The 288,358-nt window shown below is 41.0% G+C and overlaps 2 protein-coding genes across 13 annotated transcripts; one reads left to right on the forward strand and one right to left on the reverse strand.

Moving 5' to 3' along the window:
* The first annotated feature begins 2,862 nt into the window (after positions 1-2,862).
* Positions 2,863-70,559, forward strand: FARSB (phenylalanyl-tRNA synthetase subunit beta). 8 transcript variants are annotated; one of them, XR_016394019.1, is made up of 17 exons: positions 2,863-2,969; positions 9,395-9,450; positions 12,714-12,868; positions 14,776-14,845; positions 15,412-15,527; positions 20,301-20,451; positions 21,605-21,713; positions 22,654-22,724; positions 24,201-24,262; positions 25,208-25,259; positions 26,810-26,871; positions 27,145-27,352; positions 27,863-27,943; positions 31,883-31,975; positions 35,630-35,747; positions 35,856-35,998; positions 47,908-47,992. XR_016394019.1 is itself a non-coding variant. In XM_022567796.3 (17 exons), exons 1-17 carry the CDS (start codon positions 2,912-2,914, stop codon positions 68,947-68,949), a joined length of 1,770 nt encoding a protein of 589 aa, XP_022423504.3. In that variant the 5' UTR covers positions 2,863-2,911; the 3' UTR covers positions 68,950-70,559. The 8 variants fall into 8 exon arrangements, 7 of the variants coding, with proteins under 7 accessions (XP_022423504.3, XP_089772446.1, XP_089772441.1 ...); XM_022567796.3 differs by lacking the exon at positions 35,856-35,998 and adding an exon at positions 68,798-70,559 and having other exon boundaries at positions 47,908-48,063; XM_089916316.1 differs by lacking the exon at positions 35,856-35,998 and adding an exon at positions 68,798-70,559 and having other exon boundaries at positions 2,923-2,969; positions 9,395-12,328; positions 47,908-48,063.
* Positions 70,560-78,925: 8,366 nt separating this feature from the next.
* SGPP2 (sphingosine-1-phosphate phosphatase 2) lies at positions 78,926-201,521 on the reverse strand. 5 transcript variants are annotated; one of them, XM_089916321.1, is made up of 6 exons: positions 201,115-201,521; positions 178,614-178,745; positions 155,856-156,014; positions 121,372-121,551; positions 118,255-118,344; positions 78,926-81,094 (listed from the first exon to the last, which is right to left on the reverse strand). In XM_089916321.1, the coding sequence occupies exons 1-6, from the start codon at positions 201,331-201,333 to the stop codon at positions 80,543-80,545; spliced, it is 1,332 nt and encodes a 443-aa protein (XP_089772447.1). In that variant the 5' UTR covers positions 201,334-201,521; the 3' UTR covers positions 78,926-80,542. The 5 variants fall into 5 exon arrangements, with proteins under 5 accessions (XP_089772447.1, XP_022423506.2, XP_089772448.1 ...); XM_089916324.1 differs by lacking the exon at positions 78,926-81,094 and adding an exon at positions 81,103-81,415; XM_022567798.3 differs by lacking the exon at positions 178,614-178,745.
* Between the last annotated feature and the right edge of the window lie 86,837 nt (positions 201,522-288,358).

Consider the following 288,358-nt stretch of genomic DNA (forward strand, 5'->3'; position numbering starts at 1 on the left):
CACTACCAATATTTTTGAAACCCTTTGGGTATCTCAACTCCCTAGGCTATCCCACTTAGAACTGACTAGTCTCAGATTTTGTGTTTCTCATTCCTTTTCCTTTAGTTTCACCATCTATTTATGTATGCCTAAATAATATACTCTTTAGGTTATCCTACTTTTCATTTTTATATAAATCGCACCATACTGTATATATACTTTTGTGGTTTATTTATTTTTTTGTCCAAGTTTATACATGCAGCTGTAGTTCATTCATTCTCATAGCTGTATGGTGCTTCATTGTATGAATTTATAATTGTTTACATGTTTTAGTATTGATAGACATTGGGATGTTTCCACTTTTTTGTTATAATGAACATTGTAACAGAACATTCTTATTTGGTCTTCCAGTGCACATGGGTAAGAGTTTCTCTGGGGAGTATTCCTGGGTTCCTAATTGCTGGGTAGTAGGTTACACACATGCTCTGCCTTTCTAGGTAGGTAAGGCCATAATTTTCCAAATTGGTTGTATCAATTTATACTGCCAAGTTCTTGCCAACATCTGGTTTTGTCAGACTTTCACATTTTTACCAATCTGGTGGGTATAAAAATGTATTTCATTATAATTTTAATTTGCATCTTCCTAATTTCTAATGTATGGAGAGCTTTTTTCATGTTTATTGGCCAGCCCGTCTTTCAGTTCTAGGAAATGCTGCCATCTCATTCCTGCTCTCAGGCTGGCTCTAAAATTAGACAAGAGAAGCACATATCTACATTTTGTGATATACTATTTCAACATTTTCCAAATATCTTCCTTATCTGTCAGCCAATGCCATTTGTGATGAGTACTTGTGGCCTAGTTTTCCCTTTTCCATTAGATTATCCTAACAGTTTAGCTAGTCATAGAGAAGGCACAGGGTAACTGTGCGTGAGCAAGGATACAAAGCAGGATGGGTGAGTTGTGGCATTTGGGAGATGGGAACAGAATGCCTCTGGGTAGTCTGAGAATAGCAAGAAACTGACTAGGAAGATAACAATAATGACAATGCCCAATTTCCAGGACTTAAGACACAAGAACTATGATTGTCATTTATGAGTATTATTTCTAATCCTTACAGTAATTCTTTAAGATGTACATTATTATCATCTCTACTTTACAGGTAAGGAAACTGAGGTTAAAGGCCACAGAACATCTTGGGGTGCCCAAAGGAGAGAAGGTCAGCATGCAATAATTCAGGAAGTCCTTTATTCATTGATTCATTTTTCCCTGAGTACTAGTTTGAGAGCAGAGAATTTTATTTGGCATTGGAGATATTTGCCATTGACGTGGCCTCTGCCAGTCTATTATGTTGCATACTGGGGAGGGATTGCCTGCAACTATAGAGGGAAGTTAATATAGTAAAAAACTGCTTGAATGGCAGTCAGAGAGACCTAAATCCCTCCCAGCTTATGTCCCCTCACCTGAATGGCCTTGGGGCCCTTACTGTACAGTATAGAGAGGATAAGGGCAACGCTCCCTCATGGAACTGTGTCAGCTCTGCCTTCTGAGTTGGGTGACTCAGAGTGGGCCTCAGTTTTACCATTTGTAAAATGAGAATAATGGTAGCACCTATCCTGGTGTATTAGTCCCCCATGGCTGCTGTAACATTTCCACGAACTTGGTGGCTTAAAACAATGAAATTTATTCTCTCACAGCTCCTGGGGTCAGAAGTCCAAAATCAGTTTCACTGAGCTCAAGGCAGTGTATCCAGAGACACGACAGGACTGCTCTAGAAGGCTAGGAGAGAATCCTTCCTTGCCTCTGCAGTTTCTGGTGGTTGATGGCATTCCTTGGTTTGTGGCTGCATCACTCCAATCTCTGCTCCAGTGGTTACACTGCCTTCCCTCTTCTGTTTTTCTAAAATCTCCCTCTAACTTCCTCTTATAAAGATACATGTGATTGCATTTAGGCCTCCCCCCTTTTTTTTGAATTGGTAGTTTTATTTTTTTAAATTTTATTTATTTTTTATTTTTTTGAATTTTATTTATTTATTTTATACAGCAGGTTCTTATTAGTTATCCATTTTATACATATTAGTGGCCCATTTTGATAATCCAGAAGAGTCGCTCCATCTGGAAATCTTTAACTTAATCTGAAAAGACTGTTTCCATTTAAGGTAACATTTACAGGTTCTGGGGATTACGGCTTGATATATTTGTGGGTTGTTATTCTGCCTATTACACTGAGGGTTGTTAGAAGGAGATCTGCTAAGGCTGGCAGAGGATTGAGCCCAGCATCTGCCCGTACAGAACGAGTAAATGTCAGTCTGTTTCCTCTTTTAAAAAGACGTTTCTAAGGAAGCCTCCCTAATAGTGCTGATGTAAGGTTCAAAAAAGCACAGTTGTAACACGTAGCAGGGTGCAGGAGATCGAGGAATGAGATAAAAGCAGATCTACTAACAGTTTCTCTCGCTCCCACTACTTGGTTTTGCACATCCTTCTCTCCAGGCCGCCTCAGACCCCGCCTACTCACAGGCTCACCCCCTCCCAGGTGGATTGATTCTCCACCACGAGGTCCCGTCCCCATACGCACTCTCCCTTCGCCCCGCCCCGCAGCTTGGCGTCCTCCGTCCGTAGTGTGTTGGAGGCGTGAGGGCTTTCGCGGGCTGTTCATTTTATTGCCCATCAAATCCTAGCCCATTTTATCCGATCCCGTCTCCCTTTTCAGCCTATAATTTATTCACCCAACGAAACTAGGTTTACTGAGGTTAGTGGTGGCAATTTACCTGCTTTCAGATGAGAAAAGAGAGGCGGAGCTTTTGGAAGAAGACTGGCGCTATTCAAGACAGCCCGACGAAAGGGGCCGGGTCCTACACACCTCGGTCGCCAAGCCCCGGCCAGCTCGCCGCGCCGAGGCCAGCTCGCCGCGCAGGCGCAGTGGGCCGGGCTCGCCATGCCGACTGTCAGCCTGAAGCGCGATTTGCTCTTCCGAGCTCTGGGCCGGACCTACAGTGAGTACACGTCCCACAGCCTGGGCTCTGCGCCTCTCCTCAGAGGCTGGGACCGCCTGCAAAAAGGCATCGTGGCAACGTTCGTACTGCCCCGCAGGTTTTGGCCTTGGGCGTTCGAGTTCTGGATAGAGAGGGCATAGAGTCCCTGGCGGCCCTGCTGGGCCGATGTAGCCTCTGGACACCCGTGTCTCCGCGGGTGCCGTTGCATCACCGGCACGTGCTGGGCTCACTGTGTCATTTCATTCAGCGATATCGAGCGCCTGCTGCGTGTCTGATGCCAGGGGATAGAATAGGAATGAAGCTCCGGGTTGCCTCCCGAGTGTAGTTCATTAAGTGCAATAAGAAGAGCGCTGTGGGAACTCCATTTGTGAGCAACAGGGTGTGTGTGTGGGGGGGGGGGGGCGGCCTTCTTTCCTAGTTTTACTTTTATTTACGTTTACTGAGCGCCTGTTATGTGCCAGGCACTGTTCTAAGTACTTTGGGAACACAGCGGTGCACAGGGTACATAAGGTCCACGTTCACATTCTGATGAAGCAGGCAGATAATAAAACCAGCAAATTACTAAGATGATTTCGGATAATGTTAAGTGCTAGCAGGGAAACAAAAAAGATATTGTGCTAAGAACAGCATTAGATAGGGTGGTAACGTGGGCTGAGCCCAGAGTGACAAGGAGTCTTTACTTGGTGGGCTTAGTCTTCAGGCTACGCTTCATCTCTTCAGTTTTAAAAACACTACCATTAAAAGAAAAAGGGAGAAATATTAAGTACGATTATCAGTTACCCTATACATGTAGCAGTTGAAGTGACATTTGCCATGTCTCATATCATCAGCTTGTGTGGCAGCAGTGATAATTGGTTTGTGAGAGCTGTTTTTGGTTTTAGGGCTCAATATAACAAAGGCCTAGTCGGTTTAACAGATACTGCTTCCTACAGTAAGATATTACTGTGAAAATAAAATTAGCTTTTTGAAACGTTTCTTAAGGTGCATTTTTAGATACTATGTGCAGTTGACCCTTGAACAATCCAGGTTTGAACTGGGTGGGTCCATTTATAGAAGGAATTATTTTCAACAGTAAATACTAAGCTACTGCATATTGAATCCTCCCGTGTGGAACCCAGGAGGGCCAACTGTAAGTTACAGAGATTATGGACTTGGTGGAGGGCTGGGAACCCCTGATCCCTGCGTTGTTCAAGGGTCAGTTGTATTCTTAAAGTGTTATTCTCCCTAGGGTTCTGCCCTAAGTCCCTGAAAATAGAGGTAATACTCTTGTCCTCTAAACAGGGCTCTGATTCCCTATACTTTTTATTTCATACTATGCTTTTTTATATTTCTTATCCATCCTTCTAAACCATCTTCTCACTAATTGTGTATGATATACCTGAATTACACAAGATGGTGTGTAGCAAAAATTTGTTCAGTACATCTGTGATCAGTTCCCACCTGTGTATCCATATCTGGGAAAGTAAGAAATAAGTCAGGTTTTAAAAAATGATGATTTATAACCTGTTTACTGTCATCTGATGTTTTAATATATTCTCTAGATGCCTCTTCCCCTTCTTTTCCATATTGAGAGAGATCAGGTAAGCTTGATTATCCATAATTACCTGTGGACTACTGACTCATTAAAATTTCAGGAAGATTGATGTTGAGGTGTACATCAGATGGGTCAGAAATAATGCTTATCATTAGTTTATATTTCGCATGTTCTTTCTTGAAATCTTTTAAATGTAAATTAGGTTGAGGTCAAAGTTGGAAAAACATGTTTGGCAAAGCATCTCATTTGCAAGCGGTGTGGATCCGCCTTGTTTCTTACCCCCTCCCCCCTTTTCTGTCTTCCTCTTTTTTCCTTGTTTTCAGGTAATGTCTCATTCACTCTTTTCTATCCCCATTCCCTCTTTTGCTTTCAGTCTCTCTAGGGCTTTCTTTTTGTCTGTCCTAAATTCCATTGTGTCATCAGTCATTGCCTTTCACCACTTATTTGCTTATCAAAGATAAGCAAAGGATATTTTTCAGGCTGCTTTGGTTCTGTTCATTTTGCTCCTCTGGGGCAGTTTTGTCTCCTTAGTCTACCTTTTTTATCGGCTTTCTGCTTAGATGTTTCCTCTTGCCACTCGTTTTTTTGTTAACTGGTTTGTTTTCACTGTTCTTCAATTCTGGCCCTGTTCTGCCTTGGTGTAATTGCTGGCAATGCGGCCAGAGCCACCTGTGTATATCATGAACCTTGAAGATGTAGTCACTTAGGTGTGTCATTTTGTTAGAGGGAATCATTGATCACGATTTCATTGTTGATTAAGTGCATGAAATACAGCTGAAAGGAATAAAACAAATTGTATGATAATTAGGACTCAGTAGAGGATTCAGTGTATTTTAATGATTCTGCTCGGTTTGTTACGTAACCATTTAGTTATCTATCACTGCATAATTAATTACCCCCAAATTTAGCAGCTTAAAACAACAGCCATTTGTTACATGTTTCTGAGGCTCAAGGATTGGGAAGTGGCTTAGCTGGGTGGTTCTGCCTCTCACCTGGTTGTAGTAAAAGTGTCAGGACTCTAGTCATCTCAAGGCCTAACTGGGACTGGAGAGTCCAATTCCAGGTTCACTCAAGTGCTTGTTGGCAGACTTGAGTTCCTTGCTGATTTTTGGTCAGAGATTTCAGTGCCTCCCACCTGGACCTCTCCATAGGACTGCTTGCAACATGGCGGCTTGTTTGTCCCAGAGTGAGAGGTCCAAGAGAGCAGGTAGTTGAGAGTGCTCAAGATAGAAGCCACAGTTTTTACTAAACCTCGTAAGGGATACACCATCCCTTGCCATATTCTCTAGGTCACACAGACCAACTCTGGCACCGTGTGGGCGGAGACTACAAAGGTGTGAACACCAGGAGGCAGGTGTTCTTGGAGGCCATCTTGGGGACTGACTACTGCAGTCTGCCCCCTGGCCCCCAGTGATTCATGTTCCTCCCACATGCCACATACATGCCCTCCCAAGGCCCCCGGAAGTGTCATCCCATTACAGAAGCAGCTCAGAAACCAGAGTCTCATCAGCTAAATCGGGTCCAGTTGTGGATGGGGCTCTTCGGGTGTACTTCCTTAAGTAGAGCTGATTGAGTAGAATTACTCTTGGCCTGAGAGACTAAAGAGACAGGTTATCTGCCCCACGTGCACCTAACATACAGTGGTGGCACAGGCATAGGACATTCTCCTTCGAATGGGGAAGATGGGAGACACGAAGGAGTTATTAGTCTATGGCAGTGCTGAAGCTGAGCTGGCAGGTGTTGCATGTTCTTGGTTAGATCTCCAGGCCTGGGATCACTGGCCATGGTTCTGCCCTAATTTCTAGGCTCTTGGTTCCACTCTCTGGGTGAGCCTCATTATTTTATTTTTTGGTGAAAGAAAGCACGTGCTTTACAGCTCATTAGTTTTCTTGGTCTACTTCCCACCGATAGAATTTTGGGGGCTCAAAGCCTTCATTTTGTTCCGTCTCTGTCCCTTTCAGCTCCAGCTTGCCATGTTTCTGCATATGTTTTTTTTGTTGTTGTTGTTAAACTTTCTGGGTCTTTGGTCAGTTTTGCTGGTTTCCACTTCGTTAGTCAAAAGACACACCGCCCACAGATCTCTGAAATAAGCTGTTTTGTACCTTGGGCTTCGCTGATACAGGGCTCTTATTTAAGCTCAGCTGTGTGACTGAATAAATTTGTGAGGCACACCCTTATTTTCTTTATATGTAGCGCCTTTTGTCTGAATGAACAGTGCCTTTGATTTTACTGCGTCTTAAGATTTTACAATCATGTCCTTGATTCATCTTTCGACCACGTTTCCCTGGAAATGCTCTGGGTTTGCTCTTTGATCAGAAGTCATTTTTTTAACACCTTTATTGGAGTATAATTGCTTTACAATTATTGGTGTGTTGGTTTCTGCTGTATAACAAAGTGAATCAGCTATACGTATACATGTATCCCCATATCTCCTCCCTCTTGCGTCTCCCTCCACCCTCCCTATCCCACACCTCTAGGTGGTCACAAAGCACCGAGCTGATCTCCCTGTGCTATGCGGCTGCTTCCCACTAGCTATCTGTTTTACATTTGGTAGTGTATATATGTCCATGCCATTCTCTCACTTTGTCCCAGCTTACCCTTCCCCCCCCACCATATCCTCAAGTCTATTACCTACATCTGCCTCTTTATTCCTGTCCTCCCCCTAGGTTCTTTGGAACCATTTCTTAGCATTTTTTTTTTTTTTTTTTTACATCTGGGGAGGCTGAGGATTCTTAAAACCATTAGGTCCTGGCTCCGTTTTGTTTAATAGTCTTTCCTTTAGTTTATCTCTTCTCTCACAGTCTAAACCAGGCGACACTTTCAGCACTGGTTGGAAAGGTTAGTTAAGTCACCTGGTTGAGTAGGTACCTTTTCCCCAGTCCCCATAACTGTAGGCAACAGTGTTGCTAAACTTTGCCTCTACATAAAAAGGATACCCCTTCTGTCAGTTTCCAGTAACACTTCCTCACTTTCCTTCATATCCTCACCTGCATCCTTATCAGAGACTGAGGCTTCTGTTAACAGCTTTGTCAAGGCGCTTTAGGTTTTCATTTACACTCTCAAAGCCCACCTCCTCCTGATTCCAAAGCCTTCCCCATGTTTTCCCGTGTTTTGTTATGGCAGCTCTCTACGTCCAGGGACTGAAGTCTGTGTTAGTTATCTGTTGCTACATACCAAATTACTCCAGTACTTAGGAGGGTAAAACAACAAGCCTTTATCATTTCACACAGTTTCTGAGAGAGGAATTGAGGGAGGAGTGGCATAGCTGGGTGATCTGGCTCTGGGTCTTCCTCCAGGTTGCAGTCAAGCTGTCGTGTCAGCTGGGCCTGCAGTCATCTCAAGGCTTGGTTGGGCTGGAGTTTGCTTCCCAGCTCACTCTTGTGGTTGTTTGAGACGTGAACGGTGTGAGTAGCAGGAGGCAGGGGTCATGGGGGCCTCTGTTATTTCCTGCCCTAATGATACCCATTCACCTGCACCGGGGACCTGGGAGCCATTGCACACGTCTCCTGCTCACTCACTGTCCCCACCTCCCAGTCAGTCCTTGAGCCTTACAGATTCTGCCCCTGACGTTTCACACATTCTTCCTTCTCCCTCAGACTCACTGCTGGCTGCTTTAACCAAGTCCTCACTGTCTCGCTTGTCTGTGGCAGTAGATTCTCTGCTCCAGTTTGTCCACCACCATTCTTTAAAATGCAGGTCTAATCATGCTATCATCCAGCTGAAAATCCTTTAGTGTAACTCCCCGTTGCCTCAGGCAGGACAGAGGGCAAATCCCTTGGCATCTTGAGCTGACTTCTTTCTCCTTTTTTCATCATATCTTCCTGACATGAACCTCACGCTTCATTCATATGGAACGTCCCAAATTTGCCATGCGGTTGTCTCATTCCCCACAGTCCCTGCCTAATAAATTCATCCTTTCTGTGAAGCCTTCACTGACTGTCAGTGGAGTTGATTGCTTCATTTGTGCCAACTGGGTACCTTGCACTTACCATAACTGTATTTACACATCTGGTTTACTAGAGTAGGGCGTAGTTAGGGCAAGAATTGTGTTTTATTTATCTCTGTAGCCCTGGCACCTAGTACAGTGCCGACACATAGTAGGTGCTCAATAAATGTTTGTTAAATTGAAGTTCAATGTCAGGAACAGGAATCTTAAGATCAGCTTCTTACTAGAATATACTAGTAATGATGGTTTGTGTTCAGTTTTTGGTAACAAGGAAACCCTGACAATGCTGTATCAGGTGGCAAAGCAAAGTAGGATATAACTTAAAAGTAAGAAAGAGAACTATTAATTGTTGCAGACCTACTATGTTTCAGGGCACTATGCCAGACCCATTATCTGCATGAACTCATTTAAGTCTTTCCAACAGTTGCATGCTACAAATAAGTGGCTGTAAAATGCTACTTTATGGATGAGGCATAGGAATCAGAAAGTTTACATGAAGTGCCAAGCTCTCAACTGGTAAGTGGAACAGTCAGAATTCGAACTTGGATGGATCTGGCTCCAAAGCCAACTGTCAGGCCACCTCAGAGAATTTTAAATGATAGGATTTATATGACATTATTCCTTTATGTTGGATCTGTGATTTGGAGCCTACTTTACATTGGATCCCTGCTTAGCAAGTTTTTTTCTTCCAAGTAAGTGTAAACTCCCTAGTGCAGGTAACCTAATTCTGTAGCTGATATTAGATGAATCAGCCCTTTTTAAAATAGTTTTGGTTTTCTTAAAAAATGTTCTTTGGTCAAGCTCTTTTTGTTTTTAAATGGAGATATCTGATGCCTGATGTTTAGTGTGCTTGGTATAAGATGATTTAAAAAATGCAGTTTCTATGCTATTTTCATTTGTACTGAACAGATTAAAATTAGCAATCTCTTTTTTTTTTTTTCCTAGCTGACGAAGAATTTGATGAACTATGTTTTGAATTTGGTCTGGAACTTGATGAAATTGTATGTATTGGATATTTATTTCTCTAACATTCTGTGTATAAGTTCATTATATTTTATCTTTGTTACCTTACGGTTAGACCAAATGGAACATATGTGGGCCGTGGTGCTTTCTGTGTTAAGGGGCTAAGCTCTGGTTCTAAGAGTGTTACTTTGTGTAAAATCTCAAAAGGGGTTCATGCCTTATTCTGATACAGTACCCTCAAGTCATCAGGCTAGTGCTGTGGAGGTGGATAGACCCTCTCAGGTAACCCCAGAATAGAAGCAGTCTCCCGGGCAGTGAGGTGCCATTTGCAGATAACCGGATGGAAGGGGTCCACGAGCAGTGGAAACTTTGCTTCAGCCGGAGTTGCTGTCTCCTTGGCCTCTGGCTCCCCCTCCTTCACTTCCTCTGTGTCCCACCCCACCTTCCTCCATGCCTATCTAACCAGCGTTAATTCATTCTTCATTTATTACTCTATACATTGATCTTGTAAAATGATCTACTTTTTGAAGAATTGCTTGTAAAAATGATTTTGAAACATTTTCCTGGTCTTTTGATTATATAATGATTAAAATGTTGAAAAAATAGCTTTATTTACCAAATATATTAATAATGATAATGTACTAGAGACACTGTACTTGTAACTAAAAAGATAATTTAATATGTCTCTGGTAATTAGTATTATTTTTTACCCCAAGCCTTCTTGATCTGTTCCGTGTTTTATAACACAATAAGGTTTAAAAAAACCTCAGACTGACAAAAACCTATATTGTTCTGCCTTGTTTTTCCTGTTGCTTCTTAACTAATGTTGCAGAAAGTTTTTTTATATTAATGAGCATCCATATGCTTAAGAAGTCAGCTGAGAACTCTGTAGTTTATATTAAATTGTTATTAATTTTATTAGAACTCAAAATTATGCTTGAGGCTTTGTGATATCTAAGAGCATTGTACTGGATATCAGAAAAATGGAGTAATAGTTCGAACTCCCACACTTACTAGCTGTGGAACCATGGACAATTACATTGCCTCTCTGGGCCTCCTTTTCATCTGTGAAATAAGAGGTTTGCATTGTATGATCCCTATAGATGCCTCTGGCTCTGAAATTTCTGTGGTCATTGATTGCCATAACATTTTTGTTAGCATTGACAAACCCAGTCTTCACATATGATCTTTTTTTTTTTTTTTTTTTTTTTTTTTTTGCTGTACGCGGGCCTCTTACTGTCGTGGCCTCTCCCGTTGTGGAGCACAGGCTCCGGATGCGCAGGCTCAGCGGCCATGGCTCATGGGCCCAGGCGCTCCGTGGCACGTGGGATCTTCCCGGACCGGGGCACGAACCCGTGTCCCCTGCATCGGCAGGCAGACCCTCAACCACTGCGCCACCAGGGAAGCCCCACATATGATCTTTGTATGAACTGAGATACTGAAAATGGAACAAGGCTTAGGCAGCTGCGTCTTTTTTGTAAAGGAATTAGGCCATTTTTTTGTTTGGATGCCCTCTTTTCTCAAGTTACCACATTTTCTTCCCTTCTTTATATGGGTCCCCCCTGAAATCCAGCACCCGCATGAGGTGACTTATCTTTCTTCACTAAAATGTTAGCAGTTTTATTGACCCCTTTAATTGAACTCTGTTTAAATTCTGATTTCTCCTCCTGCCTCTTCTCATATCCTCCCCCATCCCCCCATTTCTTTTCTCCTTTCCTGCTCCCTCCTCTTCCTCCTCTTCGTCCTCTTCTTTTTTTATTTTTAAATTTTCCCTAATTTAAAAAATTTGCCTCCTGAGTTTGAGATGGCCAGTGGAGGTGTTCCTTGGAGCCCATAGTCAATGAGCGCCGTGAGCCCTGCGCAGTCCCAGCATCATATGGACTCTGTGACTCCTCAGGTGTGGCTCGGGCACGTAGTGCTTATTGACAGGAAGTGAATTCTTCTGCATGCTGTGCAAGTGTAGACTATAATTCTTTGGGCAATAACTTGAACTGCTTATATTTTGGCAGTGGGAGAGGGAGAGCATCATGTAAAACAAAAATCATCACTTATTTTGATAGGAATTCATCAGTTATTTTAGCAGGTTATTGGTGGTAAAAATAGCAGGAGTTCCAGTTAAGTGGGGATTCCAGATAATTAGTGGGTAACATTAACAGTTGGAATATGGCTTTTAAGCATTTTGATTAAAAATTTCTTCAGTATACATACAGTTCCCTGCTGGAGTAAACATAGAGAACAGAATTTAACTTCTTGGCAATGGTTGTTTTTAAGAAAATCTGTAGTGTGGTTATTGAGATAGTCTAAGCTTTTTGCCACTGCATTAAAAATTATTCTAGTGGTATTTTTCTCTCTTTTTCCTCGTTTGCTTTCATTCTTGCTGCTCTGTACCTTTTGCTGTCATTAGATTGCTTCCCATCATACCTATAATCCCTTCTAATTTACACCAAGCTTCTGATGATCTCTTCAAATGTTTTTTTTTTAATATTCATTTATTTATTTGGCTGTGCTGATGGTCTTAGTTGCGGCACGTGGAATCTTTAGTTGTGACATGAGGGATCTAGTTCCATGCGCAGGGATCGAACCATGGCCCCCTGCATTGGGAGCATGGAGTCTTAGCCACTGGACCACCAGGGAGGGTCCCCTCTTCAAATGTTTTTGCTTGTTTTTATAGTATTACTCTCATTCTCCTGTTGCTTGTAGGCTTGGGTGCCCATAGGATTTAGCTTTTTAGAGTCATTATCTTATAAAAAGTTGCATATCTTTTAATCTTTTTTTTTCTTTTTTTTGTTTGGCCGCGAGCTGTGGCTTGTGGGATCTTAGTTTCCCGACCAGGGATCGAACCCAGGCCCTCGGCAGTGAAAGCGCAAAGTTCTAACCACTGGACCTCCAGGCAATTCCCAACATAGCTTTTATTTGGTGAATTCTCTTTACTTTGTCTCATTGACACTTTTGTTGTTATTGCCCTGTGTTCTTTTCGGTGTTTTCATTTTCTTTTTAGATCAAGGATGGGCAAACTTTTCCTGCCAGATAGCAAGCTTTCGAAGGCTGTATAGTCTCTGTCACAATTCAGCTGTTGCAGTTTGTAAATAACAGTAGGTAAAATGTAAATGAATAGGCTTGGCTGTGTTTCAGTAACACTTTATTTACAAAAATAGGCGGCAGGCATGATTTGGCCCACTCCTTGCTTTAGATAGATTTCTGCTGCTCTGGAAAGAACATGAATAATGCAGTTACTACTTTATAGGGCTACTTTTTCAAAAGAATTTGGATTTATTTATTTTAACTTTTGGGTTTGTTTTAGACATCTGAGAAGGAAATTATAAGTAAGGAGCAAGGTAATGAAAAGGCACAGGGGGCCTCTGATGTTGTTCTCTACAAAATTGATGTCCCTGCCAATAGATATGATCTCCTATGTCTGGAAGGATTGGTTCGAGGACTTCAGGTCTTCAAAGAAAGGTAAGGGAATATGTTCATTAAATACCTGGCTAAGTTGGGTTTCTTTTTTCTTTGCCTCTCATTATCAGCAACCCTTTTTAAGTTTCTAGAAAAAAACTCGTTGGACAGGTACACAGCTTTAGGTCTGCATAGAGGGGATGATTGGAGCCGTTTGAAAATTTGCCTGAATATTGAGTCACAGCCTTTCATTTTGGGAGCGTATTTTAAAGCTGGAGTGGTTAATGATTTTATGGCATCTTGAAAAACTTTTTAATGGGTTCACGTGAGTTCTTTAGTAATCCAACTGGAGTAGATAGTTCGTTGGGTTTGTTAAAGGCTGGGAGAAAAGTAGAGGGGGCACAACTATATGCTGTTTTCTTAAGAATTCTGAGGAGGCTGGGAATGGGGCCTCCTAACTGGAAAACTGAAGATCTTATGTTGGCTGTGGGCAAGTTAATTGACTTTTCTAGTTTCAGTCTCCTAATTTATAATGAAGAATATTTTTAAGTCCTCTTCCAGCTCTTCATGTAATACATGAAAATGATGAACATATGAAGTGAAAAAGAGGTGAAACAGTAAAGCTATCAAAAATAATTATTTTTGGTTTTGATTACTTATTCATTATCTAGTCAGTCGCAAAAGAGTAAGCGCCTCAGGCTGATGGGCTAGACTCTGCAACTGTGAGGCCTTCGGATGAGTGATGGGTGCTGGTGAAAGGATGATAATTAGGCATTTGGTTAATGTGGTTAAAATTTGGGGGTTGACCCAGGTGCTTCTCTGCATGACAATCAGATGTTTATATTTTAGGGTCAGGGATAAGCCCTTACAGTGTGTTTCCCAAACCTGTCCGATATGTATTTCTGTTTTTAATAGGCACCTCTTATGATTTTTATGATGAGACTGAATTAGGAAAGTGACTTAAAACCTTTGCTACTCAAAGTGTGGTCCATGGGCCAGCATCATCTGTAACACCTGGGAGCTTGTTAGAACTGCAGAATTTCAGCCTCTACCCAAGACCTATTGAATCAGAATATGTGGTTTAACAAATTCCCCAGTTGATTGTAGGCACGTTGAGGTTTGAAAGGCACTGACTTGAAACAGTAGTTCCCACCCTCTTCTGACGATAACAGTCACCTGGACTCTGCCTTCAGAATGTAATGTTTACCAGGCCTTTCCCTTGAATATCCTGATTCGTTAGGTCCAGATGGGACCAGGCCATCTGTATTTGTTATAAGCCCTGTTTTTCTTAGAAGCTCAAACTCTCACGGTTGGAATGAAACTTCAAGGTGATTTAATCCAGCCCCTCAGCTGATGTTTAAATGCCCCCTATACAGTTGCTTAGTTAAAGGTTTCCTAGCCTCTGCCGAGACTCCAGTGATATGACACGCATTACCACGAGGCATCCTAGCCCATTTTTGTTTTATTTTTTTTTTAACAGATTTACGTTATTTATTTATTACCCGTGCTGCACGTGGGCTTTCTCTACTTGCTGTGAGCGGGGGCTGCTCTTCGTTGTGGTGCGTGGGCTTCTCATCGCGGTGGTTTCTCTTGTTGCGGAGCACGGGCTCTAGGCACACGGGCTCAGTAGTTGTGGCTCACGGGCTCTAGAGCGCAGGCTCAGTAGTTGTGGCACACGGGCTTAGGTGCTCCGCAGCACTTGGGATCCTCCCGGACCGGGGCTCGAACCCATGTCCCCTACACTGGCAGGCAGATTCTTAACCACTGCGCCACCAGGGAAACCCCTAGCCCATTTTTAGACATCTGGAAATGTTAGAAAGTTTATTAGGTTTTTTTTTTTTAATACTCAGCCCAAATTTGATTTGCTGTAACTTTAACCCATTGTCCTAGTTCTGTTGATCTGTTCACAGAATAAATTAGTTTATCGAATGTTTTGCTTAATAATGAGCAAGTTTGTTTTAATATTTTAGGATAAAGGCTCCAATGTATAAACGGGTAATACCTAATGGAGAAATCCAGAAATTGATCATCACAGAAGAGGTAATAAGGATCCATTCTTATTTTTCTTTTAAAAACATCTCTTTTGTGTATATCTCTATAAGGTGGGACAAAGGTGACCCTTCTGCCAAATGTAGTTTTCTTTGATCACTTGCTAAAATGGATGTATATTTAGCCTCTAGCTCTTAAAAATTGTCATTTAGTTTTTTACCAAGAAGTGAAAGGGAACACAGCATTTGTTTTCCATGAATAATTTTGGAAAATAACATCCAAATGTTTGCTTAAAATACATTTGAGATATAATTGTTTAAATTGTGGATATTAATAAAATTTAGAAAAAATCTTTTGGGGAAAGACTAATAGAAATATTAACTACGAGCAAACTACTTAAGGGTTAATTTTTTTCTCAGTAATTCAGTAAATTTTCAGAGGTCTTGCTGAAATGTAAATTGCATGAGGACAGTGACTTTGTCTCTTATCACCACTATATCTTACTGTTGACTGAATGAATGAATGTACACTTGTTTGAATAAAACTTTCTATTACAAGATGAAATTACAAAGAAAAGCCTTAATATTTACCATCTCTAATGATATAACGAATTTCAGACAGCTAAAATACGCCCGTATGCTGTTGCAGCAGTTCTCCGAAACATAAAGTTTACTAAAGATCGATATGAAAGCTTCATTGAACTTCAGGAGAAGTTACATCAGAACATTTGCAGGTTTGTGGTCGCATCTTCTTTCTTCCTTGCCTCCTGCTCTCCTTCCTCCTTCCTCTCCCTCCTCCTTTCCTCCCCTTCCCTTTTCTCTTCCTCTTTCCCCCGCTCTTTTCTTTCTTCCTCCACTGTAGACTTTTTTCACAGCATTTCTAAATTAATCATATGTGGGAGTAACAAGAGTTTAAAGTTAACTAAATTTAAATTTAAATAAGTTTAAATTTCACCAAACAGCTCTTTGTTACTGCTTATAGATAGTGTATCCATGGAGAAATAAGAGATATATTTTGAGTACTGTATAGAGAAGAAATATCTAGTCCTAGACATTTTCTTGGTTTTTGTTTTTTGGTTCAAATCATTAACAGTGGATTATACTACTAAATATTAAACCATGGTAATTTGAAGTATGACTTATTTTAAAAATAGACAAAAGTTTTTGGCTTGATCTCTTTTTTTTTTTTTTTTTTTTTTGCCACACGCGGGCCTCTCACTGCTGTGGCCTCTCCCGTTGCGGAGCACAGGCTCCGGACGCGCAGGCTCAGCGGCCATGGCTCACGGGCCCAGCCGCTCTGCGGCACGTGGGATCTTCCCGGACCAGGGCACGAACCCGTGTCCCCTGCATCAGCAGGCGGACTCTCAACCACTACACCACTAGGGAAGCCGTGATCTCATTTTTTGAGTGAATATAATTATAAATTGACAGGTGAAACTTGAGACTTTTACATAACTGAATTTTCTTATTCTGTCGTTGGCATTGCTACACATCATTTCCCATACAGCTCCCTTTAGTGTGGCGATCTTCAAACCTATATAATTGCTGAACTCCTAAAGGTTGAGGAAGGTAACAATGGGAGTCCTTCAGCTAATTTCAATATTTCAAAAATCCTAATAGAAAATATATATTTACTGATGATAAGAAATGGCAGCCTTTAGCTAACATACCAAGTTTTTTTTGTGTTGGTACTAAAATATATAAACGTAAGTTATCTCATGCTAGTCAAAGATATGATTAACAGTTATATATGTCTTGAGTAAAAATGGAAAAAAATAATTTTTATATTTTAATAATTGCAGTAGTTGCAATTTGGTAAACTGTGGAAACTAGAAGAGGCTTTTGTGTAAGGGTGGTCTAGAGACAGGGTTGGGGGGACCTTGGGCGTTTTCTTCTGGTGTGAAAAATATTGAAAAAATAAAATACCTGTGGTTAAGCTCATGAGGTTTCTTTTTCTTGAAACATTTTTGCATACATCGTAGAAGAAACTTCTTCTCAGATTCTGAGTAACATTTATTCCAAGTTCTTTTATAAAAATAATCTATTTGTCATCTTACAGATATGTTATTCTTGAGCAAAACAATAAGAATTTAAATATAGTTTCAAAATATAGGACAAGATAGAGGATTTCTGACAAGCACTGATATAGCTAGGACGTGCTTGAGCCCAGTTATCTGTTCTGGTCATTTGAAGAATCTAATTTTTATCTATATTGGAAAGCATTTCCTTAATTCGACTTTAAGCTCTGTTTTATACAGTATCTCTGGAAATCATGAGCTTTTTCTAAAGGGAGAATAAATCACATCCTAATACTCTGGTGTGCCAGAGTCAGTAAATCCTAATTTGCGTTTTTCAAGAGATATATTTATTTCATTTAAATTATAAAATTTACTGGCATAAAAGTTGTTTATGATCTTCCCTTATTATCCTTTAATATCTGTAGTATCTGTATCAGTATCACCTCTTTCATTCCTGTCTTCTCTCTTTTTCCCCTTGATCAGTGTGGCTAGAGATCAGTGTACACATCAATTACTTCAGTGAGTATCATTGTGTATCAGTTTTTAGAGAACGAGGTTTTGCTTTCATTGACTTTTCTCTGCTTTTTTCCTCTATTTTTCTGTTTTCATCGATCATGCAGTGTTCTCTCTAGGGCTAGTTAGTCCTTACTACTGAGGCAAGACTTTGTTCCTATATATGCATTGCCATATGAAAAGTGAGGTTTTCAGTCTGTGTGAGCACTGTTGCCTTGGATGGTTCTTTCCCTGGCCTTGGCTGGTTTCCTCACATGCACACACTGATTAATACTCAGCTGAATTCTTGAGGGGGCCCCTCTGCAGATACCAGAGTTCTCTGTCTGAGTAGCTCTGTCCTCCCCAGTACTCTGTGCAGTGAACTCTGGCCGTCGTGATCTCCCTAGACTCTCAGCTGTGTCTCCTCAACTTAGGGAGTCCACTGGGCTCTAGCCGGACCCCGTTTCCTGCCCTGTGGCTTGAAACCCTTCCAGGCAGTCAGCTGGGCCGCCGTAGGGCTCACCTTATCTGTTTCCTGTTTGTCATCTGCCCTTCATAGCCTGACCTCCAGTGCCAGCCATGAAAACTGTTGTCTTATATGTTTTGCCTTTTTTGTGATTGTATCAGGCAAGAGAGTAAATCTAGTCTTTGTTACTCCATCTTGGCTGGAAGGGTCCAGTGAACTTTTTACTTCAGTTACTTTAGTGTTCATCTCTATAGAATCTGTTTGGTTCCTTTTTAAAAAGTTTCTTTTTTTTTTTGTCTGTTATTTCCCTGTCTGTTCATTATGTGTATATTTTCCACATAATTCTTGAATGCTTTTTGTAGTGGTTTTTGTAGTAGTAACGTTTTAAAAATCTGTGTGGTGACTTGAAAATCTGGGTCATCTTAGCATTGGTTTTTATGGGTTGGTTTGTGTGGAGTATGTCATGTTTCTCTGTTTTCATATGCACTGCTTTTTCATTGCATACAGAATATTTTGTTATGTAAGAGGCTCTTATTTTGCTCTTTTTCTCTGAGAAGTGGTTTCTGTTGCAGGCAAAGAGTCTTGCATACTTAGCCTGACTCACACTCGAAACATTTGGCTAGATGAGACCTCTGCAGTTGGCAGCAGCAGAATTTTCTGCCCAGTTCTTTGAGCTGCTGCTTTTTCACAGCAAGACTTTAATAAAATTTCTGCCAGTAGAATAGGTAAAATCTTGATTTTTGACTACTTTTTGTTTTCATATCTTTTTATATTTGGGATATTAATCCTTTTTCTGTACCTACGTTGTAGACCTTTTCTCTCAGTGTGTCTTTTGACTTTTGGGGCTTTTGGTTGTATAAAGTTTACAGTTTGGATATAGTCAAGTTTGCCAGTCTTCCTATATGACTTTTATGTTTTGTGTCTTAAGGGATATTCTACTCCACAGTTTTAAGCATTGTTCTCCTATATTTTCTTTGAATAATTTTTATGGTTCCGTGTGTGTGTGTGTATGTTTGCCTTTTGTTTTTCAAAATGCATAGCTCTTTGATTAATCTGGAATTTGTTTTTTGTGATTGGTTTGAAGTTGAAATTTAGTGACATTTTGAGGTGCTGTTTCAGGATTAAGAAACCAATATTAATGTCCAAGAAAACATGGACTTTCTTACCTATGAATTTGTTAATTATTAATTTATCTAAACTTAACCATGTATATTTCTACCTATGCTAGTATATAAACATGTAACTCATTGAGTAAAGTAACACTTCCTTTAGGCTTGTCAACAACTCTTCAGTTTACCCATATTTATTAAAGTTCTAGTCACCTGTCTTGGAGTTTGACGAAAAAAAATTTTTTTTAATTAATTTTATTCAGTATAGTTGGTTTACAATGTTGTGTTAATTTGAGGTTGACCAAAATTTGTTTCTTACAGATTTTAAAAACTATGTCATGGTTCATGTAATATGGACTTTAACACATTCCTTGATTACTAATGATTTTATCCATTTGATTTTTTTCTTTTTTTTTGCGGTACGCGGGCCTCTCGCTGTTGTGGCCTCTCCCGTTGCGGAGCACAGGCTCTGGACGCGCAGGCTCAGCAGCCATGGCTTACGGGCCCAGCCGCTCCGCGGCATGTGGGATCTTCCCGGACCGGGGCACGAACCCGTGTCCCCTGCATCGGCAGGCGGACTCTCAACCACTGCGCCACCAGGGAAGCCCTCCATTTGATATTTAATTGTGGTTATGCATACATATTCTAATATATGTACACATAGTCTTTAAGAATTCTTTAGAACATCATAAATTCTGACCAGGTTTCTCTTTTGAATTGTCTTTTGGAAAGCTTAGAGCCAAATTTGTGACCCTCTATGATAAGACTGTAAGCTTTGAAATTCTAATTTAGTACTAATCAACATTGTTTCTGGCTTCGTTTTATATCCCTACTTCTGTTTATTTGTCTCCTACTTTGTATCTTGCTTTAAGTTCCTAAAATTACCTTAAATCCTTTACAGATAAACTGTAGAACAAATGAAATTAATAGCTCTTGAAATTTCCTTACATATTAAATTTTAAATATAATTCACAGTTTTTAAAGCTAAATAATTTCCATTAATAAAGCAATATAGCTATGTGACAGGAAATTTAGGAAAATATGGAAAAGACAAAAAACACAGGAGTGTTTTGGTAGTTTATTCTAATTTAATAAGATTTATGTTTACTTGAGGACACTAGAGGAAATAGATTAAAAGAAGGTAAAAGGGTATGTTGACTTTGAAAACGTCCTAATAACATAGTACTAGGGAAAACATAGTGGAAGGGATTTACTTCGGCTGCTGAAATAATGTGTTTTAAGTAGCTTTATATTTATATTTCTCATAATTTTTAATGGTTGTGAAGGTGCTATATAGTAGTAACAGGCTATTTTAAGGAAGTGTCTAAAAACAAAAACCCTGTACTCTGTTATCTTTAGAAATTCTGCTTTGAGATATTCAAATCGTTTTCTGTTTCTCTTTCTCTCTGTCTCCACATTTAGGAAAAGAGCCTTGGTTGCTATTGGTACCCATGACTTGGACACTTTGTCAGGCCCATTTACTTATACTGCGAAGAAACCTTCCGATATCAAATTCAAGCCTCTAAATAAGACCAAGGAGTATACAGCCTGTGAACTGATGAACATATACAAGGTAAATGTTCTTTTATGTTAATGTAATAGCTCTGGATAAAGCATGAAATTCCTCCCAAATCAAGTCTTAATTAGGACAATAAAATGAGTGCTTGAAAAAATAGCAGTGTCTGGGCTCCAACCCAGAGATACTGATTCCTTTGATCTAGAGTGAGGTCTGGGCATAGTTTTGTTTATTATTACTTTTATTTAGGTATGTATGTATGTATGTATGGCTGTGTTGGATCTTCGTTGCTGTGCGCAGGCTTTTCTAGTTGTGGTGAGCGGGGGCTACTCTTTGTTGCAGTGCTTGGGCTTCTCATTGTCGTGGCTTCTCTTGTGGACCACGGGCTCTAGGCATGTGGGCTTCAGTAGTTGTGGCACATAGGCTCAGTAGTTGTGGCTCGTGGGCTCTAGAGCACAGGCTCAGTAGTTGTGGCACACAGGCTTAGTTGCTCTGCGGCACGTGGGATCTTCCCGGGCCAGGGATCGAACCCATGTCCCCTGCATTGACAGGCGGACTCAACCACTGTGCCACCAGGGAAGCCCTGTTATTACTTTTTTATCCTCTCAGATGTTTTTAACGTACAGCCAGGATTGAGAACCACTGAAGTAGGTCATACCGCATTGTAATATTCACATTTAGGTATAACTAAAACTCATTCAAATATAAGGAACAATGAGATTTAGCTAGTTTTTTTGTAGCATGCACTATTAAAAAGCATCTGCCTCCCGTGATTAGCACTTTAGAATCCAGCAGTGAAAATGAACTCAGTAGTCACTTTAAATTGCATTTAACAAATAGTAAAAGAGGTGGGTATCATTTGGAAAAAGCAGCTATTATCATTGACCTGATTTGCAAGTGATTTCTTCCTATTTATCTAAATAGTTTTGTATGGTTTGTGTTTTGCTTAAGGTGATTCAGGCTTACTCTGCAAGTCTGTTTTCAGTCTTGAAAAACGATTGCGGTCTTATCTTTCCCCAGTAGGAAATGAGGCTGTATAAGGATTCTGAGATATTAATTTACATTAGAAAATATTATACATTTAAAACTTTGGGGGCTGTTTTATTGTTTTTCTGATTTTCCCCCCCCTTTTTATGCTAGGTAGGTATGTAAACTAATTACAGTGACAGAAATAAAAAGCTAATTTTGTTTGACTTAATTTTTTTTTCAGACTGACAACCACCTTAAACATTATTTACATATAATTGAAAATAAACCTCTGTATCCGGTTATCTATGATAGCAATGGTGTCGTCCTTTCAATGCCTCCAGTCATCAATGGTGAGTTATTTCTTAAGCACCATAGGTTTTTTGCTGTTTCCTTCTTATTCTTTATCATTTCTGTGGAATTCTCAGTAGACTTGACTGAATCAGTCAGATGACTCAATCTGAGAATCCCAGGTCTTTTGTGGATTTTATTGTAATAGTTCTTTTCATTCATTTTTCAATATTTTACTGGTGATTTTTATGTAATTTATAAATGTATACATATTTATAAGTTTATAAATATTTTTTGGTGCTAGTCTCTGGGTTCTGTTATATTCCTCCAAAGAGTGTTGATATTGTGGTTTTAGCAGGTAATTCATTTAGTTAAACTTAAAGTCAAATTCTGTCTGGCCTGCTGTTTTATAGTTAAATTAAAATTTTAAAACTGAATTTTACCCTCTTAACTCCTTTCTGAAGCTTTTGTTGAAGAAGCAAATTGAACATATTTACAAAATTTAGTGATGTCAGAGCCATAGATGTTTGCCCTTCTGGAGGTTAGAAGGGGGTTCAGTTGATTCATGATGGGAAGGAGAATCTTTTCTTCCTCAAGATCTTGGACTCTAGTACTTACAGTGGGCTTCGGGGTGAGCCAGATCCAAACCCAAATCTTAGCCTTGCCGCTTAATAGCTGTGATCATGTTCAGTGAGCTTAATCTCTGAATCTTAGTTGTCCTGCCTGCAGCCCTGTCATAGATCGTGGTGAAAATGAGATGAGACAACTGCTGTTAAGCACCTTACATATGGAATGCACTCATAAAGCCTTGTTTTTATTTTATCTTTATTCTCCAGCTTATAATGGGAGCTTAGAATAAAAGTTGTATATCTCCTTACCTCTGAGGTGTCAGCTTATATTATGTTCTAAACTAAAATGTAGTTTCTGTTTTGTAGAGCTTTTTCGTGCACTTTTATTTCTGAAACTAACTGTTTTGTCATTATTGTTTTGTGTTTGTTGCAGGACATCATTCCAAAATAACAGTAAATACTAGAAATATATTTATTGAATGCACAGGGACTGACTTTACTAAGGTAAATAAAACTTTTTTTCCGTTTTTGCACTGTCAGGGTAGATTTTTACTTCTGGGCCAAGACCATGTGGCTAAACTTTAAAATATGTTTATTTTGTAGGTGGGGACATACTTTAGCCATTTAGAAAATTGGAAAGATTTAGCTATTCTGTACTTTGGTTAAGGTGCTTTCATTCAGTTGACAAATGTTTAGTGAGCACCTACTATCTTTCCAGTGCCATGAATTTAATAATGAGTTACATGTTCTTGACTTCAAGGAACTTGTCATCTTGTGAGAGAATTAGCCAAATACATTACTGTAAAACAGAGAACGGGGTATACATTGTAATGCCATCTGTATAAAGTGTTCACCTTAGTTGGCTTAGTTTGAATGCTAACTAATTTCATACCTTCGTGTACTTGATTAAAAAAAAAGTTAAAACCGACTGGCTATCAAGTTTTATTTAGCAAATTGATAAAGGGTTTATACACACAAAGATGTCTAGAATATGTAGAATACTAATCTTTCAGTCACTTTTCGTCACTATTATATTGGATTGTTATGAAAGCTTTTTTTTATGGCATATTTTTTCTTTACAAAGTTTAAGTAAGCCATAGAGTGAGGTGGCAATTAAGCAAATTAAGAAAGGTAAACTTGAATGGCAGAAGGCTGGAGTATAGAAGTAGGGCAGATAAATGGCATTCACATACATCTTACAGGATTGGAGATCCTTGTAAGATATTTCATTTATAACTTTTATATACCATATGTGCCTTCAGAAATATTGTCAGGGTAATATAGCTTTTCCTGTTAAAAACTTTTTTAAAATTTGCACATTAGCAGACCTTGGATATCTTTTCTGAAGCTTGTATATGAGTGAAGTATATGTAAAAGCAAAGCATATATCCCAATAAGGTTACTGTATTTTTTTCTTTAAATTAAAAAAAAAAGTTAACAAATCTATATGGCCTTCACTGTGTACCAGGCATTGCTCTATGTGTTTTATACACACACACTTTCATACTCTTAATCCTTGTATTAACCAAATGAGGTAGGAACTTTTATTATCTCTACTTAACAAACAAAGGTACAAAGACACTAATTAAGTGACACGCGCAAAATCAGACTGCTAGTAAGCGCTTGGGCCAGGAGTCTGGCATCTGGCTGCAGAAACTTACGAGACTGATAAGGTTTACTGCCATAGTTAGCCATCTGTCTTTCTTGAAATTTGCTCAGCCCAAGGGAGGGGGTGGGGAAATAGATGATTTGTCTCAGTCATGGATTGTGACTGTCAGAGAACCGCATAAATGCAGAACACCTGAAGATAAGGTCAGGGCCTCTCAAGCTCAAGAGTTTTTACTCCACTTCTTTCTTTAAAATTTATATATACAGATACAGTTTTAGATGTTTGGAGACTAAATTATATTAATTCATTTCCAGCTGATGGAAGAAAGTATATTTATGGATTACCATAATATTTGTTTTTTTCCTTTGCAGGCAAAAATAGTTCTTGATACCATTGTTACCACGTTCAGTGAATATTGTGAGAATCAATTTACGTAAGTTCGTTCGGCATCTTTATCGATGATGGCCTGTTGTTCTGAAGTCAGAGCACTAAGGCCTTGTGCTAAATATAAAGATGAAATATGTGGTTCCTGTAACTAGAATATATAATCTCTTTGGGGAGCTAAGACATGAACAAGTAATGTATAAAGTAAAAAGTGATAAGTACCTTAAAAAGTTTCAGTGATGTTCTGGCCGTTTGTAAGGGCAGGTTACTGCTAGCTGGGGCAATCTGGGTAGACTTCATGGAGGCAATGAAATTTAAGCTGTATTTAAGGATTTGAGACTGAACATGGAGAAACAGCAGAAGGAACAGCTAAACAAAGATAGAGAATCATATATAAGAACGAAGCATGTATCCTGTGTATACTAATAAGACTACTGTATTTGTTCCAAAGCTAATTTTTTATTTAAAAAACTGCTTATCAAACCTATATGGCCCTTACTGTGTACTAGCATCATAGTTTATTCTAGAGTATTATAATTCAAAATAAATGTATAACTGTAGAAAGCATGACTGAAATTGTATGGGGAGTGTTGGTTATTTTTTTTAATTGATTTGCATTTTAGTGTTTGTGTCAGTCAGCTTTCATTGTGTAACGGCGTGACCCTGGTAAAGCCTGGAATGTGTGTGTCAGTATTGGCAAGGTGTTCATCAAGGATGCATGCTTTGCAGGACTGGGAGATAAACTTATCAAGTGGGTGCTGCCTGAAGAGACATGGGAGCCACAGGAAATGGAATAGTAATGTTGTGTATGGGAGGATTAATCCAGACAGCAGTGTTGGAATGTGAATAGGTTGAATGTGTTGAGGCTGCAGTTGTAGACCAAGTGAAAGTTTTGTTAACCACACACATTTTTAGAATTTATGGCCCTTTTTTCCCCTTAAGTTTTATTTTTATTTATATTTAATTTTATTTCTGGCTTTATTTTTGTTTTCAGGGTTGAAGCAGCTGAGGTAGTTTTTCCTAATGGAAAATTACATACCTTTCCAGTGAGTATAGAAGAAGTGACTTGATGATGACTTTGACAACAGCAGTAACATTAATAATAATTGCTGTAGAGTGCTTTTGGTCTTTCTGTCTATCTGTGCATCCACCCACCTACATGCCAGGCACTATACTGTGTGTATTCCATGGATTTAATCCTCACATTAACCCTCTGAGGCTGGGTGCTATCATTAGGCCCTTGACCTTGAGATGTTAAATAGCTTGCCTATTACTATTCAGTGGTGGAGCTAGGATTTAAGCCCAGGCAGTCCCAACACACTGTATTATACCACATTTCACTCCCAACCCACTACATTATACCACAGCATTATATGGCTGTAATGCCTGTGGTTTATTCCCTTATTAACTAGGTACCTAGGTAATTTATAGTCTCACCCCTTTTAAGGTTAGTCAGCCCTCCAAACCACTGGACCACCAGGGAAGTCCCAATAGCAGTTTTTTTTTTTAATTGATTGTAGTTGCTGTTATCAGTTAGCTTTTGTTATGTAACAAACCACCCCAAGGTTTACTAACTTCAAACAACGATCGTTTGTTTATATCATGATTCTGGGGGTCAGCTGGGTAGTTCTGCTCAGGACTGGCTGGGCTAATCTCTGCTAGGCTCCAGCTGGTTGGTAGGCTAGCAGCTGGATGACCTGGGATGGCCTCACTGACATGTCTGCGTCTTGGCAATGAGGTGAACAGGTCAAGTGCCTCTCATCCAGCAGGCTAGCTTGGGCTTCTTTACATGGTGGTGGCTGCACAGGTGATAATGATGCTTCTGCTCTGAGAATTGCATTTTGAATAGCAAGCCCATTGTCCTTACCTGAGTCCAAACAGGTTTTTAAATTTATGGCCTTTTTGCTAGTGGTGGTTACAATTTTGAGAGTAATTTTGTGATAAGAAATACTCATAGGTATGTTTCCAACGTTGCTGAAAAGCCTGGATTTTATGTGTGTTTGTTCCTATCTCACATGGTAGAGTTACGTACTGTTTGGAGGAGAGTGAGGACTAATTCATGAGATGCTCCCAGCCTGGCTGTCCTGGAGCAGATTGATAGCTAGGACTGGGTCATAGTTGCTTCTCCCCACCTGAAAAAAATGATAGGAAAGGAATGACTTCATAACACTCTTAGATTTAGTATGATGGATAGTACAATACGGCACATGAATTATTCTTTCTTGGTCATAAACACCTACTTGCATGAGGTGAAATTGAAAATCTTCAGCAGGATTTGTAAGCATTTTAGAAATGATGCAAAAATGCACTAGTGTTTTGCTGAAGAGAATGGTGATTGATCAAGTAAAAGAAATGTTTGGCATTTTATAATATTTCCAAGCAGTTCCAGTTGTCTAGCAAGTAGAATGTTCATGTATGAATATAATGTAGCAGATAATGTCCTGAAGTGCACTGAGTTTATTTTTGATATCTGGCTCTAATGACAACTTCTTGGGAGGGTAATGGAACCACAACAATAATGAATTGAATTAGAAAGAGGCTAATGCTGTATCTGGCAGGACTGATTTCAGCTTCTCAAACTCTTTTTCTCTCTAAGGAACTGGCTTATCGAAAGGAGATGGTGAGAGCTGATCTAATTAACAAAAAAGTTGGGATCAGGTATGCTCTGAAAACTTCATTTATTTATTTACTGTTGAAGAGAATTCAAGAATGAAGTACACATATGACTGCTTAATTTTCCCTGAAAAAATGCTTGGAGAGAATTTTGATATCCCTTCAGAGTAATAAGTGACAACAGAACATCAGTTAGGATGTCTGGTGTCCACTGGAATTCAGAAAGACAGGTTTCAGGTAGTAGCATATTTTAAAACAAAATATAAACATGTTTTAAATAATCCAGTGAAGTTTATGGTTTGTACGTTCCTATTTCAGAGAAACTCCAGAAAATCTTGCCAAGCTTCTGACCAGGATGTGTTTAAAGTCAGAAGTCATAGGCGATGGGAATCAGATTGAAATTGAAATCCCTCCAACCAGAGCTGACATTATCCACGCCTGTGATATCATAGAAGATGCAGCTATTGCTTACGGATATAACAACATTCAGATGACTCTCCCGAAAACATACACCATAGCTAATCAAGTAAGATTGCACCCTTAAGTAAACACTCCTTATTGTTAGAAACTGATTATTGAATGCCAGGAAGGCTTCGAGAAAAACAGAACATAGGAATTAAGCAGTACTGGCCATGCTCTGCTCTGAGAGGCATTTGCTGTGGAGAGGATGCAAAACAGATGCCCGATTGATTAGAGTACGTTGAAAACCTGTGATGACTAGTTCTTTGAAGAAAGACAGGTTTCAAGTTTGGCGCCCTTCTTGCATCTCTAAGTGGGAGATTCATTTTCGGATCCTGGGCCTGAAGGCAGAAGTGGCATGTGGGAGGGGTAGAAGCGGGGGGTTTGTACGTCTGGGTAGGAGTGTTGGGGTAGTGGTGATGGGGAGGGGTCGGTGTGGTGGGGAAATGGTGGGACGAGCAGCATATTAGGATGGAAGGATGGTTTCCTTTAAGTGACAAGTTTTCTATAAATCTCTTTTTTTTTAATTAAAAAAAGTGGGAAATTTTATTGAGGTGAAATAATTTCTTCCCCCCAGTTTCCCCTAAATAAACTCACAGAACTCCTGAGACACGACATGGCAGCTGCTGGATTCACTGAGGCACTTACCTTTGCTCTGGTATGTTGTACATGCTTTTGGTGCCCTGCTCATTGCTTTCTTTGAATCTCCGAATTACTTGTTCTGTGATTCCTTATATGAATTTATAAAAAGTTATAAAGAACACTTTGTTACCTGAGATTGTGTAATTTCTGGTAAAGAAATGAAGATTTCTTTTTTTTAGTCACAGAAAAGCACGAAGGACTAAATTTTAGAGTTTCATGTAATTGTTGAGGGTTCACAATGAAGTTCGTAACCAAATTTATTAAGTTAGAATTTTTAGTCTTAATTTGGTTGTGGCTGTACCCACTAGATGCCGCCCTGGTTAAGGGCTTGTGGACTGCTCCACGTTAAGCCTGTTTCTTTGTCTTTGAACATGTTCACAGACATTTGCTTTGAGTTGAAAAGCTGACATGAAAGGCCTAAGTCAGGAAATGAGTTTTATTACAAAATCAGACAGAAATCTCCCTCCCCCAGCAGATCGAGCATTTGAAGATATCGAAATGTGTCTGCAATTTGTAGTTTCTTTCTCTCTCTTGCTGAGCTGTGCTATGGTGCCCACAGTGTACTTCTTGACTATTCAAGTCCGTTTCACCTTAACGATGTAAGGCAAAAACCAAAACAACCAGGAAAGCTCCCCCCAGCACAATTCCAGCTCTAAACGTCTCAGTCTTTTAAGGTGTTTACAGAAGGCAGTGCTGGGAATCACGACCAGTACACAGAGGGCTGGTGAGGAGATGTAGCCTCTCTCACGTCACTTTATTGAGCCTTTGTGATTCATAGGATGTTCTTACTGGAAGGGACCTTCCAGATCTAGTTCAACACCTTCCTTTTGCTTTTTTTTCTTTAATCTTTTTTTTTTTTTTTTTTGCGGTACGCAGGCCTCTCACTGTTGTGGCCTCTCCCGTTGCGGAGCACAGGCTCCGGATGTGCAGGCTCAGCAGCCATGGCTCACGGGCCCAGCCGCTCCGCGGCATGTGGGATCTTCCCGGACCGGGGCACGAACCCGTGTCGCCTGCATCGGCAGGCAGACTCTCAACCACTGCGCCACCAGGGAAGCCCTAATCTTTTTTTAAATTAATTTATTTTATTTATTTTTGGCTGCGTTGGGTCTTCTTTTCTGCAAGTGGGCTCTCTAGTTGTGGCGAGCGGGGGCTACTCTTCGTTGCGGTGCGCGGGCTTCTCATTGCAGTGGCTTCTCTTGTTGCGGAGCACGGGCTCTAGGCGTGCAGGCTTCAGCAGTTGTGGTACATGGGCTCAGTAGTGTGGCTCTCAGGCTCTAGAGCGCAGGCTCGGTAGTTGTGGTGCACAGGCTTAGTTGCTCCATAGCATGTGGGATCTTCCTGGACCAGGGCTCAAACCCGTGTCTCCTGCATTGGCAGGCGGATTCTTAACCACTGCATCACCAGGGAAGTCCCGACGTCTTCCTTTTTCTGGTTTAGAAATCTTTTATTCAACAACATTTATGGAACATCTGTTATATGCCAGGCACTGTACCAGTGAGGAAGCCGGAGGCCGAGGGAGGATAAGTACCCAGCAAAGTTTACACAGACAGCAGGAGAACCATGACCAGAATCTGGCCTTTTGACTCCTTGAGGAGTGCTTTTCTGTTATGTCAGACTGAATGCTAGGTTTGAGGACCATGTCATTCATATATGGCCCACATAAGCATATGCAGTCAGGAGCAGCAGTGATTCCACGTGAACTGATGTACAAAAAATAGCACAAGGAAATGTATTCTGTTGTTTTAGAAATGTATTCTATTTTTTATAATTAAGTGGCAAAGGAATTGATTTTGTAACTGTGTAGCCCCATGCATCTAAGGGGGACTGCCTCCTGACAAGTAGCCACTCTGCAGAGAGAGTTTGTCTTCCACAAAGGGCTTTATGTACATGATTCCATCTCTCAGCGCAGCCCTGTGAAGTAGGTGTTTCTGTCTTACACAGCAGTTAATTGAGGTAACTTGTCCCACTTCGCACAGCCAGTTGGCTGTGGACCAGGGATTCCAGCACAGGTCTGTCTGTACCCCAGGCCTGTGACTGAACTGTCCCACCACGAGTGCCAGAAACAGTCTGTTCAGTTGTCCAAGGTCGCTTCAACACTTTATCACAGTGGGTCGGGACAGGGCGGGGGTCAGAATTAGGTGCTAGGGAGTTTCAGATTTGTAGTAACCGTTTTGCTATAGGAATTTCAACATGAAAGGTATTTATAAAGTTACATACTTTCTAAGCAAACCTAAACATCACTGGGCCTTATATCTAGTTTTGCACAAGAGTAGCGGCCCTTCTCTTCCTAAAACCCAGCCCTTGACTTCCCAGGTGTAAGTAATTCACATATCATCATCATGATTTTTGCTATATCTGCATACCAGTTGTCATATTTTCATTTAAATTAGCTCACTTTTAAAACTAAAAACCTACTTCAGCCTTATTTAAGAATAATGTTTGTAAAAATTATGGGCTTCGTTTACTTATTCTATTTTTTCTAACAAGTAAATGTGTTTATTTAAAATAAACACATAAAAACACTTATAAACATTCCATCCTGTATACCAGCTACTGCTGCTTCAGGATACCTGATTTAAATTGCTTCTTACCTCTATCCCTTATGGTCCATCATCATGATAAAGTGCAAGGTCACTCAGATACCTTGCTGTGTAGCCATGTGTCTGTGGGCCCTTTTTCTTTGATACAGGCAGTACTAGTTCTGTTTGAGAATAGATCGCATCATGTAAATTGCATTTCCTAATTGGTCACATTATGTCTAAATCTTGTTATTAAAACCCCTCCATGTTATGGAGGAAAAAATGGTTATCCCAGCATGCGTGCTGCCATTCTCCACTGCTGTAGCTATGGCGGTGCAGGGAGCTCTTTTCTGCTGTGCCTGGATGTGTCTTCAGAATCCTTCCTGAAAGAGCAAGGCAGAAGTCATTAAAACTGGCATTGGCATCCAAACCCATTCTTTTTTTCTAAGTGAAATACAGACCACTAGTCCTGAGGACAGTTTTCTATTTTCCAACCTAATGTTGGAAAATAGAAAAGAGTAACTGAGGGTACATCAGTTTTCATGTTAAGTTTTAAACTCTTTCAAACGTTAACATTAATATATGTGATAATTGTTTATTCTTAATAATGACATTAGTTATCATCATTAATATTTTTTGATCACTTAGTTTGTGCCAGGTATTGTATTTGCTTTATCTCATAGTCATTGAGTTTTATTTTCAGAATTCTGCCTACCATCCTGGTTTTGAGGGTGACAGGCATCTTTCTCTTTTTGGTGGGTGAGTGCCTAGGAGCTTGCTCATTACCCAGAGCTTTATCAAGCACATCTGCGTAGAAGTTAAGTGACGTAGTTGAGGCCATGGGAATTCTGCTCTTAGTCCCACCATTCTATCACAAGTCAGTACAGATTTTGCAGAGGTTACAACAGTAGTCAAAACACAAAGTCATATGAGCACCAAGGAGGGAGAGAGAATTTCTGACTGGAGTCATTAGGGTTATTTTTATGGAAGTGGTGGAAGAGATGTCTTTTAAGTAGAATCTTTCAGGGGATGGGGTGGCAGTAAGTCGGGCAGGGAGGGCATTTCAGGTAAAGGTAAGGAAAAGTATACAGTTCAGGGAATGAGTAGGGGATTGTAGCAGACTCGACTGGTAAGGTCAGTGGGAGGCTAGCTTAGGGGGGCCCAAGTACAGGTTATACCACCAGCTCCATGTGAAAAATGTACTTTAGCTCTGCATCATGGTTAGAACTCATTGTAAGAGAATTATTAATGTTAAATTGCATCTGCTGTGGACCTGAATTTAATTGATATATGTTTATTCTCAGCTTATTCTTAGCTTACTTTATATAATCTACATTGCCATGAGGCCATCAAAAGTTGTTACAGCATTAAATACTTTTTTATATTGGATTTAGTCATTGCTTTTCCATATTGATCTATTTTTATGTATTTCTTAGTGCTCCCAAGAAGATATTGCTGATAAACTGGGTTTGGATATCTCTGCAACAAAGGCAGTCCTCATAAGTAATCCTAAAACAGCTGAATTTCAGGTAAGAGTTTTAAGTAGTTAAGAATTTGGGTAAAAACTGAGAGACAGTACATGAGTTATGAAAAGTCTCTTCAGTTATCTTATCTCAAATGGCAAAATCATAGAGCTTCTTTAGAATTTCTTCTTGTATAGATTTATATTTGGTTCTTACATACATTGCTGACAAAAATTCTTTAAATATTTTATAATCTTTTCTTGATTACCCTTATAGATGGTTCTTACTTGCTTTGTGCTACCTATACCTAGCCCAGCCTTTCTTGTCTGAACTTTCCATTTCACAATTGATTTTTTTTTTTAATACTATTTTCAGGTTTCATCTCTTTTCTATCCATTTGTAATAAGTGAAACTACACCTGTTCCCAGTACCTCCATTAAGTCTTTTACTTTGAAATAAATCGTTATGCCAGTTCCGGACTATGCTGACTGTGCCTTTCATTGTCATTGTCTAGTTTATTGGCAGTTTCATGTGGAGGTTAGGAATATTTAAACGAGAATGATACTCCCTTGATAGTAAACGTTCAGTGATTTACATGATAGATTCGGACCTTAACTATAAAAAGAGAGCATTTCAAAGTTATAATATCTTTGCTTATTAATGACTTTGAATCATCTTATCTCTTTCATACTAGTAAGCTCATTCTGTTTTCCTTGTATATGCATTTCAGTGTTTTTTTAGACAGGCTTTAGAGAAGATCATGTCTTCTAGAATCAAGGGGAATCTTAGAATTGGAAGGAAATGCTTTTCAGAAAGTTAATTATAAAATAATACATGAACTCTGATTTGAGATAGTTTCTTTAGATCTTGGTTTTCACTTTTGTAAAAGTAGTGTCTGGATTACTTCTAAAAATTCTAAAAGTTCTAAAAATGTTAAGATTTAGATTTTTTAAAGTTAGGTTTCATGTATAGAGCTACGTACTAATGTGGCAGATTAGAGCTAGACTAAAGAACTAATTGCTAATAATATGCATCAAGTACATAAATTCTTTCTCCATATTCAGTGTCAGAACTTTGAAGAATCTTTACGCTAGTTTAGAAGGATTGTGATAATTTTTATATTTGGATTTCTGATGCCCACTAGCTTTTCTAAGATGTCTGAGGTGTTCTCTTTAATAAGAGATGTTCAAATTCATTTGGATAGAGAAATTTTTTAGTAAATCTTAATGGATTTTTATTTGAGTTTTTTCCAAGTGTTTCTTTTTCTCCCAGTTTTATTTCTCAAGCTTGATAGGTTTCTTACAATGTGGTAATGTTATGTTCTTTAGGGTTTACATCGTATCTATTTTATATAAGTGGAAGGAAAACAAATCAGTAACACATTAAATGTCACTCTAAATAGCTGTGGCTCAGCACATGTAAGACTCAGTATTTCTGCATTAAATACATAAGAGATGAGAGCCTGTCTTTTAGATTTGACAGGTTCTCTACTTTACTCCTCCTTTATGAACAGATACGTCCTACCATTACCAATGTGGCTAACAGGTTTATATTTATTTATGGTTAAAATAAGTATAAGTTGTTCATGGTCTTGTATCTCAATTTATTGTCTAAGCTTATTCTTTCTTTTGCATAATTCTTAACTTTGGGCTATTTTCTGGTAGTAGTTATACTAGAGAATGGATGAAATAAGAGAAATGTTATTTACTGAAGTATGTAAAATTTTACTATAATTATTGTAAACACAATTACAGAAAATTACCATATACCCCTAAATTAGCAATAGTATTCCTTAATATCCTCAAATATCCAATTATTGTTCAGATTTTCTCAGGTGTCTTTTTTAAAATAGTTTATTTGATTTGGGGTTCAAATGAGGTTCATACATTAAAGTTGATTGATGTGCTTCTTAAGTCTCTTTTAATTCACAGGTTGCTCCTCCAACCATTCATCTCTTTCCCTATCTCCCTCTCTCCCCCTCCCCCTTTCACTTTGTGGAAGAAACTGGGTCACTTATCCTGTAGAGTTCTCATATTTAGGATTTTGCTGACTATATTCCTGTGGTCCCCTATATTTTCAGTAAATTGGAGTTAGATCTAGGAGCTTGATCTGATTCAGGTTTAATTTTTTGTGTTGCTGTGAGTTTTTAAATAAATAAATCTTATCTATAAAACAAAGTGAAAAAAAAAACCTAAAAATGTCATCTACAAAAGTGGCTTGTTTTTATTCTAATAAGTTAAGCTTTCCTTAGACATCGTAGTTTTGTTCTGTGAATGGTTTGGGCACTTTCTCTCTGGTTGGGAAAGTGACCCATATTTCAGAAAGCACTGAGTTGAAGGCTAATAGCAGCTTTCTGGTAGAGTGAATATAGTAGGAAAGGTGTTCTCTTCTTTTTTTTTTCTTAATATTTATTTATTTATTTGGTTGCTCTGGGTCTTAGTTGCAGCAGGTGGGCTCCTTAGTTGTGGCTCCCGGGCTCCTTAGTTGTGGCATGCGAACTCTTAGTTGTGGCATGCATGTGGGATCTAGTTCCCTGACCAGGGATTGAACCCGGTCCCCCTGCATTGGGAGCATGGAGCCTTATCCACTGCGCCACCAGGGAGGTCCCTGTGTTCTCTTCTTTCCTCAACACAATCTAGCAAGTCCTTTTAAGGGCTTAATGTTACGTGTGCAGGATCTAAGAGGGGCTGTTGTTTTAGCCAGGGTGGGCAGGGCAGGCCCATGTAGGACCATGTAGACCTTTGAGCAGAGACCTGAAGGAAGTAAGATAGCTACATACGAATCTAGAGGAAGAATGTATGAGGCAGAGGAAAGAGCACGTGTGGAGGCCTGGGACGGGATCCTGATGGCAGCATGTGGCTGGAGCACACGCAGTATACCGGGGGAGCAGCAGGCGTCGGGGTTGGAGAGGGGGCTAGGGCCAGATTCACATAAAGCCCCATGTAGGGCATGGTTTTATTCAAAATCTGATGGAAGTCCATTGGACGTTTTTGAGCAGGAGAGTTCTGTGATCTGATTTAGGTGTTAAAGGGTCACTCTGTGGGGAGAATAATAGATCATAAGGTGGCACAGTAGAAGCAGAGAAATCATCCTAGGAAACTCATGCAGAGTCTGGGCAAAAGATAATGGTGTTGGAGTTTGACTGCAGATGTAATACCGTCGCTCATAAAACCTTCTGGTAACATGATGTGTTGGAAGCTAACGTATCTCATACAGCTTAGAATGAGAAATTTATTTCACAGACAAAAGGGGAAGTTTTGCCCTTTTTTTTTTAAGAATTGGAATGTGTATTTGTATTTCTTATGAATATTAAGAATGAAATAACTATACATTTTCCTATTTGTTTTGGCTACTAAGCTGAAAACTGTAGTCACAGCCTGCCCATAGCAGCTGTGTGGGTTTTTAGTGCCTACGTATTTGTGTTCTGTTTTTCTGATTGTCCTGGTATTTTAATTGCATTTACATTTTTTCCCTGGTCCTGGTTTTTTAAAATTTGGTTAATTCATGTTAAAACTGTTTAAATATTTGTATTTCTTGTAATTTACTTCAATTACTTTGTGAAATGAAGCAGGATATGAAGTACTGGAATTAAAAATAAAAAATGACTTGGATATTTAGGCATTGCATTTTCCAAAAGTGTCTTCCTGTGAGACCATGGATTAATAACCAAGTATGTCTGGTTCCTATTTGGTCAGTGCAATTTCATGTCTTCTCCTGTAGGTGGCACGCACTACCCTTCTTCCTGGCCTCCTAAAGACCATAGCTGCGAATCGGAAGATGCCCCTTCCTCTGAAACTGTTTGAAATCTCTGACATTGTAATAAAAGATTCTAGCAGAGGTAAGAATGAGTCACCTTTGATTTGTATACTTAAAGCATTTTTTATTATGAAAACTTCAACTGTATATAAAAATAGAGGAAATAATGTAATTACTCCTGTGATTCCAGTACCCACCTTCAAGAGTTATCAACTCACACATGGCCAGACTTCTTTCATCTATACTCCAACCCTCTACCTCGTATTCGTTTAGTATAAATGTTAGACATCACATCATTTTATCAACAAACACTTTAGTTTGTATTTATGAAAGGTAAGGGCTACCACTATTGTTTTTAATAATTCAATGCCATTATTATATCTTATCATCAAATATCCAGCTAGTGTTTGAATTTTCCCAATTATCTCATAAGTTTAATTTTCATGACTGATTTATGTGAATCAATCCAAGCAAGGGCCAGATATTTGATTGCAATATCTCTTACTTTTAATGGAAAGCAAATTTTAATAGAGAATTTAATAATGTTTATGAAGAACCCTATTAAAACCTCAACTTGCAAAGCACTATGGAGTATTTCTGTTTTTCTTATGTCATGTGATTTATATGCATATCATTTTGACGTACTTGATATCTTACTATTCTAGTTTAACAATGATTGTTCATATTACTGTTGTACCAGTGATTGTAAATGTGTTTTACCAGTTTTTGCTTCTTTTGAGGATGGTCTGGACTTGTTAGTACAGCAAGTTGCTTTGTCTAATATTTGGAATGTAGCTGTTATTTAATAAATATATTATGTATTTAGTAAGTCCTTAAACCTGATTGCCAAGAAAGCCTGTCTCGTTCAAACTTCTCCATGTCTTCAACTTATATAAGTCCGACTGACTGTTCGAGCTGCATATGTGGTATCTGTTGGTGAGCAGTGCCCTCAAATGACTAAATTACTGGCAGTATTTCTTTGATTCCTTGGATTTAACAGTTGAAGTCCTAGCAGTATTTATTCAGTCTTACCCCAGACTCTGCAGAATTCAGAATGTGTTCTTTTGAATCAGTTGACAAAAGAGGGGGCCTTTTCCTCAGTTTCTCCTGAAGAGGACAACATGGCGTCATTCTAACTACTAGAAAGTAGCCAAGAACGATTGACTGTAAATCGGCCTGTCTTAGGAAATAGATTCTATAAAGGTACCCTGTGGACTGTCCATTGCAAACCTTTCAGCCTAGGCTGGATTCCATGTGCTCCCAGTATGCAGCCTGTCTTCAGTTAACAGTGTCACCTTGCATTTGTATGGTGCTTTTTGCTTTGCGGAGCACAGGCTCTGGACACGCGGGTTCAGCGGCCACGGCTCACGGGCCTAGCCGCTCCACGGCATGTGGGATCTTCCCGGACCGGGGCACGAACCTGTGTCCCCTGCATCGGCAGGCGGACTCCCAACCACTGCGCCACCAGGGAAGCCCCGCCCCCCCCAAATTTTTTAAGGTACTTTTTCTTTTTTGATTGTTAAAACATTTCTTTGAGGCAAATGGGACAAAATATTGTCCCCATTTAATATACTGGAAAATTAATACAGAAAAGTGATAATTTGCGCAAGGCTCCATAAAATAAGGGACTTAGAGTAGGGCCAGAATTTTGGTCTCAGTGCTTATATCCTTAGAGAATAAAAGTTCTATGTATAATTTTCCTTGTGTGATAAATCTGCTGTAATAGAAATCAGAAGACATTTTCACTGCCAGCTGCAAATAGTTTTGAGGGTTCTTATACCTCAAATCATCCATTGGTATAGATAACTGAGAATTTGTTGTAATTCCAATGTCAGTTTTTTCTATTAACTTTGACTTGTTACCTTTCATCCTAGTTCTTTGAGTTTTATGTCGTTTTGATCCTTGGTGATCCTTTCATATTTCTAAATATAGGATTAGGTTAATTACTCGAGATTTCCTCAGAAGTTCTGTAATACTGTTTCAGTAACAGGACTCTTCCCTAATTGCAAAGGCTCCCTGCAGGGCTGGGCATGCTCACAAGCAGGCAGCTCAGCGTGGACGGTGAGGGTGAGGCTGAGCTGCGGTCCCCACAGTTGCCACAGGGAAGGTTTCGCTGTAGGCATGGAACACCACTTTACTGTATTGCAGTCCTGGGTAGAGGTGCCTTTGCTGGTTTTCTTTTCCTCTGTGTTTCTTGGGAAGGCCCGTGCTTGGAGGCTGAAAGAGAGCTGTTCTTAAATACAAGTGCTATAGGCCATCATTTAACAAATCACCCTGGTGATAGTTCCAGAAACCCCATCCATATACTTTTTAATTCAAAGATTTGTCTTTCTGCTACACTTTGTTTCATCAGGAAGAGTAGTTCTTATCTCTGTAGCAAACCTCTTTTATACCTGATTTTAGTTGTGATTATTCTGCTCTGTTTTCCACATCAGTCCATTTTTAACTGATATCACTTTTGCCTGTTGTCTTACACCATCATGGTTTATTGTTTTTCTTTAAAATTTTCTGTCATATCAATGAGATTTGAGGAATAAGAGGAGGTAGATGTACTCAGTAAGTCTACCATCTTGAAAACATAGGCTTGCTTTAGTTTATGTGGAGTGTGTTTCCTGTTTAGGTAGGCCTGGATTTTATTTCATAACAGAAGCTTTTCTGATGGATTATTATAAATATGGACCTGTGGTCTCCCTGCCTGTCATCTGGTGTACAGAGAGGACTCTGCAGGAGAGGCAGCCCAGCACCGCGGTTCCATGAGAGACTGCAGTCAGAGCGCCTGCATTTGAGTCATGGTTCTGCCATTTACCAGCTGCTTAACTTTGGACAATTAATTTAATTTCTTGGTGCCTCAGTTTCCTCATCTGTACAGTGGGAATAATGATAGCACTTATTTCAGTAGACTTATAAAAATTAAATGTATTTTGAAAAGTTCCAGCCACGTAATAAGCACCGTTTGGTGTTTGCTCTATTAGCAGATCCCTAAGGCATATTAGCAATCCCTAAGGCCCAAAACCTAGCTTCTTGGTCTCTGGAAATTTTCTTTGAGAATGAATTGAAAAACCTTTGCTGGCCATTAAAGGGTTAATATCACCTTGCTAAGGCACTTGGGGCTCCTTTTTATCCTAACTTTGAACTTAATTGGTTTTTCTTCTGTTGTGCACTATTTTTTTTTTTTTTTTTAGGAAAAGAAAACCAAAATGTACTAATGTGGGAATTTACTTAAGAAAGTGGGAATGTTGGGGTTTTTTTTTTTTTTAATTTTTATTTATTTATTTATTTTTAATTTTGGCTGTGTTGGGTCTTCATTGCTGTGCGTGGGCTTTCTCTGGTTGTGGCGAGTGGGGCTACTCTTTGTTGTGGTGCGCGGTCTTCTCATTGCGGTAGCTTCTCTTGTTGCGGAGCATGGGCTCTAGGCGCACGGGCTTCAGTAGTTGCGGCACGCGGGCTCAGTAGTTGTGGTGCACGGGCTTAGTTGCTCTGTGGCATGTGGCATCTTCCCGGACCAGGGCTCGAACCCGTGTCCCCTGCATTGGCAGGCGTATTCTTAACCACTGCGCCACCAGGGAAGTCCAGGAATGTTTTTTGAGCAATTCATCACCCACTTCTTTTCAGTGAATTGAGCATATATGTTTTTACCGTCTCTCGAACCAGGAACCATTTCTCTGTTGGATTTACAGTAGCCATTTCCTCCTAAATAATGAAACAATTTTGAAGGAAAAAAGAAAAAATCTAGACCATCAAAAGTGAAATGACAGAGCAGTTTTCTAGGGACTATGAAAATGTCCCAAATTTTCACTAGTGAGGGTGGTACTCAAACTGCTGGTTTAAAAGGGGTGGAGATGTATGGCAAGACAGTCTCATTTGTTGTACTGGGAGGAAGTATCTTTTAGTTCCTTTTCTTTGCCAGGGGCTGCTTGGAACATGAGAGAAACGGTTGCCAAGGGAGTGTACAAGGTCCCCTGATAGCACAGAGAGGGGAGTGACAGCTGCCACTAACTTGTTTCGTAACATTAAGGAAAACCCAACACTCTCAGCCTCATGGTTTTTGTGTAGGCAAGTGTATCTTCCAAAATGGAAATGGAAGAGGAATCTGTATTGGATTTCAATATGCCTTCCACAAATTCTGTCTGACTTGCGTTTCTGTAAGAGTAGATGGAAGTCTCCTAGTCCGTGTTTTTGTGCTTGACCTTATCGGACAGTTTCTTATGCTAACGTGGACTTTCTGACTGGCCATCCATGTCATGAGGCTGTCAGGCTGCCCGGTGAGGGACTCAGGCACCCTCCTCAAGTGTGAGGATTTCCACTCTGAGCCAGACACAGTCCTGTTCTAAGAGGCTGAGCCAGTCACTGCATTTATTGAATTGTAAGATCTGAAGTTGCTGCAACATTTAAAAAAATTAGTCATGACTCGAGGGACAAAGCTGATTTATCCCTTTTGTTGGGCAGAGTGGCGGTATCTTTGGAACGAGAAGTTGAATGCAGACTCTGCTGTGGGGTAGATTTTCAGCTTTATTATACCAGGGAAGTCCAGTAGAGGCTGTACTGAAGCTATCAGATCGGGCTGCTGTGTGAGTAACTGGTTGGTTTCAGTTGTTATGTTTGTCTTTTCAGTGTCGAGGAGAAAGTATCAACAAAATAGTAAAAAATTACTTCAGAGGAGCAGTTGTGAATTTCTAATCTTCATGCCCAGAAATGCAACTATATTTTGCGAAGTCCAGCATTCTGGCTTTTTATTAAACGCAGATTGAATTCTGCCATCACAGTTTATTCCACAGTGGTCACTGAAGCTGCCAGGATGCCTAAAAGCTCACAAAAATGGCAGGAGAAAGTGCATCATGGGGTTGAATCTAAGTTTAAAAGGAATGATAGCCTAAGAAGGAAGACTTACTTTGGCTTCATAAGGCAAGTATATAGGGTGTTTTAAATTTAGCATGATACAGTCATCCAGTTGTCAGTTTGACATTTATTGGTGGAGAACCCCGATAATCATACTGCCCTTTAGTTTTAACTACTGCATTTTAATAATTTTAAAACTGCTGGGTTTTAATAATTATTGTATTGCTCAGGTTGTTCCTGCGTCTCCAGAGCGTTGCTGCAGCCCTGGAACAAGCCACCTTTCCTCTGTCCCCCAAATTGCTGCTTAAATAGTTGCTAAAATTTCTCATTCTCCCTGAAACTTTTCTAAATCTGAAAGATCTACTTCTTACCTTGCCTAGTTTGGATATGGAAATCTAGAATTCTTTTTAAACTTTTACATTTAAAGTTATTTTTTTTTAACTTAAGTATATTTAAGATTCTTGTTCTTTTCTCCTCCTGGCACCACCATGGCCGCATAGAACAGAGCTAATTCATTGTTCTTTTATGATTTGGTTTGTTCCTTCTGTTTGCTGTCGGTTTGTACCTTTCATGTATCTGTCTTATTTTGTAACCTGCTGAACTCTAGGGGCCCAGTCTTTGTAGTTTTTTGTATAATTCTTTGCTTGATAAAAAGCTCAATGAAAGCATTTTCATTATGAGCTTGTAAAATACTTCAGCTCTGAGAAATTGTCCATTAATTCTGCAGCCACTGAATAATGGAAGATTATCTCACATCCACATGTGGAATGTGGCTTTCTGAAGAGAGCTTATGTCATCAGTCTAGATTAGTTTAATTTTACCACTTCATGTTTTTGGCATGTAGAATTTCCAATTAATAATCCAAAAAATATGGGTGTAAGGAACATTGACATTAACAGTATTTGAAGGAGCATCATTCGCATATGTGATGGCATCTTAACTGTGTGAATACCCTCATTTTTAATATAGAAAGTTATTTTAGTACGTTTGGTTCACATAGTTAAGATCTGCTAACATGAGTATAATGTGCTCTGTCATGCATTGAATATTGTACTTTTTTAATAGATAAAAATCCATTCCAGGTTCATGTTAATGAAATAAAAGCCAACCCACAAGGATGTAACCTTTTCCTTCATGCATTGAGAAGGTCATAGATTTTTCCTCACATTTGTTTCTTGGCTTTCAGCATTATTTAAAAGAAGAAAAGTCTTTACCTCAGTGCCATAATATAGAAGTGTTTTAAGGAAAATTGTTCTTAGGTTTTATTATGTTTGTTTTTAAAATTGAAAATGTATTTGTAATATCTTTAAGAACTTTCACAAATATGTATTAAGAGTAATTCTGTTGTTTTCACATTAAAAAAAAAAATACACATATCCAACTTCTCCCAAATCCTACTCTTAGAATTAGTTGCCAGACATTCTATGCATATGCAACCATATGTTTTACATTTCTCTATATAGCCACAGATACAGGTAAATTCTTTCTGGTGTTTACACAAATAGGATTATGCTTTTTCTGTCTTCTGTACTTTTTTCCGATGAACACATTCTGTCCACCTCATTCTTTTTAATGGCTGCACAGTATCTCATTATATGGATATACTGTAATTTATTGACTCAAACTATTATGATGACTGTTTAGATTGTTACCAGGTTTTTGCTAAAATATGTCTGTTGTAATGAATATCCTTGTACCCTTATACAAATATGTGTTTTTAGAAATTGAATTGGTCAGTCCATAGATATGCATATTATATGTTTGCTACCTTGTCAAATTTTCTTCTAAAAAGGATTTTTTACAAATTTGCAGTCCTACCAAGAGTGTGTAAAGGTTCCTGTTCTCCCATATTAGATCTAATTTTTTAAAGTCTATGTCTTGACAGGATTCTTATAGCTTTTGTGAATTTCTTCTGAAGATAAGTAAAATTTGTAATATAAGCTATACTAGTCTCATGGGTACCAATATTAAATAAATTTTTTAGATGGAATAGACTAAAAATCAAAGTGATTTGTTTCATTTTCTGAGCTTGGCCAGGCTATTATTCTCAAGCTCAGTATCAGCCACCAGTTGCCCTGGGAGCTCTGTTGGTTTCCCAGTAGGCTTTCTCCTAGCATCTTTTTTTTTCTTTTTTAAAATTTATTTATTTTATTTTACTTTTGGCTGCGTTGAGTCTTTTTTGTCGCATGCAGGCTTTTCTCTAGTTGTGGTGCGCGGGGGCTACTCTTTGTTGCAGTGTGCGGGCTTCTCATTGCAGTGGCTTCTCTTGTTGTGGAGCACAGGCTCTAGGCACGTGGGCTTCAGTAGTTGCAGCATACAGGCTCAGTAGTTATGGCTTACGGGCTCTAGAGCGCAGGCTGAGTAGTTGTGGTGCGCGGGCTTAGTTGCTCCGCGGCATGTGGGATCTTCCTGGACCAGGGCTTGAACCTGTGTCTCCTGCACTGGCAGGTGGATTCTTAACCACTGTGCCACCAGGGAAGCCCTCTCCTAGCATCTTCATTTGGGCTTCTTGGTGAATGTGAGAATAGAGATGGAAAGCTTCTCTTGAAGACTCTTATCCTTTTGCATTCTGTGCCACTTAACGATAACATTGCCTAACACCCCTAATTTGCTTTTAATCATTGGTACTTTGGTGAGAGAGAATCTACACTAAGCAGAAGGCTGTTCGAAAAATTTGAGTTGTATGTGATAGTCATTTACTAAGGGACATCACATATCACTTTTCTTCCTTTTTTCTTCTTTTATAAAATCACTTGGCATGTTCTTTCAGCTTCCAGAATCGTAGCCAGCCACCCCTTCTCTGGGTGGTTTACATCAGCCTCTCCAGGCAGTACTTTGAAGTCTGTGAAAGACACTGGTAATTTAGGCTGACATACTTGGCAGGCCTCTTTAAAAAGCAGAATTGTTTGATGGCATGACACAAGAGGTCTGTTAACTGAGTTATAAAGAACTGAGGCATTTCCAACAAACCCTAGTTTTGACATGAAATTTAAATAGTTCTTATTTTGAGGCATGTAGTCAGTGAACTTCCTGTGATGTAATATGGTCTCTCAGTGCAAAATACTAGGAAGTGGGAATTTTATTATGCCTAGCAGTTTCTCCAAGGAGAAATTCTGGGTGGAACTGAGTATATGGTTATTTTCTCTTTTAATTCAATCCAGCTAATTCAGAGGGAATGTCTTAGCAAGATGTGAGGAAGCAAGTCTAGAGGGAATGGTAGCACTTGGGAGAGATGTGAAAAACCAGCCAATCAGTGGTGGGAGCTGGGAGGGGCACCTAAATAATGTATTTAATCTAATTCTTATGGTGGGTTTAGTATAAAGCCCTAAAAGTCAGTGGCCTTTCCTTAAAATACTGCAAAATTGAGTTTAAAAATATATAGCTCATTATTGTATATGCGTGTGCTGTAAACATCCTGAAACCTTTCTTGAATGGAGTATAATTTTTTTAAGTCTTGTATTTTTTATTGTAACTTCATTATTCTGATCATCAAAATCACTTAATTTTTTTTTTTTAATTCTAAGTCTTTAAACCAGATGTTGCTCCTCTTATCAGAAAGGCAGGTTTTACATAATTTGGAGATCAGGACAGAAGTATTCCAAGGCAAAGGTTACCAAAATAGAGCTTCCAGTTTGTGTTGCTAAGCTCTCTGAATGATGGCATTACTGTTGGACTCTTCTCTCACAGCAAAAATGGGACTACAAAGTGGTTTCAATACGTGTCTGTGTGTTAAAGTGGAAGCATGTGACACCAACAAATGGGTACCACATGGCAGAGGTACCCAGGAGCAAGTCCGTAATATGAAAGGGATAAATTAGTTTTGTTTCATTTCATTTTTTTCCCTTCAAGGGAAGGGGGCTGGGGAGAGGGGTTGAGCAGGGAGGGAGGGGGAGAGGGGGGAGAGGAGGAGAGTGTGTGTGTGTGTGTGTGTGTGTGTGTGTGTGTGTGTGTGTGTGTGTGTTCCTACAGAGCAATCAGGCCCCTCATTTTAGTTAATGCATGTGGTTGATTTAGTGATGTTTGATGCCTGCCTGGTTTTAATATTAATCTTTATTCCGACACCTCCGATCATAGCTTTTAGGTACCAGATTACTTTACTCTTGCACGTGGAAATGATGGAGAGTGACAGTGGCACGGTACTCACTTTCTGACACCAGCTGGCTCTTGTGCTGACTTAGAATGTGGCCACTGTCTTGTCCTGGCCTTGTTTAATGATTTTTTTGTGTATGCTTAGCTTCCTTTCCAGGCTTTATTCATTTATTCAGAAAATAATTGTTGAGGGTTTAGTCTGTGCAGGCTGTATGCTGGCTTTGACCTCTAGTGGAGTGCTTTGAACATAGTGGGTGCTAAGAAATGTTACATGGCAAGAACAGTTATTTCTCTATGTATGTTCAGTCCAAAGTTTAACTCAGAATGTACTTCCCATGAGTTACAGTACTGTTGATGGCTAGAAACTTTAGTTAACTGACTTCTAAAAATAATTTATTTCAGTTGCTTGACTACAATTCTTAAATATGAAAACTTTTGAAAATGAAAACATCTGTGTATCATATCAAAAACATTTCAAGAATGCACATCTTTGACTATACTAAGAATATATTCATACATAAGCTTGCCCTTATATTGTTTATTTTCATCTAAATCCTTTAGAGATTTAGAGATCTCATCTAAATCCTTTAGAGAGTTAGAGATTTCTACTGTATAGTAGAGAGGGCATGGATTTTAGAGTTAGACAGTCCTGGTCAAATCCTGGTTTTGTAACTTACTAGCTGTGTAATTAATCACAGTTCTCTCCAGGCAGTTAGCTTGACTTTGGGCAAAACCTTTCTGAACTTTTGTTTCCCCGTCTTATTTTCCCTATCCACTTTATAGATACAATAAAACCTAGCTTACATGAGTATCTTGAGAATTAAGATGACAGATAGGTTGATAGAAAGATACTAAGTTCTGGATACTAAGTTTCCCTTTCCTTTTACCCCATTTATTGGCTAACTTTTATATTACTAGCAGTAAAGTACAGTGTTTTAAAATACTCATTTGTTTATTTGGAAGGCAAAAGGCATTCTATATTTTGTGCAAATTATAGTATGGGAATAAGTCTATGGAAGAACTTTTGCTCAATACATGCTAATATGAAGCAGCTTTTTATTTTCAGTTTGTTCTCCCAGATAGACATTAGTTTGTTCTTTCTCTTTTCCTGATTTGAAAGGCAAAACGAAGCCAACATTCATTCAATGTTTGTGTAGAGCAGTGGTCTTCTCCAGAATTTATTAAAGGGCCACAAGTGTATCTACCTGTTAAAAAGTTAAATGATCTCCACTGAATTTGAGTCTGTCTTTATATGCTATGCATATCTTTCTTTAAAAATGAGTTTTGCTAAAAATAGAACTACTGTAAGACCCAGCAGTCCCACTACTGGGCATATACCCTGAGAGTCACGTACCACAATGTTCATTGCAGCACTGTTTACAATAGCCAGGACATGGAAGCAACCTAAGTGTCCATCAACAGATGAATGGTTAAAGAAGATGTGGTACATATATACAATGGAATATTACTCAGCCATAAAAAGAACGAAATTGAGTTATTTGTAGTGAGGTGGATGGACTTAGAGTCTGTCATACAGAGTGAAGTAAGTCAGAAAGAAAAAAACAAATACTGTATGCTGACACATATGTATGGAATCTCAAAAAAAAAAAAATGGTTCTGACTAACCTACGGGCAGGACAGGAATAAAGATGCAGATGTAGAGAATGGACTTGAGCACCCAGGGAGGGGGAAGGGTAAGCTGGGACGAAGTGAGAGAGTGGCATGGACACATATGCACTCCCAAATGTAAAATAGATAGCTAGTGGGAAGCAGCCGCATAGCACAGGGAGATCAGCTCGGTGCTTTGTGACCACCTAGAGGGGTGGGATAGGGAGGGTGGTGGGAGGGAGACACAAGAGGGAGGGGATATGGGGATATATGTATATGTATAGCTGATTCACTTTGTTATACAGCAGGAACTAACAACATTGTAAAGCAATTATACTCCAATAAGGATGTTTAAAAAAAAATGAGTTTTAAATTTTTGTAACCATCACTGCGGATACAGAACAGTTCTGTTACCCCCAAAACCCACATGTCCCACGTTGTCACATTTTTTCCCCCACATCTAACCCCAGACGACCGCTATCTTGTTCTCTGTTGGTATACTTTTGCTTTTTCCAGAATGTCATATAAATGGACTTATATTGTCCACTTATATTGCCTTTTAAGACTGGCTTCTTTCATCCAGCTTCATGTCCTTGAGAGTCCTCTGAGTTATCAAGTCTCCCTTATTGCTGGGTAGTATTCCATTGTATGGGTGAACCAGTTTATCTAGTCACCTATTAGAGTTCACTTGGATTATTGCAATTATTTTAAAAAAATATTACATTGTGTAAGTTTGTCCTGATTTTCAAAGTAGAAAAAATATACTAATCAAGGAAAAATGGGAAAAAAAATATTCCTGCCCAAACAGAACCTCTATTAACATTCAGGTATATTTCTTTACATTCTTTTTCCTGTGCATGGAGCTTTTTGTCTTGTGGTTATATTTACATAGCTGTGATTCTTCATAAATTGCTTTTTTTTTCCTGTTTTAATTGTGATGTGTATATATGACATAAACAGTTTAAAAAGATTATAAAGCAAACACTAGTGTAACCATCCAAGTTAAGACCCTTCCCCATCAAAACTACCTTCCCTTTACGTAGAGCAATCACTATCCTAACTTTTGTGACAGTCATTCACTTCTTTGCTTCATAGTTGTCCAACCTGTGTATATTCTTTAGATGATATAGTTTAGTTTTGACTCGTTTTGAACTTTGTGGCCTCCTTTTTTGTTATATTTACTATCGTAAGCTAGCTCTATTATGATGAATCTTCATAAAGATGCCTTTTAGCTGCCTAATATTCGGCTGAGTGAGTGTGCTGTACTTTACGTAGCCATTTCCCAATTTGGGTTGTTTCTAATTTTCACTGTTGGAAATAACGCTTTGTGTAGAAGTAATACCTTTCTACATGAATCCATTCTTGTATTTAGAATTATTTCTTTTGGATAGTATTGTAAATAAAAGAGTATGAAATTTTAAGGTTCTGAAAAACGTTGCTAAATTCTTTACCAATTCGTACCACAATGAAGCCTTACTGTTCCTGGGCCAGCATTGAGGGTTTTCCACATCTCCCCCAAGTAAAAACACCTCAGGGAATTTAATGGTTGAAAAACCATCTTATCTTGTCTTTCTGAGTTTGATTGGTTCTATGTTTCCTAATTGGTTTCCTTTTTTGTTGATTTTGCTTGAGTTTATGTTTTGGGGTAAATCAGCTTCTTAAGTGATGGTCAGTGTAGCCTTGTGACCAATTCTTTTATTTTTTTTCAGATGTAGGTGCAAGAAACTACAGGCATCTCTGTGCTGTTTATTACAACAAGAATCCTGGGTTTGAGATAATCCATGGGCTTCTGGACAGAATCATGCAGCTACTTGATGTGCCTCCTGGCGAAAAGAAGGGAGGATATGTGATCAAAGCATCAGAAGGTGAGACAGATCAGCTGAGTCAAGAGTCAATGATCCCATAATGAAGAGGCGAAGCCCTATTTGTGATAAAGTGTTTTTGGTTTTGATTTAGGGGGGAGGTGGGAGATAGAGCTTCATATCAATTAATTGTCAGTATTTTCTAGAAATATCCTTTTTCCCTCCAGTATTTTGAGAAGATGCTTTTCAGAGCTCTTGTAGTGCCACACATTATACTTTTGTTCCAGCTGAGTGCTGGTAACCCCTAGTTACTGGCACCATCAAGTCATGGTCAACCCACAATCCAAACTGGAAGCTGAGAGAACCAGAACTCATGACTTGTGCTCAGAGCCTCCTGCCTGAAGCCTTTAAGGCAAAAGAGGAAAAAAGAGAGACATTGGAAGTTAGGCTAACTAAATTGTATATATACTCCTAAAATGCTAGTTTCTTGTTGTCTGAGGAATCCTGAAATTTTTGCTTTTCATATCCCTATAGCTTGAATCAGTATTAGATAAGAGAGCCACAGACAACTTGAAAGAAACATTTTACCACTTTATTTCCACTGTTTACCTGACAATTTTATAACTTTATCTGGCATCTTAAATTTCTATTGGAACGTTCACTTTTTTCAAAGTGTTATTTAGCAGTACTTATACTGGTGTGAGGTTTGGGGGGACATATTTTTGTTTTCCCCTAGTTGTATTTTTCTTAGTCCTCAGAGATGGTTTTTTATTATTGTTTCAATTTTTTTTTTTAATTTGGAAAGTTCTTTGAAAATGCAGTAACCCTAAATATATGGCCTTTTTAGGTTGAAGATTTGTGGAGTTATCTTTTTTTTTATAAAATTGAAAGATTAAAATATTGCAGGGAGTTATCATTTTCTACCACATCTCTCATTAGTAATCATTCAGTGAAGATACGTGTGATGCTTATAGAATTTTAGAGTGTTGGGACTGGGTCTTAGAGTTCATCAAGTCCACTTCCCTGATTTGACAAGTGAAGAAGCCAAGGATAGGCAAGCCAAGTGAGTTGGGCTGGGTCACACATGGGGACCCCAGGGCGCCTGCCTCCCACTGTTCTTTCCACAAGACCAAGTTGCCTGTCTTTATAGTGGCTTTACATTACTCATTCACCAGTTGACTATTCTAGAATTTCTGCTTTAAGATCTGGTCATCCAAGTTAATGGCAGCCTGAAAGCTGATGTGACACATTTTTTTTAACCTTCTATACAGAGTCTTTTCTCAGAAATTTTACTTCATATAGAGATTAGCTGAATAAAAATCTGTTTCCTGAAACAGATTATGTCATATATATGAGATATAATTTTTTTTCTTACTTGAAAGGTTGCAGAGAGCTGAAATGGTAAATTGGAGCATAATTTGTTGTGGATATGATACTTTTATATGTAACTTTTATATTAATGATGTTTCTAGAAGCCATAAACCAGTGTCTTAATATAATGACTCTCCTGCCTCAGTAAGTTCCTTAGACATATTTCTCAGAAGCCTCTAAGTTCCCCTGTCATGAGACAGGCTTCAAGAAGACAGAGTAAGTAGGACACAGATCCTGCTGTCAAGGAACCTACAGGGGGAATGACCACTGCATACCAGCTTTCACAATAAGCTGCTACGGCGAGTGCCTTGAAGTTTCCAAAGAGGGAGATGGTGTGGTTTCTTAAGAGCATATGGGAAAGCGTTAGTGAGTTTCTGGAAAGTGACATAGGCCTTCGAAGGAATAGGTGGGAGACAGGGGAAGCAAGGCAGACCACCAGAGCAAAGGCAAAAAATGATGGGAAACATAGCCTAGTGCAGTTTGGTTTGACTACAGGGTGAGGAAGAAGCTTGGGACTACATTTAGAGTCCTGAGTGCTAGAATAAGGAGTTGTAGCTAATTAGCTGGAAAATATTGAAGCTGCTGCTGCTTTTTTTTTTCCCTTAAGTGAGTGATGTGATTAGATCTGTACTTTGAAGGAATTAATCTGGCAGCATTATGTAGGTTGGGCGGCATGGAGAGTAGAGGGGAAGAGAATGGTTGAAAGGTGTTATAGTGAGAATAAGGGCTTGACTTTGAATGTTGGCCAAGGCTATACCGAGGCGAAGACTGATTTAAGAAACTTTATGAAGGTAGAAGCTACAGCATTCAGCATTTGGAAGAGTTCCACTTGGAACCTTTTGTGCCACTCGGAACCTTTTATGATACAGCTCATATGTGTTGATCTTTTTTTTAAGTTCTGTTTTCATCATTCTAAACCTATGATATTATAATTTTAATCCTTTTATATTTTAGCACCAAAACAATATAATACTTAGTACTTAATTTCCCTAATATGTAAATGTCTTATCATTTTGGCTTGGAGTGTGTGTGTGGGTGTGTGTGTCTGTGTGTGTGTGGGTGTGTGTGTCTGTGTGTGGGTGTGTGTGTGTTTTCAAATTAGAAAATACATTCATAAACTGTAACCACTTACGATGTGGTTGTAGGTCTTCATGTTCAGTTTTTTAGGCCAAATTGTTACTGGTGTTTGATTTTGTTTGAGGACAGGGGCCATCTTGTGTTTACTTTTGAATTTACTTTGGCTCTCATAATAGAATATTGTAATGTTATATTTTAATTACCTGTTTTGATTACATAATGACAAATATGATTACCTTTTTTTAAATGGTTAAAGAAACCAAGACCTAAAGAAGTGGCTTGTCAAAATAAGTCAGCAGTAAAGTTGGTATAAGTTCTTCATCTAAAATTTAATAGATATATAATATGTGTGTATATATATATATATATATATATATATCTCCTAAGTAAATCCCTACACAGGAATTTGGTTGCTGGGGCGTGTTTAGCTACATCGTTTCCTCAGATTTATTGTTATTTTGCATGTTTTATTTGTTATTTTGCATAAAGCTTTTTCTGCTTCAAGAAAAGGTCTTCAGAGTATCAAAAAAGTCAAGAAGAAACAGATTAAGAGCTACCATTTCCTGCCATTCTTAATTACTGAGTTGTCTTCTATTACTCTGGCATATGGTTTACCTTTTAATAGTTAAAAGTCCGTGGTGGCTTTGCCATTATAATTGAGCTAAGTCTGTTCACCAGAGAGTCTTGCTAATGTCAGTTCATTGGCAGATATACCTAATCTCTCTCTGTCCTTTCTAATGAACACCACTGACTTCCTTTTGTGCCGCTTTGTTTGGTGGTAGAGAGTGGAACAGAACTTGATTCCCTTTTGAGAAACTTGGCCCTGTCCACTGTGAGAGAAACCTGGAAACTCATCTCATTGATCATCACATTGATCTCAGGGAGTTCTGTTGACATTGGCACGTAACCTGGCTTCTCATGCAGACAGCAGCCCTCTGCAGCCTGTGGATCTCTGAGAAGCACTCCCAAGTCCTGTGACTGCAGCCACAATTAGAAGCCATGGTCACTGAGTCTCACACCCTTGCAATTAAGAACACAAGGTGAGCTAGAATGCCAAACAGCTAATAGAATAAGGGCAGTCGTTGAGTAGAAAAAAGAAAGAAGAACCTTTAACTTTTTAACAGACTGTAGAGCGTTTTGAGCACTTGGAACAACTCATCATGTTTTAGTGGCATTTGATCGGATCATTACAGCATATGTATGCGCTTTTTTTCAGACTTCTTTCCCTTTGTTTTTGTGGTTTGTTGCAAACTAAATTATGTATGTTAAAATGCATTTATCCTTTTCAAAACCACTTCTGGGCAAGGAAAATTTGCAACATTTTTGTGTTTAGAACAGTTATGTGGTTCCTGGGCAAATCAGTGGCGAAAATAATTTCTTAGGGAAGGTAGTAGGCTTTGTGTGCGATTGGCTGCACTGACTTGAGTGTGTATTTTTTCCCCTTGAATTTGTTACTATTTCAGTTTTGTTTATTCACAAATCTATGGAAAATGTCAGTTTAACCTGAGACAAGATTCCTGATGGAAAAACAGAAGTTTTAGTACTTTTAGTTTTGACAATTCTAATTTTCATGCTGCTCAGAATTCATTTTGTGAAATGAAAAATAACCTTGTAAGTAATAGGCACATTTAATCCTGCACCATATGTACCCACAGAGGTTACTTAGATACCTTCTGTTACAGCATCACCTAATGATCATTGACTTGACCTGTAGGTCATGACCTTTTTCCTCTTTCAGGACACCTGTGAAAGATTTCAGATGCTAAAAAGTATGGGTGAAATTGTGATGTCTCCCCAGCCTTCACACTGGTGTTTAGTGTAACATGAGCTTGGAAATATATGAGAAGAATATGTATTGAACAGCTTGCTGGAGTAAAGGAGCCATTTATGGTCTGATTTACACAAAAAGTCTAGGCTGGAAAAAAGGGGGATCTGTATAGTGTCTCCACATTTTTAGTTACCATCAGTAAAGACATGACTCTGTTAAGGCACCACATTGAAAAGAAAAAAAGTTTGGAAGTTAATAAGCTTCTGACCTTATTACTCTGTAAAAAATGTCCTTAATCCTCTGATTCTCTGGGTTTTTTCAGTGTTTGAGGCAAGCTTTCAAATACTACAATTTTTGTTACCTTCTTTGAAGGCTTTATTAAGAGCAATATTAAACACATGTGCAGTGATCACCACACGTCAAAACAGCGGGATGACATGGGGCCACAGTGCCCATTAAAGCCTCAGCAGCTATCATGATTCGCGTAGCCCTGTGTTGTTCTCGAGTGTGTTTTATTTCCTTGCCTCACTCTCTCTTATATGTATGAGGCAAAGTGCTCTCCACTCTTGCTCACCACCTCGTGCTTTTGATGTGCCTTGGTACCCACTTGACGTTTCAGTACTCAGTGTTGGAGTGTGTGTTCCACAGCACGTCCCACTTGAATGACTTAGCTCACTTTCCCATCTGATAGGTCTTGTAACACAGTATTTCTCAACTTCTTTTTTTTTTTTTTTTTTTTTTTTTTTGTGGTACGTGGGCCTCTCACTGTTGTGGCCTCTTCCGTTGCGGAGCACAGGCCCTGGACGCGCAGGCTCAGCGGCCATGGCTCACGGGCCCAGCCGCTCTGCGGCATGTGGGATCTTCCCGGACCGGGGCATGAACCCGCGTCCCCTGCATCGGCAGGCGGACTCTCAAACACTGCGCCAACAGGGAAGCCCCTCAACTTCTTTTTATTATCTCTCCCTTAAGGAACGTTTTAGACTTTTTTCCTAATTGCCCCTCCATAAAATGTTAATACCACTGGTATACTGCATATTTATTATGTACTATATGTATAGCTTTGCTTTATACATAAAAAGTATAAACCTTATTTTTAAAATTCAATTCAGGGTTAAGAATAAGTAAACATTTTTAAGTTAAGAGTTAAATTAGGGAGTTCTGGTGGCCTAGTGGTTAGGATTCCAGACTTTCACTGCTGTGGCCCAAGTTCAGTCCCTGGTCGAGGAACTGAGATACTACAAGCCTAGTGGTGCAGACAGAAAAAAAAAAGAGAGAGTTAAATCAAAAAACTACTAACATTTAACTTTGTATCTACTGCATAGCTTTTAATGTTACATACTTATATAAATTGTAGTGCATCATTATATATGCCAATTGGCAATTTAAATATATAACTGTAACCAAAAATTTTTAAAAACCATTCAAAACCCACTTTTCCAGCAAAAGTAAAACAATTGAAAAATTAATTTCTTAAAAAGTCATTTTTAGTGAATTTAACTTTTCCTTGATAAGAGAAGATAACTTTTAATTAGCTGGTAGTCAGATATTGCTGATGATTTTTCTTTCCAGCACTTGATGTAGTTAATGATGTGTTGAATAATAACTTTTTAAATTAGAAACTTTCTGTTTAGTTCTCAAAGCCTGAACTATGCAGGAAAGCTCTCAAGAGCACACATAAACAGAGTCCACAAGGCAGCCAGTGGTGATTCCTGGCACATGCAGGTCACTCTTAACATGACCTTGCAATTGAGCGCTTGATACAAAGTCTTCCAGTCACCGGATCAGAGCTATCTGTCGCCATAGTTGTGGAGCACTGATCTTGCATACATTTGCTATGTTTTCCATTTCAGTGCTGCTCCTGTGAAGCCCAAGACAACCCAGTGAGACGAACTGAACACTAAGGAGTACAGTTTTGTTAAGTAGGGTTCATCTTTGGAGGGCTCCAAACCACTGTAATATAAGATTTTTTTCATACCCCCTCTCCCCAGCCAAGAACCAGTTTTCATTCCGCTTTGAGAATGCGTGCTGTGACTTAATGCATACTTAGGAGTTGTTTCAATTTAACTGTATGTGCTGGGCAAAAGAGAGAGAGAGAGAAAGGTATTTTTATTTAACACCTTGTACTCCTTTTTTTCCTGCTTCCAAACTAGACGTTGGCTTCCACTATTCTACAGAAAAGGCTATGGCTCAAATAAAAAGAGATGCAAAAGAAGTTCATTTCCAGTTTCAAGGACCCAAATCCTGAAAGTTGAGAGGATTTTTAGGGTGATTTGTACTGCTCAGGTTTTTTTCCCCCGATTCTTTTCCATTATAGTTTATTACAAGATACTGAATATAGTTCCCCATGCTATACAGTTAATCCTTGTTGTTTGTCTATTTTATATATGGTAGCATGCATCTCTTTATTTATTTATTTATTTATTTGTGGTATGCGGGCCTCTCACTGTTGTGGCCTCTCCCGTTGCGGAGCACAGGCTCCAGACGCGCACAGGCTCCGGACGCGCAGGCTCAGTGGCCATGGCTCACGGGCCCAGCCACTCCGCGGCATGTGGGATCCTCCCGGACCAGGGTACGAACCCGCATCCCCTGCATCGGCAGGCGGACTCCCAACCACTACGCCACCAGGGAAGCCCTCAGTGTTCTTTAGGTCCATCCGTGTTGCTGCAAATGGCATTATTTCATTCTTTTTATGGCTGAGTAGTATTCCACTGAATTTATATGTCACATCTTCTTTATCCATTCATCTGTTGATGGACATGTAGGTTGCTTCCATGTCTTGGCTATTGTAAATAGTGCTGCTGTGAACATTGGGGTGCGTGTATCTTTTCAAATTAGAGCTTTCATCTTTTCTGGATATATGCCTAGGAGTGGGATTGCTGGATTATGTGGTAATTCTATTTTTAGTTTTTTAAGAAACCTCCATACTGTTTTCCATAGTGGCTGCACCAATTTATATTCCCACAGTATAACAGTGTAGGAGGGTTCCCTTTTCTACACACTCTCTCCAACATTTATTATTTGTAGACTTCTTTTTTTTTCTGCGGTACGCGGGCCTCTCGCTGTTGTGGCCTCTCCCGTTGCGGAGCACAGGCTCTGGTTGCGCAGGCCCAGCGGCCATGACCCATGGGCCCAGCCGCTCCGCGGCATGTGGGATCCTCCCGGACCGGGACACGAACCCGTGTCCCCTGCATCAGCAGGCGGACTCTCAACCACTGCGCCACCAGGGAAGCCCCATTTGTAGACTTTTTGATGATGGCCATTCTGACCAGTGTGAGGTGATACCTCATTGTAGTTTTGATTTGCATTTCTCTGCTAATTAGCAATGTTGAGCATCTTTTCATGTGCCTGTTGGCCATCTGTATGTCTTCTTTGGAGAAGTGTCTATTTAGGTCTTCTGCCCATTTTTTGTTTGGGTTATTCATTTTTTTTGTTTTTGTTGTTATTGAGTTGCATGAGCTTTTTGTATATATTGGAAATTAATCCCTTGTCAGTCGCATTGTTTGCAAATATTTTCTCCCAGTCCGTAGGTTGTCTTTTCATTTTGTCTATGGTTTCCTTTGCTGTGCAAAGGCTTCTAAGTTCGATTAGGTCCCATTTGTTTATTTTTGCTTTTGTTTCCATTACTCTAGGAGATGGATCCAAAAAATACTGCTGAGATTTATGTCAGAGTGTTCTGCCTATGTTTTCCTCTAGGAGTTTTATAGTATCCAGTCTTACATTTAGGTCTTTAATCCATTTTGAGTTTATTTTTGTATATGGTGTTAGAGAGTGTTCTAATTTAATTGTTTTAACGTAGCTATCTAGTTTTCTCAGTGTCACTTATTGAAGAGACTGTCTTTTCTCCATTGTATGTTTTTGCCTCCTTTATTTGTTTGTTTGTTTATTTATTTATTTTTGCGGTATGTGGGCCTCTCACTGCTGTGGCCTCTCCCGTTGCGGAGCACAGGCTCCGGACACGCAGGCTCAGCGGCCATGGCTCACGGGCCCAGCCGCTCCACGGCATGTGGGAACCTCCCGGACCGGGGCACGAACCTGCATCCCCCGCATCAGCAGGCAGACTTTCAACCACTGTGCCACCAGGGAAGCCCTTGCCTCCTTTATTAAAGATTAATTGACTGTAGGTGTGCGAGTTTATTTCTGGGGTCTCTGTGCTGTTCCATTGATCCATATGTCTGTTTTTGTGCCAGCACCACGCTGTTTTATTTACTGTAGCTTTGTGTTACTGTCTGAATGCACTACTCAGTTCTGATCTTACATATGTAAGTTTGGTTTTCCTCAGGGAGGAGCAGCTTTGCACGTTGGCAGCACCCTGGTTTTGGCACACTGGTGCGCTGCACCGACCACTCTCCTCTGAATTTCTAGAGAATGATGTGTTCTGGTACACTAAATATTAACCCTCTAAACATTCAATTCAGCTTTAATCCAGAAGGATTAAAAGTATGGATGGGTGGAGAGAAAAAGAGGTACACATATTGAATACATTTCTAGGTAGGGTTGATAAATCAGTGCTTCTGTCTGAAAAATGTGCTTTTCCCTTGAGGTATTCACATTTAGTATTTCCTTTTCTTTAAAGGTGTAGGACGAGGGCAATAATTTTTACCCCCTCCCCTTTTTTTTGAGAATTGATGGAAGCAACTCCTATAATGTAAACCCCATTTTATTAACTTTAAAATTTTGAAACAGTTACAAGCTTATTAAAACAGGTGCAGGACAAAAAACTTGCCTGAACTGTTTGAGAATAAATTGCCAACCTGTACCCCTTAATACATTAGTGTGTATTTCTTACAAACAAGGACATTGTCCTACATAACCAAAATATAATCGTCAAAACCAGGAAGATATTATTCACGTTAATGTTGACCCCATCTAATCCTTTTACCCTGGGTGAGTTTTATCAGTTATCCTTTATATCAAAGAATCACTTATTGCATTTAGCTGTCATGTCTCATTAGCCTCCTTCTGGAAAATTCTAGAATAGTCTCTCCTTGACTTTCATGACCCTAACACTTTTGGAGATTATAGGCCAGTTATTTTGTAGTGTGTTCCTCAATTTGGGGTTTTCTAGATTCAAGTTAGGCAACTTTGGAGGAATGTTGCAGAAGTAACGCTCTCTTCTCAATGCATCCTGTCAGTGGCACCCGATTTCCACTTATAGCTGAATAATGTTCACTTAATCACCTGATCAGACTAGTGTCTGCTAGGCTTCTTTACTGTCAAGTTACTCCTTTCTCCATTATCATCAATAAACGTTTTGTGGGGAGGAACTTTGAAATTATGTAAATGTTCTGTTCCTAATCAGTCCTCCTACTTGTTTATATATCTTAGTATGGATTCATTATTTCCTGTTTTATTCAGTGTATCTTCATCCATTATTCTGATTCTCACGTTGTCCTCACTTTGGCCAGTGGGAGTCCCTTCAAGCTGGCTTCTGTATCCTTTTAACATGTTCCTATTATTCTTTATTATTATTAGCACTCTCTTGCTTTGGGCACAAGAAGATATTCAAGGCTTATCTTGATCTTTCCATTGTCCCATTTCTCCATCCTGGTTCCTTTTAGTGGGGAATGGTGTCTACAAGTCCAGATGTAGGGTTCTAGTTGCACACAGACACATACATATACTAACTTACTCCTATATCTATACATATTTTAAAGGCCGTAAGCCCACAGCAATACCTCCATTCCAGTCCAACACCTTAGGGTTCATTCCAGTTTTCTCCCCTTCTGTATTTGTACCTCACTCCTCCAACAGTGAGAAACCTGGTTCCCATGATTCATAATTTATTCACTTACTTGCCCATTGCTCCTGTTGGTAACTAAACTCCATCTTGTCCCCTGTGTGTCTGCCCTGCCCATCACTCACTCTCAGGCCCTGACTGCCCTCTCGGGGCTGTTCCCCTCTCACCTGTGCATGCCCTCCCTGCCCCCTTTAGCTCTGACACCCAGTGCCCACACTTGAGTGAGAGGATTTCTTCCTTCCTCAGCCCCTTTAGGGCTGGATTATTCTGGAAGGGAAGGAGAAGACTTTAAGGCTTGAGAAGCTTTTATTGGTAGGGAAGTTCTTAATAAAATGAAAGGGAGAAAATAGTTGTATATGGTGATGCTTTTTTGGATGTGGGTGATAATATAGGAAATATATTTCTGGGCTCATCTTATATAGTTTCTGCCTCAGACCTGGAATCAGCTATATTGCCAAGTGGCCCTGGTTCCTTTTAGTGAGAAATCAAATTTAGATCACAATCTAGGTGCTAAGGTTGCTCATTGCTACTGAGTGAGTCATTGTTTCTAGGACTTTTTAGTACGCAGAGGAAAACCTTTTAAAAAAAAATTTTTTTTTTTTTAAAGAAAAAGCCTTGAGTTCATATGGGTAGTTCCAATTTATATTCAGGATTAGAGGATTTTTACTTAATATGTTTGTCTTTATAGTTAGCTCTTTTTCTTTACATTGAAAATCTTGGTTCCTAATGAATTTACATTATTACCTATTTATCCATCTTTGTTTCAAAATATCAATATTATTGCTAATAACATGATTGTTAGAAACAGTTTAAGCTTTGTCTTCAGTTATTTTTGTACTTAGAAAATATTCTACAAAATAAAGTACATTTTGACCAACATATTCCCAGTATTTCTTTTTATCAGGCAAGACTGTAGAAGCCTTAAATAACTAATGCTTGCACTGATTTTTAAAAATATTATATTAATTCACAGTCTGCTTTGTTTAAAGATTAGAAATGCATATTTTACTGTGGACTTTGGGGCAGTGGGGAGGCAGAACCTTAATCGAACACCCATTAGGTATCTGTCTTCTCTGGAGTTTCTTTGATCTGCCAGCACATCTCTTCCCTCCCCTTTATGCTGCCTTTAGAGAGACAGTCTTCAGTATATTACAACATTGCAGGAATCCCACAGATTGACATTCATTTAAAGCATTCCTGCTACTTTTACATAAATGATAGGCAGACCATCGGACTTCACTGAGGTCCCAGTTGTGTTTTTGACCTTGATGGATTATTTTGCTTTACATTAGTGTTCAATAGCTTGGCCTAATCTCCACCTGCTTGAGAAAGAAATGCCAGTAGTCACTTGGGTGACGTGGGCAACCCATCCCCCTCCTGGAAATACCTCTGAGCACCTGCTGGCCCTGGTGGGTCGTGGGTCAGGAACGTTGTCTTCCTGCCGAGGGTTCTTCTAGGCCAAATAGGCCACATACAAGGCCGGCAGCTCTCCTTCAGACACCAGCCCTCCACACTTGCATCCTTGCAGCCTTGCGTCTTAGTTGTTCCTTCTTCCACTCCTCCCTCTTCAGGACCCTGTACTCTCATTGTTCCCATTTTGCCCTTTTTAAAAAAATTTTCTTTTCAGGAAAGCATCTGACTTGAAGTTCAGTTGGTACATATCAGTGTGAACTTAAGAGATGCTTTAATTTTTGGCATTCTTTCTCATTGTGAAAGGAGAAAAATTTGGTCCCTTTATGAAAATGTCAGGTTATTAGCTTTAAAAAGGGTGGGGCAAATTTAGTGGAATAGAAAAACCTCTCCATCTTCTGAAACCACACCCAGTTGACAGCCACACACACACACTTCCTTATGTGAAAAGAGCATGTTTGGAAGAGGTGAAAGAAGAAACGTGGGAAACAGCAACATGGCCCAGTATGTTAGCAAATAGGCAGACATTAATTACCTGCCTTTCTTTAAACAATAAACCGTGTGACTGTAGTTACAATAATTTTATTTCTTTTGAATGATGTTGAAGCCAGCCCATAAAGAGTAAACAGTTGAGCAGAAATATCAGATTAAATGCCTTGCTCTAAATGTCTCCAGAACTTCCTGTTGTCTGTTCTGTGAGACCTGTTTTGATGTGTCCAGTATTCATCAGTAGCTGTTAAGTATTTTATCAGTGTTGTTTTCGCAGCCACTACGCTTTGACACTCTTCTTCCAGAAGGGAAGGGTTTCTGCTTATTCTCTTAATCCCTAAAGGCCCCTAGCTTGTTTGTGAATTGCATTCTCTGAACAAAGATCTCCTCTTGGAATTATTTTCCTGAGCTGCTTTGATGCTTTTTTTTTTTTTTTTCCCCACCAGTGGAACTGAAAAAAAAGGTAGTAAGTAGTTGGTACTATGCAAGGGAAAATTTTTAAAAAATCAGTGTTGTACAAAATAAGATCAGTATAATCTTATATTAAGTTTGTGGTTTGTTGGTACTACCATTGCTAGAAGTCCACTGCTTAACATTTTGATATGTAATTGAACTATACAGTAATTGGCATTGTTTTACTTGTGTGGTACTACCTTTGGCAAAAGGAAGAAACCAAAAAAGAGCAACAAGTAACATATATGTTACAGGAGCCCTATTTATAACAGTGGATAATTGGAAACAACTCCAACATAAAATACTTCAAGAACAATTTGGCAGACTACTACATATAAATATAATGTCATATGATAAACGTGAATTATAAACTAAGTTGAAAAAGCAGATGTTAAGATGGTACAGACTCTAATTAAAATGATAGGGAGGGGCTTCCCTGGTGGCGTAGTGGTTGGGAGTCCGCCTGCCGATGAAGGGGACGCGGGTTTGTTCCCTGGTCCGGGAGGATCCCACATGCCGCAGAGTGGCTGGGCCCGTGAGCCATGGCCGCTGAGCCTGCACGTCCGGAGCCTGTGCTCCGCAACGGGAGAGGCCACAGCGGTGAGAGGCCTGCGTACCACAAAAAAAAAAAAAAAAAGGGAAGAATACATTTTGTTGAGCCCTAGGAGGCATGATCAACTGTGATATAGTAACCGTAACTCTTGTGTGTTGGGTCAGGTCCTTCTGTTGTGTTAGCCCATGTGATTTAGGACTTAATCCCTTTATGCCAGTTTCTTCATCTGTAAAATGGGAATGATAATGTCTGTCCTGTCTGTACCACAGGGTTGTTGGGAGAGGCAGATATAAGAAGTTGGGACAGCATTTTGGAATGGGTGATCACTCTCCAGAGTACCCTCTGGGTAGATAGTAGGTCTGCCCTTCAGAAAATCAGCATTATATAAAAGAGTCACAGACTGGGGTTCAATCAGGAACTGGGTTCTCAGCTCTGCTGTTACCTGGCTGTATGGTTTTCTTAACCTCTTTGGTATCCATTTTCTCATATTAGAAATAAAGGCATGGACAAAATCACTGCCAGGGTCATTTCTAGTTTTAAGATTCTGCAGGAGTTTAAATGGTTCAGGAGCAGTCTCTGCCGCAGGGTCTAATGTAGCAGCTCTTTTTCTTCGCCGTTTTAGATGGTGTCACTGTGGTGCTTATTTATCTGTTTAAATTATTCCAGTCTTGTTTCAGGAATCTGGAACTTATTCTTTAAGGATGCCTGTGTTATATGGGATTTTTTTAAAATGTAGTTCTGTCTTCCCTGGAAAGCTCTAGGTTTTGTCTATATCATGGTGTGTTAACAGTATTGTAGAGCATACTTGGTTATGCCCTAAGGCTAGAGGTTGTCAGTCTTTTTTTTTTTTTTTAAAGGTTTTGTTTATTTAATTTTAAACCAGAGGAGGTTTGCAAACATGAAATGGACAGCTTGACCAAAAGTTTGAAAACACTATTCCCTAGGCCTTCTGTGCCTTGGGGCCACACACAGAGGTGCTCACTCTCTGGCCTATGCTATTGCTTGCCTCGGTCAAGTCCCCTAATCTTCTTGTGCTTCACTTTTTCCATCTGTAACTTGCCTGTCCTTGGGGCTTGGCCAGGGCTGCACTGGGACCAAGTCACTCCCTTTACTGGGGATGGAAGGAGATGAGTAGAAAGCAGCGTACTTTGTTTTCACAATCTCATTATTCTCTTTTTCTTCTACACTCCCTACTTGTCTGCTGAAGTTTAATTCTGAAACTACAGCATATCTATGATAATGACATGTTTGAGGTTATGTTTATTCCGTGCTGGCCAAAGGTCTCAATTGAGTAGGTTAACTAATTGTGAAATTACAGATGCAGTCTCAAACACTCCACATTTCCATTCTTTGCTTTAATTAGCCCTAGAACAGTCTCTCTGTTGTTGTTGTTTTATTATTTTACTATAACTGTGGAGAAAGTATTGATAATACATTGCTCATATTTGGTTGGAGAAATTGTCCTTTAAAGGTTTTTATCAGATGAAAGACTGGGAAAGACCCATTTTATTGACCCAGGAAGGCAGGATGATGATCCATACCTTTTATTTTTGAGTTGTTATTCTGTATATGTCCTATGAACATTTAAGAAATGTGAAAATTTGGGAGGAAATGATTCAAATGCCAGATAAATGTAGGATATGATGGCATTATTTTGGAATAGGAATTTTCAAAACAAGCCAATAGACAGGGCACTTGTTAACCTAGAGTTAAAAATCCTTTGGTTTTACACAAATTAAAATTGAGACGGATTTAAAATTGCAACTAGATGTATCACGTTTAAGTTCCCCTAACTTTTTTTTTTAATATAAATTTTCAGGGCTTATATTGCTTCTTTTTAATAAATTTATTTATTTATTTATTTGTTTTTATTTTTGGCCGTGTTGGGTCTTTGTTGCTGCGTGGGCTTTCTCTAATGGTGGCGAGCGGGGGCTGCTCTTCATTGTGGTGCGCAGGCTTCTCATTGCGGTGGCTTCTCTTGTTGCGGAGCACCGACTCTAGGAGCGCGGGCTCAGTAGTTGTGGCTCGCGGGCTCTAGAGCACAGGCTCAGTAGTTGTGGCGCACGGGCTTAGTTGTTCCGCGGCATGTGGGATCTTCCCGGACCAGGGCTCGAACCCGTGTCCCCTGCATTGGCAGGCGGATTCTTAGCCACTGCGCCACCAGGGAAGCCCCTCTCCTAACATTCTTGACCCTCTTCAGGTTATGAAATATGAGTACGTGTGTATGAGAGACAGATGGTTAAGATCAGACTTTAAACTAGATCCTAAGGGCTTCCTCCTGTGAGCGCAGGCTCCCGCTCTGCGTCCGTGTTGTGGGTGTAGGTGGGCCCAGTGCTCCTCTCCCGTCCAGTTGCCTCCGCGTTAAGGGTTAACGAAGTCTGCAGGTGTGTTGGGATTAGCACTGTAAAGTTGTGTAAGAGGTTTTTCTTTCTTTTGATCTTCAGAAAGGGATGAAAGATAGCCATTAAACTCAAGGGATTAGGTCCCCTCTCTTTAAAGACTTTAGGTACCATAAATATTTCACTTCAGATATAAGGTGAAGACTTGTATATATCTGGGGGAAAATGGGTGTTTTATATTACCAGTTGGAAATTATTCAGTCTCCATTTACAAATTAAATGGTCTTTGCAGAGAACTTCTCTTCCAACCCAGAGTGTACTAAGATCTGAAAAAACTGTGTGTTTATATCGTGGTAGTTATGCTAATTTTTCCTCCTCATATTCCTAAACCTTTTCTTTTTATAAGTTCGTGTCTTATCTACATTGTGCCTTTTCCGCCCTGGGTGCTCCCTCATTCCACTGAGGCACTCCAAAACTCCTGGTTCTAAAACTTAGAGAACAACCACCCTTAAGAATGATACCCCGCTCACATGTTATAAGTGTGTGGTCGGGTTTTTTTGGGTTTTTTTTTAAGCCTTATATTTTGTTTTGTTTTGTTTTTTCCTTTAACATTATTTAGAAAAGGAAAGTGAGGTTGATGTGCTGGTGGCATAGTTAGTTATGGTTACTACATTTTCAGAAAGTGGTAGGAGACCAGAAGAAAGTCCTGCGTGGGAAATTATAATTGCAGCCCCATTCTACTCTTGGCTGGTCACCTACTCTGTCAGTTTCACTCCAGAATGGAACACTGGGTTTTATTTTATTTTTTTCCCTTTGTGTGATTTCCTAGGATGGGTTACTGGACGGTGGAATGGATAATTTTATATGTATCTAATTGTATTAGAATTAGGGCCTCGGGGGAGGAAAGGATAGGGTTTGGGTAGATGCCAGCCCTAGAGTCAGCCTATTAAGTGATTATTCCTTCCTCCCACCCCATAATACATCACCAGTTATTTAGAACAGATTTAAAACACATTCTGTTGGCCCAGTGGCTTACTATATTTATATAATTCTGCATTTTGTGTTTCGTCCCTGAATTTGGGGACTTATGTGTGGTTATTTTTATTAAAGCTCATGATGATAGCTTCTGTTATCGGCTGTGGTGTATGGGATACACTGACATTCCTTTCCCAGTGTTCCCCACCCTCCTTTTAATTTTGTTCTTTTTATTATGGAAAATTTGATAAAGTACCAGATTGATGGCAGTTACAGTATGTGGATTTGAACCCCAAAGTATGTGTTAGTAATGTGAAGAAAGGGAAAAGTAAAATTGTATGAGTGGATGATTTTTAGAGATGGATTATATAAAATACCAGATGAATTAGTTGAAAACAGCCAATGGCAGGGGTTTTAAAGATTAAGGAATTAAGCCTCATGCTTGATAACACCATGGAGCTTTCAGATTAAGGGTCTGCTCAGTTACTGCCTTAAGCTTCTACTTCCGATGCTTCACAAAATTATAGGAATAACTCTATGTGTAAAGCTTATCCAAACTTTGGGCCTATAATATTACGCCAAAAGAAAGACGGGGGCAAAAAGAAACTGTGAAAGGTGTTTGGCAACGAGCAAGAGAGGGAGCTCACAAACTCTTTGAAGGTCAATTAGCCAGAAAATGTGCTGAAGACTGGGTGCTGTGCTGATTACTGGCCCAAGAATTGCCCCCAAGGTCCTCAAAGTGGTCCTGCCGTTTGAGCACAGAGAGACAATTATAGACCTTGAGGAGATGCTACAAAAGCTTTAATTAAGGGACTTACTTACACCCCACTAAGTTGTGGAAATTAAATTCTTGTTTGTGCTTAACTGATGTTTCTTTTATCTGGGTTTCCACATGTACTTCAACAGAGGACACTATTTTTCCCAAGTCTGTTTTCCGTTCGAAGCCATTTTGCTGTGATGGATACCAGCAAAGCTGAGGGTTTAAACGGTATAAGGAAGTAGGTAGAAAAGTGGGCCGAGAGGCTTTTTGCTGGAGAGTGTTTTGGGCACAGGTTGAAAACTGTAGTATTTATGTACCTTGGTACAACAGTAAACCAGAACTCTGTTTGGGCCTAAATGGGTGATTAAAAGAAAAAGAAGGTACTTTGTAGAATTTGAATTTCAGAATTCCCATTCACAAGGCAACATGATTTCCCTTGAATTGGCAGCTTTATGACTCTGGACACAGCAGGCTGCTCTTCTCCAGAAATATTTTTGTTTGCTAATGAGATCAAAGTAGCCTCTGGCTACCATCCAGGTCTGATTTTTCCTAAGCCTAGACCCATATTTAGGTTCCATTCAGATGTGACTTCTTTTACTTCTGGAAAGACTCTGATTTAAGTTGCCTTGGTCCTAACTAGAGCATTGTGATCACATTGATCCGCTGAGCTCCCCTCCTGCTGATGGAGGAGATGCTCTCATCTTTGAACTCGGGCCTAATTGCTGCCTTAGTGGGGTGTGTTCCCTTTTTTTTGTTAGTGAAGCAATTCTCTTTTTCATCTGCCCTTCTTTGAAGCCATTCACTTCTGTCTGCAAAGTTTGGTTTGAACCATAAAGATTTTTTAAAAGCACTGAGAAATGCTTATGTTCTAGTAACTTAAAATTGTCTTTCAGTATTTCTAGTTCACATACATCAGTCAAGTGGTACAGTTTCTCTCTGTACCCCTTACAAACTTGAAGGCACTTCTGTGTGCCTCTCAGTTTGTCTGAAGAGGAGACCCTTAGCCTTGCTGTAACTCAACAGAGGCATCAATCAGCAAATCTTAAGACCTTGTAGAAATGAAAAATGGCAAGAAAGTTAAAATTGTCATCACAGGTTAAAATGTGCAGTTTTCGGCAAAGTGGAGTTTATACAGAAATCGCATTATTGGGCTTAATTTTCACATGTGGATCGGAAGGGGGGAGCATTAGCATTGGATGAGAGGGCAGAGGACCCCTTTGGTGCCTGCTTCACTGCAAAGCAGCTCCTCTGTGGGGAGGGCCTCTGACCGGGGATAGTTTAGGATGCTGTAGTGACTGGGACGGGTCCATGCTGGGCTGAGAGCTTTTGATATGTGTCATTTAGAATGTTCCCACACCTGGATATGTTTTAAATAATGCATAATATGAATTTCAGTTTTTTGCTTTTCTTTGGAAGGGGGGAAAATTCTATTTAATGATATGAATATTCTTTTGTTTGACCAAGTATTTAGCTGGCTAGTGAGCTTCAGCAGTTTGGTGCAAACTTCTGGAGAGAGAGAGGTCCAGCTGGCTTATCATGCTTGCCAGCTGAAGAAGAACGTGACTGAATTTTGCTTAAAAAGCTCTGATTCAAAAAGTTGCTTTATGACGTAAAAATTCTAAGTTCTTATCTCTTAGGCTTTATTTTGCTAACACTGTCAGAGCTAGCACATCTGGCTTAGATTCTAAAATAGTTTGGTTTTATGCTTCAGTTGAGATGAATCCAATCACATTGGAATTTGAAGATAGATAAAAAGGAAGGATTTGGGTACAGTGAGGATTCTTAAACATAGCAAGGTTATCAGGGAAGTTCTCGAAAACTTCCTCTCTGAATGGCCTTTAAAAATAATCTGGTATCTTTTTCAGATAGTGTAGTTTATTCAGATGTAATTCTGTATAAGGGGTGCCAGGGGTGATGGAATAAATGACTTTGGGGCAGGCCTTTCAGCTCTGATTCTTGGTTATACCACTTACCACCAGCACTTTTACAGACATGTCATGTGAATATTTATTTGGTGGGAGAGGGGGGTGGTCTTTTTTTGGGGGGGGGCACACTGTATGGCATGCAGGATCTTAGTTCCCCGACCAGGCATTGAACCCATGTCCCCTGCACTGGGAGCATGGAGTCTTAACCACTGGACCGCCAGGGAGTACAACTTATGTGTTTTATTTTTGGCCTGGTTTTATCTTTTAAGTTAGGTTTTTTATTTTGACAGAATTAAAACATGCCATCTTTGTCAGATTTAGCAATATTTGTCTCTCTCTTAGGCTGTACATTATCGATGCAGTATGGTTTCTGTATTATTTGATCCCTCTCTCCAAGTGTGGATTAATGCACGTAGCCAAACAATTATGAGCTTCAAATGCAGTTCATTGAAATTTTTGCTTTAATAGTGAAGCAGAATTATTTAGTTTGGGGGCATGTGAGAAACAAGGCCACCTTATAATTCAACCAGGTTGCTTTGGGGTTATTTAAGAATGACAGTTAATATTTTTCAGGAAAACATCCTTCTGTATAGTCGTCCTGTGTCTCTGTGGTGTGACTGGTGCTGACTTAATGGTAGCACCCACACACACACACCCCACCAGTTCTGTGTTTCTTCCTTATGCTGACCTTGGAACCGTTAGTAGAGACTCAGAAGTTTACTCTTTCATAAATAATGCACTCACTCTGAAATGGCGGGCTGGAGCCTTGTGGCTCAGCATTTTATAGTTCATGCCAGTGGATGTTTTGGTTGAATCAGTCAGGAGCTGTGGACCTAATCCCTTTACAAGTTGGTGATGAGAGAAATGAGTCAGCATTGGTTTTAACCTCAGTAGAGTATGCAGCGTTGATGCATCCCTGTGGCACTGGTAACTTAGTGACTATGCAGTGGGCCCGTACGTTTGTCTGCTCGCTTGTTTTTAGCTGTTTAAACCTCAAGAACTGTTTCTGGGTTAGTAAGCCATATCCATGCCTTGGCACCCAGATAGATGGCAAGGGAACCTTCTGCCTGTCTTGAGTAAATCAGAGGCCAACCCAGCCTTGCTCTGGGGCTAGCCTCTGCTGCGGGTTTACAGTAGATGTGCCAGAACTGCTTAGGAAGCTCTCTTTCCCACAGGAATGTGGGTCACATTCTGGTACAAGGCCTACGCCTGCCGATGACAGGGCAGCTCGCGTTTCTCTATGGAATGAGGTAGAAAAGAGTGATGTTTTGAATAGTACATGAATTCAGTGTAGGCTTTTAATCCAGCAAGTATTACTATGGAAAAACCTGTTTCAAAACAGGTTCTTCCCAGGCAAAGTCGTTGGTTTTACATTTCATTTTTCCCTTTGTCCTCTGTAGAGCAGTTCCACGTCTACATACTTCCCAAGTCTTCTCCCACCTCTGCTCCTTCAGCCTCCTTTTCTTCATCCTTCCTGGACTGCTGTGATAAAAAACACAGGGCCTGATTTTCATATTTGCCCCTAACCTTTTCTTTCCTTATAAAATGCTGCTGCTTTTTAACATCTTGATTGGAGTATAATTGCTTTACAATGGTGTGTTAGTTTCTTGCTTTATAACAAAGTGAATCAGCTATACATATACATATAGCCCCATATCTCTTCCCTCTTGCATCTCCCTCCCTCCCACCCTCCTTATCTCACCCCTCTAGGTGGTCACAAGCACCGAGCTGATCTCCCTGTGCTATGCGGCTGCTTCCCACTAGCTGTCTCAAATGCTTCTTTTTAAGACCAGAAAGTGTGAGGGAGCACTCTTATTTCATGGCCAGTGGTTTAAAGAAGAATAGTTATTTTTCAAAGTAGACTAGTGAGCTTTCAATGTTAAATGTCTATTGACATTTTTTCCAGGAGAAACGTTGATTTTTCTCTCCCTGTTTTTCAGGCCCTGCCTTCTTCCCCGGGCGATGTGCTGAGATCTTTGCCCGGGGTCAGAGCATCGGGAAGCTGGGGGTCCTTCACCCTGACGTTATCACCAAATTCGAGCTGACCATGCCCTGCTCCTGCGTGGAAATCAACATTGAGCCGTTTTTGTGAAGATGGGTCTCTGTTGTGTGGTTCTCGCCCCGAGGGTCCCTCTCTCCTCCTAGGTGCCCTTTAGTTGTCCCCACAGTAAGTCAGTCCACTTGTGCTTGTGCATTAATGTTGAATAAAGTAGAAAGCAGTGTCTGGCTCCGTGGGTGGTACTGCCATCCCCGCATCAGGCCAGCTTGTACTGGCCTGAGAGCCCAGTGGGGGGCCAGGAGCTGTTCTGAGAAACAGAGAAGCTCTCCACACATCAGAGCCTCTCACCATCACGTCTGCAGGACAGAATCCTGTTCTTTTCCCTGATGAAATGAGATAGCTGATTAGAGCACACGTACGAGATTTAACTAAGAATTTTTAGTTCTTATTTTCTATGTTTGTTTGATGCATGTTCATCACTGGGAAACAATAACAGCATTTTTAGAAAACTTTTAAGAATTAGTGATGGTGTAATAGTTACAGCCTTTGAGGTCATCTTAAAGTGAAAGAAAAATGCACATATATTCAAAATATTTGAGGGTGCATTGGTATTGGCTACTTGCTAGAAGAGTTAAAAGGGACACACTGGTACCAGTGCACTATGAACATTAGGAAACAATGAAGAACTTATTTTTGTCCTAGGCCATACATTTTATTGTTGTCAGTGTTATAAAATCATGCCTTTAAATAATTAATAGAGCTACTAGTTTCTGTCTTATTTTATACGGAGGTATTAGGTCTCTGCTTCTCTGAAGCTAAGCTTCTGCCAGTCTGCCTTGTCTTAACCTCCTAATTTACTTTAATACTTTGATCTAGAACCCTCCAGTAGGTACCATGTATTGAAAAAAGCTGGGTGTAATGTTTGAGAAAAGTTCTCAGTTACTGTTGAGACGATATGAAACACAATAAACTGTAAAACAACTTCAATGTAAGTCCCTGTAGAAATAGCTAATAAGGATAGACAAGAATTTTGTTTATGGAGCTTTTGCTGCACCTAATACTAAGACTATATTACTACCTTGAATCAGGGCAGCAATGTCCAGCTTAGCAAGATTTGTGAACGTACAGACTGCCATCTCCTCCTTCCCAATCCCATTGTCAGCTGATCCTTACATTTCAGTAATGAAGTGAGATACGCATAATGCTCATCAAAAGGTTTGTGTCCAGCATTCATAAAGATTCCTTATAACTTAAGACAACCCAGTTTTTAAAAAACGGACAAAAGATGTGAACAGACATTTCCCAAAAGAAGATAAATGAAATAAGCACATGAAAAGATGCTCAACATCATTAGTCATCAGGGAAATGCAAAGAAAAAAATAAATACGAATTAAGATGGCTAAAATTAAAAAGACTGACTATGCCAAGTGCTGGCGAGACTGGAACTTTCATGTGTGGCTGGTGGGAATGTAAAGGGATAACGGCCACTTTGGAAAATAGTTTTGCAATATGTTAAGTCATGAAACATACATCTGCCATCTAGCCATTCTACTCCTAGGTTTACTCTACTCATATGGCCATACAAAGATTTTTATGCAAATGTTCACAGCAGTGTTATTCAAACAGATGAATGGATAAACAAATTATAGTATATCTATACTATGGAATGCTTCTCAGCCAAAAAAAAAAAAAAACGACTGATACTCAGAACAACATGAATGAATCTCAAAACACTACACTAAGTCAAAGAAGCCAGACACAAGACTACAAGTGATTCCATTTATATGAAGTTCTAGAAAAGTCAAAGGCAGATTGATTGATTGGCTGGAGCCTGTGGAAGGGAAATTGCAGGGAGTTAAGAGGAAACTCTTTGGGGTGATGGAAGTATCTATACCTTAATTAAGGAGGTAGTTAAAATGTAGGTTACACCTCAGTAAAGCTGGGAGAGAAAAATTAATGCAACATGTTGTATTTTAATACGAACACCAGCAGATGCACACAAAGGGTAAAAGAGCATGAATTTTAGAATTGGCATGTCTGCGCATGATGGCTTACTGGTCCACTACCATTAGTGAGACATTCTTCCCCAGTTTCAAGTTCGCTATGATTGAAATCAGGGTTTGTGAGTCATGTGATAGCCATTGTTAAAGTGGGTGGAGCCATTAGTTCTGTTAGCAGCCAGCCACCTGCATAATTTTTGGATGGTCAGAAACAACTTGTAATGAAAAACCCAGTGATACCTAACTGTATATCCCAGCATGAAAGGGGTAAGATCAACTCCATCCATCATGTGGAGGTTTCTGCCCTCTGAAGCAGGAGACAGCAGGAAGAATAACAATATCGGGTACATGAGAAGAAGAAACGAATCTTCGGCTTATGAGTGGAGGCTCCATAGCCAGATCGTCTTACACTCACCCCCGTGAGGCATTTGAACTGGAGCCAGAGCAGTCTGTGGGCACTGCCTGCCAGAAAGCTTTTACTGGAGAAGACACACCTATGTAGTAAAAACCGGGAGCCCTCGTATTAAAAGAGGAATTAGATATAATTGAGTCCTGTTCTAGCTTACAGATAACTTCTACAGCCTGACATTCTTGCATTACTCTTCAGTTTATAAAGTATTTTCACATGCGATTTTGTCTCAACATTTTAATTTCTTGGTTTAACAATTGTAGGAGGGAGTTAGAATAGGGATTCTCCCTGACTTATAGGATGAGAACAATTGACAGATTAATAATGTGCCCAGATGTCACATGGCTAAAAAGTGGGTTTGTGACACCTAGTAAGAGTGACATAGAGCCCATGGATCACTCAATGTTTGGCATCATTTACCCACTTACCCAAATGTTGAGGTTTTCTTTTTTTTACCAGTTTTGTTTTTTATATATAAAATACTAAAAAACACAAAAAATTAAAACTTCACTACTTTAAAAAACTGTACAAAGTAAGACCATCCCAACCTAATTTACCCTTCCTCCCGCAATCCTCTAAAGTAACTAACCATTGTTAACAGTTCACGTCATTTCTGACATTTTCCTTAGACACACACACATGCTCAGTTTTGGGGTCATGCTTTACTTACTGGTTTCTGTTTTCTATAGTGTATATCATGACATTTCACTTAATATGCCCCATTTTTCCAGGCCAGTACCTTTAGACCTACCTACCTTTTAAATGATACAAAGTCCTATTGCATGGATGTCCATAATTTGTTCAGCTGTTCCTCTGCTGGTGAACCTTCTGTTGTTGCCAACTCTGCAATTACAAAGAGTGCTCCAGTGGACTTCCATATGCCTCCCCCTAAAATAGCACTGGCTTAGGGACCATGAAAAACCATCCCTAAAGATGCAAGACTATAACCATCCACATTTGGTATTGTCTTAGATATTTGAATACCACACTGGAATATCTTAGATATTTCTTAGATGTGACGTCTGTTCTTGAGCTGTATATAATCTCAGTACATTCGATTTCTCAATGCAGGGCATATGAAATTCTGCTATTACCTTTTACATAGGAGTAGCCTAACTAGGAACCAGCTCGCCTAGCCACTGCTTCTGCCCTCAGTAGTGATGGGCTCATCACACACAATCTTTTGTCTCAGTGTTAGCCTCTGTGCTTGGTGTTTCCTGTAAATGTCACTGACCCCAGTGCTTGGTACTGACTTGGCTCTTTTGTCTGTTTCATCCAAAAGCAAACAAGTGGCCTTAAAGCAATACAACTGCCTTCAGCAAAATATTTCCTCTAAATAAGAAAAGCATTTGACATCTGATCTTCTGAGTTGTGACTTACTATATAAGGAGCTTGAATAATTTTATGTATATAATTTTTTTTTAAAGTAGAGGATTGGGCTTCCCTGGTGGTGCAGTGGTTAAGAATCCGCCTGTAGGGCTTCCCTGGTAGCGCAGTGGTTGAGAGTCCGCCTGCCGATGCAGGGGACGTGGGTTCATGCCCCGGTCCGGGAAGATCCCACATGCCGCGGAGCGGCTGGGCCCGTGATCCATGGCCCCTGAGCCTGCGCGTCCGGAGCCTGTGCTCCACAGCGGGAGAGGCCGCAGCAGTGAGAGGCCCGCATACAGCAAAAAAAAAAAAAAGAATCCGCCTGCTAATGCAGCAGACACGGGTTCGAGCCCTGGTCTGGGAAGATCCCACATGCAACAGAGCAACTAAGCCCGTGCACCACAACTACTGAAGCCCACGCACCTAGAGTCCGTGCTCCGCAACAAGAGAAGCCACCACGATGAGAAGCCCACACGCCACAACGAAGAGCAGCCCCCGCTCGCTGCAACTAGAGAAAGCCCGCGTACAGCAACAAAGATCCCATGCAGCCAAAAAGAAATAGATAAAACAAGCAAAAAAACAAGCAAAAACCTTTAAAAAAAAAAGATGGCGGCATACATAATCAGATTCAAGGCAGGGCTCACCTCTGGGACAATCTGTGAGCAGCTCCCTAAGGCCCCTGACCAGAGTCCATGTGGGGCAATCGGCCTCCTTGGACAAAGGCAGAGGAGCCACGTGGCAAGTACTTGACGACAGTCCGGGTGATTTTCATTTCCACTACCGCCTGTTTTGTTTTCAGTTTTCCTGCCCACCTTCACCTTTCTAGTAAACAGAAAGGATGACTGTAAACATGTAGACTGTGGGTTGAACAAACACCTCCAGCAGAGGGTTTAATTGAATTATGTATGGCTAAAGCCCTGTTCCTTCTCCCTCATGTGACCCATGCAGTGCAGTAAAAATATACTTGAGGCCCACACTCCAGTTCTTCACTCCTCATCCATAGGTTTGGGCTTGATTGTCTCTGTTTAAGGAAATCAGGAACATGACATGTTCTGCATTAGAACACATTTTGAAAAAGCCCTCCCCCACCCCTCCCAGGTGTTAGGAGGCGCTTGTCAGACATGCAAAGCAAATCTGCCCTTTCTTTAAGACAGAAAAGTGAGGATGTTGAGGAAATGTGCCTGCTTGGTTCCAAACCTGGTAGAAAAAGAAATTTCCTACATTCCACCCACCCCTAAAATGCATACCTACTTAGGGCCAGCAAGAAACCAGTTGTAACAGAGGCAAACCCGTGTAGACATCCACACTGGTGCTGAAAGGCTATTCAGAGACGGACGGGATTCACTGGAGATCTCTTAGCTGTGATTTTCGGGCACAACGTTTAAACACAGAGCACTGGTAGTGAGCCTGCGGCAGATGAAGCAAAATAAGCCAGACGGAAAGGTGCCCCAATAGCAAACCATGCTGTAGGGAGGAGAGAGATCGTGTAGGTGAGACAACCTGTGGGAAACGCGGAGCACCGCTGTCACGGGGAAGCCCTGGACAGGGTTTGTTCTGGAGCATAATGAAAACAAGCATGGATCGGCTGGACCTGACTGACCTCCTCTCCAGTCTTCAAGTTAGTTCAGCATCTTGCATCCTAGTTGATCCATACATGTAGTCTTCACTTCCTTCTTCCCAAGGAACATTTTCCTCCTTTGCTTACCCATCTAAGAAATCCAAATGAAATACGTAAGGCAATGGTTTTCAACACATTAGACACCAGGCAACGAAGGCCAGTGATTCCCCGAGAGATAGAAAAGAAACAATAGAAAAGAGATAGAAAAGAGAAAAGGTCTGTGATTCTCCAGCTTACGGCCTGGAGAGAGTCCAGGCTGTGGTGCAGCGGTGGGGACCCAGGTGGAGGTCGGAGGTCTCCAGGAGTTGAGGAGACGGAGCTGGGAGTCCACAGAGGCCGAAGCGGCTCGAGTTGGCAGGGAAGTGGAAAGAGCCGAGGAGAGAGAAGCAGAGGCCCCGCCCTTGAGTCTTAAGTTGAGCACTGCCAGTGCGTGCATATGAGGGAACTGCTCGGTAAGAGGAGACCGCCTGGAACATCCACAGGCGTGAGGGAACCGCACTGGGAGCCCACACGAGGTGGGCCGGAGCTAGCAAACCTCAGAAACCATGGGGAGAGTACCCAGAAGGGCTTTGCCTCCGTAGTGGGGAGACCAACTCGAGACTAAGCGTTACTCTGGTTCAACCAATAAAGCTTAAAAGTAAGGTCCAGAAGAATCAAACTACTTCCAAGGAATGAACTGCACCCTAGAACAAAGAATATGTATAGTGATAAAAAAAAATACCCAGCACCCAACACTGTAAACTTCACAGTATCTGGCATCCAATAAAAAAAAGTATCAGGCAAAGAAAGTGGCAAATACAACCAGGAGGAAGGGGAAAAATGAATAAAAAACAGACTGAAAAATTACGTAGCTGATCAAATTAATAGACAAGGATATTATAACTCTATCCCATATCTTTAAGAAGCCAGAGCGAAGATTGAACAAGTCGAGACGTGGAAGGTGGATATTTTGAATTTCTATCAATGAAAAAACTATGATGTTGGAGATAAAGTGGAAAGGGATACCCTGATGAAAATACTATTACCTATTTAATAGCAGAACTGATTGACTCACTTCGTGAAGAATTTACGTTAAGCTGTGGTTTTATTCCCCCACAGCAAAAATAGTTTTCCAGCCAAATATTTTTATCAGTACCTAATTAAGATGGCTAAAATGGTCTGTGTTTAGTGTGCCCTGCGCAGTTTCCCCTGTCACAGGTTCATCCACCTGGTTCCCACATGACACTGCAGACTGGAAGCCCAGGAGATCCTGGCTCCTATTTAGGCTCACGCATGCAGGTAGATGGCATGATGGCAGTACCAACTGTCACCCTGCCCCACCCGCAGTGCTCTAAGGCTGGCTTTGTGTGTATTGAAGAGGCATTGACATTCTTTGAACCTCTCCATTGAGAAAGAATCTGGCTTGTGCTCTAACCAAGGGGACCCTGATGTCATAGCGAGAGAGTGCCAGCTACAGGTGCCAGCAGGTGTGTTGAGTGTGCGCAGCGAAGAAGCGTCCCAGCCGGAACTCCAGCTACATCCCTGCTTGTCTTGCTGGCTTTTGCTTGCTATACAGACAGGCGTGGAAGAAGAAAAAGGATTTTGGCTTCGTATAGATTTCCCTTGTCTCATGAGGCTACAGTTTTAAGAATTTAACATTCAGCTCTCATTCTTCTTAGTATGCATCCTGTAAGTAGTCAAGTCTGCACTACAGGTGTGCCCCACTTGAAGAAAAAAATGCGTGCGTGGTGTGTCCCAAATAATCCATTAAGGAGCCTTATGTTTACAGAAATGAAGAACTGCCATATGACTTTTAAACAGCAAATCCCTCAGTGCACTTAAAATTCACATTTAAACAATCAAAACACAGGCGGCTTTTAGGAAAACATCTATCCCATAAAACGAGATACGTCTATACTCACATCCCACTTGTTTCTGGTTAACCTCTCTTACTAGAGAAACAGGGCTTGGTTCTTGATCATCAAAGAGCAACGTGGAGTATTTACAGGTCCTGGAAAGAGCCAGGATCGTGGTAAAATGTTTTTAAGATGAAGTTTCATGGGACTGCTTCAGGGAGCTGAGCAAAGAGAAGAGGGAAGAGGCACGGGCGCCAAGGGCACAGACTGAGTCCCTCGCTGCCGTCCCGTCTGCTGAGAGACGAACAAGAGGACGTGGGAATGACAGGTTCAGAGACGGCAGAAAGGGAAGGCACCCACGGGTAAATATTCGAATGAAGAACAATGAAAGGAGACTAATCGCCTGTAGATGTCAACTCCTCTGGATGGTCCCATGTGGAGGCAAGGAAATGGACTAAAGAGCTGCTTCTGCTTCCTTCCTGTTCTCGTGATTCGGTTCTGCAACATCAAAGCCCCTTGCTGACCGTTTATCCCACCCCTGCCACCACTGTTATTCCCACACACACTCACCAGCACGGGTGTGGTCTGTCTTCTCTTTGTTAGAGCTGGAGGTTTTTGGAGAAGTGTCTCTGGCAAGCTGTGCCCTCACCATGGAGTACCATCTCATACCTACTGTGCATCACATCCCTGTGCAAACCCCATCTGTTCTTTAAGCCTGGCTCACACACTACTTTTCCCACGAGCCTCCCTTGAGTCACAGACCTCAAAGATGGAATTCCTCTCTCCCTCTTCTCAATTCACACTACAAAGTTATCTTTTCCCTACAGCCTTAACACTTTGGGTCTCGGATTGTAATTTTCTGAGCCTGAGTCTCCTCTCTCTGGAGAGAACTCCACAGGGCAGATGAGGTCTCATCCGGCCTCAAGCATGCAGCATATTAGGTATTAATGAAATACACAGCATTCAAGGTACAAATAGGTCCTAGCCTCAGCCTTGCAAAGAAGAGCGTCATCAGCTTTTGGCACCATTTCAAATAGCAAGGGACGCTTAAAGGCAGAGCATATTGTTGCAATGATGTGAATGTGAAATGCGGTCATGTCCATTTTGTTCAGCAGACAACACACTCATCTGTTTTACTTACCTTTACCAGCCTCACCTTTAACATTTACCTTTCAATACATAGTGACATTTATCTCTACGTATGGTTAAGAGGATGCTCTTTAGTATCAAGGAGTTGAAGGAGGGTAATTAAGCATGCAATCTTACCACTTACTTCCTGTTCATCACACCTGTGGCTGCTATCTACGATGCTCACCAACATTTGCACGTGACTGAATCATGACAGCGATAGAGAATTGTACAGCCTCCTGTTTATTTTTGTCGCCTCTTCTCAACTCAGGTCGCATGAACCCTGAGGATCTGGGGGAAAAAGATCTAGGAAAAAAAAAATTCCAAGGTGGTAGAACACTGGGCTTTTAAAGCATTTAATAAGTCTTAATCAAAGAAAAATGATTTTATTTTAAAAAGAATAAATTTACATACGGTACATAAGCAAGACAGCTGAAAGTTTCAAAAATAGAAACCCGGAGCCTATGGCCCCGAAACACCACATGCTTTGGTTACACTCGGGAAGCATGAGTCGACTTTTGGGCAAGAAAATCCTGTGCTACACTGTGATCTGCAGGCACGTGGAGGGGCGATTTCAGCTGTTGAGGGTTTTTAGTTCATGGTCTCGTCTGCGTTTTCTTTTGCATATTCTGTTATGGTGCAAGTCCGAGCAAAGCTGGCCTGAGATGATGGCTGTTTAAAATGACAGTCACAGGGTGATGTCCTGGTCCAGAGAGGTGGTGGGCTGCGGGCGGGATGAGGACCGCCAGGAACAGGGCGTGTGTTCTTCCTGGAGGGGCCAACGACCCCGAGGGCTCTGCTGTCACCATTTCCAAGTTCAGGACTGGCCAGACCGCAGGTCCTAAGCTTAGATTGGATACATCACGGTGAGCTGGATTCTGAAACTCCTCCAGGACTCCCGTTCAAGAGAGAGGCTCTGGACCAAGCCTGACGCAAGCCAGCAGGGGGCAGTCTTTCCCCAGAGAGACAATCCAAAGGTCAGAGACAGAAGGCATATAGTCTTTGAAGGGGCGTGCGTGTGTGTGTGTGTGTGTGTGTGTGTGCGCGTGCGTGCGTGCGTGAAGGAGAGACTGAGAGGGTGTGAGGGTCTAACAGAGTGAAGCGCTGTGTGAAGTGAATGAAGAGGGCTGGCCGAGCTGCAGTTTGAATCAGGTAAGGACTTTTCCAACCAGTTTCTAAGCCACAGAGCTGTAGTGCTCAAAAACTAAGCTTGGCCTCACCAATATGCACATTTTATTCTTCAGATGCTATATCAAGAGACTTTGAAAAGCGACCAACCATGACAAATCCATGGGTCTTTCTTCAACGAGCTGGGGCTAACATACTCATCCTCAATCCAAATTGTGTAAGTACAGCCTTAAATATATAATACAGCTGATCGCAGTCCTATTGTTGGGACTTAAAACGAAAGGACATCAGTAAAATTTACACACACAAATGAATCACCCACACCCACTGCTGTGACAGTAATTATGGCCCTTCTCAAAAGATACAAGTGGAAAAGGCTGATCTTTTTGCTAGTTGGCTTCAGAGAAATCAACTAAAATCATTTCGCGTAAATATTAGCTAGCACTGTGACCTCGAGTTTGGCAGCCTGTGGGGACGGAGGTACAGGGAAGTGCCCCATGCACTGCATTGTGGGGCGGCCTAGGGCAGGGGTGCCCGTGAGCTGGGGCATCTCGCCATCACGGTGCCACAAATACTGGTCAGAGTATGATCTAAAAACAGGCAAACGGCAGGTCATTTTGACCCCTGCCCTCTAACTGTGAAAAATGTCAGAAGAATTTGAAGGAAAAACAGGATGTCTTACAATTATTCTTTTCAATAAACTGGAGCATTAAGTCAAATACTAAGGATCATCACAACCAAAAGGCCAGGGTGCGTATTCAAAATCAGGAGAAACGGGTGTTCAGTTTTCACGCTGGATGCAGAGGTAAGGGCCTGACTCTCCAGGCAGGCTAATTTTCCCCCGAAGTGTGTGCATGGTGAGGATGCAAGAGGGTTATAAATCGTTGGCTTCAGCAGCTCAGGCACTACACGCAAAAGACACGTTGTTAATTACATGTTGATACTCACTTTTAAGAACATTGTTGATACCTGTTCCTCCTCATTCTTAAGAACTGAAGAGGAGCCCCTGCAGGGGGTTGTCTGCATAATGACCACCTTCCTAAGTCTAAGGCCTCTCCCGAGATTTAAAGGGTGTTGTATTTTGTTGGCTTGTTTTCCTAAGAGAGGCTGATGTGGTTCTTGCATTAATTCCCCTTAAAATTGCCAAGAGGTAAGAAAGAGGTGGGAAGATGGAAAGGGAGCCACTGGTTCTATTCAGATGAGCAAATAGATTTAGGAAACTAAGTGGAGGAACAGTGTCAGGGAGGGAGGCCTATTCCCTCTGTCAGGCCCCAGGAAGGATTATGTTCATCTGTTCTTCTATTGATCCACTTTCACGGACAGACAACACTGTCTTCCCAGTTTGTAAGGAAGCAAAAAAGCTGAAGCAGAGGGCTTGTCCCAAGTCACTCTGATGCAGGACAGAGCAGGACACTCAGAGGAACCCAGATGAGGTGAGAAGGGAGCAGCCAGTTGGGTTCATGGGTCAGAAGAGGATAGAAATGGTGCCTGGAATCTTGCAAAGTGTACAAACGAGGAGGAGAGGACCCCTGTCCAGTATGCACCTGACAGAGACCAGGATGCATAAGGAAAGCAGGCTGATGCCTGTGACCTCGCCAGCTTTGCCCCCGCCTTTCATGCTTCCCAGCGAGGTTCACAGTGCTCTTTCCCCCCAAGCAGGCACTGTCTAATGTGATCATCATGACCAGAAAGTCGCCCTGTCCAAGGAACGCAGTTTCACGTGGCGCCACCCTTTCTCTTGGACCAACATTCCAGTTTTGGAAATGAGACTCAGTGCTGGGCAAGGTCACAGCTGAAAAGGAACGCCCGACGTCCAGCCTCCTGGATCATGCCCGTCTCTTTAGGCTCTCCAGAACCCAGGGGGGGCTTGTGGCCGTTCCTAAGCCAGGCCACAACTCCTGCCAGCCCAGGACTGGTTCAAAGTCCAAGTAATGGACAGGGTGGGGCGCCTTAAAGAACTCAGCTGTGGGTTTGCCTGGCTTCATCTGCAACATGACGCTTAAAGGCTAGTGGTCACCGTGAGACCATTTTTCCTTCCATAAAGCAGCAACATTTATCTCAGGTATCAGCAAAACAAACATGTGACTTAGGGAATTTTTTTTTTTTTTAAAGAAAAATGTGTTGTCAAAACTTCCCCACTCAACAGCTTTTTGGTGTCTTGCTCTCATGTCCAGTGAGCTAATTTCCGACCACTTGAGGCTCACAGTAATCCCAGAAACCTGTGTAGCATTGGCACGAAGGTGGTAGCACAGATGCCAACTGACGTGTAGGTGACAAACTTGTAAGGCACTTCGATCTCCAGCCTCTGCCTGGCCTCCTTGTTTCTGGTGACCACCTTGAACCAGGAGTACAACACTTGCAGCGAGAGGTTTTGTACAAGCTGACGAACCAGGAGAATCAGCACAATTCCCACAGTAAATTTGGTCAGACCCAAAACTAACAGGTCGCTGGTGAGCGGTGGGATGTTCTGAATAACAGGGAGGGATTCCGTGGGCTTGGACACGAGCTGGAAAAAATGGTTGATCCAGAATCCTATGGTCACCCCAGCCCCGGCAGCCATGATGGTGGTGGTGTCCCCTCTGGTCGGGCTGTAGTAATCAGACACGGGGTAACTGTAGCACAGGAAGAATGGCACCACCAGGACACACACAGGGAAGAGGGGGCTGGCCGAGTCCAGGCGATCGATAAGGGTCCAGGCGGGGTAGGTGAGGACGATGAGGATGGCGGTGATCAGGATGCCACCCAGCACATCCTGCGGGAGAGAAATGGACGGTGTGCGTCAGATGAGTGCTCCCCTGTATACAGGTATAATTTTGATTCAAATATAATTGATTTGACATTTAAAATACAATTTTTGTATTGTTTTATAATACTTTCTTTTTGCGGTACGCGGGCCTCTCACTGCTGTGGCCTCTCCCGTTGCAGAGCACAGGCTCCGGACGCGCAGGCTCAGCGGCCATGGCTCATGGGCCCAGCCGCTCCGCGGCATGTGGGATCTTCCCGGACCGGGGCACGAACCCGCGTCCCCTGCATCGGCAGGCGGACTCTCAACCACTGCGCCACCAGGGAAGCCCTAATACATATTTTTAAAAAGTACAGTTGTAGACATTTGAAAATAGGAAAAATACAAACCACAATCACGCTATTCATGCTATGTCTTTTCTTCCAGTTTTTCTGTCTTTTGGAATAAATTATTTTCTTAATGCATAGCTATAATCACACTGTTCCTTCAATCTTTTTTTTTTTTTTTTTTAATTCTGTACTTCAAAAAACTTTTGTTTTGGCTGCGCCACACAGCTTGCAGGATCTTAGTTCCCCGACGAGGGACCAAACCCAGGCGATGGCAGTGAAAGCGCTGAGTCCTAACCACTGGACCGCCAGGAATTCTCTTTATTATTTTTGATTTCATAGTATATCACAAGGGCTGTCATGATCTTTACAGAGGTGGCGTCATCCTTTCTTGGCAGGCAGGGGTCGGGGCTGCAGCTGGCTGGAGGAGGAAGCTGGCTGCTTCGGGAGCCACTTCCTAGCAAGCACACCGTCATTACTTACGGAACGCGTTTGTCTGGGGTGGTTTGAGAAGACGCTGTAGATGTGGTGGTGCCGAAGCTCCGCCATGCCCGTCTGGGCACTACCACTCTGTCTTCAGAGACAGAATTTCAAATAGTGTATAGATTTCACTGGGTGCGTGCACCATGCTTGATTTAATCAATCCTTCTTTACATTTTAGATTCTGGTTTTCTTTCTTGCTTCCTCTGACCCTCCCACCTTCCCTATTTCTTCCTCTTTCTCTCCCTCCCTGCTTGCTTCTTTCCTTAAACTCCTGTTTAAAATATTTTTAACTCCTTAATGTCATCCACTTTCTTCTTCCTTTAGTGTTCTCACAGCAAAATTCATTAGGTGAATTTTTTTTTTTCCACACACACACTATATTTTATTTTTACAAGAGATAAATCAACTGACACCAAGGATTGTAAATGCATGACCACAACAAAAGCAACAGTGATTGCAATTACCAAACACGAAACACACTCATGCTAGGTCATGATATTGACATTCAGTCCAGGAATCCTCCACTGTAACAGCTCCTTTACTTTGCAGTGAAAATTGACTTGTATATTTTTGCCTCTGAGTCCCTGTGGGATTTTTTTTTTTTTATTCAAACAGAAAGTCACAAAAACTATAATCATCCTCATCGGTTCACTCAGTCCCATGTAATTAATTTTTTTTATCTTGATCTTTTACGAATTCATCAGTTTTCCATTAGAGTTCTGAAAATGCTTATTCATTCAGTTCAGCAGTATAGTCAGTTACCAGAAACCTGTAATTGTCAGAGTCTTTTGCATGAATTCCTTGAAAATGAAACCCTTTTATAGGAACATTTTTGCAAAAGCATCAGAGTACTCCCAGAACTGTCTGTGAGTGACAAAAGACTTAAAAATGACCACGGTTAAAGATTTGATGAAAGTTCATAATAATGCAATTGACAAGGAAATTTAGTTATTTCTGAGATATGCATTTTAAAGTGATAACTAGAATTATGACTTATAACATTGTACCAGAACATATAAGATTTTTAGAAATTTCATGTAATGTCTGAAACATTTATATTAACATATTTCCACACAAATAAGGTGAATTCTTAATGTAACCAAGAAATGAATACATCTAAGTCAGAGAATGAGGAGCTTGCTGTGGTTTTGTTACAAAGTTTCACATGGATTCTTTTGAAAGTTTACCATTGGAAAATTGAAACACTTTCCTCAACGTATTGGAAAATCTGGGAAACACCAAAAAGTAAAACACATGCATTGTGGAAAAACTGGAAAGCACTGAAAAGTATAAGAAAAAAAAAAACCAGATCCTTATTTCCACCACCTACAGTTAATGCTGTCTATATTTTGGCATGTTGCCTTCCACTTTTTTTTTTTTCATATAAACATAAAATAGAACTCTAAGGGCTTAGGTTTGTTTTTTTTTTTTCTAATAGCTTCATTCATTATTTCTCTTGTTTAGTTTCTAATAAAATGACATCTGATTTGAGTGAACAATGGGTGAGAATCAGACCTTAGAAATAAACACTGAGGCTACAGCAAATTTCACAGATTAGAGGGCATCCATTCTTCCTTCCAGTGCCCATGTGTGAGTGCCTGCTATATGCCAGACACAGTGCTGGAGGATCCAGTGTGAGCCAAACAATCACAACCACATCTAGGCAGAGCTTACAGCTTAGTGGAGAGACAGAGGATTACTGTTGTTGAAGAGGGAAAGGGATAAGCCTGTGGATCTTGATGGTCCCTTGGGGCTGGAGAGTAAAGAGTAAACACAGGTAGGAGATACTTCCCACAGGGCCCTAGAGTCCAGTCCGCTTCCTAAAGCCTGCATCCAGGGAGCAACGTGAAGCCACTGATGTCGCTCTCATTGGGCACCAACATGACAAGAGTTTCTGACTGCAGTGAGAACAGATAGGAGAGGGGCAAGCGTGGGGGAAAGCCTTGTGTCGCTGCATGTCCTTCACGTGGCACCTGGGCTTTACCTGTCCTTACTTCCGCCATCATCCTTCTCTTCAAATATCCCTCAGGCTTCACAGTCTCCATGATCTTTCTCCCCATGACCTTCTCCTGTGCTATGATTATGCACGGATGTTACTTTATTTTGGGGGAGAAAAAGGAACAATCCTTCATTTAAGTTTCCTGGTTACCAGAACTGGAGCCAAACTCTTGAATTGAATTTTCTACACCTGTCATCTCCACTTCTGCACCTTGAAACACAAGTGCTGTCAACCTAGACTTAGATGATACACCATTCTCAAAGGCCACTTACTAGACATTTGCTGGTTGTTTCTTCAGCATCTGTCTTTGACCCAATAGCCTCATACCTCCCCTTGGGGATCCATGAAGTTCTGGAAAATTATGGAGTTGGAGCACATGACCTAGGTAGGCCAATCAGTGCACTGTATCTCCTGGTCACCGTGATTGGTGCAGGGGTGGTCATGTGACCTACACCAGTCCAATCAGACAAAATTGTGGGGGTTTTGCTTGGAACTCTTAGAAAGAGATGTTCTTTCTCTTTCTGAACACTGGGCCCTGTGGACTGACACCCTTCACTTAGCAGACCTTTAATATTCAGCTTTTATTAATATTACCCTGCACCATCTTGGCTCTTCTCTGACCTCTAAGAAGTCTCTTTCTTGGTTTCCTCCTTTAGATCCTAATAGATCCTAAACAGGCATTTTCACAGATTCTGTCTTCAGGCTCTGCCTGTTTTTCTCTGTTGAATAGTTTGCGTAGTTTCTATGTTGTGTTAGTTTCTGCTGTACAACATTGGAGACATGGATTTGAGTGTCACGCTGGTAGAGAATGGAGAGATGAGGCCATGGACCTACACAAACTTTGCAACAGAGAAAAACATGCAGAGCCTGAAGACACAGTCTGTGGAAATGCCCATGTTTAGATGCTCCAATAAAAATTTTAATTTCAAAAAACTGGTCAAATAAGCTATTGTATAGTCATTGAGTGGAATACTATGCAACAATAAAAAAGCAAAGCACAAAAGAAAAAAAAACAACTATGTCTCCAGGTGTCTCTCTCAAACTTTAGTCCTGCCTCTTTAGACTGAAAGCTAGACATTTTCATTCAGACGTCCTGTCAGCCCCCCCAAACCAACTTGTCTAAGATAAAAGTCACCAAAATGAGTAAAGGAAATGAGCACTTTATAGGAAAAGAAATACGAATGCTTCTTAAACATATAAAATATACCTAAATTTACTCATAAGAAGAAGTAGAAATTAAGCTATGCTGAAGAGAAATTAAAATTTACATTCACACAAAAATCAGTACACAAATGTTTACAGCAGTTCTATTAATAATCACCCAGAACTGGAAAAAAGAAACCCAACGTCATTCAAGGGGTAAATAAACTGTGCTACTTTCATACAATGGAATACTTCTCGGCAATAAAAAACAACAAACTACTAATGGAGGCAACAGCTTTGATGAAATCTCCAGGAAATTATGCTGAATGGAAAAAGCCAGTCTCCAAGGGTTACATGCTGTGTGGTTCTATTTATATGACATTCTCTAAAAGACAGAACTACAGGGATGGGGAACAGATCAGTGGTTGCCAGGGTCTAGGGGCAGAGGGAGGGTGTGACTACAAAGGGAGAACATGGGGGACTTTTTTGGGGTGATGGAGCCATTCTGTTGTTGCGGTGGTGGTTACTCAGATCTAACCCAGCGTTAAAATCCAGAGAACTATACACCCAAGGCAAAATCAATTTCACTGTTTGTTCATTTAAAAAAATAAAATAAAAAATGACATTTTAAACAAAAATAAAAAAGCTGGTGGCCTCTCTTGTTTTCTCTAAATAACAGTGTTGTGCGTGCTGTTTGTGAACCACTGCTCTGGAAACCCAGAGGTTCCAATGTGACCCCGCCCTCCCTCCCCTGCCCCACAAACCACTGAGAATGTACCCCTCACCTATCAGCATTAACAAAATCCAAAAGTTCGACAGTATTCTGTTGATGAAACAGTAGTTGGGGGCAAAGGGACTCTTGTCTCTCAATCATATGAATAAAAAATGGCACAACCCTTCTGGGGAGGAACCTGGCAATATTTTTAAAAATTACACATTCATATAACCTCTGACCAACAATCTCACTCTAGGTCTTGACCATGGAGATACACCTGCCTGTGTCTGTAAGGAAGTATTTACAAGCTGTCCGTTGTAGTATTGTTTGTAATAGCAGGACCCTGGAAAAATGCTAAGCTCTACCTAGAAGGGCCAGTTAAATCTAAGCGTGGTCTATTCATACAATGGAATACTCTGCAGCTGTAAAAAGGATGAGGAAGCTCTGATGTGCAAGTTTAAAACGCATGGTACCGAACAGTATGTACAGTATGCTACCATTTTCCATTTTTACAACGGTGGTAGAATACATGGATACATTTTTACACGATACACAAACAGGTTCACTTGAATGGCAGGGGATGGAGCCAGCAAGGAGGCTTTTCACAGGATACCCTTGTGTACCTTTTGAATCTTTTTTTTTCTGGCCACGCCACGCGGCTTGCAGGATCTTAGTCCCCTGACCGGGGATCAAACCCGGGCCCCCTACAGTGGAAGCATGGAGTCCTAACCACTGGACCACCAGGGGATTCCCCTTTTTGAATTTTATATCATATAAATGTACTGCCTACTCTAAAAAATTAAGTGAAAATAATTCGGTCTCTCCTCTTCCAAACAGGTTCCGCCTTTCAATTCCCCACATGAAGTGGGGATCTGAGGTGAGTCTACTGGTGTCCTCCACGGGTGCTGGGCATACATGGTGATGGGGGAAGGCGACTGTCCTGCCAAAGCATCACCTGCTGAGGACTGAGGACGTCTTTCTGTGAGTTTTAAAGGAAAACACAGTGTGAGGGGAGGAGCAGGGCCAGGCACAATGAACTCGATACCCCACACAAGCCTCTACTTTCTCAGTGGGGAGACGAGGTTCTGCCACTCCGAGTGTCTCCTGGCAGCCCCACTGAACTCGAGTCTGAGCCCTGAGGAAGTCAGAGAGGATGGAAGAGTCATGTTGCCTCCATCTGCAAAACACAGAGCTAAAGAATGCTGCCTGGGGCTTCCCTGGTGGCGCAGTGGTTGAGAGTCCGCCTGCCGATGCAGGGGACACGGGTTCGTGCCCCGGTCCGGGAAGATCCCACATGCCGCGGAGTGGCTGGGCCCGTGAGCCACGGCCGCTGAGCCTGTGCTCCACAACGGGAGAGGCCACAACAGTGAGAGGCCCGCGTACCGCAAAAAAAAAAAAAAAAAAAAGAATGCTGCCTGGAGACCCTTCTGGCAGAGGGCTCTCCAAAGGGAGGAACCCATTCTGCCTCATACCTCCAGGCCACAGTGCCCCATGTGGGCACTTTATTACACCATGACAAAGGTAGAGCATCTGTATCATCCACTGTGGCCCTTGAATTAGAGTCATGGGCACAGATCTGCTTTGCCTGGTGAAGCAGCCGAAGAGTCACTGGTGACACGCAGAGCAGCAGGGAAGGATGCCGATGGGGCAGGGACGGCAGAACTCAGAGAAACAACGGCATATCCTAGACTGGCTGCTGGGACACCACCAGAAGGCTGCTGGGCCTGGAGAGCAGTGGGCAAGACCAAGTTGCTCGAGGTCACAGCTTGGGCAGAGAGCAAGGGACCCAGCAATGTTATCTTCACATCATGGTATCCGACAGGCCAACCGTGGTGCTAGGGACTCGGACTGGTTCCTGAGCAGATGTGAGACTCCTTTTGCAAAGTCAAGACATTTTTCATGTGGGCATTTCTGTTAGGGTTGAACTGTGTTTAACGCCCCCATTTCTGTAGGGGTTAAACACAGTTTTGCAGAGGACTAGAGGTTCAGAGTGATCCTGTAGGGCTCAGAGAAATTCATTACTTATACATATTTCTGTTGATGGACACCCCCCCACCCCCAGGCTCCCTGGCTGCAGAAGCTCAGAGTCCTAATGACTTCCTCTCACCACCTCTGACCAGCAGTCACAGACCCGCCCTCCTTCATTCACAAGCTCCTGCCGTCACCTCTGAATGCCCACTCCCCCACCCAGACCTTCATTTCCCTGCCTGCCGGCCAGTCTCCTGTCCACAGCATGCACTGACCGCCTTCCTAGTTGCTGTTTCAATAACCAATGTTCGCCAGTTTTAGTGTGCATTGGAATCACTTAGGACAATTATTAAGATGTAGATTTCAGAGGACTGCCCTCTGATTCTGATCTGCTGTGCGGCCCAGGAGCCTGCATTTTAACACCTCAACATAATGCTGTTGTAGTGAGTCTAAACAGAAACGACTCTGAGAAATACCAACCTCTCCACGGACTGAGTCCTGCTTCAGATGGGTTTGATTAACTTACCATTCCAGGGTTTTCTCTCACTCCTTTCCCATTTGAACATTCCACGCCAGTCAGATAGGTCTACTTGCTTTTCCCAAACATGCCTTGCACAATTTTATCAGAGTTTTACATTCCTTTTATGTACGGCACATTTTAACCATCTCTATCTATCAAGATCTTATCAGCTCATCTAAGGCTCAGCTCAAAAGCTACTTCCTTTCCAGAATATCTTCCTGTACCTCCACAGCTGGAAATAACCTGTACCTGAACTGAATGTAAAGGTACTTAATTAACAGCACTCAAAAAGCCCCTCTTTTTTTTCTTTTAATTTTATTTATTTTTTTATACAGCAGGTTCTTATTAGTTATCCATTTTATACATATTAGTGTATATATGTCAATCCCAGTCTCCCAATTAATCATACACACACACCCTCCCGCTGCTTGCCCCCCTTGTTGTCCATACGTTTGTTCTCTACATCTGTGTCTCTATTTCTGCCCTGCAAACCGGTTCACCTGTACCATTTTTCTAGGTTCCACACATATGCGTTAATATACGATATTTTTCTCTTTGACTTACTTCACTCTGTATGACAGTCTCTAGATCCATCCAAAAAGCCCCTCTCTTAAATTGCCTTCGCTGTAGTTACGTGTTCACATGCTTTTCTCCTGAGTTGATTATGACAGTCTGATCAGCAAAGAGGAAGTTCTCTTGCAACTGGACATTACTCCTCAAAGCTCCTAGTACAGTGCCTAACAGGTAGCAGATATCCAGTTACACAGACTACAGGAATTTAATGCCTTTCTCTTCCCTGAATATCCATAATATTTAAAACCCACTGTTACCATACATCACAGAAAATGTGCCTTCCTTCCCTCTGTCTTCCTTTGTAACTGCAGTTACCAAATTCCCGGGCATCTGGTTGGAATATTAATCGTAAACTCATTCTGTTCCTCTTCAGTGCATCCGGAGATGAGACAGTTTTGGTCCACAGCCCTAGCATTTGAGGCGAAAGTAATTTGGGCCAACATGGCTGCTGCTGTACAGATTTTTCCTTCTAGCCACACAGTTGGATTTTTAGCCATAAAAGGTGCCATTGTAATAAAGACAATTTAGGTATTTCTGTAATAAAAATACTTGAACCATTTCTAATGAACTTTCTAATTTGGGGCTCTATGTTTCTAATAATAAACTCATGCTAAACAGCTCCTAAAAAATAAGGATGAGGGCTTCCCTGGTGGCGCAGTGGTTAAGAATCCGCCTGCCAATGCAGGGGACACGGGTTTGGGTCCTGGTTCTGGAAGACCCCTCATGCCACAGAGCAACTAAGCCCATGCGCCACAACTACTGAGCTTGCGCTCTAGAGCCCACGAGCCACAACCACTGAAGCCCGCGCGCCTAGAGCCCATGCTCCGCAACAAGAGAAGCCACCTCAATGAGAAGCCCGCGCACCGCAACGAAGAGCAGCCCCCGCTCACGCGCAGCAATTTAGACCCAACGCGGTCAAAAATAAAATAAATAATAAAAATAAAAAATAAGGACCAGAGTGCTTGAAAATTCAAGGACAACTTCTTTACACTAATTTTTTCAAGCTACTAAATTCACAGAAATGAAAAACTCACAAAATCTTCATCTCAAGATTGGATCTGCTGTTTTCACTTTAGCAAGTTCTAAATGAGGAGGTGATTTCTTTGGAACTGCACAGACATGCGTTTGGCACAGTGCATGGGGCCAGAGGGAAGAGTTCACAGTTCTCTGGAATGGCCAAGGTGAGCTGTGGAGCAGAGGACAGTGTACAGAGCACAGTACTGACGTGTGGAGCCACTAGCCAGCCCTGGGATAATTCTGTCCAGAAAAGGTGGATTTGTGGCGGGGGCGGGGGGGTGGAGAGAGAAGAGTGTGTGTGGTTTATAAGGAGGTAGGAACGCTATGGAAGATGGGTAAAAGATAATGATGCAAAAAGCATGATAAAGAAAAGAAGTTAGGGCAAATATGGCAGAATAAGTGTGCTTTACTTTGCAAAAAACACATTTAAAACTCCTTTCCTAGAAGAACATAATTAGACTACAACACACACAAAATATTCAGCACTTAGACCCAGTTATTCCACTCCTAGGAACTTATTCTAAGAAAATAATCAGAGAGGGACTTGCTGGTGGCACACTGGTTAAGAATCCGCCTGCCAATGCAGGGGACACGGGTTCGAGCCCTGGTCCGGGAAGATCCCACATGCCGCAGAGCAACTAAGCCCATGCACCACAACTACTGAGCCTGCACTCTAGAGCCCGCAAGCCACAACTACTGAGCCAATGTGCCGCAGCTACTGAAGTCTGCGCGCTCTAGGGCCCGTGCTCTGCAAGAAGAGAAGCCACCGCGATGAGAAGCCCGCGCACCGCAATGAAGAGCAGCCCTGGCTCACCACAACTAGAGAAAGCCCGCGTGCGGCAACGAAGACCCAACACAGTGCCCCCCCAAGAAAAAGAAAGAAAGAAAATAATCAGAGAAGAAGCTACTCACAAAGGTTTTTGGATAGGGATGATTCTTGTTGAGTTATTTCAACCTATACTGATGAAGTCCAAAAAGTAACTAACACATGCTCCACCACTGAACAATCAGAAAACACAAATAATCAAAAAGAGCATAAAGAATGGAGCATACATCGTAATAAGGAAGAATCTGGAAAGACATAAATCAGGCATGGTATAATGCCGTTTTCACCAAAAATGAGTTCAAAATACATATTGCTTTCTTATTTAATAACACAGCAGGATCATTTTCCATTTGAAAAGAAACATTTCTGCAACCTCTTTTTTTTGTGGTTTCGAAGTATCCATAAGTGAGATAATATCAAGCAGGAGACAAACTCTACATAAAGGATGATCCTAATTCTATCTAAATACACACTTGCATGCATGGAGAAGGAAACAGACTAAAATATTAATAGTGGTTTTTCTGTTTGGGCATCACAGAGGATGATTATCTTCCCCATGCTTTGCAAATATTTTCTAAATTTTCTAGTCAACACCTTTATTACAATAAAATATAATCAAGGCAAAAAATCAGGATGTTAAAATCAGAATGTTTCAAAATAGACAAGCATGGAAGTAATTGATGCTTATAAATTTTCACATCATGCAAAAAAAAAAAAAAAATGAAACGCCCCCCAGAATCTACATGATAATCAAGATACCATTCTTCCGTGATGTAAGTAACATTTAAAATAAAAGCACATAAGATGCGTTGCCAGTGCTACCGTACAAATCACACTGAAACATAATAAACCCTTAATTCAAGTTACCATCAAGGTTTAAATGAAGCCTTTTAAATTGTTTGGGGAAAAAAAATCATTATACGAACATAACCTTTTCTAAAGTTAAAACGCAGAAAGATCTAAATGGCTTTCATTTTTGTACCTATTCTCGTTTTCAGTTATAAAAGTTAGTATACAGATAAAAGCTCGAGCTTCATTATAACCTCTTTACCAAAAATAATAATGAAGACAGGCAATCTGAAGTGCTTAGGAAAGAATCCTAATGGAGTTATCCCAAACATCAGAACAAATTTTAGTGAATGCTATATAAACACATAAAATAGTGTTTTTATTCTGAGCCCAACAGAAACACTCCTCCTTTGGGGAAACATCTCTAGATATTTCAACAGCAGGCCCTAACCCTGAGAACTCCCAGCTGTTGTGAACTCTGACCCTATATCACATTCCCATATGCAGTTTACAGGGAAAAATTTACATTCTTATCTCCAAACATCTTCACTGAAGAATGCTACTGAACAGACCAAAACAACACAGGGTTAGCTCACCAGAAAGAAGGGGAGAACAAACCCATTCATTCAATTGTTCGGAAAGAATGCATTCAGATCTTGGAACTATTTATGCCGAGAACTCGATGATTCTGGCATCTTCCCCTCTGCCAGGTCCCCTGCTGAGAATGTGAAGGGCCCTCTCTGCCCTTGGCTGCCTTCAGAGAGCAAGCTGAAGCCAGGAGCAGAGTAAAAGCCAAGACCCACTTCTTTGCGGATGCAGTGAATGCTCTGAACGCAAGCAGACCCTGACATTAAAACTGACTTAAAAAAAAAAAAACCCAAACCCTCAAACCCTCCCTACAATTATTTTAGAAAATAACTTTTAGTTATAGGTCAACGTTTCCTAGTTAATACACTCAGAATACTGATTCTTTTCCATGCTAGCTCACAATTCATTCAATTTCTGAGAAGAATGCAGATGAGATTCAATAGAAGCCAAATGGTAAGAGGGAGGCAACATTGTTCATGAATATGAATATAAATGATTACAGAGAAAAACCTACATCTCATGTAATTAGCATATGTATAGGGGAGAAAGAGTGAATGCCTAAGTTCAAAAATATTAATTTCCTATTGAAACACACCAACGCCCACAGGGACCAATCAAAAGCAGGAAGATTCACCTTGCCACGCAGTGTAAGCGTAAACGGCAGGATCTCCTGATAGTTACAGCTCTCTGAGTGGGTACTCTGTCATGCCTGTTCTCTGAGCCACCTCAGATATCCAAGCACAAATCCAGGGCTACGGATCACGAGGCATGGAAATCTACAGTTACTGTGAAAACCCGCTGGAGCTCAGAAGTAAAGATAGGAGGTAGAAAAAGGTATGCCAGCTTTCACCTTCTGCTGTGCTAGAATAAATGCCCACTTGGAAAGTGAGCCTATTTAAACCTTCATTAGAAATCATGTTGACACCTTTAACAGAAAATGGTTTTCTATAAGCATAAGAAAAATTATATACAACTTGGACATAAGGTAGAAGACCTCTTCTGGGGGCAAAGCACCGGAGGATAATAGAAGGAAAAATACTTGGTTCACCTCACTGCTTGCTATTTTATTTGTAAAATCTTTATTGGAATACAGTTGCTTTACAGTGTAGTGTTAGTTTCTGCTTTATAATAAAGTGAAGCAGCTATACATATACATATATCCCCATATCTCCTCCCTCTACCTCTCCCTCCCACCCTCCCTATCCCACCCTCCCTATCCCACCCCTCTAGGTGGTCACAAAGCACTGAGCTGATCTCCTTGTGCGATGCAGCGGCTTCCCACTAGCTATCTATTTTACATCTGGTAGTGTATATATGTCCATGCTGCTCTCTCACTTCGTCCCAGCTTACCCTTCCCCTTGTCCTCAAGTCCATTCTCTATGTCTGCGTCTTTATTCCTGTCCTGCCCCTAGGTTCATCAGAACCATTTTCTTTTAACATTCCATATATGTGTGTTAGCATACGGTATTTGTTTTTCTCTTTCTGACTTACTTCGCTCTGTATGACAGACTCTAGGTCCATCCACCTCACTACAAATAACTCAATTTCGTTTCTTTTCATGGCTGAATAATATTCCATTGTATATATGTGCCACATCTTCTTTATCCATTCATCTGTTGATGGACACTAGGTGCTTCCATGTCCTGGCTATTGTAAATAGTGCTGCAGTGAACATTGTGGTACGTGACTCTTTCCGAATTAAGGTCTTCTCAGGGTATATGCCCAGTAGTGGGATTGCTGGGTCATATGGTAGTTCTATTTGTAGTTTTTTAAGGAACCTCCATACTGTTCTCCATAGTGGCTGTATCAGTATACATTCCCACCAACAGTGCAAGAGGGTTCCCTTTTCTCCACACCCTCTCCAGCATTTATTGTTTGTAGACATTTTGATGATGGCCATTCTAACCAGTGTAAGGGGGACACCTCATTGTAGTTCTGATTTATATTTCTCTAATGATTAGTGATGTTGAGCATTCTTTCATGTGTTTGTTGGCAGTCTGTATATCTTCTTTGGAGAAATGTTTACTTAGGTCTTCTGCCCATTTTTGGATTGGGTTGTTTTTTTTTTGATATTGAGCTGCATGAGCTGCTTGTATATTTTGGAGATTAATCCTTTGTCAATTGCTTCATTTGCATATATTTTCTCCCATTCTGAGGGTTGTCTTTTCATCTTGTTTATGGTCTCCTTTGCTGTGCAAAAGCTTTTAAGTTTCATTAGGTCCCATTTGTTTATTTCTGTTTTTATTTCCATTTCTCTAGGAGGTGGGTCAAAAAGGATCTTGCTGTGATTTATGTCACAGACTGTTCTGCATATGTTTTCCTCTAAGAGTTTTATAGTGTCTGGCCTTACATTTAGGTCTTTATCCATTTTGAGTTTATTTTTGTGTATGGTGTTAGGGAGTGTTCTAATTTCATTCTTTTACATGTAGCTGTCCAGTTTTCCCAGCGCCACTTATTGAAGAGGCTGTCCTTTCTCCATTGTATATTCTTGCCTCCTTTATCAAAGATAAGGTGACTATATGTGCATGGGTTTATCTCTGGGCTTTCTATCCTGTTCCATTGATCTATATTTCTGTTTTTGTGCCTGTCACTGTTGGCAGATGACATGATACTATACATAGAGAATACTAAAGATGCTACCAGAAAACTACTAATCAATGAATTTGGTAAAGTAGCAGGATACAAAATTAATGCACAGAAATCTCTTACATTCCTATACACTAATGATGAAAAATCTGAAAGAGAAATTAAGGAAACACTCCCATTTACCACTGCAACAAAAAGAATAAAATACCTAAGGACAAACCTACCTAAGGAGACAGAAGACCTGCATGCAGAAAACTATAAGACACTGATGAAAGAAATTAAAGATGAAACAAACAGATGGAGAGATATAACATGTTCTTGGATTGGAAGAATCAACATTGTGAAAATGACTATACTACCCAAAGCTATCTATAGATTTAATGCAATCCCTATCAAACCACCAATGGCATTTTTCACAGAACTAGAACAAACAATTTCACAATTTGTATGGAAACACAAAAGAACCCGAATAGCCAAAGCAATCTTGAGAAAGAAAAACAGAGCTGGAGAAATCAGGATCCCTGTCTTCAGACTATACTACAAAGCTACAGTAATCAAGACAGTATGGTACTGTCACTGTTTGCTATTTGTTAAAGGTCTCAGACCTTGTGAAGTGACAAGTCAGCTGACAGATTTTTTTTTTTTGGTAGAAATGCAAATAATTCCCGTTCAGTGGAAATGATGACCCCCAAAGGTAACAGCTTGTTGCCCTGTAGGTCAGTAACTAGTTTTGTATAACCTAGCAATCTAAGTAATATTTCTTTATTAAGTTGTCTGTAAATATTAAGTTCTTTATATCTGACTAGTTCCTTCATGAATAAATCAGTTGAATAAAATCTTTGACATTTATGTTTCAACAAGAGTTATGATTTTACCATTTAAAATTCATACTCTAGGGACTTCCCTGGTGGTGCAGTGGTTAAGAATCTGCCTGCCAATGCAGGGGACATGGGTTCGAGCCCTGGTCAGGGAAGATCCCACATGCTGCGGAACAACTAATCCCGTGCGCCACAACTACTGAGCCTGTGCTCTAGAGCCTGTGAGCCACAACTACTGAGCCCACATACCACAACTACTGAAGCCTGCACGCCTAGAGCCCATGCTCTGCAACAAGAGAAGCCACCTCAATGAGGATCCCGCGCACCACAACGAAGAGTAGCCCCCGCTTGCCACAACTAGAGAAAAGCCTGAGTGCAGCAACGAAGGCCCAACGCAGCCAAAAATAAATAAATAAATAAGTAAATTTATTAAAAATAAAATAATAATAAAATGATACTCTAGGGCTTCCCTGGTGGCGCAGTGGTTGAGAGTCCGCCTGCCGATGCAGGGGACACGGGTTCGTGCCCCGGTCTGGGAAGATCCCACATGCCGCGGAGCGGCTGGGCCTGTGAGCCATGGCTGCTGAGCCTGCGTGTCCGGAGCCTGCGCTCCGCAACGGGAGAGGCCACGGCAGTGAGGCCCGTGTACCTCAAAAAAAAAAAAAAAAAAAAAAAAAATTATACTCTAGTGAGTATATAATTATTTCAATGTTTATTCATGACTAATTATTTTGAATGATTGAATATGCATATCCCATGTAACAGTTGCATTTTTTATGTTGCTTTCCTTTGTATACTCTATTTTATTATTATTATCTTAAATTTTTATTTACTTATTTTTGGCTGTGTTGGGTCTTTGTTGCTGCATGTGGGCTTTCTCTAGTTGTGGCGAGCAAGGGCTACTCTTTGTTGCGGCGCGAAGGCCTCTCACTTCGGTGGTTTCTCTTGTTGCGGAGCATGGGCTCTAGGTGCTTGGGCTTCAGTAGTTGTAGCGCACAGGCTTAGTTGGTCTGCAGCATGTGAGATCTTCCCAGGCCAGGGCTCAAACCGGTGTCCCCTGCATTGGCAGGTGGATTCTTAACCACTGCGCCACCGGGGATGTCCCTGTATAGTCTCTTTAAATGGCACTGGTCTGCTCAAAAAGTAAATAAGGCAGGTATTATGTTTCTTAATGTGATGATACAATAAGATATTATTGCATGCTTTTTTTTTATTGCATGCTTTTTACAATATCAATATTAACTAGAAAGCATTTAGGCATACTATATATTTCTAAACTCTAGTCCATATACAGTATGATTTGGGAAATAATCACTTGCTTGTCTTGGTTTCACAAAATCTAACAAGTCCAAACAGGAGATCTTCATGAAACAAAGTTTCCCTACCCATAATTCACATTAATATGAGCAGCTCTAACTATAATGAATCACAGGGCCTGGCAGGTCAACAGGATTATGACATTAGATCAAACAAGCTTCACAGGCAGGTTATAACATTGTCTTTGACAACTGTTAAGCAGCCTGCAAGAATGACAAGTATAGGGAAGGGCAACCTGCTAGAAGACACAAAAGACAATGTCAAACATTTAAGTGATTTTTCTCAAATCTGGGTGGGCAGAGGGGCCTCTGAGCAACAAGAGAACAGAAGAAAGTCATATTCAAATGTAATATAATTGTTGAACAGGCCCATGCAGGTTGAAATTTAATTGGCATTGTCCCCATATTGGCTGGGATGTTGTGTATAGACTGTTTCAGTGCTTTTCAAACTGTGTCTTGCATTAGAGCCCACTGGGAACTTGTTAAAATGCAGAATCTAATTCAGTAGGTCCAAGTGGGGCCTGAGAGTCTGCATTTTTTTTTTTTTTTTTTCTTTTTGCGGTACGCGGGCTCTCACTGCTGTGGCCTCTCCCATTGTGGAGCACAGGCTCCAGACACGCAGGCTCAGTGGCCACGGCTCACGGGCCCAGCCGCTCCGCGGCATGCGGGATCCACCTGGACCGGGGCACGAACCTGCGTTCCCCACATCGGTAGGTGGACCCTCAACCACTGCGCCACCAAGGAAGCCCCCTCTTTTTTTTAAAATTAATTTATTTATTCTGGCTGAGCCAGGTCTTAGCTGCAGCATTGCTGCATACACTCTTAGTTGCGGCATGCGGACTTCTTAGTTGCGGCATGCGGACTTCTTAGTTGCGGCATGTGGACTCTTGGTTGTGGCATGCTTGTGGGATCTAGTTCCCCGGCCAGGGATCAAACCCTGGCCCCCTGCATTGGGAGCTCGGAGTCTTCCCCGATGGACCACCACGGAAGTTCTGAGTCTGCATTTCTAACAAGCTCCCAGGTGATTCTGCGGCTGCTGGTCAGGGGACAACACTGTGAATGGCAAAGACTATCTCACCTCGCTGAATTGCAGAGGTCAACACAGGCTCCTCAAGCTGAATATGACAGGTCAGAGCTTCCTGAGTGCTTTTTTGAAATACACATTGAAAAAATAAAACCACCTGAGGGAGATGGGGGGTAAGGGAGGGAAGGAAGGGGAGTTTGGTATTAGCGGAGGCAAACTATTATATACAGGATAGATAAACAAGGTCCTACTGTAGAGCACAGAGAACTATATTCAATATCCTGTGAGAAACCATAATGGAAAAGAATAGAAAAAAGAATATATATACGTATAACTGAGTCACTTTGCTGTACAGAGGAAATTAATACAACATTGTAAATCAACTACACTTAAATAAAATTTAAAAAAATAATAAAGACGGGCCAAAAAATAAAAAAAGATTAAAAAAATAAACCCTTCTGAATTATATGAGCACTGTAACATACTCATATAATACTTGAGTCAGGACTGTAAAAAAGTGATAGTATAGTTATTGAAAATCTTAGAATGATATTCCAGTGAAGAAACATTTGAGTGTAAAGAGGTCCTAGAGAAAGATCTGAAAATTCTTTGTAGACGTGGTGACATGACTGCTCACATTTAGAGGAAAAATAATTCTGTCCAGTCCTTTGTCACTGACCCCAGGGAATGTTGGCTCCGAAACCTTGAGTCCTGGCTCCCTGTGCAGAAACAAAACTCCCTGAGGGGATCTTTTGCGGCCCTTATATCACACGAGGAACTGGAGATTACTGGAGACCTAAAAAATTTCAGTCTTGCTCTGCAGACTGTTCTAGGTGTGTCTGATATGGCCGCACAATGTTTATAATGAGGCTGGACCATCTCAATCACAGAGATTGTGACTTCCTTGTTATTGTGTGTCAAGTGAGAAGACAGTAACACCACATAACTATTAAAATGGAGAAATGGGATTCAAGATACAGTGGAGCACAAGACCGTGGTCCGTGCATAACCCTTTGTTTTCATACATGTGGTGAGAGCTCAGGGGTGCAGTGTGGAAACCAAACTGTGCCATAACCCTATGCATGTGGAATAATTTTATGGAGGTTTCAGTGTTGGAAAAAAATCAAATACATTATAGCACTTACAGGAAGCCCTGAGTGCATTTAAAAATATGGTTCATGAAGTGTTTATTTCCTTTCCCCAGTGAGCGTGGTTTAAGGAACATTCCCACAGACATACACAAACACAGACCTCAGTCGTATTTTGCGATTAAAATTAAGTTCTAGACTTTTAGCTGATTTTCAGAGCATAAGATGCAAGGCAGCTAATTCACTACTCTACATCTGTCTGCTGTGCCCCAATTAGTGTTCATTTCGATCACCAACAGGGCAGTTTGGTAATGAGACCAATTCTCAGGCAGTTTTATACGGATGGTTTATGTGATGGATAAACCATCCATTTGCCCTGTATGGCAAGCTAGATACTGCTATTTCTCTCCACAGGCAACTTAGCCCAGCTCAACTCTCTAAACCCTTCAAGATGTATTTCTTATTCTGAAACAGCATCACAGAGAAGATGGATGGATATTAATTCTGTGGACAACTTGGTTCCCTTTCTTAATCAGATTTGGTAGGTAAGGTTACAGCGACTAAAAGGAATTTTGGAAATCAATGCTTCGTGAATTTTTAAATTGATTCCCAAACAATAAAGGGACCAAAGACAAAAGCACTTGGAAATGCAGGTATTTGTTTTATTGCCAAAAACCACATTAAGTGTTGTTCTGTTTAAAAAAAAAGAAAAGAAAAAAGAAAAATAGACACAGTGCAAGGGAAGATATAAGAAATGCAAGTACCCAGTCAATGAAGAATTATCATTCATCACAGCAAAGTCTAGAAACTTCCTTCTCTTCTAGGAAATCCTTATGTAAATAATAATGGAGCTCAAATATTTCTTTATTAGTTCATTCAATAGTTATCACGTGCTTTTATTTTTGATTGGTTATAACACATCAAAAAATATACTAGGTAGAAAAATAGAAGAGATTAAAAAAATACTAGGATAGAGGAAGAATAAGATACAGTGTCTGTCCATTAAATTAAAATAACTTCATTGTTTTTGTCAAAAGTAATTCAGGCTCACTATTAAAAATGCACTTCTGAGCCTTCTGTCCATAACCAACTCCTCTTCCCACACATAATTTTACAACTAATGGCACCATACTGTAACCTGTTTTTCATAGACTATATGTCATACACATCTTTTTGTGACTACAGAACTACATTATTTTAATGGCTATATCACATTCCACTCTATGGAAATACCATACTTAACTCCATCTGATTGGTGGACGTTTATTCTCATTGTTTGCTGCTAAATGCATTAATGAACACCCTTGGAGGGGCAGTATAGAATGTTATTTAAAAGCATGGATTCTGGGGGAAGGGTAACCTGGGACAAAGTGAGAGAGTGGCATGGACATATATATACTACCAAATGTAAAACAGGTAGCTAGTGGGAAGCAGCCGCACAGCACAGGGAGATCAGCTCGGTGCTTTGTGACCACCTAGAGGGGTGGGATAGGGAGGGTGGGAGGGAGACGCAAGAGGGAGGGGATATGGGGATATATGTATATGTATAACTGATTCACTTTGTCATAAAGCAGAAACTAACACACCACTGTAAAGCAATTATACTCCAATAAAGATGTTAAAAAAAAAAAAGCATGGCTTCTCAAGTCAGACCGCTTAGTTTTAAATCTCAGTTCAGTCTCTTACCAACTGTATAACCTTGGTCAGTTTACTTAACCTCATCTGTAAGACTGGAATAACAATAGTACCTCCCTCATAGGGTCACTGTTAATTACCCTGATGAGGTAGTTAATACATGTAAAGCACTTGGAATGGTGCATAGCAGATCGTAAGTGCTTTATAAATGTTTGCTATTATTTTTACTTTTATACCTGTGCAATTATATGCATTAGGAAAATGGGCTAAGAGCCTAGAAGGCTCTGAATGTACACTTTAGATCTTAATACAGTCTACAAAGTGCCCTCCAAAAAGCTTATACCAGTGGTTTATCCGTAACTTTGAAAACAGTCATCCTTGCTTGGCAGGTATGAGATCTGGAAACTCACTGCCAGTCTGACCAAGCTGGCTACAATGATTTAAGTGTATACCATGGGCAAACGGAAATGGTAAGATTCCAGTTCAGGGACATTAGAGGAAATGACATAGAGTTCTAAACCCGGCAAAATGAAAGTGAAATAAAGACATTTCCAGTAAAATGAAAACTGAGAAATTCATTACCAGCAGAACCATGCTAAAAGAAACACTGAATAGAGTAATTTAGGCAGAAGGAATGAGACACCAGATGGAAGAACAAAACTGTAGGAAGGAATGAGGAACAACAGAAAGGATAAATATGTGGATGAACTTAAATATATATTAGGTATACAACAATAAAAATAAGTCCTTGAGGGCTTTAAATATTTGTAGAATTAAATTTTATTTAATAACCCACTCTTCCCAGGAAGTGATAAAGTTACTAATTTGCATTTGATGCTCGTAAATCAAGGATACATGTTGTAATTCTTGGGGACCACTGAAAGAATTGTAAAGACTTTATAACAAGTTAATAGAGGAGGGGAAAAGGGAGAGTCAAAATACTTGATTAATACAAAAGAAGGCAAAAAAGAGATAAGAACAGGTGGGGAAAAGTTAACAAAGCAATATAGCAGATTTAAATCCAAATATATCAGATTATATTAAGTGACAATAGACTATATACACCAATTAAAAAGCAAAGCTGTCAAACTAAATTAAAAAACAAAACCCAACTACATACTGCCCATGAGAATCACAATGCAAATATTAGGATACAGAAAAGGCAAAAAGTAAAAGGATGGAAAATGCTCTGCAAATGCTCACCCAAACAAAGCTGGTGTTGCGGTGTTAACATTAGACAAAGTAGGCTTTGAGGCAAGAAACATTGCTAGTGACAAAAAGGACATTCCATACTGGTAAAAGGGCTAACCTATCAAAGAGACAACCATTTAAAAATTGCATGTATCAAATAATATAGCTTCAAAATATTTCAAAATATGTGAAGGAAAAATTGACAGACTAAAAGAAGAAATAGACAAATTCACAACCACAGTGAGTGATTTTTACATACCTCTCTCAGCAATGCAAAGAACAAGCAGGAAAAAAAAAATCAATGAGGATACAGGACTTCAAAAAGTACAATTTAAAAAATGACCTGTCATATAAAACGCCATATGCAGCAATTACACAAAATACAACCATATGTGGGGAAATAAAGTAAATCTCAACAAATTTCAAGAAATGGAAATCATATAGCGTACCGTTTCTGATTAAAGGGAAATTAGGCTAGAAATAAAATTTAAAACAATAATTAGAAAATTCCCAAATATTTAAAATTTAAGTAATATACTTCTAAGTGACCCTTAGGGGAAATTAGGGAATATTTTCAAATAAATGACAGTGAAAAATAATTTGTTAATACTTGTACAATGCAACTAAACATATTTTTAGAGGTAAATGTAGAGCCTTAAATGATATATTGGAAAAGAAGGAGGACTAAAAATCAATGATTAAGAATCTACTTCAAATATACTAGAAAGATAACAGCAAAGTAATGCTGAAAGGATGAAAATAATAAAGAACAAAAATTAATACATGTACAATGGAGAAAATTAACAAAACCCAAAGTTGGTTCTTTAAAAAGACTAAAATTGATAAGCCCCTATAAAATGGATCAACAAAGACTATAGAATCAAGAATGAAAAAACAGAAATTACAGATCCTACAAAGATAATAAAGAGACTTATAAACACCATTATGGCAATTAATTTGACAACTGAGATAAAAGGGACAAATTCCTAGAAAAACATAACATATAGAGAAAACAGAAAATTTGAATAGTTTTATATATATATGAAATATATCAATATAATTTAAAGCCTTTTCTCAAAAATAACTCTTCCAGATCCAACTGGGCTACTGATGAATTCTTCCAAAGATTAAAAAGAAAAAAAAAAAAAACTTATACAAATTCTTCTAAAAATAGAAAAAGAGGAAGAGTTCCCAAATCAGTTTATAAGGTCAGCCTAACCGTAATACTAAAACCCACAAGAAAAAAATATCACACACCAATCTCACTCATGAATATAGTTATAAAAGTCCATAAAAAGCACGTTAGGAGAAAGTGAATTCAGTGATATAAAGAAAGGTAATAATAATAAAAAAAAAAAGAAAGGTAATATATAATGACCAAGTTGAGTTTATACCAGAAATGCAAAGTTAGTGTAATAATCAAAAATCAATCAGAAGAAATCATAACATTAATAAAATAAAGAAGAAAAATCATAAGATCATCTCAAGAGATGCAAAAAATCATTTAATAAAATTCAGTACCATTTAGGATAAAAAAAACCCCAAAACTCATAGCAAATCAGGAATAAAAGTAAACTTTCTAATGCTGATAAATGGTGCCAACAAAAAAAATCTACCGTTAACAGCACCCTTAGGATGAAATATAAAACACCTTCTCCCTGAGTTTAGAAACAAGGATGACCACATCATCATTTCTATTCAATATCATAATGGAGATCAAAGCCCATGGGATATAAGGCAAACTAAAGAAATAAATATTGGGGAAGCAGTAAATTTGGCATTGTTCACCAATTGCATAATTGTGTTAAGTAGAAAATCCAAAAGAACATACAAGCAATTAATGGAATTAATAACTGAATTTACTAAACACACTGGATATGTCAATGTATAAAAATCAATTGTATTTATATATATGGGCTAATTAGAAATAGAATAATTAGAAAATGAAACAAATGCAATTTTCAGCAACAAGCCTACCAACACCTAGGAATAAATCTAATATATTATACGCAATACCTCTACACAGTAAACTAAAACATTACTGAGATAAACTAAAGATCTAAGTAGAGGAATGTACTATGCCAATGAATTGAAAACCACAATATTGCAAAAGATGCCAATTCTCCCAAGTTGATCTATAGAGTCAATATAATCCCAATAAAAAGTCTAGCACTGGGGCTTCCCTCGTGGCACAGTGGTTAAGAATCCACCTGCCAATGCAGGGGACACGGGTTCGAGCCCTGGTCCGTGGAGAAGATCTCACATGCCGCGGAGCAACTAAGCCTGTGTGCTACAGCTACTGAGCCTGCGCTCTAGAGCCCTCGAGCCACAACTACTGAAGCCCGCACTCTGCAACAAGAGAAGCCACCGTAATGAGAAACCTGCGCACTGCAATGAAGAGTAGCCCCTGCTCGCCTCAACTAGAGAAAACCCCCGCACAGCAATGAAGACCCAATGCAGCCAAAAATAAAATAAAATAAAATAAATTAATTTTTAAAAAGTCTAGCATTGGAGAAAATGACAAGCTGATTCCAAAATTTGTATGGAAATCCAAAGGGCCAAGAATAACAAAAAAAAGATTTGAAGAGCAAAGTTGGAGGACTTTTACTAGCTGACATCAAGACTTATTACAAGAGGGAACGTAAATTGATACAGCCACTATGGAGAACAGTATGGAGGTTCCTTAAAAAACTAAAAATAGAACTATCATATGACCCAGCAATCCCACTGCTGGGCACATACCCTGAGAAAACCATAATTCAAAAAGAGACATGTACCACAATGTTCATTGTAGCACTATTTACAGTAGTCAGGACATGGAAGCAACCTAAATGTCCATCGACAGATGAATGGATAAAGAAGATGTGGCACATATATACAATGGAATATTACTCGGACATAAAAAGAAACGAAATTGAACTATTTGTAGTGAGGTGGATGGACCTAGAGTCTGTCATACAGAGTGAAGTCAGAAAGAGAAAAACAAATACCGTATGCTAACACATATATATGGAATCTAAAAAAAAAAAAAAAAAAAGGTTCTGATGAACCTAGGGGCAGGACAAGAATAAAGACGCAGACGTAGAGAATGGACTTGAAGACACGGGGAGAGGGAAGGGTAAGCTGGGACGAGGTGAGAGAGTAGCATTGACATATACACACTACCAAATGTAAAACAGATAGCTAGTGGGAAGCAGCTGCATAGCACAGGGAGATCAGCTCGGTGCTTTGTGACCACCTAGAGGGGTGGGAGGGAGACACAAGAAGGAAGGGATATGGGGATATATGTGTATCTACAGCTAATTCACTTTGCTATACAGCAGAAATAACACAACACTGTAAATCAATTATACTCCAATAAAGATGTTTAAAAAAAAAGACTTATTACAAACCTACAGTAAATAAGAGAGTGGTATTGGCATGAAGACAGACCAGTAAACTAATGGAAAAGAATAGAGAGTGTATGTACATATTAATATATATAAAGAGTGTATAGTCACTTGATTTACGACAAAGTTGACATTTCAGTTGGTGGAAAAAAGACAATCTAAATTTTCAATAAATAATGCTGAGTATATTGGGTATTCCTATAGAATAAAAGTGGGTCACAAAATCAATTCCAAGTAGATTATAGATCTAAATAAGACAAGCAAAATAATAAAACTTTTCAAACTAAGAGAATACCTTCACAACCTTCTGGTAGGCAAAAATACCTTAAACAGGACACAAAAAGTTATAAACACAGGTAAAGATTGATAACTGGAGTATGTTAAAATTAAGAACTTCTTTTCACTTAAAGATACCACCAATAGAATAAAAAGGCAAGGCAGAAAATGGGGAAAGAAATTCTCAATACATACATCTGACCAGTGACGCACCAATAAATCAGTAGAGAGAAGACAATCCAATAAAAAATGGTCAAAGATAAACAGGCACCTCACCAAAGAGGTGATCAGTAAACATGAAAAGGGGCTGAATGCCATTATTCATCAGAGAAATCAAAATAAAAGCACACAGAGATACTACTACACACCCACTAGAACGGCTAAAATGAAAATGACTAACGTTAGCAAGGGCTGGCAAGGATGTGGAGAACTGGAAATCTCATATACTACTGGTGGGAGCATAAACTGGTACAATTCTTCAGAAAACACAACTGGACATCTGAAAACTGAACATACCTTATGATCCAGCAATTTCACTTCTACATTCATATTCAACAGTAAAACATACATATGTGCTCTAAAAGGCACATTAAAGAAAGTTTTGCATTATTCATAATAGCCTCAAACTGGAAACACAAATATCCATCAGTAATAAAAGAGCCAAGTAAAATGTGATATAGTTCTATGATTTAATACTATACAAGAATAAAAATTAATGAACTAAAGCAACATACAGTATGGGTGAATATGACAAATGAAATAGTAAAAGAAGCCCAGGGCTGAAGAAAATATACGGTGTAATTCCACTTATGCGAAGTTCAACTAAGGTATGGTGTCAGAGACCTGGGGAGCGGGTACTTTGGGGGAGATGCCGAGTAAAGGGCACGAGGACTTCAGAGGTACTGGTAATGCTATATTTACAGTAACCTGGGTGGTGATTCCTTGGGCGTGCTTACTGATCTCTCCTTATCCTCTAGGTACGACTTACACACCTATACCCAAGAACTAGGTAGCAGGTTTTCTGTTTATGCAATTCTCAAGTCCATTAGGAACTGAAGAATTTCCTCTCCATCCCTGGCTACATCAGCAACACATTTATAAAATGAAATGTGTGAAGCATTGAAGCAGCATGTCTTCAGATACTCTTCTCCTAAGAACTGGTCCCTCAAAGAGCCTCAAAGCTTCATGCTGCAGACCACTGTTCCAGGGTCCCTTTTTACGTGTCAAGACACCTGCCACATTCAACTCTGGGAGTTCTAGAAGCTCCAAAATGGAGCATCCGTGCCTGAGCAGTATTTACTTTTGCATGCCACTATTAAATTTTTCACAAGTTTATTCTTATAGGCAAAACAAAATAATGCTGAAAAAGAATATTAGACATGTGATCTTGCCTGGTCTCCTATAGTGAATGCAATATTCAGACTAATGGCTGAATCTTGTCAAATCTGACTCAGTAAAGTATAAAGAAATAAAAAAGACTGATTTATGAACAGATAACAGATGATATCCATTACAATCCACTGGACATTTACTGTGAACTTACTGTCAGGCACTCTGTTGGGAACTCTGGGGCGAACAAAGATCAAGAAAATAAGATTCTTTGCCTCAAGGCACTCACAATCTAATGGGAAGACAGACATGAATATAACCAATCATACACTTATATTATAGCCTGCTCTTACTGATATGAAAGTGATATTTCTACATTAAAATGTTAGGTGAGCTAAGGGACTTTGAATGAAAATCTCTCAAGTGTCCTTTTATCTACTGGAATGGAAATATTTGTATTTAATGTTAAAAGAAACAAATGTCAGGAAATTCACATTCTTGTTTTTTCTGTTGGTAAAATGTCATAGTTTTCCCTAGGATGCCCACTTCTAGGAAATTATCCTAAGCAGAGTTTCCCACAGTATGCTTAGAGGAAACCAGATGACAATGGGAAAAGGGATCCCAAAGCACAATGGAAATTTTCAACTAGCACCCTGTGCCCATTCCTGCCTCCCCCTGAACTTGAGATGTGGGAAAGATAAAAAACTACATTCCCTCGGCTCCTTTGGAAATCAGATTCCACCATTTAGATGCATTCTTGCAGAATTTGGAAAGTGGAAAAGAGGTGGAGGCTACCTTCCTCCTGCTGTTCCTGGGATCCTGCAACATCACAGGAAGGCTGAGTTGCAGCAGTAGGTTGGGGAATCCAGCTCCTACTTTTCTAGAGGCAACGAAGTCTGGTCACAGAGGCTCCAGCCTAGCATCTGCTCATTTGGTTGGTGAGTGCCCAGAGGGGAAGACGGTGAGCGCGGTGGTGACAAGTCGCCAGCAGCACTTCGACTTCTGGGTGACATTTCCTGTATTAAATTCCACTTTGCTTAACATACCTAGAGTTGATTCTATTTTCTGCTGTAATGTAGAATCTTGGGCTTTTGTTTTTAAATAAAATTCTGTTGTGTAATTAGCATTTATCAAGCATCCATCAATAGTTGCTAGGGAGGAGTCCAGAAACATACAAAGCAGGAAAAAGAAAACAATTTGAAATTCAGAAATCTCCAAGGGAATAATAAAGAGTTGGCCAGAGACCTACAGTGCATTTTAAAGGAAGCACTCAGAATTTCCTTAACTGGATTCAATGGGGTAGAACCTTGGGTGAGCAACATTACACTGGTTTCTTTGATTTCAAATGTTTAAGGACCTTTATATACGACTGTGTATTAGGTTGAGGAGGGGCAGAACACCTGTCACAAACTGCTTAAGGAATCCTTTTATTTTCACCAGGGAATCTCATGGGACAACTGTTTTCAGGAGTGTTGTGCAAAATGCACCAGAGAGAAATACCCTGCTTTCCTCACTCAGTGATATATTGTAGCAGATTTTTGTGTTAGTTTTTTTTCCTTAAAATTGGAGTCTTTTTAGCCTTTATTTTTCTACAAGTTGTACTTCTCTCCCTCTCTCTCCCCAGACCCCTCTGCCTTTTCTTATATTTAAGAGTATAATTTAATTTTTAAATTTACATACACTAAAATTCATTTTTTTTCATTTACAGTTCTATGAGTTTCAACAAATGTATAGACTTAGGTAACAACCACAGCCATCAGGGTATGGAACAATGGTATCATCACCCCCAAAACTCTTTCGCTGGTCCTTTCCAGGCAAGCCCTGCCACCACCGTAACTCCGGGCAACCACTGATATTTTCTCCATCACCATAATTTTGCCTTTTCCTGACATAATGTAAATTAATCATATAATATGTAGCCTTTTGATTCTGGCTTCTTTCACTTAGCATAATTCAAAAGAGAACCATCATATATATATGAATATATATAAAATATATATATAATAAAGAAGGAAAGCCTGCCTTTTCCAACTACACTGATGGACCTTACAGGCATTTATGCTAAGTGAAATAAGTCAGACAGAGAAAGACAAATACTATATGATCTCACTTATAAGTGAAATCTAAAAAAGCCAAACTCATAGAAACAGTAGAATGGTGGTTGCCTGAGGCTGGGAGGTGGGGAAAATGGGGAGATGTTGATCAAAGGATACAAACTTCTAGCTATAAGATGAATAAGTTCTGGGGAATCTAATGAAGAGCATCATGTCTATAATTAACAAACTGTATTATACAATTGAAAGTTGTAAGAGAGTAGATCTTAAATGTTATCACCAGCACACAAAAAAAAAGGTAATTATGTGAGGGGCTAGGGGTGTTAATTAACTTCTTTGGTTACCATTCTGCAATATATATGTATACCTAATTATCATATTATACACCTTAAACTTACATATGTTATATATCAATAATATCTCAATAAACTTATAAGAAAAAACAAGACAGGCCCATCCAACATATTACATGAAACAGTAGTTTGTTCCTCGTTACTGTGGAGTATAATCCATCGTATGGATGTACCAAGGTCTGTTGATCAGTTCACCGGTTGAAGGGCATCTGTACTGTTTCCAATTTTTAGAGGTTATAAACAAAACTGCTGTATCAATAAATATTTAATTACATCATGTTCAACAGCTGAATATTGTTCCATATCCTGATATTAAATTAATTTAATCTGGCAGCTCCTTACTGTTGCACATTTAGTCGTCTTCCATGTTTTACTGTTTTAAATAACACTCTAACCTCATGCAAATGTATGTATTTGTTCAATTGCTCTTCAGGAGAAATTCTCAAGGAATTCCTAGGTCAAACGGTAGGCATCATACATTTTACTGCTTTTGATACATATTACATGAAAAAGTCTCTTATGAGAATATCCCAGCACTCAATCCCTTATCAACATCGATTGCCGTCTTTTAATTTTTTACCAATCTCACAGGCAAAAATTTTAAAATGACACCTCATTTTTATTTGTACTTGTTTTATGACTTTTTTTTTATATCCCTGTAAATACAGGTGGAGTTGGCGCCTCATATTTATTGGACATTTTTATTTTTTCTTTCGGGAACTGCCTGTTCCTGTCTGTCTGTATGCTGGGCTTTTGCTTTATTATATTAATCCTTTGCCTGTTACTTTATATATATATTTTTATATACAGAAGCTTTTAAAAAATGGATGTAATCAGCTCTTCTAATCTTTTCTTTTGTGAATTGTCACATTTAATATCATGCCTAGAAAGGTCCTTCTCTATTTTATGTTTACATAAATATTCACTTATATTTTCTGTCTAATTTTTCCAAATGTTTGTTTGGAAAAACAGCATGAAGAATATAGGAGGCTTCCTGGCTGAGGCAGACAAAACGTCACTTCGCCCCTAGCACGTTGGGTTTGCTTCTGCCTTCATGGCTTTGAACTACTGATATAAAATATGCAGGATTCTTCTTTTCTAAGGGGTTCATCTGCCTTCTGAAGAAGGTGAATAGTTTATGAAACTAGATTGAATTTTCTTCCTATGATTGGATTTGGTTCAGAAATAAAGTTTTATTCTCTGGTTTCAGTGGTTAGTTGAATCACGGCAAAGCATTTCATATCGCTTTCTCTTTGTTCCACTAGTGGGACAAACTAGGAATAACTTAGAGAGCTGCAATGAAAATAAGGTGCCAGTGAGTGCCAATGTTTTCAGGGATGTCACAGCAACAGTGAGCATTTATGGCAGAAATTCGTGTACATATTTCCCCAAGGGGCCAAAGAATCTTTTTTAAAATAATCATGTAAATAAATGGGAAGGTATGATTCAATTTACAAAAGTTGATTTCACAGACAAATTTTGAAGACAGTGCTTTTTCCATTAAGAGAGGCATACAATTACAAGATGGGAAGAAGCCAGATTCCCAGCTGACCCACCAGTCTGGACCACTCTGGTTTCTGGTGTGAGAAATAAATTTAATTTTCTTTAAAAAAAAAAAAAAAAAAAAAAAAGAGGCACATGATTATAAGCTTACAGAAAAACTTCACCCTTCAATAAGACTGTAACACACTATATGATCCAAAAAGCAATAACCTAGGAAAAGAAAGAAAAATGGAGACTGGCTTCTACAGAAGGTTTAATCTGATCCCTTACTCTTATTTTATTAGTAAATGGGACTCATGTAGAACACAAATACAACCCACGGTAGTGTTGCATCTCAAATCTGTGCTCTGTATTTGAATGTGCTTGTTTTTCATGAGTAGTTGGGAAAAGTGAATGCATTCTCAATACATTCTAGACCTTAAGCATTGACCTGGGCTCCCTCTTCAGCAATCTGGGCTATACAGGTACTTTGGTGTCATTCTCACTGAGGTAAACTACCTGCTTCCCCATCACCACCTCACCTGCCCAACTCGGCCTCAAGGGACCATCTCTGTAGCTGCAGACCTAGTCCATTTGGCTTGGCTGCCCAGACACTGGCTCCCCTCCCCTATCAGACTAACTGTTGGTTGTCACACTCTGGCAGGTCTGACAACACATCCTACTGGAGCAGCTTCTGAGGCTCCAGGCCACAGAATGTTAGAGGCCAACAACTGCAGGAGGAAGGATATAAGTAGCTTCTGGTCTGAGGCAAACTGGCCCAGGACCAGACTGTGCCTGCTTTCAGCCCTTTAGGGCTTGGCCCACTGCCCCTAGGGGCCTCCGAACTCTGCGTGATTCTGGTGCTTTGACCAACTTCTGTCTCTGCCTATCTTCTGTGGGCTGCACTCAAGGCTCAGTCCAGCTCCCCCTCCTAGATTTAGGGCGTTTCCAGGAGTCTATGTACCTCACACTTACAGAATAGGTGGAAAAAGTTACCCCAACTGTGGCTTTTTAGACGGCACTGAGAAAGGAGATAAAAAATTAATTTGCCTATGTTTGTTGTTAGGAATACAAACCATGAGCAGTCCTTGCTGGTAATTGTGCAAAGTCCTAATTTTGGTTCAATTAATATAGAAGCCTAAAGTGCCTTCAGTTTCCCTTTGCATCGTCCTAACAAATGGCTGTCTGGCTGTCTGAACTCCTCGTGTGGTGGTTTGGCTAACGGCAATTTATTTTGTCTTAACACACACACACACACACACACCAACAACAACAACAACTTTAAACACAAGAGGGGATGAGTGTTTTACCATGAGTATTTAATACTTTTGAAACCAGAAATAATCCTCTATTTTAATGAAAGGGTAAAAATACTTCTCTCCAAGGTAAAGAGAAAAGAATGTGCATAATATTGTGGTGACTGATGCCTAGAAACACAACCAAATTCCCTTTTTATCTCAGTAACTAACTCACCCAACAGGGTATAACAAAGTAGAGCTTTGTAGGGTGTAATTTATATTACAATTCGCTTTCTCTCTAAGTTAAGTAAGGCAGTTTGAAGTAAGTTTTTTTTAAAAAAAAAAAAGTAGTTTCAAAGAACTTGAAAAAACACACCCAAAATGCTCTAGTCCAAAGCCAGAACATAGTTTTGTATGGTCTGCAGATAATTTAATATTTGAGAAACCTTTTCAACATTCTCCAACTCCAACCAAAACTAAAGCAATATTTAGGGGGAAAAAAAATGAGTAAGCAAATAAAACCTAATATCTATATAATTATTCACAGATCAAGCAATTTAGGGACAATAAAATAGAACAGAATTTCAGCTAACTCAAGTTTAAAATAATGGAACAACTATTCACTAACCTAACGACAACAACAAAATTCTGGCTAATTTTACTGTTAATATATTAGGGATGATTGCTTTATCAGTTAAAAGACTTAAAATCAATTCTGTATAAGTTGATTTATTTTAGGTTTCACAAACATAGTATGATCAGCCTTCTTGATTTTCTCTAGTCCTCCTTTCCCCACAAACATAACGTCCAGTTTTTGAGTCTTTCAAACAGTAGGAAAATGCAATGATGTCAATGTACAAAGTATGTCGCTGGTGCTTTGCCTGCCGTCTTCTGGCAACAGATGCATTTTATTTTGGAGAAGGGGCCCTCTCACACGCCAGTACTAACCCTAACCGTCACTGCCAATCACAGCCCCTGTTCACATAGGCTGGCTTCTGGCCCAGCTTGTCCAATCACAATCCCCTGATCCCCTTGGACAGTGTCTGGTACAGCAAGAGACTCATAATCCAGGCTAGGCCAATGAAAGTCTCCACTAGAATCTTTTCAGGAGTAACACAGAAAGAATTTAAGCCTTGGGTCTAGCATCAGAGACAGGGCAGCCCAAGAGGATGGATCCACCATGTAGAGAGATACAGAAATGACCGAGGGGGCTTCCCTGGTGGCACAGTGGTTAAGAATCTGCCTGCCAGTGCAAGGGACACGGGTTTGAGCCCTGGCCTGGGAAGATCCCACATGCCGCGGAGCAACTAAAGCCCGTGCGCCACAACTATTGAGCCTGAGCTCTAGAGCCCGCAAGCCACAACTACTGAGCCCACGTGCCACAACTACTGAAGCCTGCACGCCTACAGCCCGTGCTCCGCAACAAGAGAAGCCATGACAATGAGAAGCCCGCGCGCCACAACGAAGACCCAACACAGCCATAAAGAAAAGAAAAGAAAAGAACCTAGGGAAAGAGTGGGGGAGGCTTGCAATAAAGATCTAGACCCAGAGGCCCACACTCCCAGTGGCCACCTGCACCTCTGCCCTTCCTACAGTGTGGTTATAAAAACCAGTGTAGGGCTTCCCTGGTGGCGCAGTGGTTGAGAGTCCACCTGCCGATGCAGGGGACGTGGGTTCGTGCCCCGGTCTGGGAAGATCCCACGTGCCACGGAGCGGCTGGGCCCGCGAGCCATGGCCGCTGAGCCTGCGCGTCCGGAGCCTGTGCTCCGCAATGGGAGAGGCCACAGCAATGAGAGGCCCGCGTACCGCAAAAAAAAAACAAAAATCAAACAAAAAAAAAAACAGTGTATTTCCTCTCCAGCTTCAACAAGTTTGCGCTGGTTTCTGTTATTTGCCTTCAAGGCATCCTGACTCATGCACAAGGTAACCACTTGAGTTTGGGCACTCTCAATCATGGTGAACTTACTTACTGGGTTGTTTTTCCAGTTCCTGTTCTTTGGGCCCTGCCTTTGCAGCACACAGGGGTGGCTTCTGGGGCCCTGTCTCTGCTCTGCAACCCTGCCTCCCTGCCAGGCTCCCATGCCCAAGGGTAACGCCCAGTCCAATCAAAGTTTCATCTCTGAGAGTGAAGGTCTGGATCTGAGAGAGAAGTTGTTAGGATCTGCGTTCTGTGCACCGTGGCACTCTGCAGGGAGAGGAAGACACGTATGAAGCTTAGGTGTTCGGCCCCATCTGTGTTGGATTCCACGGGCTACCCCAACTTTCCAAGACATTCTACCCTCTCCCCTGCCCCTTCAGCTGGCTGTAATTGGTTTACTTTTCAAACCAAGGGAACATGAAATTATACACCAAAATCTATTTCTGTAAATCATTGCTTAGGATGCTTTTTACTATGGGAAATGTACAATTTCAATAAAAATCAGCTTGGGCAATAAGGAACAGCCAGCCTACAGGTACTGTGGCCCCAGGTACGGTACAAGAATGTCATCAGGGCCCCTGTGTTATTTCCATGTTTTGCCATAAACAGTGCTGACTTCTCTCAAAGGTCGATTCCCCCAAAGGCCCCAGTTGGGGCCACCTGTGTTGTTCCTCACGTTCAGCAGGAGATGGAGAAATGTTTCCATGCACGGAAGAGCACCATCAGATTTGGAAATACTATCCTGGCAGTGGTGTCAGAACAGCTTTAAGACATCTTTAAGAGTCAGAACTAATTTGACTTGGTGACTACCTGACTGATGGGTGTGGGAAGAGAAGAGCTAGGACAGCGCCCAAGTTTCTCCCTTGGGCGTCCTGGTAGATAGAAGCAATGCCAGAGCTGGTTTGGCCGGATGGTGACACCACGTGCAGGTTCAATGCCTCCCCATGCTTCACTCAGACCTGCCCAGGAGTCAGCCAGAGCCTGTCCAGAAGCCTGATCTCACAGCAAACCACTCACCTTTGACAAGAGAGATGTCTTACCAGGCGAGATTAAGCAAATGACTGCTCTCTGTGAACTGTCCTTCCTGTTTATGCACGGAGAACCATTTATATGAAGCTGGTAGCCACCTGAATGACTCGTGTGCTGTGAGCCTCCTAGCTGGGTGCAATTAGAGCCGTTCACGCTGTGGACACAGTGGCTGCCTATACAGCACCTGCCCCCACTTTCCTTCCACCTTCCAAGTCTTCTTTTGTCCAGGCTTATGCCCTGGCCCAGCTCTAAGGGACAGTCTAATAGATGGCTCTCAACCCTGGCTGCACACTGAAATCAACTGAGGAACTTTGAAAAAACACCAATGCCTAGGACTGTATCTTTTATTGTGGTAAAAACCCCACATAGCATAAATTTTACCATCTTAACCGTTTTAAAGTGTACAGTTCAGTGGTATGAGGTTCATTTACATTGTTGGGCAACATCACCACTGTCTACCTCCAGAACTTTTTCATCTTCCCAGACTGAAACTCTGTACCTGTTAAATGATAACTCCTCATTCCCCGTCCCCTCAGGTTCTGGGAACCACCTTCTATTTTCTGTCTTTATGAATATAAGCAAAATCATAGAGTATTTGTCTTTGGTGATTGGTTTATTTCACTTAGCGTGATGTCTTCAAGTTTCTTCCATGCTGTAGTGTGTGTCAGAATTTCCTTCCTTTTCAAGGTTGAGTAATATTCCATTGCATGTATCCATCACATGTTATTTATCCATTCATCCATCAGTGGACACTTGGGTTGCTTCCACATTTTGGCTGCTGTGACTAATGCTGCTGCTGTGATCGTAGACGTCCAAACATCCCCAAATATTTTCTTTAAAGTTTTCCATGGGATTTGAATGTGCAGCCAAGGTTGAGAACCACCAGTGTGTGGCAGTCCCTAGAGAATGTGAAGAGTCCAGAGGAGAGGCACGCCACCTTAGGTGGCCTGATCCAGCTGTTCCATGCTAATTATAGTACTTATCACAGACAGCAATCAGTAGCTCATACATCTGTCTCCATCAATAGATTCGGACACCTGGGAGGGTGAGGTAGGTTTTGTTTACCTCAGTATCTTCTAGATCTAGCTCCAAGCCTGTCACCCTGCAGAAGCTTATTAAGTTGCTGCTAAATAAAGACAACCAATCCGTAATTCAACTCCATCTTTCTATTAAAACTAACCATTCCCCTTTGCTACTAGAAATTATGTACCATTCTACCCTGGGCCATGTCTGTGGCTGTGGAGTCTGACTCAGACCTGGGCCTGAGTCAGGGTGTCAGATCTTTTAATTTGTTTAATTTTTTCGCCATACTGTGCAGCATGTGGGATCTTAGTTCCCCGACCAGGGATCGAACCCACACCCCCGCTTTAGAAGCGTGGAGTCTTAACCACTAGACCATCAGGGAAGTTCAGGGTCTCAGGTCTTTAGGAGACAAAATTGTACGTGTGAAGGAGTCCTGCACGGCAATGGTGGAGCAGGATGGGGGTGGGAGGAATAGTTGCTACTGCCCCTTGTTCCAGTTTTTTCTGGAACGGATGCTCCAAAATGAGTGGTGGGACCCATTCCTTAGATCTCAAAGAGAGGTCTAAACGATCTTCCCCACAAATTTGTGCTTCCCTACCCCCTAACCCACTTTTAAAACTAAAGACAGACACGTAGCTGGATTTTTATTGAGGTGGGTTTTCTGTGCCCTCTATTCATGTCTGCAGCTCCACATTCTCATGTTTACTTTGGTTTTAATTTTAACCTGAGTTCCTAAGATCGCTTTTTATTAAAACCAATGGAAATTAAAAAGTAGCCCCAGATAAAAGAAATACTCAAACACCCGAGAGGGTTCTGCTTCATTCCATATTTAAGTCTGTGGACGTATTTGGAGAGAACCTCTTTATAATGAGGAGCAGTGGTGTAGCAAATTGAGAATGCTCTTCTCCCCTTTCCCCTTAAGTCTTAGAAGCCATGAGACACACTGTGCAATGGGACGGGAACAGCAGGGACGTGTCTTGGTAGGTAGATAATAAGGCTGACCCCTAATTGCTCCTGTCGTATTTTCAAAATCTGGGCCCCCTTGCACCGTGCAGCACTCCAGGATCAGGGTAGGGCAAAACCAGCAAGGTCACACAAATGCAGGACTTTATTTCAGATTGGGATATTTTGCAGAAAGTTTCTGCATTGATTTTGATTTTTTAAGTATCGCATGAAAATCATTTCTTTTGATTCTGGAGTTGTTTGGCACCCCTTCAATTTCCTGCCTGACTTGCCTCACCCTGGGTCCAGCCCTGACTCCACTCACGTCCCCGCTTTCCTTGGAGTTATAATTTGTTTTTTTCTTAAGAGGAAAGCATGACGTTGCTCTCTGCATCTCATGCAGCCACAAACGTCTTTCTCCGGGTTTACTTCCTCCCTGTTCTCTTCTTCTGCCCATTTTGACAAACTCTCTCCCTAAATTCGTTCACCTCTGCGGCTTCTGCCGTTCCACACCCCCCCGCCACCTTTCCCAGGATGACCGACATCAGGTACCAGGAAGAGATACAAGAGGGCCAGTGAAGGCCGGCCTTTCCCTCTGAGGTCTTTTTTTTTTTTTTTTTTTTTTTTTGCGGTACGCGGGCCTCTCACTGTTGTGGCCTCTCCCGTTGCGGAGCACAGGCTCCGGACGCGCTGGCTCAGCAGCCATGGCTCACGGGCCCAGTCGCTCCGCGGCATGTGGGATCTTCCCGGACCGGGGCACGAACCCGTGTCCCCTGCATCGGCAGGCGGACTCTCAACCACTGCGCCACCAGGGAAGCCCCCTCTGAGGTCTTTTGCTAACATAATTTTTCAGCTTCACGTGCAGAGTAACACAATAAGCAAGGGCCTAATCCTTTTTAAAGAAACCTTTCTTGCAGCAATTATGATGATAAATAGTTAAACCGTGGCCAGCATTATGCTCTGCAACTCCAGGGTAGCTGGCTGGAACACCAGGAAATAGAACTGAGTAATTTTAACTGTGCTAACTACGGAAGCCCTGAAAAAAATGCCTAATGCGGTAAAAACATGGACAGCTCTTTAAACGCAAAGCCAGTATGGAAGGAAGCGAGCTCATGATTTGGGCTCTTTTGACCTGGTGGGACTCCTACCCTGCAAGGGCAGCTGAGACCCCCAAATTTCACACCCACATCTTCGAGGACCAAGTGGAGGACTTCATCCATCACTCACATCCCTGACCCTGGGTGTTTTTCTGCACCTCTTGCTGCATCATCGGTAAACCGGCATGTAATCAAACTACCTGAATCTTTGTTACCATTCTAGCTTCCAAGTCATGAGGGTCTAGCCCAGTTCAGCCTCCTTCATATCATTTTAATGATTCATTACTATTATTATACATGTGCCAGAAGATAATAATTCCTTAATTCATTGGCCTGATGGGAAACGTAATTACATATGCAAATAACTTAATAAACACATAGTAACCACACTCCTATTCAGATAATCACCCCAAGACCTGCCCACAAAGGCTTACCAGGACTGTGTGCATCCCAGTGTAAAGTCTGCTGAGACTCACCAACGTGGAAAACGCCACAGCCGTCATCAGTCCCAAAACAAAGGGATACTGCAGGGGGAGAAGAGAAAACAAGGACATTAGGTCAGGTTCAGACACATACAATTTGATGCTGCGGAAAGGAATAGGATTTCTGATCCCCTAACTCCTAGTCTCAATCTCATATTCCCTAGACCAGCAGTCTGATGATCTAAAATCACTTGAAAAGTGGGAAAACTAAGGAAAGAGAAGGGGAAGATGCCTAGGAATACAGTTCTGGAAGGAAGTTTCACAACATATTGACATGCAAATAAGACACAGTAGAAAACTTGACCTTAGCTATTGTGCTACAAGTTTTAATGGAATAAATAATTTTTTATTTCTACCTATTTTTAGATTAAAACTTATGAAATATATGGTATTTCCAAGAGGCAAGGTAGATAGACAGTGCTGTAATTTGGATGTCCAACTAGCTACTTCCCCATCATGTGCTGTGATGATAAAGCTTGGCAACAACCAGCTTCTTGAGGAAGCCTGGGAACAATGGCCCCATGTTAAGACTGGGCATATTTCTGTACAGATGTCAAGGCAAGAGTCCGGACTTCACTGAATCTTGACATTTGCTCGTGAGTAATGAAAACAGCTGGAGGAATCTGGCTAATGACGAGTCATATAAAGAACACACAAATATCCTGCTTATGAGCTAGACACAGAGCTATAATCCAGTTGCTTCAACTACTGATGTCTGTGGTCTTCTGTGGTAATAAGGATAAAGACGATAGAGAACTGTCTATATTATGTGAAGTGCTTTATGGTCACTATCTCATGTATCTTCACACAACCGTATGAAATAGGTTCTATTACTAGCCCCAGTCCACAGATGAGGAAACCCTTAACCTTGATAAGTTGCATTAGTATTGAACTTTAGCACAAAGATGCTTGCCCATCAAGCACCCCTCACAACAGGAGCTGGGGCTCAGAGAGGTACAATGACTTGCCCAAGGTCACACAGCCAGTAGCGACACAGTCTGAACAAGAAGCCACATCTTCTGAGTACAAGCCCAGCATGTTCCTTCCAATGCAACATCTGAGTATAATAACACAGGGTTGTGCATTTTTTCTTAAGATTTATCATTAACTGGGTCTCTGATTTTAATCAAAAAAGTGCTGAAAATTAATGAGTTCATGTATTCAGAATTTAGAGGTTGGTATTCGCCTGAACACATATTTATATAAATAAACCCATTTTTAGAGCTACTCATGAGTAAATAACCCCAAAAGCTGAATACATTTATTATTAAAAAATTAAATAGGAAAGAAGTGCATAACAACTCAGGCCTTAAGAAAACTATTGTGGGACTTCCCTGGCGGTCCAGTGATTAAGACTCTGCACTTCCACTGCAGGGGGCACAGGTTTGATCCCTGGTTGGGGAATTAACATCCCGCATGCCCAGCGGTGTGGCCAAAAAAATAAAAAGGAAAAGAAAATCGTTTCATCACGTAAGCTGTAAAGACATTTTTAAGAAGATCCAGGTGGCCTTAAAATGAGCATATAAATGATTGTTGTTGCTTTCCTGCAGTCAGCGCCACTTGTTGATTTTTTTTCCTAAGAGAAGCATGTTCACAGGCTTCTCTTGATGCTGACAGCAGCCCGATGGGGGTCAGTGTTGGGCCCACTATGTCCTTCTGGGGCAGACGGCACGGGATATGCCATAGCTCAGAAGTCTGCATTCAATTAATTCCGATAGTACTGGGGAGCTCAGACATTGTTTGATCCTGGCATGACATTTAAGTTACAAAAAAAGATTATACCTAGTTGGATATGATACTATACACTTGTCCTTTTCCCATTTAGGAAACTGAGATCTGACCCCAGGTGACCAGGTAGCAGACCAGGTACAGCCAGGACCTGACACTAATCTTATCCTCTTCCAATCACATCAGGCTGACACCCCATTTTTGTACAACCTGGAACATGGAACATCCCTGGGTTTCTGGTGTAGAGGGGCAGGAGAAGCAGTACTGTCATTTACATACAAGGCTGCTGGAGTTAATGAAATCTAAATTTTCCAACGGGTAAAAGGTAAAATTTCTGAAATTAAGCACAAAATTAGAGCAAGAGTTCTCAGAAAGGAAAAATAAATCTTCATTGCAGTAATAGTATAGCTTTTGAAAGGTCTTACTATAACTGGCATTTAAGCAGATACTAAGTGAAATTCTTCTATTTTCAACAGTTATTAATCACCTGTCATTTAGACAGCTTTCTAGAAAATATGGAATGATTATTTCTAACGGTTGAGCCCCCCAAAAAGGCAGAGACATCTTTGGGGGCTAATTTGGGAACAGGCTATTTCACCCTGGGCCCTGGGACATGTAGCTGGAGGATTTGGTGAAATCATCTCAGCCCTGGAGGATCATTCACTAGGATCATAAACGCCTCGAGTCTCTTGCAAACAGAGGATGACAGCACCTATTCAGTGCCATCTGGTTGGGCAGCTCAGGGTGAAAATGCTTTCAGAAGCGGGATGCCACACACCCTGGTTATGTTTGTGGTGCTGTTGTCATTATTATTTTTTTTTAATTAATTAATTTATTTTTGCTGTGTTGGGACTTCGTTTCTATGCGAGGGCTTTCTCTAGTTGAGGCGAGCCAGGGCCACTCTTCATCGTGGTGCGCGGGCCTCTCACTATCGTGGCCTCTCTTGTTGCGGAGCACAGGCTCCAGACGCGCAGGCTCAGTAGTTGTGGCTCACGGGCCCAGCCGCTCTGTGGCATGTGGGATCCTCCCAGACCAGGGCTCGAACCCGTGTCCCCTGCATCGGCAGGCGGACTCTCAACCACTGCGCCACCAGGGAAGCCCCTGTTGTCATTATTAATGGTGTCCACTTTCACTCTTGGGCACAACCTGCTTTGGGTACTAAATCATATGGTCACTTCATTTATAAAAACATTGTCACTGACTGCTCAGTAAATTTTTGTTCCCCATCTTTATTTCATAAACTTCAAAGTCCTTCAAAAAAAGAAAATCCTGAAGGGAAACTCTTTGCTGCCTCATCGTACGGATGGTGTTACACGGGAGGAAGTGGAGTCTGCGCCTTACCTGGTATCTGTCCGTGGTAGAGATAAGGAGGGTGAAGGAGATGGCGGTGGCTGCCATGGCGTGGGTGGACGGCATCCCATACTCAGCAACCACTCTCTTCTCCAGTTTCACAACAGGAGGGGAGAAGGGGCGGGGCCACTTCAAGACATCCTTGGCCACCTGGCCAATATACATCACCAACTGCCAAACCAAAGGATGGAGGTAAGTCTAACCAAATGAGCAAAATAAACTCCTAGGTTCTATGAATTTATTTTGAGGTTTCCTGTTGGTTGGCTGAAATCACCTTTCTCTCTGACCCAGCGGCCTACGGGGAAGTCTTGTAGGAAGACATTTTAGTTGTTAAAAAGAGAAACAGGCCGGGACTTCCCTGGTGGCGCAGTGGTTAAGAATCCGCCTGCCAATGCAGGGGACACGGGTATGATCCCTGGTCCGGGATGATCCCACATGCTGCGGAGCAACTAAGCCTGTGTGCCACAACTACTGAGCCTGCGTGCCACAACTACTGAAGCCCACGTGCCTGGAGCCCGTGCTCCGCAACGAGAGAAGCCACCATGAGAGGCCCACGCACCGCAACAAAGGGAAGCCCTTGCTCTCTGCAACCAGGGAAGGTCCGGGCACAGCAACAAAGACCCAATACAGCAAATAAATAAATAAATACATACATAAATAAATTTCTAAACAAAAAAGAGAAACGAGAAACAGCCCTTCTGGATTCCAGAGGGTCACTGGGCAACTAAGATATGACACTAACACATGTCTTACTTATTTTGGTCATATATTTAACACTTGTATAGCTGGTATGTGTGCTAAGCACTGGTCTAAGAACTTTACAAATATTAACTCACTTAATCCAATAGTACCTGTAGAATGCAGACCCATTTTACAGAGGGGTAAACCGTTGTACATAGTTAGTAAGTGGCAAGACTTAATGGATTCAAATCCAGAGAGTTTGGCTTCAAAAAATAAGTGCCTTAAACTACCACGGTAATACCTTCGGGATGGTCCTGGACTAAGAATCTAATACTCAATCAGACAGCCCTTCTTTTCAAGTTTTAACCAAAAAAGTGACTTCTGGCTTAAAATTTTTTGAATGTCACTGTTACTCCTGATGTATGCAGGCAACATACTGGATATAGTTTAACTTTTTTCAGTACTCGAGAGCGTCATACAAATAAATGGCGTGACTATTTTCAACCCTAAAATCAACACAGCTCAATCTGGAAGTTTTTCAATTGAATTTTTTTTTTCCATGATGCCATTAATGAAAAAATCCCTTTCTCTTTTTCCCTTGAAGTACAACATAGATATCAGAATTGATTTACATACCCTCCTGAGATGAATAGGACTGTTAACAATAGACTTACTTACTTTGTTAGAGAGCTTCACAGGACATTTCCGTGATGATATAAAAGAGGGAGAAGCAACCCATTCACTTAAGTCTCTGCATTTGCAACCCAAAGTGTGGTCTGAGGAGAGGCAGCATCCACACCACATGAGTGCTGTTTTAAGATGCAGAATCTCAGGCCCCAGCCTGTACCTACGGAACTGGAACCCTCATTTTCTCAAGACTCCCGGGTGGTTCATGCGCACATGAGAATTTGAGAAGCACGGCCGGCTTTACACTGTATTCTTGCACAGGTCACTTTGTCATGGGCTTTAATTATAAACCTCCTCATCTTACTATGATCGCATTGATCTTACTAGGGCTTTATTTAGCTTGTGATGGATGGAGTTACTTGGCTTTGGAACAAAACCCGCTATGGACTATTTCAAAATACTTTTGATTAGTCAGCCAGATTGCTTTAGAGTTTCCCACATTGTGGTGCTTTCTTTTAACTCATCTAGTTGCCGGTGAATTCTGAACATTATCCCAGCACACTCAGTATCCCCCAGAAGACGCTGCATATGTTTTTGTGCTCTGCTGCCACTTTGCTCTGGGTTAAAAAATCAAGAACCACTGTCTGTGCACAGCAGGCCAAATCCACAGGCTTTAAAGCCTCAGTGACAATCACTCCAAATTCCATAGCTGCGATTTCTAATCAGACTTTGAAACTTAACCTCTTTACCATCCCCTTATTACCAGAAACTACTGTTTTGGAAACCAGCTTACTCTTTTATGTTTCTGCCTCTCCCTCCTGTGAACCTATAAAAACCACATCAGACCGACTATTTTCTGGGGAGTTGGAAAACTTGCAGACGTTGACTACTAAGAATTTCTCAGAAGATGCTAGGACATAAATGTTTCTCAACCCTGCCCCTTCCCCACTCATCAACATCAAAAAGAATATTACAGGCATTACGACAACTCTAGTTCACTCAAAAATACACAGAATCTTCAGACAGGAAACGTTAAAATCATAGAGTGAAGACAGACTGTGTGACCCTCATTCAGACAAAACTTAATTTCCTTGAAGTCCATGAGTTTCTTCGACTTCATTTATCTTTTGCCTTCTATATCTAAAGGATGTTTTTAAGAATGAGGACAATTGTTCATTTTATTTAAAAGTGTTCCCATAGCAGCACACTGTTTCTGATCAATAAGTTTCAAATAACAATTACTGTAATTACAGAGCTCTTCAAACCAGAGAGAGTGGAGCTATGTTTTTCAGGTTGTAGGGAAAGAGTACCACCCACAGGGTGACAAGTCCTGTCTCTGTCAGTTTGCATTCATTACGGCAAACCTATGATGTGCCCAGCCCTGTATTAGGTCTCCAACCTTGAGTGGGGAAAACAGTCACACAGAGGATCTCATCATAATGCAAATACGCTTTGGAAAAACATTATCCACAGAATTATACGGGTATGTATATATGTAGAGAAACTTTGGTTCAACCCGAGACACCGGGAGCACTGACGTGGAATGTTAAAGGAAGATTGTTTAAGATGAGGGGTGGACAGAGAAGCATCCACTTCGCAAGAATAGAGAAGACTTGGAGAAGTGATGTTGGGTGGTATGCAGAGGGACCTCCGAGGCAGTTAGGACCAGCGGAGTTTAAATTGTGGGGCACACCATTACACATCAGTTAGAATGGCTGAGATGAAAGGAACTGACCATACCAGGTGTTGGGAGGATATGGGGAGTAACTGGAACCCTCATACAGCACTGGAGCAGGTGCAAAATGATACAACCACTTTGGAAAAGCAGTTTGACAGCTTCTTAAAAAGTTAAAACATATGATTTCCACATGACCCAGCCATGCGAATCCTAGCTATTTACCCTCAAAGAGTGAAAGCATAAGTCACGCAAAGATTTGTATATGACCGTTGATGGCAGCTTCTTTGTAACGGCCCCAAACCGGCAACAGCCCAATTCCCATCAACAGGTGAATAGATAAACAAATTGTGGTATAATCATACAACTGAATACTTCGCAGCAAAAAACAAAATAATAAACTATAGATATCATGCTACAGCATGGATGAATCTTAAAATAATTATGCTGAATGAAGAAGCCAGGCCAAAAACAAACAAAAGTACATACTCTATGATTTTATTTATATAAAATTCTTGGAAATAGAAATGACTCTATAGGCTAGAAAGCCGATCAGTGGTGGCCAGAAAGGAGGGAAAGAAATTACAAATGGGCATGAGGAAACTTCTGGGTAATGAAGTTTTAATTATGTCTTAACTATGTTTTAATTATGTCTGTCTTAATTATGGTGATAATTTTAGGGGTATGTACCTATATCAAAATGTGCCAAGTTGTACATTTTAAATATGTGTAAACTTTGTGAATACACTAAAAATTATTGAATCATACGCTTTAAAAGAATGAATTGAGTCGTATGTGAATTATACCTCAATAAAACTGAGTACGTACAGTTTATTGCATGTCAGTCACATCTTAAAAAGTTGTTGTCTTGGGCTTCCCTGGTGGAGCAGTGATTGAGAGTCCGCCTGCCGATGCAGGGGACACGCCCGGTCCGGGAAGATCCCACATGCCGCGGAGCGGCTGGGCCCGTGAGCCATGGCCGCTGAGCCTGCGCGTCCAGAGCCTGTGCTCCGCAACGGGAGAGGCCACAACAGTGAGAGGCCCGCATACCGCAAAAAAAAAAAAGTTGTTGTCTTAGCCAGCTTGGGCTGCTATACCAACCAACCACAGACTGGGTGGCTTATAAGCAGGAAGTTATTTCTCTCAGTTCCGGAGGATGCAGTGCAAGACCAAGGCACTGGCAGATTCAGTATCTGGTGAGCGCCTGTTTCCTGGATCACAGACAGTCACCTTCATAGCACTAAAAGAAATGAGCTTTCAAGCCATGAAAAGACATGCAAGAATCTTAAACACATATTACCAAGTGAAAGAAACCAATGTGGAAAGGCTGTATTCATACTGTATGAATTCATCTATATGACATTTTGATAAAAGCAAACTATGGAGATGGTTAAAAGATCAGTGATTGCCGGGGGCTGGGGACATGGGTAAGTGGTGCACAGAGAATTTTTAGGGCATTGACACTATTCTGTATGATACTCTAATGGCGAATACACATCATGACACATTTGTCAAAACCTATGGAATGTACAACACCAAGAGTGAACTCTAATGTAAACTAAGGCCGTTGGGTGCCAGTGTAGGATCCTCAGTTGTAACAAATGTCGCACTCTGGTGGACGGGATGCATGTGTGGGTGCAGGGGGTATACAGGAACTCTCTATACTTCCTGCTCAATTTTGCTGTGAACCTAAAACTACTCTAAAAGTAAAGTCTATTAAAAAGAGTACTATGGCAGAAGAGAACTATTTCTCCATTTAGTTCACAGTAAAAGAGTATAATGATTAACTCAGTATGGCTTGCCCTCAACGGAGGACTTTGCTCTGTATTGTTGAAAGGCCCTTCTACCCAAAGGGACCAAATTAAGTTCCATCATCCATCATGCTCCTTTGGGCTGAGGCCCCCAAGGCCTATGTGTAAAAGCGAAAATCCACGGGGAGGCAGGGCAGGAAGCAATTATAGCTCATTAACGCCTCAGCACCCTAGCTGGGTCCCCTGCATGGTGCTGGGGCCCCGGAGCGTTTCATGATGAGGAATTAGCCTACTTGCTTACTTCTTCCCTAATTAATGTATAGGTGGAAAGAAAATCCAGTTCTCTGGATTGTCTACTGTTGACCCCAAGCAGACAAAAGGCTTTTCCAGAGAGCCAATTCTGTCAAAATGAAATGTGTCTTCACAAGTTAGAAGAATTTCCAATCTGGGATCTGTCCTTGATGGTTGGGCTCTTTGGGGCCAGCAGAGAAAACTGTGCTTTTTCTCTCAATGTGGTGGGCCTTCCTAGTTATTACAATTCAAAATGACAATTTTTCTATGTCTAACACAGCTCAGATGAACAGAATTTAGTCTTCACGCCCGGAAAAATGAAACCTAGATAGTTTAGGAAACAGAAGGTCCTTGAAATAACATTAATAGTAAAGCAGCCACGGGATTTTAGAGAACAGCCATACATTTATTGTTTACTCTCTGAGACTGCTGCCTGCCCCCACTCCCACCTCTGTCCTCCTCCCAAAGCATCCCCCATCCCGTCGTGTGAAGGCTCCACTGTTATTATAATAAAAGCTGAAACCTCTGCAAAACGGAGGGAGCACCGAGAAGCTCTTTTCAAATTACACCCGCCCCCCCCCCAAACACACACAAATTATGATAAACTCTAACATCTTTCTCCCCTCTGGCTACACCCTCAGCCCACTTCACCATGGGGAAATCACAGTGCAAGCGATTAACTAACAGGGATGTAAGGTATCCCTCAGGTCTCATGGGACAGAAACACTGTGAATCACTGGGATTTATAGTCTATCCATGGATTTGTTTTTAAAAAGTCAGGAATTAGTTTCATCATTCTAGAGAACAATGAGATGTAACCCAAAGACCACAGCTTCTCTACCCATCCCATTTCTTAATCTGTCCAAATGAAGCTCATTCCCCTTCTTCTCAGGTTACTAACATGATAATTTGGATAAAGAAAGATCAGACACCAAACTGTCTCACTCCTAGGTACATACTCAAGAACACTGAAAATTATGTCCTCACAGAAACTTGTACATGAATATAATATTCTTAACATTATCCTTCACAATAGCCCCAAAGTTTAAACAACCCAAATGTTCATCAATTGATGAATGCATAAACAAAATGGGGTATATATCCTTACAATGAAATATTATTTGACCCTAAAAAACGAAGTACTGATACATGCTACAAGGATGAACTTTGAAAATAGTGTGCTAAGCGAAAGAAGCCAAACAAGAAAAGGACAAACATTGTATGATTCCATTTATATGAAGTGTTCGGAACAGGCAAATCCACAGAGATGGAAAGTAGATTAGTGGTTGTCTAGGGCGGGATGGGGGGGTAGGGGAAGGGGAGTGAGTGCTGGTAAATGTGGGGTTTCTTTTTAGGGAGATGAAAATGTTCTGGAGGTAGACACTGGTGATGGTTACACAACTTTGTGAATATACTAAAACCACTGAATCATATTCTTTAAAAAGGTTAATATTAATTGTGGCCCACTGAAAAAAAAGATAAACTAGACATAAAGATGGGTTCTGAAATACCTCTTCTATGTGCCCTCGAAGTCTTTTGCTCCCACGTGCTATTAACAATGCCTTCAACTACTGATTCAATAGAAGCAGCTACGGCTTCTATTAATATTTTCTTCCAAAGTCCTGCCCACCTCTGCTCCAAACCCCAGTTCTACAGGGCACTGAGGTGGCGACCACACATGACACAGAGAAAGCTGCCGAAAATCTACCTACTCAAACCCATGAGTATGGGATTCATTTTAAGAGCAATTTTAATCTCTGGAGGCTTTTCAGATCAACAGTTTTACAAAAAAAAGACCGACTGCATTAGCCTGTGTGTGTTTTTGTTTATTCAGTGTTCAGTCTTTTTTTTCCTCCCTAGAATATGCACTGCTCTGTGGTCTCCTATTTGGCTTTAGGGAGTGAATTAAAAGCAGGTCTTTGTTATGGTTATTTGGGAACATTCTAGAGACTACTGCTTACCATCCAGTGTAAAAAGTTGTTTTCAATTGGTAAATGTCCTCTCCTACTTGCGGCATTATTTTTATTTACTTTTTAAAATTCACAGCCCTTCTATAGTGTATGTCATGTGGGTTTGTGTTTGTAGAAGGTGGCGTGATGGTGAGTCACTTGGACAAGCAGGTGTAATTTCAAACTAATAAAATTTCATTCCACGCCTGAAACACCAAAACAAAGAAACTACAGAGCAAACGCCGTAAATCACAGAAGACTCTCAGCAAACTGGTCTTGACATATTCCAGGTTCTGTCAAAATGGAGATACAATAACGAAAGCACAAATGGTAGGTGAGAAAAATAAAATGATTAAGTGACATTTTCCTGTTCTTTCTAATGCTCCATTTTTTTCAAGCTCAGATCTGCATCTGAAATTTTTGAAGACAAACACTAAAGGTACAAAGATTAGTAATTAATTCATAGGTGTATGCATGTATATCTTTAGGAAAGTTACTTTAAAACAGTTGAGGTTTCTTTTCGTTATTAAGGAGGACTTGGGTTAAATAATAACTAATATTTGTGCAGTGACTTTTTAAGTGTATTTTCATAGACATTACTTTAATATTCATATCATTCCTGTTTTACAGATGAGGAAATTGAGGCTTAAAGAAGGTGAACGTCCTCCTAGAGAAAATACAATGCGTGTAGAGAAGCTGGGCTTGAATTTCGCTCTGAGGCCAAATCCTATGGTCTTTTCACCACGCCCCCCCTCCCCCAACCTGGCATGACAATTATTACTGAGACCAGATACCTATTTTTAAAGAACCCAAATTCTGTGATCCTAACCCATTATATCCATGTAACACTCACTAGAGGCCACCTGGCTGCCCTTGGGGCTAAGAGATTAAGATGTCACATCTGATGAGACAATTGCTAAATTCTTATCCACACCATTCCACCAGTAACAGGCCAGCAGAAGCCTGGGACCAGTGTCCTTTACTCACCACTGGATAGATGTCACATCCAAAATGATGCCCACTGAGGGAATTGGTGCCTTCAGTCTTAGGAAATGTAGAGCATACAAAAGTTAAAATCATGCATAAGCCCACCTTCCTTCGGACAGCTAACCAACCACAAAAACCTGGAAACAAGTCTAAATGTTCATGACAGGACACCAGTTAAATCATGCAACTGTTAATAAAACATTGTGAGATATACTGTTAAATGAAAAAAGCAAGAGGCAGCAAGAGTATATTTTGATCCCATCTGTAATTTTTAAAATGTATTTATAAGTAAATGCATGTAGGTTACATGAGGAACTGTGGATACTGGATCCACTGCGGGTTAGAACTGAGGGCTGGGGTGGGTGCCTTGTGTGCCACTGGAGTTTCTCATGCAAAAACAAATAAGCCTTGCTTCGGATAACAATGTAATCACTGCTAAGTAAACTTACTATTAGACTCCTCCCTCACATTTCTAATATATATTTGTTCAATTTTATTTACTTTTATACAGCAGGTTCTTATTAGTTATCTATTTTATATACATCAGTGTATACATGTCAATCCCAATCTCCCAATTCATCACACCACCCCCACCCCCCACTTTCCCCCATTGGTGTCCATACGTTTGTTCTCTACATCTGTGTCTCTATTTCTGCCCTGCAAACCAGTTCATCTGTACCATTTTTCTAGATTCCATGTATGTGCGTTAATATACGATATTTGTTTTTCTCTTTCTGACTTATTTCACTCTGTATGACAGTCTCTAGGTTCATCCACATCTCTACAAATGACCCAATTTCGTTCCTTTTTATGGCTGAGTAATATTCCACTGTATATATGTGCCACGTCTTCTTTACCCATTCATCTGTCGATAGGCATTTAGGTTGCTTCGAATGACATGGCTATCGTAAATAGTGCTGCAATGAACATTGGGGTGCATGTGTCTTTTTGAATTATGTTTTTTTCTGGGTATATGCCCAGTAGTGGGATTGCTGGGTCATATCTAAGTATATTAATTGTCAGTCCTGCTGACTCTAGAAAAAAATAACTGCAAAATAATACTGAAAGATCAAAACCTTTATTTTTACAGACCCCTGAAAGCACAAATGCAATAGACATTAGCCACATGCCATGTTCAACTTTCTTATCTGATTAAAACCACAAACTATTCCCATCTCCAAGTGTGCTGCCACAGGTCTTTGTGGGTAACCCAGCCAGCCAGCCAGCCAGCCTAGGCCACAGCCACACACACACACAAAGGCATTTAAGTACACATGTCAATTAAATATAGTCTCAGATTTTGATGCTGGTGTGGGTATTGTCCTCAACAAGCACATCATCAAACATATTCCTCAGTATGACCATGAATCTGGCCAGAGCAACTGCATGGGGGACCTGACAGTCCACACGGCCTTTAAGGAGTCAGAGTCCTGGACTGTCCTCCCCTGCAAAGGCATGAGGGGCAGAGAGAGGCTCTCAGCCACGGAGGAATCCCTGCCTCAATTCTACCCCCAATATGCCAAGAATCTTCCATCCTCTCTATACAGGTGCCATCAGGAGTGGTGAGAAAGGGGGGACTTAAGAGTCTTCCTTTGTTGTGTACCATTGGTACTAACAATAAAATCCACACTGGGGGCACAGATGAGGAAATAAAACCCATGGGGACACATAAAATTGACATTATAATCCCGCACACTGTAATCACCAAAAAACCCCAGAACTAAACAACAAAAAAACCCCGGTGGTCTGTAATTTACACATTGATCTGAAACAACCAGGGACTGAGCCCTCCGTCACCTTCCAGTGGGAACAGTCCCAGAACAGCTAGCCTCACATCTCTCTTGAAGGTAGACTTGAGTACTGAAGATAAGTGAACCAATATAAATCTACGCTCTTAACACTTACAATAAAACAACAAGAATTCACCACCAGCCTTCTCCTCTCTTTATATTATTTCAGCCCTAAGGCGTTTGAAATCTATCATAATATATTTAATAAAATGTATGATTCAACATTTCACTATATAGCTTTTGCTATAACAGAAGGACTTCCTGACCGTCCTCATTGCGCTGCACAATCATGCTCTTGACTCTCATCCTTTTTTGTCTTTTTTTTTTTGCTTATTTTTTAATGGGTTATTCGGTCTGAACAGAGATCTTTTTTACCAGAATCAAAAAAAAGTCTCAAAATTTTCCTAGGCCTCCCCAAAGCAGAATGTTCCAGAGTAGGTGATTAGGGCAAAGCGATGCTCTAAGTGATGTCCTTTGAATGGGCATCTTTTCTTCCACTAGAAATAAATCAATTATGTATCATTTAACATCCAGTTTCAAAATAAGACAGAGTACTTCAACTTTTTATGCCCTTCTATCCATTTTTTTTTTTTTTTTTTTTTGCGGTACACGGGGCTCTCACTGTTGTGGCCTCTCCCGTTGCGGAGCACAGGCTCAGCGGCCATGGCTCACGGGACCAGCCGCTCCGCGGCAGACGGGATCTTCCCGGACCAGGGCATGAACCCGTGTCCCCTGCATCCTTAGGCAGACTCTCAACCACTGCGCCACCAGGGAAGCCCGGTACCATTTTTAATACTAACCGTTTCTAATATTAGCCTCCAAAACGAGCTATCATTCTCCCCAACCCTCTTGTCTTCAGCAACAGCAAGCTAGAGATTCTTCAGCACGTGCGTCGATAATGAGCTGCTGCTCGATTGATCTACATCCTCACTTGCTTATACATATGTCATCTTGGGAGCCACTGAGATGTTAAAAACCAACATTGCTAACAGCAGCCTAAACATGATGTGTGTTATAAATGAGCTATGCTCTGGCAGTAATTCAGGAAAGCACCATTCCCCACCTTCAAAGGACCCTCCCTGGGAAGTCGCTCTCTTATTTTTCTGCGTAGATGTAAGAAGAAGGGGATACTGGTAGGTTACATTTAAATAATAAATCTATGACCTGTAAATTTTCCCAAGACATTTTCTTGTACATATCCTGATTCCTGGTGATTTAAGAAAAAATAACTCAATTGAGCAACCCTAGGCCGACTTCCCCGTTTCACCATATTTTACAAATGTTCCCACCATTTTATCACCCATGTTCTATGAGCACAGCTATTTGTACCTCACGGAGGGAAAAACTTATGAGGATGGTATAAGGAACAGCTGCCCAGACCTTTTTTAAAGCTCGGGTCATTCTAGTGGTGCCCAAGTAAACTTGTGTTTCTCCATAGAGACTGAGAAAGCATTTGTCTTAAAAACGATGGTCATAAAAACAAAACAAAACGTTTTAACCTGTCTTTCCCAACTTCACCATCACCAAAAACCCAAACCCACAACAAAAGAACAACAGCTCTGTAGAACTAAACGATTTGGGTTTTTGTAATGTGTCTCATAATTTTCTGGAAAAAAAAATTCCACTGGAAAAAGCACAGACATCTTTAAAATGGGATTCAGGCTCAGTACATCCTGAAATACATCTCACCTTAGAGAACGTCTAGGCTTGAATTACCTTGAGACGAGAGAGAACATGACCACGCTGCACTCTCCTGTCTTTCTACGGAAGTGTCTGTGTATGAGAAAGTCTCTGGATGTGGTGTAAGGTCGGAGCGGGCGTCATGCTGACCTGATGAACCATGAACCACCCGATATTGATATTAGGCTAAAGGTCATGGACATTCCACACCTAGTTTTTCAGGCCATCACAGGCTCTCCTTACACATTCAGTCAGAGTTGGGTCATTTCACCTTGGCCTCCGGTCTACAATCGTATAGAACTCAGAAAAGATTTGGGTGGTGGTCACTCAGGAGAAATAAAAAAGATTTATATCTGGAAGGATTAAAGACTTTACAGAGTCAAGCCACACAACTGCATCCACCCAAGCTCTGAATGACCATCAACCACATCTCCGTGGCATGCCTTCCGAGTGACCAGTCAGCTGTACTACATAGAAAGAAAGCTGGATTTGCAGGCAGGCTCACACAACTCTTGCTGTAACCCCAGGGAATTAAAACCATTTCTCATTGTGAAAGCAATGTCAGAGAAGCACTCGTCCTGATGACCCTGGTTTGAAGTAGTTCCAGGGTTAGGGGCCTTCCGTCTGTCTGGATTTGGTCCCCTTCACACATGCCAGATCTTCTCCCTTCTCTTACTTGGCAAGTAACTTAACATTGAACTAGCTGGTGATAAGAACGGCAGATCATTGTCCCCAATCCTTCCGGTCTAGGTGTTCTCTGTCTCTAAAGGCTGGTATTGCTGGCTGCATTTCCTTGTGCCAGAACGTCTGCACATATGTGGAAGGGGGGGAAGTGAGAAGCGCCACTTCATGATGAGATGCTCTGTCACACAGCAGTCCATGAGAAAACAAAATGACCAGTTAAGAGGCTGGGGAGGAAATGGAGAGCTGAGGAAATGCATAAGAATAAAAACTCAATATGCAGGCTAACAAAATTATGGGAGCCATAATCACAGGATGTAGGAAAGAAAATTCACTTATGACCACGCAGACGATGCTGGTTGTCGGCGAAGGCGCCCTGGATATGTATCTACTCAACTCATTGGAGGAACAGCCAAACGGACTCTCATATGACTTTACACAACATCCATTTCCATTCTCAGGTTGACGTCAAAGGCTGGGCTATCAACCCTTGGCAAAGCCAATTTCCCAGTCATTTTGAACGACTGTCAACATGATGACCGTGAACAGGGGGGGCTACCAACTCTGTGTGCCAATGTTGGTCTAAATTCTAGAGACCTGAGTATACTATTTCCATAACCTCTTCAATCAGCTGTATGTCTATCAGTACCCCCAACACTCCTCACTACCCTGCCCCCCACCTTTCCTGGTTATCACTTCTCTTCCTTCCGAAAGGAAATCAGAGACACTGCAGTAAAAGTTAGGATCCACACTGTCATGACAGCACTACTCTCCTTCACCACCACCAGGAACCCCGACTTCACCTCTCACTTGGGAAAGTAACGGGCCCTGGTCTGAGATTTAACCTCCCTCCTGGGAAGCGTATAAACCTTGTGACAATCTCTTTTGCATGGCCGTGAAGTTCAGGTGGAGGCTCTCACAACTCGGGAATGAAACCTCTCAGCCAGAGGGCCCTGGAATTGAATTCCTCCTATTGGTAACACATTTCTGACAAGCCAAGGTTCCGACATACACCTGGTCAGGCCCAAGGTGAGAGCTTACCATTCTCAGTTGTGGTCCAGGGCGCCAGCATCCTGATTCCTCAGCCTCCCTGCCAAAAGACCGCTGGTCTAGTAAGCCCTATGACAGAGCCTGTTTGGGGTAAACTTAATGACATCGACTTTTAAAGTGCAACCAAAAAAAAATGTAACTCACCACCTCCTGAAAGGAAAATATTCTAAAAACTAAGATTACAGTGCATTTGACAAGGGGTTGGGGACATGTAAATATTCTCTAGCCCATCATCTCCGAAAATCAAGTTTCCTTTTCATTTGGCTGCAATCATGTCTTTCCTCCGAAAGACTGTCTTTTTTTCTCCCCCCTTATCTCCTGTCTTTGCTGCTTCCTTCTCATCTTTGACACGGTATCTTCATTACAAGGTTTCTCCCAGGCAGAGAAGAATGGGTTCTCCTCCCCTGGAGTTAGATGACTGTCCTCCTGTAGAGCCAGTCTTTGAGCAGGAAGGGACAAGAGTCCCAGAGAATCCCCTTCCTGACGCCTGTTCACCGCAGGGAGCGAAGGAAGGAGGCTGGACCAACATAGGCGGAGTGGAGGGGGAGAGAGTAGGCCGCCGTTGATTTTCCAGTCGGTCAGTGAGTGATTAACTCTAGCTATTAGGAGGGGCTGTTGATCACACCGTCAGCGCCTCCCCAACAGGACTGTAACTGGGGCTATAACCTCCCCGTGACCCTTTGTAATGAGCGAAGCTTGACGTGAGCTGGCGAGCCTCAGCCTTCCGGGCCAACAGGCACCTCCATGCTCTTCTCTCGGAGCCCTTTCCTCTGCAATTTCCACATTCCACTGTCAGGCTGGGGTCCCTATGATGGTGAGCAATGCCAGCAATTTTACAGAACTGTTTGATGAGGTGGCTTTTACCAGATTTGAATCACAGCAAATGTTTGGTGTTAGAGTTGGAAAAGACCAACTCGAAGGTGGCTTTCCACTTAAAATCCAGCTGTGTTCTTAGAAGGCTTGCTTGCCATTTAGACTGCTTGGAACACTGGTTTCCAAATGAATGCAGAAATCAATCACAAAGACGGTTGATACATTTTGAACATTCTAGATTTGCCATAAGCAATTTAAACGTGAGTTATAAGTAAATTATAAGTAAAATCAGCCCCGTGTCCAAAAGCCACCTCCATGGAAAGGCCTTCCCTGACCACCCTACTAAGACAGCTGCCTCTTGCCACTCTGTCTGCATACCCTGCTTTTAGTTTTCTTCATAGAACTCTACCCTGCCTGCACTTAGACTATACATTTTGATTTTATCAGCCTCATCCCCACCCCACGTGGATGCTCGGCCCAGAGTCTGGAACAGTGCCTGGCTCCGGCTCAGTTTTGGACCTTTGCCCTTTCTGCTTATCTCAGCCTGGAGCCTTGACCCCCAACCCCTCAGCTGGCTGGCTAGTTTTCATCCTTCAAGGCTTAAGTGAAACTAGCACCAAGTACCCTTTCTTGACCACCTTCTCTAAAGTAGGTCTCTGCTCTCAACCTGATGTATCTCAAACAACAGTCGTATAATCCTTGATTTCTGTATTGATTTACTTGTTACTCTCTGTTTTGCCTACAAGTAAACCTCAGAAGAGCAGGATGGAGTCTGTCTTTTTCGTTGCTTAATCCCCAGCACTTAGCATAGTATTTCATAATAGGTCTTTGTCAGATGTTTCTTAAATGAATGAATGAAATTTAACAGTTGTTGCTCATCAATTACAAAATAAGAAAGAGACCTGAGGCTCTTTTAAAAAGGCAAATAAAATCTGCTTTCTGGTTCAAAGATCTCTTCACAGTTCAGAAACATATAGAATTACTACTTTCATACTGAAAAAACCTTGGTGAAATCTTGACCAAATTTGTGTCCTGAATTTCCATCAGGGCTACCGGGGAACCACTCAAGATGGGGAACGATTCCATTTTAAAAAGCTCTCTAGGGGCTTCCCTGGTGGTGCGTGGTTGAGAGTCCGCCTGCCGATGCAGCGGGCGTGGGTTCGTGCCCCGGTCTGGGAGGATCCCACATGCTGCGTAGCGGCTGGGCCCGTGAGCCGTGGCCGCTGAGCCTGCGCGTCCGGAGCCTGTGCTCCGCAATGGGAGAGGCCACAACAGTGAGAGGCCCGTGTACCGCAAAAAAATAAAATAAAATAAAATAAAAAATAAAAAGCTCTCTAGGCTGCTCCCTTAGCACTCTGTAGAATTTTCTAATATATCTTTAGCACTTTGAACTGTAATTACTTCTTCACATCTGTTTCCTCTACGAGGACAGCTCTTAAATCCTCTTTGTAGAAACAGGCTTTATTTATTTTATTCAATAATTATTTATTGTGTTGCTACTACATGCCAGGTTCAAGGAACAATAAATAACCATCTAGTAGGGAATAGAGATACAAGGTTCAAGGTGGCTTATCTAGAGACAATGCCTTTGCTGAGACTTGAAGCAGGTGAAGTCATGCAAGGCAGTAGCAACAATAGGAAGGAAGTATAAAGTAGAGCATGGATATGTCTGCAGTGCAGGAACTGGCATGGGAGTGGGAGTTGTCAGCAGTTCTGTGATTCCACGGAAGAGAACAGATAGGGGGAAGGGTTAAAGGTAGAGATTTAGGCAGAAGTCCAACGATGAAAGCCCTTATAGGTAATTTTAAGGTGCTTGGACATTAGTATGTTCTAAAGAGTGGTTCATGGTCATCCTTGCATCTGAGATAGGTCACGTTATATAAGTACCACACGCTATACCGATTGCGCCACTGCAGCTCCTGAGATAGGTCATTCTACATGCTGTGGGGAGGATGTATTTGAAGGTCATAAGATAGCTGGAAGGAGACTCATTAGATGGTTAACATGAGCATGCAAAATAAAGATGATGCAGGCTTGAAGTGAGGGAATGTTTCCAGAATTGTTGGAAATCTAAAATTACAGGTGCCCAGTATAGACCAAAAATCTTTACTAAATGAATAAATGCACAAACTGTGGCTCCCTGGAGAATTACACTCTGTTCACTACTCCATCTGAGAAGTGAAGACCTAATGGACATGAACTGTTTTAAGTTGGTTGTTTTTATTTTGTAGCTTTTCTGTTTCATATCTTCCTGTGTGAAGGAAGATCATTCAGATGTTTTGGTTTAAAAGTCCTGCTCTTTGGATATCCCAAACTCATGAAAAAATTAGAGAAGTCACTTCTATTGGTAAACAACTTGGGACTTAACGGCTTGTAGCCAGTATACAAAATACTATGGGACAAAAAAAAAAAAATACTATGGGACAACTTCTTCAATACTTTGTAAATCCTAGCATATAACTTCTAAGTTATATACTAGAATATTTAGGACTGAAAAAATATTCTGTGCTTCATTACTACAGACCTGATCATACAACTGGTTAAATTAAGGTCCTTGGATTAACTGGTACACAAAGTAGAATACGTATTTGATAGAGTTAATCAACAGCCTGGGTGTCCTAATAGAATTAAAACTGACTTCCCATGTATTATTTTAAAATGATATAGCACTCCTTAAAACCCATATTTTTTGTGGACTATTTATTCCTTAGAAACAATAACAAAACAAGGTGACTGACTGGACACAGCTGAGAAGGAGGTACCTTACAGCAAATTCTCAACGTCTCTAGTTAATGCTGGGAAAGCCAGCTCTAAGATATATAAAGCGAGAGAGAATAAAAATAAATATTGGGGGGTGGAATTTGCTTTTGTAGTTACATTTGAATATAGTTATCTCTGACGCTTGTGATTTGGAGCTATAACTACAAAGTTAGGAAATCACTTTGTGTTTGAGCAGCAATCTAGTCTCAAGTGTATGTGAAATACTAGCCTAAGCAAAATGACTCCTTTTCATTTTCTTTGTTTTTCAAATGGTGCTTTGGTTAGAGGAAGAATTCAAATGCCTTCCTGAAAGCTATTCTGCAATACAAAAGATCGTATGTTGCATAAGGGAAGTAAACACAGAGTAAATTTTGCTGCAAACGATCTTGGGAAGTGAGAACTGTAGTACAGCACGTGGAGGGACTCCCAGGTTGAATCCTCTGCTTCCTTATTGTCTTTATCAAATAAAAAACAATCTGGATTCAGGCAAGGATAGCTTTAGTTGAAAGGACTATTGCAACTGGGAGACCTCTCTGATCATAAGACCTGTGAGTGTTCAAAGACCGGGCAGAAAAGGGCTTTTCTTTTATAGAGAGGGATGATCAAGGCTGGAAAGATGTTTCCTGGGTGTGGGGAGGTGGATAGGACAGTAGATCAGAGCTTGTTTACCCTGAGGTCAGCTTATCCTCGGGAGGGGCTGTGTGCTGGCTGCGCGAGAATGGGTCAAAATTCAGGGGTCTGGCAATGGAGAGAAGCTTAACTCGAGTTTGGTCAAGTCAGGGTAGCAGGTGTTTTGTCCAGATTGGCCGGTGGGGATGGAGTTCAAATCATTTATAAGGCAAAGAGTGGGAATTGGAGGGTCTGTGACTGACCTTGTCACAGGTAAACAAGGGGGGTGGTGGGGGATCTGTAAGTCTTGTCTAAATCACGTGGGGAAGGACGGTTCCTGGTAGTAAATCATTCCTAGACCACAAAAGGGTGGGTGAATTATCTTCATGGTTTCTGTTTTCCAGGAGTACAGACAGGGCCCTGGTAAAATTCAGCAGGGTCACCTTCTTTCTTTTATTTTTAAGCAAAGAGTGTATTTAGGGCTTTATCTAATCAGGTTTTGATTTGCAGGAGAAAATGTAGATGTAAAAAGGGTGAAAGTATTTTAAGATAAACTCTGACAACGGCAGACCCCTTCAGGCTCTTAAACCATCAGCGACTCTTAGGCTGAGGGTGTCATCTACAAATTGGCACTTGCCATCTACCTCTACAAGGATCAGATTATGAGCCACTGCAGCTGCTGACCTTCGACACCCCCTGAAAGGAGTTCAGGGTGGAGACCAGGAATGAGGCACTCTGTGCTCTAGGAAAACTGGCAAGGACAGGTCTTCAGACAGATATTTTCAGGAGAAGATTTTATGAGCCCAATTCTTGCATCTCCTCGGATCTAGAAAAGCACTAAAATCCTTCACGGTGACGTCTGCTCCTTGTGACTAGCAGTAAACTTCTGCGAAAAATATGTGCCTGCTTGCATGCGCTCCCCCTTCACCAAAATCACATGTATATTGACCTCCCCACCTCCCACCTCTTCAGAGCAATTTCTCAGAGCTGTCTGAAATGCTGTCTCCCGGGCTACAGTCCTCATTTTGCCCCAAATATAACTTAACTCACAACTCTCACATTGTGTATTTTTTTTTTCAGTCGACAAGGGCCAGCTGAGCGAGAGCTGTCAGGGGCTTCCTGAGAAGCTGACACGAGGTAAAGCCAAGACTTCCAGCACTGAGTGAAAAGGAGCAAACTTTCCTTTAAAATTAAAAGAACCACCCCCCGCCCCCCAAAGTGGTCCAGTCTTTCCTGAATGTTTAAATGTCTTTAAATCCTGCTCAGCTTTATGCAACGTATCTTATGATGCTAGCTGTACAATTGTTTTCCTTTGAACTTTCATGAGGGGTGCATTTTCCCACCCACCAATATTCTCTCTAAATCTACCACCCACTGTCTAGCTTATTAGGCCCTTTTCAAAGATTCTTCATTTGCTTCAAAGAGAACCTTTATTTTAGGCTTGACACAGGAATGATGAAGTAAGAAGAGGGCTGGAGTGAGAATGAGGTCTGGGTGATATTAATATCTCATCCTTAGTTTCATCTTATGTAAATGTGGATATTAATAGCTTACAAAAATGATGTTGGATTGAGATAAAAATATGTTTGGAAGTGCTCTGCCATCTGTGGAGTTGTATGTTTTTTAAAAACCTTATTTTTAGAAACAATGACTGACTCATGGAACTTCTTTCTTATTTACATGCTCCTGACATCACATTTTAGATACAGATACGCTACAGAACCTACTTCTATAGAGTTACAACCAGCTGTTCTTACAGTGGAGACGGAGCGCTGGTGTGAGACCAAATGCACCCTCATATCACCTCATCATTTCAAGAGACAAGCACGTTTTCACATCAGACTTGGCCATGGTGCACCTATGAAACCAAGCAGGACCCTATGGGGCTCCTGGGCATGGGAGCCTTTCTGTTCAGCCTCCATGAACTGAGGCCAGCTAAAGGAGTGCATGCCCTGCACACACCCTAATTCTTCTCAGCAGCCCCACCCTTGAACCACTGCTATAAGAATCCTCACCAAAGCCTTCCAGGTTGGGACACACAGTTTTCTGGGGCATGAACCCACGTGTCTCCCTTTGCCTGGCAAAGCAATTCTTTTCTACTTCACCCAAAACTTTGTCTCCGAGATTCGATTCGGCACTGGTGCACAGAGGTCGCACTTTCGGCATCAGCTAGAAGTAAATAGTTTAGGGATGGGATATTACATTACTGGTGATAACTAATGAATTAGGCTCAGGGTTATAAGACCACCAAACAAAAAACTACAAGTGAAGACCTGAGTTTGAATCCGTAAAAATACAGGATTCAGAAGATGTTTTAGGAGACACCTTCAAAAGATTACTACGCTTGGGGTTTCCCTGGTGGTGCAGCGGTTGGGAGTCTGTCTGCCAATGCAGTGGACACGGGTTCGAGCCCTGGCCCGGGAAGATCCCACATGCCGCGGAGTGGCTGGGCCCATGCGCCACAACTGCTGAGCTCGAGCTCTGGAGCCCGCGAGCCACAACTACTGAAGCCCATGAGCCTAGAGCCCGTGCTCTGCAATGGGAGAGGCCACTGCGGTGAGAGGCCTGTGCACCGCGGCTGAGGAGTGGCCCCCGCTCACTGCAACTGGAGAGAGCCCGCGCACAGCAACCAAGGCCCAACACAGCCAATAAATAAATAAATAAATAAAATTGTTTTAAAAAAAACAATTACTATGCTTGTCTTCTTGCTTGGATCAATGTCCAGTGTTTAAATATACATAGTCTCAGAATTTCAGGTTGCAAAGGATGAAAAATGTCCAGGTGACCACAAAGGAGTATTTAACATTGTCTAGGTTTGATTCGGGTGTCCCTTCACCTCGAGTTTTCTAGAACTTCCACCACAAAAACTCTGTTCCACTTACCAAGCACATCCTATGCATGGCTCTTTATATTTTAAAGATAACACACTAAAAAGGCTCTAAGTGGTTTTACACCTCTGTTATAAATTTTCCTTAAAATATATTCCTCATTAATGTATATAAGGTTATACAAAATTAACATCCATAAGAGAGCTAGATAACAGATTAACACACGCTTAGACATCCTTTTAGGCATCTGAGATGTTTTAAATAAAGACAGGCACCTGGTTTTCTGAAACTCAGGCTCTTGACAGAGTTATAATGATTTAATCCTTTTTGTGTTAAAGACACACCCTTTTGATTGCCCTGTAGGGGAAATAGTCTAGCATTCTTTGTAGATTAGTGGACTTTTTTTTAAGCATAAAACCCAGTCTTACACATTTGAAAAGCTTTCTACAGTACAAATTCAGGTTTAAATTTCTGGATCCAGCCCCCAGTGGGTTAAAGCCTCAAAGAGCTTGTTTGGAACGCTCACCCAAGTGAATGAGCCCCCGATCCTTTTTTTTTTTTTTTAATGAATTCTCATAAAACAGCCCCATTGTGGTCTTTGTTGGCTAAAGAAAACTGGAGAGCAGTTCAATCCATCGCCCTGTATCCATTCTTTCTGGCTAAATATTTTCCCCAATTATGTAGACAAATGCTGAAAACTCCTCAACTATTATTTCACATAACCCAGGTTTCAGAAGCCCTCGGGGCTTCCCTGGTGGTATACCCAGTGGTTGGGAGTCCTCCTGTTGATGCAGGGGACACGGGTTCGTGCCCCGGTCCGGGAAGATCCCACATGCTGCGGAGCGGCTGGGCCCGTGAGCCATGGCCGCTGAGACTGCGCGTCCGGAGCCTGTGCTCCGCAACGGGAGGGGTCACAACAGTGAGAGGCCCGCGTACCGCAAAAAAAAAAAAAAAAAAAAAAAGAAGTCCTCGTTGGGGCATGGTCAGGGTCAGGCTGGGAAGGGCTCCTGTCCAGTGGCAGCCCCTTTACAGTTGTGCCATGGATTGTAGAGTTAGTATTAAAACCAGAGTTTCATTTTCTCCTTTGACTAAACCTTCTATTATGGCCTAATAAAGAAATCAGCTCTCTTATTTCACTCATTTAGCCTTTATTTGCTGATCAGTGTTAGTTTAAAAGGAAGCCAGCTTACTGCTTCTCAGTTGCTAATTTCCAAGTTCGAGTTTCTGGAAAAAGCGTGTCCGAACCCCTAGAGTCGAATTGCTACGTATTTGAAAAACATTTTCAAATCGAAGCATTTTTTTCCCTTCTGATTTCAGTGCCTGTGAATGCCAGAAGAAATTTAATTCTAAGAGGAATAAAAACATAACATCTTTTTCTAGTTAAATTGGAGCATATGCAATGCAAACAATGGATTTTTATGTGTACACACACGTTACCGGGTCCAAGCTCGCTCTGCTCGCCGCACGACAGGCCAATGAATCAGAGATGAGGTGTTGAGGTAGGGAAGACAACTTTATTCGGAAAGCCTGCAGACCGAGAACATGGCAGACTAAAGTCTCAAAATAACCGTCTTATCAGGGTTTGGATGCCAGTTTCTTTTATAGCACAGAGAGGGGGAGGAGATGAGGAAGTAAAGTAAAAAGGCCATAAGTTTTGCAAATATCCCCTGGAATGGCCAGCCTCGGGGAGGGGGTGTGTTAATTTCTTTTTGCAGCCATCCACAGGTGGACAGGGTCCGGATGTTTCCCTGAACAAAGGCACTTTGGTTTAACATTCAGGCGGAGGGGCAGGGTTCCCCAAGGCAGGCCATTATGTATAGACAGTATCTTTTTAGTGAACAAAAGCGACAGGAAGCAAACGCTAAAGTAAAAGAAACAGATCCGATATGTAGTCAAATTTGGCTCTTCCCTGTTACTTACACACACACACACACACACGTGCGCTCACGCTTAATGTTTGCAGCCCTTAACCCTCACCAAACCCTCCCTCCCTTGGTGTGCATTTGCAGGGCCAAGTGATTTCTAGCGATTCAGATCTGGTGGGCCCAACGAAGGGTCTCAAGACTTTTTTCAGAGAATCACTAACTAGTGTTCCTCATGGGGACCCCAAGAAAACTGGTAGGAGCCAACCCACGTGTGTGGAGGTCACGTGGGGGAAACTGTATAGGGCCAGATGCACTGTTGAAGCCGGAGCATATGATTAAAAAGAATATCTTAAAAAACACATCACCCTCAATATTTATATAATCGTAAAACTTTCAAAATAAAAGAGGTCATTTTGTTCAACTCCACATTTCAGAGATGGTCAAACTGAGGCCAGAGATAAAAGAAAAATCAGCCAAGTGACATTTATCTTTTTTTTTTTTTTTTTTTTTTTTGCGGTACGCAGGCCGCTCACTGTTGTGGCCTCTCCCGTTGCGGAGCACAGGCTCCGGACCCGCAGGCTCAGCGGCCATGGCTCACGGGCCCAGCTGCTCCACGGCATGTGGGATCTTCCCGGACCGGGGCACGAACCTGTGTCCCCTGCATCGGCAGGCGGACTCTCAACCACTGCGCCACCAGGGAAGCCCTATCTTTTTTTTTAAATTAATTATTTTTGACTGCGTTGAGTCTTCGTTGCTGCTTGTGGGCTTTCTCTAGTTGCGGTGAGCGGGGGCTACTCTTCGTTGCGGTGCGTGGGCTTCTCACTGTGGTGGCTTCTATTGTTGCGGAGCGCGGGCTCTAGGCGCGCGGGCTTCAGCAGTTGTGGCACAGGGGCTCAGTAGTTGTGGTGCAGGGGCTTAGTTGCTCTGTGGCATGTGGGACCTTCTCAGACTAGGGATCGAACCCGTGTCCTCTGCATTGGCAGGCGGATTCTCAACCACTGTGTCACCAGGGAAGTCCCACTTGGCTAATTATTAAGTAACTCTGGACTAACTGATTACCCACCTGTATCAGCCAGCAGTTAGGAGCCCATCCCAGCTTGGCCATCTCCCCCAACTACAAGGCGTCTCCCTCTATTTCACTAAAACATATACTGTGTGAAATAGAGGTGGAACAATTCTCACTTGGATTAGAATCCCAATCTTCTAATTCATAAGGTAACGAAACTATCCTTTGATTCAACGATTTCTTTTCGGTTAAAAGATTCGCGAGTCATCCCCGTTTCATTCCCCTCTTTTTCTTAGGTATGCACCATGAACCCCAAGTCATGTTTAATGTTCTATCAAACCATTTATCACAAAGTATCATATAAACTGTGTCCTGTGATCAAACAGTGCATAGATAGAGAGACAGGCAGGCAAATTGATGGAAAAGGGGAATCACCCTCAAATCAATAAATGTGGTAGGATTTAGGGAACTTTTTCTTTCTCAATTTTTTATTAACACAGTTCACTACTTGTAAAATGAAAAATAAAATTAATTGGGCATGTTTAATACACAAAAAAGCTCGACTATATTTAACACCATTAAGGAAAATGGTTACTGAGGGCTGCAGTTCATAACCAGGATTCTGGCATCAGACAGCCACGGGCTCAGATCCTGAGTCTGCTCCCTACTGGCTACACCAACTTGGCTGGCTTTCCACGTTGCTTCCTCACCTTTAAAGTGACAATAATAGTGCCTATGCCTCACGCCATAATGTTTACAGGGTCCACGGCCCCGAGTCCAGCACCCAGCTGGAACTCAGTAAGATGACTCCGGCTGGCTGCACAGAGAGCCGTAGGCTGGTGCAGAGGCTCTGCTCGCGTTTAGGATCTTTACAGTGTTATTTGTTCATAAGCAGTTAGACTGTGGCTCCTTGAAAATGATATGTTCACTCCGCCTCACAGGGGACATAATAAGGTCACACGAGTTGGACTCAGCCCAGCGAGGAGAGCACTGGGGCTGGGCCTCGGGCACCACCAGGCCTGCTGCAAGAGGCAAGAGGCTGAAGTGAGAGGGCACCCTAGGTCAGAGGTCAGCCTCAGTTTCCCAGATTAACCCTCAGATGGCTGAGGCCCAGCTCCCCCCAAGCAAACACAAAGCCTCCCAGCCACCAGGCCCACTGAGGCCATGGTGCAACAGGGCTGACTGGCGCCTGGTGGCAGCTGGGCCTGGAAGGAAAGGAATGGAGGTCAAGGCTGTAGTCTGCACTGGGGAGAAGGGGCTGCAGAGGGCACACCTAGGGAAGCCCCAGGGCTGCCCTGGTGAAAGGAGAGGGAAGAAGAGAGGTGACCGCCATGAGGTTAACAAGACTGGGTTTGTCTACTACCTCTCTAGCTTCCAGAAAATTCCAGAGGCCAAAATACAGTATGGCCTCTCCAGCTGTAAATTGGTAGAGCACTTAGCTGGGAAAAGCCTTTCCTTCCCCTTCTCAGCATAGGGGCCACTTCCTAATCCTATGGGAGAGCTGCTGAGGGGTGCAAGGCTCCACCCCCCTCCACCAGAGGTTCCTCAGGGAAGGATTGTCCCCATAGCGCAGATCCCCACCTCCTCGTGGGACAAAGGCCCATCTTTTCCCTACTCCTCCTTTTCCACTGGGCTCTTTGCAGAACTGTATAAGAAAGTGGCACGTGGGCCTCGGCCCAACAAGCCCGCGGGGTCAGCCTCATCAGGCCTTCCCCTACTCCCTGCCCCCAACAAAGGTACCAAAGCCCTTCTCCGCTCCCAGGTCCCTGTAATGCCCTGGCCTTCTGGGGAGGGTAAAGAGTCTGGGACACACAGTCTGACAAGCGAGGGGCGACACAAGGGACTACAGCACAGAGAACTGCAGGACAATGCCTGGGGAACCTGTGACATGAGTCTGCTGCACATATAGGGCACTTGCTAACAAGGCTGTGATGATATATGGAGCTTTTCCAACCAAATAGGCCCAATCCAATTATTATCTTGAATTAACTGGGTTGGGGGGAAAAAGAATTTGAGGCAAGATGGTGCACTGGAAAGGAATGGATGGGGTTGGGAGACAGATGTACCTATTCTGCTTACTAGATGTGTCCCTTTGGGTAAATCACTTAACTACTCTTTGGGTTTTAGTGTTCTCACCTGTGAAATGGGGTTCTTGTATGTAAAGCATCTGGCAGGTAGAGAAGGCTCAGAAGGCAGCTGCTGTGAGAATCACACCCATTCAAGAATGCAGCTTTGGGACTTACCTGGTGGCGCAGTGGTTAGGAATCCACCTGCCAACGCAGGAGACATGGGTTTGAGCCCTGGTCTGGGAAGATCCCACATGCCGTGGAGCAACTAAGCCTGTGCACCACAACTACTGAGCCTGTTCTCTAGAGCCCGAGAGCCACAACTACTGAGCTCATGTGCCACAACTACTAAAGTCTGCACTTCTAGAGCCCATGCTATACAAGAGAAGCCACTGCAATGAGAAGCCCGTGCACCGCAATGTAGAGTAGCCCCAGCTCACCACAACTAGAGAAAGCCTGCGCGCAGCAACAAAGACCCAACACAGCCCAAAATTAATTAATTAAAAAAAAAAACAACAAGAGGGCTTCCCTGGTGGCACAGTGGTTGAGAGTCCGCATGCCGATGCAGGGGATGCGGGTTCGTGCCCTGGTCCGGGAGGATCCCACACGCCGCGGAGCGGCTGGGCCCGTGGGCCACGGCCGCTGGGCCTGCGCGTCCAGAGCCTGTGCTCCACAACGGGAGAGACCATGGCAGTGAGAGGCCCGCGTACCGCAAAAAAAATTAAAAAAAAAGAATGCAGCTTTGCAAATGGAATTGATTGGTTAAAAAAACAGAGCACTGTTAAGATTTTATTTGAAAATTTCTTCTGAAAGAAAGGCCCCTGTGGCCTATTGATTAGCTCATTTTTCCTTCCCTTTGTTTTACAAATGAATGGGAGAGAATCTGGGACAAGGTCCAGTCCAGAAGGGTGCTTTGTAAAGACCCCCTAGGGACTGATTCGCCTGCAGGCAGTTGGGGAGAGCAGCCTCAGGCCTGGTCCTAGACTCCAGCTGAATTCAGAAAGTGAATTGAGGCTCTGCCCTGCCGGATGTGCCTTGGTTTCTGGTCTGGATATAACTTGGCAAAGGCTATTTGTTTTTCTTGATAAGACATTAAAAGCTACGATAAAACCAAAGGGAGAGGAGAAAGACTAACTGCATATCCAAACTCTGTATGAAATAATTTTTTTTTTTTTTTTTTTGCACTGTCTTAGCAGATTCAAACTAATTTCACCCTAAAGATACCCTGCCTCCAGGCTCCTGGTGTCTCAAACAATCTCATACCTAGCTAAGCTTGAAAGTAATCACACATCCTGAGATAAATTAAGTGAAGCATTTAGAAGTGATGCTCAGGGGTGAGAGTCAGGGGCGCTGGTCTATATGTGGGAGGATTACAATTCTGCTCAATCAAAACCAAACCAAACCCAAAACCAGCATTGAAAGTCTTAGGGGGTTAAAAATCGGGACAGTAGTGAGGGTGGGGTGGCAGAAGAGTTAGGGAAAATTGTGGGCACATTCTCCAGTCATCATCAAAAATGGGGGGAGGGGCAGATCATTTTTCAGGTAATGATGGTGATAATCAGAGAGATCAAATCTGTTGAGTCCAGTTTTCAAGGTTGTTTTTTTTAAAGCTACACTAAAACCAAAACATTCCCTTGTTGTGTTTTAAAACCAAATCAATACAGTTTGCATAACAAACACCCTAGAGACATTTACTTAATATTTAACTAAGGCTAAATGACAAGGTTCTACTTCAGAGGAACTGGGCAGAATCTCTGACACCTAATTCCGTTTCATTCAGTGCAAGTTAGTGAGGGTTACAATCTGGCCATTGTTGAATACTTCTCAAGACTCATTAATCTCAAGCAAGAACCAACTTAACAAGCAGGGCAATCTTTTGAAGTGAATGGTGGTAGTGGTTTAAACAGAGGATTAGGAGATAATCACATTAAAAGTCATCTTTTGGCACTAAAATTGACCCCTGTCTAAGGGTTGTGAATTACAGGGATGGGGCAGGCTGTTTTGCACTCCTCTCTTACCCAGTCTCAGAGACTCCCCTGTGACACAGCCAGATGGCAGCCTGCCCACATCCAAAGAGACACCACTGCATTTAGATATGTTAATCATAAAGCTACCTCTTAACCAATTTATGGAACTGTTTATAAAATAATACCCTAGACTCTGCTGCAGTTAGACACTAGATCATAGGCACAATTTAAATATAAATTTTAGTTCTACTTTATAATGTAGATATCAGCTAGCTAGCTTTCAATAACCAGAACGTGAGAGATGTAAAATCCATCATTTAAACTCAAGCTCTCCAACACAAGTTAATGTGGCTTGCAAGAGGAGGAACGGAAGGACCTGCCAAGAGGAACCTTCTGCTGTTATGACTTCCTTATGGCCGGGATTTTGAGTGTACATAAAAATGGAATCTACAGTCACCAAGCAATTCAGCATTTCCTCTTAAAGCGTTCCTTTGATCGTGTTGAACACAAAACAGCAGACTACCTAACAAATATTTAGCAGTGGATTTGATATGCATTTCTAATGTACTGTCTAATATTGAGGGGTTCCCAGCACAAAACATGTAAAACCGCATTAGCATTTGGTCTGCAGAAGAGATGACAGGCCTTTTTTTTTTTTTTTTAATGTTATCCTGCCCCGCCCAGCATTTACTCTTTGCCTCCTTACTCCATGCCATGGATGGATCTCTTAAGTGTCACATAGCGAACATATAAAGAAGAGTCATGACCATGTTATATGCCTCCAAAGATTCTCTAGCTGGGTCCTTTCATTTTGAAGCTAGGGATGCTGCAGGCCAGAATCATGAAGTGGCTTGAGCAAGGTTTCACTGCTACGATTATAGTCCAAGTCTCTTGATGTTTCAACCTGGCCCATGGCTCTGTGCCCCAATTAATTGTCTATCGCCGCCCCCAACACAGCTGCTTGGACGAAATACAGTCAACATACGCATTGACCCCGAGATGGAGTTGTGCTACACAGTGAGCTGGGTCAGACTGTCTTGCAACTCTGAACTAAAAGACAGGAAGTTACCAGCTGGCAACAGGAGGTAAAGAAGCAGATCCTGGAGCAATTGCTTAATTGTAGCAGAAACCTAGCTGTTCACTGGCATCAGCTCCTGTGAGGTTCTGGCTCCTACGGGATTCTTTGAAACCTTACAACAAATCCTCCCTTTCCTGAGCTAGTTTGAGTGGAAACCAAAAAAACACCCTATAAATATCAGCCTCATGTTCCTTTCATGGTATTTCAGGATCAGGAACCTCTGACCAAACCTCAAAGCTGCTGATAGAGGTAGAAGCAGCCCCCCTCCCCTGACATGAACACTCCTTGCTTCCATTCAAGGAGATCATCAAAAGCCATAAATTAAAATGGATTGAGGGGACTTTAAAAAAAAAAAACAACAAAAAAAAACACCCCACGAATTATAAGAGAGATTAACCCTGCCCAGAAACTCTCAGAAGCAACCAGATCTTCAACATTCAAGAATAGTTTGCATAGGATGACCATTACTTAAAAATAACCACACATGGGTTAGAATGGTGGAGACTGTATCCTTTGATGTTAGGTAAAAGAAGTGTTTACAAATGGGGAAAAAAGACAAGGAAAAACTCCAAGACAAATTTAAACCTTCCTGGAGTTTAGGCAGCAAGAATCAGGTTTTCTGGGCTTCCCTGGTGGCGCAGTGGTTGAGAGTCCACCTGCCGACGCAGGGACACCGGTTCGTGCCCCGGTCTGGGAAGATCCCACATGCCGTGGAGCGGCTGGGCCCGTGAGCCATGGCCGCTGAGCCTGTGCATCGAGAGCCTGTGCTCCGCAACGGGAGAGGCCCGCGTACCGCAAAAAAAAAAAAAAAAGAGAAAAAGAATCAGGTTTTCTAAGGGCTGGTTGCTCCTGAGTAAGCTATTTTGTGGCCAGGGAAACTGCAGGCCAGAAAGATTAAGCGCCTGAAGATGGGAGTCCCAAATTCAAATTAAAGGGGCCAGGGAGGTCACAAAAGGTAGGGCAACAAGGAGTGGTGAGGTCTGCGCCTAAAACTAAAGTGAACACCCAGCATAAAAGCACTGAAACTCAATTTTAAGGGATTTTCTTAGGTCACTATTGCTGATACCATAAACTTACATACCATTTCTCAAAATCTTAAATTTCTAAAAATCTTATATATAAAGGCGCATTGCCTCTGAGACATGGAAGATCAACAGTTGAATACATTTTATGTTAACAACTGCTGAAAAGCAATTAAAAACTTAAAGCCCTTTAAAAATATAATCAAAAGACAGACTGACAATTCACAGGCGTTAACACAAATGGCTGATGAAAGTCTGAAAAATATTTTCATTTTCACTAAAAATATATGAAAATTAATGGAGGTACCATTTTTCATCGGTTTAATCAGCAATGATTGAAACAATGAGAACACACAGGTTATGAGGAAGAGTCAAAAGGAGCATTCTCACACAGCTGATCGGGGTACTGATAGCAAACAACATTCCTAGGAATACAATTTAGCAACATGCATCACTATCCTTAATGATTCTATCAATCCTACGTGTCAGGAGGTTTCCTCTCTTAGGAATAAGCCTATTCTTCCCTAGCGAATAATGTTTCATTTAAAATTAGTCAAGACAAAGTTGAAAGAAATTCATGGCTCAACTTTAGGCATTCATCTCCTATTTTATCTGTATTCCCCCTAATTTTGATTTCCCATTTTTTTCTTGCATCTCATCTTGAATGCCATGCAAGATCTGTGAAAAGAGGCAGGATGTAAGTATCCTAAGAATAGAGAAGATGAGCCTCCCACGGACCAGTTGTGGTATCGATATTTGCATTATTTTACAAAATGGAGAATAACTTTATTTAGCAAAAAGTGAGATTTTGCCTCATGTTACAAAGCTGAACACGATGCAGTTTCAATGAAATTGCCTCTAACATTTTTAAGACACAAGCAGTACTATTTTCTTTTTGGTGGGGCTGTCACCACACCACAGTGGAAGCCAGGAGATCAGATAATCACTCAGTTGGGCAGTGACTCCCTGTGAAGCACTACCTATAACATCTCTTCATGAGCATCTAATGAATAACCCATTCATGGCCTTTTCTGTCCCAAGGTCGAAGATTCTATTGAATCCAATGACAGGTTAAAAACCTTGATAAGTGACAGAAGAAAATACCTCATTGATGTTTTTCAGCTAATTAAAAAAAAGCTTATCTAACTTTTCTGGGATAAGATACCTTTGACTTGTCAAGAAGGGCCTACAGAAGACACTTAAGTAGTAGATAGAGTTAATAAATGCCATACAGGCAAACCTGAAATACAATCACAGCAAATATGCAATGGAAGAGAACCTTGGGCAAGTCATTTTAATGCTTGAAGCTGAGTGGCGGCCCTCTCTAGCACAAGAGGCCTTCGGGGACAGGATCAAATCCACTTAATCCAAAGTGATCCTCTCTACATGTCAGTTTCCTAACCTGTAAAACTGGCAATAATCACTTCTCAGGATTGCTGGCAGGATTAAATTAGGTAAAATATGTAAAGCGTTATTGCACTGAGTGGCATGTGTAGTAAGTCCTCAACATATAATATGGCTTATTATTATTTGAAGTATTACTATCCCAACCTATAAAATAATGCCAACCCATTGTTATGAAGATCAAATAATGAACACAGATGCCAACAAAAGCAATGAGAGGTGCAACAGACAAGAGGAACAATTATGATTGTGATGAGAAAACAGTTAATATAACCATAAATTCTGCTAAGCTACTTCAGACAGTATGAGTCACCCCTAATATAAAAAATTATTTTTAAAAGCAATAAAACCTGTTGAGACTTCATCCAATGACAATTGTCGAATTAATATGAAATTTGTCAAGAGGTTTGGCACTCTTGGACACAGCTGCCTTCCAAAGGATTTTGGGTGAGAAAAGATGTTTAAAGCTAGGGGACTTCAAATTCTGCCCCTTATATAATTAACATTTCTTCACCCTCACCCCTTAAAGAGGCAGCCACTAATTTAGGGATATCCCTTACAGGAGACAGGCTGCCTCAGCAGGAAGCTGATTGCCCAAAAGAATCTCACCCGTCTCCACCCCTCCTTCCCTCCCAACTGCCAACACCATCAGGAATTTTCCTTCCCTCCACCCACTTTCAACACTGGAGCCAAACCAAGCCTCTCTCATTATTATCTATCTCCGCAGCAGAGCACAAAGCAAACACCTCCCCACCTCTGAACCCTCCCCCACCCACCCCAGCCTCTACCTCTCTCCCTCTGCCCCTTCTTCCTTCCCTCCCTCCATCCCCCCCTTGGACCGGCCACTATTCCCTCCACCGGAACTGCCAGGAATGCACACACCGCTTCACTGATACGAATTACATACCTCTCTGCATGGGGGCCTTTTGGACCTGGCCATGCACCCATTTCTGAAAGCAAATAGCACATCGCCAAAGCTCAGGACAAACTGCATAGTCAAAGGTTGCTCTTTCCTCTCTCAGGTAAAGACTTTATTTGCCCACTCTCTGACAAAAGACTGGTAATTCTACCTCAAATGGAAAATCTTTTGAGCCCTTTGAAATGAGGACTCCAAAGCGAAAAATAACAACCCATAATGACAATCTGAGTCCCCTAACCACTGCCTCCCATCAGGTCTAAAGATCTTCCCGGCCCCTCAGGAAAAGTTTTCCACCCTCGGTGGGCAAGATAATTGGCCTTGAGCTGACTGTACACAGTATAAGATATTCCCAGGTTACTACAAGTATTTTGCATCATTTGCCCCACTTGACAACCATAAAAGTTGGAGATATATATATATATATTTTGGTATCTCAGAAAATAAATGACAGGAAAAGAAGCTCAAGCACCACGGGTCTTGGGTGCATTTTCACGTCCTAAGAACAGAAGGATTGCACCCCGCTCCCTGTCTTTCCTCCCCCAGCTCCTCCCGGGGACATCACCACCCTGCAGGAACGGAAGCCGCTTGCGGAGGGAGAGGAACAACCGCACTAATGTGCATCTTTTGCAAGATGCCTGTGCTTTTGCAGAGTCTCGTTGGATCACACTTTTAGACAGAAGCTAGGTTTCAGAAGAGGGCTGGAAGGGAGACAGGGATGGAGAAAGGAAAAAGTGGCTTGTAGTTTGAGAGAGAAAAGGAGCAAATAGGAAGAATTCGGGGCCAAATAATCTTAACCATGAGCCCGAGGGACCTTAGCTGTTCTTCAAGGCCAGAGGCTTCAAACCAAGCCTCGGAAGTTTAGACTTAAAGGATTCTTTGTTCAACTGGCATATAGAGCTTTTAAAAATGGAAGCCCTACATTTAAAGATTTCACATGAAAAAGAGATCTGACCACACCAGCCTGTCTTTCCTCTCTCAGGCACAGGTGGAGGTAAGGGGTAGCCACTCCCAATGCCCCAGGTGCCCCACCCAGCACTTCACCGCTTTATTCCTCTGCCCTGCCTTTTAGGATATCTGCACTTATGCCTCCTGATCAAGGCCCCTCTCACTTGTTCCACAAATGAGAAAAATAAAAGCACCAGGGGTGCAGCCACGGCTTCTCAGAGCAGAGCCGCCCGAGAACCCCAGCTTCTTTAGATACAACAGGCACTTCTTTTATTTTATTTTTTTTTACCTGAAGTAGAGTTGATTTACCAGGTTGTGTTACGATTTCTACCGTACAGCAAAGCGACTCAGTTATACACATACATATTCTTTCTCAGATTCTTTCCATTCTGGTTTCTCACAGGGTGTTGAATATAGTTCCCTGTGCTATACAGTAGGACCCTGTTGCTTATCCATCCTGTATATACTAGTTTATATCTGTTAATTCCAAACTCCCAGTCCTTCCCTCTGCTCCCTGCCCTCCACACTGGCAATCACAAGTCTGTTCTCTATGTCTGCCAGTCCTGTTTGTTTCGTAGAGAGGTTCATGCATAAAGAAGATGTGGTACATATATTAAATGGAATACTACTCAGCCATAAAAAAGAATGAAATAACGCCATTTGCAGCAACATGGATGCAGCTGGAGAATATCATACTAAGTGAAGTAAGTCAGAATGAGAAAGACATATCATATGATATCACTTATATGTGGAATCTAAAATATTTCTTGACCAGGCACTTCTGAAGCTGTTTTCAGAGCAGAATCTTGAGTCAGGGAAACAGCCACGCTGGCAACCTTGTCCCTGAAGCCCCCTCTCCCGGCTAAACCATCTTTGACCTAAAAATTGGTTGACCTTTACGACTCTTTCACCTTCTTGGACTCATCACCATGTGTTAGCACGCTTATGGAGACTTGCAGAGTCCTCGCATGCACCAGGCCATACCCTATGTGTCTTCATGATGATTCTGGGAGACGTGCATTAACACCATTTTACAGGCTCAGGACAAGGGCACATGGACAAGCGCAGTGGCTGAGCTGCACTTGAACCCAGGCCTACCTGATCCCAGGGTCCGGATGCTGGCAGCATGCCTTGCTGCCTTGCAAATAACCACCATCTCCCCCAGTTTAAAAAAAAAAATCAGGGACTTCTCTGGTGGTCCAGTGGTAAAGAATCCACCTTACAATGCAGGGGACGAGGGTTCGATCCCTTGGCAGGGAATTAAGCTCCCACACGCCACTGGGCAACTAAGCCCACACACCACAACTACTGAGCTCTCGCGCCTCAACTAGAGAGCCTGCACGCCACAAACTACAGAGCTCACCTGCCCTGGAGCCTGCGCACCACAACCAGAGAAGAGAAAACCTGCATGTCACAACTAGAGAGAAGCCTGCATGCCTCAACAAAGACCCCGTGTGCTGCAACTAAGACCCGATGTGGCCCAAAAAATAAAATAAATAAATAAAAATCAGAACTTATTTGATCCTGAACAAAGTTCAACGATAGGGTCCCAAACAAAACATCAGAAGGGGCTCCACCTCTCCACCCAGAATTATCATTGGGTTTTCGTGTATACGCCAGCTGCCCCCACAATACTACAAGCTTCCTCAGAGAAGTTGCCCTGCCTTACATGCTTTTGTGTATCCAATAGACATGGGGTAGTTACACTTAATACCACAAGGAATTATTAGTCAACAGCTCCTATTTTGTTTCTGATCAAATTTTACTAAAAGGGGTTTCTTGGGAGGAAGCATTTTATGTCCCTTCATGGATTCTCAGAAAGGTCCTTTTCCTGCACATCATCTCTTCCTCTCTCATAGTCTTATTCACGCACAGCTTTTAAATCTTCCCTTCCATTTTCCCAAAGTAAACCAGGTAAAAATTCAACTCTAAGTGATTTTTAATAAAGAGCATATATGCAGAGTACTTGGATCCCAAAGCAGGTAGTTGTTGTAGAAGTAATACTGGTTCATAAGTAATAATAATACTTACAACCCATATTATGGTCAGTCTTCTGGACAAATAAGGATCAATATTCCAGTGAGTGAACGGAAGGAATGTTATGTAGAACACTTCTTGTCCCAAAGCGGCTGAAAATCTGAATAGGTAATAGTAGAAATAATTCTTCACAATGTACTTCTGTACATAAGCCTAAAAGACAAAAGTTAGAAGACTCTGTGAGTTCATTGAACAGGTCACTATAAGGCAAGTTTTAAAAACCTCTATCTAAGGACTTCCCTGGTGGTCCAGTGGTTAAGACTCCATGCTCTCAATGCAGGGGGACCTGGGTTTGATCCCTAGTCAGGGAACTAGACCCCGCATGCATGCTGCAACTGAAACAGTCCCCCATGCCGCAACTAAGACCCAGCGAAGCCAAATAAATAAATATGTAAAAATAAATTAAAAAAATAAGAACCTCTACCTAGGGACTTCCTTGGTCGTCCAAAGACTCCTTGCTTCTACTGCAGGGGATGTTGGTTCCATCCCTAGTCGGGGGAACTAAGATCCCACATGCCCCTAGATGTGGCCCCCAAAACCCCCAAACAAAAACAAACAAAACAAAAAAAACCCTCTATCTACGAATCACAGGGTTTCAATTGCCAAGGTGCTACCTCCTCTCCCCTTGTGTAATTACAGTATCAGTACTAGCAGCCTACAGTGTTACTGAACATCTATCAACCCCCAGGTGTCTACACAAACACAGATGATGTTAATTCTTTCTAAAATTAAATTAGTAACATCCAAGACAGAAATATCAGGGAAAGACACAAAACAACCCAAACCTTTCTCCTGTGTCCACAGAGGGCTAGAAACTCAAGGGAGGTGAACTCCGCTAGCACACACTGTGTGGGTCTATGAGTGTGCGAGGCAGGAGAATGTCCCCAAAGATGTCTACCTCCTAATCCTTAGAACCTGTGAAGATGTTACCTTACACGGCAAAAGGGGCTCTGCAGACGTAATTAATGATTTCGAGATTGAGGGGTTACCCTGGGTTATGTAGGTGGCTTCAATGGAATCACAAAGATCTTTAACTAATAGAAGGAGGCGGAAGAGTCAAGAGGCAGAAAGTGATTTGAAGATGGAGGAAGGGGCCGTGAGTCAAGGGATGCCGGCGCCTCTAGAAGCTGGAAAAAGTGAGGAAAAGGATCCTCTCCTTGAGGCTCCAGAAGGAACACAGCTCTGCTGGTACCTTGATTTCAGCCAGATAAGAACCATTTTGGACTTCTGACCCCCATATATTTTGTATCCACAGAATAAATACGTGTTGTTTTAAGCCACTAAGTTCGTGGTAATTTGTTGCAACAAGAAATTAACTAACATGAAGACTTTAGAAAAATCGCTTGCAGATGCATGTTTGTAATTTACCTTTTAAATGGGATTCGTCAAGTTGGCCCACTACAGTGATGGTGCAAGAAACACAGCAAGTGGGCACGGGGCCTGCTAAAAATGCACTCCCATTTTCTATCATCCTTCTCCATCCTGTTATCCTGGTAGCAGGCAGGGAGGAAAAAAAAAAAAAGACTTATGTCGACACTGCCCTCGGCTCCAGAGGCATATCGGGATTCGTGTAAACCAGTCACGGTTAAGTTCAAAAATTCAGCCTCAAGCCAAGCAGTACATGGCACTACCTGGGAGGAAGATGCTAGTCAGAGGGAGCATACAACGTAAGCCAGAAATTCATCTCTCTACTGGGATGAACGTTACTTCTAAGTGAATTCAAAGGAGAAAGAACGGATCCATCGTAAAGTGGAAAGACAATAATGCACAAAATGAATTAAATAAGGAAGTGTATAGTTCTACCTCTCTGCCAAGATACTATGGTTAGATGTGCAAAACAAGGTCAAGGGACTGAGGTGAATAAATGACAAACTCCTCCCTCCCTCCTTCTCTGTCTCATTATCTAATATGAGGACTAATCTCTGCAGATTCTGCTTTATAAACATACATCCAACAGGCTTGACCTTGGGGCAAATCCTGTGAAGCGACGTTTTTTTACGTAAAAATTAGTTATTTTAAGGCACCAGCTGTCAGGTACACTTGGTAATCTGTCCTGCTTTGAAGCTTTATGAGGAAAACTTTTGCCAAACTTTGACAAGGGTCAAACCCCTCCCTCGTGTCATTTCATGGTACCCAAGTGTTATATGACATTATAAATATTCAGCAACAACCATTCTCTACCCTAGAGACTTAACTGAGACCAAGTTCAATATTTTCATCCTAGTAAATAATCGAAAAAACTGGCATGGATGACAGCAAACTGCTTTAGTGTTACATATTACTAACTAATATCTTTAGGCATGCCTTTTACATTCTCTTAGGAACTCTTTTTTTAATTTTTAGAAACGCTCTCTTTTTTCTTTTTTTTTTTTTTTTTGAGTAGAGAGCTAAATATTCTCTAAATCTTTTTGAGAAACAAAAAGCAAAGGTGAAGTTAAAAATATCAACATGTATATAGGGCAGCCAAAGGAGCTTTTAGATAACATCTTTGTATATGTAATTAAATAGGTTGAGAGCCAATATTTTCTTCCAACTTCTTCAGAATTACATGTAGTGTAAGTAAAGTAGTTAAGTACTTGTCTTTTCAGGACAATAATCTAAGTTCCCCTTGTAGGAAATCTCAGTGTGTATCACTTCAATATATCTTTGTAAATAAGAATTTCAGTTTCAGGGTATGTGTTGGTCGCATCAGGAACAGTTAGAGGGAAAAGAAACCGGGGTTAGAAATAGAAATGGTAGGTAAAGTGAATGGCAGAGAGAAGAGGAGATAAAACTGAGAGACAGGAAACCAAATCCTGGAACAAAAACATCCATCAATACATTCTGTAGAACTGGTCGTGCCCAAGGAGCTGACATCCCAGGCAGTGGAGCCGTGTTTCTGCAGCACAGACTCAGGAGTCAGTGATTAGCAGCTAATTTTTAGACAAAAGATCAGGAAAAGCACTGAACATTCAGGTGAGTGGAGAGGAGCTACTTTTAGAAATAAAATACCTCTTAGTATACCAATCACCTGCCTCAAAGCCAAAGAAGTTTCCGGTAAACAAGGGATGATAAGATGGAAATTACCCAGATAGCCATTATTACTAACTGCAAAATGTCACTGATATTCTCATTTGTCTATTTGATTTCCTGGTTTCTTTACTTGAAAGTGAAAAGGGAAAACGGTTTTGCAGGTGGGGATAAAAAACATGATCTCAGTCTCCCAATGCCATCTTTCCCTTTTGGTCACAAATTTCTCAAATGCACATTCTCCTAAAATGGGGTTTTTGGTAACTTAAGGTTTGGGTGGGAGAACAGCTGCTCTATTTTGCAGATACAAGAGTATTCCCTGTTCTCTGCAAGGCTGCCTTCAATGCATAACTAAGTCATGACCGAAAGGGAGCGGTACAGATTTACCGCAAGATGAAGACAAAGAACGCTGAGAATATATGACGCCTTGACTTAGGTCTGCCCCGAAACACCTGAACAGTGTTTACTTTTCCAAGTGCACACAGAGGAGTCCTAACTTCAAAGGAAATATGGCCAGGTCAGCACCACTGGCTGGAATCAGGGCAGACCCAGACAGAAAAGAAGCGAATGTTTAGCACACTTGGTAGCTGACCCAGCTTTCGAGCTGTCAAAGGAGGAGTACAAGAAATAGCTTTTAGGACTTCCCTGGTGGCGCAGTGGTTAAGAATCCACCTGCCAGTGCAAGGGACGCGGGTTTGAGCCCTGGCCTGGGAAAATCCCACATGCCGCGGAGCAACTAATCCCTGTGCACCACAACTACTGAGCCTGCGCTCTACAGCCCACGAGCCACAACTACTGAAGCCCACGCACCTAGAACCGGTGCTCCACAACAAGAGAAGCCACCACAATGAGAAGCCTGCGCACCTCAACGAAGTGTAACACCCGCTCACCACAACTAGAGAAAGCCCGCGCACAGCAACGAAGACCCAACACAGTCGAAAAATTAAATAAATTTATTAAAAGAAAAAAAAAAAAGAGGGCTTCCCTGGTGGCGCAGTGGTTGGGAGTCCGCCTGCCGATGAAGGGGACACGGGTTTGTGCCCCGGTCCGGGAGAATCCCGCGTGCCGCGGAGCGGCTGGGCCCGTGAGCCGTGGCCGCTGAGCCTGCACGTCCGGAGCCTGTGCTCCGCAACGGGAGAGGCCACGGCAGTGAGAGGCCCGCGTACGGCAAAAAAAAAAAAAATTGCTTTTAGCCAAAACAATGTGTGACCTTGGGGAAGTCAATTCGCCTTTCTGAGCCTAAACGGCCTCAGCTGCAAATGATGGAGTAGGATTAGTTCAGTTGGCGTTTAATATACAAAAAGAAAATTTAAGTAGGGAAAGGCCCATTAAACAGAATGTTACCACAGGACCTATTACACAAAAAGATTGAAACCAATTGGTCGAAAGTGAGAAGGGGCCCAGGGAACCCCTATTTCAGGCCAGGCACACCCCCATCCCAACCCCCAAGTTTTTCTCTGGAATATCCCCTCAGAGCAGTTCTGTAATCAGTTTGGAAACCACTGACCTTAATCTGTACTCGACCTCACATACCACCTTTCTGTAACTAACCCTTGGCCTTGAGAACACAGGCTATAGGCATTCTGACTTTGAGGTCTTTAAAGGACTCGATAAACTCTGGACCAATGTCCCTGCAAAGTCAAATTACTTATCTCCATTTTTTTTAGATTAGAACTGTAAATGCAAATATTCTTCCAAAGGTCAAGTTTGAGATACCACTCTATCTCAACACAGCCGGAAGGAATTCACAACGGGGAGGGTAGTATCTAAGGCTCCCAGCAGCCATGTTAATTGGAATCAGTAGAAGGAGCTCATTCTCTTTGGCTGAGAGAGATCAAGTCTATACAGGGTACAGCACAGTCTTACTTAAAAATAACTTTAGGACTCAGAGCTTTTATAGATCACACCAAACAGCATTTCATTCACTGTGGCTTTGCTTTAGAGAAGTTCTACAGACCGATAAGAGGCAAGTGGGTCCAGAGTAAAGTGGCCTGGAGAAAAGAGCCCAGGAAGAGGGGAGGGTGCAGAGCTGGTGGACAAACTTTGCGTCCACAAACTCTGGACGCAAAGTGTCTCGGATTAAATCCAGGCTGTTCCAACACTCACTACCTGAGTAATCTCACACCAACGACTTGATCTCCTGGGGCTTCAGATTCCCCTTCTGCAAATGGGAATAATAACAGTACATACCACATGAGGACGCTGGGAAGCTTAAACCAGAGGTTGTTGCTGGTGTGTGCAAGGCGTTCTGGTTAAAGCCTGGCAGAGAAACGTCTCACAAAGACCTAGCTCTTGGCTGTGAATGACGATGCTGGCGGTGAGGATTTCCCATAAAGCACTTCTCGATTATAACACACATGCAACTCACCTGGATCTTGTTAAAAATGCAGATTTTGATGCAGTTCACCTGCGACAGGGTCGTAAGTTCTAATGGGCTCCCAGGTGATGCATATGCTGCCCGATTGCTCCCCCCCATGGACCAAACTTTGAGTAGCAAGGAACAAGGACACCCCAGTGAAGGGTTTTTAAACCCAAAAGGAAGGTTCTCAGGTTTAATTCTCAGTGTTAGAGGAAGCCCCAACGGGAGTTTTAAGAGAGTAAGATAATGTGATCAAAGCAGCAGGTATTGTAAAGCAGAAACTAACACACCATTGTAAAGCAATTATACTCCAATAAAGATGTTAAATAAAATAAAATAAATTTAATTTTTAAAAAAAAGCAATAAGTAAAAATGCTGGTGACAAACCAGAAAGGAACAGTTAGTGAATCCTACGGAGGATCCCACAGTGGTCCGCATGCAGGAACTGAGCCCAGGCACACCCCTCAACCACAAAAGGTACTAATGGGAAGGCCACGAGGAAGAGGCGTCCCGATGAAATAGCAGCGGATCAAACAACCAACTGATGACGCAGAAAGAAAGAAGCCATCCCAGGCTCCCTCCCTTCATCCGGGTAGGGTCTGCATAAATTCCTGGATGACAAGTCCAAAGTTAGTTAAGGAGTCATGAAGCTTGAGAAGCATTCCTAACCTCTCAGACCATCACGGTACAGAAAAAGAAACCTCATTTCCCTAAAAAGGGCTCTTGCACCACCATCAGAATCCTGGCGTGGAAACAAGGTTCTCTGGCTCTGCAGGCAGGAGCAGCTGCCATTATGTTCTTTGCTAAGATAGGGGCAGCAATCTGCCTTATTTTTAAGATAAAAGCTCACAGGAGAGTATTCCGTTAATATCAATGGTTTTTGCAATTCTAAACTGTTTCTTTTTTTTTTTTCTTTTCGGTATGCGGGCCTCTCACTGTTGTGGCCTCTCCCGTTGCGGAGCACAGGCTCCGGACACGCAGGCTCTGCGGCCATGGCTCACGGGCCCAGCCACTCCGCGGCATGTGGGATCTTCCCGGACCGGGGCACGAACCCGTGTCCCCCGCATCGGCAGGCGGACTCTCAACCACTGCGCCACCAGGGAAGCCCATAAACTGTTTTTTTTTAATATAAAGTTATTTTATTTATTTATTTTTGGCTGCGTTGGGTCTTCGTTGCTGCACGCAGGCTTTCTCTCGTTGTGGCAAGAGGGGGCTACTCCTCCTTGCGGTGCGTGGGCTTCTCATTGCGGTGGCTTCTCTTGTTGCGGAGCACAGGCTCTAGGCGCGTGGGCTTCAGTAGTTGTGGCACACAGGCTCAGTAGTTGTGTCTTGCAGGTTCTAGAGCGCAGGCTCAGTAGTTGTGGTGCACGGGCTTAGTTGCTCCGTGGCATGTGGGATCTTCCCAGACCAGGGATCAAACCACTGTCCCCTGCACTGGCAGGCGGATTCCTAAACACTGCGCCACTTGGGAAGTCCCTAAACTGTTTTTTTTTAACCCAACTTGGGAAAGCCTTTGTGATTTCTAGTTACATGTGCTGTACATTCAGCCTACACACTGATTCTTCTCATCAGCTTCCAAGGGTTGTCAACTTGGCATTATTCTTCAAGGTGGGAATTGCTTCATGTGCTTGGGGCTGTGGGAGAAAAGGGGCATCAGCCTAGGTCTCCAGACTGACAGCCATTTACAGAGACGGGGGCCTACCCAGAAACGCCTTCCATGGCTGGGGCAGTGTCCCGAAAGGCAGTCGATTCGGAACTAAAACTCTGCAAGCCTTGCTCTCTGATTCTCACGCTCAGCATACATTCATCCAGAATTTGTAATCTAGAGCCTAAATATTAGGAAGGGCAGATCTAAGGAACTCGATGCCACTTTCATTAGAGCCTACACTTTGCGAGGTTTTGGTCCTGCTACCTCTCTCTGAAAGAATAGGCTTTGGTGGGCATGCCATTACACGCTGCAGAGGTGAAATATTTGCAAAATAAACACTCGAAGCTATTATAAGACACCAACTAGCATGTTAACACGCCAAGTACAAACCAAGCACTGCCCAACATTTTTTTTTTTTATGTACCAACATTTTTTTAAAAATTGAAAGTGGCAAACCTTTTCTGGAGAGATGCCATGCCTACACAGACCATTCATTCACTGCTTACACTTTAGTGATGGAAGACTGACAATAAGCAAGAGTATTTCATTTAGCAATAAGCACGAGGATGAAATTAAAGCAGGATCAAGTGATACCAAATGATATGTATGTGCTGGGGAGGTGCTCTCCAAGGAGGGGCCATTTGAGCTAAGCCCTGGATGGGGAGATAAGCTGGTTCCTTTGGGGCCTGCGGTCAGAGAGACCACTGAGCAAAAGGCCCCAAAGTAGGAAACAGGCCTGTGTGCTGGGACACAGGTGGAAAAGAGAGAGATAGGAGATGAAGTTAAGAGCAGCAGCTGGGATCTAGGCTGGGAGCAATAGTAAGTCCTGGAAGGTTTCAAATAAGAGTATGATTTTTTGAACTCTGGCAAGACTGAAACAAATTTTGGCTCAGAACCCATGGGAAGAAGCCCTGCTTTTAATTCTTTTGTTTTTTAGTTTCTGAAACTTAGTGGAGAAATATCATTAACTAGCAGTGCTAAACTTAAAAGCCGGGCTTCCCAGCCTCATAGCACAGGGAGATCAGCTCCGTGCTTTGTGACCACCTAGAGGGGTGGGATAGGGAGGGTGGGAGGGAGACACAAGAGGGAGGAGATATAGGGCTATATGTATATGTATAGCTGATTCACTTTGTTATACAGCAGAAACTAACATACCATTGTAAAGCAATTATACTCCAATAAAGATGTTAAAAAAAAAAAAAGCCAGGCTTCCCTGGTGGCCCAGTGTTAAGAATCCACCTGCCAATGCAGGGGACACGGGTTCGAGCCCTGGTCCAAGAAGATTCCACATACCAGGGAGCAACTAAGCCCTGTGCACCACAACTACTGAGCCTGAGCTCTACAGCCCACGAGCCACAACTACTGAAGCCCACGCACCTAGAGCCAGTGCTCCGCAACAAAAGAAGCCACTGCAATGAGAAGCCCGCGCACTGCAATGAAGAGTAGCCCCTACTCACCGCAACTAGAGAAAGCTTGCGTGTAGCAACGAAGACCCAACGCAGCCAAAACTAAATAAATTTTTTAAAAAAAGAAAAAAAAAAAAGAGTAAACTTAAAAGTCACTGGGGGTAGAGTCCTACTGTTTGCCCAGTGAGATAGACATGCATTTTTCTTGAATTTACATCTCTTTACTAATATGCTCCCATCACTTTTAATTACTCTTTTTTTTTAAGTTAGGAAATCAAGACTTTCCAACCTATAAAGAAAATTAAATGATGATCACTTAGGAAGCCTAAGGATGATTGACAGTCTCCCTTGAAGGGGAAAACAGAAGGAACAGGAATGTAGGAGGGTATCCCCTTTCATCTTGCAATTCAGATAGAATTACGAGTTGGGTGATCTGAGATGCCTGCTCAGTGCTCGGGTGATTAAAATTTCAGGATGGCGAGACTGAAAGTCAATAAAATGGAAGGACAACTTCTTCGAAGAAAAGAGCTTGAAAGGGAACTGCACACTAATCGCTTTCGTCTGCCTCACTGGCGTTTGCCGGGATCACTGATCACTCAGTCTGTGTCCAAGCACGAGAGGGAGGCTGGAGAGGACTGAACCCAACGTGGCTTTTATTTACGGTAGAGGTTTTCGTTGTAGCCTTTTCCACAATTTGAGCTTTGTTTTCCTCCTGACCATCCATCGGATTTTAGCTCCTCCTCTGAACGTCTGATAATTTTTTTTCTTTTCCCAGAGACCAGCTCTCATACTGGCACCATCAGGAAGCGCGAACCGGGACAAGGATCGTGAAATTCTGTGATCCAGGGTGACAACAACACTCCACCTGAACCAAGAAATGGATCTCACAACTCGACAAAGGGCTGCCTCGTCATCACTGTTAGAGCTCTGTGCCTGAAACACAGAATCTGCTGAGGAAGCAAATCTAGGAACGAGAGAGAGAGAGAGAGAGAGAGAGAGAGAGAGAGAGAGAGAGAGAGAGAGAGAGAGAGAGAGACAGAGAGAGAGAGACAGAGAGAGAGAGACAGAGACAGAGAGAGAGAGACAGAGACAGAGAGAGAGAGAGAGACAGACAGACAGAGACAGAGAGAGAGAGAGAGAGAAGGGAGGGAGGGAGGGAGGCAGAGAGAGGGAGAGAGAGAGGGAGGGAGGGAGGGAGGGGGGGGGGAGGGAGAGAGAGGGGGGGAGAGAGAGAGAGAGAGAGAGCGAGAGAGAGCAGGACAGCAGTTTGCAGAGACCAGAGACAGGGCCTCTGCTAGAATTCCCACCATAGGCAGTAAGAGCACCAGGAGTCAACACAAAGAACAGAAATTACCGCGCCCATTTTTAGAGGGGGTGGGAGAACCAGCTGCCCTTTAAATTCTCAAAATGTCTTAAGAACTTAACTGTTATTCAAAATATTTGGATCCGCTAAAACCTGAACCACATTGTGCCAAGCATTCTTCCGTTTAATTGTTAAGCCCTTGTGTGCTCAGCGGGACTTTTGGTGCAGATGTTTCTGATTCATTTATATTAACTTATCAAAATGACATTTGGAAGAGCTATAGGATGTTCAAGAAGGAGTCTTATAAACTTGGGTTCATTAGTTTTAATCCAGGAATTCCACCCCCTGCCCCAATGCACATACTCAGAATTCAGAACTTGGAAGGGTTGACTCAGTTCTGCTATAAACTGGCAGCCTGAACTCACCCATTCCTAATTCCCTTCAAAAAACATTTGCTAAAGATTTAAAAGACACCACCAAAAAATGGGTAAAGGGGGTCAAAAGGTATAAAATTCTAGTTATAAAATAAATAAGTCACGGGGATGTAATGTACAGCATGGTGACTATAGTTAATAATACCATAATTGCATATTTGAAAGTTTGCCAAGAGTAAATTGTAAAAGTTCTCAACACAAGAAAAAATATTCTGTAACTATGTATGGTGATGGATGTTAACTAGCCTTATGTGATCATTTTGCAATATATACAAATATCAAATCACTATGTTGTACACCTGAAATTAATATAATGTTATATGTCAGTTATACCTCAATTAAAAAAATTTTTTATTTTTAAAAGTAAGAAAGTTATTCAAGTACATGTAGGTTTTCTCCTTGGTGATCTTTTACCGACAAAGATTTAAAAACAAACATTTAGGGCTTCCCTGGTGGCGCAGTGGTTAAGAATCTGCCTGCCAATGCAGGGGACACGGGTTCGAGCCCTGGTCCCAGAAGATCCCACATGCCGCGGAGCAACTAAGCCCATGTGTCACAATTACTGAGCCTGCACTCTAGAGCCCGTGAGCCACAATTACTGAGCCCACGTGCCTGGAGCCTGTGCTCCACAACAAGAGAAGCCACTGCAATGAGAAGCCCACGCATGGCAACAAAGAATAGCCCCCGCTCACCGCAACTAGAGAAAGCCCACGCGCAGCAACAAAGACCCAACACAGCCAAAAATAAATAAATAATTTTTTTAAATAAATAAAAACAAACATTTAAATCAGACAAAGCCAAAACTGAAGTCTGACTAGTTTGCCACTGAAGTCAAAGATTTTATCCAAAGGCTTCCCTGCTTCCATCCTTCTTGTTTATCTGGGCTAAACGGGCACAGAATGTTTAGTTTGGAGTTTTCTTTACCCAGGGCTACCATGTTAGTAGATGTGTGTGTACACGGAGAAGAAAGAGGAAGCAGAAAGCTATCTTTGTGCTACCCCATCCCCATTTCTTAAATCCAGCCTCCATTTTTCAGAGCTCTCAAGGAATCCAAGATGGTAAAGATACTTTGGAAAGATTTTCCTTCCTTGATTCCTCCCTGCCCCTCCCTGGGGCACTGTCCTTACGGGCTGATGGGCATAAGAGGTAAAGAAGGGATGGGACAGATCAAGGAGGGACAGATGGAAGGGGGAGGACATTCTGCTGAGAGGGTCTCACTCATCCACACTTCTAAGCCTTGTCTACACCAAAAATTCTTGGGAGGTTCCATCAATTTCCGTCACATTTTCAAACTGTAGTTCCCTCTGAAAGGCTATCTCTTAGCAAGTTTAAAGCCACTGGTCACAAAAATAAACTTAGGAAAAGCTTTGAAATTTTGTGTACACACATAAAAGAACATTAAGAAGAAAGCTATGCTGGGTCAGAACAATGGTCCTTCCCACCCAGCCTGTCTCTGGCACACTGATTTCCTTGTGTCCTGTGAATGTTTAGGTTTTGTTTTGTTTTGTTTTCACTTTTAATTTTTTGAGTTAAAGGTTTGGGGATTTTTATATCATTTGTTTTCTTCCTGATTATCTGATTACCACTTATTTTTCTGATGAACACATTTCATTCCAGAACATGTGGGAGTTCAAAAACCATATAAAGACAAAGTAAAAATTACCCATTATCCCAACCCTCAGATTCAGCCTCTTTGAGTATCTCCGATTGGTCTCTCTCCTCTCCTGTGCCTAAATGTGGTGGCTTGCATTTTCACAAAATTGAGATTCCACTGAATCTTAAAATTTTAAGTATTATTTATTGTATTGTGAGCATTTCCCTAGGTCCTTAAATACTATTTTATATCATGATTTCGGTCAAGTTTGACTGTTTCACTTTTTTGTTCCACGTTTACTGTGCTTCCCCTTCTCACTCACACATTCTCATGGCAGATCCCAGGGCAGACCAAGACCACAAACACGTCCATAAGTCAGGTGACCAGGAATCTCACCACCCAAGAACCTCTTTACAGGAGCTCCCTGCCCACTTCCATTGGAGCCCCTGGAGGTACCGTTCCATGGACGCTGTCTCACCTTGCTCATTCCTCAACCTGGCCAAATAACCATCCACACCAACAGCATTCCCTGTGACCACCTGTTTGCATTTTTTTGGTCTTACTGCTGTTTGCTTGTTTTGTTTCCCAGGGACCTCAAGTTTCTTTGCCAGATTTTGCAAAAGCAACAGGGATACAGTTTAAGGCTGCCTGAGGGCCACAGCTCAAAGCACACTGCTAAAGAAATAAAGGATGACCTGGAGATGGGCATGACCTGGGACAGTCATTGTGCTGAGGCAGAGAAATTGTCCCATAATCCATCTCTCAACAGGTAAAACCAGGTCCTCCGTGGGCTTGGAAGTCTAGGGCTTTGTACATGAGCCAGAGGCCTCCCTCTTCAGTTCTGACAAGCTTTGGGTGAGATAAATAGATATCAGTGGAACAAGACAAGGATCTGGGTGTTGGCTCCAGCCTTAATGACATACTGCTGGGCAACTCTGGGGAAGTTTGAATTTATCACCTGTGCAGTGGGTGTAACATCACCTCCCTTGCAGAGACTCTTGGAAGATGTAATGAAGGCACTTACGTAAACCACATCAAACCACGCCAGACACACAGTATGAGCTCAATGAATAGTAGTCATATTTGCATGGTTTTGATTAAAAGTATAAACAATGGGACTTCCCTGGTAGTCCAGTGGGTAATACTCCGCGTTCCCAATGCAGGGGGCCCGGGTTCGATCCCTGGTCTGGGAACTAGATCCCTCGTGCCTGCCGCAACTAAGATCTCGCATACCGCAACTAAGAGTCCACATGCTGCAACTAAAAGATCCCGCGTGCTGCAACTGACCCAGTGCAGCCAAAACAAACAAATAAATATTAAAAAAAAAATAAAAGTACAGATAATAAGCAAGTGTCTGAAGTATCTAGTTATAGCAGAGCACAGAGGAGGGAAAGGTGAGAAGATTTAAAAAACAAAGAGAAGAAGCAGGAGGAAAGCAAGCTGTCCTGGTAGGAGGCTGGAACTGTGACAGAAAGAGAAAGGGAAGAGGGGCATTCCAGCTGAAGGGAACAGCATGAGGGAAGGTATGGAAGCAGCAAGGCACAGTGTTCCTGGAAGAGAACCGGGGCCAGGATAGCTAGAGCATAAGGTATTTATAGTGGGGATTGTAGGTAGCAAGGCTAGAAGGGGTGACCAGAGCTGGAGAGAGGAGTCTTGTAGGCAGTAATAAGGAGGTTGTGTTTATCGTGTGGGTAATGCGGAGCCGCTGAGCGTGTTTGAGCCGGGAAGTGACCTGATAAGAGGCGTGCTCTGAACGGCCAGCTCTGTGCTCACATTCTTGTCCTTTCTCTGTGATTTCCCAGTTTTGCAGATTGAAATGTATCTGAGTAGAGGTCACAGAAACCACTTCTCAAGCTGCACTCCCAGAGGGTCTCACGCACGACCTGCCTCTGCCACCCACAGTCCCGCAGCCCAGGATGAGCCTCCAAGGATGTGCTCCGTTTCACATCTGCAATAAAAGCCGATGCTCCCAGAACCTCTGTGGGCCATCATGGGAGATGAAGAAAGCTTGGTTTCTGTTTTTGGCCTCGGCTCTGCCATCTGGGATCTGATGATACAGTTATTTAGCAAGAAACCACAGGAACAAAAACAATTTAATGAAACCCAGAGAAAGTGAGTTTCTCCACGGAAGGCGACTGAATGCCACAGGCTGTGCAGAGACCCACCCTGAGCAAACCCTTGGGCTCTGAGCTTCAGCTCAGTTCTGTCACCGAGTGACGCATGCTTCGGATGCCTCCCCCACAAACGGGGGACCGCGGCTCCTATACCTAAGGACACAGAACTCACTGAAAATACCAAAGTGTGGAAAATGTGGTTCTCGTTTCTTTTCACAGAACACAGTTTCCGGAAAGCGCTGTGTGACCAGAACGGATGACCCTGATGCATCAGAGATGGTCAGAGCACACGGGTTTGCAGCGCTGACAAGGAACCAGACCGAGTTAAACAATGGGGTGTCTCTGCTTCCACGAGGATGCTGATGAAGCAGGGGGAGCACGGGTTGGAAGAAAAGAGGAGAGAGAAAGGATGCTTGGGGTCCTCACAGCCCTCATTTCATGGTAGACAGAGGTCCATGTATGCAAAGCCCTGCCCGCTGCCCTCCTCCCCCTCCCCACGCACATGTTTCCTTCCCCCCACTTTCTATGCTGGGATGGAAACCTGCCATCCTAAAGCCAGTTGAAATCACAAGTTGTTGACACGTTGTGTGAAATGGAGGCTACTCCGGTTAAAATAATGACTTCAGCATCTTCCATGCCCTTATCCTTTGAAGTGTGGTCCCCAGACCCAAAGCACAGGCATCACTTGTTAGGAATTCAGAATCTCAAGCCCACCCCAGACCTGGGGAATCACTGAGAATTTTAACCAGATTCCCCAGGTGATTTGCATGCACACTAAAGTTTAAGAAGCACTAATCCACATCTCATGAGAAAAATAAAACGGTTGGATGTAACTAAGATTTTACTATGGTCTCTGGGCCTATGGACACATGAAAGGGGAAACTACTTTAAAAGTGCAAAGTCACTCAGTAAAGAGTAGGCAAATACAGAGAGACAAACAGAAAGCAGATTGGCGATTGCCCAGGGTTGGAGTGGAGCTGGGGAGGAAGCGGGGGTGATGGAGGCGGGGGACTGCTAGTGGGTACAGGTTTCTTTTTAGGATGAAAATGCTCTAAAATTGATTACGGTGATGGCTGCACAGCTCTGAAATTACTGAAAACCATTTAAATAGGTGAATTGCATGGTTTGTGAATTATATCTCAAGAAAGCTTAAAAATAGAAATAAAAGCCCTCAAGAGCCTCAAAAACATCAAACTGAAAATTTCTGGTTCCCGACTGCAAAAGGGACCACCTGTAGAACCAGATCTGGAAGGGCACCTCCAATAAGAGACCATTCTGTGGTCCTAAGGTGGTGAGATTTAAGGGGCATATTAGGGAACAGAGTTTCTTCCAACAGAGAGGCACTGAAATGGTCACTGGCTCTTAAAACATAAAAGATTCCACGCTGCCCTCAGACCCAGGCCACAGGCTCTGTGCCCTGGACTTTGTGATTTAGACGCCTCACTCTGATCCTTCTCCAGCTGTGTCCTTCCTCCTAAAGCAAGAGGAAATGCCCAGTCTTCTAGATCTTTCTCTAGGCACCTGGTACCCCAGCATTCCCTGCCCAAATGCCCAGGCTTGCATGCGGGGCCTGTGCAGGTCTCTCCCCCAGGGCTGTCTTTCCTAGTGTAGACAAGACACCAGTGTGCACTTCCCCAGACCCGAGGTCTGGCTGCTTGGTGAGGAAGGAGCCTGGGCACCTGGGGAGTCCATTATACAGCCCCGTGCAGATGACAGGCTGGCTCCCTGACTTTGCTGCATGCCAGCGTGGAACTCTGGGGGACTGAGAATTCTAACTACGAACCTAGCTTTCCAGGTCACGTGAAGATTGATATGTCAAGGTAGGAGGGCAAAATGTATCATATGTAATGCTTTGTTAGCTTGATAAATATCTTTAAAATACTTTGACCTATGGAATCTCTGTCTCCACTTGTGCACTTGCCCTAAAACCCTGCCGTGGTAGAGGTCGATTACTTTCTCTTCTAAGTTTGTCAAGCAGTCAGTGCATATTTTTGGTTTTGTCCTGAGCATGTCATATTTTATAGGTAAATATTAATTATTCATTAAAGGCCAGCCCATCTTTAACTTCATACACAATACATGCCAAAGATTTATTTTTGTTCTAAGAGTATTGGAAGTTTTTGGACAAAAAGCATCTTCGGTGTGTTTACCTTCATGTATGCCTCATATTTGCAAAACATGATAATTAAAAAAAAAAAGGAAAACAGGATGTAAAGAACAATGAAAAAAGACACTGAATATTTTACAACATTAATAAAGCTGAAAGATCCTCTTGGGCTACTTTTCTTCTTCTAAAGGATGGAAAAGCGAATCCTTGAGAAAAAAATGCAAGCTGCTGAAGACCTTTTTTTTAAATAACAGAAACAACTTAAATGGAACTTTAGAGAGGGGAGGAATTTAATGAGTTGAACTGTAAGAGTTTAAAGAATCTTTCACGGCTCTTTGATTCTCCTTAACTGATAGTTTGGCGACAGATTCCTAGAAGGGTGGTTTTGTTCTTGTGTGACATGGGACCCACAATCTGAGCAGAAGAAATCTTAGTCTCGCGTACTCTCGAAATACTCTGCTTTTGGAATTATTTTTATTCCCTGTGAGCCGTGAAGCCGAGGCCAAACTCATGACTTTCCTTTGCCCTCCTGTGATCGCACAGATGTCACCCATGCCTGCTGCCAACCAAGTTGACTCCTGCCCAGATATATTTCCAGAACAGGCTCCTCCCTCCCTTATGTCATCCCCCCCCGCCCCCCACCCCGTCCGTCATCTGGATTCCTTGTGGGAAGGCTGCAGCTTTTTCTTTGTAGTGAGGATTAAGTTTAAATACAACAATTTGTATAGCATATGCTTCAAAATTTCAATCATTTTGGAAGCTGGAGTGGTAGGGGAGATGGGGAGAATGATCTCAGATAAGACTGTGAATTTGTAAGTTGCCATACAACTGCACTGGCCAATATGGTAGCCATATGTGGCTATTTAAATGCAAATGTAATTAGATAAAAATTCCAGTTACTCAGTTGTACTAGTCACATTTCAAGCGCTCAACGGCCACACGTGACTTAATGGCTCCCAATTTGGACAAAGCGCAGATACAGAACCTTCCCATCTTTGTAGAAAGTTCTATTGGATGTGCTGAATTGGGAGTGCTTCTGTGTTTTCTCTGTAGTCTCACCAAGCCTTCCTTTACTCACTCTGTTCTTGGGACTATTATTTCTTATATAGCCACATGTTTGTAACTTAAAGCAATTTATTCTTAAATCCTAAAAGTAGATAGTACTGATGTACAATCTAAACAGCTTCATGGCTTTGTGAATATACTAAAAACCACTGAACTCGGGACTTTCCTGGTGGCTCAGTGGTTAAGAATCCACCTGCCAATGCGGGGACACGGGTTTGAGCCCTGGTCCGGGAAGATCCCACATGCCGTGGAGCAACTAAGCCCGAGTGCCACAACTACTGAGCCTGCGCTCTAGAGCCCGCGAGCCACAACTACTGAGCCCACGCACCACAACTACTGAAGCCCGTGCGCCTAGAGCCCGTGTTCTGCAACAAGAGAAGCCACTGCAATGAGAAGCCTGCGCATCGCAAGGAAGAGTAGCCCCTGCGCGCTGCAGCTAGAGAGAGCCCACGTGCAGCAACGAAGACCCAACACAGCCAAAAATAAATAAATAATTTATATTAAAACGAAAACACTGAACTGTACATTTTTGGGTTTTTTTTGTTTTTTTGTGGTACGTGGGCCTCTCACTGTCGTGGCCTCTCCTGTTGCGGAGCACAGGCTCCAGACGCGCAGGCTCAGCAGCCATGGCTCACGGACCCAGCCGCTCCGCGGCATGTGGGATCTTCCCGGACCGGGGCACGAACCTGTGTCCCCTGCCTCAGCAGGCAGACCCTCAACCACTGCGCCACCAGGGAAGCCCTGAACTGTACATTTTAAAAGCGTGATAAAGTGCAAGCCTAACTGATCAAATATCAAGTAATAATTTCATAAATCCACCTTGCCAAGTATCACAGAGCAGACAAAATGAACTTATTCAAATATGAATCCAAGAGAATCAATTTACATCTAAAAACAAGAAGAGTGAACAACCTCCTCCATACAATGGCTCCTTGTTGCACTTGGAATCACGTCCAAATGCCTGACCACAGTCAAGGCCCTGAGATCTGACTGCTGCTCCTGTTTACTACATCTCCGCCCACCTCCTTTTCATGCACCAGCCGCCCCGGCCTTCGTTTACTACCTGTTCCTCCAGTGTGTGGAGCAGGTTCCACCCTGTTTACTGAGCATATCTCTCTGCCTGGCTGGCTCCTTCTCACCTCTGAGATGCCAGCCCTCAGAGTCCCCCCACCCCCTGCCGCCCGGAGATGCCTTCTCTGGCCACCTTCTCTGCGGCTGCACTGCACAACCCTGTGCTATCTTCTGCATGGCTTGTACCCCACTTGAGAGTTTCTTGGACCTGTTTGACTGTCTGCAGTGGACTGCAAGCTCCTTGAAGACAGGAAGCTTGACCACTGCCTTCCTGTAGAATCCCTGGCATCCAGCACAGTGGCCGTGTTCTGCCCACGACACAGCAAGCATCCAATAGACACTTGTTGAATAAACAGACAGAGGAACAAAGAGTGAGCTGCCATCAACACACACTCTGGACGGAAGGGACCTTAGAACCACCCAGAAGTTCATAAGGACTACCCAGGGAGCTGTGCAAAATACACATGTCTGGACTCCACTCTTACGATCTGATTTACTAGGTCTGGAGGGAGGCTCACATTGGTCTCTTTTTTAAAAGCTCCACTGCTTTGTGCAATTACCTCACTTTCAGAGGAGGTAACTGAGGCTCAGACTTGCCTGAGTTTCTAACTACTCAAGCAAAAAGTCTCACTGTCCAGTCTAAGAGGTTCAACTAACCAGGAACAAATCCACATGCGCTGTGGATCTCCCACTCCACCGTGAATCCTCTGTGGTTCACACCAAGGAGAAATCTATTCTGAATCACGGATCGGGAGGACCTTCCTAACAGGCCACTTCAAAGTTTACCACAAAATAGCAGCCCTGAACTCCCCTCCTTCCTCTCCCAAGTTCTCCTAGTATCAAGGTTTCCGTCTGGGCAGAGAGCTGCAGCCCTTTTCACCTCGGCAGCTTTTCTCCAGAGTCTAACCCCAATAGAAACATGTCAACAGTATCCATCCAGGGTTACCCGGGGCGTATCTTCCCTTATCTCTGTTAGATAAAAATCGCTCTGTTCTTCTCTCTTTATCTTTAGACTATTGGCAGGTTACAGAGAAAATTTCCTGATTTGCATTGGCAAAAAGAAGACATGAAGTACAATAGGTCTGATTTCTGGAGGTTCCAAAGGGACCTCCTGGTTCTAGAGGAAAATCAAGCGGTAGTGTTAAAAGAAAATGATCACGAAATGCATGCGCTCTTTGGGATATAACCAAATGGCCTCTGGCACCCTCATCAAAAGGGGTAAGATAGAACGATGGTTCAGAACTTGGGTTTCAATCCTAGCTCTGTTGTCCTCTAGCTGTATGGTACTGGCTCTATACCTATTTCCTCAACTACAGAAAAATAAAACGTCTGCTTTACAGAGTGGTGAAAATTAAATGCATTTAGAACAGTGCCTGGCACATCAAGAGTGCTGAGCGAGGGCTTCCCTGGTGGCGCAGTGGTTGAGAGTCCGCCTGCCGATGCAGGGGACACGGGTTCGTGCCCCGGTCCGGGAAGATCCCACATGCCGCGGAGCGGCTGGGCCCGTGAGCCGTGGCCGCTGAGCCTGCGCGTCCAGAGCCTGTGCTCCGCAACGGGAGAGGCCACAACAGTGAGAGGCCCGCGTACCGCCAAAAAAAAAAGAGTGCTGAGCAAATGTAGGTTGTTGATGATGATAAGAATGAGGACTGTTGTACCCCATCAGGCACTAGGTAACCACCACTGGGCAGTATGTTTCCATGCATCCCTGCTCGGTGAACATGAGAACATATTTTAAAATCAGTGTATATTATTCTTTTCCTTCTTTTAGTGCCTTTGCAATGCCATCAGTCTAAAACCTGAGGCACAAAGCTGCTGAGAGAGCAGTCAATGGAAAGCAAAGCAGCACTGGATTCTTCCCCTTTTGATAAGAGAAGGAAGCCTTTGGGGTGGCTGTGCTTCAGAGGACAGCCCAGGGTTCAGCCCTCAGATGACTGTCCTGCAATTTTCGAGCCAGCCACAGATAACGCAGAGGGTTTAGGCTCTTTGGACACATCAAAATAAGTTTTTACATACTTATTAGACTAGATAAAGAGGCCGCTGGATGGTGCCATGCATGGTCACGTGTGTTTCCTAAATAGTAATATGACTTTCAAACTGTTCACCATCAACAGAGTGAGGAATAGATTATACTTTTTTTAAAGCCACATGAAGAAAATACATGAATCATTTTATGTGGTTTCGTCCTTCAAAACAGTCCCCAGATGATTGATTTCATAGGTATTCTGAAAATAGCTTCTGGAATATTGTTTCAGTGGGGAGTTTTGTTAAGTCTCTGATTCCAGCTTTTTTTTCCTCCCTCTCTTGGTACGGTTTTTATTCATTTGCTACTTTTCACTAAAAGTGAAGAAGTTGGGGCAGGGGTGGAATTCCAATTAATTAAGAGAACGAGAATACATTATGCACTTTGGTCAAAACGCATGATCCACGTTACGAAGAAAATATGCAAAAAGGTTGGGAACTATACATCAATAGAGAGTAAACCTTAAATGGTTAAAACAAAAAAACATGCGCCCCCCTGTTTATCCAGAGAGCTCTCAGAACTGACTGGAGAAATCCTTCCATTGGAGTTTGAGTTCTAGGACACACTGGGAGGCCAGAGCAGAAAGCAAGGTTCTTCTCGTGTCTTTCTCCTCTGACAGGACCAAGGCTTGACCGCCTCACCCTCTAGCTTCCCAGGAGTCGGACTGCAAGCGGCAAGGGACGTGGCATCAGAGGTAGAACCTCCTATTCTGGTTCCTATGAGGCGGTCTGCCAGCCACGACTCCCCCACTACACCTTTGGTTTAAGAGAACGGAAGCATCAGTAAGCAATCTGATTGCCACCAGAAGCATTATGGACCCTGGCTGAAATGGAACTCTTCCTACTTTGGGAATCTGTCCATCTGTCTACAAATAACAACTGTTTTATCCTCAGCTATGCCTGGTTGATTTCAAACTAATGATATTTGTAGAAAATGGCAGCCTATAACTACATGGAAGACAGAAAGAGAAAAGAAGGATGACTGAGAGGAGGCAGCAATTTTTTTTCTTTAATGATTCACTTTGCACAGCAAAGTTTTGTTTTTCTTAATAGTTATTTTCCTTATTCATTTATTTATTTTTTAGCTGCGTCAGGTCTTAGTTGCTGCACAGGGGATCTTTGTTGAGTCATGTGGGATCTTTCTCATTATGGCACGCGGTCTGCTTGGGCTTCTCTCTAGTTGTGGCGCACGGGTTTTCTCTCTCTAGTTGTGGCACGTGGGCTCCAGGGTGTGTGAGCTCTGTAGTTTGCAGCACATGAGCTCAATAGTTATGGCGTGCAGGCTTAGTTGCCCCGCGGCATGTGGGATCTTAGTTCCCCGACCAGGGATCGAACCCATGTCCCCTGCGTTGGAAGGCGGATTCTTTACCACTGGACCACGAGGGGCGTCCCGAGGTGGCAATTTTTGATGCTACAGGAGAGAACACGGTTTACATTTAATATTCTTTTTCTTGAGTGGTGAATGATTAATTTAGATTGAAGCATATGAAACTGACAATATTTGATAATTTTTGATCTACGAAACAGGAATTTCTTACGGTTCAACCCATGAATACAGAGGTTCTCACTTCAAGAGAGGAATTCTGCCTCAAGTCCATGTTTGAACTTGGAGAGATGCTCAGTCTTCTCCTTACTGACAGAGCTGAAGTCACAGAAGAGCGCCCTGCACTTTGAATTACGACCCACAGAGGTACACTCACTTTGGCCCACATGTGACCGGCTTTTTAAACGTTAGTTATCACAGACATAGAGAATGGACTTGAGGACATGGGGAGGGGGAAGGGTAGTAAGCTGGGATGAACTGAGAGAGTGGCATGGACATATACACTACCAGATGTAAAATAGCTAGCTAGCGGGAAGGAGCCGCATAGCACAGGGAGATCAGCTCGGTGCTTTGTCTCCACCTAGAGGGGTGGGATAGGGAGGGTGGGAGGGAGGGAGATGCAAGAGGGAGGGGATATGGGGATATATGTACACATATAGCTGATTCACTTTGTTACACAGCAGAAACTAACACACCATTGTAAAGCAATTATACTCCAATGAAGATGTTAAAAAAAAGTCAGAATTTTTAAACTCCCTAAAATTCATACTCCTTTCGGGAATCAAAGCCTGGCAACTGTGTGAGCTCCCACCAGCCCTGTGATGAGAATCAGCTGATTCTCCTAAGGGGCTGCCTTCTTCAGGGCCAGCCTGTGTCCTCTATGTTCATCCAAGTCCTAAACCTGACCATCTTTGCATCTCACCTGGCCCAGGTGGGCTTTTTCAGTCCAAGGCTGTTGGTGTTCATGCCTCCTTACCCAGAATGACAAAGACAGGTTAACCAGGAGCTCTCTTCCCTTCTCTGCAGACCAGCCTCCTCCCGCCTCATCTTTCAGAGAAAGTTCATTTGGTTACAAGCACCACAGGGGTAGAAAGAGAGAGAGAGACAAGACAGAGAGCATAGTTGGAAGGCAGCCATGTAATAATCGCACAAATGAGTATGTTTGCAAAATCTCCGCAGACTGGAATTCTACAAACTGTCTCTCTAATCCAGCCCTAATGTTCAGCAACCTTCACTGTCAGGAAATTCTGCCATAAATAACCCAAATCCTTCACGCCGCTTAAACCCATTTCCTCTTACTCTCTGCTCACTGGAGATGGGGAACAGCTGGTCACCGTCCTCTGTACCAAGCTCTTTGTCAACTAGATGATTGGATCCTGGCTCTGGACCACTGTCATAATTAGGAGTCTGACCAGTTCCATATTGTGCCGTCTGCAAAAGCATGTCGAATCGGAAGATAAAATTTTGAGCAGGCTGTGCTTCAGAAATGTGCCATCAGGGGAACACGATCCCTCATCATGCCACCAGGTTGCTCACAGTTTATAAATGTGTGAATGTGAGATTTCTGCATGGAAAAAAAAAATTATGTTTTTCTGAGGCTAGCTCTGCAATGTGAACACATCAAAGGATGCAAAGATTCTCTAAAAGCCACCAAAAGAAGCAATACACAGAGTGAGCATTTATTAAGTGCTTCCCATGCTCCCATTACCTGTATTTTCTCAGACGCTCTTCACAACTAGGCACTAAGGCAGAAATTAGGATTAGTCCTGCTTTGCAGGTGAGGACACTTGGCCGCACAGAGGCTAACTTGCCCAAGTTTATACACCAACGAGTGAGAGAATACGCCTTCAAACCCAAGCCGCTGGAGCCCAGAGCCTGCGAGCCCTCCTCGACCACCTCTCCATCCTACACATAAACCTGGTGCTGGTGAGTCCAGGCAGCTCATGGCATGGAATACAGTCCCTGCGTTTCCACGACCAGTGCCCAGTGGAGACCAGGAAGTCAGGTGGCTGGTCCCTGATGTAGTGCACAGGCAAATTTAAAGGAGCTTGATGCCATCCGGGAATTCTGAATTCTTCTCATATACAGAGTCCGACACGAGATGCTTCGTCTCCACTTAGATGCAGACAGAAAGTGGTCCCCCAGTTCCCAGCTGGATGACTTCCCAATTACGTGCTCCAGGGCTCGACCTGGATCAGAGGCCAGGTTCTGACGAACACCACCTGTGGCTTTGGATACCAGCCTGCCTACCTCAGTGTCCCTGGCAGTAAAGTGGTGATGAGGAAGCAGCTTCCTGGTGATGTTGGAGACTCGTCTCTCCCCATCACTCTCCATCCCCGTGTCCAGCTGTATGTTTCCTCACTGCACGTATTTTTCCGACATTATTTGTTTCTCTGGGTATTATTTTGCCTCCTTCAATAGGCTGTAAGCTCAATAGTGAAGGGGCTTGTTTGCTTTACTCACCATTGTACGTACACCAGTGCCTGGCTCAGCACATGGTCAACACTGGTCAGTATTTGGAGAAGGACTAAGCTACCCTTAGAAAGATGAAATGAAAACAACTACATAAAATTAATAAATATTAGTTCTTCCCACGTCTCATAGTTTTCTCCTTCAAACTCAATAATGTGTTGTTAAACGTTGTCTTAAGTGTCTGATTTACCATCCTTGGTTCCCTCTATGGTTATGCAATGATCATTCTGATCTTCTCTTCTATTATGCAGCCTTGGCCTAGATACCAGGGTTCCTTGCTGCCCAGAGAAATACCTCCTGAATGCCCCAGTAACTCAGTTTTTCAAAGCATAGTATCTAAGACATCATGAATTGCTTACCACCCAAAAGATGGGTGGTATTTAATAAGCAATTTTTGGCTTGTTAGCAAAACCCTAACTCAGGTTGGACTTTGGGCAATGGGGCAAGTCAATCTGGACAATTCTACTTTCTCCTTTACCAGCCTCATTTGCATTTAGGGGTGGGCATGGGACACAGTCTAGCCAGTGAGAAGTGAGGAGGTGAGGAGAAGCTGCTGGATAAACTTGTCTTGTTTGTAAAAAGGATAGAGGTAGCTGCCATTACTTCCACCTTCTTTCTTAACTTGAACATGGCTATGATGCCAGGAGTAACAGCAGCCATCTTAGCATCATGAATCCTTGATGATACTGTGAAGCAGATGAACAAAATGTCAGCATTCACCAACTCTAGACCTCTTGTTACACGAGAAGAAAACATTTCAAGCAACTATTAACAGGGTTTAGTTACCTACAGCAAAAAATTGTAAACTGATCTATAGTGCCTTCCTTCAAAATTTTAATTCTTCCTTTTCCCATATTTTCTCATTTATGTCGGTAACATAATCATCATGCCCCAAATTCTTTAGAGTCAAAATGCTGAGTTATCTTTGGATACAATGAGCAAAGAAGGCATCCATCTTCAAGTCTTGACAATCCTTTCAAAACGTCTCAGAACCTTCAACAAGGATACGCACACAGATATTCATTACAGTGTTTACATTAGCAGAAAAAAATGGAAATGACCTCACCTGACTGGCAAAAATAAATCATGGCAAATAATGAATAGAAAATAGAATATTACGTAGTCATTAAAATATGGAAAACAAACGTTTGTTGATGTGGAACAAAGATCAAGATATGTTAAACTAGAAAATCAGACTGGAAACCAGTATTTTTGTTAAAGATATATATATATATATATATATATATATATATATATATAACATATGCATAGAAAAGGTGTCCAGAAATCGATACCCCAAAATAGTAAGAGGGAATATCTCTGGGTAATCTGGGTACTGAGATTAACTGTTTCACTTTAAACTTTTGATTATTTATATAGCTTCTATAGTAAACATATACTGCTCATGTAATAAGAAAAAAAAAACAAAACAGAGTTTTATCAGTTGGCTTTTGGTGTTTCTGACTCACCACTTTCTCTTTATCCTCCTGTCATGACCAGAATCCAGGGGAAAGACTTCAGCCACCACCTCCAACGGCTCCCCGACTTCTCTCTTATCTCTCACCATTTCAACCTACCCTGTACTCAGCCCCCAAATTAACCTTTGTCGTCATCTGCATTCTTCAGGTCATTCCCCTGTTTAAAAGGAACAATGACTAGCTCTCTAGAATGAAGCCCCCCGTGTTTTCAGCCTAGCGTTCAAGAACAGATTGAGTAGCCGACTAACCAACTTTATCTTCACTTCTTTCCTCTGCTTCTGTCCATCTGGTTTCCTAAGTGTTCCTTCCACATGGCACATTCATTCCCGCCACCAGTCCTTCACTTTGTGATTCCCTCCTTCTGGAATGTTCTCTCCATCTCCTCCATCAATGCAAATCCACTTCATTCTTCGAAACCCACCATATCCTTTCTCTCAAGCCTAGTCCAAGGATGAAGCTCCTGGGCTAGTGTGTGGAGGGGGCAGGTGGTAGGTCCACCTAAGCCTGGGAGGATTCAGAAGGGGCAACGTTCAAGGCTTCTAATCAGCAGTCATCAGCCTTTTCCACGCACACTCTGACCAACCACAGTGGCTTTTGATGGCCTAATCACTCCAGAGTGATTCTGCGTCTCTCCCCTGGGGACCCCTGCCTACATCAAATAGTACCAGGCAGGACATGCCAGGGCAGCACTAAAGAGAAGCTGCTCCTACCATTTCTGAGTGTCCCGAGAGCTTCTACCCTGGGAACGCTGGCCATTCTCCTTTGCTCTGGAATTTTCTAGACCAGGAGCAGCAAATTCAAATGCCTACATGGATTAAGCAAGTGATGTAAATCAGCAAAGCAACTGCAGGTGTGGGATAAAATGGGGCGGGAGTCTGTTCTATTTCAGGGATGCAACTGCAACCGGGAACCAACCCCTTACGGTCTCGCAGGGAGGCAAGCAGGTGCTGCCGCATCTCCCAGGTGCTTAAAAAACAGAAGCCAGAAAATATAGAAAGGTGTTGCTAGTAAAACCACGTGTGAACAAAGCGTGTGTGTAGCCCAACACTCGGTCTGCCTGTTTTGTGAGCGCTGCTTCGTGGTTCAGGGAGAGCCACCACCCCGGGCAAGGCCAGGTGCCAACAGTGAAGATTAGTTACCATCTTCACCACACATGGGATGACCATGACTCACGTGGGGCCCTATAAGGGTGGGTGGCCTTATTCTCAAAACTCCGCACGTAGTCAGTGGAAAAGAGGATCATGAGAGACCCTCCTTTTTCTGGTCACTGAAGAGTTAACACTCTCCTGCGCTGGGGTTTGGCCAGGGATTAAACCCACATGTTCGAAGCTTTATCTCATTACTCATGCGCACTTCTTTTCCCATTTTTAACTTCTCTTAACTTAGAAAATTCTAGTCTTAAGCATGAAACCTACATGTCACATGCTGTAATAAAAAGTCTCCAAGGATTTTTTCCCATATGATGTCCACATTTATTGTTTTCTAAAACCTGAAAGCGTCAGCTGTCCTGCTTCTATATTTGGTACATTTCAAGTCCTCTTAAATGGTTCCAGCAGAAATCTTAGAAGCATCTTCTATTGAAATGTTCTCTTAGAGTTTTCTTATGGGGAACGAGGGAATCTGAGAAAGGAAGACCTTGTTCAATTGAACATTGATGATCTTTGAGAATCTGTCCTTTCCCCTCTGGGCTATGTTCATCTGCTCCCTGTCTCCCCCGACAGACTGAGAGCTCTTCCAGAGGAGGAGCTGCAGGCACATCCTTGTTGAGACTTCGGAGGGTGACGCCGGGTCTGGCACATCATTAGGTTCTTCATAGGTATTGGCTGAACATTAACAGTGCTATCTCAGAGCAAGAAACACTCTAAAATACCCTTTCCGTAACTCAGCAAGTTCAGATGAGGGGAAGCGGGACCTGGGAAAGCATTTTTATGGTCGAAGATTAGGTGCCACAAACTATCAGAAGGAAGGAATGCAAAATTTAGTACATTTCAATGCAACGACTGAAAGCGTAAGATTGACCCAAATTGTAGGGTAGAAGCCATTCCGAAGCGGCACAGAAGGATTTACACTGCTTATATCTACACTCCTCATCCCCCACCCCACCACCCGTGCCCTGCCGTCAGAGGTGAGATTCATTCCAGAAAAGGCCCATTGGATAAAAACAGAGGTAGGGACATTAGCAGTATTAGGAGCTGGAGCAGCTACATTGGTGCTGGTGGGACGGCAGAAACCATGGTGAATATAGTTAGCATTTGAGGGCTTGCTTGATGCCACACACAATGTGTCCAGCACTCCGAGCACTGAGGATCTTATTTACACCCCAGGACTCTAGGAGGTACCTGGGATTATTCTCCCCACTCCTCAATGTTTCACAGATAAGGGAACCAAGGTGGTACAGCTTATGTGATCTGTCGAAGGTCAAAGGGTTTGGAAGTGTAAGAAGCCAAACGCCATCTTAGCCCATTCCTTACACTGCCTCCCCGCAAAGTACAGCACAGACGTGGAACACACTGCTTTCTGCTGGAGCAAGGGCAGCCACGAAGGGCTCACCACGACCAACATCCTTGTAGCACACGGCCCAAGTTAACAACACCAAAACCCATGGTTGAAAAGACAAAAACGGGACAACAAACTATGGCAATACCTGCTCCTAGCGTAACACAGATCACCCAAGAAACTACCAGGAAGAAGAAATGATTGGAGGAGCAACCGGAAGGGACATCACTGTTTCTCCTTCTCTCCATGCTGGCCCCTCCTAAATCCTTTTCTTCAGTAATAAAAGAAGGTCAAATTAAAAAAAAATGATTCACAGGATAAAGCTAGATCTTTCATTTCATAGTGCACTACTTCATAAGACAGCTGCCGTTCTTGTCTGGTGATATATTTTCAATTTTAATATGTGACAATTTTTAGGGGAGAAACTACTAACAATGTCATTTTCCTTTTAAGTGTGGGTGTCTTATAAAGGTCACTACATGCAAATATGCCGATTCCTTCCGCGGCATTGCTTGGTATAATCCTGTGTTTCAGTACTTGGTCACTCTGATTTCTGGTTTGTTCACTCAGTCCCCACGCTCACTGATTTGCAGATTTGTTCTGCTTTTGGTCAGAATCTTCAGAATACTGAGCTATGAAACAGTCCCTGTTCTGAGGAAGGAGGAAGAAGTTAGAGGCCCCCTGAGTCCTATCTTTCCAATATGACTCCATTATACTGTAGTGGATTCATAAATACGAGTCCAGAAACACACTGCAAAAAGAAACTTTTTTTTTTTAACATTTTGGATTTTTAGCCAAGAGAAAAGCATTTAGTAAACACCTTAGGAACAGGATATTTCATATGCTCAAGAATATTTACATAACTAAGCAAATTTTACAATATGTATCTAATATTCATAGACACATGAAGATGAGCTACACCATTAAGTTGTCCAGTGTTTTCTCTGTGCTTAGGAAAAACATCACCCAACAAAGCCAGAAAGGGTGGGAGAAGGGGCTGGAGGAAGATACTTTAAAAATACACTGGTACAAAAAGTCTGTTAGATAATATTTTTATAATTTCTGCTATAAGTAGTGAATACTGCTGTTGATTACATCATGCCAAAGACTGAGTATATATTCCATAAATGGAAGGTTGGGTCAACAAAGAAAATCTCTTTTAACTCACCCTTTTATAAGATTAAAAAAAAAAACAACCCACATATGATCCTCTCATTATAGATACAGAAAAAGAATTCAACACAATTTAGCCAAAATTCATGAGAACACTTCTTGGCAAACAAGCTCTAAGAGGGAGGGGAAAACTCCATCAAGTATAATACTCCATGGTGAAATGTTAAAACCATTCCCTTAAAATCAAGAACAAGACAAGAATGTGCGCTATCACTACTTCTGCTCAACATAATACTGGAGGCCCTTGTCCGTGCAGTAAGGCAGAAAAAAAAAAATAAACAAATGAAAGGTATAGGAATCAAAAAGGAAGAAATAAAATCCATTTTTGATTGTTTTCATAGCAAGCACAAAGAAATGAGAGACATTTTGTTGGAATTAATAAAAGTTTGGCAAGGTTGCCAAATCAATACACCAGATTCAATTGCATTCCAACACATCAGCAGAAAACCAATTTCAAAACATTGCCTTAATACTAACAAAAATATAAGATATCTAGGAATAAATCTAGCAAAAGGGGTGCAAGATTTTATGGAAAAAGTTATAAAACTCTACTGAAAAATACAAAAACAGTTAAGTAAATGGAAAGATATAACATGTTTAGGGGGGATAAGATGGCTTTATGTCATAAAGATGTCAATTATCCCAAAATTAACCCATAGATTTAATACAACTCCAAATAAAATTATGTTAAAATTAATATCATCTACAAATTATTTTATATTTTTTAGGAAAGTGAAAAATATTACTTTAAAAAAACTATCGCTCATTTAATTTTTGAAATTAGTAATTATGTTTCATTTTAAAATAAAAATGGATAAATTCTTATATTATTCAGTTAAGAAAGACATCGAACATTTGGCAGTGGTAGTTGTGATGCCCTCAATCGAATCCTACTTCAGGATCGCTTTACTTTAATCACCGTCATCAGATTAAGTGGAACCAAGATCCAACACAAAACATGCCCAAGATATTGCTATCATGTAACTAACGAGCCTGCAAAACCACTTGCAATTGTTTGTATCTACAACAGTAAAAAGAGATCTTTCAAAATAGCTTGTAAAGAAACAACAGAAAATACTTGCCAAAAACTGAATGAAAGGTGGGGTGATAACACACAACATCTACTTTTCTTAAGACTTTCCTGAGCTCTCTAATAATACATTTTGGGCCAGGAAAAGAAGAGATCTTTTTGAGGCCAAAATCTTTCATTGCATTAAGAAATTCCCAATAATGCAGAAGAACATTATGTATTTTAAGCTCTTGGCATTTCAGTGGTTGTTTGGACAGAGCAGGAAAAGGTGTCCTGTAATTTCACAGGGGGTCCTTATACAGACATGGAGGGAGCTATATTGTTACGTTTAAGAAGGCTTCAGGGTACTTCATGGGATTTAATAAATATTCCCTAAGTTAAGAATTATGACCAAAACCGCTGATATTTGGGATTTTGTTACAAAGATGTCAATGGTAATTTTAAAAAAGTTCTTATATGGAACAATGTTAGTAATCTTAGCAGCTAATATTCCTCAGAAGTATAACATATCCTCATAGGAGAATTTTTTCTATAAAATGACAATCCTTTAATTTTCTCTAAATATAAAACGACTACCTTCTATTGTAAACAAAACAAAACCATGCAGAAAATACAGAAAAGAATGAATAAGATAAAATTTTCAAATATGCAAAGAGAACCACTGGTAAGATTTGGTTCATCACTCCAGATCCTTTTTAAAAAAAATTGTTCAAATACGTGCTTATACAGTTTAAAAAATTCGGTCATATTATAAATACTTTTTATATTTGATTTTTTTTTGGTTGAACAATATATCATACATGTGTTTCCATGTCTAGAAATATATGGAATTTTAATAACTTTGGGGATATGCTTTGGATATTGTGATTAAGTTTTCCCATTGTAGAACATATTTGAAAAAATCTTTTACAATTAGATATTTGATAAACACTTCCTGGTGATGAAAGCTACATGTAGGAGAAAAACATAAATCTAACGAAGAGGGGCAGGGAGGTCTACCACTTGAGGAGTGGACGTTGTTGACCTTGAGACCAGGAAAAGTAGCCATTAGCACATGAGTTTGTGAGCGTCTATTCAGCTTCCCTTGCCGTTGCCTTGGCCCCTGCCATCTGGAGTACAATTGAAATAAAGAGAAATCTCCTTTGCTTTTTATGTATATCAGAGAGAATGCTCTCTTTTATAATTTTTAATTTGAAATTGGTCAGCTATTCTCAATGAAATTACACACAGGCAAAGTAAACCTCAAAAATCATATTTTATGCGAAATAATGTCCTCATTTAGCATGCCGCCGGGTAAAAAAGAGTGATACAGTAGAAATGGAGTGTTGATCTCAGGTGACTCTTTTAAGATGTCTCTTGGTTCAAGAAAGACAAGAATGTCAGACTCTAGGGATGCTAGGGCTGAACGCAGATGTTCTGCGATGGGTAAGGAGGGGGTTGAAGATTCTAAGCATGTTTGTAGACAGAGAAAAAGTGACAACTGAGGGGAGAGTGAAGACTTGATGTGTGAATTTGACCTACTTGCAACACCAATTTGAAGTGACAATGAAACAGAAAACAACAAAATATTTTTTAATGCAAAAATCCTGTGAGTCGAATGAAAGTTAAGGGCAAATGTGCTTTTTTTTGACCCTCAAACATTTCTCTGTGCTTTCCCTGGGCAGGTAGCTGAGGCCAGTGAGCAGGAGGTTTACAATCAACCCCCGCAGCCCTGGAAATCGACACGGCAGCACGGCGGGCTCTAGAGGGGCCTCAGAGGAAACTCTCCCCATTGCTGCACTCTGCACACTGGGCTTCCTGCAGTGCACACAGTGCCTGCAGTAAAAGCTGTGAGGACCAATTTTTATAAGGCAGTATTTATTTTACTTTATTTTTTTTATGTTTTTTGCGGTACGCGGGCCTCTCACCGTTGTGGCCTCTCCCGTTGCGGAGCACAGGCTCCGGACGCGCAGGCTCAGCGGCCATGGCTCACGGGCCCAGCCGCTCCGCGGCATGGGGGATCTTCTCGGACCGGGGCACAAATCCGTGTCCCCTGCATCGGCAGGCGGACTCTCAACCACTGCGCCACCAGGGAAGCCCCCGCAGTATTGATTTTTAAACGTAGATTCACAAGGATCAGCAAACGTAGTAAGAGGGAGACTGTATAGTCTTCACCCATTTCCTCCCAATGGTTACATCTCACATAATTATACCTCACATAATTACTTATCAAAACCAGGAATCTGACACTGGTACAGTGTGTGTGTGTATAGTGTTAAGACAACTTACCACATGTGTAGCCTTACTAGCGACTACCGTCATCAAATTATAAAACTATTCCATCACCACAAAGATATCCCTTGTTACACCCTTTTATAGTCATGCCCCCATTTTTAATCCCTGGCAACCACTAATCTGTTTTCTATCTTTATAATTGTGTCATTTCGGGAATGTTAGATAAATGGAATTATACAGTATGTGATCTTTTCAGATTGGCTTTTTCATTCAGCTTAATGCCCTTGGGATCCATCCAAGTTGTTGGGTGTATCGATCGTTCCTTCCTTTCCATTGCTGGATAGTGTTCCATGGTATGGACGTACCACAGTTTGCAGAGCCATTCATCTGCTGAGGGACATTTTGATTGTTTCCAGTTTGGGGCTTACTACAAATAAAGCTGCTGGGAACAATCATGTACGGGTTTTTGTGTGAAGAAGATCTCATATCTCTGTGATAAATGCCCAGGATTGCAGTTGTGGGTTGCATGGTAAACGTATGTTTAGTACAAACTTTTAAAGATCAAGTGAGTTTCTCTTTTCAAAAGTAACATTTTCCCATCATAGATTATTTACCTGGTGAGTCAACTGGGCTGAGGGTCGGGTGAGTCATGGGGAGAGGAGGGGAAGTATTGATCACCAAATAAATCATTCTACACCTAAGAGAGGATATCGTTTTTATGGGCTTCACTATGATACATGGGCTCCATAATCTATGCAGGTATACCTGTCTATACTGGGAAGTACTCAGGATGAGCGTGGGAAGTCCCATTTCTATCCCTGCGATGGTACTGAGGTAGTAAGCATGAAAATACCAGGGTTAGACCATTTATAACTCAACATGTTGGGAAATTTCAGATAAGGCCTTCAGGGTCAAAATTTTTGGACAATAAAATATGACTGTGGCTTCAGATGGGCTGAGATGGAGGCAAAATTAAAGGATCAATGGATGTTGGGCCCTCTCCAAAAGTAACGCTTATGCAGGAATATACTACTGAATAAATACTGGGAATATTCATTTCATTCCTTCCATTTGAGGATGTGCGTATTGTAATGACCATGCAAGAAGGGGGAGACCCACGGCAGGCAGGACTCGGGGAGGACTCCAGAATTGTGTGCCACCCTCTGCGAATGCACAAGAGAACTAATTCATTTTTCTGTTTCACAGTCATAATGTCATAAAGTGAGGGTAACATCCTCTAAGCATATGCTGCCTTCTTGGTTCAGAGGTGCTAGGGAATATATGCTTTCTTTAACTCTCACAGAATCTCCAGCCCCTGCCTGAGGCTACTGAAGTATAACAAACATTTCACAGGCTGCAAATGATGGGCTTGACCTGGAAGGAGCAGGTAGAAGGACAGGGGACCAGGTATGACTATCTAAACCCACAGATGCCTTGAAGGGAGCTATCACTCTCCCTTATTATCCTTCTCTCCCTCAGGCTCCAAACATTTTCTCGTTACAAGGAAAAACTAGAAATCCATTAGTTGTGAGCTTATGTTAACTGATGTACAATGGAAGATTTTGGTGCACAATGGATAAACTGAGAAGACCATCAAAAGTTAGTAAGAAAAACATCCCCCATTGAAGTCACAGTGGAAAAGTCGATACAGTATATGACCATTCACGAAAAGAATAATACAAGTATCTGCTAAACAAAAGGAAAACACTCATCCTCATTAGAGATAAAAGAAATACAAAATTAAAATAATGAGATGTGTTCATTTTGCTATTAATTTGGCAGATTATTTTTTTAAATGGATGACAAAATTAGAGGACGAAGATATACAGAGAAACAAGATATTTATAATGCCTCAGGATACCAGCCTATAAGATACATATTAATTACCAAGAGGAAAACATTTACCTGAAAGACACCACTTAAACACCTTTAAAGGTGTATAAAGTTAAAATTACTGGGAATGGAGCAAATCGACATTGTGTGTCTCCTGGTTTGACGCACTAAGAAAGATACAATATTTTTCTTGTGGTATTCCAGCTAAAAATACAGAACCTGAATATCATGAGAAAACATCAGACAAACCCAGACTGAGGAATATTATACAAAATAACTGGCCTGGACCCTTCAAGAGTCAAGGTCAAGAAAGGCAAAGAAAGACTGAAGAACTTCCAGGTTGGACTAAAGAGACAATATCAACTAAATGCAATTTATGGTTCTACATTAGATCCTAGAATGGCAAAAGGAGACTAGTAGATCAATTCATAAAAACTGAATAAGGCCCATAGATTACATACTGTGTCTACATTTTGATAATTATACCGTGGTTATATATGATGTTAACATTAGGAGAATATTGGTCAAGAGTACATAGGAATTGTTTGTACTATTTTTGCAAACTTTTTACAGTTTTATTTCAAAATGAAAGTTAAAAATAAGAATGTTTTAAAGAAAATACTTGATGCTGTCCTTTATTCATAAAAACCTAAGCGTCCATAAACAGTAGACTTGATAAATAAATTATGTTTGTGCAATGGATGCTGCAGGGCATGAAAAATGTACATCCTATATGACTCATTTATGTGAAGTTCAAGAAGAGGTGAAACTATGCTATGGTGACGGAGGGAAAACAGCAGTTACTGGGGGTTAGAGTGGTATCGACTGGCAGGAGCGGCCTGAGGGAGCTTTTTGAGTTTCTGGAACTGCACTATCTCTACCTGGGCAATAGTTACCGGGATCTAGACATACAGTCAAATTTATCAGGTTGTACATTTAATATCTCTGCACTTATTATACTGAAGTTATAATAAAGAAAAAGAAAATGGACAACAAGAAGATAGAAAATGCTGACAATGGGCTAGCAGTCTTGCATTGCTGTTCAGAACAATAATTGAGATACATTTTCAAAAAAGCAATTTGGTAATTAGCGTGAAGAGCTCTGAAATATGCTTCTCTTCCAGTTCTCAGGAAGCAATTAAATATTTAAACTCCAGTTGAAGTAAAAGATAAACAATGAAACAACGAAATACATACTTTAGGAAATGCTTAAAAAAATTAAGTTACAATCGTATGATAAACTATAATACAACTATTAAATCATATAATTAAAGAATGTTCGGTTATGTGGGGAAATGCTCATGATATGAGTGACCAATGTTGATCCCAGTATTATACGTGCATAGGATGTTAATAACTTAAATATTCTATGTTTTCATAGAGATAAAAGGAAACAATACTCTAAAACTTTAATATTTTTCTCTGGGTTGCAAAATTATGACAGGATTTTGTTTTCTTCTTTATACTTTTCGGTGTCTTCCACTATTTCTAACATAAACATGCATTCCTTTAATAGTAGAAAAGCATAAAAATTAATTCCAAAGTATTGGACACCTTAGTTGAAAAAAAAAATCGAACAATCAAAATTCAGAAAGGAGAAGAAAACCAACCAATTTCTAACAGAGCCTCCTTTAACTTGTCACGCTTTTAACAATATCTTTGATGTTCTATTTCACGGCTACCTTTTAAGTCACCTATCAAGAGGGGATGATTTTTTTTTTAACTGCAAAAAAAAAAAAAAAAGTTCACCTATGCCCTTTCCCCACCAATTAAGCCCTGGTCTCTCAGCTGCCAACATTTTACCCCCAGAAGCCCTCTTCTCACCATCATCAACTCTTCCTCCACTCAGAGGAGTTCCTGCTTTGATGAGCTGTTTCCCATAAAATTCTATGAGAACAAAGTTTTTGCCACTTGGAAAAATCAAAACATATCCGGAGATGACAGAGGACATTTCTCCTGGAGGCATGATTACAAATACATGGCATTAACAAAAGCAAGTATGAACCCAGTGTTTTGTTTTGGATCGTTTCATCTTGTTTTATTAAACAAAGAGGTATAAAACTGCCATAAGCATTTGGAGGATTAGAGGTAATATTTCAAAATAGTTTGAGGAAACCATTACTTCCCTTCCCAAGATTCCTAACCGCGCCCTCAAGATCTCTGGTGGTTCACTCATCTCCCTCCCATCCACCCTGGCCCATGCCTAAGGATTTTTTCTTTGTTTTCAAAACAGTTTGCTAATTAGCCCACACTGTTTGAAGCAAGAGTGAGAGGAAAAAAATGTGAATCAGTCTTGACCGGATTTTTCCGTATCTCGTTTTCTTAATATGCAGAAAGTATCTCACCAGGCAAGCAGAATTGTAAAGACCAGTGGATGCCCCAATTTTAGGATTTCCATAGTTTTCTAACACAGATAGGAGCCTTCTAAATGTGTTGCCAGGAGACACTGACAGTATTTTCTCCCAGGAAAATTGTATGCCAAATAAAATGTAAGAAGAATGCCTTTGCTCGAGACATAATTCTTATCAGGACAACAGAGGATTTAATCATTAACTATACCCACAGAAGTGAAAGTGCTTTTAAAATTGGAAAATTTCAACATCTCAATTATAAGAAAGGTAAAATTAGATTAGACTTGCTGTCAACAGCCTTCCTAAAAAAAGCATAGTTATCTAATCACATTTTAAAAGTTGACAGGTGTTTCACCGTCATCAATTTTTAGCAATACCTGAACTCCCTTCACGGTGTCCAACAGAAGACAGCAAACCAATAAAAAAGTTATTCATTAATCAAAACCTTCATCAGTTTCCTGGTAAAAAGGACGGAGCTAACACTGAAAAAAAAGCCATTAAGCTAAAGAAAGACACATCCAGGTAAAGTGGTCAGGGGTAAAATGACCCCAGTTCCGACAGGAGAGAGCAGGCGACATTTCTGCCAAGAAAGAAAATGTTGAGTTTAGCACACCCTTACGTGCTTCATTCAACAGGGATTGTTAAGTACCTGTTGACAGGTTAATATGTTCCAAGCATATGTTAGACTGGGGATGCACAGGTGAGGAAGAGGACCCTGGTCCCTCCCTCACAGCACCCCCCCCCCGCCCCCATTCCCAGCTTCACAAAAATGCTAGAACTAATGATTTAATTCCAATTATGTGCAAGTCTTCGGAGCACTAGAGACCAGCATGTTCTGGTTGCAAGTGGAGAGCCACTCAGGTCCCCTCCAGTGAGAGGAGTTGTAAAGTAATCCTCAGAAGTAAGGAAATACACCTGCAGCAGTGTGAGCCTCACCCTGAGCCATTCCAGCTCAAAGTCAGCAGTCCTCTAGCACCCCCCCCCTCAGAAGGGGAGTCTACCACTCAAGACTTGGCTTCTTTCTCCACGTGGAGTTTTTCCTGCTGCTTTTACCACCCACTGGTGCAGGCTTTCTGCCCTCATCTCTACTGTGGACATCTGCCTTGCTACTGCTTTTTCTGTCTCAAGGCTTCTGTTTATGACCTCCTTTTTCTCTCTGAAGTCCATCACGACTCTACCATTTATGTCTCTACGTCTGGGGTCTGGGTCTTCCATTCAGAGTCCCTAAGGGAGCAATCTGATTGGTTCCATTAGTCACTCTCCATTACGCAGTATCCCAATTAGGGGAAGTTCCCATGCAAGGCCATTTCATAAGATGCTGACCAGCCTAAAGAGGCTGCTTTTGACTCAAGGGCTGACCCCTGATCCAGTCAGCTTGTAGCCATAATGATGGGGTCCCCTGATTCAAAACATGGCAATCTACGTCTTAAACCATTTGTGGTCTCTTTCCTCCTAAGGCATTTACAGGCGCAGGAGACACTCAAAGTATCACCAAGAACCCAAAACAGATACTAAGGCTTGATTTAACGTTAATTCCATATTTGCTGGTGTTTGAATATAACATCGCCGTTTCTTTTTTTTTTTTGCGGTACGCGGGCCTCTCACTGTTGTGGCCTCTCCCGTTGCGGAGCACAGGCTCCGGACCCGCAGGCTCAGCGGCCATGGCTCATGGGCCCAGCCGCTCCGCGGCACGTGGGATCTTACGGACCGGGGCACGAACCCGTGTTCCCCGCATCGGCAGGCGGACTCTCAACCACTGCGCCACCAGGGAATCCCAACATCGCCATTTGTTAAATGCTTCAGCACCAGGTCCCTCAGTGCCCCACAGAGGCATTGCCATTCAATCCCACACTCTTTCCGATTAAGCACAGTGACACCCGAGAACCTTTCTCAGCACTGTGCCTGAGTTGAAAATTCTGATTTGGCACATGGGATGAAATTGATTTGCCATCCCCCTGTCTATAGGATGAAGTCCAAGTTCTGCAGGAAGCCACACTAAGGGTTTAGCCTGAAACTCTGGCTCTAGCTCAACACTCTATCCAATATAACCTCACCAGTTTCCTTACACAACGTGTGCTGGATATTCTCCATTCGTCCTTCCAGATCCACTCTCCATGTTTCTCCAGGGAGGCCGACCTTCTCGGATTGCATCAGCCCAAGCTCCCTGGCTTCTGGTTGAATTTGGATGAGGAGAGGCATTGGCAGGATATGAGAGGGCACACAGAGAAGAAGTTTGAGATATATTTCCCCCTCTCCTCCCGCTTGGCTGTGGCTCTTTCTCTACTAAAGGCCTCAGCTCCAGTCAGGGGCCTCTCTCTGACAGCTAAGCTCTCCTTGGGTCTGGGGTTACCAGACGCTATCCTCTCCCCTTGTCTTTCTAGGCTGAAGTTGCCTGTTCCAGGATACTTCATCCTCCCGTGCTGATTTTTTTCCAGCCCTGCCTACACCTTTGTAAATGATCCCATCTTTGAACTTCCTTCAATTACCCACCCCCTTTTAAAAAATTTTAAATAGACTTTTATTTTTTTAGGACAGTTTTCAATTTACAGAAAAAATTATTATCTTCTATTTATTTATTTAATTAGTTTTGGCCATGCTGCATGGCTTGTGGGATCTCAGTTCCCCCGACTGGGGATTGAACCTGTGCCCCTTGCAGTGCAAGTGAGGAGTCCTAAGCACTGACTAACCTTGAGTCCTAACGCTGGACTGCCAGGGAATTCCCAATTTAGAGAAAAATTTAGAACACAGTATAGAGAGTTCCCACGTATTCCACATTCTTCCCATGTACTCTGCAGCCCGTTTGCTGATCTTTAACGTCTTATTAGTATGACTCACTGGTTACAATACTAACGGGTTATTTTTAACCAAGGTCCATATTCTTTTCAGACTTCCTTAGTTTTTACTGAATGTCCTTTTTTTCTGTTCTAGGGGCCCATCCAGGACTCCACAATTACACTTAGTAGTCATATCTCCTTAAGTTCCTCTTGGCTGTGACAGTTCCTCAGACTTTCCTCGTGATTGATGACCTTGACAGTGTTAAAGAGTACAGGTTTTTTGTAGAATGCCCCTCAAATGGGATTTGTCTGATTTCTTTCTCATGATTAGAATAAGGGTTTGGGTTTGGGGGAAGAAGACCACAGAGGTGAAGTGACATTTTCAACATGTGTCAAGAGTATATCGTTTCAATACAAACCAAGAACACATCCATCATCATGACTTATCACTGATGACGTCAGCCTTGATCATCTGGCTGAGGTAGTGCCCAGGTTCCTACATTGTAAAATCACTCTTTTATTTCCCCCCCTCTTTCCATATTGTACTCTTTAGAAGGAAGTCACTGTGTGTAGCTCACACTTAAGGAGAGGGAAGTTATGCTTTCTCTCCCTGAAGTAGAGTAGAGCCTACGTTATATCGTTTTTTCTTTCTTCTCTTTTTCTTTGGTAAATTGAGGTAAAATATGCATAACACAGAAATTGCCACTTTAACCATTTTTAAGGGTTTCAATGACCCCTTATCAGTAGGCCATCTGTCTCCTGCTGGGACTCTTATTATACCCAAGTTGAACTTGTCACTATTCATCAAAAATAATAACGTGTCTTTATGTTTTATTACATGAGATTTCCATGTAAAGAAAAGAGATTCTCACATTTTCATCTACTTGACTCGTACTTGACTCAAGATGTCATGGGCTCCCCTAGGGATCACCATTACTCCTGCTGCTGTCTCCCTGACCACGTATTTCTCCTTCTATACTCTAGCACTGGTTGCATTGCACCATTTTCTTGGTGGCTTTCCCAGGGCAGGAACTAAATCTTATTTATCTTTGTATCTTTAAGGCTGAGGACGGTCTCAGAAACCCAGTAGCTGATCAATAAATGTTAGCTGGAAATAAAGGAAGCAAAGATGAGATAGAAGCAGAAGTGGCCTATTTTCTCCAAAGGTTAAAGAGAATGTTAATACCTAAGATTGGTGAGGGTATAGGAAAACCTGCACTCCTAGTTACGTATCCCTCCACCCTTTCTGTGGGACAAGTCGGTAATACCTATAAAAAGCCAAAATATATGCATATTTCTACCCAGCAATTACAAGTCTGGAAATTTAAATTAAGAAAGCAATCAAAGACTGACATCAGTCTTGGCCATGATTTTTGGATTTGACACCCAAAGTCGAGGCAGCGAAAGCAAAAATAAACAAGCTGGACTACATCAAACTAAAAGCCTTCTTCGCAAAGGAAATTCATCAATAAAATGAAAAGGCAACCTAACTAAATGAGAGAAAATAATTGCAAATCATATATCTGATAAGAGAGGTTAATTTCAAAAATATATTAAGAACTAATACAACTCAAGAGTGAAAAACCAAACAACCCAATTTAAAAATAGGCAGAGGGGGCTTCCCTGGTGGCACAGTGGTTGAGAGTCCGCCTGCCGATGCAGGGGACATGGGTTCGTGCCCCGGTCAGGGAAGATCCCACATGCCGTGGAGCGGCTGGGCCCGTGAGCCATGGCCGCTGAGCCTGCGCGTCCGGAGCCTGTGCTCTGCAACGGGAGAGGCCACAACAGTGAGAGGCCCGCGTACCGCAAAAAAAAAAAAAAAAATCAGGTTGAACATTTACCGAGTGATTATCTTTGGGCAGTGGTATAATGGGCATGGATTTAACTTTTTCTTTGTATTTTTTCCAAGTTTTCTCATCTGAACAGTATCTGCAACTACAAAAGGATCAAATGTACCTTTTCAAAGTGGCTTATTTTGTCATTTCCTACCTGAGCATCCATCTGAAGATAATCAAAACTTGAAGACTGATCTGTCGGCCAGTTTAGATATGATCAAGCCAAGACATCCACAGCCACCATGACCTCTGCTTCCAGCCATCACCACCCTTGTCCTGAACACACTAAGGTGGTGGATCCCAGGGGAAGAGAATTCAGAGCTTCCCCCTTCTGTTTGCCAGCTTCTCTGGGGTCCCACTTCTGACCTGGATCCTGGACATTGGTTTTTTTGTTTGTTTTGTTTTTAAAGCCCCTCTAACTGACTATAATGTACAGCCACAGTTGGAAACCCATGGCTCTATTCTACTCTGCTCACTTTGCAGGTGGGACAACAGAGGCCCAGAGAAGTTCACAATGATCCCAGGGCAGACCTAGATCCTGGTCTTTTAATTCCTGGTCCTCTGCACTTAAGCAAACCAATAAAATCAAGGGTGGGGTTTTGTAGATTGACAGACTTGGAGCACCCCAAATGTTTCAAGAGAAAAACGGGGAGTGCAAAGACTTCTAAAAATAACCTAATTTTGATCCCTTCCCCAATCCAAGTTTAGAACTATGTCTGAGCAAATAGTTATCCAAAAGTAGTTATTGAGCGCAGGACAGTTTGGAAAGATTAACCACGGTCTAACATAACAATGGGAAAGGCACTACAAAATCTAACTTAATGCAACTGTGTTGAGTGAGCGAAGATGATAGAAATCAAAATACCATTGTATTCAAGGTTGGCTTTATCCCAGAACAAATAAACATAATTCCGTCCAGGCCTTTGCCCTCCTAGCTGGGTCCTAGGACCCCAGTCTCTTTCTCCTGGTGACTGCCAAGAACGTCCTCCTCTGGTTACCCTTGCAAACCAGTTACACTTGTAAACCAAAAGCAATAGTTTCTCTTTCCATCCAGTCTCTACCCTGCCCCCAACCAGTCCTAACACCTCACATCTTCCCAATGAGATAGAATGAAACCTCGGATTGTTTCCCTGGAAGGTGTGCACAGTAGAAAGAAGTTTAGACTTAAGTCACCAATCTGACCGTGTGATATCTGGAAAGCCCTCAACAAAGCATTCAACTCTTTAGGACGCAAACCTTTTCTGTCTGTGACATGCATGGCTACTGGGAAATCTATGAGGGCCAGTCTGATTTATTCAATGACAGCTTTGTGCAAGCCCAGCCCAGACCTGGTTTGTAAATGTGTAGTTAATCTTGAAGCTAGTGGCGTGTGGTGTTACAAGAATGTGTAATGGAAGCCCTCACTTAGTCATTTCCCTACTTGTCCCTGCTTTAAGCAGTACAAGAAATACAGAAAACATGGGAGGTGAGAAATATTAGATTTGTTGCAATCTAAGAACAACATCGATTGTTGAAGAAAACAACTTCACTATTGTTTGAAGTGTCTTAAATCAATACCCTGGTGCTGCCTGACTTCTAAGTTATGTGGAAAAATTTGATTTTCAATATTTACGCTTCAGTTTTAAAAAATCCTCAATTTCTTACCTTGGATTCTTAGCTCCCTCTTTTTCACGATATAGTGAGTGAAGGGTGTTAGATGGGAAGGGGGAAACCCCACCATTGGCCTCACCGAATGCCCGGGTTGTTCAAGCAGCAAGACACTTCTCTGCAAGAATATCTGCTTGTTTTGCTTTTAAAGCGCAATTTTATTGCCACCCACACTCATTAGTTTACAAAACCCACTGAGCTCCCACATGCCGGGCCATGAGGAGAAAATACTAAGCAAGCTAGACAAGTTGCCCGCATTCTTAGAGCTTATCGTTCACTGGAAGAGGCGGCCAATAATCAGATATCTGCACAAAGGTGTGCCTGCGCAATGTGATAACTGCTGCGAAGAAACACAGGAGCAAAGAGAACCCATAAAAGGAGGAGGGAGACTGGAAGGTGAGTGAAAGTGTCTCCTGAGGAATTGACCTTTGAAACTGAAGGATGAATGGGAGTTTATTTAGAGAAAGAAGGACAGGGAGCTCAGGCAGGCGCAGGCCACAGGCCAGGCAAAGGCCAGAGGCCAAGGGGAAGAGTAGCTGTCGGAGAGAAGTTTTGTCAGCTGTCCCCTTAAGGTCTTATCAATTATACGGGGCAGGTATGCAATTGTTTTCTTTTTGGCAACTCCACCTGTACTTGCAAAGTATTAATCTTCCCAAGTCACTTGACACCAACCCACCTTTAAAAACATTAACCCATTATTTATCAAGTGCTCTCATTTTTTCCCCATCACACACCAATGTGGTGATTTCTTATCGCGAATTTTTAGCTCTCTTACTTTTACATGATCGATAGTGAGTGAGGTCGTGTGTAGGATGGAAAGGGGGCGACCCTTCCGTTTGGTTCACTGAATGATCAGGGTCTTCAGGTGGCAAGATAACACCTCTCTACAAGAAAATCTGCTCATCTCGCTTTTAAAGGGCAAGATGGTCCTTTTCCAGAATTGAAAGTTACATGCCTAAAGGTAATGTTTAAAACAGTTTGAGAAACACTAAGGGGAAAATGCGCTCTTCGCCAGCTTCCTGAATTAGGGAGACAGAGTAGACCCTTGAGGAGAGAGCAACAGAGAGCAGCCCGTGCATCTGCCTGTGGGTATAAAGTGTGTGTGCACAGAAAACGCCAAACAGCATTTCAGGATGGAGACTGGTTCTTATTCCTTCCCTCTGCCCCATTTTAAAGACACAGCGAGAGGAAAGGGGAAGGGGAAAGGGGGCTCTCAAACTCATCTAAAAGTTACCGGGTGTCATGGGGACAAAGAATGAACAACAAGAGATGGAAAAAAAAAATACTACGCAGGAAGATTTCTCTGGAGTGGAACCCACCCCCCAGCCCTCTAAATAAATCCTACCATTTAATGCCCATAATATTCCATTGCACATGGAAGCCAGGTTCTTCGTAATTCCTCAGTTACTAGATCTAGAAATCTACACATAAAGGCCACCCTGCTGTCACCAAAACTTTTAGGAAGAAAAATACGCGGTTTCCTCCACCACCCCCGCAAAGAGTTGTAATTAATACATTGTTTCAGTTTTCAGTTGCCACACTTTCTACCTCCCCTCCCCAGAAGGGCAGCTTCTGCGGCGGCCCAGGGCATCTCACAGCTGCAGGGAGGCCCCCCCCCCGCCCCCGCTCCCAGAGGGCAGCCCTGGCACATTAGCATCTGCAGCCTGTCTGGTCCCTCCCCTCTGGAGTCCCTGTGCACTGCGACGACGCGCTGGCTTCCCAGAGCCGCAGTGGATTGTGTAACCACACTGTGAACGCCTAGAGGAGAGCGTGGTTAGCTTCACTCCTGACAGCATCTGTTAAAAGTCACTGGTGCCAGTTAATAAGAGACCCACCAGGCAGGAGGGACCCTAAGACTCTGGGGGAAGGAGAGAGCGAAGCGCTGTCTGGACAACATCACTGGAGGTAGGGGGTGGGCTTTATAAATCTCTCCAGCAGCAATATTTAAACCCGAAATTCTGTCCTTAGAGCTGGCGTTGCAGGACGGTGAAGAGCGCGCTGAGCCCCGCTCCACGCCTTTAGTGCGGATCAAAGAAAGGGGGATGGGCGGAAACTCAGAATCCTGAGGTGGGGAGTAGCCAGAATTTCTCCTCAGGGAAGCCTCTTGTGAAAATGCCAAGGACGTCTCCGCTCCTCTTTTCAATTATGTAACTCTTACACATTTGGGAGAATATGCATGAACATAAATTTAATTACTTATGAAAGTAGAAAGTCTCCAAATAGGCTGCATTTAAAGCTCTGGGGGCTTCTGAAGTCTTACTAGACCTGGTTGCCACCTGGCAGCGTTAGAGGATGTCATCCTAGGGACTGGACTCCCACCCACCCCTCCCTGGTACCCACAGCGCGGGCAGCCGGGTCGCCGCTAGGGTATGGGGCCCTCTCGGCACGGCAGGATCGGCGCGCACCCACCGCCGCGTCGGCAGGACCAGCAAGTCCGCAGGCGGCGGGGCGAGCTGTCCCCTCCCCCCACCACTGCGAACACCTGGCCCGCGGTTACCTGCGGGACCGCGACTCTCCGCAGCCCACTGGCCGGCTCCCCGGCGCCCCTGCCTTTGGCTGCGGGGAGATGCCCGAGCCCGGGCGCCCGCGCCGCGCCCTCCGCGGGGCCAGCACAGGGCTCGCCGGGGCCTTCATCCGGCGCGGGGAAGAGCCCGCAGCGGCGCTGGAAGCGGGCGACGAGCTGGGAATCCTGCAGGCTCCAGAGCAGCTCGGCCATGGTGATCCCGGGGCCGCCGCCGCCGCCGCCGCCACCACCCGGTGCCCCCCGCTCGCACCGTCCCTCCTGCCTTCGCCCTCGCCAGGCCGGGCGCTCGGGGTGGCGGGCGGGGCCCGGGGCGCCAGCCAACAGGTGCGCCGCTCGGGTCCTAGCGCCCGCCCCGCGCACGCGGACGTCCAGGTGTTCGCCTTCACCTTGCGCCAGGCACGTCCGCCCTCCTTTCCTTCCCAGCGGGCCCGGGCGATCCCCGGAGTCCGGCCCGCTCGGAACTGGGCGAAAGGGTACAGGTGTCTACACCGCGCCTCTCTGCGCCCGACCGCGCCTCCTCCACCCCTCCCGGCTGGTGCAGAAGTGCCACCTAATGGGGAGCGGCCGAGCACGTGTGGACCTGCGTGAGTCCATCCTGGCGTGCGCCGGCTGATCGCTTAGTGACCTTCCTTTCACTTTTGAGCTCAAGGGGAGGTCTGATTTCCCCTCCAGCTCCCCGCATCCCGCCTGTAGTCCTGCCTTTGCCCACCTCCGGCAGGTAGAGGGAGCCCCCCCTAGGGAAGATTCCCAAGTTCTTACCAAACTCTGCGTGATGCAACGTCTCTCCACGGGCCCAAACTTCTTTGACCTTGCTCAACCGAGTAGGTTCGAAGTGGATCCTGAGTCATCCTCTGCGTCCCTACCCTTGCCCTTGTGATTTGGCAACTGGGGAACACTTTTAGGCAGGTGGAAAGGAAAATTGATTCTTTCTTGGTTTTCCGCATTAAGAAAGATGGTGGTTGCCCCTCTCCTACTTCTTTTTTCCGCTCTGCCTCTAGACCTTTAGACCCGAAGAGAACAAGGTGTTGAAGGACCGCGAGGAGGTTGACTTCTCCCCACACCTGCGCCTGCTTTAGGGATCTCAGCTGAACAGCAAAGAAAACATCCTGGTTTTCCCTCCTCCCTCCTGAATCTTCTAGCGGCACTGCACTTCCTCACAGGGAGTGAAAGGCAACAGTCAAATTAGGCCCAGATGACCTGCTTGCAACGAAAGTGCAATTCAATCCTTCTGTCTTGAGTCTGCAGCTGAAGGCTGAGCATTTCCTGGTAGCCCAGTGTAAGTCCTGCTAAGTATTTGGTTGCACAAATGACTATGGAGGAACACCTGCCACGACCTTGTTTATCCAGATGTCAATTCAGGTCTTTGGGATGTAGCTTTCAAGGATGACTGGTCTCCCTCATGCCTGAGTTTCCTCTCTCCTTCCCAGTCCTGTCTGGTGAGCAAAATCAAGGTGGCTGAGAGAGCAATGAAACTATTGGGAAATACCGTTCCCCACTTAACTCACAGAAGAAGTACAGAGCTGCTGTCACAATCCAGCTGTGTCACACACAGAGATGTTCAATCCTAGAAGCAGAAGGCTTCTCTCCTCAATGTTGCTGTCATTTACAGTCACTGGGACCAAACCCTGTGGTTTAGTTTGTTGTTGTTTTTGTGGTTTAGTTTTAACAGCTGGAACTGTAGTGGTTTCGGACCTGTTCTTTTTTTAAAAAATATTTTATTATTTATTTATTTATTTTTTGGCTGCGTTGGGTCTTCGCTGCTGCGCGGGGGCTTTTCTCTAGCTGTGGCGAGCGGGGTCTACTTTTCCTTGCTGTGCATGGCCTTCTCATTGTAGTGGCTTCTCTTGTTGCAGAGCAGGGGCTCTAGGCACGTGGGCTTCAGTAGCTGTGGATCACGGGCTCTAGAGCGCAGGCTCAGTAGTTGTGGCGCACGGGCTTAGTTGCTCTGCGGCATGTGGGATCTTCCCAGACCAGGGATCGAACCCGTGTCCCCTGCACTGGCGGGCAGATTCTTAACCACTGCACCACCAGGGAAGTTCCAGACCTGTTCTTTGTATGTGTTAAAAGAAATATGTTCCCCATGAAGACACTTGAGTGATGTTATCTCCCAAATTTGATGCTTCGATTTTCCTTTCTCCCAATTAGGAAAAAGAGGCAAAGCCAAACATGGCACATGGAGCATAAGGCCAAAAATCGCATATTCAGACAATGCATTATATCCCCCTCGGGGACCAGGTACTGACTCCAGCTTCCAGTGGCTTGTGATGTCACACTTTCCTCCTGTGATGAAATGAGAATCCTCACTTCTTGTCTTTCTTATATGGCTGGGGTGGCAGTGCTTGGCTTGTGGCAGTACTACTCCAATCTCCTTCTCTGTTGTCACAGGGCATTCTCCCTGCATGACTCTCTGTGCTCAGATTTCCCTCTTCTTATAGGGACACTAGCCATTGGATGAGGGTCCACTCTAAACCAGTCTGGCCTCATCTTAACATGATTACATCTGCAAAAAGGCCACAGTCACAGGTTCTGGGTGCGCGTGAATTTGGAGGGAATGCTACTCAACCCAGTAAAGTACTTACTCAGTGCCAGGCATGTGCTCAGTACTTTCATGCCATAACTAATTTAATCACACTTTACCCTCCCAGTAGCCCTCATCCTTCATGTATTTGACAATTGTGCATTTACTAGTGTCAGACGCTCTTCTAGGCCTGGGGGATACGTCAGTTAAAACACCAGAGGCCCTAGATCGTGGAACTTATATTTTAGTGGGGGGACAGCTAATTAAAAAAATCAAATCTGTACTTTTAGGAAGTGACAAATGCTATGGAGAGGAGCAAGGTGGGTGGGGTAGGGGGAAGACCTGTAGGTAAGTTGGTTACCTCCAAGAGGAGGATATTTGTGCAGAGACCTGAAAAAAAAAAGGAGCACCCCCCCGGCCCCCCGCCCCAATCCAGATCAGGAGAAACAGCATTTCAGACAGAGGAAGCTGCAGTTGTAAAGGCAGCCCAAGCTCAGCAGTGTCGGAGGAACCACCAGGAGGCCAGCCTGGCAGGAGAGGCTTGAGTGCAGGGATTGACTTGGGAGAGGTGGGACCAAGTAGGGCCATTTAGGGTGTAATAAGGAGTAATGCTCCCAGCTCAGAGGTAGGAAACTTGCCCACAGCCACACAACTAAGTGGCAGAAGGAGGGTTCAACTCAGGTCTTTGTGACTCTAAAACGTATTCTTTCCATTACTAAATCACATTCTATCCCTGGAATTTATCTTTACTCTTGTATTGAAAAGTATTCCCAGTGTGTAATGAGTGCTCAATAAACACTTAGTGAATGTTGTTCTAGACTAAGAGTACCCCTCACAGTTTTTAGAGCTTTGGGAGTTTAGGGCTCATTTGCAAATTTTTGCATGTAAATTCTACAACCCCCAGAGGCAAGTAGTTTTATCTCTTCTTTTAGAGGAGAAAACTGAGGCTCTGAGATGTGAAGTAATTTTTCCCAAAGTTACAAAATGTATTACATTCTCTTTTCAGGGTCTGCCATCTCACACTGCTCTTATGGGAGGATCTCCTTCCTCCTTCACCCACTCTCTTCCCAGGGGATGGGAAAGGAACGGGAGAGGAGATTGGCAGCCATCGTTTGAGCCATATGACCTGGCCCCCTGGTCAGAGCTAATTGGCCCTGGGCTGGACACCACTTGACCAAACTTGGGATCATCAAACGCTTTCTCTTTGGGCATTTGGATTCATAGACCCCAGCTGGTATCTGTTGAACTAAGGAGAAGAAAATTCGCAAACTGGAGACCACACCGTGGGGCAGGCAAGTGGTCTTACTGCTGAGTGCTCACAAGGGAGAAGTAAAGCAGACACACAGAGAAGTTAGGCAAGGCAAGCAATTGATCCTGAGAGACAGCTCCGCGGTGCCTCGTTCCAGCCACAGTGAAGGTCCTCCTAGCCTGGGTTCCCAAACTACCCCCGAATCCTTGGTAACAACTCCCCCATTTCTGTTACTTATGGCCTGAAGAGTCCTAACTCAGCCAGCCAGGAATTGACAGAACACGGAAATGGAGCAGCAACTCCCCACCTTCAAGCTACCATCAAGGGGTTACCAAAGCCCTGCCCACTGCTTGCTGCTGGAGGCTTCTTCTTGCTGCCATGGAAACCGATTCTGACCCCTCACCCCAGCCCATCAGGGTTGTTGAAAAGGGCTGCAGAGTCCTGGCTTCCTAAGAGATTCTGGAACACAGTGAATCTATTGATATTTCACCTCATGGTGAATCAGACTGCTTTCTAGGCTTTGCTGGAAATCTAGTCACTCTCTGTGGGGAAGCCATTCTGAGATCCAAGCTAACTTTTGGCACATAACCCTTTCAAAATTTGCAGACTACTATATGTGAGTTTGGTTACTGGCAGTCTTTTTTAAAAGGGTAATTTATATCTTTGCATATATGTTACGTAAAGTAACCAAGGATTAATAGCTTTAGCGGATTAGAGATACATCATTTGTTGACAAATTGATCAAAACCCTAGGCTCCAAGGACTGTTCAGATCACTGAAATTTTAAAATGTAAAGCATTAAACGCATCTTTGTTTTCTGGGGTTGCAACCCCTTTCTTCTCCTTAACTAATGAAAAACAATTTTTCTATTTAGACAGTTTCAATAAATCATCAAACATAAATTCTTGGGGTCGGGGGGGGGAACCTTTCAGGCTGGGAGAAATTTCAGGTTAAAACCTCCCTGCTTAACTGAGCTTGGCTTTGCAACATTTCATCCTACAAATGGTTTAAAAGAAAACAGTTACAGGTGATGTTCCTGTAGAGGGAAAGCAGTAAGAAGAAAGACTGGGAGCCTTGAATTTCTCCTGCAGCGAACAGGCAAGGAATGGTCCAGTTCGCATGCTCTCACAACCATGAGTATTGGTTAAGAGTTTGATTTCAGCCAGGACTTCTTGGTTTGAATCCAGTTGAATCAAACCATATGAGACAAAATAGTTTTCCAATGAGTTTTGATGGATTTTGACCACTTTATGAGGAACATTGTAGGGTTTAGCCTGCTCTACCTAACTAAAGAACTTGAGGGAAGGGGGATATCTCATGCCAACCAATTTTAAAAGTCAGTCCTCTTTGTTTGGCTTATGCTTTGATAAAACATCAAACATCTAATAGAGAAAAGGGAACCATTTCTTCCCATTCCATCAGGCATGCATTGGGGTTGGTCAAGCTCATATACAGGGAGCCCCAATTTAAGACAAAGAAAATATATTTGACTGTTCACAAGTGGTCTATTAGGATAGTCATTTTTATTCCTAAAGAATATTCCCTATTAGTATCACTCCTTGTTGAGTGCTTTCCAATAATCAGTTTCCTGGACACTTTTTTTGTGTGTGTGTGTGGTACACGGGCCTCTCACTGCTGTGGCCTCTCCCGTTGCGGAGCACAGGCTCCGGACGCGCAGGCCCAGTGGCCATGGCTCACGGGCCTAGCTGCTCCACGGCATGTGGAATCTTCCCGGACCGGGGCACGAACCCATGTCCCCTGCATCGGCAGGCAGACTCTCAACCACTGCGCCACCAGGGAAGCCCCCTGGACACTTTTATAATATGATTGAATTTACAGTTTCAGTTAACATAACACTTTCCAAGACTAGGTTTATTACATAGATCTGGGTAGAACTGTACCACTTAGTTATCAAAAATTTAAAACCTCATTTACTTCGGAATAAGCTTCCAAATCTAAGTGAAGCATTTCTGGTTATATTTCCTGGGTATATTCAAATTCATGAATCATCTACGAGCTAAAGGTGGATTGGAAAACTTCACAGACATTCATCTCCAATATGCATTGTATAATAAACAAAGCAAGTCCCAGAATAATGTGGAACACTAGGTATAATATGTTGCTATTTATGTTTAAGATGTTAAAATACACGTTTGTGTGTGTGTGCAGGTACATATATGTGCATACGTGCAAAAGATTTGAAAAAGGTCTGGCGTAAAATCACTCATTAACTAACAGTAGCTACCTCCTGGCATGGGATAGGAGACAAGGGGGACTTTCAGTTTTTACTCTATGTGCTGGGATTTGTCTGAATTTTTCACAGATGTGTATTCCTTTTATAATTTAAAAAGATTTGTTGTTCTTTTAAAAACTCTTCTAACTGGACAGGCTTGGTTAGTGAGAGAAGCAGGTTTTTGAGATGCTTATATAAAAGAGATTACTGTGAGTAATTATACCAAGAGACTATAATTATCGAAAGTTGGCTATGAGCCGCCAGATATTACTAGCATGTCTTTCTCACAAAGTTAGCAATACCCCTGTCAAACTCACCTGATAGACAATAAAAAAACATTTTCAGCATGTGGTCTAGGGACTTCTGAGTTTCTGATTCGGTGACTTAATAAGTCATCTTGTGGTGAGAGGTCAGCAGGCAGCGAGGGGTACAGTGGGGAGGACGCTGGGCAAGTGCCCTGGAACCCCATGGGGGCTCCATGTTCTTCATTATTGAGGACAGGTTAATAAAGGTCATTTCAGCTGAAGCATCTGTAGCTCTGACTGGTGTCTACAATGGGCAGATGCCCAATCTGTAACTGGCCCGAGCATGCAGGACTCCAAAACTCACGCTATATCAGCAGTCCCCAACCTTTTTGGCACCAGGGACCTGTTTCGTGGAAGACACTTTTTCCACGCCAGGGGGTGGGGTGGGTGGGGAGGGATGGGGGGGAGGGATGCTTCAGGCGGTAATGCGACCGATGGTGGGGATGGTTCAGGAGGTAATGCGAGCGATAGGGAGCGACGGGCAGCAGCAGAGGAAGCTTTGCTCGCTCTCCCGCGCTTACCTCCTGCTCTGCGACCCGGTTCCTAATAGGTCAGGGACCGGTACCGGACCTCGGCCTGGGGGTTGGGGACCCCTGCTCTATATGAAAGCCCTGCCCCTCAGGCCTGCCAGTATAGATTCTCAGAATCAGTGCTACCCTACGGCTTCAGCTGAGCCATCAGCACCCCTTCAGTAGAGGGGCCCCCTGAGCACAGTCTACAGACATAAGTCAGAGCTATAAGTACATAGGAACTGACATCTAGAGCAGAGGCTTCAGAGTCTGGTCCACACTATGGTCTTAAAAATGGAATTAATTGCCAACCTTTAAACATCAGATAATTTCATGTAAAATGTAGATTTCTAACTTCTCTTTAAAAACTGGCGCTCTGATATCAGTGGGTCAAGATTCATTGAAACCACACTTGCCTGAGCTGAATATCTGGGCTCTCTCTAGATGGAGCATCATTCTAGGGTTTTCCGCAGTTCTCCCCACTCCGTATTATTTCACATCCTTCCTCCATTGCTCATGTGGTTGCCAGCTTGGTCACTGAAGTGGGTGGGATTACCTCCACTGCATTTAAAACAAGGAAGGCCAGTGCAGTTTGTTAGCAATGCTGTCCATTGGAATCCCATCTCCCGATGTTAGATACAACAAGAAAACACAGTACTGCAGCTTAAGAAATCTAGAATGCAGTGGAGGAGACAGGATAGGCATCTGTATCAGTAAATCTAGTCACAAGTTTGGCCCCTGAATCTTCTTGCCTTCCTTAGCATAGTTAGTGACTGTCCATAAATGATCCTGTATTTCAATTTTTTTTTGAATATGTTTAAATTTCAACCATCCTGACACTTGCAGCACTTCTCTCAAGGGTATGTTTATGCATTGGCAATTTTAATAGGGATATGTTTTCTGGCTTAAATAACAAATACTTACCTCCCCAGAAGAATAATGAACAAAGTGTTAATTTATAATTTTGTTCACGGTGCTTTCTCATTGTTAATTACCTCCTTTGTTGCTGGTAATACCCTTTTCTGTTACCAATAATTTTGGAGGCAGAATGATCTGGTAGTGTGGATTGCAGAGTCTGGAACACCCAGGTTCAAATCCAGGTCTCTTAGTCCTTGGGCAACTCTCGTTTCTTCTCTGAGCCCAAGTTTAACCATCTGTAAAACTGGGATATCATTCCATACCCTATTTTTCTTGAAGGATCATTTCATGAAGTTAATGTGATGCTTGTTTCTTCCTTAGTTTAACTGTAACAGAATTTTCTCCAGACCCCTTATCTATTTATTTGTTTAGTTTTGTATCTGCATCATCATTGACATAGCTTAACCTACGTCATTTGCCTAATCCACTCTGTGAAGTGAGATAAAAATCTTTGTTGAAATTAAGCAGAATTAAGACTCTGCTTAATGCTAACATTTGTGGTCAGTGTGCAGTGGGAAGCAGCTTTCTTGATGATCAGCTGAAGTGATAACAGGAAGAAGACAAGATAATCAAACATGCTTTGATTTCTGAACTGCCTATATTAACTCTAAGTTCTAGAGTCTTAAATGTTACGGCCTTTACAATGTTTTTTATTATTGATGTCATGCCCCATTAAAATACCACTGTATTACTTGGTTAATAAATACTTGTGAAGACTTATAAATCCACATTCTAGTCATGAACTGATTTTACTGACCATGGTAAATACCATTTGTATAAGTGAGGTAACTGGTATCTGTGGATTTGCTGAACACTAGAAAGAAGGCTAGAGAGTTCTGGTTGTTTCACAGTTTGCTTCCATGCAAGTGAGCTTTTAATTCATAAGAGCCAGGAGCTTGTTCCTTTTGTCAGTGAATGCAAAATCTTCTAGCCTGGCCTAAAATTTCAGCTTCTTTTTTCTATACTTGGTTAACCTTTCACCTTGGTGGTCAGTATCAGGGAATAGCAGAGCTGAATCTGTTCCAATGTCACTGACCTATGAACAATAAACATCACCTACATCTCGTGGACTTCCAGAAGAAAGTGGCTTGGCCACTGAATCAGAGTGCTGGGTTCCTGGAGTCACGGCCACTTCAGAGCATCAACAGGGAGGAGCCCCACACCACCTGCTAGTGCCGGCACAGCTAAAACTGTGGGCCTGGGCTTCCCTGGTGGCGCAGTGGTTAAGAATCTGCCTGCCAATGCAAGGGACACGGGTTTGATCCCTGGCCCGGGAAGATCCCACATGCCGCAGAGCAAGTAAGCCCGTGCGCCACAACTACTGAGCCTGAGCTCTAGAGCCCGCAAGCCACAACTACTGAGCCCACGTGCCACAACTACTGAAGCCTGCATGCCTAGAGCCCATGCTCTGCAACAAGAGAAGCCACGACAATGAGAAGCCTCCACTCGCCACAACTAGAAAAAGCCCGCGCTCAGCAATGAAGACCCAACACAGCCATAAATAAATAAATTTATAAAAAAAAAAAACTGTTGGCCTTTGCTGTGCGAAAGGAAGGAGGACAATTTTAGGGGTTGTTATTCAAGTCAACAAAATTTTACCTTATAAATTCATTTCTTTGCTCTGTTTGATTTTTTTTTTTTTTTAATACTTCTAAGTTCTCTCTATCTCCAGCTGGAGGCCTAAAACTTACATTTCCCAAACTCACTCTTGCTGGTAGAGTTCCAGTTTGGATTCCTCATATGAGAGAGGCTGGTGTGATATTTGAAAGTGAGAGGCAAGCAGCAGCACTTTTGCTCTGCAGTCCTGACAGTCTATTGTGGAGGCTTCCAGACCACAGACATGAGGCCTGGCAGCCTCTGGGGGTCTTGCTGTGAATCGCCCACTTCCTGTGACTCACCGCAGGATCCTGTGATTCCTTTATTTCCTGATTACCTAAATGCCACTGGCAAATTCCCTATGTCCCCCATTCTGTTTTTCAAAGGCTAATGAGCTTCTAATTTCTCTTTCTTTCTACTTCAGATAATACTGAGAGTAGTGTGTTAGTTCTCCAAGGAAACAGAACCAACAGGAGATTATCTATCTGTCTATCATTATCTATCTCTATCTCTATATCTATATGTCTATATACAGAGAGGTATATATATATATTCCAGTGTTGTCCAAGGCCATTTGGTCATTTATATTATTTATATATCTATACCTGGCCATTTATAAATATATCTATATATTTATATTATATTATATGCAAAATTTAAATATATAGATATATAAATATATCTATATGATTTATGTATCTATATCTATTTATATCACAAGATTTATTATAAGGAATTGGCTCATATGATTATGGAGGCTGGAAATCCCCAGATCTGTGGGGTGAGTTGGCAAGCTGGAGACTCAGGACAGCCAGTGGTGTCGTTCCAGTCTGAGTCCAAAGGCCTAAGAACCAGGGGAGGAGATGTAAGTTGGCACTTTACAAGCATTATCTTTAATCATCACAGCAACCAAAAAGTTTGGGAAAAGTTACTATTACCCTATTGGACAGATGAGAAAACTGAGATTTGGAAAGGTTAAATCACTTGCTATAAACTATAGCTTTAATCCATTATTCACTAGCATGATCAACTCACTAGTGGCCTGACCACTGAAGAGCAATCATGTATCTTAGGACATAAAGCAGCTTTTCTTCCACTCACCTGCTGTTGGGGAGAAGTCCCACTTCATCTCCTTACCCAGCAGTCCCCTGTGAAGTTATTAGGAAGGCCAACATTACGTGTTGGACTGGTAAATAACTTGTAGCCCAGAGTAGCCCAGAGGAAGGCAGCATCGAACTAGTCCATTCTGAAGGGATGTCCAGTTGGATGGTCTGCCCTCCTCCCCAGCTTGTTTCCAACTCCCTCCAGGATGTGGGGCTCTCTGCACATTTGGTGACCCTGCTCCTGGGTTGTTAGCACATTCTCCCAGCATTCTTCAAAAGCCATTGTAACTCCGAGATCTACAAAAACCATATGAAGGGATTCTGAATCCTTGTTGATCAGAGTAGATAAAGAAAACAAAAACAACAACAAAACAGGATGTGGTTCAATGCTGAATTGTTCAGCACCAAGTAAATGAAGAGCTGTTTTAATGTTTTAAGGATAGAAAATGGAGAAGAGAAATCAACATAGGCCTTGTCCTCCATGAATAAACAGTGTGTGGGAGGATATAGGCAGGTATGGTAATGACTGTAATAGCCAAGCTGGGATCTAGGATGAAGCAATGGGGAAATAAGGGAGGTAGAAATTAATGACAACTGGAGGATCAAAGAAAGCACTAGAGAGGAGGTAGGGTTTGAAAAGACCTATCTGTAGTGGGAAAGACTGTGACAAACAGAGACCATGGAAGGTTATAACAGACAAAAGACAAAAAACAGCACAAAGAAAAGCAGAAACATAGAACAGTGTGGGTTGAAGTCTGGGAGGGATGTGAAAGGGAAGAATTATGTCAGAGATTGAGGGTGGATATGATAACAATATGGCCAGACCAGGATCTGCAAAGGGCGCCATCAACAGGCTGTATGTGGATGAAACTGAAATAACAAATTACTTTATTCTAGTCAATTGTCCAAATATTTTTCTAATTAGCAAATTCAATTATGAAGTTAGATTAATAAAATTGTGTTAAGTATTAATTTACACAAAAAGATATAGTTATTCAGTCTAGCACAGTTACTAAACTATACGTATTAGGTTAAAAATCATGAAAATAAGTTATTGTTTTAAGTTATCATTTTATGGGCTAGGGTTGGTTTCCAATGTACCGATTAAATTTTTTTTTAATTAATTATTTTATTTTTGGCTGCGTTAGGTCTTTGTTGCTGCACACGGACTTTCTCTAGTAGTGTCGAGCGGAGGCTACTCTTCGTTGTGGCGCGTGGGCTTCCCATTGCAGTGGCTTCTTTTGTTGCGGAGCACAGGCTCTAGGCGTGCAGGCTTCGGTAGTTGTGGCACACGGGCTCAGTAGTTGTGGCTCGCGGGCTCTAGAGCGCAGGCTCAGTAGTTGTGTTGCATGGGCTTAGTTGCTCTGCGACATGTGGGGTCTTCCCGGACCAGGGCTCGAACCCGTGTCTCCTGCATTGGCAGGCGGATTCTTAACCACTGCACCACCAGGGAAGTCCCCGATTAAATATTTTTAAAAAGAAGAATTCCATTGTATGTGGGTCACGTAAAGGGGTATTTTTATTTTAATACAAATAATTATGTGCTTGGTTCATATGATACCATTAAAATGGATTAGGACCCATTTTTTTCCTCAGATGATTTTGATCTATGTTCATTTTAAAATACAAAGGGAAAAGCTTCATTTCAATTAGCTTCATTTTAAAAAGCTTCAACTTTAATTAGACTCACAAAGATTATATAAGTAAATTATCTACCTCAGGTATATTGTTTGGTAAAACTTGTGCTGCTTCAGGAGAGGATGGCACCTATAAAAGTGATTATAAGGGGGCTTCCCTGGTGGCGCAGTGGTTGAGAATCTGCCTGTTAATGCAGGGGACACGGGTTCGAGCCCTGGTCCGGGAGGATCCTACATGCCGCAGAGCAACTAGGCCCGTGAGCCACAACTACTGAGCCTGCGCATCGGGAGCCTGTGCTCCGCAACAAGAGAGGCTGCGATAGTGAGAGGCCCGCGCACCGCGATGAAGAGCGGCCCCCGCTTGCTGCAACTAGAGAAAGCCCTCGCACAGAAACGAAGACCCAACACGGCAAAAATAAATAAATGAATTAAAAATGATCATAAGGGAGAAAAACATGTTTGATGATAGGAACAGAGCTCATATGGCAGCTGGTCAACTAATGGATCCTGTAACCGGCAAAGACATCAGCTTCTGCTGCTTAAGGAAGAAGCATAATCATGTTGCTAAAAATACACATCAGTGTTTAGTTCTTAGATAACAAATTGGCTGACACAGTACCAAACACATGAAGCTAATAACATCTTGCAAAATATCTGTGACAAGGTTCCCTGGGCCACAGTCATAGTAATACACCACTTTATCTTGGCTGTCAGACCAAATGTTCCCCCATTTGAAGAATGTACACAAAATTATCAGTGTGGCAGTGGACGAAAACAACTCATGGAAATGTGAGATAATTACCCTGATAATCAAGTAAAGCAGAAGATATTATACATATATCACCAATTTCTATCCTCAAAATAGCTCCTTGTCACAGGGACCATTTGTTTTAATATGGTAAGACCAGATTCACCTTATTGCTTCTATAATTCAGGATGAGGAACACTAGATTTTAAGTCAACACATCTTAGTAGCTGTATTACCTAAGGCATGAATCCATTTCGATATTCTGACACTTAGCCTTCTCATCTATGAAATGGGGTTAATAAAACCACAGGATGCTATGGAAATAGAATAAGAATAACAGTAAGATAAAAAAACAGAGGCTGGCAGAAATTATGCTCATCCTTTTTGTCTTGAATCCAAACTGAGTTGAAAATAAAATGAAGAATTCAACCTAATTGGTTGACTAGATTCTAGGGACTGATTCACAGTAAGCAGTTGTCACCCAACATCTCTTCCCTCTATTTTCTCCTTTAGTAATCGAACCCTATTTTTTTTTTTCGAACCCTATTTTGTTCAGTGTGGCAATAAGCTTACTTGAAAGATTACCTTTCTTGGTCTTTCTTTCAGATAAATGTCATCATTGTCAAAGTTCTGGCCAATGGGAAGTATTACATTTTTCTTTATTCCTGCTCCCTGGAATGCAGAGGTGATAGCTGGAGTTCTAACAGCAATTTTGAACCAAGAGGTGACAAAGAAGATAAAAGTTATTCACTGGGGATGACAGGGCAGACAAACATTGCCCAGGTCTCTGTGGACCCTGTGGATCCAGCATACCACAGTCCCAGTCTATGTGTGGATTTCTTTTGCAAGTGAGCATAAACTCTGTGCTTATAAGACACTTTTATGTTGGGTTCTCTATTAAATACAGCTAAATGTAACTCTAACTCTTATGCCAAAATACCAATGTATAAAAAAGAACTACAAATTATTCATTTACAGTGAAAAAATAATTATAAGTCTTATGGGCCCAGGTAATTGAATACTTAGTATACTCTGTCCTCTAGAAATCTGTCTGGGGAGTAGAGAAAGAAAGTCATGGGGAACTTGCCATACAGTTTTTGTAGCTAGCTACATCAAGTCAGATATATATTTTTTTGGCTGCATTGGGTCTTCGTTGTGGTGCATGGGCTTCTCATTGTGGTGGTTTCTCTTGTTGTGGAGCACAGGCTCTAGGCGCACGGGCTTCAGTAGTTGCAGCACATGGGCTCAGTAGTTGTAGCTCACGGGCTCTAGAGCACAGGCTCAGAAGTTGCTCTGCAGCATGTGGGATCTTCCTGGACCAGGGCTCGAACCCGTGTCCCCTGCATTGGCAGGCGGATTCTCAACCGCTGCGCCACCAGGGAAGTCCCCAAGTCAGAGATTTTGAGGACCCAGAATCCACATGGGGACTGACCTGCACTGGGGACCGCATCTCAAGCCCTCTGATCAGAGGATCTTCCCCTGGACAATACTGGGTGAACATGGACCAATCTCCCTGCTCCCACCACTGGCAGGTATTCTCCCTTCTGAAGATACAGTCTTTCTTTAAATGAGTCATCAACATCAATAAGACTCTCGTGGGACCTGCTGCTACTGTTTTTACAGACTGAAGACTGACCTTTTCAATATCTTTATTATTGTGAATTTAGAACCCACACAAAAGCAGAATAGTGTAGAGAATCCCCTATGTGCCTATCATTCCACCCCAATGTCATTGCCCCATGGCCAGTGCTGTCCCATCATACCCCCATCTGCTTCCCTCCATCCTGTATTATTTTAAAGCATGTCCCAGACATCATATAATTTCACCTGTGAATATTTCAGAATATCTTTAAAAGATATACGTGTTAGAAGTAACTGCAATCCTACCATCACAAATGATAATTCCTGAGGGTCAGATTAAGGTAATTTATTGGGAGGCATTATATGCAGGAAAACATAACCCTAACTCTTATACCAAATACCAATATATATTTTAAAAAATAACAAAGTATTCATTTACAGTGAAAAAAATGATAAATCCCATGTGGCCAGAAACTCAAGGGCTACTTCAAGACCCTCTTTCCGTACCTGCCTTCTGCCAAAGATGCTTAGTTTCCCAGCTTCCCATGCAGCTGTGGGACCCATATGTTTCAATCCTGAGCAATGAGATATAACAGGAAGCCTGCCAAGGTTCTCCTGGAAATGCTTTTGCTCCCTGATAAAATGAGAGTTGGTGAGGGGCCCTGCTACTTCTTGGCTGCACTGAATGCAGGTTTGTGAGAATGTGATGCCAGGAACTTGTTTATGCACCTGCTACCAAGAGGGGAAGGTCAAGAGAATCACAGACACGCATAAACCAAATGTGGTATATCCATAAATGAAATATTGTTTAGCAATGAAAAGGAATGAAGAACTGATTCATGTACAATATGGATGAACCTTGAAAACCTTATGCAGAGTGAAAAGAGCCAGACCAAAAACCTCACATATTATGTGATTCCACTTATATTCAGTGTCCAGAATAGGCAAAGTTATAGAGACAGAAAGTAGGTCAGTGGTTGCCTAGGACTGAGGGAGGAGAGGAGACACAAGGAAATGACTGCTAATGGGCTTCCTTGGGGGGATGATGAAAATGTTCCAAAAGTAGATTATGATGATGGTTGTAGGACTATGTGAATATATTTTAACTAATGAGCTGTACACTTTAAACAGGTGAATTTTATGGTATATAAATTATATTTCAATAGAGCTGTTTTTAAAAAAGCTTTAAAAAAAGGCGGGGAATCACAGAGACACCAGTCTAGGGGTCTGACATCATTTGGCTGCTGAACCCATGTCAACAACAGTCTACCTACAAACAGCTTATTTGTGGGGATAAAATAATCCTGGCTTTTTTTTTTTTTTTTTTTTTTAGTGGTACACGGGCCTCTCACTGTTGTGGCCTCTCCCGTTGTGGAGCACAGGCTCCGGACGCGCAGGCTCAGCGGCCATGGCTCACGGGCCCAGCTGCTCCGCGGCATGTGGGATCTTCCCGGACCGGGGCACGAACCCGTGTCCCCTGCATCGGGAGGCAGACTCCCAACCACTGCGCCACCAGGGAAGCCCGGTCCTGGCTTTTAAAAACCACTATTTGTCAGATTTTCTGGCTTACGGTTGAATGTATTCTTAACTAACAGGCTTTAATTTTTCGTTCAACTAATATTTATTTAATGCATATTATATTAGATACTAGAGAAACAAAAGGACCAACATTCATTAAATTCCCACTATATACCAGGCGATTTATATACTTTGTGTCGTCAATGCCTCACAGCAGCCCTGGAAAGAATGGCCTCTCCCTTCAAGGCACATCCAGCCTAGGGACTTGTTTTTCTGCAGTGGACCACCCACCTCATAACCCTCAAGTGGTACAATTTAAAAATGCAAATTCCTGACTTCATCCTAGACTTGCTAAATCAGACCCACTGGAAATAAATCATTGGTTAATACTCTACAAATGTGGTCATACACATACCTGTGCCTCCTGAAACTTTCAACGTAAATCAGAAATCACTGAAATACACAAATATGAATGAAACTTATGACAGCAGAGCAAAAACATCACAAGGACGTTGTGTTAAGAAAATCAGGGTGTTGGGCTTCCCTGGTGGTGCAATGGTTAAGAATCTGTCTGCTAATACAGGGGACACGGGTTCAAGCCCTGGTCCGGGAAGATCCCACATGCCACGGGGCAACTAAGCCTGTGCGCCACAAATACTCAGCCTGCACTCTAGAGCCTGCGAGCCACAACTACTGAGCCTGCGTGCCGCAACTACTGAAGCCCGCGCACCCAGAGCCCGTGCTCCGCAAAAAGAGAAGCCACCGCAATGAGAAGCCTGCACACTGCAACGAAGAGTAGCCCCCGCTCGCCGCAACTAGAGAAAGCCCGTGCACAGCAACGAAGACCCAACACAGCCAAAAATAAAAATAAATAAATAAATAAATTCGTTTTTAAAAAAAGAAAATCAGTTGTTAAAAAACATGTGTAAAGCTTAGTCTCTGCACTCATGATGGTGTGGTAGGCAGAATTCTTGGATTGCCCCCAGGATCCCCAGTCACGCCCACCCCCATCGTGTACACACACCTCCAAATTTTTCAATCAAATGCTGGGCTAGGTGCTGCTGTGAAGGGATTTTGCAGATGTAATCACATTTGCAAATCAGTTTACCTTAAGATAGGGAGATTAACCTGGTAGGCCTGACCAAATCACACGAACCCTTTAAATCAGGGTCTAGAGGAGAGAGACAGAGGAAGTAAGAGATTTGAAGCAGGAGAGGGATTTGATGTGTGAGAAGTTCTTCGCTGCTGGTTTGAAGATGAAGGAGGCAAGGAATGTGAGTGGCCTCCGGGAGCTGAAAGTAGCTTCTAGCTTATGACCAACAAGTAAATGGGAACCTTGGTCCTACAACTGCAAGAAGTGAATTCTGCTACAACCGCGTGAGCTTGAAAAAGGACTCTGAGGTCCAGAAAGGAATGCAGCCCAGAGAACATCTTGCTCTCCACCCTAAGCAGAGAATTCAGCTCAGCCTCACCCAGACTCCTGACCCATGGGAACTGTGAGATAACAAAATTAATGTTGCTTTGAACTGCTAAGTTTGTGGTAATTTTTACACAGTAATAAGAAAACTAATAGAGAAGGGAACTTGGGTAAGATATATTACAGAGGGAAAGTTGGCAAAGTAAGCAACTAATGGAATAGAGAGAGATAGAGTAGGAAGAGCCGGAAATAGTCTTCCTTACAGCAAAGTACTTATTTCCTTTAATTATATACATTTAAGGGGAGTATTAGTAAGACATACATTTGGCTGCAAATAGTGGAATACGAAACTACTAGTACTGAGTATTGAGTAGTACAAGCAATTTATCTCTCAGAGCTACTGTGATTACTCAGTTATGCTGGCATAAATCCTTTCTATCTTTCTGAATCCCTGCTATTTTAATTTGTCAGCTCTTTGTCGTCTTGTGTCATGATCGTAAGATGGGTGCTGCACCTCCAGGGATCACATACTTTCTGGTCAGGAAGAAAGGGATAAGCAAAGGGTTTTGCCAGCTGAGTCTGCTCTTTTGCATTGAGAAAGCAAAATATTTTCTGAAAGCCCTACTCAGAAGATTCACTTGTATTTCAATGGTCACAACTAGATTACATGGCTAAAGCAATAGTGGCCAAGGGGAATGAGATTACTATCACTGGTTTAGACCAATCACAATCCATCCCCTTTCACTGGGGTGGAGATCCCTGTCACCCGCTGAGCACATCAAGGTTTTCTTCACGGTAGGGGCAGAGGCAAGAATGGACAGTCGGAGGCAACACATGATGTCTCCCACGGTTGGAAAGAGCATTTCATCATTAACTCAACAAATATTTATTGATCACCTATTAGGGCATGGCCCAGGGTTTACAAATTCGGTGTGTGTGTGTGCATGAGCATGTTATGTGTGTGTGGGTGTTTGGTGGGGAGGGGGACACAGGCATGCAAACAATAATTACAGTGAGAAGTGCTGTATTTGCAAAACGAAAATCTCTGCTTTTGTTTTGGAACATAATGTACGCATCAGAGATACATTAGCTGAATCCCTAAAACAGTAATAACAGGCCCCAAGAAAGCGTATATTGATCTGTGCTTTTAAAAAGGAGAACATGTTTTAATTGGTAGAAAATATATTCACAGTAAACTTCTAAGAGCTATTGAACTAAGTATAGATCAATACCTTGAACTAAATCTGGATGAGAGACATAGCTCTCATTTAAAATGCAGAAGTGTGATGAACCTATAGACGTGCTGTCCTTTCCAAATGAGGTGTTAAAATCCGTCTCTATTTTATGGGAAATGTAACACTGAGTTTTAATATAGTTTACATAAGAGTCTCAGGTGTTCCACCCATTTAAATAAGCTCCACTTATTTTAAAATACTTGGGTTACATGCGTACCTTCTTCAGATATTTAGCCCTTGGCTCACCAACTTCATTCTTGTGAAACGCCTTTACGGAAACAACTTTATTTTCCCAAGTATAATTTGGTGATATGGAATATGACACTTGAGTTTATTCACATTAGAGAAATTAATTCAGTAATTAGTTATTCTGATGCAAACTAGATTTTAAGCATGATAACCAGTTTTGCACCACGTAATTAACCAGATAGACTTTGCTCTCGTTTTCCAAGCCCCTATGATTTCTTTTTTTTTTTTTTGCGGTACGCGGGCCTCTCACTGTCGCGGCCTCTCCCGTTGCGGAGCATAGGCTCCGGACGCGCAGGCTCAGCGGCCATGGCTCACGGGCCCAGCCGCTCCGCGGCATGTTGGATCTTCCCAGACCGGGGCACGAACCCGTGTCCCCCGCATCGGCAGGCGTACTCTCAACCACTGCGCCACCAGGGAAGCCCCCCTCCACCAAGCCCCTATGCTTTCTAAAGATGTAGTATAAGAGCACTGCTAGTGGACTTCCCTGTTCTATGATGCTTTTTAAAGAGTTCTGGAAAAATAGAACCCTTTATTAAAATAGCTAAGCATAAGCATTGGGTGGCGCTCTGAAGGTCTTACTGATTTTCCACCCCAGCTCCTGCTAACTGCATCATTTTACCCTCTCTCCACTGTGCTAAGCCTTGCCTTACTCTCTAGGCCAAGTCCTGGCCCCAAAGAGAGGAACCAGCATCCAGACTGACTCAGTTCTGCTGTTGGTTCATGTATACCTTTAAAGACTACTTCGCATTAATCACTCATTTGGTTCTGGTGGCCCCATCTCCCAGGGACTGGTCTTCCAAATCCTCATGTTCCTACAGCCTATCCCTGTCTGCAGCTTCTGGCCTTACCAGATGCAGATTCTCCTGAGCATTTGAACTTTCTCTTTTGTAAAAGTAATAACCTGTTTTTTAAGGCTAGGGTTTTGTCCTTAGTAATTCATGCACAGAAAAAAAAAAAAATCCCTTAATTTATGCGACTAGCCCACAACTGCTGGACACTTAGGGCTGTTTCCAGTGTTTACTTTTAGAAACAAGCCTGCAGTGAGCATTGTACTGATTCATCCTCGTGCAGAGCTTCTCTTAAGGTCTCCGGGAAAAGCTCCTGGGAGTTGACTTACTGGGTCAAAGGGTTGTGAGTTTTTAGTTTCGAAAGACATTCCAAAATTATCCTGCAGAGAGATGTCTTCAATTTCAAAGCCATCTAAGAGGATATGAAACTCATTTCCTACCTGATCAGTGATATTAAGCGTTATTATTATTTAAAATATTTATCTATTTGATAGGTGAAAAAGGCATCTTGTTACTTTAATTTGCTTCTTTATAATCATAAAGGTTTATTGTCTTATTGTAGTTCTCCTGCTATGAACTGCCTAATTATTTTCTTTTGCTCATTTTGCTATTTTTTTCCATGTATTTTTTCTTATTTGCTTATGGAGTCTTTGCATAGTCACAAAAATGGCTTTGTCCATAATATGTATGGCAATTTTTTTCCAGTTGTCATTCATTTATCTTTTTACTTTGATGACATCACTTTTGCCATGCAGAGTTTTAAAATTTGATATAGTTGTCTTTAGCAATTTTTTCTTTGTGGAATTAATTTGGATTTTGCAATATGCTTCAAAAGGTCCCCTATACTCCCATGTTACTTTAAAAATATCCATGCACATTTTCTTCCAATACTTTATTTCAATTTTAATATTGATCCATTTGGAATTTATTTTGGTGTAGGGAATGAAGTAGGGGTTTAGTTCCCGCTTCCCAATTCGGACTTATCGACCACCTTTCTCTATTTCTTGTTATCTGTCAAGAGCGGGGTTTCTATAAACTACTAAAGGCAGAAGCTGAGAACGCTAGGTTTCAATTAAATGAATGTGTTCAATTTCTCCTTTCTCTTTCTCTATTCCCTTCCCCTCCTCCTCCCTTTTCTTCTCTAATCACTTCCCTCTCTGCCCCCCCTTTCCCTTCCCACCCACCTCCTCCACTTCCTCCTCTTGTCCATCTCACTAGTCATTGTCTGTAAGTAAAAACTGATTTTTGCCTTTATGCTTCAAGTCAATGATTTTCAAGCTGGAGTGGGATTGGAGAAAGCACTTCACCCTTGAGAGACTGTTTATTAGATCTGGGAGAGGGATGGGCATATGTAGATTTAAAATGAGGTAAACAAACAACTATATGCCAGTAAAATGGACAACCTAGAAGAAATGGACAAATTCCCAGAAATGTACAACCTCCCAAGACTGAACCAGGAAGAAATAGAAAATATGAACAGACAAATTACCAGTAATGAAATTGAATCAGTTAAAAAAAAAACAAAAAAAAACCCAACAAACAAAAGTCAAGAACCAGATGGCTTCACAGGTGAATTCTACCAAACATTTACAAAAGAGTTAAGATCTATCCTTCTCAAACTATTACAAAACATTAGAGGAAGGAATGCTTCCAAACTCACTCCATGAGGCCAGCATCATCTTGATACTAAAACCAGACAAAGATATCACAAAAAAAGAAAATTATAGTCCAATATCACTAATGAATATGATGCAAAAATCCTCAAAAAAATATTAGCAAACCAAATCCAACAATACATTAAAAGGATCATACACCATGATCAAGTGGAATTATCCCCAGGGATGCAAGGATTTTTTCAATATCCACAAATCAATCAATGTGACACACCATGTTAACATATTGAAGAATAAAAACCATATGATCATCTCAATAGATGATCTCAAAAAGCTTTTGACAAAATTCAACACCCATTTATGATAAAAACTCTCCAGAAAGTGGGCATAGAGGGAACATACTTCAACATAATAAAGCCCATGTATGACAGACCCACAGCTAACATCATACTCAATGGTGAAAAGCTAAAACATTTCCTCTAAGATCAGGAACAAGATCAGGATGCCCACTCTCACCACTTTTATTCAACATAGCATTGGAAGTCCTAGCCACAGCAATCAGACAAGGAAAAGAAAGAAAAGAAATCCAAATTGGAAAGGAAGAAATAAAACCGTCACTGTTTGCAGATAACATGATACTCTACATAGAAAACCCTAAAGATGCCACTAAAAAACTACTAGAGCTCATCGATGAATTTGGTAAAGTTGCTGGATACAAAATTAATATACAGAAATCAGTTGCATTTCTATACACTAAAACCAAACTATCAGAAAAAAGAAATAAGGAAACAATCCCATTTACCATCACATCAAAAAGAATAAAATACCTAGGAATAAACCTACCTAAGGAGGTAAAAGACCTGTACTCAGAAAACTATAAGATATTGATGAAAAAAATTGAAGATGACACAAACAAATGGGAAGATATACCATGTTTTTGGATTGGAAGAATTAATATTGTGAAAATGGCCATACTTGGCCATACCCAAGGAAATCTACAGATTCAGTGCAATCCCTATCAAAATACCAATGGTGTTTTTCACAGAACTAGAACAAATTATTTTAAAATTTGTATGGAAACATAAAGGACCCTGAATAGCCAAAACAATCTTAAGAAAGAAGAACAAAGCTAGAGGTATCATGCTCTCTGACTTCAGACTATACTACAAAGCTACAATAATCAAAGTAGTATGGTACTGGCACAAAAACAGATCATAGGTCAATGGAACAAAAGAGAGAGTCCAGAAATAAACCCACACACTTATGGTCAATTAATCAATGATGAAGAAGGTAAGAATATACAATGGAGAAAAACGGTCTCTTCAATAAGTGGTGCTGGGAAAACTGGACAGCTACATGTAAAAGAATAAAAGTAGAACATTCTCTAACACCACATACAAAAATAAACTCAAAATGGATTAAAGACCTAAATATAAGACTGGAAACTGTAAAATTCCTAGAAGAAAACATAGATGGAATACTCTTTGACATAAATTGCAGCAATACTTTTTTTTAGATCTGTCTTCTAAAGCAAAGAAAATAAAAGCAAAAATAAACAAACGGGACCTAATTAAATGTAAAAGCTTTTGCACAGCAAAGGAAACCATCAACAAAATGAAAAACAACCTACTGAATTGGAGAAAATATTTGCAAATGATATGACTGATGAGGGATTAATATCCAACATATATAAGCAGCTCCTATAACTCAACATCAAAAAAAAAACACAACCCAATTAAAGAAAGGTCTATAAAGAAAAATGTCTATAACTGAATAGACATTTTTCCAAAGAAGACACACAGATGGCCAACAGGCACATGAAAAGATGCGCAACATCATTAATCATCAGAGAAATGCAAATTAAAAGCACAATGATGTATCACTTCACACCTGTCACAATGGCTATCATCAAAAACACCACAAATATCTAATGTTGGCAAGGATGTGGAGAAAAAAGAACCCTCCTACACTGTTGGTAGGAATTAAATTGATGCAGTCACTGTGGAAAACAGTATGGAGGTTTCTCAAAAAACTAAAAATAGAACTACCATATGACCCAGCAGTTCCACTCCTGCATATATATCCAAAACACTCCACAAAAACAAAAGAACTAATTTGAAAAGATACACACACCTCAATGTTCATAGCAGCATTATTTATAATTGCCAAGATGTGGAAGCAACCTAAGTGTCCATCAACAGATGAATGGATAAAGAAGATGTGGTATATATACAATGGAATACTACTCAGCTGTAAAAAGAGAACAAAATTTTTGCCATTTGCAACAACATGGATGGACTTGGAGGGTATTATTCTAAGCGAAATAAGTCAGACAGAGAAAGACAAATATTGTATGATATCAGGTATATGTGGAATCTAAAAAATACAACAAACTAGTGAATGTAACAAAAAGGAAACAGACTCACAGATACAGAGAATGAACTAATGGTTACCAGTGGGGTGAGGTAAGGGGGGGAGGGACAATACAGGAGTAGGGAATTAAGAGGTACAAACTACTATGTATAAAATAAGCTACAAGGATATATTGTACAACATAGGAAATATTGCCAATATTTCATAATAACTATACATGGAATATAATCTTTAAAAATTGTGAATCACTATGTTGTATAACTACATCAACTATACCTCAATTTAAAAAGAAAAACAAAATGATAAAACTCTGACCCACTGATTTAATTTGTCTCAGTCATAAACAAAGGAGGGAGGGGAAAAGCTTTATGTTTATAAAAGGTGGATGAGTTTTAGAAGAATCATTGTCTTCTATAATACCTACATCACAATATTTACCTACTTGCTTAATCAAGTTTCAACTGCAATCACATTGTCTGCTTAAACCTGGATTTTACGTTTTGTCCATTTTAGCAATATCCTTAGCCTCCCTTTTTCCTACCAGCTTTTTTTTTTTTTTCCTGCTTTTAAGGTTTCAAAGTTCTCTATTCTCTTAAGAAAACAAGACAAAACAAAAATAAGACTTTTGGGGTTTCCTTGGTGGCACAGTGGTTAAGAATCCACCTGTCAATGCAGGGGACACGGGTTCAAGCCCTGGTCCAGGAAGATCCCACATGCCGCGGAACAACTAAGCCCGTGCGCCACAACTACTGAGCCTGCACTCTAGAGCCCATGAGCCACAACTACTGAGCCCATGAGCCACAACTACTGAGCCCGTGAGCTACAACTACTGAAGCCTGTGCACCTAGAGCCCATGCTCTGCAACAAGAGAAGCCACAACAAAGAGAATACCATGCACTGCAACAGAGTAGCCCCCACTCACTGCAACTAGAGAAAGCCTGTGCACAGCAATGAAGACCCAATGTAGCCAAAACTAAATAAATAAATAAATTAATTAAAAAAAAAAAAGACTTTCTCTGATCCCACTGCCTCTCTGGATATCTTCCCAATTTCTTCTATTGTCTAATTTCTCAAATCAATGCCTACCTTTATTGCTGCCTTTTGAGTCAAACCACTCTCTTCTTAACCATCCTGCAATCTGACTTTGGTATCCACAGCCATATCGAAAGTGTTTTCTTTTTTTCTTAAACAATCTTTACCCCTCTCTCATTTCTGAAATTGTTTCATTCCTTGCTTTTTAAGATTTTTTTTTTTTTGCTATCTCATACCCAATTTGTTCTCAGAAGGGAGGAGGAGAGGGAGGTGAGATTTTTGCCCCCAGGGGATCTTTGGCAATGTCTGGAGATATCTGTGCTCATCACAACTGTGAGGGAGTGTCCTGACCTTGACTAATTAGAGGCCAAGGATGCTGCTGAACATCCTGCAATGCACAGGATGGGCCCTCACAACAAGGTATCCTATAGTCCAAAATGTCAGCATTGCCAGTGTTGCGAAACCCTGCCATACCCAGTGGTAAATTGCCTTCAGGGGCATTTGAAAATGTGAGGAACAATAGGCATCATTTTGGTGGTTACAATGACTGAATGACTGAGGAGAGCCATTGGCATTTATCCTGGGAGCTAAGGATGCAAAACATCCTGCAGGGCACTACAGTCTCACGCAAAACACTGCAATCCAGTTGTACCTCTACTTGCCTTCTCTATTTCCTTTATTGTTTTCCCCTCTCACCAACTTATTGTGTTATTCAAGCCCTTAGTTTCTCTCTCTACCTCTGAGAGCTCCTCCTACCTCTTGATTTCCTCCTCCTGTAATCACCTAGCAATGATATTGGTAAGCCTGGATGTCTGTGACAACAACAATATTTTGGCAGTCAAGCTAAAAACTTGGAGCTATCTTTCCACACCTGAAAGATGCCATTTTATTATTTTCTGGCCTTCATTGTTTCTAATGATGTCATCCGTTATTTGTAATTGTGTCCACTGAATATAATGTGTCCTTTTTCTCTGGATGCCTTTAAGATTTGCCTTCATCTTTGGTTTAACTATGATGTGCCTAGGTGTGGATTTCTTTGTATTTATTCTGTTTTATGTTAGTTGAGTTTAGGATCTGTGAATTGGTATCATTCATCATTTTGGAATGTTCTTGACATTATATCTTCACACATTTTTTTGCCCCATTCTGTCTGTCCACTGTTTCTGGGAATCAAATTTTATATATATTAAACTATATTATGATATTGTCACAGAGATCTCAGATGCTCTGTTCTTTCACATCCTCCCACTCCCTTTGCATTTCAAAGCTAATTTCTTCCAAAAACACCCTCACAGACACATCCAGAAATTGTGTTGTACTAGCTATCTGGGCAACCCTTACCCCAGTCAAGCTGACACATAAACCATCACAGCACCACTAGGCCCTGAACCATGCATCTTGTGTCTCCAAGACCATCAAATCTGATACTGGATACTGCCTTTGGAAACTCTGTATGGTTGTCCCTGGTGCCTCCCTTTGCCAGAGTGGACTCAGCATAGTACTCATTTATTCATGCAACAAATATTTACTGAGCATCTACCATATGCCAGGCCCTCTTCTAGGGGCTGTAGAAACACCAATAAGCAACCAAGATGCCTGTCTTTGGAAACATATATTCTAACTGGGTAACCAAGTTGTCCAGTTTTCCTGGACTCCCCCAGTTTTAGCACTAAAAGTCCCACATCCCAGAAAACCCTTCAGTTCAATGGACATCTAGAGGAAGAGCATTTTAGGCAAAGGGAAGAGCAATGACCTTGAGGTGAGTGAGGCCCTCACCTCATGTTATTAGACGGATAGCAAGGACCACTGTGTGGCTATAGTGGGTTGAGAGAGATTTAGGCCAGTTAATAACATCTCCAAATTTAAGTTTCTTCATTAGTAATTTGGTAAAAAGAGACAATGTTTTGCTAGTGCCTGGGAAGGATCAAAAGATCAGTGTATTCAATCATACAGATGGCTCTTTGAAGAGATCAGACATATAACTCAGGGATCCCCTTGGCCACCTCACCAGAAGCCAGGAACAGATTTGGGATTATCCAGGAAGGATCTGTGGAGAAACTTCTTATCTAATGGAGTGCATCTCTGTGAAAGAAGAGACCCACAATGTTGTTGAGAATGTTATACCATCAGAAACACTGCCAACCTGGACTGAAAGGGGAAGAGAAAGGACAAAATGAAAGAAGGTTGTCACTCCTCCAATTCTACAGTCAGGAAACTGGTTAATAAAACTTCTATCCTAAAAGTATGTGTTACTTTCATGAAAAAGGAAGGATGACCCTAGTGCAGAGCAGTGAGCCCAGAGGGTAGAGTTATTTTTCAGAATGCTGAGGAAATACCCAAGTTGTAACAGTGTTTTAAAAAATGAAAACAAGATATAGATACAGCTTTAAGGTAGAGAAACACTTTCAGCTTTAACTAGAAAAGATAAATTATATTTTATATCATAAAATCTGTAAACCAAAGTTCTCAAATTTGATGATATAGTAATAAATTGTATTTTTTAAAAAACACTTTTATTTCTTCCTTTATAGTTCAATGTGTAAAATATTTTTTATCTAAAGCATAAAAAGCTGTCTAGTTAATATTCTACTTTTATTTAATAAATAAAACATTTACTCATTCATTTATTTAATTAAAAGAACACATACTTTTCAGGTTTCAATGGAGTACTGGTAACTAGTCATCTTTAGTTTAACTGGGTAGGATATAAACCTTGTCTTGTAGGAGTGAATACTTCCTGAAACTATGAAGCTGACCCTAGGACCAAGAGAACTAACAAGAAGTCTTGTCCACTTTGGTTATAACCTTAGGCTGAATGATTTTAAAGTAGCTTTAAAATGATTCCTGAGAAATGTTCTGCAAAAGAAGACATCCCAAGCTCTGCCAGAGAAAAGCAGGTAAGAAAACTCTAGTTTTAAATATAATTTTTGGCAGCTGGATCTTATATCAGTTGGTTTTCTTTTAGTTATTATTAGGGACCTCAAAAGCCAACCTAAATAAAAGATGCTAAATCAATTTGAAGTGATTCATGTTTATAATACAAGTAGATATAAAGAAACCTGATTGTCTAAGACTGGTATTAACTATGAGGCTGCTTCTCATCCTAGGGAAAATAAAACTAACATCCTCACAAAGAAACTTTTGGAATATGCTACTTAACTCCTCTATAACAGGAAAACTTCTCGATCATTGATAACCTTTGAAAAACCTGAAACAATGTGTTATTCCAACTCACACTATTACCAGCCAAAGGGAAGAGGCTTAGGCCTTATGCTATACAAAATATGTTAACAAGGAAGAGAAGTACAATGAAAATAAAGAAATCCAAGTACACTTTCCAAGGACTAAAATATAACCTCTCCAAAAGATGGAAAGGATTTCTCCATCTCATGGAAAGGCAGTGGTCCGTGACACTGCCTACTTTGTGGGGTTGAGGAAATAACTCTATGTTTATTTTAATGTACCGTGTAATCTGGCTCATTTCCCATATTGTTCTGTGATCTTAACTGTGCAATTCAAAAGAAAAGTTGGGCCAGTGTTTCAAATGTCATCTTGATACAACCTTTCCCATTTCCAAGCTCAGTTCAGTAATTTGCTTTTCTTTTTTCCCCCTTATTGCTTTTATAAAGTTGAGCCAATGATAATAAAATCAGTAGAAAAGAATGACAATATAAGAAATAAGTTACCACAGTACACAAAGAGTTCCTTAGAGTTGGAAAGCAGATTCCTGGTCTTTAAAAGCGTGCTTTCCAGTGTGCTTACATGAGTGGTGTTTTACTTGGATTATTTTTTGTTGGTAAATGTTTCACTTTCAATTACTTCTGCTTTTATTCTGTTTCTCCCTAAACTGCCCAGACATTTTGCACCCCTCTAGTATTTGGTTGGGGTTCATTCTGTCTCCCTCCCTCTCCCAGCCCCCATAGTGGCTTCTATTGTAAAGTCTCTGGTATCAAGCTTACAGTTGACACTGTTCTGGCTTTAACAGAAGGTCATTTTCAACAAAGGAATTCTGGCTTGTTTGTGTATAATACAGCTCTGCTTAGCTACGTGCCAGGTTGACAAGACTAACATGACGCCTCCTAGCTGCATTATGCTCTGTTCAGTATTACATAAGTCTTAGCGGAAGGACACTCCACAACTAAAAGTGACTTCTAGGCATGACGTTTATCTCCAACAAGGAGTGACTTTAGCTAGGAAGAACTAAGGTGATTTCTAATGTCCTCTACTGGGTGTTTCTATCTATTCTAGACATAAAGAGATACTCTCATAGGTAAATGCCCTTCCTCAGACATAAAGTATGGTATGAAGATATTGTCTGTACCTAGGCCCCCCAAATCTTTCTATGAATACTCGCTACGATTAAGTCAAAGATTATTCAGCATCAATGATTTGTCTGTCCTTGACATCAGGTGACTTGACAGAATCACCTGTCAGACCACTTCTAGTGGTCTAGAAAATAATTCAGTGATAAGTTCTAAACCAAAGAAGCATAGGAGGTAGTCTTTTAGACAGTAATACAAAAATGGATGTTTCCTATATGTTTTAACTGGAAAAATGTATTATTAAAAGACCATTTTTGTCATTGCGTGGCCTTAAGAGCTGCTATACTAAGACTGAAAAATTTGGTATGTATTTGAATCAAACGCCAAAGAACCTGCATTTTAAAGAAAGAGCCTGTATCACATATTGTTTCTTTATCAATATAAACTGCAGCCACAAATCATTTCCCATATTCAATTATGAGTCAGGACTTGGTCCAGCTCTAATTGACTCCAGGAATATTTTCATTTAAAAGAAAATTTAATTCACTGCCATATGTTTGCTGGAGCAGTTCTCTGATCTTGGCCCTGATGATTCCTCTGTCCTCACTACCAGGTGTGGTTTCCAAGGGCCTCCAGGACTCTGCTCTCTTCACTGTTGGCACTGGCTTCATCTTCTTTTCTGACCAGCATGTATTCTTCTGTGGTTTTTTTCCCTCCAGTGTCTTTCTCTTTTTAATCACAGAAGTATTCACACTTGAATTGAAATAGTGAAGTCAGCTTATAATGCTAGATCAAAAATATCAGAGAGGAGATACCAATTTCATGGTTCACAAGCTAATGGTATCAATCTGTACCACTTAAGAGATACCAGAATCTTCTGACCCAAATGCAAAATCCATTGGCCTTGAAATAATTTTACTCATATCTGATAACTGAGGAGTCATATTAAGGTTTTGCTTAAAATTTTCCAGGTCAATGACTGTCATCTCTGACTTTCATCCTTAAAGGGGTAGAATTTGGGGTTTTAAGAGAATACTCACTTGAATATCAGAAGATTCGGAATTGTATTTTCTGGAAAAAGAAAATGGCCTCATACAACTTACAAGTTCATGAAGCTCACTTTTGTGCAGAAATAGGATGGCTCTCTATTAATTTAGGTGTGAGATTTATCTTCCCCACCATATCAGTCAACTGTTGCTTGTGTAATAAACTATCACAAAACTTAATGGCTTAAAACATTTACTGCTTTTGAGTTGGTGGGTCAGCTGGGTGGTTCTGCTGATCTGGGCTAGGCTTGCTTGTGCATCTGTGGTCAATTGGCTGGTTGTGTTGTTAAACCTACATTCATGTACCCAACATCAGGTGAGGCCAAACAAACCAAAATGTTGGAGTTTGGAGCAGAGAAAGATTTATTGCAAAGGTCAAACAAGGAGAACAGGAGGCTTGTACTCAAAAGACCCAAACTCCCCAATGGTTTTCAGGGAAGAGTTTTAAAGGCAAAATGTGGAGTGAGGGCTGCAGGCTGTGTGACTTTCTTCTGATTGGTTGGTGGGTGAAGTAACAGGGTGGTGTTCCAGGAATCTTGTGTTCAACCTGAAGTTACCACCCTCCACCTGGGTGGGGGCCTTAATTCCTGTAGAAAAACTCAAAGATACATTGTTATGTATAACCCTTGAGGAGGAACTAGGGGTTCCTCCCTATCACTGCACTACTGTTTCTTGACTGCTTTTCCTTTGTTTCTGCATTCCTTCACTTCCCTAATGAGTAACTGTTTGAATCTGCTCTCTGGAACTCAGGGAAGGTCTAGGAGGCTGAAGCCTTGGTCCCATAAACAAGAAACAGGGAACAGGCTTTTGTACCTGGGAGGGCCCCATAGGGTCCTGCTTGACTTCAGTTGGCTAAAGGGCTGGCTGGCTGGTCTATAATGGCCTCAGCTGATGACAGTTCTATGCACATGTCACACCCACCTTCCTGGAGCAGGCTAGCTCAGGCATGTTCTCAAGGTGGTGGCCCAAGTCTGAGAAAGAGGGACCAATTGTGCAAGAGCGCAAGCAGGAACACGTACAACTTTTAAGTCTCTGCTTTGTCACGTTAGCTCTTAACCCTTAGGCCAAAGACAGTCACATGGCCGAGCCTAGAGGTAGGGTGGGGGGGGTGCCTACAGGGAGGCAGGAAGAGTTGGGCTATTAATCAGCCTACCACCCATACCCAGATATAACCAGAGCACAACAGTCCAAGAAGCCGGAAAGAAGGGTCACTTTCTTATGCTGCTGATGTATGGGGACACAGGGAGGTGGGCAGTGGAAGTAGAGTCTAAAGTTGTGAAACCGAGTCCCCCTAAAACTGAGTTCCTCTTATAATTAACCTCTCTATCTAAAACTATTCTCTTTCTGTTCCAATCAGGATTGAGGAGTATCAAAGAAAAAGGGGGATTGAAAATGAGCAGGACCCTCCGGGACCCTCCAAGGTACAAAACCCCTTCCATATCCCCTGTTCCTTGTTTGTTAAAAAAAAGGGTTTTAGACTCCCAGGCCTTTGCTGAGTTCCAAAGAGCAGATTCAAGCAGTTACTAATTGGGGGAAGTGAGGGAATGCAGAAACAAAGGAAAGGCTGTCAAGAAACAACAGTTCAGTGATCAGAGTCCAAGTTCCTCCTCAAGGGATATACATAACAATCTGATGGATATCTTTGAATTGTTCTGCAGAAACCAAGATCTGGCCCAGGTGGAGCAGTGACTATATGTTGACCACAAGCATGTAGACCCCAGACTGGTTGAAACCAGAAGGTAGATGATTGAAACTCTTGAAACACCACCCCGCTACCTTACCACCAACCAATTAGAGGAAAGTCATGTTCCCTACAGCCGTCACTCCAACTGTTGCCTTTAAAAACCCTTCCCTGAAAGCCATCAGGGAGTTCAAGTCTTTTGAGCATGAGCTTCTTGTACTCCTTGCTGGGCCCTGCAATAAACACTGTACTTTCCTTCACCACAACCTGGTGTCAGTAAATTGAGTTTGCTCTGCCATGGGTGAGTGGACCCAAGTTCAGTTTGGTAACAGTAGCCAAAATAAAAACCTGGAAGTCCAAGTCCAAATCAGTTGGCCAAATAAGAGATCAAAGACAAAACTGAGGTGTGCCTCTATAAAGAGGGGTCAAAGAAGAAGAAAGGCCTAGAATGGGGACTTGGAGTGTAGACAAGCCTGAGACATTTTACCCTGCCCCAGGGAGCGTGTTTGGAAGAAACATGACATAAAATCTTTGCATATTTAAGGGCATAAAGGACATAAACTATATAAAACTGTCATTAAAAGATTCCACCACCTACAGACAGTGAAAGTTCTAAAACTTCTATGCAAGGGAGTTATGTTTCTTGCTTTGCTTTGAAGAAGTAGCTGCTACTATACCATTCTTATATATCCTTAATATGTTTCATCTCCAGTACAAATTTCCTTCAGAACTAAGGGCTGTGAAAACCGTTTGCTTCTAAATGAATTAAGAAACTTTCTATTGCTAGCCTAGCCACAAAATTTCTGTAACCCAGTGTCTTTATTCTTTGCCTTGATTGCTAGGATGTTCAGAGTTAAGTTTTATAGTCCACTGACAGGAATTTTTAAGCCAGGATTTTTGGACATAAATTTTCTACTCCTCTTATTTTCTTCTTTGTCTCCTGTCTTATATTTTATAATATGTTCAGTCTTATTGTATCTCTGGTGTTTACACAGAGGGCTTTGAGGAACTTGCAGGTGGATCCTAGCCCACATTTTCATTCCAGAATCTCTTGTGATTCTGGCTTCTGTGACGCCTGTTTCTCAGAGAGAAAACAATATCTCATTGTACTCTGCTTTGGCAGGTCCTGCACAGAATCTCAGCTTAGGGTGTTTATGCACAGAAATAAGAAGCCAGTCTTCCTGAGCAACCAGCTGGAGAGTGTCAGAGGCTTGTGGCTGTTCCCACATTTCAGAAGTGGGGTCAAGAGGCTGACAGTGTCCTCATATGGTACTCTTCTCCAGTATTAAAGCTCCTCCTTGGGTCTTCCCCACCACATTGTAGTAGAGAGTTTGTCCACAGGTTGTCAGATTTAGCAAATAGAAATGCGATGCCCAGTTAAATATGAATTTCAGATAAACCATAAGTAATATTTAGCATAAGCATGTCCTAAATATTGCATGCGATACACTTATGCTAAAAAACCTTATTGTTTTTTACCTGAGATTTAAATTTAGCTGGGCACCCTATGTTTTTTCTGGCAATCTAAACACATCAAATAAATAGAAATAGAGTCAAAGCATCCATATTCTCACATTTCAAAGATGGTTTTTCTTTGCTGACTTCCCTAGAGTCAGTTTTCAAGTCATACAATGGTATTTATTTACAAGACACACAGTAGAGAATTTTTTTCTTAGTTACATTCCTTAAGGCACTATTTCAAATGTTCTTCAAAAAGCCAAATTCTAAGGAAAGCATAAACAAGACAAAAAGACAACCCTCAGAATGGGAGAAAATATTTGCAAATGAAGCAACTGACAAAGGATTAATCTCCAAAATTTACAAGCAGCTCATGCAGCTCAATAACAAAAAAACAAACAACCCAATCCAAAAATGGGCAGAAGACCTAAATAGACATTTCTCCAAAGAAGATATACAGATTGCCAACAAACACATGAAAGAATGCTCAACATCATTCATCATTAGAGAAATGCAAATCAAAACTACAATGACATATTATCTCACACCAGTCAGAATGGCCATCATCAACAAATCTAGAAACAATAAATGCTGGAGAGGGTGTGGAGAAAAGGGAACACTCTTGCACTGCTGGTGGGAATGTGAATTGGTACAGTCACTATGGAGAACAATATGGAGGTTCCTTCAAAAACTACAAATAGAACTACCATATGACCCAGCAATCCCACTACTGGGCATATACCCTGAGAAAACCATAATTCAAAAAGAGTCATGTACCAAAGTGTTCATTGCAGCTCTATTTGTAATAGCCAGGAGAGGGAAGCAACCTAAGTGTCCATCATCGGATGAAAAGATAAAGAAGATGTGGCACATATATACAATGGAATATTACTCAGCCATAAAAAGAAACGAAATTGAGTTATTTGTAGTGAGGTGGATGGACCTAGAGTCTGTCATACAGAGTGAAGTAAGTCAGAAAGAGAAAGACAAATACCGTATGCTAACACATGTATATGGAATCTAAGAAAAACAAAATGTCTTGAAGAACCTAGGGGTAAGATGGGAATAAAGACACAGACTTACTAGAGAATGGACTTGAGGACATGGGGAGGGGGAAGGGTAAGCTGTGACAAAGTGAGAGAGTGGCATGGACATATATACACTACCAAACGTAAAATAGATAACTAGTGGAAAGCACACCGAGTGGGGTGGAATAAGGAGGGTGGGAGGGAGGGAGACGCAAGAGGGAAGAGATATGGGAACATATGTATATGTATAACTGATTCACTTTGTTATAAAGCAGAAACTAACACCACTGTAATGCAATTATACTCCAATAAAGATGTTTAAAAAAAGGCAAATTCTCTATAAATTTGCTTTCTTTTTTATCACAAACATTTAAAAAAGGAAATTTAGTATATCCATTTAGTGTACTGTTCATTAAATCAATCTTTTCCCAAATCCTATGGATTTTTGCTTATAGCTATCATTGAAGGGGGTTTTATGTTTTGGAGATGTTTAGGCAGGATAATGTTATAGAATCACAACTGTAATGCCTTTTATTTTTAAAATATGTATTCAGCCAAATTCACAATGTGGGACATTCTAAAGGACATTTGACCAGGTTTCTTTAATTAGTCAATGGCCCAGAACAAACAAATAGAAGTGGGAAGGAAACCTGGGGATCTGGCAACTGGAAGAGGAATTCCTAGAGAAACAGACTTTGAAGGCTAGCAGGATTTGATTACAGGACTTTGACCGGAATGGGGGAAACAGAGACTCCACTCTTGGAGGGCACACACAAAGTAGTGTGCACACTGAGACCCAGGGGAAGGAGCAGTGACCCCATAGGAGACTGAACCAGACCTACCTGCTAGTGTTGGAGGGTCTCCTGCAGAGGCGGGGGTGGCTGTGTCTCTCTCTCACTTCTGGGAAGTACTCCTTGGTGTGAGCCCTCCCAGAGTCCACCATTAGTCCCACCAAAGAGCCCGGTAGGCTCCAGTGTTGGGACGCCTCAGGCCAAACAACCAACAGGGAGGGAATCTAGCCCCACCCATCAGCAGACAAGCGGATTAAAGTTTTACTGAGCTCTGCCCACTAGAGCAACACCAAGCTATACCCACTACCAGTCCCTCCCATCAGGAAACTTGCACAAGCCTCTTAGATAGCCTAATCCACCAGAAGGCAGACAGCAGAAGCAAGGAGAACTACAATCCTGCAGCCTGTGGAACAACAACCACATTCACAGAAAGATAGACAAGATGAAAAGGCAGAGGGCTATGTACCAGATGAAGGAAAAAGATAGAACCCAGAAAAACAACTAAATGAAGTGGAGATAGGCAACCTTCCAGAAAAAGAATTCAGAATAATGATAGTGAAGATGATCCAGGACCTCGAAAAAAGAATGGAGGCAAAGATTGAGAAGATGCAAGAAATGTTTAACAAAGACCTAGAAGAATTAAAGAACAAACACCTAGAAGAATTAAAGAACAAATAATCAGAGATGAACAATACAATAACTGAAATGAAAAATATACTAGAAGGAATCAATAGCAGAATAACTATGGCAGAAGAATGGATAAGTGACCTGGAAGACAGAATGGTGGAATTCACTGCTGCAAAACAGAATAAAGAAAAAAGAATGAGAAGAAAGGGAGATAGCCTAAGAGACCTCTGGGACAACATTAAACACAACAACATTCATATTATAGGGGTCCCAGAAGGAGAAGAGAGAGAGAAAGGACCCGAGAAAATATTTGAAGAGATTATAGTTGAAAACTTCCCCAACATGGGAAAGGAAATAGCCACCCAAGTCCAGGAAGTGCAGAGAGTCCCATACAGGATAAACCCAAGGAGAAACACGCCAAGACACATAGTAATCAAATTGGCAAAAATTAAAGACAAAGAAAAATTATTGAAAGCAGCAAGGGAAAAATGACAAATAACATACAAGGGAACTCCCATAAGCTTAACAGCTGATTTCTCAGCAGAAACTCTACAAGCCAGAAGGGAGGGGCATGACATATTTAAAGTGATGAAAGGGAAGAACCTACAACCAAGATTACTCTATCTGGCAAGGATCTCATTCAGATTCAATGGAGAAATCAAAAGCTTTACAGACAAGCAAAAGCTAAGAGAATTCAGCACCACCAAACCAGCTCTACAACAAATGCTAAAGGAACTTCTCGAAGTGGGAAATGCAAGAGAAGAAAAGGACCTACAAAAACAAACCCAAAACAATTAAGAAAATGGTAAGAGGAACATACATATCGATAATTACCTTAAACGTGAATGGATTAAATGTTCCAACCAAAAGACACAGGCTCACTGAATGGATACAAAAACAAGACCCATATAAATGCTGTCTACAAGAAACCCATGTCAGACCTAGGGACACATACAGACTGAAAGCGAGGGGATGGAAAAAGATATTCCATGCAAATGGAAATCAAAAGAAAGCTGGAGTAGCAATACTCATATCAGATAAAATAGATTTTAAAAGAAAGAATGTTACAAGAGACAAGGAAGGACACTACATAATGATCAAGGGATCAATCCAAGAAGAAGATATAACAATTATAAATATATATGCACCCAACATAGGAGCACCTCAATACATAAGGCAACTGCTAACATATATAAAAGAGGAAATCGACAGGAACACAATAATAGTGGGGGACTTTAACACCTCCCTTACACCAATGGACAGATCATCCAAACAGAAAATTAACAAGGAAACACAAGCTTTAAATGACACAATAGACCAGATAGATTTAACTGATATTTACAGGACATTCCATCCAAAAACAGCAGATTACACTTTCTTCTCAAGTGTGCACAGAACATTCTCCAGCACTGATCACTTCTTGGGTCACAAATCAAGCCTCAGTAAATTTAAGAAAATTGAAATCATTATCAAGCATTTTTTCTGACCACAATACTATGAGATTAGAAATCAATTACAGGGAAAAAGATGTAAAAAACACAAACACATGGAGGCTAAACAATTTGTTATTAAATAACCAAGAGATCACTGAAGAAATCAAAGAGGAAATCAAAAAATACCTAGAGACAGATGACAATGAAAACACGACGATCCAAAACCTATAGGATGCAGCAAAAGCAGTTCTAAGAGGGAAGTTTACAGCAATACAATCCTACCTCAAGAAACAACAAACATCACAAATAAACAATCTAACCTTACACCTAAAAGAACTAGAGAAAGAAGAACAAACAAAACCCAAAGTTAGTAGAAGGAAAGAAATCATAAAGATCAGAGCAGAAATAAATGAAATAGAAACAAAGAAAACAGTAGCAAAGATCAATAAAACTAAAAGGTGGTTCTTTGAGAAGATAAATAAAATTGATAAACCATTAGCCAGACTCATCAAGAAAAAGAGGGAGAGGACTCAAATCAATAAAATTAGAAATGAAAAAGGAGAAGTTACAACAGACACCGCAGAACTACAAAGCATCCTAAGAGACTACTGCAAGCAACTCTATGCCAATAAAATGGACAACCTGGAAGAAATGGACAAATTCTTAGAAAGGTATAACCTCCGAAGACTGAACCAGGAAGAAATAGAAAATATGAACAGACCAATCACAAGTAATGACATTGAAACTGTGATTAATAATCTTCCAACAAACAAAAGTCCAGGACCAGATGGCTTCACAGTTGAATTCTATCAAACATTTAGAGAAGAGCTAACACCCATCCTTCTCAAACTCTTCCAAAAAACTGCAGAGGAAGGAACACTTCCAAATTCATTCTATGAGGCCACCAGCACCCTGATGCCAAAACCAGACAAAGACACTACAAAAAAAAAATTACATACCAATATCACTTATGAATATAGATGCAAAAATCCTCAACAAAATACTAGCAAACAGAATCCAAGAACACATCAAAAGGATCATACACCATGATCAAGTGGAATTTATCCCAGGGATGCAAGGATTCTTCAATATATGCAAATCAATCAAAGTGATACACCAAATTACAAACTGAAGAAGAAAAACCATATGATCATCTCAATAGATGCAGAAAACTCTTTTGACAAAATTCAACACCCATTTATGATAAAAACTCTCCAGAAAGTGAGCAGAGAGGGAACCTACCTCAACATAATAAAGGCCATATATGACAAACCCACAACAAACATCATTCTCAATGGTGAAAAACTGAAAGCATTTCCTCCAAGATCAGGAACAAGACAAGGATGTCCACTCTCACCACTATTATTCAACATATTTTTGGAAGTCCTAGCCACAACAATTAGAGAAGAAAAAGAAATAAAAGGAATACAAATTGGAAAAGAAGAAGTAAAACTGTCACTGTTTGCAGATGACATGATACTATACATAGAGAGTTCTAAAGATGCCACCAGAAAACTACCAGAGCTAATCAATGAATTTGGTAAAGTTGCAGGATACAAAATTAATGTACAGAAATCTCTTGTATTCCTATACAGTAATGATGAAAAATCTGAAAGAGAAATTAAGGAAACACTCCCATTTACCACTGCAACAAAAAGCATAAAATACTTAGGAATAAACCTAGGGAGACAAAGACCTGTATGCAGAAAACTATAAGACACTGATGAAAGAAATTAAAGATGATACAAACAGAGGGAGAGATATACCATGTTCTTGGATTGGAAGACTCAATATTGTGAAAATGACTATACTACCGAAAGCAATCTACATATTCAATGCAATCCCTATCAAATTACCAATGGCATTTTTTACAGAAGTAGAACAAAAATTCTTAAAATTTATATGGAGACACAAAGGACCCCGAATAGCCAAAGCAGTCTTGAGGGAAGAAAACGGAGCTGGAGGAATCAGGCTCCTGGAGTTCGGACTATACTACAAAACTATAGTAATCAAGACAATATGGTACTGGCACAAAAATAGAAATATAGATCAATGGAACAGAATAGAAAGCCCAGAGAGAAACCCACACACCTATGGTCAACTAATCTATGACAAAGGAGGCAAGGATATACAATGGAGAAAAGACAGCCTCTTCAATAAGTGGTGCTGGGAAAACTGGACAGCTACATGTAAAAGAATGAAATTAGAACACTCCCTAATACCATTTACAAAAATAAACTCAAAATGGATTAGAGACCTAAATGCAAGACTGGAGACTATAAAACTCTTAGAGGAAAACAGGAAGAACACTCTTTGACATAAATCACAGCAAGATCTGTTTTGATCCACCTCCTGGAATAATGGAAATAAAAACAAAAATAAACAAATGGAACCTAATGAAACTTAAAAATTTTTGTACAGCAAAGGAAACTACAAATAAGATGAAAAGACACCCCTCAGAATGGGAGAAAATATTTGCAAACGAATCAACGGACAAAGGATTAATCTCCAAAATATATAAACAGCTTATGCAGCTCAATATTAAAAAAAACAAACAACCCAATCCAAAAATGGGCAGAAGACCTAAGTAGACATTTCTCCAAAGAAGGCATACAGATGGCCAAGAAGCACATGAAAAGTTGCTCAACATCACTAATTATTAGGGAAATGCAAATCAAAACTACAGTATCACCTCACACCAGTTAGAATGGGCATCATCAGAAAATCTACAAACAACAAATGCTGGAGAGGGTGTGGAGAAAAGGGAACCCTCTTGCACTGTTGGTGGGAATGTAAATGGATACAGCCACTATGGATATCAGTATGGAGGTTCCTTAAAAACCTAAAAATAGAATTACCATATGACCCAGCAATCCCACTACTGGGCATATATCCAGAGAAAACCATAATTCAAAAAGACACATGCACCCCAATATTTATTGCAACACTATTTACAATAGCCAGGACATGGAAGCAAGCTAAATGCCCACTGACAGATGAATGGATAAAGAAGATGTGGTACATATATACAATAGAATATTACTCAGCCATAAAAAGGAACGAAATTGGGTCATTTGTAGAGACATGGATGGATCTAGAGACCGTCATACAGAGTGAAGTAAGTCATAAAGAAAAAAACCAAATATTGTATATTTACACATATATGTGGAACGTAGAAAAATGGTACAGATGAACCGGTTTGCAAGGCAGAAATTGAGACACAGATGCAGAGAACAAATGTATGGGCACCAAGGGGGGAAAGTGGTGGGGGGAGGGGTGCTGGGGGGATGAATTGGGAGATTGGGATTGACATGTATACACTGATGTGTATAAAATGGATGACTAATAAGAACCTCCTGTATAAAAAAATAAATTAGAAAAAAAAGAAGTGATTTTGGGCTTCCCTGGTGGCTCAGTGGTTGAGAATCCGCCTGCCGATGCAGGGGACATGGGTTCGTGCCCTGGTCCAGGAAGATCCCACATGCCGCGGAGCGGCTAGGCCCGTGAGCCATGGCCACTGGGCCTGCACATCCGGAACCTGTGCTCTGCAACGGGAAAGGCCACAACAGTGAGAGGCTCGCGTACCACAAAAAAAAAAAAAAGTGATTTTATATGGCACATACAACAAAGGGTAGGAAACTTGGGGGTCATCTTGAAATTTTGTCTACCACAACACCTTAAGCTGTTCTGTTTACCTTCAATTAATTATATGATGTAAATTCTGGAGTAAGAACCTTGCACCAGTATCTTATTTGTATTATTGTATCATTGGTGTATGCATTTCAGTATTGCATATATTACAAAGCCCACTGTGCACTGTATTACTGTTGCTTAAGACTGTCAATTATATTTTAAAGATATTTAAACAAAAAGAACAATAATTGGTTTATATGTTTCCACAAAAAAAAAACCAACTACATTCAGGGGACCAGATAATTTACAGCACCTCCATGCTCTGGAATGCAATGCAGCCATGGAGGAGAGTGAAGCAGAGCTAAATAAACACACAGGGAGATGTGTAGGATGTATAACTCAATGAGAGAAAACATTTGGAAAGCAGAGTATGTACACACACACCATGTGCATCTAGCGTGCATAGAAAAAAGTTGGGAAGAACACACACCAGATTGTTAACAGTGAACACATTTTAAGAGTCAGGTTTTGGGGTAGGGATAGCAAACTCTCATTTTTTATTTTACATACTTCTATATTTTTTAAATGACCATATTATTACTTGTATAAATTTGTATTTTTTATTTTATTTATTTATTTATTTATTGTGGTACGCGGGCCTCTCACCGTTGTGGCCTCTCCCGTTGCGGAGCACAGGCTCCGGACGCGCAGGCTCAGCGGCCACGGCTCACAGGCCCAGCCGCTGCGTGGCATGTGGGATCTTCCCGGACCGGGGCACGAACCCGTGCCCCCTGCATCGGCAGGCGGACTCTCAACCAGTGCGCCACCAGGGAAGCCCTAAATTTGTATTTTTGAAATGTAAAAAAATTTTACATTATATACTTGTATTTGTGATAATGGAATTGTGGCTATGTAAAGCAATAGTTTGGGGTGTTTTTTTTTTGGTGGGGGAGATACAGACTGAATTACTATAGAGGCAAACAGCCAGGGTGTCTGGGACTGGTTTTAAAATAATTCAGCAAACAGAAAAGGATAGATGAAGTAAGAGAGGCAAGATAGTGATCACTGTTGAATCTGAGTGGGTGGCATATGGGGGTTCATTACATTGTTCTCTCTACTTTTGTGGATGTTTGAAAGTTTTGATAATAAAAATTTCTAAACGTGAAAAAAAAAAGAGAAAAAATAAGTGGGAAGAGACTGTTCCAGATTAGGAGTTAAGACAGATATAGGATTATGAACAGCCAAATATAATGAATGGACCTTATTTGGAGCTTGATATGTAGAAACCAAGTTTTAAGAAGATGTTTTTTAGCAAATGGGGGAAATTTGATTATGGCCTGAGTATTAGATGGCATTAGGAATTATTGTTAGTTTTACTATGTACGTGGCCATGCAATACAGTTAGGTAAAAAAATGTGCCCTTCCTTTTTTGAGATTCATGATATAGTATTAAGGGCTAAAATAGCATGAAGTCTGAAATTTGCTTTAAAAAGTTTAAATAGAGAGAGAGAGAACAGAAGAAATTAGTGTGGCAGATTAATGATGGCTGGTGAACTCCTCTGATGAATTCATAAAGGTTGGTTATATTCTCTATTTTTGTGCACTTTTTGGACGTTTATATGATACAACATGAAATTAGATCTAATTTTGAAATACTACATAGATGACATGGAAAAAAGTTTTTAAGGACACCATACTTTTTTCAACTTCTAAATGTTCTTATTAACTTCATTTACTATGTTGTTTCTAATTATAAAAGTAGTACATACTCAAAATTAAAATAAATAAAAACATAACAAAGAGCAAAAGAAGATGAAAGTACATTAAATCACATATAGATAATCTGAGAAGGAACAAAAGAGGTCATCTGAAGAAATAATTATAAAATTGTTTTTGATCTTTTAAATTATTATATATACTTGCTTAAAGGAATAGTTTGGGGCCACTATTTGTCCAACAAAGTTTCTTTTACTCCAGTGTGGGTTCTATTCAATGAAAAACAAATGGTTGGAGTTTGATAGAAATCCCAGATGTTGGATTATTCAAGTAGTGTTGTCCCCACACTGTAGCAAACGGGAAAGTTTCCAACAAGGGGCCCAGAGCATTGGAGATAATTAATAAAAATGCTTTCTTTTTACTTCTTCCTCTGTTTTCTTTCTTTAACTTTTCGTATTCAATGTTAGGTTCTGAGCAAAACAGTACCATAATTTAGTAAATTTTTTTGCCTTTCTGGTAGTACTGAGTGGAAGCTCTCCTATTCTTGTATTAGATAGCTGCTTGCTCATTTTAAATATGCAAGAGTGGAAGAGTTACCCACTTGGTTATCTTAAGGAAAATATTAGCATGATTCTGTCTAATAGAAGGGTACCTATATAACTCCAAAATTAGGTGGAGCAAAATCCTTAGAAATATACCCATCAGCATTACTTTAGAACAATGCCACATGTGGCTATAAACTGGTGAGATAATTTCCTCCCCGAGACAAATGCTGGTGCTACCCTTGGGCATTGGTCAATCTGAACATGGGGGAAGGGCATCACCGTTTGTCACCATTAGTGCCCTACAAACCCTAATAACTGAAGGGTGACCTGATACTAAAATCCAGGGGAGGGAGAGGAGATCAAGATGGTGGAATAGAAGGACATGGAGCTCACCTCCTCCCACAGATACATCAAACATACATCTACATGTGGAAAAATTCTCACAGAATACCTACTGAAAGCTGGCAGAAGACCTCATACAACCAAAATTGCGAGAAAGATCATCACATAACTGGGTAGGACGAAAGAAAAAAAGAGGCATCAGGATGGGACCTGTGCCCCTGGGAGGGAGCTCTGATACGGGAAAGATTCTGTCTCCCTGGGAACACCCTTCACCACGGAGAGATCAGCTGGGACAGAAAGGGAGCTTCAGAGGAGAGTGCAGCAGCCAGACTGCAGCAGGCAGGACAGAGAGACCAGCACAGAGGGTCCTGGCCACCTCCCTTTACTCCCCAACCTGAGATACATGTCTGCCGGTTCTCTCAGGGGCTGGGTGCTGAAACTTGGGCTTCAGCAGATAGACCTGGGGAAAGGACATGGAGACAGCCTGAAGGACATGGAGTGAGGTCCAAGCAACGGGGGGTGGGGGTGTGGGGGTGGGGGTACTCAGGAACTAGCCTGGGTCTGCCACAGGAGCCTCACTGTTTACATGTGTGCAAAGGGAGGGGCGGGGCTCCACCATAGCATCCTCGTCCTCAGTGTGCTCACAGTGGGTGCGGCTCTGCCGCTAGGAGCTCTGAGAGTGCTCCAGCACCGGTGGGTTGCCCACACGAGGAGGTGGGGCTGAAATCTGAGCTGATCCCCAGGGGCCTCACAACCCCGGAAGCAGGGCTGAGATCCGAGTTATCTCCCAGTGGCTGTGCTACCCACAGATTTAGGTGCTGTCCATGGCTTTGTAAGCTCAGTGCCTGTGGGACATCTGAGTGATTACTGGTGCTCCTCTGGCTGGAGTGGACCCAGCATTAGTGGCAGCAGGCTTTGCTGGCATGCACACGTGGAGGTGGGACCAGAGTCCAGGCTGATTCCGTAGCTCCCACAGCATGTCCGGGTGCCCGACTCCAGTGATTGTGATGCCTGATTTCAGCAGATCTGTACCAATGAATCTGCGCTGGTGGCTTTGTGAGTGCAGCGCCTGAGGGACACCAGGGCTGACTGCTGCCTTCCCATGGTTAAGGCGGGGCTAGGGGCAATACCAACAGCAGTGTGCTTTGCGAGTCTGCACAACAGGTGGCAGGCAACACCTCCTGGTGGACAGCTCCTGCAGAGGAATACTCAGTGGCTCCTCTCCCAGTGGAAGTGCTCCAGTCCCACCTACCTCACACTGCAGCTCAGAAACAGATCTGGGGGCTTCTACTCCAACTGAAGAGAAGACCCTGCTCCAGACAGGGCTGTGATAACCACACAGCAAAGAGGAGGCCCTGCTCAACAGCCAGTGCAGTGCAGTGTGGTGTCACCACAACACCAGTCACACCCCCTATCAAGGGGATAATGGCCAGCACACACTGAGGAAAGAAGTGGCTGGCATTCATACTAAAAACAGCACTCATACCAAAAATATTAGACTTATGCAGGCAACACGGGGATGCTCCCACATAAAAACAGCCCTCCATGACTGCAATAGGTAACTGTTTCTCCTAAACTCATAGAATCAGAGAAATATAAGTAAATGAAGAAGCAAAGGAATCAGCCCCAACTAAAAGATCAAAAGAATTCCCCTGAAAGAACAATGAAACAGACCTCTCCCATCTATCAGAGCCTAAGTTCAAAAAGGAGGTAATAAAAATACTGAAGGAATTAAGAAAGGCTATTGACAGAAATGCAGATTACTGTAAAAAGGAACTCAAATCTATAAAGAAGAGCCAATTAAAATTAGAAAACTCATTTGCTGAGATGAAAGCTGAGCTAAAGGCAACAAATAGCAAACTGAATAATGCAGAAGAATGAATAGGTGATCTGGAAGATAGAATAATGGAAATCATCCAATGAGAACAGCAGACAGAATGACAAATGAAAATAAAAAAGAAGGCAATATATAAAACCTGTGGGATAATATAAAGCCTGCCAATCTATGCATACATGGGATCCCAGAAGGAGAAGAAAGAGAAAAGGGGATCAAAAATGTATTTGAAGAAATTATGGCTGAAAAATTCCCAAACCTAAAGAAGGAAACAGATATCCAGGTAAAGGAAGAACAGAGGGTCCCAAACAAGATGAACCCAAACAGACCTACACCAAGACATATTATAATCGACATGGCAGAAATTAAAGAGAGCTGCTAAAGGCAGCAAGAGAAAAACAAAGAGTTAGTTACAAGGGAACCCCTATATAGCTATCAGCAGGTTTCTCTACAGAAATGTTGCAAGCCAGAAGGGAGTGGCATGGTATATCCAAAATCCTGAAATGGAAGAACCTGCAACCCAGCAAGATTATCATTTAGAATAGAAGAAGAGAAAGAATTTCTCAGACAAACAAAAATGAAACGAATACAGCAATACTAAAGCTATCCTAAAAGAATTATTGCAAGGTTTTCTCTAAATAGAAAAGAAGCAAGAATCTATAGGAAAGAGAACATCACAATTGGAAAGTAAGTCACTTAGATAAGCCAGTACACAGATTAAAAAAGTTCATGTGAAAGCAACAATAACTACAATGAACAGCAAAAGGATAAACATGAATATGTAAAAGAGGACATCAAAATCACAAAATGCGAGGGAATGGAGTAAGAAAGTGTAGATTTTTTTTTAGAATGTGTTTGAGCCTATATGACTACCAGGCTAAAGCAAGTATAAAAGATATACTAATGGGTTAACATACTTGAAAAACAGGGTAACCATAAACCAAAAACATACAATAGATTCACAAAAACCAAATGGAAGAGAACACAAGCACAATACAAAAGAAAATCATCAAAAAAGAAAGTAACAGACAAGAAATACAAAATCAACTGGAAAACAAGGTTTAAAGTGAAAAATACATACCTATCAATAATTATCTTAAATGTCAATGGACTAAATGCTCCAATCAAAAGACAGAGTGGCAGGCTGGATAATAAAACAAGAGTCTACAATATGCTGCCTACAAGAGACCCACTTTAGGGCTTCCCTGGTGGCGCAGTGGTTGAGAGTCTGCCTGCCTATGCAGGGGACACGGGTCCGTGTCCTGGTCCGGGAGGATACCCCATGCCGCGGAGTGGCTGGGCCTGTGAGCCGTGGCTGCTGAGCCTGCGCGTCCGGAGCCTGTGCTCCGCAACGGGAGAGGCCACAACAGTGAGAGGCCCGCGTACTGCAAAAAAAAAAAAAAAAAAAAAAAAAAGAGACCCACTTTAGGGCAAAGAACACACATAGATTGAAAGTGAGGGAATGGAAAAAGATATTTCATGCAAATGGAAGTGACAAGAAAGCAGGGGTAGCAATACTCATATCAGACAAAATAGACTTTAAAACACAGGACATGAAGAAAGATAAAGGACACTATATAATGATAAAAGGATCAATACAAGATGAGGATATTATTAATATATATGCACCCAATATAGGGGCATCTAAATACATAAAACTAATACATACAAAAAAAATACTAGCAGACATAAAGGTAGAAATTAATAGGAATACAATAACACTAGGAGACTTTAACACTCCACTGACATCAATGGATAGATCTTCCAGAGAGAAAATCAATAAGGCAACAGAGATCCTAAATGATGCAATAGAACAGTTAGACTTAATTGATATTTTCAGGACATTACATCCAAAAAAAAAAAAATCACATTCTTTCCAAGTGCACATGGAACATTCTCTAGGATAGACCACATACCAGGGCACAAAACAAGCCCCAACCAATTTAAGAGGATAGAAATTATTTCAAGCATCTTTTCTGACCACAACAGCATGAAACTAGAACTCAATCACAGAAAGAGAAATTAGGAAAAAAACAATTACATGAAGACTAAACAACTTTCTACTAAAAAACCAATGGGTCAATGATGAAGTCAAAGAAGAAATTAAAAAATACCTCGAGACAAACGACAATGAAAACACAAACATACAAAATCTATGGGATGCAGCAAAAGCAGTCCTTAGAGGGAAGTTCACAGTGATACAGCTCTTCCTCAAGAAACAAGAAAAATCTCAAATAAACAGCCTAACCTGCCACCTAAAAGAATTAGAAAAAGAAGAACAAACAAAACCTAAAGTCAGCAGAAGGAAGGAAATAATAAAGATTAGACAGGAAATAAATAAAATGGAGATTTAAAGACAATAGAAAAAAATCAAAAAACCCAAGAGCTTGTTCTTTGAAAGTGTAAACAAAATTGACAGACCTTTAGCCAGGCTCACCAAGAAGAAAAGAGAGAGGACCCAAATAAACAAAATAAGAAATGAAAGAGGAGAAATAAAAACTAATACTGCAGAAATACAAAAACCGTAAAAGAATACTATAAACAATTATAAGACAACAAATTGGACAACCTAGAGAAATGGACAAGTTTCAAGAAACATACAGCTCACCAAAACTGAATCAAGAAGAAATAGATAATTTGACCAGAGTGTTCACTAAAAGTGAAATATAATCTGTAAATACAAAAAACAAAATAAAACAAAACAAACAAACAAACAAAAACTCTCTGCAAACAAAAGTCTGGGACCCAATAGTTTCACTGGGGAATTCTACCAAACATATAAAGAACTTAAACCAATCCTTCTCAAACTCTTCTAAAAGACTGAAGGGGAGCAAACACTCCCAAAGTTATTCTATGAAACCACCATCACCATGATACCAAAACCAGACAAAAACACTACCAAAAAAGAAAATTACAGGCCAAATTCTTTTTTATGTGTGTGTGTTTATAACATAAATCTTTAATGAAAATGACACATCTCCAATACATGTGTGCCACCTCCCCTATGGCGTGTCTATGACAGTCATAACAAACTGGCAATGGCATTATTTCCCCTGAGTAAAATAGTAACTCAGAATCCTTCTCAACACAAAGTTCAGATGGCCACTGCTTCATTCATTCACTCACATTTCATTTATTCATGCAACAAATATTTATTCTGTGCCTCTTCTGAGGTCCACCGTAAAACAAGATATACACAGCTCCCGTCCTCAGAGGGTTTACACATTTTAGGAAAGACAGACATTGAAACAAATAATTACAGCATAATGAAATGTGGCGTAAGAGATGAAACCTTTTTTTGCTCTACCTGGTTTAGAATTTAGATTCTTCTTAAGATAGAAGCCTAACGAAACAGGTCACAGAATTTACATAGTTTCCCACAGAAGGACTTCCATTCACATTAGGTATTTCTGTGACAGGGAGTTTTGAAATGTTCATTATAGCTGAGCACATTGCTACTTCAATGATATTGAGGTTCTATCATTAATAGAAGAGAAGAAGGAATATCAAGAGCAGTCACTGCCTTCATGTTTAAAAATACCTTTGTTCTGTGAATGAATGAAATCAATTAGAGTCATTCCATTGCTTCCATTTCCTCAACTAATAACATTCATTTTCTAATTCTCACTTGGCAATATTCTTTTGTTTGTTTGGTTTTTTGGTTTCGTTTGTTTGTTTTTTACATCTTTATTGGAGTATAATTGCATTACAATGGTGTGTTAGTTTCCACTGTATGACAAAGTGAATCAGCTATATGTATACATATATCCCCATATCCCCTTCCTCTTGCGTCTCCCTCTCACTCTCCCTATCCCACCCCTCTAGGTGGTCACAAAGCACTGAGCTGATCTCCCCGTGAGATGCAGCTGCTTCCCACTAGCCATCCATTTTACATCTGGTAGTGTATATATGTCAGTGCTACTCTCTCACTTCGTCCCAGCTTCCCCTTTCCCCCCATGTCTTCAAGTCCATTCTCTACATCTGTGTCTTTATTCCTGCCCTGCCTCTACGTTCATCAGTACCATTTTTTTAGATTCCATATATATGTGTTAGCATACGGTATTTGCTTTTCTCTTTCTGACTTACTTCACTCTGTATGACATATTCTAGGTCCAGCCACCTCATTACAAATAACTTAATTTCGTTCCTTTTTATGGCTGAGTAATATTCCATTGTGTATATGTGCCACATCCTCTTTATCCATTCATCTGTCAATGGACATTTAGGTTGCTTCCATTTCCTGGTTATTGTAAATAGTGCTGCAATGAACATTTTGGTACATGGATCTGGTTTTTCTTTTTTACATCTTTATTGGAGTATAATTGCTCAATGTTGTGTTAGTTTCTGCTGTATAACAAAGTGATCAGCTATATGTATACATATATCCCCATATCCCCTCCCTCTTGAACCTCCCTCCCACTCTCCCTATCACATCCCTCTAGGTGGTCACAAAGCACTGAGCTGATCTTCCTGTGCTATGCAGCTGCTTCCCACTAGTTATCTATTTTACATTTGGTGGCGTATATATGTGGTACATGTATCTTTTTGAATTATGGTTTTCCCAGGGTATATGTCCAGTAGTGGGACTGCTGGGTAGTTCTATTTTTAGTTTTTTAAGGAACCTCTATACTGTTCTCCATAGAAGGCCAATATCTTTGATGAATATAGCTGCAAAAATTCTCAAGGAAATATTAGCAAACTGAATCCAGAAACATATGAAAAAGATCATACACCACGACCAAGTTGGATTCATCCCATGGTCATAAAGATGGTTTAACAGATGCAAATCAATTAATGTGATACACCACATCAACAAAAGAAAAGACAAAAACCACATGATCATCTCAAAAACATTTGATAAAATTAAACATTCATTCATGATAAAAACTCTTACCAGGGCCCCCCTGGTGGCGCTGTGGTTGAGAGTCTGCCTGCCGATGCAGGGGACACGGCTTTGTGCCCCGGTCTGGGAGGATCCCGTGTGCTGCGGAGCGGCTGGGCCTGTGAGCCATGGCTGCTGAGCCTGCGCGTCCGGAGCCTGTGCTCTGCAACGGGAGAGGCCACAGCAGTAAGAGGCCCACGTACTGCAAAAAAAAACAAAAACAAAAACTCTTACCAAAGTGGGTATAGAGGGCCTAATAAAAGCTATTTATGACAAACCCACAACCAACATAATACTCAACAATGAAAAGCTGAAAGCCTTCCCCCTGAAATCTGGAACAAGACAAGGATGCCCACTCTCACCACTTCTATTCAACATAGTATCGGAAGTCCTAGCCATAGCAATCAGATAAGAAAAAGAAATAAAAGACATCCAAATAAGGGAAGGGAAGGGGTAAAATTGTCATTATATGTAGATGACATGATACTATATATAGAAAATCCTAAAGGCTCCACACAAAAACTACTAGAATTGATAAATGAATTCAAGCAAGGTAACAGGATACACGGTTAACATATAGAAATCAGTTGCATTTCTTTACACTAACGATGAAATGTCCAAAAGGGAAACTGAAAAAAACAATCCCTTTTAAAATCTCATAAAAAATTAAATAAAACACTTAGGAATAAACCTGACCAAGGAGGTGAAAGAGTTATATGCTGAGAACTATAAAACACTGATAAAGGAAACTGAAGATGATACAAAGAAATAGAAAGATATTTCATGCTCTTGGATTGGAAGAATTAATATCCTTAAAATGGCCATACTACCCAAAGCAATCTACAGATTTAACGTGATCTCTATCAAATTACCCATGAAATTTTTCACAGAACTAGAATATTCTTAAAATTTATATGGAACCATAAAAGGTCCAGAATTGCCAAGGCAATCCTGAGGAAAAAGAACAAAGCAGGAGGCATAACCCTTCCAGACTTCAGAAAATACTACAAAGCTACAGTAATCAAAACAGCACGGTATTGGCACAAAAACAGACATATGGATCAACGGAACAGAATAGAGAGCCCAGAAATAAACCTACACACCTATGGTCAATTAACTTTTGACAAAGGGGGCAAGAATATACAATGGAGAAAAGCCAGTCTCTTCAGCAAGTGGTGTTGAGAATGTTGGACACCACATGTAAATCAATGAAGTTTTAATACTCTCTCACACCATACACAAAAATAAACTCAAAATGGTTTAAATACTTAAATATAAGATGACACCATAAAACTCCTAGAAGAGAACATAGGCAAAACATTCTCTGACATAAATCATAGCAATGTTATCTTAGGTCAGTCTCCCAAGACAAAAGAAATAAATCAAAAATAAACAGATGGGACCTAATCAAACTTATAATCTTTTGCACAGCAAAGGAAACCACAGTCAAAATGAAAAGACAACTTATAGACTGGGAGAAAATATTTGCAAACGATGTGACCAACAAGGGATTAACCTCCAAAATATACAAATAGCTCATATAACTCAATAACAAAACCACAAACAACCCAATCAAAAAATGGGAAGAAGACCTAAGTAGACATTTCTCCAAAGAAGACATACAGGTGGTTAATAGGCACATGAAAAGATACTCAACATTGCTAATAATTAGAGAAATGCAAATCAAAACTACAATGTGGTATCACCTCACATTGGTCAGAATGGCCATCATTAAAAAGTCTACAAATAGTAAATGCTGGAGAGGCTGTGAAGAAAAGGGAACCCTCCTACACTATTGGTGGGAACGTAAACTGGTGCAGCCTCTACGGAAAACAGAATGGAGGTTCCTTAAAAAACTAAAAATAGAGTTGCCATATGATTCAGCAATCCCACTCCTGGGCATATATCTGGAGAAAATTCTAATTCAAAAAGATATATGCACCTTGATGTTCACAGCAGCACTCTTTACAATAGCCAAGACATGGAAGCAACCTAAATGTCCATCAAGAGGAGATGAATGGATAAAGAAGATGTGGAATACTACTCAGTCGTAAAAAAAGAATGAAATAATGCCATTTACTACAATATGGATGGACCTAGAGATTATCATATGAAGTGAAGTAAGTCAGAAAAAGAAAGACAAATACAGTATGATATCACTTATATGTGGAATCTAAAATATGATACAAATGAACTTATTTATAAAACAGCAACAGACTCACAAACATAGAAAACAAATTTGTGGTTACCAAAAGGGAAAGGGGGTGTGGGAAGAATAAAGTAGGTATTTGGGATTAGCAGATACAAACTACTAAATATAAAATAGATAAACAACAAGGTTCTACTGTATAGCACAAGGAACTATATTCAATATCCTATAATAAACCATAATGGAAAAGACTATGAAAAAGAATTCTATATAAACATATATATATATATATATATGTATGTATATATGTAAAACTGAATCACTTTTCTGTACACCAGAAACCAACACAACATTGTAAATCAACTATACGTCAATAAAAAAAAATTTTTTTTTAATCCAGGGGAGATGTTAACTTGAGGAATGATATAAGTAGGTATCTTTCTTAATCCATATTTAACTAGGTTCAGCCTTCTACTGATTTTATGAGCCTTCTGATGTGGTATGATAGAAGTACACAGCATCATCTATGAAGTAGTCCTGCCAAAACATTTAATCTGAATTTAATCAAGCCTCTATATCTGTATCAACTGGTTTTGCTTCAGGACAGATCACCCCAAAACTTAGTGGTTTAGAACAATAACCATTTATTATTTCATATTGTTTTGTGGATCAGAGAGATGATTCTTCTGGTCTGAGCCGGCTGGATGGTTGTGGATGGCTTCACTCTTGATGTCAGCCAAGGAGATGGAAATGTGGCCACACGTTCCTCCTTAGCCAGAAGGCTGACCCAGTCACAGGCCCCCAGGAGCAGCAAAGCCTTTGTGCACAAGCACAGTTCACGCCTCTGCTTGTGTCACATTTGCTAAAGCAAATGTTCCAATGGCCAGAGAAAGTCTCATGGCCAAGCCCAGAGTCAAGGTGAGGAGAAATAAACTCCACCACTTAATATGAAAAATATTGTCAGTTTTACAGTCTCACCACGACATCTAACTTCTAATTTATATAAACACAGTATTGAGAAGAGCAAGTTAAATGATATCATAAGGAAATAATTAGTCATATCTAAAATGTGAAACATTCAAAATATAACTTGTCTAGTGTTTTTAAAAAGTCAATGCTATTGAAAAAAAAAAGATGAAAGACGTGATGGGTGGAGGAGGGGAGACTATAAAAGACGAAAACGATGTAAAAACCAGATTCAAGTATGAACTTTATTGGATCATTATTCAGGAAAATAAAAACAGCCATTAAAAATTCTTTGGACGATTGACGAAAATCAAATATGGATTAAATACACAGAATATTTTAAATTTCTTAAATGTGATAATGGCATCAAGGTTATGTAAGAAAACATCCTTATTCTCAAGAGATGCAAGGTGACATTTAGGAGTGAGATGTCAATGCCTGTAATATAGTTTCAAGTGTATCATCAAATCAATACATCTATATGTTTATATATGATAGGAAGGAAGGAAGAAGGAAAGGAAGCGAGAAAGCAAGCAAGAAAACATGATGTTACAGGCTGAATCGTGTTTCCCGATTCATATGTTGAAGTTCTTAGCCCCGTACCTAAGAATGTGACTGTATTTAGAAACAGGACTTAAAGGGTGATTAGGTTAAAACAAGGCTCTTAGGGTGGGCCCTAATCCAATCTGACTGGTGTCCTTATAAGAAGAGATTAGGACACAGACAACACAGAGGGAAGACAGTGTGGACACACAGGGGAAGATACAAGTCAAGGAAGGAGGCCTCAGAAGAAACCATCCCTGCCCACACCTTGATCTTTTTCTTCCAGCCTCCAGAACTGTGAGAAAATAAATCTCTGTTTGAGCCATCCAGCGTACGCTACTTTGTTATGGCAGCCCTAGCAAACTAACACACATGGCAAAATGCTGTTAATTGTTAAAACTAAGTGGGGGGTATACAGGTGTTCATTGTGCTATTTTTGTCAACTTTTCTGCATGTTTGAAAATTCATGTGAGAAAAAGTTGGAAGGACAAAACCTTCTAGGACATCTTCTTTAGTCAACTGGCTCTTAAGAAAATATTTTCAATCAATTATAATTGAATTCTGCAATATAGAGATTTGGCTGCAACTTTGCCAAGAGAATAGTTGAGTAGTTGGAATTTTGACAAATTAAATGAGGAAGCCATTTTTCACTACACCAGCAGTTCCACTGTTTCAGATTTCAGGCCATTACCTCTACAGAGACACTTAGTGACACGATTGATTTGGAAAATTATTTTGTACAACAGAATGGACAGCACAGCAATTGCCTTGAGTTCCAGCTCCAAGTTATTTCAAAACAGCAGCGATGGCAGTTGCCAAACTTTGGGACATGGTGACATGGGTAAGGGACATCAATGCTGGAATTATCCAAACGGTGCATTAACTCTGTCGGCCTGCCAATACCTCAAACATATACCTCCTGATAAAGTTTTATTGCTTCTTTAGTAAACAGTTTAGAGACCTTGATCACTGGATTTGATCCAAGCAAAAAGCAAGTTCATTTTGTATATTTTGCTTGTCTTTTTCTTTTTCTGCTCTTTTCAACAACTGCTCAGACACCAAATGTCCTATTTCTCTTCTCCCTGGCATCCATGAGATATAAAAAGAAGTGATCACACATTTAGGTGTTACTATTGTCAGTGGGTGTTCACATTTCTAATGGCATCAAGATCGTAAGAGAGTGGTTCTCAACCCTAGTAACTAACTCATTAATTACCTGGGAAGAGTTAAACAAAACAAAATAACAAAGATAATGATGCTGGGACATATCCCCACACATTCTGATTTAATATGTTCTGAGGTAGGACCTTGGTATGGGTATTTTTTAAAAGCTTCCCAGGTGATATCATTGTGCAGCCAGATAAGAACAATTACCCTCACATAAAGTCAATTCCTAACCACAAGTCCAGGTACTTCTGGGGAGTCTCTGAAGAGCCTTTAAGGGTCCTTTACTTTATTTTAATTTTTAATATTTATTTATTTATTTAGGCTGCACTGGGTCTTAGTTGCGGCACACAGGATCTTCGTTACAGCATGCAGGATCTTTAGTTGCAGCATGCTCACTCTTAGTTGAGGCATGCGGACTTCTTAGTTGTGGCATGTGGGATCTAGTTTCCTAACTATGGATTGAACCTGGGCCCCCTGTATTGAGAGCGTGGAGTCTTACCCACTGGACCACCAGGGAAGTCCCCTTAAAGGGTTCTTTAAATCATCTCCAAAACAATCCTTCTCTTTGATTTTAAAATCATTTTGAAAAACAATTATGTCTAAGTATACTATTAAAGTATCATTTCACCCAAAAAATGTTAAAAGTGTTTACCAGGAAGGGATGCTATTGTGCAAAAAGGGTAAAGAATAATTATTGTAGTTGCCAGGTTGTTACATCTAAAATATTTTCCCCCATTGACAACTCCATAACATGAGTTTCCACTAGAGCACAGATCTTAATTTCTAAATAATATTTCCTACTAAAGGAAACCAGCACTTCAGTGAGCAATTTCAGCTCTGAAGCATGGAAAGTACATGGTGAGGCTAAGACATCTGTTCGCCTTAAAGCAAGAAAGTGCTCAAAGTCTAATGGGGATGTTTCAAAAGGGCTCTGAAGCCAGAATGAAGGAGCTCCTATTGGCTAAATTTGGACATCAGAAGAAATAATAACTATAAAGTGACTGCAATACAATAAATAAATAAAAATCCCCAGTCCACAATGATATGCAAAATTAAACAAAATGAAGAAAAAGAACAGGAAAAAAATGAGGAAATTCATTTGCCAATATAGAGGTGACTATTAATAGCTCTTTATTCTGAATGAAGAGAGTTAGACAGTAATTCTGTCCTAATAGAAGGAACCGAGACTCATCTCCAGGAGATGGAGGAAAGCTCTTCTTTTGATGGATGCTAGTTAATAAAGAAAAAAATGGAAGATTTAAAAAAAATCACCAGACTCCAATGAAATAACTGATTAACGTGGCAGTCATTAATAAATATAGCTATTGGATAACATGTTAACAGGACTTCTGCTTTTGTTACAGATGGAGTAACAAGGATAAGATACACCCTAAAACACCAGACAAAATATATGAAACAATAACACTCAAGACATTGGACATCAGCCAGTGAAGGACAGTGATCCCTGAGAGATTGAAAACAAGTGAAGTGAGTACTCTGAATGTCCCGGCTTACTGCCTGCACTTTCCAGGCTGCAGTGTGAGGAAGGGGAATTTAGGCAGTGACTAGTGATTTCCTTGAGTTGAGTTGAGTTGAGTTGAGTTGAGTTGAGTTGATGGAGCTGGCATTCCAGGGAAGCTAAGATGCCTAGAGTTTGCAGGGGTGAAAAGAAGTGAACTGAACAAAGAAAACTCTGGAGATCTAAAGGGAATATCCCTCAAGTATTAAACTGACTGTTGTTTAGCACATGCATGTGAGGAAAACACCTGAGACCAGGGAAAGAGCCACCTGAAAAGATTAGAACAGACAGTGCCAGGAGTTCGCCCAGGGTCAGAAGTAGTGCCTGTTTCCACCAGCCAGAGTGGAAAACCTCACAATTCACAGAGAACCAGATATAGTACTTCAAAGGATCTTGCTTCAGTAGTGGGAAAAATTCACCCCAGAATTAATGCAGCTTTAGTCCCACCTAACAAAGTTTAAATGTAAGCTCCAAAAAGATCAAATCATAAGCAACTTAGTCATGTTCTAGAACAAAGCTGAAGGCATTTATTTATAGGGGGACAAAAAGGACCACATGGTATAATTCACAATATCTGGCATTCAATCAAAGATGCATGCAATTAAGCAGAAAAATACAACGCATAATGAGAAGAAAAATGGATCAACTGAAAGTGACTCATATATGATACAGGTGACAGAAAAAGAACATTAAAACCTTTATCGTAACTGCATTGCATATGTTGAAGAACCCGGAGCAAAGATTTAACATGTTAAGAAATTGAGTTTGTATTTAAAAAGTTTTAATAAAGAAAATTCTGGGCTCAGATGGCTTCACTGGTGAAATAACATCAATTTTATACAACGTCTTCCAGAAAATTGAAGAAGGGACTACTTTCCAACACATTTTATGAGGCCAGCATTACTCTGATACCAAAATCAAACACAGACTTTATAAAAAAGAAAAAAACCCTACAGACCAGTATCTCTTATGAATATAGATGTAAAAATTCTAAACAAAAATTAACAAACTGAATCCAACAGTATATGAAAAGGATAATATATCATTTGCATTCCCAGGAATGCAAAGTTGGTTTAGCATTTGAAACTCAATGTTTCTAAAAAGGAAAACCCAGCAAATTAGTAGTAGAAGGGAACCTTCTCAATCTGATAAAAAGCAACTAAGAAAAATCTACAGCTGACATCATATTTAATGGTAAAAGACAGGATCCTCTACCCCAAGAACAAGCTTTCACTGCTTTTATCCAATATTGTACTGGAGGTTTTAGCCAGTGCAATAAGGCAAAAAAAAAAGAAAGAAAAGTTATACAGATTAGAAAGGAAGATATAAAACTTTCTTTATTCTCAGATAGCATGATCATTTGCATAGAAAATACTAGAGAATCTATATAAAAATAATTAGAAATAAGTGAGTTAAGCAAGCTTGTAGGATGCCAGTTCAATATATAAGTCAGCTGACTTTCTTATATACTAGAAACAATCAGAAATTAAAATTTAAAAATAGTACCATTTACAAGAGCATCAAAATATTAAATACTTAGGGATACACATGACAAAAATGTATATGGTAAACTATGAAACATTCCTGAAATTAAAGAAGACCTAAATAAATGGAGAGCTATTGTGTTCATGGATCAGAAGACACAATATTGTTAAAATGTCACTTCTCCCCAATTGATCTATAGATTCGATGCTATCTCAATTAAAATCTCAGAAAACGTTGTTTTGTAGAAATTGACAAGTTGATTCGAAAATTCATATGGAAAAGCAAAGGATCTTGTAGAGCAAAAGCCTTGAAAAAGAACGAAGTTGGAGGACTTACACTATCTAACTTTAGTACTTATAAGCTGCAGTAATAAAGAGTGTGGTATTGCTACAACATAGACAAATAGATCAATAGAACAGAACGAGAAGTCAAGAAATAGACTTATGCACATTATGTCAACTGACTTTCAGCAAAGATGCAAAGGCAATTTAGTTTCAATAGATGCTGGAACAATTTGATATGCATATCCATACCTCACACCATACACAAAAATTAAACCCAAATGATCACATATCAAAATGTGAAAACCTAAAACTACACAATTTCTAGAAGAAAACAAGAGAAAAACTTCATGACAGGTGATAGATTAGGCAAAGATTTATAAGGTATAAAAACAAAAATATGATTTATAAAATTAAAAATAGACAAATTGCATACAATCAAAACTAAGAACTTTTGCTTATTGAAAGACACTGTTAAGAAAATTTAAAAGACAAGCCACATACTAGGAGAAAACATTTGCAATTCACATATGTGATAAAGGTCTTGCACCCAGAATATATAAAGACCTCTCAAAACTCTATGATAAGAAAAAGAAATTTTTTTAATGGGCTAAATATTTAAACAGAAACTTTACAAAAGAATATATACAGATGGCAAATAAGTACACGAAAAGATGCTCAACATCATTATTCATCCAGGCAAATGCAAATTAAAACTGTAAGGGGACACAACTACGTACCCATTGAAATGGCAAAAACCTAAAAAGATTGACCATACCAAGTGCTGATAAGCATGTGAAAGAACTGGAACTCTCATCACTGCTGGTGAGAATGTAAAATGGTACAAGCACTTTGGACAACAGTTTGGTAATTTCTTATAAAGTTAATCAGATTCCTATCAGTTAGGTATTTACCGTAGAGATACAAAAGCACATGTCCATACAAAAACCGGTTTGTAAATATTTATAACGGCTTTATTTGTAATGGCCTGCACTGGAAAATATCCCCAATATACCTCAACATGTGAATGGATAAATAAATGGTGCAATATGCATACCATGGAATCTATTCAAAAATAAAAAGGAATGAACTATTGATACACACACAATAGGGATGCATCTCAGAATAATTATACTCAGTGAAAGAATCCAGGCAAAAAAAGAGTACCTACTGTGGGATTCTATTTATATATAAAGTTTTAGAAAATGCAAATTAATCTGTAGTGGTAGAAAGCAGATCTGTGGTTGTCTTAGTGATGGGGGAGGGGAGGAGAGGATAACGGGAAACTTTTGGGGGAGGTAATGGATATGTTCATTACCTTTATCATATTATGATTTCATGATGTATACACATTTCAAAACTCACCAAATTGTACACCTTAAAACACATGCAGTTTAATAGATGGCAATTATATGTCAATAGGGATGTTTTTAAAAGTTGATACAATGTTTGCATTCTACCAAAGTATTACCTCACAGATTAACTGCTAATTAATAAGGGGGAAACAAATCTACAAAACATATCTGGCAGCTGCCATGGTAACCAATTAATAAAATTTAACATCACTAATGGTGGGACAAACTGGCAGTAAGTGTCTCCTAATGTAATTTAGTAAGTTCACAGAAACCTATTTTTACACAAAAGGTTTAACCTGAATCTTATCAAATCATGAAGTTTAGAGAAAATACCAGGGATAGACGAAGAAGCTAAATAAGACCTCATGAAACAGACAAATCCAGAATGTGGGACATTCTACAAGAAAATGTTCCTAGTCTCTTCAAAAAGTCAATACGTGGGGGAAAAATTGATAAGGAATGACAAATGCCATCTGTGAACCTTTACTGAATTCTACTTAAAAAAAAAAACAGAAAACATTTTGGAGAAGATTGATGATAATTCAATAAGGATTAAAAATCTATCAAAATGTATACTTGTTCCCACAAAATCTTCCCTCTTCAAGGTTGTTCACCACACCCCTAAGTGAAAAGAAAATTGCCCACATATAATTGCAGAGGTCTTGTGAAGCCATATACATTGTAAATGGTGAAGTAGGCTGTGGTTTGAAGCAGAGGAAGAAAACTGAAGTGGTTCCTTAATAAAATGACACTGTCTACTCCAATTAGTGCCATTTCTTCCAATACCTTGAAAAAAACTATAGAGGGATTGTCAGCTATACCTTTAGTATGACCTACGAGTGGAATCACTTTTTGGTTTTCCTCCCTTGTGTTGCATCGACACCATCAAAGAATCCTGTTTATAATCCCTCTTTAGACATACAAAGACCATCATTAATGTTAGAGTAAATTTTGCAAAGTAAAACTTCCACTAGAAGAACAATCTTTAACATTCTCTGTAGAGACGGAGACCTGTGATGCTTGATAGAACACCTAACCTTGCAGCTTTGAAGAAGACATAGATATGCTTTATGCAAACACTGATGGCAAAGGAAGCTGCCCATCCTCCCGCAATAAGTCTGGTGGTCAATTTTCATGAAAGACATCAGCTTCATCAGACTCAGGACCTCGAATCACCACTTTTCAAGGTCTTTGTTTCAAACAAGAAAGAGCAGTAGATAGTAACACACTTTCCTATAGACAGAAATTTGCTGGCTTTCTAGAAGACAGGTCTTGTTCACTTGAATGACTTTCAGGGAAAAAAATAGAGGGGAGGGACAAGGAATGTTGAGAGTAAAGGAACACTTACTTAGGACAATTGGACATGGATGAGTTTATTCGTGGCTTGACTTATTGGTGGATACTTTTGATCAAATCAACGAGGTCACTCTTTCCATTCAAACCCTTACTCACTATTAGGAAAGTTACCAAGACTCCCTCGTATCCAAACTGCTGCTCGGGAAAAGGAGATGGGAGAAGGCAATTGTGCTAGGGAAAAAAAAAATGTTTTTTAGGCTGAAGTACATTTTCCCCCCATGTTTCTGCAGGCAAAAATTTGTAAACACCTGGAATCCTGCAGAGTTCTTTTTTTTTTTTTTTTTTTTTTTTTTGCAGAGTTCTTTTGATGGTTATTTCTGCTCCAGTGATCTTGAAATGAATTGTGAGTTCATGATCCTCAACTTGCTGACATCAAGCGTGCAGATTCTGCCAAAAATGACCTCACAAAGGAATGGATGCTGCATGGATTAACCCAAAAGAGTCCTGGAAAAGTCTGGTGTTCCTTGCCTCAAGTCTGCCCTTGTCTTGCAAGCATTCGATGAGAGCTCTGATTCCGTTACTACATTTGTGAACTATGTTTGTGAACAAGAGTTTTTCATCACTTGTCAGCCATATCAAAAGACGGAATCCATTGAATGTCAAAAATGACATTTGCATTTTATCAAATAGCACTCCACAATTTCATCCTCTCATTCAAGCTAAATAGCAACAGCTTTGCTGTTAAATTCACTTTTGAGCAGACTAAAGTGAACATTTTCTTTGTATGGAAAAGTTCACATCTTTGCAAAAATTTTGCATATTTCCCAAGAAATGGCTATTAATTTGTGCCTGAAAAAATGAGAATGAAGCTTAAGCATAAAGATTGTTTATACATTCTGTGTAAGTGTGGAAAAGGAATTTCCTTTGTTGCAAATGGTGCAAAACATTGTGGGTCTATGTTTACATGCTTTTTTCTGGGATGTAATATCATTGCTTCTCTTGGTTTCTCAAAGTAGTACTGTAACCTATAAAGGTAAGAAACCCTGCTAAAAGAATGAAACTCTAACAGTGGAATTTCAGGCATTGCTCAGTAGCTGGAGCAGGATTTGTAAAGCATCCAGCTTTTCCGGTGCCCTACAACTTTACAACTAAGGTGATCTCCTCCATCACCTATGCCCAAGTTCATTCTTCTAGAGTCTACTTCAAGAGGTGAAAAGTCAAATGTTGCCTAATTTTTGACAAATTTGTCTTTTTCAACCAATTGTCTCACCACTTTTTTACGTACCCTGGCCTTACTCAGCTGTAATGCTCCTCTGAGTTTATCAGCAGAGATCTTGTCCTATGCATAAGAAGCAGTAGCAGTGAAGTCAATCTTCATCATATTTTTATATTTGAGGCTAATAATATCTCAGATTGTGTGCTGTAATTTGAACATAATTTCCTGTATTTTTTTTTCTGTTAGAATTGGAAAATAAGTCTGCTACTGAAAATATTTCTACAGTTACAGGGTTGACCCATAATATTGCTCTAGAAATAGAGACAGTAAAGTACAAGTAGAGGATAGGATCATTGATTATGTCGTTGGTGTTGTATTACCACAACAGTGTCACATCAGTCTTTCTTTGCTATATGAACCAATGATATATGAACAAAAATTAATGTGATGGAGAGGTGCAAATTTTTGAAACTTTATTAAATATTTATTAACAAAGTAGCTCAAAAGCAATGATGAAATAAGAAAATCTAAAACTGACAGCAAATATAATTTTGTTTGTGTGATTTTTTCAAATAGAAGTCACAATATTTTCATTCAACCTCATTTGTAGTCACCACACTATTGTGGTGACTACAATCTACTCCTCTTTACCATGTGTTTAATTAAAAAGTTCCCTCATGGATACACTTAATCTCTTTTGAATATATATTTTAGAACAAATTAATAAATTCCATGGCACTAGCCTAAGTGCAATTGAAGCACTTCTCAAGTAGGAAACATAATATGAATTTTTTTTTGCTAGATATAGAATTCAAATAGTAGAGAAGACCAAAATCTGTCCAAACAATTTATTTTTTAATTGTGCTACTTTTCGAGCTCTTTCCTCTACATGGCTTTTCATAAGATGGGATTTCAGGAGCTATGTAACATTTCTAAAATGATACAAAGGTCTTTAAAAAAATTTTCTCCATCGACTTATCTGACATCTGAGAATTGGGAGAATAATCCTAAATTTTCTTTTTTTTTTTTTTTTTGCGGTACGCGGGCCTCTCACTGTTGTGGCCTCTCCCGTTGCGGAGCACAGGCTCCGGACGCGCAGGCTCAGCGGCCATGGCTCACGGGCCCAGCCGCTCCGCAGCATGTGGGATCTTCCCGGACTGGGGCATGAACCCGTGTCCCCTGCATCAGCAGGTGGACTCTCAACCACTGCGCCACCAGGGAAGCCCCTGTGAGTATTTTTATTGAATGAAAGATTTTTAAAATTCTATAGTGCTTTACAATTTTAAATTAAAAGGCAACCTATTAAATGGGAGAAAATATTTGCAAATGCTATGACTGATAGTGGTTAATATTCAAAATATATAAACAGCTCAGACAACTCAACATCAAAAAACAAACAACCGATTTAAAAAATGGGCAGAACACCTGAATAGATATTTTTCCAAAGAAGACATACAGATGGCCAACAGGCACATGAAAAGATGCTCACATCATTAATTATCAGAGAAATGCAAATTAAAAGCACAATGAGGTATCACCTCACACCTGTCAGAATGGCTATCATGAAAAAGAACACAAATATCAAATACTGGCAAGGATGTGGAGAAAAGGGAACTGTCCTACACTGTTGGTAGGAATATAAATTGGTGCAGCCACTGTGGAAAACAGTATGGAAGTCTCTCAAAAAACTAAAAATAGAACTACCATATGACCCAGCAATTCCACTCCTGGGTATATATCCCCAAAAAACAAAAACACTAATTCAAAAACATGCATGCATCCCAATGTTCACAGCAGCATTATTTACAATTGCCAAGATGCGGAAGCAACCTAAGTGTCCATCAACAGATGAATGGATAAAGAAGCTGTGGTATATATATATATATATATATATATATACACATACATACATACATATATACAATGGAATACTACTCAGCTATAAAAAAAGAATGAAATTTTGCCATTTACAACTACATGGATGGACTTGGAGGGCATTATGCTAAGTGAAGTAGCATAATAGTTGTTACTAGCATAATAGTGGTAAACTAGTGGTTACCAGTGAGGGACAAGATAGGAGTAGGGGATTAACAGGTACAAACTACTATGTATAAAATAAGTAAGCTACATGGATATATTGTACAACACAGGGAATGTGGACAATATTTTATAATAACTATAAATAACATTTAAAAATTGTGAATCACTCTGTTGTATACCTGAAATTTATATAATATTGAACATCAACTATAATGCAATAAAAAAAGAAATATGCCTAACTCCATCAGTAGTATGGAACTACAAGTTAAGCAAGAGACTTTTTCAACTTCAGATTGCCAATTATTAACAGCAACAGATTCTAGTGTTGTTGAAGGTAGAGTTGAAACTGGCAATCTCATATAACTGACAAGAATGTCAATTACTACAAAATTTTATGAAATTAATCTGGTGACATCTACTGAAAACTAAAATGTCCATATGCTTTAAGGATTCCACTTAGAAGAATGTAGCCTATAGAAATAAAAAGCAATACCTAAGAATATATGTTTAAAATTTTTCAATATGGCATTACTTATAAAACAAACAAACAAACCAACCTCCAAATAACCTGAATGCCCCTTGTAAGAAACAGTCGAATAAATTATGATATATCCACACTGTATACTATTATGTATCTTTTATAAAGGATGTTTCATGTACCTTATTGCTCTGGAGATATCCATGGTATATTACTAAATGAAAAAAGACATTGTAGAATAATATGGGTGCGGTTTAAGGCTATTTTTAAAAACAAAAGAAAACAAACTCTCCCTATATACAAATGAACTTATTTACAAGACAGAAATAGGGTCACAGATGTAGAAAACAAACTTATGGTTACCAAGGGGGAAGGGGGGGAGGGATAAATTGGGCGATTGGGATTGACATATACACACTACTATATATAAAGTAGATAACTAATAAGGACCTGCTGTATAGCACAGGGAACTCTACTCAGTACTCTGTAATGGCCTATATGGGAAAAGAATCTAAGAAAGAGTGGATATATGTACATGTATAACTGATTCACTTTGCTGTACAGCAGAACCTAACACAACATTGTAAATCAACTATACTCCAATTAAAATTTTAAAAAAAAACTCTTGAAAAAAAATTTTTCTGTATTTTCCAAATAGTCTGAAATAATCGATATTATGTAGCATGGTGTCCTTACAAGTGTTTTAGAGCTTTATTTAAGTATATTTAGAGATATTATTACTAAAGGATGAACGCAGTGCTACACTATTATTCATAATAGTAAAATACTATATACTATATGTAAACAATGACTTTATACATTACCATGTGTAGAATAGTTTATATCTAAATGATAGTAATTATTAGTTAGTAAATGATCACTAATTGCTAGTACTACTAGTACAAAATACTACTATCACTAAATACTGGTAATTATATAAGGATAAAATATTATATATTGTAATACAGTGAACAGCGCACATATGAAATTTGGATGGTTAATATTTGAATTGTCATATAACAGCAAAGTTCTATATGATATATATAAATAATGACTGATAGTTGTTTTTACATATAGTATTTTACCCCTTAATAATAGTAATAGTTACTTAGTAAATAATCGTAATTTTTGAGGGATAAAGAGCTGAATATTATAAGGGAATAAATAATATTTGGACACTTACTCTTACCTTGAATTGTATAAAATATTTATTTCCTAGAGCTCAGTGTTGAAACCTTATAGATAATCTGCTTCAACTCTTAAATATCATGCTTCATTAGCAGTATGGAATTTCAGCCTCCACTAACTAACCCCTATAGTTCTGTGCTGACATTCCTGTGCATTAGCTTAAAACAGTTCTGTTTACAGTGTCCAGAACTTTCGAAAAAGTCATATTAATAGTCAATAAAGAAGCATGATTGTATAAATCCAGCCTAGCAAACTCTGCCATGGCATATCATAGCAGAGAGGCTAGATAACTACCATATAACTGATTCAGTACAGAAAGAAAGTTGGGAAAAAAAACAAGAATACTATCTCATACAATCTTACTGGACCGTCGCTTGACCGTCGTTTGGCATCTCAGAGCCTTTGTCCTCCCCAAACTGTAACCAGATATCATGTCTCTAAATAATCACGTTATTTAGAGAAATAATGACATATAAGTAAAGAATATTTCTACTTCTAGTTCCTCCCCTTTGTACCTAATTGAATGTGCCATCCTCACCATATCTTCTTGCCAACCAGCAAACTCGATGGCGATAAAGAGATGGGTGAACTAATGCAAGGATCAAGAACTTTATGAGTACCAAAAAAAAGTGTCCCTCCCTTTTTTTAATCCTCTAACTCACTAGAATAAAGATCTTGATATTAGTATGATGTCTTGACTGCCACCAGCCTCCAAGAAAGAGTTTTCACCTGAGTCAACAGGGAACCCAACAAAATCATCAGATCCAAAGGAAACTTTTTTTTTCAGCATCCACTATGCACCAGGCTCTTTGAGTTTTAAGGCACAGAAACCCATTCAAACTAAGGTAGGTAAAATGGGGAGGGAAATGGCAATAATTTAGGGCATCAGGGAAATCTCCCAGAACCTAAGGGTCATCATGGTACATGAGTCTAGGAACAGGAAGAATCCTGAGCTAAGGCCTTGTCCCCATCTGTCAGGCCTTGTTCACTGTCTCTGCTTGTGTTTCAGTCTGTTTTCACTCATATTGGTTTCCATTCTTGCCCTCTCTCCCATCTTCTGCTTCTTCATCTCCTACTTGGCTCAATTTCCCTGAAGGTCTCTTAGTATACGAATTCTAGGCAAAGGGAATATGATTTTTGAATCCATGAATGAATATATGCATGAATGAATGGATCAATAAATGAATAAATCAGCATTACTCTCCTTTGAATTGGAACATTTATTGAAGATAAACAATCCACTGAACTCACTTATTTGCCCCAAATACCCACAGGTAGAATTCTGCGAAGATTACATCATTTCATCATGATGTAATATTTTGAGGGTTCTATTTGAAGTCCCTTATCGTTATGCTCCCAAAAAATATCTACTAAAATAGTGGCTTGTTGAAATAAAGTCCATTAAAACGTAAGAAAAAGACAAAATCTTTTAAGTCAGGCACTCGTTAAGTAATTTAGTATTTCATTTAAGCCTTACAATACCTAAAGAATAGGTACTATTATTAGACCATTGAATGAAGAAATTTAGGCACACAGGGTTTAGAAGTCGTTTTCACAATGTCACAGTGGATGCAAGATTCCCACAGGGTTTCTCTGACTATAGCTCAAGTGCTTCGCCATTGCCCTATATAGCCTACTTTGTACTCTCAGTGAAATGAGACTTTTAAGCCCTGTGTTAAATAAATCTAGTTAATAACAATACAAATGTTTTGCTAAAGTTTAGCAGTTAAACATTGTGACTACTTAGTAGTTAACCTGGAAGTACAATAGAGTTGGCCAAATGAGGAGATGATATTTGTAATCTTTAGCTTCTTTTAAGCACTTTAGTTTTTGTTTTTTAAACACTTGCAATTAATTCAGAACTCTGCAAGGATTTTGCAAGATGTTCAAATCTGCCCCAATACTCTTATCAGTTCCAGTGTTCGTAGGACAGAGTTGAAGTTATAATCTCCTTTATTTATTGTGAGTGTAACCTGTGGAATTATTCTTGACTTTCTAAGCTTACAATAGCATTTCTAAATTCCAACTCTAATTGCCATATCATTTAAAAATTATTAGCCACTACTTTAAAATACACATAAATTTACGTAATTTAAAAAGCAGAGTACAATATATAATTTTTAATGTGTCCTTTCCTTTGGACTGTTGGCGATTATTACATATTTTGATGTTGGAGTATATTTCTCTGCTATAATCATGAGTGAACTACTATATCACTGCATATCCACTTCTATTTTACTATATGACTCCCTTGGCCTTTTACATGAGATCATAGTAGCTGTCCTTTAGTGTATCCTCTTGTCTCCATATAGCACTTTTACCTATCCCAGGCTAAAGAGTTGTCTTTCTAGTCTTCTAAATCTCCAATAAAGAAATACATGTCTTCATTATCTACATAATGGTCTCAATTCTCCATTTCCCTTTGGATATGAACACCGCTCTGAAACTGCATTACATCATCTGTGATTCCAAGTTCATTTTTAACCTCAGCACAGAGGCAACTGGCAGGTTCTATTAAACCAGAGTTTAGTTCTATTTTATTTTATTTTTTATAGATTTTACTTACTTACTTACTTATTTATTTATTGGCTGCGTTGCGTCTTCCGTTGTTGTGCGCGGGCTTTCTCTAGTTGCAACAAGCGCGGGCTACTCTTCGTTGCAGTGTGAGGGCTTCTCATTGCGGTGGCTTCTCTTGTTGCGGAGCACAGGCTCTAGGCGTGCAGGCTTCAGTAGTTGTAGCACATGGGCTTAGTTCTCCGCTGCATGTGGGATCTTCGCAGACCAGGGCTCAAACCCGTGTCTCCTGCATTGGCAGGCGGATTCTTAACTACTGCACCACCAGGGAAGCCCTAGTTCTATTTTAATTCCATTTTTTTCTACTCTGCTAGGATCTTAACTCCAAGGATCACAGTTCAGGTACAGCATCTCATATCATCCTGGTATCTTACATCACTAAGGTTTTCTTCTCTCTCAGAAAGACAATTTCATTGGCCAATACTACCGGGCGTGGATCTGGCTCTAATATCTTCTCCAGGCTTACAGGTTCTTTTACTGACCTTGCTTAAATTTAAGTATACCTTGAGTTTGTAGAGCTATTCAGAGATAAGTCAAAGGTAAATGTGGCTTTAATAATTGAATGTAGGGCAGAAATTTTTGCAAAATTATTACTGGTTTTTCTTTAAAAAATATCTCACAGAACGTAGGTAGAATTTATCCAAATTCATCATTCAAGTCTTTCTCTCCTAATCAATTGTAACAAATTTTTTTATTTTGCCAGGAATTTTCCTTTTTTTCTTTGAATAGCACAGGCAAAATACCAATTCTCAATCTAGGAAATGTAAAAAGAGAACACTTCTTAAAGATTTACTGGCTTAATGGAAAAGGATACACTGAGGAAAGAAGTATTAGCTGATAAAATTTTCCCTGGGCTGTGTGTTTCTATCAATCTGCAGAAAATAAAAAATTAGATCTGTAGGACTGCTTTTCTGAGCTCTTGGTAAGGTCTCTGTATCTCCTTACTGTCTTGCCTATATTGAGGTTTCAAGACAGCAATTTCACTTCTAGCAAGTAATTAAAACAATAATTAAAATAACAAGACAAGATATATCCCTTGTTCCTCACTCCCTTGCAAATTGTACTATAAGAAGCAGAGGCTCAGGCTTCCCTCGTGGCTCAGTGGTTAAGAATCTGCCTGCCAAGGCAGGGGACACAGGTTTGAGCCCTGATCCGGGAAGATCCCACATGCTGTGGAGCAACTAAGCCCGTGCACCAAAACTCCTGAGCCTGCGCTCTAGAGCCTGTGAGCCACAACTACTGAGTCCGCGTGGCACAACTACTGAAGCCCGTGTGCCACAACTACTGAAGCCTGCGTGCCTAGAGCCTGTGCCCTGCAACAAGAGAAGCCACTGCAGTGAGAAGCCCATGCACCACAACAAAGAGTAGCCCCCGCTCGCCACTAGAGAAAGCCTGCGTACAGCAACGAAGACCCAACGCAGCCAAAAATAAATAAATAAATAAAATAAAATAAAATAAAATAAATTTTTTAAAAAAGAAGCAGAGGCTCTCTGCTTCTACCTAATCGTGCTCTCACTCCCCCACATACACCAGTTGTCTTGCAAATTAGAAGCCAGTCATAACCATTAAGAACTGCCTTGTTATCCCTTATTTTGATTAATTCTCTTCCTCCAGAGCACACATTTAGACGATGACATCTGTTCTGAAAAGCTTCCATCTGGAAAGCCACAGTTCTCATTTTTTTCCCATCTGCATATATAAGATTCATTGTCATGAAATAGGTTTTAAAAATAGTAATAAATATTTGATTTAATTAGCCCACAGAAAATGTCAGTCTTTTAAAAGTTCAAATTGAGGGAAGGAAACAGGAGATTTGTGTAAGTCAGTCAGTTCCATCTTTTTTTAAAAAAATTACATGACTAATATTATTTGTCAGTATGCCTTGGATTTGTAACACTAATTGATTAATAAATCGTCTATTTACTGATGTTCCCATAGTAGAATCCTACATGTGCTATGGGTGTTCAATGATTTACATTTTAATTAATGATTTCTTTTCTCTGAAACTCAAGTGCCAACATGATTAAAATGCATCTGCTGAGGGCAGAGTTCAGTAGAGCCTCTCAAGGGTAGAACTAACATAGAAGACAACAGCCGTTTTACCACAGGAGAGTCAATTAAACCAGCTCCCTTGAGATGTTCAGTCTCAGAGGAGTGAATTCTCAAGTCCCTTCTCGCAAATAACTTCCTGGGACTTCCCTGGCGGTCCAGTGGTTGGGACTTCGCCTTCCAATTGGGAGGTGGGGAGGGTTTGATCCCTGGTTGGGGAACTGGGGTCCAACATGCCTCATTGCCAAAAAGCCAAAAGACAGAACAGAGGCAATGTTGTAACAAATTCAATGAAGACTTTAAAAGGGTCCACATCAAAAAAATTTAATAAAAAAGAAAGAAAATATACAGAACAACACTTAAAAAGCCAAAAAAACCAATTTCCTGATCACCTCTGCTGTACACATGGGCCACTGAACTAGATATTTAGGTCTTTATTTTATGCTCAGAAATTGCCTCTGTTGGCATCATTCATACTTTGTACCAGCTTTTGGCCCCTCGTGGTAAAGGTGCATGGTGTAGGTATCCGACGGAACAAGGTTTTGAAACAGAATTGCCATTTACTAGCTGTGACCTTGTGGTAAACCTTTTGACTGTCTCCATTTCTTCATCTGAAAATAGTATTCAATGAGGCAAGTTCTGTCAAGTATCAGGCACAAAGAAGCATTCAATAAATGAGAACTCTTCTCTCCTCTATGGCCATCCAGATCCAACTGGGTTTGGTATCTTCATTGTTTTATATTTCAGTGATATAGAAGTTTATCCTTGTATGGTCCTTTGGGAGAAACGTGTCATAAACTTGCTAGATTTTCTACAATGAATGTGTATAAGTTTTTAAATCAAGGGCAGGATGGAAAACCCTTACTTTTCTGGATTCAAAGAGGCATCCACATTTTAAGCACACATTTTTTTTTTAACTGAAGTATAGTTGATTTACAATATTGTGTTAGTTTCAGGTGTACAGCAAAGTGATTCAGATATATACATATTTTTTCATTTTCTTTTCCATTATAGGTTATTACAAGATATTGAATATAGTTCTCTGTGCTATACAGTAAATCTTTGTTGTTTATCTATTTTATAGCAGTGTGTATCTATTGATCCCAAATTCCTAATTTATCCCTCCCCCATCCCTTTCTGGTAACCATAAGTTTGTTTTCTATATCTGTGAGTCTGTTTCTGCTTTGTAAATAAGGTCATTTGTATTATTTTTTAGATTCCACATATAAGTGATATCATATGATATTTGTCTTTGTCTAACTTACTTCACTTAGTATGATATTCTCTAGGTCCATCCACATTGTTGCAAATGCCAATATGTCATTCTTTTTTATGATTCAGTAATATTCCATTGTATACATGTACCACATATTCTTTACCCATTCTTTTCTCCTGATATATGCCCAGGAGTGGGATTGCTGAATCATATGGCACCTCTATTTTTAGTTTTTTAAGGAACCTCCATACTGTTTTCCATAGAGGCTGCACCAGTTTACATTCCCAACAATAATGTAGGAGGGTTCCCTTTTCTCCACAGCCTCTCCAGCATTTATTATTTGTAGACTTTTTAATGATGGCCATTCTGACCAGTGAGAAGTGATAGCTCATTGTAGTTTTGATTTGCATTTCTCTAATTATTAGCAATGTTGAACATCTTTTCATGTGCCTGTTGGCCATTTGTATGTCTTCTTTGGAGAAATGTTTATTTAAGTCTCCTGCCCAATTTTGATTGGATTGTTTTTTTGATATTGAGTTATATGAGCTATTTGTATATTTTGGAAATTAACCCCTTGTCAGTCACAGTTTTTGCAAATATTTTCTCTCAGTCTGTAGCTATCTTTTCCTTTTATTTATGGTTTCCTTTTAAGTGCACATACTTTACTCCCTTCTCTCTGGAAATCTCATTAAATAATAGTACAGAAATTTAAAAGAGAATAAAAGCAAAACTATTTAGAGAGTGACCTTCACAGATGAGAGATATAAACAAATTTCTGGAAGACAGGAGCAGATAGAAGCTGATATATTTTTTTAAGTGGCTAAGGAGGCTGCGGTCTAGAGTACTCTAGGAGGTGGCGGCAGTGAAGAAGGGAACCCATCTTTGCAACAGGGGTCCAGTGCGGTTCTCTGTGCAGGTGTGATAGATAGGATAGAGGGCTGGGGGGAGCTGAAAATATAGGGATAAACTGAAAGCTGAGTACAAGGTAGGTAACTCCTCACACACCTCTCTCATTCCCACTTACAGTAGACATGCCATTTGGCATTGATGCCCAGGGGAAAAACTCAAGGTTTCTCCTCTAAAGAAATATAGTGAACTATCAGCTGAGAACCAGGCGACAAACAGGGATTTTCCATATTTTGCCATTTGGTGGGTCTCCAGGGAAAAGTCACCTCCTAGACCACATCCCACCAGTCTACAAGTTTCACGTGCATACACACATCTCCTATTCAGCCTTTCTATTAGACTGGAAGGTTGATCTTGGAGAAAATAAAAATAATTCAGGGATTTCCCTGGTAGCACAGTGGTTAAGAATTCACCTGCTAATGCAAGGGACACAGGCTCGAGCCCTGGTCTGGGAAGATCCCACATGCCATGGAGCACCTAAGCACGTGCGCCACAACTACTGAGCCTGTGTGCCACAACTACTGAAACCCGCATGCCTAGAGCCTGTGCTTTGCAACAAGAGAAGCCACTGCAATGAGAAGCCCGCACACTGCAAAGTAGAGTAGCCCCCGCTTGCAGCAGCTAGAGAAAGCCTGCACGCAGCAACGAAGACCCAACACAGCCATAAATAAATAAATTTATTTAAAATAATAATAATAATTCAGGTAATATAAGAGCCCTTTCAAAATATCTCTATTAGTATCTTCAGAGAGTCTATAACACATGGCACTCATAAAAAGTATGTATATAAAGGGGCCCTCACAAAATAAGAACTAAACTTCCAGTTATAAGATAAATAAGTCATGAAGATGTAATGTACAGCATGGTGACCATAGTTAATAATACTTTATTGCATATTTGAAAGCTGCTAAGAGATTGAATCGTAAAAGTTCTCATCACAAGAAAAAGAATTATAACTGTGTAGTACAGATGTTAACTAAACTTACTGTGGTAATCATTTTGCAATCAAATCATTATAATATCATAATTATCAAATCATTATGTTGTACACCTTAAACAAATGCCATGTTATATGTCAATTGTATCTCAATTAGAAAAAAACAACAAGAACAAGCTCCTTGAAATAAGAAAATTTGGTAATAAAAATTATAAAATCAATGTAATAGTGGAAAATAAAATCAAGGAATTTTCCCCAGAAAAGAATAATAATAATAAAAACAAAATCCCAAAGAAACAGACAATAGGAGGGGGAAAAAAAGAGATACAGAGGATTAATCCATTCAATTAGTGAAAATTCTAATAAAGGGACTTAAGAAACCAAGGAAACCAAGTGAAACAAAGAAGACATGTCCAGTGTTTTATTTCCATTGTATTATTCTTTATGCCCCCTCATATGTCTTAAATATTTCTTAGTAAAATAATTTAAAGACCCAGACTCAAATATATCATTGTGAGATCTCAGAGCACAAAGAACGTAAAAATATTCTAAGTCTTCCAGAGAGAAACAACAGCTAACCCACAGGAAATGAAAGTCAACTGCATTAGCCTTCTCAGCAGCAAATTTCTGAGGAAAACTAACTTTGAACAAAGAGTACCATGCAAAAGCCAAGGACTTTGAATAGGAAATGGTCATTTTCCTTTTTTTCAACATGTAAGAACTTGCAGAGTTTATTTGTACTATCTATTTCTGAAGAATTTACTTGAAGATGAACACCAAGAAAGAGGATAATACAGGATACAAGAAACCATGTCACTAAAAAGGAATCTAATGAAAACAAATTTCAAGGTGACAGCTGAGCAGCTATTCTGAAAAAAATCAGTCCAAATTAGAATGTGAAATCATAGGACTCCAAGGAGACATTCCCCAATAAGTAGAAGAAGGAAGAGAAGAAAAAATCAAATCAACAGAATAAATAAGATACTCAGGATACAGTGAATAAGGCATGTTATTTTTCATTCACTAGCAATATAACAATAGAAAAAGCAATTAGAAACCAGGGAAACATCAATAAAAGTTGTGATTCAAATATGCAGCAGCTAAACTGGGGTCTGGTTTTGAATAACTGATAGAATATAAGGAGAGGGCTTCCCTGGTGGCGCAGTGGTTGAGAGTCCGCCTGCCGATGCAGGGGACACGGGTTCGTGCCCCGGTCTGGGAAGATCCCACATGCCGCGGAGCGGCTGGGCCCGTGAGCCATGGTCGCTGAGCCTGCGCGTCCGGAGCCTGTGCTGTGCAACGGGAGAGGCCACAACCGTGAGAGGCCCGCGTACCGCAAAAAAAAAAAAAAAAAAAAAGGAGAAGACATTTGATGTTGATGCCTAGAACATTTCCCTTTGAGAGATTCAAGGGTCGTGACAGTGGACCCACAGAGAGAGGTGTGTTTATTGCCATTATTTGGCTCTGTGATAAACCAGAGTCATCACTCATAAAAGAGTAAACACTATTTTGTTGTGTTTTGTTTTTTTACCTCAACACACAGAATCAACCTATAGACAAAGCACAGGAGGCTTAATTATGATTACAAAACAGATTATAAAATAATCAACACTGACAATATAAAGGTTGAAGAACAACTAACAGAGGTCAGGAAATAAGGGAGGGAAGAGAGGTAGAAGGAAGGGTAGGGGTGTTAGCATCCTCAGCGTAAAAGATGAGCAATCAAACGGACTTGTGAAAGCCGAGGGGGTAAGAAATTTTAAGAACACTATCTACAGTTATAAAAAACTACAAATAGCAATATGAAAATAAAAACTGGAACAATGCGGGAGCTAAATCCTCACCCGTGATAGCAGAAAATCAATATTTAATATCCCAAGTCGACAGATCAAGAAGTGGTAATGTAAATATGTAATTTAGAGATGCATTAGGTAACCACTAACAGAACTTACAACATAAATGATTAACCATGGCTGCTTCTGGAGAGACAGGCTGGAAATAAGGAGCGGTAGTGTGGGGACTGGTCCTTTCTCATTATAAGTTTTTCTGAACTGTTTGAATTTTTTACCTATGTGCTTTATTGCTTGGATTTTTTAAAAATCAAAAATTTTAAAGTCTGTTATGATGCGTTACCCCATTTATAGAAAGTAACTTAACAGAGATTCTAAAAGGTACAGGCCTCTGCTAACTGGCTACTCTCCACAGCTGTAATGAAATAAAACTGAGGTTCAAAATCATCATGCAGAAGTTTTTTGAGATACTAATATGCCTTTATTAATGAAAAATTATACTGTGCTTCAAAAAGTTGAGGTTTTGAGTTTAATCTTATTTTAACTTAAAAATGTTAGTTGAAAACATATGATGACGAGAATGATCCTTACTACTCAGATATTTGACTAAACTAGACCTTTTTCTCTGTACAATTTCTTTTTGTTGGTCCTCAAATTTTGGCAAAATCAAAGAAAATGTTCTACTTTGATTCTTAAGAGAAGCCGATAAAAAGAACTGAGAGGGAAAATCTGCATATAAGAACCACCAACTTAGAATCAACCACTTTATGTTATATTTTATTACTGTGCATATAAACCGTTTAGGTTTTTAAATGTGATATCCTTAATTTATTTTTTTTTTTAAGGAAAAGAGAAGGAATCCAAAAAAGGCTTGTGTCTTTTTTTACTATTTAAAAAGTAGTTGGCATGTTTAATGTTTCCTCCTACTTTTATCAGGCCAGTTATAATGTAACCTAATGATACTTATCACAGGTTGGGTTTTCCAGAAGCAGATGTTGAAACAAAGTTTGGGGTGTGAGATCTTTATAGATATCAGTACCTGTGAAAGCATGTGGGAAGAACTGGCAGAGGAAGAAGATGAACCGTAATGCCTGATACAGCCCCTGGACCAGTGGGGAGCTCTAGAGCAAATACTGCCTAATCATGTTGTCCCCCTTTGGACTGAAATGGCTGGTCCTTTATACCCCATCTCTAGAAGTGGGCTGCCCCAGGACGGGCATGGTCTCAGACCCAGCTGCTGTTTGCAATCCAGGCAGACCCTGAAGGAGCCATCAGCTGACCACACTCCCCACAGCTGAGCAGTGAACCTGCCCTGAGGGAAATCCGGGTTGCACATCTCTGTATCTACATCACCACTGACCTGTGATAGTTAAATGCAAAAAGCATCTACCTCATTATGGAGAAACATGTCTGGTAAGCTGAGCCTGTGGTTAGCTGTGCTGTGTCCCACTGTGGCTATGGGAAATGGCTTTGTAGGTTACTTCAGCCGTCCTTAACTTTTGCTCAAAAATTATCTTAGGATCCACAGCTCCAAGCACTTGGAAACGTCCTCTTTTCATCTTCTGCTGACTCTGCCTTCCATGGCTTTGGATCTTGACTCTACCTCCGTACTGAGGCTCATGTGATTCACAGCCTGACTTTGTTACAACACTGCCTGCGGGAACCTCACCCAGAGAGTAGGTAGAAACCTGCAGATCACCAGACAGGTTCCATAGCACCCCACCCTATTTGTCAGGAGCAGGGTGTCAGACATGCATGACACCAAACGCTGGGCAGGTCAGAGAATGCAGCAAAGACAAAGCAAGTCTGCCCCCAGTTGGAAGTGGTTTGAGAGGTCTTTGAGCCCACCACCCGTTCATCAGTTGTTTCTGCCTGCAACCCTGATTTTCCCTGGGGGAACACCACTCCCTTGCTCAGGTCACGTGGGTTGAGGCTGACCCAACCCCTGTGTGCTTGAGGAGGTCCTGTGGCCCAGGTCTGGCCAATCAGTCAATCTGGATAGAGCGACTGTGTCAGAAATGGACACACCCAACCATGGCAATAAAACTCTACTCCAAGACTTCAGACATACTATTGACAGGGTGCTTTCTCTCTGTGGCAAATGCTCTGTGTAAGGCTATTTTAAACCTCAATTCAGCCATGCCTGAAATGGGCCTGTCAGCCACGGCGGCCAATAAGTTCCTTTCTATGTCTAAACTCATTTGAAGTAGGTTTTTCCATGTGCCCCCCGCAAAAAAAGCCTGGGCTAATACAAATCCTCTCATCACCTCCTTACTAAGTGCTGGTCCAGTTAATTTGATGGGGAACTCACCACTCCTGCTTACACCAAATCAAAAGCCCCTTTGTAAGCGTACCCTTTATTGGGGACTGTGGAGCTTCGTGGGCACAGGCGTTCATCCAAATGTTTTGTCTACATCAGTGGTTCTCACACTTGGCAGCACATGAGAATCAACGGGGAGACTTGAAAATTGGAGATTCCTGGGCCTCATCCTAGGTCTACAGAATCAGAATTTCTGGGTTTGTGGCCAAGGAAAGTGTGTATTTTACAAAGCTATGCAGACAGTTTTAATCTAGTGCCAGATGTAAACGTCACTGATCCACATGATGCCAAGTAATTGTTCTATTAAAAGCAATAAACTGGTCAGCTGGGAAACAGTCATATACATGCCTCCTGTTTGCTTGCCTTATATTTTTTACAGATCTGGTCCTTAAGTTCAAGAAGCAAACACACGTCCTTCCTAAAGAAACAGCAGCAGCTCTGGTGGGAGAAAATTTGAGTGGAAGAAAATTGAGAGGTGGATTTACCATGAGACTCATAAAGCTTAAGTTTCAGGGCTCCACACTTGAACTTGTAAGTGCTTCCACGGCCATATGTTCTTGTAAAATTTAAGGAGTACAATATTTTAACTACAAATGGTTGAGAACGCTGTCTCTTTCAACTTCTCCTCAGTCGTATTTCCCTTGTGTTGGTGGCATGGAAGGAGGAGCCACGGGTACTTTTGGACCCTGACTAAGGAAGCTGATGAGGTTACGTGTAGTTCTTGTTTAGTGTAATATTTTTGTGGTCCACGGCCTCTTCCATGTATAGTTTAGTTACTGCTAGCTGCCCGAGTGCAAGAACAAATTTTAGGAATGATCCCACCACTCACTATACCAGCCTATTCTACCTTGTAAAATGAAAGTTCAGGGTCCAACATGACCCTCATAATATGGTACAACATCAGGGACACCAAAGACATTTGAGTGAATTTTTCCTAAAATTGACAACAATCCTAAAAATGTACATGCCAATACCAATAATAAGTGGTGAAGCCAAAAGAAAGCTTTCCACATTATCAATCATAAAAAACATCATTCGACCCATCATGCTACAGGGAAGTCTGATTCCTCCCGTTCTCATAGTAGAAAGTATGACAAAATCATTGGTGCAAGAAGAGTTAATCAAACACATGCAGACAATAATTTTATTTGGTGTATCGGATAGCTAATTATCAAAAAATATTTTCTAAATTTTGAGATCTTCCCAGAATTCGTCAGCTTTAAATATTTTGCTATTATGGTGTTGGTTTTTATTATAATTCTAAATAAATATTTAATTTCTTATCTGATAATTTGAATTACTTTTCTTAAAAAGGGCCTCCAAAACTGTATGAGCTTCAGGCCCGTAGATTTGCCCCTGGGTTGAAGTGAGCACCCTGCCCCTGCATGCTGGTAGTGGATGTGATAAAACCTAATGGATTTGTCCTTTAAGCTGCCTCAGTCTGCTAAATGTCAAATCTGCTTTTTATTAAGTCAGTGAATGTGCTATTGATGGATTTAATGACTCGGTAGGAATGAGTCAATAATGACTCTGAAGGAATGAAGCTGTGTGGCCAGACAGATAAATAATACATCATTTAAAGGTTTTTGAACTCTTACCATGTTTTGGAAGAAGCTATTCTTCAAATAAATTAGGAAGAAGGATGTATCATGGACACGGAGAAAAATATATAAACAACCAATTATGATTAACCAAGCTAGAGGAAGGGTGATTTATCTCTTATTTCCCTTTATAGAAAATACTACAAAATCATCGTCATGGCAAGATGTGATTAAGCAGATCTTGCCTAATAGTGCAGGTCTGGCTTGGCTCAATATAACCTCAGAATCCATTTCTTCTTTTTCAGCAAGGGCATTGCTGCAAATAGGATGGTACATGGCTTCATGTAGATGATATAAATAGCATATGGAAGTTATTACAAACACACCCAGGTCTCTGTGCATGCTGAATCTCACTCCCAGCTTTAGCTCCTTATAGGCATTAGGGAGAACTCAGTTCCTATGATGACAGATATGCTCCCTTGCCCTATGCATCCTATTTCCTGCACCACTTTGAATAATCTCAGTGTTTACAAAGCAGCATTTAAAAACTGTTCATTTAAATTCTCTGCTCCAAGTATTTTTAGTCATACCTTAGATTCATGGGATACTAATAGGTTTACTAAGAAGAAAACTGCAGCCATAAAAGTTTGGTAAACACTGGTTTATACAACATTGAACTGATTTCTTTACTATTTGCAGCAGGACTTCTTGGAGCTTTTAATAATGAATCTCTCAGTGCAGAGTATAGAAGAATGTAGTTTGCAATGCTTCCCAAATTATATGATCACAAAACCTTTTTTTTTTTTTAATGAGGAAAATGAGCTATAACATTGGAAAATGCTGCTTGGGACTAAAATAAAGGGAGATAGTGGAAAGTAAATGCTTTTTACAACATAAAAGCTAAATAAATTATATGATACTTTTATAATCTCTATTATTATTATTATTATTATGACCACTATGCTCAAAGGAATCAACTGATTCTCTCATTTCTTTCTACGGGACCATTTAAGCTATCTATTTAGATGTGAGGAAAAGACAAACTAAGACAAATGTATTTACTTGCATAATCTTCCACTGTGACAGTTTTATTTTACAAAGAGGCTGAGAAAAATTATATAAGCTTCTAGTTATCAAGCTTCTGTCTACTGCTTCAGTAGCTTTCACTACTTTTTTGAGATTTTTCATTACATTTATTAAAGAACAGTGACTGTCAATGCAATCCCTATCAAAATCCCAATGGAATTCTTCAAGAAATAAATTCATTCTAAAATTCATATGGGGGGCTTCCCTGGTGGTGCAGTGGTTGAGAGTCCGCCTGCTGATGCAGGGGACACGGGTTCATGCCCCGGTCCGGGAGGATCCCACATGCCGCGGAGCAGCTAGGCCCGTGAGCCATGGACGCTAAGCCTGTGCGTCCGGAGCCTGTGCTCCCGCAATGGGAGAGGCCACAGAAGTGAGAGGCCCGCTTACTGCAAACAAACAAACAAACAAAAAAATTCATATGGGATCTAAAAGCATCCTGAATAACCAAAACAATTTTGAAAAATAAGAGCAAAGTTGGAGGTCCACATGTCTTGATTTCAAAATATATTACAAAGCTACAGTATTAAAAGCAGTGTGGTATTGGCATAAAGACAGACAAGTAGACCAATGGAATAGAATAAAGAGCCCAGGAATAAATCCTCTTATATGGCCAAATGATCTTTGTCAAAGGTGCCAAGACCAGCCAGGGGGTAGAGGACAGTCTCTTCAACAAATGGTGTTGGGAGAACTGGATATGCACATACAAAAGATAGAAGTTGGACCCTTATACTGCACCATATACAAAATTTAATCAAAATGGATTAAAGTCTTAAATATAAGACCTAAAACTGTAAAAATCCTAGAAGAAGAAAGGGGAAACCTTCATGACATTGGATGTAGCAATGATTTCTTGGATATGACACCAAAGCACAGGCAGCAAAAGCATAATAGGCAAATGAAACTACATCAAACTTAAACTACGTCAAGCTATTGTGTATCAAATGATACAACCATAGCATGAAAATGCAACCTATAATGAGAGTAAATACTTGCAAATTATATATCTGAAAAGGGATTAATATCCAGAATATATAAAGAACTTCTACAACTTAACAATAAAAATCAAATAATCCAGTTTAAAAATGGACAAATGACTTGAATAGACATTTCTGCAAAGATGATATACAAATGGGCAACAAGTATATGAAAAGATGCTTAACATCACTAATTATCAGTGAAATGCAAATCAAAACCACAATAATATATCACCTCATACCCATTAGAATGGCTACCATAAAAAAAAAAAGCAAAAACAGAAATTTCTACCATTAAAAAAAAGCAATAACAAGTATTGGTTATTATGTGGATGTGAAGAAATTGGAATTTTTGTGCACTGTTGGTGGGTAAAGTGGAACAACTATGGAACACAAATAGTTTCCTCAAAAAATTAAAAAAAAAACTACCATATGAGCCAGCAATCCTACTTCTGGGTATATTTCTAAAGAATTGAAAGCAGAATCTTGAAGAGATGTTGTATCCCCATGTTCATAGAAGCACTATTCACAATGGCCAAGATGTAGAAGCAGCCCAAATGTCTATTGACAGATGAATAGATATACAAAATGTGGTTCATACATATAACAGAATATTATACAACCTTAAAACGGAAGGAAATCCTGACACATGCTACAATAAGGATGAACCCTGAGGACATTATGCTAAGTGAAATAGGTCAGTCACAAAAAGATATATACTATATAATTCCACTTGTATGAGGTATCTAAAGTTGTTAAATTCATAGAAATTAAAAGTACAATAGGGACTTCCCTGGTGATCCAATGGTTAAGACTCCAGGCTCCCAATGCAGGAGGCCCTGGTTCAATCCCTGGTTAGGGAACTAGATCCCGCATGCCGTAACTAAAGGATCCCACACACCACAGTGAAGATCCCGAGTGCTGCAACTAAGACCTAGTGCAGCAAAATAAATAAATAAATATTTTTTTTAAAAAGTACAATAGAATGGTGGTTGCAAATGAAAATCAAAAGAAAGCCAGGTAGTGATACTTATACTGGACAAAATAGATTTTTAAATAAAGACTGTTACAAGAGACAAAGAAGGACACTACATAATGATCAAGGGATCAATCCAAGAAGAAGATATAACAATTATAAATATATATGCACCCAACACAGAAGCACCTAAGTACATAAAGCAAATATTAACGGACATAAAGGGAGAAATCGACAGTAACACAATAATAGTGGGAGATTTTAACACCTCACTTACATCAATGGACAGATTATCCAGACAGAGAAATCAATAAAGAAACACTGGCCTTAAATGACACATTAGACCAGGTGAACTTAACTGATATATAGAGAGCATTCCATCCAAAGGCAACTGAATACACATTCTTTTCAAATGCACATGGAATATTCTCCAGGATAGATCACATGCTAGGCCACAAAACAAACTCAGTAAGTTTAAGACAATTGAAATTATATCAAGCGTCTTTTCCAACCACAATGCTGTAAGACTAGAAATCAACTACGAGGTAAAAATGTGCAAAAAATAAACATGTGGAGGCTAAACAATATGCTACTAAGCAACCGATGGATCACTGAAGAAATCAAATAGGAAATAAAAAAAATACTTAGAGACAAATGAAAACACGACAAGCCAAAACCTATGGGATGCAGCAAAAGCAGTTCTAAGAGGGAAGTTTATAGTGATACAAGCTTACCTCAGGAAACAAGGAAAGTCTCAAATAAGTGACCTAACCTTACACCTGAAGGAACCAGAGAAAGAAGAACAAACAAAACCCAAAGTTAGTAGAAGGAAAGAAATCATAAAGATCAGAACAGAAATAAATAAAATAGAGACTAAAAAAAAAAAAAAAAGCTCAATGAAACTAAAAGCTGGTTCCTTGAAAAAATAAATAAAATTGATAAACCTTTAGCCACACTTACCAAGAAAAATAAGGAGAGGGCCAAAATCAATAAAATCAGAAATGAAAAAGGAGAAGTTACAGCCAACGTGACAGAAATACAAAAGATCATAAGAAACTAGTATGAACAACTATATGCCAATAATATGGACAACCTAGAAGAAGTGGAAAAATTCTTAGAAATGTATAATCTCCTAAAACTGGATTAAATAGAAAATATAAACAGACAAACTACCAGTAATGGAATTGAATCTGTAATTTAAAAACTCTCCTCCCAACAAATAAAAGTCCAGGACCAGATGGCTTAACAGGTGAATTCTACCAAACATTTAGAAAAAAGTAAATACCTATTCTTCTCAAACTATTCCAAAAATTTCAGAGGAAGGAATGCTTCTGAACTCATTCTACTCATTCCGGGGTGACACCAGCACCACACTGATACCCAAACCAGACAAAGATATCACAAAAAAAGAAAATTACAGCTCAATATCACAGATGAATAGAGATGCAAAAATCCTCAACAAAATACTAGCAAACCAAATCCAACAATACATTAAAAGGATCATACATCATGATCAAGTGGGATTTATCCCAGGGATGCGTGGATTTTTCAATATCTGCAAATCAATCAGTGTGATGCACCACATTAACAAACTGAAGAATAAAAACCATACGATCATCTCAATAGATGCAGAAAAGCTTTAGACAATATTCAATATCCATTTATGATAAAAACTCTCCAGAAAGTGGGCACAGAGGGAACATGCCTCAATATAATAAAGGCCATGCGTATAACAAGCCCACAGCTAACATCATACTCAATGGTGAAAAGTTGAAAGCATATCCTCTAAGATCAGGAACAAGACAATGACACCCACTCTCACCGCTTTTATTCAACATAGTGTTGGAAGTCCTAGCCACAACCATTAGAGAAGAAAAAGAAACAAAAGGAATCCAAATCGGAAAGGAAGAAGTAAAACCGTCACTGTTTGCAGATGACATGATACTTACTACACATAGAAAATCCTAAAGACACCACCAGAAAACTACTAGAGCTCATCAATGAAATCAGTAAAGTTGCAGGACACAAAATTAATATACAGAAGTTGGCTGTATTTCTATACACTAAAAATGAACTATCAAAAGAGAAATTAAGGACACAGTTCCATTTACTATCACATCAAAAATAATAAGATACCTAGGAATAAACCTACCTAAGGAGGTAAAAGACATGTATTTGAAAACCCATAAGACACTGATGAAAGAAATTGAAGATGACACAAACAGCTGGAAAGATATACCATGTTCTTGGATTGGAAAAATTATTATTGTTAAAATGGCCATACTACCAAGGCAACCTACAGATTTAGTGCAATCCCTATCAAAATACCAATGGAGTTTTTCATAGAACTAGAACAAATCATCTTAAAATTTGTATGGAAACGCAAAAGACCCCAAATAGCCAAAACAACCTTGAGAAAGAAGAAGACAGCTGGAGGAATTAGGCTCCCTGACTTCGGACTATACTACAAAGCTACAGTCATCAAAACAGTATGGTACTGGCACACAAACAGACACATATATTAATGGAACAAAAGAGAGAGCCCACAAATAACCCATGCACTTATGGTCAATTAATCTATAACAAAGGAGGAAGAATATACAATGGAGAAAAGACAGTCTCTTCAATAAGTGGTGCTGAAAAAAAAAACAAAAAACCCAGATAGCTGTATGTAAAAGAATGAAATTAGAACGTTCTCTAACACCAAATACAAAAATAAACTCAAAATGGATTAAAGACCTAAATGAAAGACTGGAAACCATAAAACTCCTAGAAGAAAACATAGGCAGAACACTCTTTGATATAAATTGTAGCAATATTCTTTTGGATCTGTCTCCTAAAGCAGTGAAAATAAAAGTGAAAAGAAACAAATGGGATCTAATTAAATTTAAAAGCTTTTTCACAAGGCTTCCCTGGTGGCGCACTGGTTGAGAGTCCGCCTACCGATGCTGGGGACACGGGTTCGTGCCCTGGTCTGGGAAGATCCTGCATGCCGCAGAGCAGCTAGGCCTGTGACCCATGGCCGCTGACCCTGCGCGTCCAGAGCCTGTGCTCTGCAATGGGAGAGGCCACAACCGTGAGAGGCCTGCGTACTGCAAAAAAAAAAAAAAACTTTTGCACAGCAAAGGAATCCACTGATGAAACAAAAAGGCAACCTATTGAATGGGAGAAAATATTTGCAAATGATATGACCAACAAGGGCTTAATATCCAAAATATGTAAACAGCTAATATAACTCAACATAAAAAAAAAAAACCCAATTAAAAATGGGCAGAAGACCTGAATAGATATTTCTCCAAAGAGGACATGCAGATGTCAACAGGCACATGAAAAGATGCTCAAATTGCTAATCATCAGGGAAATGCAAATCAAAACCACCAAGAGAAATCACCTCACACCTATCAGAATGGCTATCATCAACAAGAAGACAAATAAGAAAGGTTGGCGAGGATGTGGAGAAAAGGGAACCCTTGTGCACTACTGGTGAGAATGTAAACTGGTGCAGTTAATGTGGAAAACAGTGTGAAGGTTTCTCAAAAAACTAAAAATAGAACTACCATATGACTCAGTTTTCCACTCCTGGGTATGTATCCCCCCCTCCCCCCCAAAAAACCCACTAATTCAAAAAGATACATGCACCCCAATGTCCATAGCAGCATTATTTACAATTGCTAAGATATGGAAACAACGTAAATGTCCATCAACAGATGAACGGATAAAGAAAGTATGGTATATATACACAATGGACATAAAAAGGACAAAAATTTGCTATTTGGAACAACATGGATGGACTTGGAGGGTATTATTCTAAGTGAAATAAGTCAGACAGAGAAAGACAAATACTGTATGATATCACTTATACTATGTGGAATCTAAAAAATACAACAAACTAATGAATACTAAAAAAGGAATAGACTTGCAGATGCAGAGAACAAACTAGTGGTTACCAGTGGGGAGATGAAAGGGGGGGAGGAGCTATAGGGATAGAGAATTAAGAGGTACAATGTACAAAATAAACTATAAGGATATATTGTACAAATGGGGAATATAGCCAATGTTTCATAATAACTATTAATGGAGTATACCTTTTTTTTTGGAGTATACCTCTAAAAATTGTGAATCAATATATTGTGCACCTGTAACATATAATTTTGTATGTCAACTATACTTCAAAAAAAAAGTAAAATCGTGGTTACCAGGGGCGGGGGTGTGGGGAAGAGGAGCTGGTTATGGGTATAGAGTTTCAGTTTTGCAAGATGAAAAAGTTCTGGAGATCTGTTTCACAACAATACTTAAAACTACTGAACTATACGCTTAAAAATGGTTAAGATGCTAAATTTTATATTATGTATTTTTTATCATAAATAAAAACAGTGACTGTCCTGGAGCTACTCAAAGATGAGTTGAAGTCATTTACATCTAGACCTTCTAGTACTACTTCTGTTCACCTTTGTTCTGATCAAATGTAGTTCTTTAAAAAAATTCCCCTTGGAGCCAGAATACTTAAGAGATTATAAAACCAGAGAGCTAAAGAGTGAGAATTTCACGATGGGTCTGAAATGTTCTCATTTGAAATTCCTTTCAAATTTCACAATTGGTGATTAAACACATCAAGGACTTGCTTGGCCCATATAGGTCTGGGAAGCCTTTCATTACAAAGATCTTTGCAAAGTATCAAAAGAGTTTCAGGGGCTGGGCCATCTCCTCACGCCCCACAGTCCATGGGCATCTGTAATACCTCTTCTTTCAGTCGAAGGGGTGGTTATTGTGTGTATAGACTTATACCATCTTTGGCCTTTATTCTCCCTAGAGGTTAAGACAGTCCTGCTGTTAGGTTGGGAACTCAAATACCTTTAATATTTCACAACATTCAGGCAGTCTTTAGAGTTCTGGGATTCATTGCTGTGTTAGAAGCGTCAGAACAAACCATAGCAAGAAATGCAACATGATTGCAGTTTCATTTACTCCTATTTGTGGCATCCAAGAAGCTGCTTTTCTTTTTATTAAAAATACTGTACCTTACTTTTGTTCTTCAAAGAGAAGATTCATAGCTCAAAGAGAAAGAGCTTTTATTTAACACATTTTCTACCTAGGTATTTTTTATAACATCTAATCAAAGGGCAGACTTGTCAGAGGAGAAAATTTTTTTACTCTATCAACCGTACAGACTTGATTAAAAGGGTCCCAGGCTGCAAAGACATCTTGGAGAAAAGGAGTCCAGTTTACCTTGCCTTTGTCATACAAAGGTTGCCAAATGATAGGAGG

Source organism: Delphinapterus leucas, chromosome 8 (genome assembly GCF_059928025.1).
Source record: "Delphinapterus leucas isolate spDelLeu-1000000601 "Yukka" chromosome 8, BTC_Dleu_Yukka2, whole genome shotgun sequence".
Classification (NCBI taxonomy): domain Eukaryota; kingdom Metazoa; phylum Chordata; class Mammalia; order Artiodactyla; family Monodontidae; genus Delphinapterus; species Delphinapterus leucas.

What these genes read in the sequence shown, in the direction of transcription:
- FARSB (XM_089916320.1), top strand. Translation starts at nt 2,912, where the DNA reads ATGCCGACTGTCAGCCTGAAGCGCGATTTGCTCTTCCGAGCTCTGGGC. An exon ending in AGCTCTGGGCCGGACCTACA is followed by an intron (nt 2,970 to 9,394) that starts GTGAGTACACGT and finishes TTTTTTTCCTAG; the next exon opens with CTGACGAAGAATTTGATGAA. An exon ending in TTTTTTTCCGTTTTTGCACT is followed by an intron (nt 22,756 to 25,155) that starts GTCAGGGTAGAT and finishes TTTCCCCTTAAG; the next exon opens with TTTTATTTTTATTTATATTT.
- SGPP2 (XM_089916321.1), bottom strand. Translation starts at nt 201,333, where the DNA reads ATGGCCGAGCTGCTCTGGAGCCTGCAGGATTCCCAGCTCGTCGCCCGC. An exon ending in GGAGAGTCGCGGTCCCGCAG is followed by an intron (nt 178,746 to 201,114) that starts GTAACCGCGGGC and finishes ATGCTTTTGCAG; the next exon opens with ACGGCACAATATGGAACTGG. An exon ending in CTACCACGGACAGATACCAG is followed by an intron (nt 118,345 to 121,371) that starts GTAAGGCGCAGA and finishes CTCCCCCTGCAG; the next exon opens with TATCCCTTTGTTTTGGGACT.